Source organism: Peromyscus eremicus, chromosome 7 (genome assembly GCF_949786415.1).
Source record: "Peromyscus eremicus chromosome 7, PerEre_H2_v1, whole genome shotgun sequence".
In the NCBI taxonomy this organism is placed as follows: Eukaryota; Metazoa; Chordata; class Mammalia; order Rodentia; family Cricetidae; genus Peromyscus; species Peromyscus eremicus.
The window spans coordinates 44,726,789-44,975,928 of NC_081422.1; the positions used below are offsets into that span (position 1 = coordinate 44,726,789).

Here is a 249,140-nt window from a genome sequence, read left to right on the forward strand (position 1 = left end):
ATGAGAAGTATGCAGATAGAAATATAGAGGAGAGAGACAGATAGAAACATAGAATAGCCTCGGGAGGACCTGGGTCAAAACCCACCAACCCCTCTGTCTCTACTAAAGGGCTTTTAAAGGAATGCCAAGGGGTGGAGCAAAAGACCTCCCCGCAGCACAGCCAAGTGACCATGCACGTGGTGAAGCCATCCCCTAATGCAGCCCTGCTGTGTAAAGCAAGCTCAGATCTTACTAGGAAGCTTTTGTGGGCCCACACACAAAAGGACTGCTTAATTTCTTGAGGCCTCTTTTGTGAATACACTGATTTTGTTTAAGAGGGCTCTTCGCTCGTGGCTTAGTCCCTTTCCAAAAGTCCCCCACCTTCAAGTTCAACATGGGAACTTGAGGAGACATAGTCAGCTCATAACATTCCCTTTCTCCTGGACAATACCTACTCCATGCTTTAGCTTAGATATCGCTTTTCCATTCCCCAATCAGGGTTTCGTGGCTTCCATCTGTCTCCCATAGTCTCTGGTAACACCTCATTGGGTTTTTTCAAACCACATTGTAAGTATAAAGTCATTGTCTTCTCCACTCAGCTACATTCACTAGGGGCTAGGGACTATCTAAGCCACTGTTCATTCCTGTTCTTAACACATGCTGCTATATCCTAAATGCTTAGAAAAAGTCGACTGGATGACTCTAAAGTTAAAGCTTCCCCAAGACACAGTGCTGACTCCGGACAACCTGTCATTTCTCCCGTCTCCATCACTAACTTACACCATCCTAGCACTGCCCACCAGTCGGTTCCTATGCCTCCTTTCCTGATGGCTTTCAGTGTCTAGAGAGTTGACTCAACTCCCTCTGTGGGCTCCAACTAGAAAACACCAACTAGATACAATGTATCCTAGAGTGACTGACATGGGGCTATGTGGTACCAGCATCATCCAACAGGTCCCGCATCTACCTGCTAGGTGTTCATCTCTCTGGGCTGCCTATCCCAACTGCATGCAGGCTCAGACCTCGAGAGATCACCAAAATCTTTGCTGTCCCAAGGATAAGACTCACTCATTCAACATAACACATGCTATTTGTAGGACCTACAGTTAGTTTTTGTTCTTGGAAATTCTGGAATGGGAGATGTCTAAAAGCAAACCATAAAACCCTGTGGCAGGCGATGTTAGGAGAAAGGTGCCTCATGGAGCCCAAGGACACCATCCAGCCTCCTAAGAAGTGCCTCAGTGGCCATTGCTCCTATCATTCCCAATTAAACTCCTTGCTGTATTTCGTCACTACCAGACTGATAGTGAATTCCATCACCTGTCTTGTCCTTGGAGATACATGGGAAAGACTCCAGATCTTATCACGGCAACCTCCTTGGTGTTTCCTTTGTACTAAAGGCTTGGTCACCATGCTGATACTATTAGAAGGTGATGGTAGGACCAAATGAGAGGTCTCAGATCATCAGGAATCTTTGTCTTCAGGGTAGGGGTGGGTATCAAGGCTCTAGCTGGTCCTCTCCTTCTTTTTTATTATCATGGCCAGTGGCTGAGCAGTTTTTCTCTGCTGCCCACTCCTACCCTGAGGTGCTGCCTCACCACAGGCCCTAACAGCAGAGGGCTAACCAGTCATGGACCAGCACCTCCAAAAAAACCTATGAGCCGAAATGAATCTTCCATTTCTGTAAGGTGATTCTCAATTACGTGTTCTAGTGATGGAAAGCTGAATCACACCCCCACCCCCACAATCCTTCACTCTATTTATCTCCTTTCTGATTCTCTCTTCTCTTCCAGCCCCAGACAGCTAGATTCTGCCCGTTGTTTGAACATTTTCCTGCAGAGGGTGAAAAATGTTGCCTTAGGTCTCAGCTCCTTGGCACTCAGACATCTTTTAAAAGCTCAGAAGTTAGGAGCTCCAGACTGAATCATGCAAGGATGGTGAGCTGTGTGACCTAGGGACGAGTAGCCACTGTGTCCGTCCAGGGTTTGTCTGTGTGTGAGACCTAACGGGTATCGTCTACATGGCAGAGAGTGTTCTAACTTTGATTTAGACTGAACCCTAGAGAGCAAAGGTGAATTCAAACCTCATGTGTGAGGATTCAAATGTTTTTCTGGTATCAGATCCTGGAGAGGTTGCTTAGCAACATGGCCTTGAGGTCAGGCTTCTGGTTCAAATGCTAGCTTGGCTATCTATGGACTAAGCATCACTGGAAGTATGTATGTAACCTCTTTAACTCAAGTTTTCTCGGCTGTAACATAGAGGTAATAACAGCTCCTATTTCCTGGTGTTTTCACAAGGATTACTTGGATAATTTATGCAAAGCCCCTGTACAAAGCCTGACAGGCCACATGGTATTCAATAAATGTCAGCTTTATTTTTGGAAACCTACACTAGGTATCCAGCAGGCCAGACTCCAAGCAAAGCTCTGTATGAACCACGTCTTGCTGGGAACACTGGGCAGAAAGCGGTTTTAAGAGAGATGACATTAGCAGATTAAGATCTACGTGGGACTCCTTCCGTTGCGTCCCTTCTCAGACTCCTTCTAGTGAAAGGTGTGTGTGGTCAGGATTTTCCTTCAGACACCTTTAGAGGGTAGTTTGTTAGTGGAGCCTTGAAATCCAGAGCTGAAGGGGCCAGGGCATCAACTGTTCCTGGAGATACAGATAGGAAAGACATGAGACACTGTCACAGCAACCTCCTGGCAGACTCACTGACCCCCCACTGCTGTACTAGGAACTGGCATTCCCTACTAAGACCCGGCTCTGAAGGCTTCACCTCCTGCACAAAGTCCCTCTGAGGACCGTTCCAGCATCACCCCCTCTTAAGAAGATTTCATTCCCAAAAGAAATGATAACCCCTTCCTCATGAAATGCTGGTGTGGCCGACAGTTGTCGGTTTGTCCATCAACACCTTCCTGCTATAGCAGGAGCGCCCCCCGCCCCCGTGCGCACGTGAGCGCCATGGTTCTGCCTTCTCGTAGCGGAAACAACAGCAGCCGCTTTTCTGGTCTCCTTTGTAGCTAAGATGAAAGCAGGTGTCACAAGGGCTGCGGGATGAGAGGGTGGCATTGCCGGGCCAGATGTGGCATTCATCCTGAAGGCAGCAGCGGTGGAGATGATCGGGTTCCTGGCAGGGACACAAACGTGACATCCAGCTGGCCGTGGCCGCGGCCACAGCAGCGTCCTCATTAGGCGAGTTCCGCAGCCTGTAATGGAGCATTACTACGAATGTGCAGCCTCCAGCCTGTTTCTCCAGGCTCCGCTGGAACTGTGAGACACCCAACATTCTTTTATTAACCATCCACGCCGGATCATCGAGAATCAGCCCCTGTTGCCCACTGCTGCGAATCTTGACGGTCACGGGCAAGAATGAGAGGAACAAGTCACAGCGTCACAGCGACAGTTTCAAAGTCAAGTCTTACTGACAGCTCTCTTGCTCAACAGATCTTTGCGGAGCCTTTTAATTCCCGTGTCCTGGCCCTGACCTGCAGGTGGGAAAAAAAAAAAAAAAAAAAAAAAACCCAGGGTTTTTTTGTTTCTTGTTGTTTTTGGTTTTTGTTTTTGTTTTTTTTGTTTGTTTGTTTGTTTTTTGTTTTTCAGACAAGCTGAAAAGGTAATTGTCTGGCAAGACCTGGTCAGAATGGCAGAGCACCTGCTCCGTGTCTGTGAAATGGGTTTTGCTGGGAGAGGTCTCAGCTGCTGTGGCTGGGAAGATTCCCAAGGGAGGCTGAGACTGAAGGCCTTCCTCAGGCAGTCGACACACATCGAGCAAAGGGACTTGGGCCTACGGCAGCGGTTCTCAACGTTCCCACCATGCTCTGCTCTTCCTTCGTCTCTGATTCTCAGCGTAAGTGTCGGACAGCATCCCTCTGAGGCGGGGGTTCTCAACCTTCCTAAGGCTGCGACTCTTTAACACAGTTCTTCATGCTGTGGGGACCCCCAGTCACGACATTACCTTTGCTGCTTCGTCATAACTGTAACTCTGTACCTGTAAATATTTCCAGTGGTCTTAGGCAACCCCTGTGAAAGGGCCATCCGACAACCCCCAAGGGGGTCTCGACCCACAGGTTAAGAACCACTTGTCTAGAGCTAGCGCGGTCTCACAGCTCCGATCAAAGCAAGGCAAGAAGCACTGTGGATGGACTGGGAGCAGACCGGATGCTCCACGACCGAATTCCTGCCCAGGGATTGAGAGAAACCACTGCTTAAAGGGCCCTGGCACCTCCACCAGAAACACTGGCATGACGCCTGGCTAGACACACACAAATTAACCTTCCCAGACTCCTGGGTAGCTGAAGAAGGAAGGCCTGGCAGGCCCTGAGAACCATGCTGGGCCTGGCTTACATGCTCCCTGCTAAGGACTTCCCTATTTCCAAAGACCCTCTGAATGGGGGCAATTGTCTCGGGGGCAGCTGGTGTCTGGCTGCAGAACAGAGCAGATATGGAAACCCAGGGGCTGGGATGTGAGCTGCGAGTTAGAGTTAGACTTGCGTGAAGCATCTCTTCAGATGCTGCTTGGCTGAGGTACGAGAGCCGGCCAAGGCCAGTAGAAATCAAAGCCAAGGAAAGAGGAAGGGAGAGGAGTGAGAGAGGTGGGGGGGAGGCTGCAATGACATAAACCACCCGCTTCTTTTTCATTTTTTTATGTGTGCATGTTCGCAGATGTGTGTTGGTGGGTTTGCATGCATACGTGTATGCCTATGTGCAGGGGCCAGAGGTCAACGTCATTCCTCAGGCTCTTTTGTTTGGGGTTTTGGGGTTTTTTTAAGGCAGGATTTCTTACTGGCCTGGAACTCACCAAATATGCTAGGCTGGCTGGCCAGTGGGCTCCAGGGTCTGCTTGCCTCTATCTATCTATCTATCTATCTATCTATCTATCTATCTATCTATCTATCATCTATCTATCTATCTATCTCAGTGCTGAGATTACGCTCACATGCTACCACACCTGGGTTTTGGTTTTTGTTTGTTTGCTTGCTTGAGACAAACACTTTACCCAATGAGCTACCTCTCCAGCCCCAAGCCATGCATTTCTGTTGATATGAGATGTTCACCACAGCACCACCCATTGCCAAGACAGAGCCTCAGCGTGTGTTGCGTTCTCTGTATGTTCTCGTTGGTCTCAGTAGAATAAAGTGATCGTTCTGCAGAAGCCAAGCCATTCATTGCCTTTCCTGTTGACCTGAGAGGTGTGCCTTCCGCATGTATCACTTATAAGGGCTTCATAGCAGAGTCTGTGGAATCCAGCAGCCTCAGAAACCCCAGCCTACTGTCATGCTTTGCCCCATAGCCTCTCAAAGAAATGTCGGCAAAAGTCCATAAAACACTTTAGGGCTTCGTTCCACATACTTCAAAAAAAAAAGATACTGACCTCTTCCTGACCTCTGGCCCCTGCCTTTGACCCTGGGGACCTCAGATTGCCAGAACTGTCTCAGAAGATGGGAACTGGCTGACCGCCCACTCCAGGTCTGCACTACAGTCAAATAAAATGAGGCCCTGCCATTCCATTTTCCTGTCCCTTCCCAAATAGGGTTGCCCATATTTGGGGCTCAGCTAAAGCCCACTCCCTGCATCCCATCATTGGCATGCTGGCACAGATCACCAGTCCTTACCCCAGGAACAACCACTTCTTTGTTTCCCAGGAGTATGGAAAGTTCTCGCTCCCTGACAGCCTCATTCATTTGGCTCTTAATTAGACACAGATCCCCACAGCGCTTCATCTTCCACTGTGATCTCTGACAAGCTCCTCAGGGCCTCCCCTGACTCCCTACTGAGTCATGTGATCAGAAGGAAGTCATCTGGCCCAGTCAGCTGCCAGGACCCACTCTCCAGCCCCATAGCTCCCAGCCCAGAAAGGAAGTCCTGTCTGGAGGTGGCTGTCCAGACTGTTTGCTCATAGTAAGCTAAATTGGCTTCCTTTTCAGCCTATTCCCATTCTGTCTTCTCATGGAGGTGGTTCAGTCTCATGGCCCCAAGTCGCCCTGATTTTATTTGGAAACATGTCCTTTTATCCTTCGAAAAATACATAAATTAGGAAACATCAGAAGAACTCACTTCCTTTCCTAGTCTATGTGGATTTCAGACCCAAGCCACTCTACGCACTCTTTCCTGGGTCATTTCCAGTTTATAAACAAACACGAGGTTCACTTTGCCTTACCAAAGCCAAAATCTACTCCAGGTAAGATTTTCTTATATATAGAAAACAAAATACATACACTTGTGAATTATGATCCAATCCCTCTCCCTCAGCCTTGCCGACTAAACTGTAAGCAGTTTGAGCAGTTGGCAGGACAGAAAAGGCTAGCTGCATGTAAATGTTTATTTCCTCTTCTTTTTATTAACTGAACCTGAAGTTTTAGCTGGCTACATGGTCACACAGGTAAAACAGTGCATTGGTAACTATCCTTCGAAACAACGGCACCATGGAATTAATTTCCAACCTCAGAGACCCACACAGAAATGTATGAGACATTCCCAGGAAGCTTTGTATACTAGCCATTCTTAACTGTACATCGTGACCCCTTTGGGGGGCTCAAATGACCCTTTCACAGGGGTCGCCTAAGACCATCAGAAAACACAAATATTTACATTATGATTTATAATAGTAGAAAAATTGCAGTTATGAAGTAGCAACAAAAATAATTTTATGGTTGAGGGGGTCACTACAACATGAGGAACTATATTAAGAGGTCGCAGCATTAGGACAGTTGAGAACCATTGTACTAAAGGAACATACCAATAAAATGATGCCTAACGGCATTCTGCTGTACCCATAGGTCCATGTCTCTCTCAGTCATCATCAGAGAAGCTTCCTCTGCAGTAGATGAGAAATAACAGAGACCCACAACTGGACAATGTGCATAGTGAGAGACCTTGGAACACTCAGTCCTAAATGGGATGTCTTCATCAAGCCCCTCCCTTCAAGGCTCAGGGAACTATGTGGAAGAGGGGGCAGAAAGATTGTAAGAGCCAGAGGGGTGGATGACATAAGGAAATGGCGGCTGCCAGACAGCAGGACTAACTCACATGTGAGCTCACGGAGACTGTGACAGCATGCACAGGACCTGTACAAGCCAGATGGGGTCCCAGCACTGAGAGGAGATGTGGGCATGAATTCCCATCCCTAACCAAGGGCTATCTCCAAGTGACATCTGCTCTCTAAGGAAAAGAGTTTTTTCCAGTGGATCTTACGGGATCCCTAAACCATACTCAATGGTGGGCCCGTGCCCAGCAGCTGATGGTAACACAAAACGGACTCAATGCTGTTTTTGTACATTTTGCCCCTTATTGCTTTGTTTGGACATTTTTTTTTCTTACTGATCTTTTGCTTGTATATCATGGTTTCCAATTTTGTATTTTTATAGGTTTTGTTTGTGTATGTCTTTCTTTTTTTTTAATTCTAGTTTCTTTGTTCTCTAAAGAGAGGAAGAAAGGAGTGGAGTTGGATGAGTGGGGAGGTGGGGAGGATCTGGGAAGGGATGAGGAACCATAGTCAGAATACAGTGTATGAAAAAAAAATAATTTCAAAAAAAGTAAAATTAACAAAAGAATGAGTGGGGGGGGGGTTCTTCTTTCCGCCTTCTTCATCCTGCTTCTAGAACTCAGCTGTGAAGCCTGGGGGCTCTGGCAGCCATCTTGGACCATAAGGGTGAGGTCTGTCCACTAGAGCCATTCAACAGAAGGTGCTTGGTCTCTCACAGCTCTGCAAGGTCACCATACCAGTTCGAGACTACACACACACACACACACACACACACACACACACACACACACTACATGCAAGTATGTATAGTTTAAGCCAAACTGGAGGAGACTTCAATATGCATTCAGACTTAACCCAAACTCACCCCTCAAGTCACTCTATTTATACAATGAGTAGTTACATAATTATATATTTACCCAATGAAATCTCCAGCAGTCATCACTAACCCTTTCATTTAGCTTTTCTGCTTTGTATGACACAAAGAAATTATAACAAGGAAGACTTAAATTTGTTGCATTAATTCTTTGTTGCTCTTCCAGCAAATTGCCACAAACTTTATGGCTTCAAAAAGAGGGAGATTTATTCTCTTAGAGGGCTGGGGGGGCTGGAAGACCAAATGGATATCACTGGTCTTAACTAAGTGTTGACAGAGCCCTGTTCCCTCCAGAGACTTTAGGGGATAACGTCTCCTTGCTTGACCCAGCTTCTGGAAGCTCCTTGGACACCTGGTGGTCATGCTCCTCTTCTGTTACTCTATCTTCTGTCTCCATTTTGTGAAGACACATGTGACTGCACTTTGAGTCTCACTCAAATACTCTGGGATAATCTCTACATCTCCAGATCCTTAATCACGTATGAAAAGTCCTTATTTTCCATATAAAGTTGAGGCAGGAGATAAATGCAGGAGAATTGAGAGGGCATTGGGAGAGAAAGGAACCCCTTACTCCAGAATCTGGCTAGGGGACAGAAACTTTGAAAAAACTGTTAAAGTCAAGATCGTTCACTTTCCTAAAGACGTCTCAGTTAGGATGTTGAAAACAAGCTGGGGTGAAACTCCACAGCTTCAGAATAGCTATGCTAACTGTACAGAAGTTCCCTGGGATGTATGTGTATTGACTCTGAGTCTGGTTAATTTTGATGTGTGATTTTTTTTTTAATTTGGGAAATGCTTTTTTCCCCAATAAAGTTTTAGTTAAGAAAAAAAAAACATTTTGAGTCAAGTTCTTTATACGCTGATCATGCTAGCCTTGAACTTGTTCAGTAGCTTCTGCAGACGTGAACTTCCAATCCATTTGTTCTAGTTCTCCCAAGGAGCTGGGACTTCAAGGAGCCTGTGTCATCAGACCAGCCTGCCCATGTTCTCCTCTACCTGTGCCTTCATAGAGCACAGCCAAGTCCACTTCATTTCCTGAACCAGCACTGGCCTCTTGATACGCTGGTTGACAGCAGGATTCCCAAAGGAACACAGCCACATTCTAATGCTTTACAAGTCAGTCAGTCCTTGGAAGGAATCCAGGGACTGTCACCCCAAAAAGTGGTGACCTGGTGTGTTAATCATTTAGGTTAAAGGCAGGTAGAGACCAGCAGCTACTGGAAACTGTACCCTCTCCTTATCTACCTGAAATCTGCTTCTGCCAGAAGAGAGAGCCATTACCTTCCACTCTCTGCCTGACTTTTCATCAACAGGAAGAAAGTCTAAAATGCCAACATACTTGGACAGACTTTGTCCCTCTCCAGGGTCTTCTATTCTGGTCCCTTTCAGTATTCCTAAGAGAATCATTTCAACTTATTGTCTGTTCTGTGGCACAACAGACTTTCTCCCAGGCCACTGTGTCTTCTCCATTCAGTGCCCCTAAAGTCATTTATTATCATGTTACATCCCAAGCCCCCATCCCTTGAGGTAAGTTTCAGAACCTTGCTGGGCCGATGGGTCATCACATTTGTGGTTGCCCTTTGCACATTAATTAGAGTATCATTTATACCATTAATCAATCTTTTGTCAGTTCTTTCCAGCAAACCTTCTCAAGATAAAGGGAAATCTTTCCCTTCCTCCTACATACTTGAGAACCACGTGGGATGATGACACTTCAGAACATAGCACTATGACTCACCCACCCTTTCAGATGAAAGACGAGGTCCTGTGTACAATGGCAAGCCTAATGTAGAATTGAAGTCAGGTAGATGTGAGCTATAACCCCCATTATTTGGCAGTTACTTAACCTCAATGAGCCTTGCTTTCCTTGTCTGGGAATTGAAGATAGAAAAGAAAACAATACCTCACTGTCAAGTTATTGTGAAAGCCAGAAACTAGATGTGTATGGCATGGAGCACCAAGCCTGACTCACAGGAGATGCTAGATAAATAGGAGATAAAGGTCTCCTACTCAGGTTTCCCTCTAGTAGTTGGCTGAACATCCTTTGGACAGACAGTGATGATACAATCCTGACTCATGTGGTCTTCCCTCATAGACACTCAGCCCAGAGCAGGTACCATGTACATCATCCACCATGGACTATTGGCTCCAGTGCAGGCCTGAACATTGCTGGGCTCTAGCTGTGTTTTGACTTATGATTTTTGCAACATCAGGAGGTTCAGGAAAACCCAGAGAAGACAGCATTTGTGGTAGGCCCTGTCATGCAGCAGGATGGCCGAGAGCTGCTGGGTGGCTGCTTCCTGATGGTGGAGGCTGACTTCATGAGACACTCACCCTGTGCAGGACAGACCTAGGCCAGGCACTCTGCACTGAGTCCCTCTGATCACTGATTACTTATATGAAGAAAGCATCCCTGATTCGGGATCTTACTTAAATGCTAAAAATTGGAGGTAAATTAATTAAGATATAACTTCAATGACACCAGCCTTCCCTCATCAACAGTTCCTAAGACAGGACAGGCAGCATTAATTGTTGCAATTAATTAGGCATTAAACTGATAATGGGTACAGCTGCTAACAATTAACAGCTAATTATGTCAAGCACTTTAACCATTTCACAAAAGAAATGGAAATTGGAGAGAAGGGCGAGGGAGATGAAAAGAGAGAAAGCAGTTACCTTGTAAACAAATCAGAGGTAGTTAGCTCCAAATGCAGCTGGATCTGGCTGTAGAAATGACAGGAAAAGTAGAGCTGAGCCCTCTTCCCAGCAAGGCTGAGCTGCATGGGAGCCACGTGAGTCTCAATCTGAGCAGAAAAGACTGGAATAGTGATCAGAACTAACACATGCCAAGCTGCATGCTCAGCACTTGGCACACACTAGCACACAGACGTGTTACAGCAGAAGTACATGGTAATGGCCACAACATCCCCAATTCATGGACTTAGAGAAAGAGAGAGAGAGAGAGAGAGAGAGAGAGAGAGAGAGAGAGAGAGATCTCAAGTGACTTGTCCAGAGTGACCAGGTACTAATATGAAAGCCTAGATTCAAACCCAGGTGCACTGATATCCCCAAACAAAATGTACACCACTAATTTGATAAATCCTTAACAGTCCTTAAAACCCAGAGACGTGGTGTTTTATTGAACCATAAGCCCAACCAATTAATTTTTGAGAAAAGAAACAATTCAAATTAAAAATGAGCATTTTCCAATATAATAAGAAGAAAAAATGCCACAAATCCACACCAGCCCCAATCCAAAGCCACAATCCCTTTGTGCTTCTGACTGTGAGGACCTAGCTTCAGTTCCTCTGGGGAAATCTGTCATCATGCTGTGGTCTACCATGCAGCTCCTCAGGGAGACTCAAGATCCATTCCCCAGTGGACTTCCCAACAAACATCATTAGCTGGTTTTTATTCGGGGCTTTTGTTTCCAACGAGTTTATCTTTATCATTCATGTCAGAAGAAGCAGAAGGGAAATGAAAAATCAGGCCACGCTAGACACATACACACACACCTTTCTTAGATTATTTGGTTATTCCAGTGAGGAAACAGTTGCATCAAAGAGCATTAGACCTACTTGTCTTGAGCCACACTTGAGAGAGAAAAGACTTGCCCAGTGTCATGGCGGATGATAAAGCTGCAGTCCAGCTGCAGTCCCCACATTCAACATCAGCATGTCAACTTGTTGGAATACCCATACCTGGTCTCCCCTATTCCTGGCCTAGCCTCTGGAGATCCCAATTCAGTAGGCTTGAAGGGCCCAAGATGCTCCCAAGTTGATTCAGCTGCTGGTCCATGGACAAGAGTTTGAGGACCACTGCCCTACACTGGTTGCTCATCCTTATCCCAAACCATGAGAGCTTACCAAGGTCTACCCATTTTTCCCCACAGCAAGCTCTTTCTTTTCCCAATCTGGCCCAGTGTTTGCCAGTGGTTGCTGGTTCCATGGATTCAGAAGTTTAATTTGAACTTGATCATCCTGGTCCAAGACTAATTTTCTAAGCAGAAGCCTGGAAAGGAGGACTGTTCTGGTTTGCTCTCTACCGCTGTGATAAAACATCATGGCCAAAAGCAGCTTGGAGAAGAAGAAAAAGTTGTGGAGTCCATCATCCAAAAAAGCCAAGGCAGGAAGCCAGAGGCAAGATCTGGAGCAAAGGCCATGGAGGAATCCTGCTTATCCTGTTTTGCTCTTTGTGGCTTGCTCATCTTGCTTCCTTATACCGCTCAGAACCACCTGCCCAGGGTGGCACTGCCCACAGTGGACCTGGACCGGCCCACCCACATCAATGATCATGAAAAATCCCTCGAATACATGCCCACAGCCAATCTGATGGAATCAGTTCTTCAAATTAGGTTCTCGCTTCCCATGTAAATCTACAAATGTGTATTCAGTTGACAAAAGCTAACCATCACAAGAGTCAGGTGTCTCCTATTCCTTTCTAGCTTGATTGAATGCAGGAAAAGAACCCTCTGTCACCCAGGAATAAAAAGGTAACTGTCCCAAACTGGAACATTACTGGGAGGACTTCTCCAGGTAGCAGTTGCCTTCTGGCTTAGCCAGACCTACAAAACAGGTATGTGTGACTCCCTAGTTACGTGTGTCCAGAGAGATTCTGTCCAGAACACACGATGAGGCAGGAAGCTGAAGGCCCGTGGACCATTTCATCACTGCACAGAGCCTCTGTGTGATTGGTTAAGGCTACACTTCTGAGTTATGAAGGACAAATTGCCTGAAAGCACTTGGCCTAACCACCACAAATCCTGTCTTCTGCAGCCTCGAGTCTCTCTTGCTTAGAATTTGTATCTTCACTTTCAGTGTTTTTAGGGTTCTAGTCTATGTATCATAAAAAGAATTTTGATCAAACATTGGGAATATCATTTTTCCTGGGTCATTTTAAAGGATTATAAGGTGCCTCCACACTTTTATTTCAGCTGTAGCAGAAATAAAAATCTTTTTTTTTTCTTTCTGAAAGGAAATAGGAGGGTGTGAAAGACCTTTAAATGTGTACTTTCATTTCTAGGAATTAGTTCTAAGGAAATAATTGGACCAGGTCTCAAAGACATTCACTACAGTCTTATTAATAATAAAAAAGAATGTAAACAACTTAAATGCATGAATAAAAGCTACTTTGATTAAATGAACCATGGGAAACATAGTCACTGAAATTACACATCTAATAAAAATGATACTATAGACATGAGAAAATGTGCATGGTAACAGTGGCAAATTGTAAAGTGTAACCTATGAAGCACTGTATAGAAAATGGTATTATCTTTCTAAGACTGTGGCTGTGTGCATATCATCTCTAGAGGGGAAGAGAACACATACCCAAAATTTAACAATGTTTGTCTATATGTAATGAGTACTTGGGAACTTTGGGGGTTCCTTTTTTCTTTCCAGCATCTGAGTTTCCCACATTAAGCATACAAAAGAGCCTCAAGAAAATTATAGAATGAATAAAATAATCACTAGTGAGTTGATTTTAGGTGTCTTGAGTGGTCATGACAAATATTTGGGAGTAGAAAGTTCCCATTGTTCCTGAAATCTGTTCTTATATAATAAGCATAGAAAGATAGTTGTACATACAACAATGATTTTTTAATTTGCATGAGCATGTGCAGCCAGGCCACTACACATGACTCCGGAACATGATACACACAATCAGGCATCCCATATTTCCTTCCATCCCCCACTCCAACAGCAAAGGTTGTTTTTCCTTTTTTTCTCTATCACATCTCCCAGCAGCTGAACACAGGCACTGTTAATGAATATTAATTGACCTAACATCTTGTGGTGATGCAACTGTGCACATTTCCCTGTCTCATTTGGTTGCTAGGAAACCATGAGAGACAGCCATGGGGCCCTGGGACCCAGACCTTTTAAGTGCAGGGCAAGGTTAAACCACGAATCAGAAATAGTCTGCCTGATTAATTGTGTATGTGAGCAACTGTGTATGTATGCAGTCCTGTCAAATAAGCAAAGAATAAATAAATACCAATAGACAGTTTGGCAGTAGACAAGCAAGTGAGTGGAAATATGCGTAGACTCTCAGTTACTTGAACCACTCCCCAGGGAGCTCCTGAAACAGCCCCCTCCTGAGCATCTGCTAGTATCAGAATCCCACCCTTTAAGATCCAAAGTGAAACCTCAAGATTGGTCCTGGAGGCAGCACCTGGGAAGGAGGATGAGGGGGAGTGATAGCTGGATATAATTACCCTGAAATCCCAGGCATCATTTCCCATGCTGCTAGTGCTGAGATAAGATGCAAAAGCTGGTGGGCAAGCCTGGCCGACATGCCATTTGCCTTCTGCATCTGACTTTGGCTTCATCTTGCTTTTTCCCTTATTCTTGGCTGTTCAGGGAGCAGAGTTACCATCGGTATCCATGCCCATCGCTGGACTGGCCACTTTGTCCCTTTCCACGGCAGCAAAGAGTGAGCTACATTGCTGTGGCTTCTGGAAGTCGACTCTCACAGAGACCCCCCTCACTCCCAGAACCCTCACCCTCTGCTTTCTTGCTTTTGTCGTTGTCTCCCTTGAAGCTCCGACGTAGCACCATGTTTCCTAACTAAAGGACTAAGTGCGTGTCTTTGAGTCTCAGGGCGCATCTGGTTGGCAAGGTCCCTACAGGGAAGGGTTGGGTTCCAGCAGCATCTTCAGCCTTAGCTGAGAAATGGAAGATGGAGTTCTCTAGAAAGTAGAAGAATGTGAGGCTGAGGTAGGTGAAGTTCTCTCTATCTCTCTCTCTCTCTATCTCTATCTATCTATCTATCTATCTATCTATCTATCTATCTATCTATCTCTCTGGCTTCACTTGTTTTCCCCTTGAGTGCCTGAAATCAAACCCAACCTCAAGGACTTCTTTCATTCATTTGTATGTATTCCCATTTATTTATTCACTCAACAAATGTTAATGGAGCATTTACTTACTCCATGCCTAGAATTTTTGTTGGGCCGTGTGTGTGTGTGTGTGTGTGTGTGTGTGTGTGTGTGTGTGTGTATGTGTATGTGTGTCTGTGTGTCTATGTATGTGTGTATGTGTCTATGTCTGTGTGTGATTTATCCTTTGAAAATTTCATACATGTGCACAATGTATTTTGATGCTACCCATCCCCCCAGCACTTTCAACTCCCCCAGGACCTAGCAACATATCCCGCTCCCAACTTCTTTACCTCTTCCTTTTTCTTTTTCAAGAATTTATTCTTGGATATTTTTATACACATATACAGTGAAATGTGATCATACCCACTCCAATTTTCCCTCTTCAACTCCCCTTGGGTCCCCTAACACATCCACCTCTCAGCTTCATGTACTCCTTCCCCAACCCCCATCATCAAATGGGGCATGTTTCATCTTCTTGGATAGAGAAGAGTGGGGACTGGAAGAGAAAGAAATTCCAGACTCTTCTGGAGAGGAAAAGGAAACATATTCAGGTGTTTTCTGTCATCTCCATCCTTAAAATTTTAATGTCACCCAAGATTCAAAGGGAAACTCCATACCAATGGGTACATAGGCCATTTTCCTCAGAGACAGCTTCTGGTGGTTTCTTCAGAGGTGGATGCTGTGGGCTGGAGCAGAGATGATGAGAGCACCAGAGAAATCAACTGTCTGTTTGCAGGAACAAAAGAGGCCAGAGTGAGAACAGAAATGAGAAAGAACAGACTAGAGGTCAGAGTTCAAAGTCAGATACCAATAAAAGAAAACTAGAGAGACATAAAATGGACAACTGAGGACAGAGTGGTTTTTCCCTCCCTCTGTTTTTACTATGCCATTTCATTAGCAAATACCTAATGCAGTTGGTGTAAGGTAAAAAGGCCAGCTAAAGAAATCCACCCTGACCCTGAAACCAGAGGCAGTGAAAGAAACACACCCTGACCCTGAAACCAGAGCCAGAGAAAGAAACACACCCTGACCCTGAAACCAGAGCCAGAGAAAGAAACTCACCCCTGTCCCTGAAACCAGAGCCAATGAAAGAAACACACCCTGACCCTGAAACCAGACACAAAAGATTAAAAAGAACCAGTGAAAGAAATACACTTTGCCCTGAAACCAGGGCCAAAGAAGCATATTCTGCCCCTGACCAACTGAGCACAAAATCAACCAATGCCTGAGCAGAAAAACCAACCAATCCCTGAGGATGAAATCTAGCCAACCTCTGAGCTTGTGAAGCTCAGGGGATCAAAATCTGACCAATTCTCACCCTGAAAATCTTTTCCCTGGAAAAACTCCGCCCCTATGAAGCCCTAGATAAGCCCTGAGCCTGTTCAGCTGGCAGCTGACCTTTTCACCCTGGCAGAGGCAGCTACTCTCCTGGATTCCTCACTTTAAGATAAATCTCTTGAAAGAGTTTTGGGTGAAGACCTTTTTCCAGAGCAGAGCAGAATCTCTGCTGGGAAACTCCCTTAGGGGAGCAGAGCAGAGCTCAGCTGTAAGGGCTCTCTCGGAGAGGAGCAGGATTGCCACATCCTTCAGGGACACCATCCCCCACCGGAACCCAGATTCAGGTATAGCCTAACTTCCCAATAAGTCAGGATATCTTTCTCCTCAGAGTTGTAGGTATCCAGGATACCTCCCCTTCACAGTCGTAGGTATAGCCTGACTTCCCAATAGATCAAGATATCTTTCCCTCAGAGTTGTAGGTATCCAGGATACCTCCCCTTCACAGCTGTAGGTATTGCCTGACTTCCAACAGTCAAGGCACCTTTTCCTCCAGAGCTGTAACACTTGCAGACGGGTTGTGAGAAGAAGGTAAGTCTAGTTCAAGCTTGAGGAAACAGAAGCTGCCCCACACATAGCTTGATGAATTGGAAGGGAATTGAAAAGAGGCCTTGCAGCTTTTCACAGCAATCCCTATCCTCCGTCTCCAGAGGGCTGTGTGGCTTGAACAGAAGCAAAAGTGAACATGTTCAGTCTCTCCCTCTCTGCGGCAGCAGTTGGAATGAGGAGAATCAGATACTGTAAGCACATCTGCCTATAGCATAGCCTTTCTTGGCTGAGGGCTTTACTTCAGGGTCACATGATCCCTTGTTAAAGATATCACATTAGAGGCATGAAGGCAGTTCCTCTTCCTTTCATTTATTCACACCCTCTGCACATGCGTGGAGAGCCTGCTTCATGGTGCACAGCCATGGGCACCAACAAGACAGCTGTCAGGAGAGCCAGATCTGCCTGCTACAGCCCAGGTTTTCTTGAGCAAGACAGAAGGGCATGGACAGTTTCAATACAGAGTGGTAAGAGCCCAGAGTGGGGCCTGTATTCTTAGAGTGATTTAGGAATACACTAAAATGAAGCTATATACATATCTATAAGAGATGCTTTTAATGTATGAAGTTCTAGAAGAAGCCTTTCAATCCAAGAAGATTCAGCACATGTGAGCAAGGGGCTTGGGATAAGAAATGCCAAGGGATTGAACAGATTCTGCCCTCTAGATCAGTTGTTGTACACATGGCTAACAAGAGGCAATCCTGATAACTAAAAGAAACCTGAGCCCTCATCTCCAAAGACTATCCAAACAGTGGTCAGGGGAGACATAAGGAGAAATGGTTCTCTTGACACTGCCCAAGTCAACTAGGCAAAGGTAACCAGTCTGTACCAGGGAGTTCCCTGGCACTTCAGAACCTCTGATTCTGACAACAAGCACAACTCAGGGTCCTATGCAGCAGGACAGAGGAGCTGGGGTTCCTTGTGCTGAAAACTCTGCATTTTGAATTAGTTTCCTCTGGTCTTTATGTCTCAGGAATCTGGGCCATATGAGTGTTGGCTAGATAAGACAGAAGTCAGTAAAAGAAATGCCTAGAAAGAGAACTCAATTAGACCAGGAGATTCACTGAAGTGCCACAGAGCACTTCAGTCTCCCTCAGTAGGACCCATGGCTGTGTTTCGAAGCTCTCACGTTCTACACTCGCAGTTCTCAACATGTGGGTTGCGACCCTTTGGGAGTCAAAGGACCCTTTCCCAAGGATTTCCTAAGACTATTGGAAAACACAGATATTTATGTTAAAATTCATAACAGTAGCAAAATTACAGTTACGAAGTAGCAACAAAAATAATTTTACAGTTAGGGTCACCACAATATGAGCAACTGTATTAAGGGGTCACAGCATTAGAAAGGTTGAGAGCCACTGCTCTGCACTGCTTTGGTGGCATTTGAATCAAACAGGCGACAGAGCTGCCAGGCACAATCTATCAAGCCATGATGCCATGACGTGCCACCCAGGGAACCCAGAGCCCGCTAGCCAATGTCACAGCTGCTTTGGAGTCTCAAGGGATTGCATCTAGGACACTACAGATATTCAGACTTTTGTGCTCATTCCAGTATTTATTTCAGGCTCAGAAATCAACCATTGAGTGATAGTGTTCAGTGTTCTTCAGCCAAAAATGGTTTTCTGATAGTATCGTCTCCCCTATCTCCTTACCAAGCCATCTTAAACAGGGACTTATCTTGCTATCCTCTGCTAGTATAAAAACAAACAAGAACTGTGAAGGAGTATAAACATTTTGAATAACAGTTTGGCATTGTCCCTTGGTATTAAACACCATTTCAACCCATCCTATCTATTCCTAGATATCTAGTCAAGAGAAATGAAATTGTATGGCCATGTAAAAATGTGCATACCGATGTTCATAGCAACATTAGTCATAGAGGATATAAGTAGAAGCAACCCGAATATCCATCATCTGATGAATGGATAAACAGAACGTGCTATCTCCGTCCATGCAAAGGATTATGATTCATCAATAAAACAGATGAAGCAGCAATGCATGCTACAATGTGGATAAGCCTTGGAAACATGATGCTGAAGGAATGAGTCACAGGAGATAATACAGGGAACGAATTCATTTGAGGGAAATGTCCACAATAAGGAAATACATAAAGTAGATTAGTAGTCACCTCTGGCTGGCAGTAAAGCTGGGGCATGGGGTAGGGTAAAAGAACTAATGGATGTGTTTCCTTTTGAATAATAATAAAAATATTCTAAAGTGGGTTTATGGTAGTAGTTGCATAATTTTATAAACTGAGAACCATTGAATAATGTACTAAACAGAGGGAGCTTATGGTATGTAAGTTATGTATCAATGAAACTACAGGAAGGGGTAAAGTAGATAGAAGATGGGTGGGAAAGAAAGGAAAGAAGCAGTCAATTTTAGTGCCTCAGAGGCTGGCATCCTGGTGGCAGGAGAAACATGCTCTGATCCATGATGGTGCTCATACCTATGAGAGAGAGAGAATGTGTGTGTGTGTGTATGAGTGTGTGTGTGTATGTGTGTGTGTGTGTGTGTGTTTCTTAGGTCCAGTGGGGAACACTCCTAGATGATCACAAAGAACTCAAACTGCTCTATAGCCATACCCCCTCATGTTGGTCCCTCCAACACCAGCACAGAGCCTCTATGAGATTTCTAGCAATCCACTCAATGCCACAGGAAAAGGGAGAAAAAAAGAGAGCCCTATCTACACCCCCCTACACACACACACACACACACACACACACACACACACACACACACACACACACACACACAACCACTCCATTCAACCCAGATAAGACAGAAACCATGTGGTGCAAAAACTACTTTGGATATTCCAGGTCTGGCAGCCACACATGAGATGGAAGGAGGACCTAGCCAAGCCTAATGCTAAGTGTAGAATCATTACAGATAAAACGTCACTATTGTTCAGGCTGTAAACCCTGCTGTGGATGGTCTTATGACACAGACGGAAATGCCTTCAACCACATGACAACCTCCACCTCCGTCTCTCAACTAATTTAATGATGGACTTTAATTTGATGCCCTTGAATTCTGAGGTGGATTTAAAGAGAAACACTGTTTTAATGTGTGGATAACATGCCATTTGTCACTGCTGTTTAGTGCCATTTAACACAATATTTATCTGATTGGCGTATCAGTTACTTCACATCATTGAGAATTGGCTGTAACAGGGATTCTGTGTGCTTGGCAACCAGGAGATTGATTATGGTTATTATACTAATGGCTGGAAAAATGAATTTCATCAGGAAAGTTGTTTTGCAGTGGCACTGACAGGCCTGGTATGTTTACTCACGAAGCACCAGACTGCCTGCACACAGAATGCTGATCCTGAGGCAAGTCTTGGGCAAGGATGCTGGAGCTCAGAGACAGGCGCACCACTTAAAGGTTTTTCCTCTTAGTCTCATGTCTTGTCTGGGCTTGACTCTCTTAGCATGTAAAGTGTTCTGGGAGAGATCTCACAACTCCCCATCAAGGGGCTGACATGCCCTCAATAGATTGCTCTGGTGACAGCCTAGTAGGAGGGAATCCTGTATTTTGTACTGGGCTCTGAGCCACCTGCTGCCCAAGCTCTGGTGGCCATGATAGTATTAGTATTAGCTGTACACGTGTTTTCTTATGTAATGAAACATTTCGACAGCTGAGACTATATCAAATAAAAGGTTTGGGTAGAAGGGCTGAAATTTAGATATGGATTTCTAAAGATAAGTCTGAAAAAAATGGTGGTTGGAAATATTTTCTCTCTCCATAGCCCATTCTTGTTGCCCAGTTCAATGAATAGCTTTCTTTTCCTTCTTTATCCCATCACAGGTCCAGATTTGCACCTGAGGTACAGAGTTGGGGGGGGGGGAGGTCATCTTTCCGTTAATTGGAGACTTGTTTCAAATTCCTGTCAGGAACCAGAAGAGGAGATATGTGCAAGTCCTGGTTTATCCCTCGGGACCCAGCTTCTCCACAGCTTTATCAGGCTCACTGAGACCTCCGCGGACCTTTTACCACCCAAGAAGGAAAATGAGATTTGCTGGACATTTTTTTCTTTTTTCTTTTCATTACAAGGGGCCGAGCTCTCATGATAACACGACATTAATGAAATTCACCTTCTGAGCCCTTTAATTGCTTGGAGTAGCACTTCACTCACAATCAGTGTTCTCTGTCCCCACTGCAATTTTCTTGTTTTGAAAAATAATAGTGTGACTCACACTTCAATTAGAAGATAGAGGTTGTCCACACTCCTCAGCACCCAGTGAATGGTCCACCCTGGAAATATTCCCCAGCCAGTGGTAAACAAATGGAAAGGACAGAAGAGCTGAGAGGGTGTCCCTGTAATTGAACACTGAGCTGAGAGGAAACAGAAGAAGAGCTTCTATTAATAATGACACAGTAATTGGAGGTCACTCAAAGAGAGGCCCGGTACATTCCATGTTCACATTAGCTTTGCACAAAAAAACCATTATAGATCTTTGTAAAGGGCCAACATGAGTGATGGCGAGGTTGTTTATCAGATTTACCCAGTACCAGCCACCTCCTTCTTCCACCCCCGGGGGACTGGACCAGCATAAAGCACCTCACAGCATGAGAAAACCGTTTTGATTTGGACCAGGGGGTAATTAATGCAAAGTTCAATTGTTCACATAATAGACACTGGGTACTCTGCAGACACTTTGCAGGCTTTTTCTCCTGTAGGAGAGGTGCAAGTCCGGCCCTCCCAGAATATGGAGTGATGAGTGCTTGCCCAGAGCAGGACCAGCAGTGCCTGGGAAAAACAGGAGGCAAGGGACAGAGAACCAGGAGTGTGTTCAATCAGACAGCTGAGCCTCATCAATCTCACTTGGAAAAATAGTAATCCCCAGCTCTCTGCCTGGTTTTTTTTTTCTTTTTGTTGTTCTAACTGGATTGAAGGAAATTCATTATTATTTAGTGAATCGATACTAAATTCTGATTTTTTTAAAAAAGACAATTCTTTTGGTTTGGGGTGCCTGTTTTGTGATTGCCTCGCTATGACATCCAGATAACCCATGGGTATATTGAAATTATTCATTGCCATAAATTATATTTGTATAAAGTAGGTTTCCTTGACAAAAAGAGTTCTGTTAATGTGAATAACTAACTTCCCAAATGGCAGCTACCCAGGGATGATGCACAGACAATGCTACCATCACCCCCGCCGCTGGGTCAGGCTTTAATGCTCCTTTGGCCTGAGGAGTAAGAAGACAGTCTTCAAAATGAGGTTTGGCTACGCAAGATTTTCTACACTATAGGCTTGTCCCTTTGCCTCCCAGGCTACCCTTATGGCTACTTCGGATCTCTGCCCTCATGTGCTGTGTTATGATAACTGAGACCATCCATTTCAAAAGAGGAAGGTTTATTTGGGGCTCAGAGGTTTTTGGGGGGTTGGGGGTGTTCAGGACATGGTGGTTTGCATTGTTTCTTCTGCACCTGTGTTAATGCAGCAAATCATGGTAGGAACTTGTGATGGCGGAAGCCCGATCATCTTACAGTCGGAACCAGGAAGAGGAAAAGGGAGGGGAGGGAAGGAGAACAAGAAACTAGAATCAGTCAACAATCCCCCTCAAAGACATGTCCCTAATGATGTAAGACCTTCACAGGCTGTACTTCTTAACGTTCTCACTGGAGCCCTTAACAGGAGAGCCTTTGGCAGACTAATTACTACACATGCTTCTGGAACTTCATAAGAAAAACAACATGGTTCTGTCTCACTGTCAGCTTCTCAAAGAGAACTGAAATTCAGACTTCATAACAAGTAAGATTGCAAAGTCCTCAGAGTCATGAGCTATGTCTACCTTTTCTTTCTTCAGGGGCTGACCACAGCTTCCTCTGTAGATACTAAATTTTCTACAATAAATTCTTGAAGAATAGAAAAAGAAGAGTTCTACTTCTGCTTCCATTAAACCATTAGATAGGATGTGAAATCTGAGGCTACTGGGTTGAGTAGTGATCCCCCCACACACACAAAATCCTCACATCCAATTAGAACCTATACATGTATCTTTGTCTGAAATGGGGTCTTTGTAGATATAATCAAGCTAACATAAGGCCATACTGGATTAGAATGGGCCCTAAATCCAATATGACAGTAATCTTATAATCTTCCAGTGTCCTTCTAAGAGGAGGAAAATTTGGAAACAGAGAGACAGAGAGAAGAAAGGTCATGTGAATTCAGAAGCAGAGGTTGGAGGAATGCATCTAAGGACTGTCAAGAATTTCCAAGCCATCAGTAGAAGCTGAAATAGGCGAGAGAGATTTCTTCCTTCCATAGTCTTTAGAAGGTGCATGGCCTTGCCAATACTTTGACTAGAAACTTCTGGCATTCATCATTATGGAGAACATGTTTCTGTTGCTTTCAGCTAACCCTCTGACAGAGGAGCCATGGGAACTCATACAGGCACTATACAGGTGACAGGTCTGGTATGACTCTCAAAGTCTCCAGGAAGTATCACTAAGATATTAGGAAGCAGAGTGAAGTACAGGTCACCTTTTAAGCCATTTGAGTATGAAGGAAGGACATTCTGTCACCATCTGCTGGAGCTGCCCTCAATGTTTTTCTTATAAACATCATCTAAAAGGAAGAGATGTGGGTCACCCTGGAGGTTGCATAGACTCTCTGGATTCACAGTGCTTTCATCTCCTCCATCCCATGTTTGATACCTCCACCCAACACCAGCTCTCCACACCTGGTGCTGCAGGCTTTCTACCCTCATTTTTATGTTATGTCTGTATGTAAGTATACCAAACGCATTCATTGCCCACAGAGGCCAAAGAGGGTATTGGATCCCCTGTAGTTGGAAGTAAGGATGGCTGTGACCAAACTGGGTCCTCTGCAAGAGTAGAAAAAATACCAAAAAAAAATGTTTAGCCAGGTGGTGGTGGCGCATGACTTTAATCCCAGCACTTGGGAGGCAGAGCCAGGAGGATCTCTGTGAGTTCAAGGCCAGCCTGGTCTACAGAGCGAGATCTAGGACAGGCACTACACATAGAAACCCTGTCTTGAAAAAAAAAAAGAGTAGAAAGAACTCTTAAATACTAAGTCATCTCTCCAGCCCTTGCACCTTAAAGCCTAGTGTCTCTCCCATTCCTCAGATCCCTGTCCTTACAGCCACATTACTCCACTGATCACATGTATTCATTTTTCAATCAATCAATGCATCACCAAGTTCTTGCTCTGGCCTCCCCTGGGCTCCCTAGTCCTTGTGTTCTTTGTTGAATGAATTCAGGTAAGACACACAGAGCATAATGGAGAAGACAGAGTTCATTATAGAATAGAGTACCCTTAAGAGACGGGACGAGTAATGAAAAAGAAGGGAACACTGTGGAAGAGAACTCTACCATGGAGTGAGAACGGATAGTGGCCAGAGAGACCACTGTGTCGACCCACATCTCTAGGTGACCTTTGATCATTTTTTAATGTCTCTGGAGCAGACAGCTTTCTTAGGTGGGAATTTTTCTATTCATATTGACAGGCTGGTTTGGATTAATTCTTAAGGAGAGGACAATAATATGCCTTTGTTTTTTGGGTTTTGTTTGGTTTTGGTTGTGTGTGTGTGTGTAAATGGCATCCTGCTAGATTGTAATCTTATGATCCAGGGCCAGAGACACTACTCAGACCCCATTCTTCACATCAAAAATCATGTAATAAAGCAGATTTAACAGTACTAAAGAAAGGGGAAAAGAATAAAAGTAACCATGTTTTCCAAGTGGCTATAGGCCTCCCTTAATGGACCCCCACCTTCCTCCCTCTCAGGTGATATTGAGTCTAACGTAGGGCAACTAAGATACTTTCCCTCCTCTAAAATAGTGTTACCAGACACAGTGGATGGTGCCGAAAGCCAATTATGAGTGAGGGGTCCATCCTCAAAGATCTTCAAGCCTGCTAGTATCTAACTAGTTGCCTAACAAATGTACAGTCATGCCCAGAACAAGCCAGTGTGGTGTGACACTTCAAATGTGGTTCCCTCTGGAGGCTCCTGCAGGTGTGAGCTGGTGTCTCCTCTTCTGATGGTGCTAACATGGTGTCCTACATAATATTCTAGAATGACAGAAGTCCTGCTGATTGGTGTTGTTCGATACAGTAGCCACTAGTGTGACTGAGAAGCTGAATTCTTAATTGTACATTTAAGTGAACTTTAATCTTAATGGCTATACATGGCATGTGGCTATTGTAGTAAATACTAGAGATCTAGAAGAAATTTTTAATAAGATACAACTCTCTCTCTCTCTCTCTCTCTGTCTCTCTCTCTCTCTCTCTCTCTCTCTCTCTCTCTCTCTCTCTCTCTCTCTCTCTCATATTCTCTCACTCTCTCTCACACACACACCTACCAAGGATGAACATTATTAATTCTTGGAGCATAAGGAGGAAAGGAAACATCACTTATACGTTCCTTAATTTGCAAGGCCATCTCGCCCACAATGGGGCTAATATTCTACACATTATGCCAGTTTAATCCCTCCCCTCCCAGTCCCCAAACTCCATTCAAATTGCACCCTCTGGGGCCACTGAGAATAAAAAATGGACCCATCACCGAGACTCCCACCCCTTAATAGCTGTTCCTTTAGCTCCATAAGGACCCAGCTGATGTTTTGAGATAACCATTTATAAGGACTTGATTAAGTAATTCTTAAATAAGGTGCCATTCTTTTTCCCAGGCTGGGAGGAGGGGAGAACTGTTCTCTTTCCAACCACTGCTATCCATCACCTGTCCCTCTACCCTATGTCCTCTCCCCTCCCTCTGTTAGTGATTTCCAAGGACATCATAAAGTACTGAATAAATAATCTGAATCTCACCTCTTTTTGAACCTGATCTGACTTCTATTGGTTTAAAACTTGGAACCTTGTGTCTGTTCTATGAGTAAGAACATAATCTAAAACATCTATCTATATGGATTCAATTGAGTATTACAATTTCCTTTCTTTTTTTAAAAATGTATATATCTGTGTGTGTGTGTGTGTGTGTGTGTGTGTATGAATGAGTGTGTGCATGGCCATGTGTGTGCAAGTACACACATGTGGGTCAGTACATGTGAGTGTATGTGTGCATGTGTGTTCACGTGTGTGCATGTGGAGACCAGAGAACAATTTCAAATGTCAGTCCTCAGATACTATCCACCTCTTTTTTTTTTCTTTTTGAGACAGGATCTCTCATTGGTCTGGAGCTTGTCAAGTAGGGTAGGATGACTACCCAGCAGCCTCCAGAGTTCTCCCCATTTCCCCTTCCCCAGCACTGAGAATACCAGCCCTCACCACCACATCTTAATCTGCTTTTCATAGGTTCCAGAAGACTGAGCTCAGGGTCTCATGCTTGCACAGCGAACACCCCACCCTGTTTTCTTCATCTTCTCTTTTCCAAGGCAGTCTTCTGAAAAAGAAGCCCACAACCTTCTGTGAACAGACATAGACAAGTTGCGAACTGCTAGCCGTGCATACAAGAAGCAAATAGCCCCATGCTGTTCCAGTGAGTGAAGGGCTGAAGGAACCAAGACACAACCAGCGGGGATCTTTCCCTAGAGAAAGCATGATCAGGCAAGAGGTGTACAGTGGCTTGTTCTGATCCCGGTTATGAAAGGACTATGGATCAGGGTGTAGCCACATGAAATTTCCAATACAACACCATCAGCTACAGTCTGTCAGCTTGTTTTTACCTAGTTAGGCCCCCGGTCCTGAAATGAGCTCAGGGTTTGTTGGTCTGACTTGAATTAGCCAAGGGAGCCTTTTCTCATCTCAGGCTGGGTCTCTGTAGAGTCTTGTTTGATCAATAATACAATAGCTATCCGGCCTCTAGATGAGCACAAAGTGGTTTTCAGAAAGATGCCAACATGGAGGATGTTTGCTGTGGGCATTCTGCTTTGTGCAGTTTCAGAGCTGAGCTCTGGGCCTGGGGACACCTCCACTAATTCTTCTGAAGAGGCAGCAGTACCTGAGACAATGGGAACACTGTGATTGCCTGGTGCTGAGTCTACCTTTCATGGTTTGATTGCTTGTGGTGCCAGTGGCGTTCCGTCTTCAGCCAGTGCATGGGGTGAGAGCTGATTCAAGTACCACAGACCAAGACTGCATGAGTACCTCTTTACCATCTCCCAGTGACACTTGCCCCTTCACTTGTTATTTATTTTCAGTTTCGGTGCATTATGACTAAATAATGAAAATGCCAGTATACCCATTATCCAAAACAAAACAACAACAAACTCCTCTGAATTTATTCCACAAACATACCAAAATCTATATTAGACCTGGGGGTACTATAGAGTCCATGGTCTAACAGAGGGAGACAACAAACCCGAAAACAAATCTTTGCAGTAAGGTCTAGAAATAGATGTGGACAGTGGGGTTGGAGCTTTGGAGACACTTGGTGCAAATTCCAGCATCCAGGGCACCAGTCACCCCTGACTTCCTCCTTCCTTGATGGCCAACCTCTTCTTGGATCCATTGCTGGTCCTGTTCCTCTCCCCACTGTTAAGTAGAGACACCCAAGCTGCAGCCTCATCTTTCCATCTGTATTCTCTCCTGGGATTGGGAGGTTCGCGGGGCCTTCCAGGGCATTTCCAGACTATGGCTCTTGAGGCTTAAGAATTTCTCAAGCTTCACACTCCCCAGTTCCCAGATTCACCTACCCAACTGCCTGCCTGCTATCTCCTCTTGGATGTTGCTATGGTACAGGTGTGGTTTGTCCCCTCAGAAAGTCATTGAAATTTGGTTTCTAATGGCGTTGGAAGTTAGGGACTATAACAATTGCTTAGATCATTAAGGGACAGTGATAACTTTCTCTCAGGAGTGAGTCCGTGCAGCAGTCAGTTGTTATGTGAACTCAAATTCTCGTGCTGTGTCCTCCTAGCATGTGTACCTGCTGGCACCAGCTCTCCCGCCATGAGATGGAGCACCATGAAGACCTTATCAGATGTAGGCATCATCCTCTTGAACTTCAGAACCATGTGCCAACATAAATCTCCATTCTTGATACACTTCCCGGGTATTTTGTTACAGCAATGCAAAGCAAGCTAGATCCTTGAGATCTCACATTTCATGGCTTCTAAACTGGACCCTGATTGTTCCCAACTAAGCCTGAGCTTCCCAGTCTACCCTTCTCTGCTGATGACAACCACATCCTTGGAATTGCTCAGGTTAAGATCATTAGCATCATCCTGGATGCCTAAATTCTCCCCCATTCTATGTCCACTTCATCAGCAAATCCTTTTTGCTTATTAAAGGGAAACATTTAGACAAAATAAACTCAGCAGAGTTGACTAAGTGAAGAACAATCTGTGGCATGGGAGAATCTGACCAATCCAAAGAGCTCTGCTCGACAATGTGAGCATGTGGCTCCATAGGCAGAATAAGAAAAGATATGGCTTCCTTGCTTACAGCTAAGTTTTTTCCTCATTTGGATATGGCCCAATCAGTCAGCTGCTGTGATTGGCTGAGACAAGTATGGGGGTTGTTGTTGTTGTTGTTGTTGTTTCTTTGTTTGTTTGTTTTTAAGCTTCTAAGTTAGGTTTTACACTGTTTAGCTACTAAGCTAGGTTGCAGTTTGTTATGCAGAAACTTAAGGTACAGGGCACCTTCAGGCCAGATTTAACTTATCAAGCTCTGTCATTCTAATCTAAGACCCCACTGTCTCTTCTCTGGTTCACTGAGATAACTTTTCTAACTGGTCCTCAGCTTTCAGACTTACACATTTTACTCTCCTCAAGTGGCCAGACTGCATCTAAGACCTAGACAGAATGCATCACTCTTCACTTCAATGCTTTGATGCTGAGCAAACGGCTGACAGTCTTTGGTGGCTGGAGTCCAACACCTGCAAGCTTTGAGTACATATCTGTCTGCACAGTGTCCTCTTGACTCTTCCTTAGCAGTCACTGTATATTCCTACTTAGGGTCTTCACTACAACCCACAGACAACTTCACAGCTCATCACCTCACATCAAGTCTCCTCTCAAATGTCTATGACACCTGGCCTAAACACACAGTGAAATAGCACCCACTGACTCCCTGTGGACTCTATTTAACTTGGCCTTCTCTTCACAGCATTATCCTCTTATGGCATAGGGACATGGCGTTTCTTATTTGTTTATTGTCTTTATTCCTATATAAGTCAGGATTCTCTAATGGAACAAAATCAATAACTTGACTCTGGAAGTTCAAGTTCTCTTTGTACCTAAAACTTCTTTCCTGGGGTCTAGAAGAGTGTTAACACAAACAGAAGTTCACTCAACTTGTACTGAATAGATGAACATATTAAAAAATTAATTTTAATGGAAAGTGGCCTAAGATGCCTGGGTGCTCATCCAGCTCAGGGCCCATATTTACGGGAAGGAGCCATTGTAGCTCTTTATACACAGACCACTATATTTTGGATCGTGTGACCTTGTGATACTGTTCATAACTGATTAAACCAGCAATTTGAGTGCCATCCAATAGAAATCTACTGGGAACCATATATGTAACTTTATCTAATAATCACATATTGTAAGTAAAAAAACAAAAAGTGACATCAATTTAAATAACTTTATTTTACCCAATGTATCTAAAATACTATCATTTAAGCAGATAAGCAAGATACGGAATATTAATGAGGCATGTTATAGTCTTCTCTTTTGTAGCACACCTTCAAATTCAGTTTACATTATATACTTATGAGATGTCGGTGAGACAAGCCTCAACTTCAGGTGCTCAGTGGCTCCCTGGCTGTCATATCAGACTGTGGAAGTCCAGGGTCACAATTCCTAATGAGAAGATAACTGTTCCTTCACAGTCAGGACCAATAGCTACCCTCTTCTACTTTCTTTCTACAGGCTAGCTGGTTCAATAAATAGATGTAGCTTCTCAAGAAATATGTGGCTTTCCCATTTGGTATGACCTCACAGCCTTCTTCAAATCCAGTCTCCCCCACCCTGCTATAACATGTTTCCCCTGAGATAAAGTGGACAGATTTATGGGCAAAGGAGTTGGAAGATTCACTCAAGACTGGCTTGAACCCCATTTTCCAGGGCAATTTTTACTATCATCTAGTGGATAAGGTAATTTTTAGTTCATTTTCTGTTGCTACAACATAGTACCTGAGAATAAGTACTATATGAAGAAAAGAAGAGGAAGAGGAGGAGGAGGAAGAGGAGGAGGAGAAGGAAGAGGAGGAGGAGGAGGAGGAGAAGGAGGAGAAGGAGGAGGAGGAGGAGGAGGAGGAGGAGAAGAAGAAGAAGTAATTCAGGCTTAAAGTCCAAAGTCAGGTGGTTGTGGGAGCCCACAGAGGTTTCCTAGTGAGATCTGAGCTTTCTTTACCAGCAGGGCTGCATAAGAGGATGATTGGATCACAGGCCTGGGTACCAGGTGTTTGGAAGGGTCTACACTTGGCTGTATCTAGCAAGGGGGAGTTCTTTTGCCTCACCCAGTGGCATTGTTATAAAAAGCCCTTTTGAATAAAGTTCTGGGCTGATGGATTTTGATCAGGTCCTCCTGAAGCTATCCTGTGTTTCTGTCTGTCTCATCTCTGCTATCTTTCTATCTACAAATTCCTTATTCCTCTCTCCTCCTTATAGGAACCTTGTAAAGGGTAGGAGCCGGCCTCCCATAGATGGCACCAGAACTAGAGCGCTGGGTGCAGAGGAAGTTAAGTAACAGTAGGAAAGTACCCCATGGGAAACAGTTGGATATGTCCGGTTTTGTAATAAAAGTGAAGGTGGGGGTATTCTATTTTCAGGAGTAAAACTGTATATAGATAAAACAAAGTGGCTGAAAGAAAAGATGAAGCAAGTAATCTTTCTTTGTTTTTGTCCATGTCTGTGTTTCTCTGTTTTTCTCTCTCTTTAAAGTTGTAAAAAAAAAAGTTATGATGAAGGTTGAGAGATATAGGCTTTAGGGATATGATAAAGGTATAATATAAAGTACTTTAGAGTAAAGTAGGTTTTCCCCCAAGTACCAGTGGAACCTGGGAAACAGAAAGCAGCAGCAGCAGAGTGTGAGCAGCTGCCCCAGCCAGGTATTGGCTGCTAAGTGTGGAGCATCATAGCTTCCCAAGCAGTGGATGCCAGAGCCAGTTCAAGTGGCAGCATCCAGGCATCGGCAGCTGAGACCCACGGGGCATCACTGCAGCACAGGTGGCAGACGCCCAAGACAGCATGAGCAGTGAGGGTCTGCAAGCTTTCTGCCATGAAAAGGCTGCAGTGAGGAGCAGAGATGCCATGTCATGAGAGAAGCAAACAGCAGGCAGCTTGGAGAGTGCAGCAGACACTTTGGACCCCAGCCAGAGTCCCCTGCAGCCAGAGCCTAGCGAGAGACACCCAGAAGAGTGCAGGTTCCAGGTGGAGAGCAGAGGTGGAAAGCTGAGTGTGGCAGCATCCCCCCAGAGTGGAATGGCAGCAAAGGTAGTGCTGCAGACCCAGGGAAAATTGCTAGCTGACAGAATGCCCAGGTAAGACATGCTGGAACTCAGAGCAGCTAGAGCTCCCAACCACAGGGTGTGGCTGGAACCAGGGAGTTGCCTTGGGGCAGCATTTGGTCATGCAAGCAGGGCAGTACACAGAGGTTTCCAGGACCCAGGGTGCTGAGCGTGGGGCTGCCAGTGAAGCAGGTAATGGGACCTGAGGAAGCTGGGTTTCCTCCCAGAGCCAGGGTTGCTGTATGAAAGCCACAACTTGTAGCGGTGGGAGGAACCTTGAGCCCCTGGGGTGAGAGGTAGTTGAAAGCCCTTAGCCTCAGGACTAAGACTATAAAAAAGAAAAAAGAAAAGAAAAAAAAAGGCAAGACTGGGACAAAGGCTTTGCTGCTATTTGGTATTCAATGACTGGGACTGTAAAAGCCAGCAGCCAAAGCCATGCAGTTTGTTTGCTGGCTGTAAAAAGGTCTCTTTTGAGAGGACTCTGCACCAGCCAGCTAACAGCTTTCACCATGGAGCAGATTACCTAGGAAGTCTATGGACTGCAAAGCCCAGCTGTAGCTGAGAGTAAAAGTGCAGAGACTCTGGTTTGAACTGAGTTGTTGCACTCAGGGAAACTGCAAAAAGTGTTTGGTTGTGGGTTTCTTCATATTTTGAACTTTAAGATTGATATCATAAAGCTTTCTAGAATGTTAGGACTGGTACCAGAACTTTTTTTGAACTTTTTGGACTTAAGAAATGAGATGAACAGGAGTGATTTCATTGCAATGGGACAATTTTGACTTTACCTACACATATAGACTCTACTAATTGTAGTGATTCACGAACTGTTTTATGTTAAAAATGGAACTGTTTTATGGAACTGTTTATGTAAAAGTTGAATTGCTTATGGAACCGGTTTTGTGTTAAAAATGGAACTGTTTAAATGGGGTTTTCTACTCAGGTTCAAGATGCAGTTTAAAAAATTATAAAGAAAAGGGGGAGTTAATATTCCTCAGTCTATTTAATTTAATTATAAAAAAAATTCTTGTCCCTTGAGTGGACTGATCTTAAATTGTGTTAATGTAACCTATGTTTTGTATACTTCTATTAAGAAATTGCTTTTTTATGTTTACTAAAGTTTATGAAATGTAAACAGTTATATTGAGGGATTGCTTTTGGCTGTTTGCTAAAGTTTATGAAGTGTAAAGCGTTTGCTTTTGGATGTAAGTTTGTAAGAATTGTAATTTTGTATGGTAATATTCATGCTAAAATTATGTTAACCTGTTGATATTGATGAGCCATGGTTTGGTGAAGCTAAGGGAGTTTTTAGATTGGATACAGTTGCATCAGGATTTCACTGATTTAATTGATGTGGTTGCATCAGGAACACAAACTTCAGAGAATCTGAGCTTTGCTAGATTCTCTGAGCATGATTGAATCACAGAGCTGGATGTGTAATTTCAGACTGGAAACTCCCAGGAGATGTTGGAAAGGGTAGGGTTGAGAATCAGCAGTGGAAAGCCAAGCCCTAGCTCTGCCTGATAAGATGGCTGCACATTGCTTCCCTCTCCTTGAATTAGGCCCTTCAGATTCCTCAAAGGCCAAGATTTCCCTTCACAGCTGATTAATCAGCAGCCCTAGGTCATCAGGAAACAGTTTCTTGGGTTTAGTCCTTGAAGTGCTGAGCTTGATAGATGTGACTTTTCCTCTGGAAGTTATTTTGAAATATTCCCTGAGTAGGAAAAAAAATTTAAGGTGTTACCTGGGAAAATTGATGTAATATCATAGCTGAAGATAGCTATGAAGGCTGCCCAACTGTGGTGGTTTGAAAGAAAATGGCCCCTAAGGAAGTGGCACTATTAGGAGATGTGGCATTGTGGGAAGAAGCATATCACTGTGGGGATGGGCTTTGAGGTCTCTTTTCTCAAGCTTCACTCAGTGTGACAGTCAGTCAATTTCCTATTGCCTCTGAGTAAAGATGTAGGACTCCCAGTTCCACCACCACATCTGCCTGCACACCGCCATGCTCCCTGTCATGATGATAATGGACTGAACCTCTGAAACTGTAAGTGAGCCATCCCCAATTAAATGTTTTCTTTATAAGAGCTGCAGTGGTCATGGTGTCTCTTTATACCAATAAAAACCCTAACTAAGACAACATACAATTATAAACTTACTTAAAACATTATGAGTTAATTTTTTTTGCAGTAACTTGATTATGCAGAACTTTCTAAATAGCAATGCCATGTTGCAATATCAAAAGGCTGGGCATGCCTGTTAGATTTTTAAAATGAGAGAACCTTTGTGGTCTATATTAATTTTCTTGTTAATTCTGTAATTGCTGCCAATGAAGTATACCTTATTCTGCCAACATTTTCCACGTGGATGACCTGTGCTAAGCCACCCTTTTATAGTTCTCTCTGCTATAATTGCCTCCTCGGCTTAATTAATTCCTTTGTTTAATGTCTATGCAATATTATCAACATAGTTAGCTTTATTCCTAAACATAGTCTGAAATCCAGTGCAGGCTAAGAAGAAAAGAAAATACAACGGATTATACAGTAAGCACCATGGAATCTGAATTCAGGAAATACCTAATTATCTTTAAACAGTTACTCAATAATTCCTTCAACATTTGCAGTCTCTTTCCACCTCCATTCTTATTTCCTGTAGCTCAGCACTCACTTATCTTAGACAAGGTGAGAGGAATAGCCAGAAAGAAAAATCTCAGCAAGCAAGAAAGGCAGTTCCCTCACCCCTAATACTGGTCCCCTTAGAACAGTGGTTCTCAGCCTGTGGGTCATGACCCCTTAAGGATTTGAAATGGTCCTTTCACAGGGGTTGCATATCAGATATCCTACATGTCAGATATTTACATTATGATTCATAACCAGCAAAATTACAGTTATGAATTGGGAACGAAATAATTTTATGGTTGGGGATCACCACAGCATGAGGTGTTAAAGGGTTGCAGCATTAGGGAGGTTGACAACCCCTGCCTTAGAGGGATGCTGTCCCTTAACCTGAGAGTCAAAGAGGCAGGAAGAGCAGAGGATAGTGGTCGAGGACCCCAGGAGAAGGAAAGTCCATGCTCAGCTATGCCACATTGAGCACCTTAGCTCTTCTTCTCACTCAAATTTTTTTTCAAATATTAAGACAAAATTTTAAAAACTGAAACATCAGAAAGGATTTATGATCATCTCTATTTTGGGTTTTCCAGCTTGTGTTTCCCCCACTCATACATACACCATATCACTATCATTAATTCATAGATATGATAATATGCTTCAAAACACCAGGGAGAAAGCAACCTATTCAAGAAATCTCTTAAGTTTTACAAAGTATGTTATGAAAATACTTTCTCAAAATCTATACCTAAATCCTTAGGGGAATTTTTTTAAAATCCTTTTTATCTTTCCCCTCAGCCATCTTTGCTATATGCTTTCCATTTTCAGTACCATGAGATATTTACTGGCCGTGATGTCCATATTGCAGACAAGAAGCAGAATGATGGGAAAAGGGCAAAGTGCACATGGCTGCTGTACATCATACCCTTAAGTAGTTGGTTCAAGTTCATTGCTTTATTTTTCTACCACCAAATCACCTTACACAGGAGCTGGAATTAACCAGAAAGGACTCTGTAAAACCTAGCATTGTCATTGCTGTCCTTGGCTGTCCCACATTCATCCCTTCAGAATACAGAGGACATCCTTTAACACAAAACGTTTTGGCTGTTCGACATAATTGCCCACCCACAGAAAGAATGGTAGAGAAATTCAAGAGACAGAAAGATCATGTTGAGCAAGATGGTCAGGGGACACCACAGAGAAGGAGGAATTTGTTTATCTTAAAGAGAAGTAGAAGGCAGCATACCCGATGCATAGTGAGAGGGAAAAATAAATGTGAAGGAGTAGACAGAGAAAAACAAAATGAGACCCAGAAAGTCCTTTGCTTTAGAGACCATAAAGCAAACTTGTGGCTACATCAAGTCAACCAGACAGAAAGGGAAGGGTATGCACATTTGAGCATGGGAATCAAGATGAGAGATTTCTGATTCAGACATGGTTGATGGTACCTAAAGCTGAGCAATAAATAAGAACATATTCTTATGTTTAATACATTGTTAACATCTAAGAGATAACATAGTGGGATAAAATGACTGCTCCAGGATTGGGAGATGATGGACACCAGGGAGGCTGTTTTTCTCTTGGAAATGTTTATAATCCCAAAATGGGTGACTTTTAGGCTGACAAATACTCTTGGAAGTTTCATGAGACAAGTTTTCAATGAGAAAAGAAGTAAGAGTCCAGAGACCAAAACAGGACATGAAGGCTCATATATCATCTCGGAATGTAACTTAGAAGGGTGCCAGTTGCTGCAAATACTATGACTCCACTTCAAATCATTTCAGAATCTAAAACTAAATCCAGGTCTTCTTAAGTTATTCAGACTTCCCAAACACCTACCAAAAGCAAAGATAAATTCCCTCTGGAAGTCAATAATATCTGGAACTTCAAAGTATTCCTACAAGCAATTTGCAATGTAATATCCAGCACACAATCAAAAATGACCAGACACATGAGGAATAAGACTACATGTACAGAACCTGTGAAAACACAAAACAATAAAAACAGACCCACAGGGTCTCTGGATATTAGTTTCATCATACTTGGACTCTGAAACTACTATGCTCCCTATGTTCAATAATATAAAAGATGAGATTGAAAAATTTGGCAAAGAATTACAAACTTTAAGATAGAAATTTTAAGACTAAATACTGTAATCATTGAAAGTTACAATCCAACATGTACTTTAAGCTGCATATTAAAAAGGAAGGAAAGGTAACTTGTGAAGAGATTTTTCAGAAAAGAATGAGAAGACACAGGAGAGAGACATAGGGATAGACGGGATACAGTGTGGGAAAGCCTAATGCAGATTTAATGAAATTCCAACAGAAGAGAAGATAGAACATGGATAGAAGCCATAGCTGACAGGAAGAAGGTGGGAAATTTCCCCAAACTGATTAAAGACATCAAGTCACAGATTCAAGAGCCCAAACTAAAGAGAAACAGAGTATACTCAGACCTTGGCATACCATACTAACCTGCTGAAACACACACACACACACACACACACACACACACACACACACACACACACACACATCTTAAAGCCAGATGAAGAAGCTGGAAAGATGTCTCAGTGATTAAGAAAACATGTGGCTCTTTCAGAGCACTGGGGTTTGGTGCCCATCATCCACACTGGATGGCTCTTAACCACCTGTCACTCCAGCCCCAAGGCACCCAACACCCTCTTCTGGGCTCTGCAGGCACCTGTACACCATACACATAAACAAAAGAAATTAAACTATTTTTTAACTTTCATTTATTTCTATTTTTATGTGTATGGGTGTTTGGCTTGCACATATGTTTGTGCACCATGTGTGTGTGTGTGTGCCTGGTGCCTGCAGAGGCCAGAAAGGGAAGTCAGATCCCCTGAGATTGGAGTTACAGATAGCTGTGAATCACCGTGTAGGTGCTAGGAATCAAACTAACATCCTCTGGAAGAACAGCCAGTGCTTTTAACCACTGTGCCATCTCTCCAGCCCCTGAAAATTAATATTAAAAGAAAAAGCTCATCTTTGACAAGCCTCTCACTCTCAAGAAAAGGCATTTCCAATAAATCAATTAAAATTAAAAGGGAAAATAACTCAATAGAATAAAAGACAAAACTAATATGATGCTTTACAATAATTTGGCATAAATGGCTATAAACTTGGAAAAAGGTGTTCAACTCCATTTATAATAATTGAAAGGTATACATGAAAATCACCCTGCCATCTCACAACCTACTCACCAAAAATGGCTCTATGTGACCGTATAAAACATGAGATGGAGATGAGGCAGCAAGACATCTGCCACACCCTTCTTACATATCAACTTTCAAAACTAGTTGTTAGTCATCTACCCAAGTTGAACAACTACATATTCTTTGCTCTCTTGGTGACTCTCACATGAGCACTGGGGAACATGTAGGTGTGATTAAGGCAGCACTATTTGTAATAGCCAAAAAGTAGACCCGACCTAAAAGCCTGCAAGAGGCAGAGTGGGCAAGACAGTGACCTATTCACAGGAAAGCAATATATAGCACTGAAAATGAATACAGTAAGATGGATGTCTCACATGATGCTGAGCAGAGGTCAAGAGACATCGAGGAACATCTAATTTGTTACATAAAGTTCAAAAGGCAAAGCAAGTGTCAGGAACAAAGCATCCAAAGATCGGTTTCTACAAAAATCAACATATGTATACCTCTGGGAATAGAGCAGAGACGAGGGAGGGACTGGAAATACTCTTTGGGGGGGTGACTGGAAATATTCTGGGTTTTTTTTTCTTCAGTTTGAGTGGTGTTTTATAGGTGTTTACTCCGTTACATCACAAGATGTGTGTTTTTGTCTTGTGTACTTTTCCAAACATAAATGAATGAATGAATGAATGAATGAATAAAAGCTTTGTGAGCTGGTAAGATAACTCCATGGGTCACCATCAAAGCTAAGGATCTGAGTTCAGTCCCCCAAGACTCACAGGGTAGAAAAAGAGAGCCAACTGCCACAAGCTGTGCTCTGATTTCCACACGAGAACTGCCATGCCCAATAAACTTAAATGTTTTAAATGGTCTTTAAAAATAGTAATAAAGGCTTTAAATTAAAAAGTAGAACCAAGCATCAAGCATTCATGCATAATTACCTATTACATATCTACTGGATGGCAGGCACTATGCAAGTCCTTGGAATATGTTATATCATATTGTATTACATTATATTCATATCATCATAATGATCCTGAGAACATTTACCTCTGCCCCTCCATTTATTCTATCTTAATTTCCTTACAGCAAAATAAGGCTATATGATACTACCTTGGGAAGTTGTTATCTAAACTGAATGACTTGTGGGCAAAAGTTCAATACAGTCTCGGAAATGTAGGAAGTGTTATTTAAGGGTTATCTGTTATTTCACTGGGGTACAGCATTGAAACTCAATAAAATCGAGGAGCTTGCACAAGCCCATAAAGCTACTGAGGGAGAAGCTAGAACTGGAATCTGCCAGCCTCAGAGATAACACCTTTGTCTTCACCAGGATGGTGTTTGTCCCAGGAATAACTTGTGATTCCTCCCCCTGGGTAGAGACCTGTTCTGAGCCTTCCAGAAGAACTGTGTCGCTGTCGCTGTCATCTGGCATGACTTACTCACAATGGTACCTTCACCTTTTAAAAGATATGAATTTTATTTTGAAGTGTGTGTGTGTGTGTGTGTGTGTGTGTGTGTGTGTGTGTGTGTGTATGTATTCCTGTGGGAATGTAAATGTCTATAGAGGCCAGAAGTGGGTATCAGATCCCCTGAAGCTAGAGTTACAGACCATTGTGAGCCACCTAAGCTAAGCTGAGTTCTGTGAGGGTGCAGCTCCCACTCTTTGAAGGGTTCTTAGACGAAGAGGAGAGAAATAAGGAAATATTGGATAGAGAGACCTAGATGACGATAAGAAAGACAGAAACACAGGATAGCTTCGGGAGGGCCTGGATCAATACCCACCAGCCTCAAGGCTTTATTCAAAAGCGCTTTTTATAACAATGCCAATGGGAGAGGCAAAAGACCCTCCCCCTTGCAAGATCAAAGCACACCTTACAGCTAAGTGTAGACCCTTCCAAACACCTGGTAACCACGCCCGCCCATGGTCAAATCATCCCTTGCAGCCCTGCTGGGTAAAGCAAGCCCAGATTCTCTGACCTTGAGTTAAGTCCTCACTAGGAAACCTTTGTGGGTCTCCACACAGAACTTGGATCCTCTAGAAGAGCAGCAAGTATTTTTAATCACTGAGACATCTCTTTAGCCCCAACTACCTTCATTTTAATAACCAAGATTTCTCATCACAAAATAACAGCAAAAGAGATGCCTTTTGTGTGAATGCAGCCAGAGACAGCCCTCTGGTCCAGCTCCTTGCTCTGAGATTGTTCCTTCCATACATAGGGCTTTAGGGCCACAACCAGCCTGGAAGTCCCTTCACCATCCCCTATTGGTTCAGAACATCCATGGCCAACCACTTGAAGAGGGGAAGCCTGACCGACGACCACTGAAGATGGGACAAGAAAGCAGGGCAGGTGAATGGGGGATGGACCACTCCCTTTACCTCAGTCTTAATCCCTTTTATCATCTTTCATGTCTGTTTTTGTCTTCTTCCATTCAAAAACTACATTCTTGAAACCAAAGATGGCCAGGCATGCTCTATAAAATATCTTTCTCTCTCTGAAGGCTTGATGTTGCTGTGTGGTTTCTCTCTAGCTTCCCTCCTGCAACTGAGGGGATGGGCACTCCTCACTCCTACTGACAAGCCCTCTGTACTAGTGAAAGGTAAGCTCTCACATCACTCCTCTAGCAGCCTAGAGCACCACTCCTTTGCACTTCCGGGTCACTGGCCTTCTTCCACAGATGCACGTGTACAGTTTAACACACGTGTCTCCCACAGCCGCCTATAAAATCACAAAGTGGTTTTCTCTGGCTGGCTTCCAGATGAGATCAGAACTTGTAATTTACTCCCCAACAGCTGTGTGTTAAGGGTAGAGGTGGGGAACTCCCAGGTCTGACTTCTGAAGACTTCCATGTTCCTCCTGCTGGTTCCAGTTCATTATGGGAATTGCTTCTCTTGCCACTGATCCCACCTCCACTCTCTGTGTGCCGCCACCAGAGCTTTCTGTCCTTCCACACTTCTTCCCCGGCCCAGCAGGCTGCACCCCCATCGGAGGTCACCCAGAGGCAGGGGAGGGGAGGGCTGTGCCTCTTCCAAGTGGCTGTCATAGTGGAGGGACAGATGGACTGTAAAGTATGGCAGCTGCAGAGACCAGAGTAAGGAGGCTCACCCTAGAGTAACAGGGACAAGTACATTCATTTAAAAAGCCTGGGACAGAACAGCCACAGCTACCCGTGACTGAAGACTGCCGGGGACACCGCCATTTCCTGGCTCCGGCAGCCATCCTGAGCTAGGCAAATACAGATTCCACCCATCTGTGCTGCCCACAGAGTCGGGGCTGCCGTTCTTCCAGGAAGCACCATGGTAGGAATTAGGAAAAGATGTCCCTTCCTCTGCTAAGAAAACTGTGGCAAGTGCAACCCACGTGTCTGCACTAAAAGTTCCTCCACACGCGTGTGTGTTTGAACACTTGGTCCCTTGGGGAAGTTGTAGAACCTTTTGAACATGGTGTAGCCATAGGAACGGGGCCAGAGTGCTATAGCTATAAGGGAGGTCATCTCCCTCAGAGTCAGTACATGACACACGCAGACACCAAATTCTCTGCACAAAGGAGATTTATTACCCGGAAGGGCAAGTGTGTGTGATGGTGGGGGGAGGGGTGCTGCAAAGGCAGACAGTAGGCAGCAGTGGTGGCAGCCCCAGCAGGGGCAGCAGTGAGTAGCAAGCAAGTGGTTTTTGTAAGAGAAAAATGGAGAGTCTGTGCTAGGGTGAGTTGGTAAATCCTAATTAGACTTGTTAGATAAATAATGGATTTTGCCGGGCAGTGGTGGCATATGCCTTTAATCCCAGCACTTGGGAGGCAGAGCCAGGTGGATCTCTGTGAGTTCAAGGTCAGCCTGGGCTACCAAGTGAGTTCCAGGAAAGGCGCAAATCTACACAGAGAAACCCTGTCTCGAAAAACCAATAATAATAATAATAATAATAATAATAATGGATTTCGATTGTTGGACCTTGCTGTTTTGTCTCAGGAATGAGTCAGTAGTCAAATAATGCAATAGACCTTGGGGGCAGTTAGCTTTAGGAATGAAATCTAATATTTTTCAGCAAGGGAGAGGACAAGGGGGAGGGGCAAAACCTGTTGGCACCATGTTTGCCGTACTCAGGCCTGTTAGAGAGCCCTTCAGTAGCCGATCTAGGTTCGGGTCCAACACCTCTGCCTCCTGACTCACCAAGATGTGAACAAGCTGCCTCAGGTTCCTGCTGCTACAGACCGGATATTTCAAACACCACGCCTTCTCTGCCACCATGGGGCTGCAGCTTTTCAAACTGTGAACCGAAATAAGCCCTTCCTCCCTTAGGCCGCCTGTCAGGTATTCTCTCACAGCGATGGGTGAGTAATGAATACAGTGTCCTTGTGCAGAGAACAACCTTCCCAAGCCTGCCAGGCGAACTAGCCTAACAGGAGTTACAGAGGGAAGGAAGTTAGCCTTAGCTGTCTGAGCAATAAGAGCGAGGGGCTCTTCTAGTTCTAGGGTCCCTTCACCAGAAATGTCAGAAGAATCCCATGTGGCTAAGTCAGAGGGTAATCAAGTCAAAACCAAGTGACACTGCCGGTAGATGGGCAGCCACCAAGTCACATTTCTGCCACCAACTACACAAAGAGTTCAGGTCAGCAATCCTGTCGTTTCTTATCTGTTAACTGGAGGCCATAATGTATTCTTCTGGGGGCTGGGGGGGGATTTAAGGAGGCAACACTGACCTGTCTAAATACAGAAATGTCTATGGCTGGTCCACAGAAAGAACCAGTAAGTGCTCAGTAGCTATGATTACAGAAGGATGAGTGCATCTCTCACTTCCTCAGGACCACATTCTCATACCTCAACTCTTGCCTTCGTTTGGGTCTCCCAGACAATGATATCTTGGATCCTAGATGGCTTATAGAAGCTGTCCCCCCAAATTTCCAAGACAAACTGAGACACCCACGAAACAAACTCTAGCTGTTTATATGATCATCTCTCTCTTGTCTTAGGCTGTGTGACTGTCAGCAGACAGGGAAAGTTATGTCTATTTTTAATGGCATCATCACATGTGACCATCATTCATAGCTGCTTAGCTAGAATGCCCATCATACTCTGATGTCATCATACCCTCTGACACCCAACTGACTTCTCTGGACGGTTGGTCCTACTGTGCATCCTCATTAGTTCAGGCTCTGTAACCAGTCAAAAACCAAATCTTCACAGAAAGGAGGACATTACTTTAGGACCTGAGAATCATGCTCATTCCAACATAAATAAATTAGTCAGACAGCAGATTCTTTATAGAGGATCAGTTTTAATTAAGAAAGGAAAAGGTTGGGGATTTAAAGATTAGTTGTTAAAAGTTTAAAGTTGTAGTAAACATATTCTACATTTTTATAATTAAGCTCTGCCCGAAGTATCTGTCACTATTGGTTCTGGTGACGATATTAACCAGCATTGTTAATGCCTTCCACACCTCACATGGTTCCATAGCACTTAGTACTCTAATGCCAGCTAATTCCTTTAATCCTCCTAGCCACCCTGTGAGGTAGAGCCTATTATTTTATAGACAGTAAACTGAGGCATAGAAAGGTTAAGTAACTTGCCTAAGGTTGCCCAGCACAAACAGTGAAATAGAGTCTGAAACCTGCAATTTGGAGTCAGAAGCCCTGTTTAGACCTCCTTTCCTTTATCTCTTCTTACTAGGGTTGGAAGCCAGGGAGAAAAACTAAACAAAACCACACTTCCCTTGACTTTGGCTACTTTGCTTTAGATGACTTTATTTTTATATTTATTTATTTATTTATTTTTACGTATTCAAGTGTTTTGCATATATATATATATATATATATATATATATATATATATATATATGCACCACATACATGTAATAGCCACAGAGGCCAGAAGAGGGCAACTGGTCCCCTGGAATTGGAGTTACTGATGGTTGTGAGCTGCCATTTGAGTGCTGGGAGTTGAACCCAGGTCCTCTGCGAGAGTAGCCAGTACTCACAGCCACTCAGCTATCTCTCTAGCCCCTGCTTTATTTGGCTTTAAAACCCACTAATTTTAGAGGCCATGCTCTGAGTAAATACTGTTAGTACTCGACCAGATAATAAAATACATTGTAGAGTCACAGTTAAAATAGTCTTGTACTGTCATTAGTAATAGCTAAATAATGGAACAGAGAAGAAAAACTAGAAGTTGACTCAATCTACGCACAAATCTCATATAAAGATTGCTTTTCAACACAGTGGGAAGAAAGTATACTATTCAATAAATGGTTTCAAAAAGCAGGCTTGTCCATTCACACACACACACACACACACACACACACACACACACACACACACTAAAACAGAAACAAAAACAAAAACCACTTACTCCCCGTTACTTTATACCAAAATAAATTCCAAGTAGATAAAAATATTTAGCTGTGAAAATTGAAGTCATGAAAGTACTAGAAGCAAATGTAATTTTAATGTAATTAATAGAAAGATTTCAGGTATAACACCAAGCCAGAACACAAAAAGTAGATAAATCTAACAATAATTTTAAGCCCTTATGACAAAAATAACATAAACAAAGCCAAAAGCAAGCAGTAAAGAGGGAAAAATGCTTGCAGAACTATGACAAAGAACTAATTTCCATCATAAGCACAAAACTGTAAACAAATCAATTGGAAGAAGCTAAAACTCCCATAGGGAGGGCAAAAGTGAAGAATGCTATTACAGAGGGAAAATGTGAAGATTCTTGGTTTCTGTCATATTAAAAGAAATGCAAATTCAAGTCACAAGGAGAGTCTCTCTCTCTCTCTCTCTCTCTCTCTCTCTCTCTCTCTCTCTCTCTCTCTCTCTCTCTGTCTTTTAGATTAGCATAGAGTAGTAAGTCTGACACATCTCTGATTGAAGAAACAGGTGTTCTACGGCACAATCCCTGGAACTTTCAAACAGAACAATGTCTTTACACAATGACCACTCATCAGAAACTACCAAGTTTAAATCTCACTCAAAAATACAACTACCATTATGTATAAGGGTACTCGACCTTGTGTATAATAATCAGGTAAATAGCTGAAGCATGTAGACAGAAAACTGACTGATACCTATGTGCATTCAAATACATAAAGGAGAGTATACATTAGATATTAAGAGAACTGGGGAAATTAGATCAATGGGTCAAAACATTTGCTGTAAAAGCAATTGGACCTGAGTTCAAATCCCCAGCATCCGTATCAAAGCCAGCCATTGGCCCCACATGCCTGTCACCACAGAGTTGAGAGGTGAAGACAGAAGGATCCTTGGGTTTGCTGGCCAGCCAGTCCAACCAATCAGTGAGCACCAGGTTCAGTGACAAATCCTGTCTCATAAAACAAAAGGGAGAGTGATAAAGACACACATGTATATTTACTACTATAAAACAATCTGCAACGTGTTAAATGCAAAAGGAAATGTGAAGACTAGTATATATAGTGGTTTGTAATTTGCATTTTAAGTAGACTCTATGGGGCTGGGGAGATAACTCGGTTGATAAAGCAATTATCACAGAAGCAGAGGACCTGGGCTTGGATCCCACTATCCATGTAAAAATCCAGGGATGTGTGGAATGTTTGCAATCACAGGTCTGGGAAGGTGGTGACAGGAGGACCCCTGAGGCTTACTAGCCACCCTATTTCCAAAAATAAAGTGGAAAATGATTGAGGAAGACACCCAACATTTGGCCTACACACACACACACACACACACACACACACACACACACACACACACACACACTTGTACCTGTGTAGAAAATACAAATACGTCTATGTATACACCGTACATGAAAGATTATCAGTTTCAAAGTTAGAGGACAACTTGTTATTAGGATGAAAATCAGCTCGGTAGATTGCTTCCCTGATGTTTGTATCTTGGGTATTTTTGCATTGTATTTAAATATTAAGAAATTGTGCATTAACTTTTTTGCATTTTTCTTTATCATGTAGAGTAAGTATAATCATTATTTGTGTAATTTTGTTATACTTGTGAGACTACAAAGTGGGTTGTGATGGGAAGAATACTTTTTCTGCTGGATGGTAGAATTTAAAAGTTTGAAAAATGCAGATATTAGCTATCTTTGTAAAGACTACAATTGGTCAATGGCTTTAATTAGGGAGGGGAGAGATAAATACAGAAGAAGGAGGGAAGGGAAAAATAATAGTAAGGATATCTAAAAATATCATAACAAATCATATTACTAACTATCTATCTAAAAAATACCTATAATACATGTAAGTCTGTATATATGTACATATATAGTTTAAATGAAATTTCCCCATCTGGGCTGACATTGCTCCTCCTAAGAACCATAGACCATCTAACACAAATCCCAACATCACACTTAAGAAGCCCTCTTTTGAGTTGTTGGTTAGGGATGTCTGAGAGTCTCCCAACACATTACAGACTATTGCTATTGCCCTTGCTTGTCCCCACAGAGGTGGAAAGTAAGTTCCTATTGCCGAAGATACCATTCACTTCAGACACAGAGCCCAGAAGCCCCTGAGAGGGACCTGACCTGAAAGCCACCTCCTAGGAGACTAGCTTTTATGGTACCAGAAGGCACCATGCCAACTTCCAAAAGAGAGAAAGAAGCAACCCATTGAGTCCCATAAACCACACCATTGACCAGCTTGGCATAACATTAAGAGTGCAGTAGTGGCATGTATACTTTGGAGGTAGCCAATAGCTCTCTAGTTAAACTTAAGACACACTCAACAAAAGGGAAATCACTCCTGGCACTAGAAACCTAGCCAACTATGCTGGCCTAATAAAGTCATGAATCTTGGAAAAGAACCCACTGTACCACTAAACCAGCATAATCCCTAACCATATTGTAAATATTTGTCCTTAGAGCCACAGTTAACTGTAGCCTGTACTTCTCAAGGAAACTTAAACTTGTCTTTGAAACAGAAAGAGACCATTATAGAAAAAAACAAAACTAATCAAAATGAAAAGTTGTGAAGCCCAGTTCCAACCAATACATCTACAATAGAATTCTTGCACCTAAGGCTTGGGGAACATTGTGGAAGAGAGGATGGAAAGATTGTAAGACTCAGGGGATTAGGGGGTTTTCTGTAATACCGTCTCCTAGTAATGTCAGAAGCTAAACCCATAAAGTCTCACCAACATGGCTGCATAAACATGACCTGAATAAAGACAATACTAATAGACACACTAACATGAACAGGAGAAAACCTATGAGTCCTCAATCCTACAGAAAGATCTAGTAACAACTAAGAAATGATGAGTACAGAGAAATAGTCTTCCCCAGGAAAAAACACACCAGTTATTTATCCAGTGCCAAATGGTCAGCCCTGAAAACATATACATACAAGTAACATTATATATATATATTGACAAGGCTGATTTCATATACTCAGGAATGTGTATGTATGCATATATTGAGCACACACACATACATATACACATTTATGAAACTGGACATTTCCTGTTCTGACCACCTAGTCCCAAATAACTGACTCAGAGGCTAAATATGAATTATAAATGATCAGCAGATTAGCTCAGGCTTGTTACTAGCTAACTCTTACACTTAAATTAACCAATGTGTTAATTCTTAACTATGTTTAGCCATGTGGCTTGATACCTTTTCTCAGTACAACATTCTCATCTTGCTTCTCTGCATTTGCTGTGACTCTCTGACTCTGCCCTTCCTCTTCCCAGAATTCTCCTAGTCTGGCTCTCCAACTCAGTCTCTTCCTGCCCAGCTATCAGTCAATCAGCTTTTTATTAACAATGAGCACAATCTGCAGCATTTATGTATATAACCATGATTTTTTAAAAGGCTGTGAATTTGAAAGAGAGCAAGGTGGTGTATATAGCAGGTTTTAGATGGAGCAAGGGGAAGGGAAAATTAATGTAACTATATTAAAATCTCAAAAACAAAAAACCTAAAAAGTTTTTAAAGTTTTGCATATTAACTATCTTTGTAAAGAACCTTTAAGGACTTAAGTAGACTCAGAAGTTGAAAGTAAGTTGACTTTATACTACTTTATTACCCATTAAAATAATTGTATTAAAAAGTAGTTGAGTTAAAAGCTAGAGGGGGTTAAAATTATGATATTCATAGCACTTCTATTAAAAACATGCAACAAAAATGCAGATTTGGGGACCTCACTGTTTCTCCCCACTGATGGATCTTGTTTTTATCAAACTCAGAGACATTTGTCTCCATGCTTATCACTTCCACTAGTAATTACAGCAACATCATTTCAAGTCTTCTCCATGACAACTCCGCTGAGCTCAACCACACATGTCACATCTACCTTACCCCCACCTCAGAGGCTCAGAGATCATCTCGGAAGATGAAGTAGAAAGACTGCTGAAAGCCAGAGGTCAGGGAAGGCCAGAGTAAAACAGTGTCTTCTAGACGTGACAAGACTACTTCACTCATAAGTTAATGGCTTGTGGTTTCCACAGAAGACCTGCACAGGATGAAGTCAGTCAGTCTGTCAGTATGCAAGCATGGAGCGGGGTTCACAAGCTCCCACCCCTGACTGAGGAGCTGTGGACAGTTGGTTTTCTTTAAGGGTGTGGCCCCTGGTAAGTCAACCACACCCCCGTAGACGGCCCCACATCCTAGAGTTTATGAGCAGCACCCATTGGATTCAATGGATTATTTTAAAGAAGGAGGAGGCGAAGATGATGAAGAAGAAGTTAGAGAGGTAAAATTATCAAAGAATATAAATATCTTTTTAAACTTCAATCTATTTCACATAGTGCCACTATTAAACTGTTTTTCAGTCTGTGCCTATTTCCTCTTAAAAACTAATTTTCATTGCAATTATGTTCCATGTAACTTTTTAAGCAAATACCTCACTGGCAAAATAAGGTTTATTCAACTCAATAAGGACTATGTACTGTTTCTCCCAATAGAAAACTTCCTTTCCCACCATTTTCAACACTTGATTTTCCTGAATCTAATTTTGCATAACAAAATTGTACCAGCAGATCCCTCCCAATCAAACTTGTGTGGTTTTCATTGCTGTCAGTTTTATTTTGTGTTATTGCACTCCCAGATAGTCATTATGATAAAGTGTTTTGTATTTAATCCATGAGAAAACTGTAAACGTGCTTCCCACGATATTCAAGGCTCACTGTGTGGTCCAGGAGAGTCTGTTAGGATTTGAAGCCAAACCTTTGGTGGCTTTCCCAACACTGAAGGTTGGAAGTCGCTTCCCAAAGCCACTAAAAATCTGGTCACACTCGCTGGGCGGTGGTGGCGCACGCCTTTAATCCCAGCACTCGGGAGGCAGAGCCAGGCGGATCTCTGTGAGTTTGAGGCCAGCCTGGGCTACCAAGTGAGTTCCAGGAGAGGCGCAAAGCTACACAGAGAAACCCTGTCTCGAAAAAACCAAAAAAAAATAAAAAATCTGGTCACACAGCAGCATAAACTGCTCTCAGGTTTAGTGAGGGTGAAAAAAACGCCACATTTGACACCTACAAAGTGCAGTTCCCAGATGGTGGCATCAAACCAACAGGATGGAAATATTGAAGTGGGCACTGTGCCGAGGCTGGGATTTGCATCCATGGAAAGGCCAACTCCTTTCCTTCAAAACATTCAGATACTCCCAAAAGATACTATCATGAACAAGTTCTAATGATGTTGTGTGATAAATATCACAAAAGAACTTTCTTTGCTCAGGGCCCTGAGAATAATAGTCAACCTTTCATACTAAGCCATCGGTGTCTGAAGCATTAAGATCCATCCTGATTGGAACTCACCTTCCACTGACATGACCAATTCACCCGCATGGGCACAGGGGCGATGAAATATGTTCTGGGTAGGCAACTGTATTGCTTGTTTTTCTCTTCATGGTGACAAAATGCCTCAACATCAAGGAGAAAGGGGTCTTTGGGGCTCACAGTTTGAGAAGCAGGGGAAACATAATCTTGAGTCACAAGGACTGAGATTGCTGCTTGTTACATGGCACTGATCATAAGAAAGCAGAGAAACTGGGCAGGAAGCAGGACAGGCTATGAACCACAAGTCCCGCCTCCCACCCAGTGACTCCCTTCCTTCAACTAGGCTCCACCCCCTAAAGTTTCCACATGCTCCCAAAACAGGCTCATCAGTTGGGGACCATACCCTCAAACACACGAGTCTGTGAGGTAAATTTCACATCCAAATCACAATGACTAGTCATGTTTTCTTCCATTGATTTCCTCACTGACCCATCTGTCTCTCCTCTGGTGTTGGACTCTACCTGGAAGATGAGCCCCATTGTCTCTAGACCTGATTGTCTTTATCGGTCCATCCGTGGCCTGAATCTACCTTCCTCCCTGGCTCCCTCGGGTCTGAGAACAGCACTTCAGAACACCAAGTAACAGTGACTCCAGGAGCTGAGTCCCCAGAGGACAGGGCACCATGAGAGGAAACAGATTTAAGGAATTCGGTGTACCCGTGGTGAAAGCCTGATTGAAATTCCATGTTGTTCTCCCTTCCTCCAGGGGAGCTTTGGTTGGCTTGACTCTTAAACCATTTTTATAATAAATTTATGTCCTTGGCAAGTTCTAATGCTAATCACAGCATTAATTCCAGGATTTATTTAAAAGCATAGTGTTGGGCTGTGGTCAAAATGTGCTTTTGTCTGCAAAGTTATCATATTAATTTTCTTCATTGGACAGAATGTTTGACAAGATAGTGATTGTTTTAGCAGAGAGTTCGCTGCCCAGAAACAGTCTAACTGAAATGCCCACTGCTGATGCATGCAGGCTCACCAGCCCTCTGGCCTGCCTCCCTGGAACTACCTTTGATGTCTCTAGCCCACAGCCCAAACAGAGTAGGAAGGACAAGTGATTCAGACAAGGGAGAAAAGGCTCACAGGATGCCTCCTTGTTTACATTTGTTTTATTCGAACCAAAGTCATACTCCTCTACTGCAAGGGAACTATAGAGCCAGGGGGAGCCTGCATCTCAGGTCCCCACTGGACAAAAACCTAGCATACACACTCAGGCACACATGCATGTGCAGGAGTATACACACACACACACACACATACACACCACAAACCACACCTGAAGAAGGATGCCTGAGGAAAAAAAAACACATTCTCTGCAAGGAACTGATTACAGGCAGGAATTAATGCTTCGGAACATAGTACTATTGGATTGATTTTAAATAGATGCTCTGCTCCTTTGTACTAATAAACTGTGGGTTCTCGAGGGGAGAAAAGAAAAGAGGAGAAGTAAGAAACAAGGAAAACAACCCCAAAAAGTCTTCTTATGCTATTGTTCTAGAAGGATCTTTAAGTTTCTGCTTTAAATTGCCAGGTGTCTGACAGCACCATTGTGATAAACTGATGAATGTCTATTGCTACCAAAACAAAACATATGGATGGTTATTTAGGAGACAAATGCATTTTGACAGATATCTAATTTCATCCTTCTGATAGGATGTGTTTTGTCAGGGTCTTCATTTCATTTGGGATGCAATCATTTTTTGTTTTCAGTGCCTTACCATGGTAGAAATGCATTTGTCAGGCCCTCCAGACCTAAGACAGCTTAAAAATACTACTATCCATGCTTAAGACCATGCAAAATCATAAATATCTTCTATTACCACTCTCACAAGAAACATAGCCAAGTGAATACTTCCATGCACACAATTGTATAACAGGGAGAATTACTAAAAAGTCTCTGGCATGGTTGTCAGCAAATTTCAGCCGCTATGATATATACAACCACATATGAGCATTAAGGCAAAAGACCTTCATTTCTTCAGTGCTTAGTGGGTTGCACTGGAAAAAAGCAGGAGGCCTCAGGATGCACTGGAAAACCTTTGTTCCTCTATCACAGTCTTAGTGGGTTATCATCTGTAGGAAGCATTTCCTAACTCACCTCCGCAGTCATGAGCTTGTATCCTTATCTCTCACTGTACCTATCTATACCCCCATGGGTCCTTTTGTCACTCTGAATCTCAGTTTTTCTGGTAAAAATATTGACTTTATACTTTGGTACCCTTGGTGTCTACAAGAACATCTATGACATAGTAGGTACTCAATGAGACTTTGTTCAATGAAAAAATGAATAGCAACTTCTAGTGCAGCAATTATTATCTGAAGTTATTAATATACCTCACAATTGTCCTCTACCAGATCATAGATTCCTTGAATATAAGGGCTAATAAATTCAAACCCACTTCCTCAGTATGAGCATGGTGTTAAACACATAGCAGATACTCAATGTATGTGTTGACAGTATGGATGGATGGATGGATGGATGGATGGATGGATGGATGGATGGATGGATGGGTGGGTGGATGTTTGTTTTCAGCTTCAGCTACTGGGTACCTCAATATTTTCCAAATTCATCAGGGGTGTGTGTGTGGTGTGTGTGTGTGTGTGTGTGTGTGTGTGTGTGTGTGTGTGTGTACCAAAGGACATTCCTCACCTCTTCAAAAGAAACCTAGAGATAACACCTTGCATCATTGATGTTAGAATCTACTAGATATCCCCCAATATGTATTCTGCTATTCTTCCTTAGTAATAGAACCCCTAAATGCTAGCTTAGCTGAAGCTGCCTGGAATGATATTTTCCATTCTCCTTTGCAGACAGATAGGAGAACATGACTGAACTCTGTGTTACACGAACCTCATGCAACTTTTTGAAAGAGCCCTTACAGGAAGGAAACATGGCAGCTATCTACCCTTTTTCCCCTCTGTCAGAAATCAAATTATGACAATTGGACCTCAGGCAGCTGTGTTTATTCATGAACAGAAAGCTCCATATTGAAAATATCAGAATAGCAAGCTACAGTGCGATCTTCTGACTACTTTGGGATCTACTCTGTAAGTTTCTAATTTCCCACCTCTGTAATCTAACCAATCATAGTGAATATGGGCATCTTGCTGGGCCATAATATGGGAAATATAAAAAATCTGCTGTAAAATTGAGTCATATTACATTGAACTAAATTGAGTTGAATTGAACTTACACTGGGAAGAATTAAGCCATGTCCTTTTAGATGATAGACTCTTCCTGAAACTCAAGGCAAGGGTGTTTGAAGCAGATAGCATGAAGCTGATTAGAGTCAGCCACACATCTCTTCACTCCTCAATGCAGGCAAGCCTACCTGATCTTTGTTGTGTCCTTAACCTTTGGGAAGAAAACCATCACTATGACTACTGTTGAAAGAAGCCCTTCACTTCCGCTAGATACAGTCCCATTGTGGAAGCTCAGATCACTTGGCAACCTCCCTTGCAGAGAGTCCTCACTTAGGCTGAGAGATCTCACTCTCAGTCTCTATCTATGAAGCATCTTGATTCAAACCATCCAGGCTCCATTTCCATCTCCATTTAGAACACGTTGACTGTGGTCATTTTTCTGATAATGTCTAGAAATTTCATGGCTTCTTAAGCAAGACAAGGTAGAATGGTTGGATTTACTGCGGGTGAAATGCTGGCAGAAGCAACTTCAATTTAGCAACTGTTATCATGGGCGACTAATCGAGGACTCTTCGGAAGAGTGATGCCACTGAAAACAGTTAGTACTCAATGTTAATAAAAAAATTATGGATCTAATAAAAGTTAATGGGGACGTATCATGTGCCATAAAAGCTGCTGTCAAAGCAAAGAATGCTGGGGTGGTGGGGAGAAGATTCCACTATGATTCTGTATGTATTGTCTAGGAGCCAAAATTGCCCATGCCACAATGCTCCTGAAGTTCAAATGGTTATGCAAACCAAATGAAACCGTAGAATACTTAGGAATAGGATCAGCTCCTTTTGTTAAAAAAAAAATAGGGAGGACCAAGTGAGGTATTCCCAAGAAAATCCAATTATTTAGCAACTAGTAAGACACCCCCCCCCATGGTTGGCTATTCTTTGTGGATATAAGTAAGCTTCTCTCAGAAGGACTCCATACACATTTACCAGGTGGGTCAAGAGCTAACATCTGGAGTAGAAAAATGGCTTAGCAGATAAAAGTATTCCCATTATTGCAGAGGATCTAGGTTCAATTACCAGCATTTACAATAGGTGACTTACAACTCTCTGTCCAATTCCAGGGGATCTGAAGCCCTCTTGTGGCCTTCAAGGGCACCAGGCATGCACTGGGGCACATACATACATCCAGGCACTCACATATACACAATAAATAAGTAAGTAAATAAGTAAATATGTTTTAGCTAAAGAGAAAGAGCTGACATCCTCCAGTGGGGCACAGTCACATGTCCAGACTGGGTATCTCTCCAGGGTCTCAGAATTCCAGCCCTATGGGCTATCCATGATACCTGTATAATTACTTTCCTTGTAGCTGTGACAAAACACTTTAAAAGCATCTTAAGGGAGGAAGGTTTTATTATGGCTTACAGTTCACAGAGATACAGTCCATGATGCATGAGAAGACAAGTGTCTTCATGGTGGTGAGAACATGTGGCTGGACTCCTCATATGTCCATGAATCAGGAAATAGACTGAACAGGAAGTGGGAACTAGTACTGTAAATTACTATAAGTAATACAGGGCTTGTCCCCTCCCCCAGTGACCCATTTCCTCCAGTTAAACCCTACCACCTGAGATTTCCACAGTCTCTCAATTTTCAGTGCCACTAGCTGGTGGCCAAATGTTCAGACACATGATCGTGTTTACATTTCACATGTAAACCATAACAATGCCAGGTGAAAGATGGTAAGTCAGAAAGTTCCAATCATTTCCCATCCCTTCTAGTCAGGCCACAGTCATCTTCCACCTAGACCTCACTATGACCCCCCAGTTGATCAGCCAACACCCCACCTTTCTTTCCCCACTATCTAGATCCTTTCCCCACAGAACAGCTAGAGTGAGCTTTTCCATTTACATATGCAATTTTTTGCCATGCTTGTGTTTTAAAATTCCTTCAGAGACTTCCCTTGACCTCTTAGAATAAAAAAAAAAAATTATAAAGGCTCAAAGGCTTTCTCATAGCTTAGAAAGCCCCATCTCTCATGAGCCCCTCCTGCCTTGCCCAGACACCCCCCCATATGGATGTACCATGCTCTGGAGAGGGTACACTGGCTCCTCCCACAATCCCATCCTCATCCTTAATTTCAGTTTTTTCTGAAGGACTTCCAAGAGTTGCTCCTGTCGATGCATTCTCAGAAGGCAATTTCTGCTTGTTGCCTTCTCAAAATTTAATCTGTTATTGTGTGTCCAATATCTGTCATCCCCACTAGACTTCAGATTAATCATTGATAGGCTCTGTGTCCATCCTATTTCACCACTGTCCCCAGCATTTATGACAGTGTGTGGTAAATATAAGCACTCAGATCCTTGTTAATTGCTTAAAGAAATAAGCAAATAAATAGACTAGTCCCTAAAACCCAGAAGCACTAATTAATTATATGGCTGTATTGTTGTTTATAACACTGTGTAAAATTGAGACTCAGAAACGAGTCTTATATGATGCAAAACCCAATTCAGGAAGGCACAGCATCCAAAGAACTCTTCAGAAGTTCCTGCCTAGTCGTGGATAAACAGGATCCCTGTTTAGCAGCCTTGAACTATTTTCCAAGGTCAAAGGTGAATCTTGACAGGAAGCCGACTTTGTAACCTATAATAGAGCCCTCAAGAAACAAGAGTTGGGGAAGCTTCATTGTGAAATCCTTGAAGATTTTTTCAGGTAACAATCACCAATAGGATTGATATTGACCATGTGGGGAAATGTTGGCTTGTGTGGATTTACACTGCCAATTAGAGACGTAGAATAAAATAATAACTATATAGAAGAGAGACTGAACAACACTCTTCACAGTTAATCAAAAGTAAAAGATAGCAAATTGACATTATGTGGCTCTAGAAATAATACTCTAGAAAGGATATAATGTCACCGATTTAGTATTCTGGCCTGGAATGCATATGCCAAACCCATGACGAAGAAGCTGAAGGGAAACTCAACAGGCAAAGCTGAAGTGGGGTCCAGATTAAAGGAGAGACAAGAAAACAAAATATACAAATGCATACATAATAAAATACAATATCTCAATATATATTCTAGGCTATGTTATTCTAGATTGGATCTTTCAATAGAAGGAAAAAACTGGAGCCGGGCGGTGGTGGCGCACGCCTTTAATCCCAGCACTCGGGAGGCAGAGCCAGGTGGATCTTTGTGAGTTCGAGGCCAGCCTGGGCTTCCAAGTGAGTTCCAGGAGAGGCACAAAGCTACACAGAGAAACACTGTCTCGAAAAACCAAAAAAAAAAAATCATAATGTTAACTGACAAAATATGAAAACACTAAGTGAATTAAATAATAATACTATTTCAAAATTAAACTGTAAGTTGATCGATGTCCTGTGAGTCTATTTTTAAAAAGATGGAAAGGACACCTTTATTAGGGGGAAATAGACATTGAAATATTGTCGGGTTAAAGCTCATCATGTATCCAACTTATTTCATATGGTTAAGAAAAATATTATGGTGAGGGAAAGAGCAGGAACAAAACAAATTGATTAACTGATAAAAATAGAAAATGTGGGTATATTTTGTGTGGTCCTTGCTATGAGTTTTCTATAAATTTGAAATTACTTTCTAATTTCAAAAGCTCTCCAAGGCTCTTCAAGCTTTAAAGAGCCCTCCTCTTCAAGATAATCACCTGCTGAACAGCGTTCCAGCTCTCTTCATATCCATTATTGGTATTGGAAGTTGGAGGATCACAGCCTATGTCCCAAGCTAGGTTTGGCCACCCATTCTCAACAGGCTAATCAAAAGAGGCAAATTAATAGTGGAAACTAGCAAAAGGAAATGCATTCAGTGTGGCCGAGGTACAGGGAAATCCAACGACTCTCTCAAGTGTCTTCTTTAGGGTCCTGAACTGAGATTAAGGTTTAAACAAATAACCAAGATTATGCACATGTAAGCAGCCCTGGTGAAGGTGTGGTCCTCCCCACCACTGATCCATCATTGTCTGGACTTCATTATGATCCTGTTAGCTCCTCTAACAAGGTGTTACCTATGTGAAATCTCTTTAATGGAGACAAATTCCCCCTCTATCCTGGAGCCCTTTCCTTCTCCCAACATGCGATTCCTGGGGAATTTCCCATTTCTTCAGGGTCTATTGTTTTAATAGTCTGATAGTGAGAGTTGGAGACACATGTGTCTCTTTAGAATACCTTCATTCCTGCCAGGCCAGTTATGTTATGAGGCACCAGAACCTTTCCTCTAACTTATGATAGCCATGCAGGCATGACAAAAACGGGGTGAACCTGTATTCAGACATACACAGCTGCCATGTCTGCCCCTCAGAACTCTTAAGGGTCTCCAGAATCCACCTAAGGAATCTTAAAATGCAAAGCACCACCCCAGAGCAGCAAGGCTGCCTTGGACTGTCTGGTTGCCTAGCAACCCAGGCTCCTACTTGACAACATGAAAAGAAGCCTTCCTCTGGATCCTTGCCTTGCTCCACTCTGGAGGGAAAGACTATTGGTCAAGTTCCAGGTGAAGCTCTGGCTGAAGTTGAGTTAGGTCCTGAGCAACAGAAACCATCCATGACTCTGGGGTCATATGCCAAGTACAAAGCCCAGGGATCTGGGGATTCAGCCTGGTAAAATCTCAAGTGAACAGAGTCTAAATCAAGCCTCTTTAAATGCTGTGAGTCTGCTTCCTCACTGTAGATAGGTGGGTGCATCTCAAACTCATCTGGATTTCAGAACAGCCAGGTAACCTTGGAACCAGCTCCATGTCACTCACTACCGATGAGATTAGAATCCCTGTGGAAATGTTCAGACACCTGCACTTTTAGAATCTTCTTCAGATGATTCAAATATGCAGAGCTGGAAATCAAAGAATAAAATGGTCTGTGCTATAGTGTGAATGTGTCGCATCCAAAATTTAGGTGTTGCCAATGTGAAAATACTGAAATAGGATCGTTAAGAAGTGCCAAGAGCAAGGCTGGGGAAATATCTCAGTGGGCAAAGTGTTCACCACCCAAGTGTAATGTCTGTAGTTCAGATCCTCAAGCACAAACATCAAGGCTTGTCTGTAATCCTGGCACACAGCAGGTAAAGCAAGAGATCCCCAAAGCAAGCTGGCTATCTAGAGTAACTGACTCAGCAAGCTCTGGGTTCAAGTGTAAAATGCTGCCTCAATATATAAGGTAGAAGAGAATTGAGGAAGACACCCATGTCAAACTCTGGCTTGCACACACATCATGAAAACACTTGTATATGCACGCACACACTAGCACACCAAAACAAATTTAAGAAAGAGGTGATTTGGCCTGAGGGTTTCTTCTTCATGGATGGGACTAGGTGGACTTTTAAAAGTGACTTGACCTGGGGAGTGTTCTAGTTTGCTTTCTGTTGGGATAAAACACCATGACTAAAATCAACTTGGGGAGTGAAGGGTTCATTTCGCTTACGTGTCCCAATTGCAATCCATTATTGAGGAAAGCCAAGGCAGGAACCTGGAAGTTGGAACTGAAACAGAAGCCATGAAGGAACACTGCCTACTGACTTGCTCCTCATGGCTTACTCAGCCTGCTTCTTTATTCAACGCAGGCCATTTGCCTCCGAGTGGCACCACCCATAGTGGGTTAGGTACTTCCACATCAATCGTCAATCAAGACAATGCTCCCAAAGACTTGCCTTTGATGGAAGCGTTTTCTCAATTTAGCTTCCCTCTCCCCAAATGAGTCGAACTTGTATCAAGTTCACAAAAAATGAAACTGCACAGGGGACTCCACTCTCCTTGTTTTTCTGCCTTCCGCTATGTTTAAACACAGAGTTTTCCACAGCTGAACCTTATAGTGCCTTAATCTTGGACTTTCTAGCCCAGTGGTTCCTAACCTGTGTGTCATGACTCCTTTGGATGTTGAAGGACCCTTTTACAGGGATCACCTAAGACCATCAGATAACACAGATATATACATTATGATTCATAACAGTAACAAAATTATAGTTATGAAACAGCAATGAAAACAATTTTTTGGTTGGGGGGGGTCACCACAACATGAGAAACTGCATTAAAGGGTCGCAGTATTAGGAAGGTTGAGAACCACTCTTCTAACCTCTAGAATTATAAGAAAATAAATTTCTGTGTTCTACAAATAATCAAATCTTTGATTTTCTGTAATGGCACCACAAATGAACTAAGACAACCTATGAAGGTCCCATGTGCTTCTTTTTAGAGTTAATCATTTAGTTGAACTTGGTGCCTATAAAGGCAGCTTGGATCCTCATTTCTTCTTCCCACTTTTTCCTCCACACGGAACCCTTGACCCTACACTTAAGAGTCAGCTCTCCCCCATTCCTTGGAGAAGTCCAACAGAGCTCAGGTCCCTTGCTTCAGACTCAGTTATCTTTCCTGTTAGTCCAGACCCATATTTCTTGAGGTTGAAGCCTACCATGAGCCTGTCAAGAACTGTGAAGGTCACAAGTCAACCTGCCACAGATGTTCAAAGGCTGATGAAAGGGGTGAGATCCCAGGTCGAAGACCAGAGAGGGTTTATTTCTTCAAGCAACTGCAGTAGCCAGTTCTACTTACTTTTACTATTCTCCCAAGTCTCAACATCTCCTGAACAAGGTGAAGGTTGCAAGAAGTCATAAGAATACAGGGTGGGTTATGGTCTAGGATGGGAGCCCAGACAAAGATTTCATATAGGTTACTAAGTATGACTGTCATTTGCTGCAGAAAGAGATGCAATCCATATCTTTTGAGGATATTCACTACACAAACATCTTGATAAGACAGTCAAGAATGAAGAGAAGTCAGCCTTCTGCCTGTCAGAAATATGAAAGACCCACAGAGAAGTATCTCCCGTTAGCATCTAGCCCTAACATTCTTTGCTGAAGCCTATGACTTGTTTATAGTATTGGAACCTTTGCAGGTACCCTTCTGAATTCCCTCAAAACTAATGTTCTATCTGAATCCCAGTTCTGTATCTGGGATCTACTTCCTTAATGGCCAACCACTTATGAACACTTCTTGAATCCCAACAATTGCTGTTGGTGCCCATATTATCTTAAAAAAAAAAAAATGTGACCCATGGTCATACTTCTTTGGTGTAGGACATGAAAATGGGGCAAAGCTGGCCTGAGGCTACAAGCAAGGAGCTGGAGAAACACCCAGAAGAAAGAGGTGGCACCATCCCTGAGCAGGTGGCCCTGGGCTGTAAAAGAAAGCCAACTGAGTATGAACTTGACAGTGAGCCAGCAAGTGGCATTCCTCTATGGTTTCTATTTCAGTTCCTGCCCTGACTTCCCTCAGTGATGGACTGAGACAATACATTGGGTTTTACTTACATCACCTGCCTGTTATCCCTGAGGCCATGTCTCCTGGTTAAAGTGTCTGCCACTGGCTCTACTCCAAGGCCTTTATCCTGCCTCACAGGTAGATCTAGATGGAGATTTTGGTCTCCCTAGCCTGTCTGGTTTGACAACTCAGCCATGCTAGTCTCTGCCTACCTCACCATATTCATACATAACTTCTAAGTTAGTTCCTCTTTGCCTTGTTTACTAATGAGGCCAGTGCCCTTGAAGGCTGCATGTCTGAGTTACTTTACGGATGTTTCTAATTCCATTTGGCCAGTGAGAAACACTAGGGTGAGTTCTAGGTATTTCCTGCTGTGTTAGTTTCTTTTCTTCCTGCTGTGACTAGCCACCTGATAAGAAGTAACTAAGAGAAAAGGGGTTCATTCTACTTCCTGGTTGGAGGCAATAAGCACATCCTGGTGGAAAACTTGTTGGCAGGAAGTTAAGGCAACCAGGCACACTATGTCAGCCAGCAGTCAGGAAGCTGAGAGATGTGGATGCTGACGTTCTTCTTGCTTTCTCCTCTTCAGTCTGGACCACAGGGTATGTCTGACCACTCAATTCATCTAATCTAGAAACTTTCACAGGCATAATGAGAAGTTTGTCTCCTAGGTGATCCTAGGTGCTGCCGTGCTGTTGACAAGCCATATTAACCATCACACATGCCTCTCTCCCCCAGAGTTGTATCTCTTGCAATACAACCACGTGTCACCTAAACACAAGGATATGTCTGAGATATGTGTAGAATGGACTCATGCAAATTGGATGGTATAGCCTAAGATGCACTTAGACTCCATGGCATAGTTGTTATCATAGATGTGGCTGGCTGCTGACTCAACCACTGTTGCACAGTATGCTGCCCTGTCCAAGGGACCCCTGCTCTGTGATTCCAGGTTTATAACTGGAAAATCATTTCCGTAAAACTAACTCTCTCTCTCTCTCTCTCTCTCTCTCTCTCTCTCTCTCTCTCTCTCTCTCTCGGTGGTAGTGGCTTCCTGTTGCTCTTATTTCCAGAGGCATCACTGTCCTTAATTCATTCCATTGGTCCAGTTGAGAAAAAGCTCACTGCACCTTCTGGCACATCCACCCTGAGCTCCACCCACTCCGCAGAGTGAAATGGGGACGGCAGTAAAGATAAGCCACAGATCTCAGCAGTTGCGCACTGAATGCTGTTTTCCCTAGGAAGCTTCCCTGAGGAGGACACAGGCCTTTCCGATGGAGCTAAACAGTAAGAGAGAACGGCTGCCCCTGAGAGCAAATGTGATCCTGAGGCCCAAGTCTAGTCAGGAGATTGGTACCAGCAGCCCTCCAGAGTCTGGTGATGTTGCCATGGTAGCAGAAGGGTCACTGCTTAGCAACAGGCCAGAGCTGCAGGAAGTTGCTAAGGTATTTTCACATGTGTTAAAGCAAATGGATGTTTATCACAGTCTTGAGTGTAAATACACTGTGGGGGGAGAATAGAAAACATACACACACAGGCCACCCAGAGATGTGCAGGGCTGCATCTCCTGACATTTGAGGACCGGAGAAGATGCCTTTTCTCTGGAGGAGGCTGTAGAAGACCCAATGAAGCACATCCTTTCATCCTCCCTAAAACAGTTGACTTCCCATTGACCCTGCCATAAAAGCTTCACCATCACTTAATTATCAATAGGGTCTCCAAACCTTTCTCCTAAATGTTTTTTTTTTTTTGACAGGCTTGCTGGCACGGTAATTAAATGCATATACCTTAAAGCTAGTACTTTGGGGAATTCAATGTACAGCTTTGCCCCTTCCTTACCATGTTATTTTGTACATATCACTTTACTTCTCTGTGTCTCAATTTCCTACCACACCTTGCAATATTTTATGAGAATTAAATAAGTTATTACATGGCAAGCACGTAGGTGCAGTGCATATAATGAATGATCTATTCATGATAATGTTCCTAGCAGTCAACAAAATTATGGAAATTTCCCAATGTGCTTGGCCCTATAAAAGAAATGAAGGAAATAAAAGTTAGCAAAAGCTAGACCATATCTATTTAATTTCCAGAGCAGCAAAGAAAAAGCCCTAAGTCCTTGGTTGGTCAGTCAAGGTACCCCAAATCTGTCTCCAGAATGACTTGCCTACTTAGGGGTAATTTTGAGGATTAAATAAAGCATATAGAAATGTAGCATGGTGTCTGGACCACACTAAGTATTCCCTAAAGGCTCCCTCCCACTAAAAAAAATGCTATTCTTATTATTTCTTCCAGAAATCAACTCTACATGGGTCTGTGTTCCAGCCCTGAACACACCCATGCACCGTTCTCAATTCACATGCATCTAAGTCTTCTTCACCCTGCAATACTTCCTCATATCTGTATAATCTTCAAAACCATGACCAGCCCACCAGTTCCTGAATGCCCCCTAACTCGTCCAGGCCATGGTCATCCTTCCACCTTGAATCCCTCCAGGGTTTCCATAGTGTCTACTGCCTTGCTTGCCCCGTGCTTATAGGGTATCTGTATTTTGATTTCTGAATCACACTGCAAGTCCTCCTTTGTAGATGCTTCTTAAGCATCTTTCTGTATCTTCTGGGTCTCACTGTCCTGCCTCTGCTGTCACTCACCGTGACCAGTTCTCACGGACTCTCCCTACCAGCCACCCATTCACAATGTACTCTCCTAGAAGCCTCTTACCTCAGAAAAGAAAAACACAATGGATGAAAGCCCATGGGATTCACTGGTCCTGTAATGATCCCCCATGGAATCAGAGTCAGCAATCTGAAAGAATGACAAGACACACAAACACACCAGTTTAGTGAGTATCCAGAAGGCTTGTCCTCTGAGCCAACATTGCTTATGGTGATGGTGGATAGGAGAGGAGTTGCCATGTTGTTAGACGGTGAGAAAAAGGATCGCTTCTAGAACTCAGTAGGGTCTCTCTAAGTGCTTGAAGCCCAGCAAAAAATTATAAAGGACAATTGCAGAAACCACAAGGATATGGCAATTGAGGATGAATTGATATATTTCTTGGCTACCCATGGTGATTAGTGCTAATTGTCAAAACTGTAGTCTGAAATCATCTAGTAAACAAGCCTGTGGGCACACCTGTGAGTGATTATTTAACCTCTGGGCATGTTTATGAGGGACTGTGTTGAAGGGGTTCATTGAGGTGGGAAGACTCATTCTAAAAGTGGGCAGCACCATTCCCTGGGCTGGGATGCTGAGCACCAATATTCTTTGCTCTGCTTCCTGACAATGGATACCATGTGACCAACTGCTTCAAGCCTTGACTTCTCTACTATAATGGACTGTACCTTTGAACTGTGAACTGAAGTAAGCCCTTACTCCCTTAAGGTGTGTTCTCAGTGTATTTTATCACAGCAATGGGAAAAGAACCTAATACACCATCCAATGTCCCTATGGACTTCCTGGAAAGCTTGCCAGAAATGCAGGATCTCGGTCCTTTCCGCAGATCACTGAATCACACTGGGCACTAAGTCAGCCACCTGGTTTGACTTAAAGTGAGAGAAATCCATAATGAGTAATGGGGTTGGGGAAGGAGGTGAACGTTAGTTATGGCCACACTCCAGTGCAGGATGGGAAATGTAGCTTCCTTCACTTACTCTGATTCCAGAAAGAACAGCTGCTTGTCTTGGTGGAGAATTGTTGGTTGAATGGTGGTAGAAATCAGAAATGATGCAGGTGCTCTGGAAAACAGACTAACAGTTTCACCAAATGGTAAACATAGAATCGCCACTTCTAGATGTCTATGCAGGAGAAATGAAAACAAACTTCTACATGACTGGTTTTTTCCATAATAACTCAATGATAGAAACATCCATCAAGTGATGGATAAAAACCTGCCCCAGGCCACACAGCATCTTCTCCAGAGCAAATGGAAATTACAAAGGATCCTTCACTTTCCTTCAAGGGGAAGAGGGTGATAGAGAAATGGACAGAAGTCAGAGGTGGGCAAAGAAGCTCCGGATATTGAGTCCTGGGGAACAGGTTCTGCTGGAAGATAAGAACATTCTTCCTCTGTTTCCGCAGAATCCAGATGGGAAGTCATCCAAGATCCCAGATGAGCATCCTGATGGAAACATGGACTAGAAGACCCCTTCACTGAGCAAGAAAGGCACAAGTTGTGTGAGAAAAGAAGGAACATTCAACCCAAAAGTATGCATCATTACTGACATCAGAGATGGTGTAAACAACAGTCACGTGTTCTGTGCCAGGAACGTCTGATATTCCAGTAGCTGAGGACCTGACCCACTACAGACACTCAACAAGTCTTTGATGAATCTCATTGCAGAGTTAAACTGTGGAGCTACATAATCTAAGAAAACCTGAGCTCAGCACAGCCATCCAAAACAATAATTTTCATATAATGAGTGTTCAGTGTTTGGCAAAGGATGGATGGTTAAATGAATAGGCTGGAGTCAGGCCACTGCATACAGGTGAAACATATCAGAGTGAGGAAAATGAATTCCAAGTACAGTTCCTGAGTTGGGAAAAAGAAGGCAATTGACCATGTTTGGGTTCCTAAAATGTCTTCCTCAGCCACTGTCACAGCCACCAATGAAATTTGGCATCCAAAATTTGATCCTGGGCCTTAAAGTATCCACAAATTGTTGATTGGTAGCTTGCTAAATGACAATGTAGAATTTTCTAGTTAAAAGAATCCTCAGAGATGCCTGAACTATTGAGGAAAAAGAAGCCCTGAAGAAGAACTGTCATTTTGTGGGAGTGTGACAAGTGGCTGGGTAATTTCCCAAGGATGAGCTGATCCAGGCGGTGAGCTTACGCCTCGATAGCGGTACCTCTAATATCAAAAGTTTAGCAAATTGGCACCATGTCTGTCACACATTATTTGAATTGACTGCTGGTTATAGATAATGCACTCCTCTCTAAAAGGAGAGAGAGAGAGAGAGAGAGAGAGAGAGAGAGAGAGAGAGAGAGAGAGAGAGAGAGAGAGAGAGAGAGAATATGGATATATGGCCATGGTTTTGTTCAAATATCAAGAAGAATAGGAATCTTCCCCAAATGCCCTGAGCAAAAATGTGCATATTACACCGGTGACCCATGATGAAGGGCCGGGACCACCCCAAGAGGAACATTCCCAGGTCTGAACTTCAGAAAGCCATTCACCCACAGCAAGCACCAGGATGATAAGAGCGTAACTGTCCCCCACGGAAAACTGTGCCCTTGGGCACAAGCAATGGAGCGAACTAATTTCTAATAATGAGGCTGTGAGCTACAGGGCTTGTCTACAAAACAGGCTTATTCATGAAGAGTAAATATGTCAACTAACTCAAGAGGCACGCTAAATCTCCATTGTTTTCTGAAGTTCAGGTTTCCTGGCTCTATAAAATGTGATGCACGCTTCCAATGTGTGTCGCAGAATCTGGGAGATTGCAGAATGCCACATTAAACTCAGAGCTTCTGGGCTAATGAGGGTAAGTCCATTTTGCAGTAATGAATTGTTGGTAATAGCCCATCATGGAACAGATGTCTCATCCATCATTGCACTGGGAGTCCAACACTCCCACAGCACAGGGAAGCCACACAACCCAAGGAGGCCATCCTCATCTCTGGGCTCCTGAAGGGAGGGGAGCCAACCTCAGGAAATGGTATGAGTGGGTGTGATTTGAGGCTCCCAAATCCACCATAACTCAAAATATGTCCCCACCCATCTGCCACAGCAGTTAAAATACCCTCCTTTGAATTGTCTCCTATTAAAATGTAAATATGTCACCTGGAAGAAGTAACACATCACATTAGCATCGATTATCACCCAGTTTCACATTACAAGGTGCTGGGCCCTGAGGGGATGGGAAATAGCAGGTAGTCATTACTCAAGGGTGGCTTTCAGAAGGGTTTAGCAAGTCTAAGTTTGATGGGGTAAAGCTAAGGCAGGGCACATAGTATGCCTGTATATAAGGCAATGCTCACCTATCCTACTAATAATATTCTGCTGAGGTGGTGGTGGTGGTGGTGGTGGTGGTGGTGGTGGTGGTGGTGGTGTGTGTGTGTGTGTTTGTGTAAAATGCCCATGCACATAAAGATATGTGAACACTTGTATGCGTGTAGAGTACATAGGTTGATGTTCAGTGTCTTCCTTGATCATCTCCACCTCACTTTTGAGACGGGATCTCTCACTGAATATAAAGCTCACCCATTCAACCAGACTGAAGAGTCAAAATTTCCATATATCTCCCTGTCTCCATCCCCCCACCACAGTGCTGGGGTTACAGATGTGCTACCATATCCAGCTTTTAACCTGAGTGCTGGGAATCCAAACCCAGGTCTATGCTTGCATACCAAACACTTTCCTGACTGAACCATCTCCATAGTCCCAGATTCTAAGGATTCTGTGTGAACTTCACCCAACTACCTAAGCAACCCCAGGGAGAAATTATACTTTATCTTTGCAAGTTCCCAGAACCTGCCACATAATACTGAGAAAGCCCTAGTACTCTCCTACTAAATGGTGAACAAGTATGTTTTAGTCTCACAACTCCTGAAGAAATCACAGGAGGATTTACATTTTCCAGATGCAGAAACAGATTCTAGGAGAGCACATGGGACTGGGAGGTACAAACTGTGAATAAGCTCTCTCTAAGAAGAACAGGACACATGGGAATACTAAAGGGAGGTAAGGGTACACTAGAATAGGACCACATTTTGGAAGTGCTTTGGAATGTCAACCTGAGAGTGCTGGGTGTTATTCTGGATCTTCTCAACAGTGAGTAGGAGGACAGGAGGCAGAAGAACACAGAGCTATCGAGCAACATCGTGGTTTGGAAAGATGGTTAGCATCAAGGAAAGTTGGATGGAGAACCAGAACATTAGAAGAGGTAAGGGTTTCCTTGTGTGATGCAGAGCCAGAGCAATGGTGGTGAAAACAGAGGTGAGGGCATGCATGTAAGAGAATTACTTAATGGGCAGCCAGTAAATCTGTTTCAGTAGCTGACTGAATAGAGAGAAGCTGGGGAAGAAGAAGAAGGAGTGAGGGACATTGATTACATTTCAAACCCACTTAACTGAAGAACAGAAAATTGGCTGCCATGGGATAGATAGATGAAAGGCAGTCTGTTGTGTGACTTTTCCTAGAGAGAAGTAATCAGATGTCAACTCACCCCAGATAGGGCGCCAACAACAGACCTAAGACAGGATTCCACCCAAGTCCTGCTTGATGAGTCCATGAGTGTACTGCAGTCATCAAAAGGAGAATGGATTCAGTACTACTTTCAAGTACATGAGTGACTCAAAGGCATCTTCACCACCAAACATCCCCATCCCAACATGAGTGACTCAAAGGCATCTTCACCACCAAACATCCCCATCCCAACATGAGTGATGAGTACTTACCTCCCGGTACAATTTGCAGGCAACTCAATTGGTGGAAAGTCTCCTCTCACATCTGTTATGCTTAACCTTGGTGAGGAGAGCTTTGAGACTCTTGTAACTTTCCAAGCCTTGTGAACTGCACGAGATTCTCTCTTCCCCAGAGAGAACACTCAAGCTTGGAGGAAATGGCTGTACAACACAGACTTTGACTAAGGATGGTAAAGTCCAACATAAATGTGTTGCCGTAGGGTGACAAGGGCATACTCAAGGGAGGACATCCATGGGACAGCAAGAAATATGGCATCAAACCTAGAAGAAATTCAATAAAAAGCCTTGGGAATAGGCAAGCTTTCTGAGAAAATGTACCAACGACTCCAAGTTGGAATCAAGCCTGTCTACACTCAAAGTACAAGTCCAGAACAGCAGGGACATTGCCAGGTCCTGCAGAAAAACCAAGAAAATGAGGAGAAAGGGATATTAAATTTCAAGAATATGCCATCTCTGACTCTCTTCTGGAGCACAGTCTCAGAAAGGTGGCAAGGACAAGAAAGTTTCAGTGGGGTAGGGGACAGTGAGGAAAAGAAGGGATAGGAGGAGAAGGCAAGGGCAGTCAGGGACAGTGGAGCCACATCTGGCTGAGCTTTTTCATGTTTCCTTTCCAGTATTGGGAGGGCTGAGTCTATGTTTTATGTTCAGAGACTATGTGGTGGTTTAAATGAGACTGGGCCCCCATAGGTTCAAAGGTTTGGATGCTTAACCCCCACCTGGTGGAACTGTTTGGAAAGGATTAGGAGGTGTAGCCTTGTTGGAGAAGGTGTGTCACTTGGGGTGGGCTTTGAAGTTACAAAAGGCCACACCAGGCCCATTTTCTCCTCTCTCTCTCTCTCTCTCTCTCTCTCTCTCTCTCTCTCTCTCTCTCTCTCTCTCTGTCCCTCCTTCCCTCCCTCCCTCCTCCCCCTGCCTATGGATTAGGATATAGCTCTTAACCACTTCTCCAGCACCATGACTGCCTGCATGCCCCCATGCTCCCCACCACAATGATAGCGGACTAACCCTATGAAACTGTGAGCAATCTTCCAGCTAAATGTTTCCTTTAAGAGAGTTGACTTGTTCGTGGTGTCTCTTTACAGCAATTGAACAGTAACTAAAACAGAGACTGAAATACAAAGACAGCAAGAAAAAGAGGGATGACTCCCACAGAAGCACCAGAAAGCAAGCCAGCAGCTGGGAAGTTCAGGATGAGGCTGAGGGGAGAGTGAATGGGGTGGAAATCTAGCTTGAAGAAAGGACGAGCTGAAAACAGGCATCATTTTACTAGAAAAACCAGCTCTTGGGAGGAGAACAGGAAAACACATGAGCTTTCCCTGTAGTGCAGGAGAGGGCCCCAGATGACAAAGGACCAGACTCAGTTGCTGTTCCGGTTCATCCAAAGCAGGAGAGGAGTGAAAATCATTCCCAAAGTTAGAAGCTCTTCTTTCTGTACAATGAGTAGAACCTGGACCTAGAATTGTCGAGAAGAGCTGGACATGAGCACTACAGGAGCCCTGAAACACCCAACTCAACACTTAACATTTCATCAAGAAAATAGGGCCCAGAAACATAAAATAAATTAGCTAAAAATCACAGTGCGGGGTGAGGTCTAAGCCCAGGCCCTTAAGTCAGTCCCCACCAAATAGCAGCTCTGTGTGCTGGATTGCCTAGGACAATTCGAAACATCAAGAATTTCTTCTTTCGGATAATGACGATTATATTCAGATGCATAACAAGAACATGATTTCATGTTGGTATCTTTGTACAGATTTTCATATTTAAAAACTGAAAAACGGTAAATCAGAAGAAGAGAAAATCATTCATCCAAACACGCCCCCCTTGGTTTGGGTCCTCGCGAACAGTCGCAGCGGTTACAAGAGGTAGTTACTAAGCCTGTGACTAAGCGGCAAATACAAGGGAGAGCCACCACTTACTGCTTGTGTGACACTGAACGAGGTGTTTGGCCTCTGCTGGGATAGAGGCCCTGACTCTCAGAAGACCACAGAGGTGGGTGGGAGGCAGCAGTGCTCTACGATGCCAGCATTATCGCCTTCACGTGGGAAGAAGTGGCAGGTGAGAGAAAAGGGAAGAGAAGCAGCTGAAGCTACCACCAGCATCATTTTCCCTGGGGAATAATCCCAGCGTTTCAGCCAGGGATGATTTGAAGACTTTTTGAGAGGCAGACTTGAAGAGAAATGTAATTACCTTTTCCTGCACTTGAATATCAAGGCGGTGTCCTTTCAAAACAAAGAAGGCACTTGAGATGTGGGAGGGAGACAGCTAGAAGAGAAATGAAGGATGGAGAAGGGCTATTCACGCTGAAGCCTGTGACATTTCACCAGAGTGACTCCCTTTGGGAGCAGCTGGCACAAATGTCACTCAGCTGAGTTGGTAGGCAGCAAGAGAGAAAGGCAGCCCTATGGGAAATAACACGATCCGCATCTGCACTCTATCTTAAACCCTGACCCTTGAGGGGAGAAGCAAAGTCCAGGCACTTAGCTGAGGTCACTGGCCTTGGACATGGCTGGAGACCTCTCACAGTGCAGTGTCATCAGGAGGAAGTGCATTCTAGTTTCAGCTCTGTTTGAGATGGCAAATCAGTGGACACCCCATACTTCCCATGTAGACTACTTAACCATGAGAAATAGTACCACAGAGCTGCCTCCCCCAGAGGACCTCAAAGGAAGTGCAGCCATTAATGATGGAAGAGCAGACTTCTAGAACAGGCAACCCGGAGCTCCTCAAGTTGGCCCAGTTTGGGCCAAGAGAACCACAGACTAGGGGAAAGAACTGGATGACATCTGAGTTCTTTTTGCTTTCCTGTATCAGCAAGGTTATGAGGAAAACGATGGTGACGGTTGTAGCACCGTAGACTATGTCTACGAAGACAGACAGAAAGCTGGTGTTTACCACTGTAGCAAGTAGCAGGGCTTAGGAAATCTGCTGAACAGGCAGGTGAAAAACTGTTATCACGATGGTAGTTCTGTGTGAAAAGCAGGTACAGGGAAATGCAGACTGTTCGTACGTATTTCCTTCACAGACAAAAGTGATGCTGAGTCTAAAATCTGCCTGCTCTGGAGTCACTAGAGCACATGGGTAGGTAGCAGAGGAGCAAGAGCCTGTTGTCTCCCAGGAGCAGGGTCTGCTGCAGAAGCAGGACATTCATGTAGATACTTACAGCAAGTATGCGTAAACTCTCACAACAGAACTCCTTTGAGGGGCTAAGGGCTATATGATCCCTGTGCCCCAAAACACTAAGATCCACACAAAGAAATGCAGGATTTGGAGTAAAAGAACGTCTTTTCTGACCTTGTTGCAAAGGACAGAAATAAGGGAGGTTATAGATAACATGTTAATCACTAAATACCTCTCTCTCTCTCTCTCTCTCTCTCTCTCTCTCTCTCTCTCTCTCTCTCTCTCTTTTCTTTCCCTTTCTTTCTGGCAGTTTCTCAGTCTGGGCACTGGACCTGACTTGGGTAGGGAAATGCTGTGCAGTGAAACACAGGACTTGCTATGTCATCCCTGTCCTTAGCCTGCTGGGTGACTAGAGCTCCCTCCTCCTACCCTCAAGCTCAGTAAAGGAGCACAAAATGTTTTCAGACACTGGGGGTAAACTAGCCCAGTGAGAACCACCTGTATTTCCTCTCTGTTTTTCTGGTCCTTATATAACTTATCTGTAGACATGAAGGGTGATATGACCATTGGTATCTTCAGCAGTGACCTCTTCTCATCTCTGGCTTCAGCTTAGGAGGGCCACAGCAAGCTCAGCCTTTTATATATGCTTCTTCCTCATGGTGGCCAATTGCTTTTCTGTGTATTCAAGTTCACTGACTCACAAGACTGAATAGTGCCAGTACATGATTACTTGTATAGCTCATGCTTAAATCTCCATCAAAGTCAAGTATGAAGCCTAGAATAGCTTCCAAGAAAGAAGTTAAATTTGGTGTGGAGAATGGCTTCAATGCTCTAGAGCTCTATGCTATGGTCCTGCTGTAGCTTACAGGGGCTCAAGAAGACGTACTGATTGGCAAAAAAAAAAAAAAAGGCTAGATTGGTTGGTTCAATATTGGCTCTGGGCCGGGCGGTGGTGGCGTATGCCTTTAATCCCAGCACTCGGGAGGCAGAGCCAGGCGGATCTCTGTGAGTTCAAGGCCAGCCTGGGCTACCAAGTGAGTCCCAGGAAAGGCGCAAAGCTACACAGAGAAACCCTGTCTCAAAAAACAAAAAAAAAAAAAAGAAAACAATATTGGCTCTGGCCTCATCACAGCTTGCAGCCTTCAATTTTTTGGTCCATAGGTCAGAGCAGTATACCTGTTGCTACACATGCTACCTCCAAACTACCAAGGAGTTCAAGACTGGCAGTATGTGTAATGAGAGCAATCATGAAACATATCTACAGTGGCTTTCTTCCTTGTGGGCCAAAGATATGTGCCTGCTTGGAGTTGGTACTATTTCTGAAGAAGTTTGGGGAGCTGTAGCAAACGACTGCCTAAAAGGGAAAACTCGCAGACACTGAGTGTTTTGCCAATGCCTCCCTCGTAGGCATCAATCAGTTGTGAGCATTTGCTTGCCCTAGCTTGTTAATTAAACACAGATACGGTGCCTGTCTGAGTCGTCCCATCACCCAATTTGTAAGAAAATAGACAGGCTGCACTTCTTGGCTTCTCTTGGCTCTATCCCTCCTAGTACTGAGAGCAACCGAAGCAGGAGGTAAGGATCCTGCAGACACGGTCCTTGGACCTACCATGCACTTCGGCAGTGTCTCGGGGTGCCCCTTGGCATCCAGAGGAGGCTCAGGAAATCCATTCTGCAGAAACAGAACACACCCTGTGGTCAGGGAATTTCACTTGCCTAAAAGTCCCTTATCAGGGCTTCCTGTAGCCAGGCTTATCACTCAGTTCTCAAGTGCCACCTTCCTCTCTGAGGTATTTTAGCTTCAATTAGGACTCTGTGTTTATTGTTTTATAATCCCAGGAGGTTAGCTTTCCAGAGACACATTTAGCTGAAGCACAGGATTTTTTTTAAATCAAGTTCATTGTTGAAAAGCAAATAAAAATAATCAGACAAAGCTGGGCATGGTGTCGCACACCTGTGATCCCAGCACTCAGGAGGCTGAAGATGAAGGATTGCTTTACGTTTGACCCTACTCTGGGTTATATAGTGAGTTCCATGTCAGCCTAGGCTGCAGAATGCTTCTGATCACTTATAATTTCATCTGAGAATGGACATCTTCTGGGCCAAGAAGCCTAAACAGGTTAGTCAAATGAATGCACTAAGTGTTAAAGCTGGGATTTGAACCCTCCTTTTTGGGAAACAGAACCTCTGGTTTGTTTTTGTGTTTTATTCTACCTGAAACATGGAGGCTCTCATAGCATTGATATCACATATCAATATGTGACAACTTTTTGAAAGCCAAAGACCACACCTTCATCTGTTGAATAGTTTCAATTTTTGCATTCCCTAAAACAGAACAAAATAAATTAACCACCTTCACCAGAAATAGTATTTCTTTTTGTTGTTGTTATTGTTTGTTTGTTTGTGTGTGTGTGTGTATTTGTTGTTTTTTAAGACAAGGTTTCTTTGTGTAGCCCTGACTGTCCTGGAACTAGCTCTACAGACCTCGAACTCACAGAGATCCGCCTACCTCTGCCTCCCAAATGCTAGGATCAAAGGCATGCACCACCGACCCCCAGCCAGAAATCGTATTTCCAAGTGGTATGGCAAGTGTTCTTTCTGCTTGCCTTTCTTCCTCTTGCCTCTTTATGCTGAGTTTTGATGAACTGAACTTGGTCTTTTCTAAGGTTTATTTTCGAATTTGTCTTCCAGAATACCCATAAGAAGTAGCCATAAAGGTTAGTTACTGAGTCCCAGATTCTAATAGACACCACTACTAAGTAAAAGGGCCAGGACCTTCCCAGAGCAGCGTGTTCAGACAGGAACTAAGAGCCTACCTGGTAGTGAGCAATCACCATGAACCAAGCATGGTGCCACCAGGTTGAATTCACATCCATATAGAGTTGTGGTGGGTTGTTTTTGAAAGCATGTTCAGGTATCCATTATATACTGTGAATAAATAAAACTGACTAGTTTCCTGAGCAGTTTTCCTTATGGATCAAATATCTCGGGCTGTAGAAGGGTCCATTAGTCCTGAAGGACTCGTCAATCTATAGAAACACTGGAGTGGCCACCTGGAAACCTCAATAGCTTAAGATTCCAGTGCCATCTTGCCTTGTTGAGTTTTAGAAATGTCTTATCCTTCGTGGTGGCATGGAGACCATAAACAGGGACCTGTGCATAACATTGCTACTTCCTTGAAAATCCAAATGTATGTATGATACTGTTCACTGAGTACCCGCTTTCTGCTCATCTTCTCAGCACCCTTGTGAGTTCTATTATCCTTCTTTGTCAGGTGAGGACACTGGGACACAAGGATGCAGTAATGCATCTAAGTCTCTTAGGAAATGGAAGTAGTTGGGGTCTGTTTTCCTGACTATGGATTGAACCCAAGGACTCATGATCACACAGCAAACATGGACTGACTGAGCTATCTGCCTAGGCCCTTATGTTGCTTTTGTTGGGCATTTGGTAGCAGCATTGAGAATGGTAACTAATACACTCAGCTTTGGCACAGGAGATGAAATCAACATGGTGATCAGGCATCAGCATTCGGGTGAACCGTCAGTAGCATGTAGATGATCGATAGGCTGTCTGCCAAAGCATCCGAGGCTCACAAGTCTGGCTCTGGTACCCTGGCTCTTAGATCTGCATCCAGCTCATCTGTAGACATACTGATAGTGCCCAGGGCTGCCCTCTGTAGCGAAGGTCCTACCTGCCCTGCCTTCCCAGCTGGCCCTCTTGGCTCCCTGCCCTATCCCCAATCAAAACCAATTTCCACATCTTCTGAGCACTCATAAGGGAGCAGTGCTAACCTGATAAATTAATTCAAGCTAATGCAAATTATATCTTAATATGTTACCCTTCCAGGCAACATTTACATTTTTAAAAGTAGCTTTAGTTCCTTAAATCTAAATGAGTGAGTACTGTGGGGATGTCAAGGCTCATGGCAGACAGCTTGGGAAGACTTCAAGAATAGCAGCACCTGTCTGGGGCCCTCAGAGGTCAGTCACAGAAGGTCCCATCTGCTCCTCCTGATCTTCAAATATCTCTTGAGCCCAGAGGTACCAATGTCAAATCTTTGTCTAAAACCAGGAGATTTCTATCTTGAGAAAACATGCTTAATACGTTTGACTATTGCCTCTATTCTAATATATGCAGATGAGATTCTTCTGTGCAATCAAAATAAATCTATGATATTGCTTGGCTTAATTTCCTCTCCTGTACTAGAGAATGTGAGTTCCTTGAGGATGGCAGAGGAGAGAAGAGGAGGCACCAGCCTGTCACCAGCCCAGGAGAGTTCTACTCAAGACTAGTAGGCCTTCCCAGGTTGCTGCAGGCCTTCCTGTGCAGATCTTAAGTATCAGTCAAAGCTTCAGCTGCCCCTGTGCTCCTGTGGAAATGGGAAGAGAGACCAGGGCTGTAGAGAGCCCAGCTCCAGGGACCACAGGATGGCTCTGTGGGTAAGGGCGCATGCTGCTGAGCCTAACAATTGAGTTAAATCCCCAGGCCCCACATGGTGGAAAGAGAGAACTAACCCCAGTAAGTTGTCCTCTGGCCTCCACATGTGCATTGTGGCATATGGGTGCCCACAGACACACAAGTTAGTTAGTTAGTTAGTTAGTTAGTTAGTTAGTTAGTTAGTTAATGTAAAAACAGAGGACCTAGCTACAGAAAGCAATTCTCCCATCTTATCAGAAGATCTAGGGGAGAAGACCATGTGAGTCTGGGCATTCAGGAACCAATCCTGCTGACAGATGTCTGTCACAAGGAGCCTGGATGTAAAGATGGTAGTTATACACACATATACACATATACACACACACACACACACACACACACACACACACACACACACACACACTCCACACACACTTACTTCCCTAAGTTCTCTAAGCTTGCCTTGGTCTGTGAATAAAACAAAACCCTCCCTTCTGTTTTCTCAGGTATTCCGTACTGCCCTCTGATGCCCCTTTCTTCCAGAATGGAGAAAAACTGACTCCATGAGTTCCTCAGCTGAAGGAACCAGCAGGAGGAGTCCCTATTCCAGAACTCAGCTGATGACTTCCAAAAAAAACGATGGGATCCATCCACCCTGCAAGTGGATTCATTCCTTACTCACGGGAGTCAGGACATAGGCTTGACTAAATACAAAACCAACAGTCCTAAGAATGTGTCTGTCTTTGGGGATTGTCCAGAGCCCAGTCTTCCCCTAGGGAAACAAGGCAGAACTACTTCTGGCTCTCCACTCAGTGTCTATTGCCTGTTTCCCATCCTGGGCCAGTTGTCTGCTCCTTCCACAAACACAGCATTTCCTAGAGTTAATCTTCCACTAAATGTCTTCATGCTTCTGAAGCTTTGTTATAGCCATCTCCACCTTCTGGCAGGTGCTACCATCATGCACATGCAGCTTAAATCACACACACACACACACACACACACACACACACACACACACACACCACTCTTACTGTGCTCGTGTCCCCCTACTTCTGCTTTTGTCAAGGGGCCCTCTCAGCAAGCCTTGTTTTCCTTCTATTCCAAATTAGTTGAGCACACCGCAGGTTCCCTCCAGTGCTTGGGTGTTGTGAAGACTCCTGAACACTCCTTGGGGAGTTCCTAATTTCTGGGTTCCACTCTGCAGTGCTCAGATGCCGACCCTTTCTTAGAGTCCTTTCCTGCTTTCAGAAACTCCCAGGATGCAATGCAGCAAGCACACTGCTCCCTGGAATATAGACACACATTCTTTCCCCAGCCTGCACAAAATCCAAACATTCGCTCCTCTCTGGATTCCTAGGGCCACAGGTGAGGCCACACGCTTGACCAGGGGAGGAGGTCATACACACCTTGCAATTTCTCCTTTTCTGGGAAACAGAAACTGAATCACGAACATTTATTCTTCAAGCAGATCGGTCTCCTCACGGTGGCACACAGGATGTTCTGAGAGCATCTCAATTGCGGCTGACTGTCCAAGGACACTTCAGATGGGTACCCAGGAATATCTCTTGATTTTCACAGCGCTCACATGGGAGTGAAAAAGTACTAAAAGTCCTGCAACTTTGCTTTAGAAACTCCTGATAGTGGAGCTGGGCAAGAGTGGAGAAAAGTGCCACAGTGCCCAGAGAGACCAGGAGCCATAGAGGCTGATGACCCAGAGAAGGTCAGTGGTGATTCACCAGACGGAGCCCATGGGCAGCCCGAGGGTAGGCAGTTGGAGGCTGTCTCCTCACAAGAAGCCACAGCCACAGCTCATGGAACAAAGCAATATCCAGAACCACAGGGACTGGCTTGAATCAAACATGAAATCAACACTGGGGAGTCCCGTAGCTTCTGACTTCAGATCCTGAAACTAAGGTGGCCTGAAGGATGTGGAGTCTGAATGTTGTCATGGGGGTGGGGCACTCTAGTGACAGTCTGAGACTCCTCTCGGGAAATATTTTGGGATATGGCACATGGAAAGTATAAGACATTTTTGTGAAAGTGTTACGTCTAAACTCACCGCCGAGTCAAGCATATTGATTACCCAAGCATGGATTATTTAACTACAGTGATTTCTCTAGTCAACACAGAAGCTACCAATAAAGCTATAGACATGATCTGGCATCACATTTCATTCCATCTGTAACTTACAAAGGAAGAGAATCTTTAAAAAATTCTACATAATTCTATGCCCAGTCAAAGTCTCTTTAACATGTAAAAGAAACCAGAACATGGTATGGGTATATGGGAATTCAGAAAATATACTTCCTCATGTCCTATTCCTTTAAAAAGAAACTTCAATTATATAAAGATATATAAAGGAATTAGAATTTATTGGGATGCTGCCTATTGACTACTGAGTTCTGTTAAATATAGATCTAAATAACTTCTGTAAATACCATTGCAAACAAATGCAAATGTCAGGGGGAAAGGCTTGAAAGAGAATCTACATAATGTAAGTATAATGTTTTTAAACCAACATCCCAGTTCGTATTAAATCAGATGGGAATGTGGGGAGGTATGGAGAAAATAAAATGTTGGTTGTAGAATAAAGTGGACTGTATATCAGATTTACTATCCCTATATATCATATGCCCTGGTTAGCCTTAATTGTCAACTTGACCCAGCTTAGAGTCATCCAAGAAAGAAGCCTCAACTGAGGAATTTCCTGGACCACGTTGGTATGTGGCAATGTCTAGAGAGGGTTGTCTCAATTATTAATTGATGTAGGAGGGTAAAGCACTGTGGGCAGTACCATTCCTCAGGCAGGCGGTCAAGATTCAAAGGCTGGGGTGAAAACCTGCTAGCTCAGAGTGTCTAGGTCTCAACTAGCTAACCCTCTCTCCTTCCTGCTGTCTTCTGCTTTGCCAAATCAGAAAAAAATGCACCACTCCAAATCTCACCCTGCTAATTCCTGTGTCTCTCTATCTCTCCTGGATGCCCTCTGATGCTCTATGATTACTTTCTGTCAACTAGTTGCTAACGCAGCCTCCTGACCCAGGGTTAATTTTATTTAATTAACACAAATGCAAACTTGGGGATCACAGTGTGATCGAATATCCCCCAATAGGTTTCTGCTTCAGATTCCTGTCTCAACTTCCTGCCCTGACTTCCCTCAGTGATGGATTGTGACCTGGAAGTGTAAGCTAAAAATTAACCCTTTCCTCCCTGAGTTGCTTTTGATCAGAGTGTTTTTATTCCAGCAACAGAATGAGACAAGGACACCATAGTCAAAAGTATAATTTTCCTTGATATTTTAGCATCAATAGAGATAGACATTTCCACTTGTGGGATAAAGGTATCTAATTCAAGTCAACGCTCCTGCTGAAAATCACCAAAAATTCTGGAAAGGTAGCTGTTAAATCTAAGAAGATCAGACAACATCCTGGAGAGTTACCACACTAAAGTGTGACTGAGAATGATAAACCTGGCCAGGGAAATTGAGCAAAAAGCAGTATTTGTCCTGAGGGTATGTCTGTACTAACCCAGAGCTCCAGTTTAGGTACCAGTTCAGTGAGTGGACTGGGTGGAAGGAGTGGGGAGTATTTCAATTCACCCACCGAGGCTGTATGAAATTGTCTCTTCCAGATTAGAGAGCGCGAGTAACAAACCTTTCTCCCTGCCTCATCTCTTACAAGCACCCTGAGACACCAATAGGAGAGCTGTTACTCAGAACCATGGGGAGAAGATGAAACTAAAAATGTGTCTGAGAAATTACAAACAACAGCCCTCAAGCAGATTTGTAGCGGAAGTGCATATCACCTTGTGGGAGACCAAAAAAAAAAAAGGCACTCAGGACGTGGATTTTAACTTACTGTGTTTCTGGACCAAGGCATGCAGTTAGAACTAAACACATGCCCTCTGAAGAACACACCTGCACAATATCTCGAAGAATCTCTAAGAATAGCATTTCTGAAGGCAATGCCATCCATACCATCAACAGCAGTAAAGTAGAAAGGATGAGAACAACCGGCAGAAACAGACCCACAGACTTCAGATACACTCAGTTATCAGAGAGCATTAAAAAAAAAAAAACAAAAAAACAGTGACATAGGAGCTGGAGAGATGGTTTCGGTGGTTAAGAGCACTTGCTACTCTTCCAGACGACCCTAGATTCAATTCTCAGCATCCACATGATGACTCACAACCACCTGTAACTCCAGTTCCAGGAAATCCAGTGCCCTCTTCTTGTCTCCATGGGCACCAGTCAGACATACATACATGCAAGCAAATACTCATACACATAAAAAATAAACAGATATTTCCTTAGGAACACCAATGATATAGCTCAGTGGAAAACACTGCCTAGCATGTCTGGTTTTCATTACCCCCCCCACCACATATTAAAAAAAAAAATTCAACTGTCCTTATTGTATTTTCTAAAAGTGACCATTTTTTTAAATATCCGCAGTAAATCTCTACAACAAAGTTATAAAATATTTCAGTTATAAAATATTTCACCTCCTTTTTTTCATAACAGAATTCCTTGGAATAAACAATACCAGATGGTTGTAACCACTGATGAGCATAGCTAAGGGGACATGTGAGAGAAGAGATGGATCAGAATATAGCATCGAGTTCCACACAGAGAAGGGGGAGAAAATCAGGGAAAAGTGATATGTGAAAGGCTAATGGTGGCATACTGATGAAAGTTACCAATATACACATTCAAGAAGCCAAATAAACCGCAGTAGTAATGAAAGGCATGCATGTCCAGCCCCAGGATACATAAATTGAAAATCAGGGGAAGACGTTACATAGACCGTCAACTTCTTAGCTGCAGCAATGATACTTAAAGCAGCTGTCTTCAGTGTCCTGAAAACGAACAGGACACTGCCAGTCAATAACTCAACTTCCGGCAAAAAGGAAAGAGAAAAAGGAAAGGCACAAAGCTCTTTCTTAAAAATAAATAAGGCTGAAATGGCAACATTTTCAGACCAAGGACATCTAAGAAATCACTCTCAGCACACCCAAGTAAGAGCAACCCCAGAGGATGTCTTTCACAAAAGAAAACTAAGAACATAGTAAGTGTTGGGGTAGATCTAAATACACAACAGTATATAAATGCCTCGAGGAATGAAAATAAAAACGAATTAAAACATGCAGCAACAGGAGGCTAGGCGGAGCTCAATTGGTAGAGCTCGGCATGTACAAAGCCTTGGGCTTGACCCAGCACCACATAAATTAGGCATGGTGGCTGGCATGTCCCGGAACTCAAAAGTGGAAGCAGGAGGATCAGGAAGTCAAGGTCATCCATGAGAGCCTGTCTAAAACTAAAAAGGAAAATAATACACAATAATAGTCATAGGTTACGTTACATTTCCATCGCTGGTGTTCCAAGTATACGTGAGCGGTTCCCATAAAACTCTATCCTCACCTAGTCACCTAGCTGCCATCTTTGCTTTCATAAGTATACTTCTTGATGTTCCCACAACAGAATGACTTGACCACCTGCCAATACATTTACCAGACTGTGGAAAGGGACACAAACTTACATAAGCAAGGAAGGAAGAGAAATAAACCAATCCCAGGTTCTTGAATTACCAGAAGATCAAAGATATCAACCAACTCTGGACTTTGGTAAAATAACTGCACATACAAAAATTTCACAGGTAACCGTGAGATGAACAGAGTAAACATCTCCCAAGAAGCCAAGAGTGAAAGACATTATTTTAAATACCCAATACTTTCAACCAAATGCAAGCAGGCAACATAAGAGATGTTTAGAACCGGTAGAACAAATGGAGACCCCAAAATGAGGAGGAAGATTTAAATGCAAACATACTGGTCATTACATTAAATCTAAGTGTACTGACTGCTCAAGCAGGAAAAAATGAAGATAGTTGAGCTTGATAGAAAATTTAAAACCTGCTACATCATTCTGGGAATAAGCTCATCAACAACACTTACAAAAGGTTGAAAGTGAAAAATGTCATTTATACTGATAGTTACTTAGTAATTATTCAATAAGCTGGACACATGCTGTATGCACCTTTAAATTGTCTATTTTAATTATTTTAGAAACATTATTTTATATCTGGCAATAGAGTTTATATACTAACTAACACTATAATAGAATGACTTGATGTAGTTTTGAACAGAAGGAAAAAAACAAAATGTTTGAGTTTACAAACCCCTCCACCCCCAACTATTTTTTGATTGCTTTATCTGAGTGGGTCAATTTAAAAACAGTTTTTATAGACTACTTATGTCTAATTCCTAGTGCATTAATGGTCAATAGAGTTAAAAAAGAAAGCCCAGTTTTCACAGTCACTGTGTCAAAGGAAGAAAAGATGAATTCTTTGGGAATGCAGAAAATGATTCTTGATGCATCACTACCCAGAAAACTGAGCTCACATGCCCACCACAAAAAAAAGAATGACTATAATGGAGTTGAAACTACAAAACAAATTAGCTTTTTATCTCCTCAGAAGTTGTATGCTCTTTTGCCTACATTCCTTCTTTCTTCCTTGCCTAATACTACCCTCTTTTAGTCTCCTTTTTAAACTAAAAAAAAATAGTAATATTTTGTATACTGATGGTGTACAAGATGCCATGTTGATATGTATACATATTTTGAAATTGTTAATACATTAATTAATGGATGTATGACCTCATATACTTACCTTCTATGGTAAAAACACTTAAAATCTTTCAGAAATTTTTAGGTATAAAATATATTTGTATTCTATGCTCTCCATAACAATAAAAGCTTCTAAAAGTACATTATTGAAATATTCCTGATATTCAAAGGTAACCAGTAACATCATTTAAAGTAGACACATCTGCTAAGTCACTGGAGAATATAAAAGTATATAAAACATCCTGCATAGCTTAAGATAGAAAACAAAGAAAAGGCAAGGAAGGATGAAATGGAAAGTGTAAAACAGTGGCAAACAAAAAACATATAAATCAATCTCAAAATAAATGTAAGGTTTTTAACTGTCCCATTAAAATAAAAATATCCTCCAATTGTGCTACAAATTCAAATTCTCTGATGTGTTGCCACAATAAATAGACATAAAACAAAATAGTAGGGGGAAAAGACATGAATAAACGAATAAAGGATTTTTTTTTCAGCCAAGTATCAAACACCACCGAAGTGGCTGCATTATGTTCTGCAAAGAATTTATTCCAAGCATAAAACACTCAATAAAATCTAAAATGTCACTTTCTATTTATGAAAGTTACAATCCACAATGAAAATATAATACTCATAAATTTTTATGTCTCAAATAATTCAGCAAATGAAGGGAAAAAATTGGTTGGAACCATACAGATATAATGATTTCAGAACATTAAAACACCCACTCTTTCTAGATCAAAAAAAGAGCAACAAATACAGGCGCAGATTATTTGAGAAATAAAGTGACTCGGATTGAATTAACATAAACGCTTCAGATGATGGGCCTTACCATCTCTCAATACGTCCATGAAATGGTCACAGAGGTGGAGTCTAAGCTACAAAGAGGACTTCAGTAAGGTCTTAAAAACATGCCACATGTAAACAACATTTTCTGACCACATAAGACTAGAAATTCACAACAAATATATTTATGTTCAAAAAATTGAAAATACTTTCATAAATTAAATAGCTCAAAGACAAAAAACATTTAGTCATCAGACAGAAATACATGGATATATACATGGAGCATTATTTACATATAATGGAAACTCTGAACTAACAAAAATCAACAGCATGCTGGGCATGGTGGCACATGCCGTTAATCTCAGGAGGCAGAGGCAGGAGGATCTCTCTGAGTTCAAGGCCAGCCTGGTCTATAGAGCTAGTTCCAAGACAGCCAGGGCTGTTACACAGAGAAACCTTGTCTCAAAAAACTCAATAGCAGAGGTATGATTAAAATATGTTATAGTGGGATCCCCAGAGGCCACACCAGCACTTAGATCCCAGCCCAAGCCACCCTACCCTGGCCCATATCTCCTGCAGAAGCTCCCTATCCTACCACAGGCCACACCAGAACTCAGATCCCCAGGTAAGCCCACTGCTCATGGATCACCAACCCTCCCCCAAAACCCGCCCAGCCTAACCCCAACAGCCCTTCCTCTCCGCATCACCCTATCACAGCCCACACCTTCAGGGGAAGCCCCCTGCTCCACCAGAGGCCACACCGGCACCCAGAACCCCACCCCTCTCTCTACCAGAAGCCACACAGGCATCCAGATCCCCCCAGAGGACTCCCAACTAGACCAGAGACCATGCAGGCTGCCAGAACTTCAGTCCCCAACTCAGGCGGAGACCTTCTACTCAACCCCAGGCCACTCTGGCCAGAAGACTGGAGGAGAAACAGAATCCAAGAAATGAAACACCCATCCAACCAAGACCAACCAGAAATTGGCAACCTAGACCTATACTAAGCCAGATGCCCAGACACCAGTGTAAGAACACAATAAACAACAGCCAGGACATTATGTCTCCATTGCTAGAACTCAACCATCTTACACCAAACCCTGACTACTCCAACACAGTTGAAGCACAAAAAAATGATCTTAAAACCTCCTTTCTGAAAATGATAGAGGTCCTTAAAGAGAAAATGAATAAATGCCTTAAAGAAATCCAGGGAAAAAAACAATTGGAGTAAATGAATAAATTCCTTAAAGAAAACCAAAAAGAAAACAACAAACTAAACGGTTGAAGAAAATGAATAAAACTGTTCAAGGCAAGAAATAGAAGCAATAAAGGAAACACAAAATGGAGGGGATCCTGGAAATGGAAAATCTAGGTAAGTGAACAGAAACTACAGACATGAGTATCACCAACAGAATACAAGAGCTGGAAGAGAGAAGCTCAGGTGTTGAAGATATGATGGAAGAAATAGATACATCAGTTGAAGAAAATATTAAATCTAAAAAAAAATCTCTGACACAAAAGATCCAGGAGATCTGGGACACTATGAAAAGACCAAACATAAGAATAATAGGAAAAGAAGGAGAAAAATCCCAAATCAAAGACCCTGAAAAATATTTTTAACAGAATCATAAAAGAAATTTTTCCTAACATAAAAAAGGACATGCCTGTAAAGGTACAAGAAGTTTACAGAACACCAAATATATTGGACAAGAAAGAAAAGTTCCCTCACAACATAATAATCAAAACACTAAACATACAGAACAAGGAAAGAATATTGAAAGTTGCAAGTGAAAAGGGTCAAGGAACATATAAAGAAAGACCTGTTAGAATTACACCTGACTTCTCAATGGAGACTCCAAAAGCCAGAAGGGCCTTGACAGATGTCCTGCAGACTCTAAGAGACCGCAGATGCCAGCCCAGATTACTATGCTCAGCAAAAATTTCAATTACCATAGATGAAGAAACAAGATATTCCATGATAAAGTCAAATTTAAACAATATCTATCCACAAATACAGCCCTACAGAAGATACTAGAAGGAAAACTGCAACACAAGGAGGTTAACTACATCCATGAAAACACAGGCATTAAATAATCTCACAACAGCAAAATCAAAAGAAGAAAAACACACACACACTACCAACAATAACAACAACATAACAATAACAGGAATTAACAATCACTTGTCATTGATATCTCTCAATATCAATGGACTCAATTCCCCAATGAAAAAGACTTGGGCTGCCGGGCGGTGGTGGCGCACGCCTTTAATCCCAGCACTCGGGAGGCAGAGCCAGGCGGATCTCTGTGAGTTCAAGGCCAGCCTGGTCTCCAAAGTGAGTTCCAGGAAAGGCGCAAAGCTACACAGAGAAACCCTGTCTCGAAAAACCACAAAAAAAATAAAAATAAAAAAAAAAAAAGACTTGGGCTAACAGATTGGATATTAAAACAGGACCCATCATTCTGCTGTATACAAGAAACACATCTCAACATCAAAGATAGACATTAACTTAAATAAAAGATTGGAAAATGATTTTCTAAGCAAATGGACCTAAAAACCAAGCTGGTATAGCCATTATAATATCTAACAAAATGACTTCAAACCAAAGTTAAAAGAAACAGAGAAGGACATTTCATACTCATCAAAGGAAAAATCAACCAAGATAATTTTTCAATCCTTAACATCTATGTCCCAAACACAAGTGCACCGCTGTTTGTAAAGGAAACACTTCTATAGCTTAAATCACAGATCTTCACACATTGATAGTGGGAGATCTCAATACCCCTGCTCCCATCGATGGACAGGTAGGTAATCTAGACAAAAACTAAACAGAGAAATACTGGAGCTAACAGACATTAGAAACTAAATGGATCTAACAGATATCTACAGAACATTTCACCCAAACCCCAAAGAATATATCATCTCAGCACCTCACAGAACATTCTCCAAAATTAAGAGTGCATACTCTTGGCCAGACAGTGGTGGCACACACCTTTAATCCCAGCACTTGGGAGGCAGAGCCTGACAGATTTCTGTGATTTTGAGGCCAGCCAGGTCTATAGAGCAAGATCCAGGACAGGCACCAAAACTACACTGTCTTGAAACCCTGTCTTGAAGAAAAAAAAAAGAATGCAAATAGATCCATATCTATCACCCTGCACAAAACTCAAGTCCAAGTGGATCAAAGACTACAACATAAATCAGATACACTGAACCCTAATAAAAGAGAAAGTAGGAAATAACCTTGAACTTATTGGCACAGGAGACAACTTCCTGAACAAAAGACCAATAGCACAGGCACCAAGATCGACAATTAATAAACGGAACCTCATGAAACTAAAAAGTTTGTGTAAGGCAAAGGGCACTGTCAACAGGACAAAATGGCAGCCTTCAGAATGGGAAAAGATTTTCACCAACTCCACATTTGGCCCTGGGCTAAGATTCAAAATATATAAAGAACTCAAGAAACTAGACAGCAACAAGCCAAATAATCCAATTTTAAAAATGGGATATAAATCTAAGCAGGGAATTCTGCACAGAGGAATCTCAAATGGCCAAGGAAATGTTCAATATCCTTAGCCATCAGGGAAATGCAAATCAAAATGACTCTGAGATTCCATCTTACATCTGTCAGAATAGCTAAGAACTAAAACACAAGTAATAGGTTATGCTGGAGAGGATGTGGAGCAAAGGGAACACTCCTCCATTGCTAGTGGGAGTGCAAACTTGTACAGCCACTTTGGAAATCAATATGGTGGTTCCTCAGAAAAATGGGAATTGATCTACCTCAAGACCCAGCTATACCACTCCTGGACATACACTCAAAGGATGCTCAATCATACCACAAGAACACTTGCTCAACTATGTTTATAGCAGCTTTATTCATAGTAGCAGAAACTGGAAACAACGTAAATGTCCCTCAAACCAAGAGTGGATAAAGAAAATGTGGTACAATCACACAATAGAGTATTATTCAGCTGTTAAAATGTACATATATAACATCATGAAATTTGCAGGCAAGTGGACGGCACTAGAAAAACCTCATCCTGCGTGAGGTAACCCAGACCCAGAAAAACAAACATATTATGCACTTACTTATAAGTGGATATTAGCTGTTAAGTAAGATAATCATGCTACAATCCACAGACACAGAGAGGCTAAGTAACAAGGGGGGAACACATGGATCTCCCTGGGAAGGGGAAATATAATGCTTGGGCATGAAAACAGGAGGGACCAGGTAGGGGGTGTGGAGGGAGAGAATACTAAGAGAGATGACTGGAATTGGAGGGCATTTCGGAGTTGAGGCAGAAACCTAGTGCAATGGAAATTCCCAGGAATCTACAAGGATGAGCCTAGTGAAGACTCCTAATAATGGGGGACACAGAGCCTGAACTGGCCATCTTCTGTAACCAGGCAAAGCTTCCAGTGGAGGGATTGGGACACCAACTCAGCCACTAAACATTTGACCTAAAATGCGTCCTGCCTGCAAGATGTCCTGGAGTAAGGTGGTGCATAACTTTTGGGAGTGGCCAACCAATGACTGGTCCAACTTGAGACTCAAACCACAAGAGGAAGCCCGCATCTGACACTGCCTAGAGAGCCAAGAATCAGAGTTTGGATAGCCTAGAGATCTGACCAAAAAAAAAAAAAAAGTCAATGAGGTGATTTCTAATGATACTCTGCTATGCTCATAGCTTAGCATAATCATCATCAGAGAGGCTCCTGCCAGCAGCTGACGGGAGCAGATGCAGAGACTCACAGTCAAACATCAGGCAGAACTCAGATGATCCTACAAAAGAGGGTGAGGAAGGATTATAGGAGCCAGAGGGATCAAGGTACTACAAAAAAAAATGGCCCACAAAATCAACTAACTAGGGCTCACAGGGGTGCACAGTGACTGAACTGGCAATCAGGGAGCCTGTATGGGTCTTACCTAGGTCCTCTGCACATATGTTACAGTTTTATATCTTAGTCTTCTTGTAGAAAGCATTACAGTAGGAGCAGGGACTGTCTCTGATTCTTCTGCCTGATTTTGGGACGCTTTTTCTCCCTACTGGGTAGCCTCATTTAGTTTTGATATGAGCGGATGTGCTTAGTCTTATTATAACTTGATATGCCATGTTTGGTCGACATTCCTGCCCTTTCCTGAAGGGAAAGGAGGAAGCGTGGATTTGGGGGAGGTGGGGGAAGGGACTTAGAAGAAAGGAGGAAGGGGAAACTGCGTTTTGGATTACTATATGAGAAAATAATTTTAAAATATTTTTAAAAAGAAGAAAATACGTTATAATGCTTTCATCATACAGGTGATGGGAAGTGGGTTTTTGAGATTTATTTTATTTTCGATTATATGTCTGTGTGTGTGTGTGTGTGTGTGTGTGTGTGTGTGTGTGTGTGTGTGCCACATGTGCAGGTGCCTACTGACGCCAGAAGAGGGCACCAGATCCCCCTCAGCTGCAGTTACAGATGACTGTGGGCAGCCCATTGTGTTGGGAAACAAACTTGGGTCCTCTGAAAGAGCAGCAAGCCCTCAACAAAGCCACCTCTTCAGCCCCATATATAAATTCTTGCTAAGAAATTTTATACTAAAAAAAAAAGAAATTTCATACCGTAAAGAACTATTTACTTATCTATTTGGGTTTTTTTTTTAACATGTTCTCATTAGCTAGCCCAGGTTGGCATCAAACTCACAATCCTGTCTCTGTTTCCCTAGTGCTATGAAGACACACATATGCTTCCATGCCTGTCATAATATAATACTAAATGATTAAGGAATGAAACTACACTGTACGACATCCCATAATAATTAATATGGCTAATACCTTGGGCGAGTGTCCTAAAGCAGTATCTAAACAAAAACAAAAAGATGTGCTCCTATGTGCACATATGTGTTCACTTGTACTTGAACTGGTGTCTAAGCTCAGACGTGCCTCGTGCATTCATATTTGCATGTGCATGTGTGTCAATGTGTGCACAGGAATGCATGCATTTTTATGTGCAGGTGTATGTGTTTGCATTCATATTTTTATTTAAGTTTTAAGTATTTTATTAGGATCTAATAATTTTTTTAAATGTGCATTTGATGTTTTGCCTGCGTATATGAAAGTGTCAGATCCATTGGAACTTGAGTTATAGAGAGTTGTGAGCTGCCACGTGGGAGCTTGGAATTGAACCTGGGTCCTCTGGAAGAAGAGTCAGTGCTTTTAACCTCTGAGCCATCTCTCCAGCGCCTGCACTTATATTTTTATGTGTATTTGTTTTCATACATGCATGTGTATGCTCATAGGTGTACTAGACAGAGAATTCCAGTTATTTCTGCTTGCATATTTTCCTTCATTTTCTACCGTGCCTATGTGGACATCTTTCACAATCAGAATAAGAGCTATGTGTGGGTCTTGAAAAGAAAAAGAAAACATTGTACTATCTACCAAGGAAAAGGTGAATCTGCCTTCTCAGTGAATCTTTCAGTATAATTTTTCAACTCAGTAATTCTCTCTTCTGTTTGCTCAGGCTAAAGTTTGTCGTGTCACAGGTTTTTATCTCAGTTAACATGTTTCTCTATGCACGGTATTTCTTCTCCATCTTTTTTTTATCGCTGTTTTTATTTTATTCCCCTCTTTGTTTTGTTTTGTTTTGTTTTTATGTATACAGAAGAGGGTGCCAGATGGTTGTGAGCCACCATGTGGGTGCTGGGAATTGAACTCAGGACCTCTGGAAGAGCAGTCGGTGCTCTTAACCTCTGAGCCATCTCTCCAGCCCTTATTCTCCTCTTTGTTTAGCGTATGCTTGTACTTTTTAATAGTGAGTGTATATCTTTGCTTCTTAAAGTAGACTTATATTAAAACCATCTCCAAAGGCAGATGTGTTGCTACAACGTAGCCTGTAATCCCAGCAGCTAGGTAAAGGGGAGAGGGGGGGACCCTGAATTTCCAGCCAGCCTGAGAAACACAGTGAGACTCTGTCTCAAAAACCAACCAAACAAACAACAAGACATTTTCACTTTAGTTGCTTTACTATTCTCATTTAATTGAAAATGAACTTATGGACCATGTGTTATTGTTGTTGGCCGCTTTGCTATGTGGGCCTTATTGTGTTCTAAGTTTTTGTTTGCCGGCTCATTTCCAGAGGAAATTTCTCTTTCTCTCTCCTGCTCACCTAAAAGCTCACCCTTATTCTTGCTTCCTCAGTCTCTCTCTTCCACTCTCAAACTGGTTTGGTTGCTCACCAGCTAGCACCCAAGGTTCCCAGGGCAGAATCTGTCACCCAGCAATGACTCCTGACATGAAGCAGTAAATATGGGCTTTCTTTACCTTACACCAAGACGGAGACAAAAAGTAAGTGTACCTCATGGGGCTATAATAATTAAATACATTAATTACTTAGAACACAATAAGGCCCACATAGCAAAGCGGCCAACAGGCAAGAAACTTAAAATGGTGTCTGACACATGGCAAGTGCCCAGTTTTTGTTTGCTCTAATTCCAGGAAGCCATCACCTTTCCCAGACAGGGAACACTTACTCCAGCCTTCATTTCAAACAGCAGACCAAACACTAGTCCCCTCTGTGGGTGGAAACACTTTATCTCCCTTTAACCCCACAAGAGAGAAACTCCTGGCTCCCTGGATCCCAGTGGTCCCCTACTTGTCACCCTGTGACCATTTTGTGTGAGTTCTGGTACTATTTCTATCCACAGAGGGGGCATCTTACACTTGCTCTTGGTCATATCTTTTCTGTCTTCTCTTTTCTATTAGCATCTAACTAGGGAAGGTGGTGAACCACGTGACTATAGTTCCCCTTGAGTCATGGGTTGGGAATTTGTGTGCACTTGAACACACACACACACACACACACACACACACACACACGAACATACTGTTCTGATATTGATCCCCCAAGGTACGCTGGCCTGCCCAGCACCACATTAGTTCAGTTCTTCCAACAAAAACAGGGTAAATGACCCACAAGACATAAATCAAGGCCTTCTCTCTACATTAGAGGGCTTTTTAAACTGACAGCTTTGGCTGTGGTAGACAGTAGAGATCCAACACAAGCCCAGCTAAGTAGACACATTTCATCCTGAAGAAAACATTGCTTCTGGCTACATCCCTACCTCCTCTGCCTTCCTGTACCACTTCTGTTAAGGTCTCATCCAAGCTCCCCCTAAGAAACTACCCTCATTATCCCTCGCTCAGACATGGCGGCCTCTATTAACAGACGCACAACACCCAAGCCCCCTCAAAAGTGGAATCCAATATGTTTTCTTCTTATGCTCCGAGTCTAAATGGCCCTCATCACCTGTTAGAACGGCTGAAGTACAGAAGACCACATCAGGTGGTTGTGAAACAAGTACAGCCCCCACACACTGCTGTCGGAAGTGGGAATGTTAAACACACAACAACAATATGACCCCTCCATCCCACCCCTACGTCGTCTCCACAAGACACGAAAATGAAAGCAAGAAAGATTTATAAGAATGTTCTTAGTAGCTGGATTCAAATGGTCCAAACTGCAAACAACTTAAATGTCTTTCAACAGCTGAAGACTAAACCAATCGTGACACAGACATACAATGATCTACTACTCGGTGATAAACGATAAGAACCGTTAATACATGTAACAACATGGGCAAAACAAAGTAACCATACTGACAGAAATAAAAGTTGAGAGGGACAACCACATTTTAATGACAAAAAGCAGAACATGTGTTGATTGGAAATACATTAGACTATTAAGAGACAGGAAGGGATTACAAAGAAAACGCAAGGAAATCCAGGCGTGACCATGGATATGTTTATTATCTTGAACGTGATAATGGTTGTGTGGGTACATACCTTTATCAAAACTTAGCAAATCTACACTATAAATATGATAAATATGTGTGGTTCCTTGTGCCTTAATTTTAAAAAAATAAATCTAAATGCCCTGTCTGAGTGAGCTTGGCCCTATCTAAGGAGAAAACAAGGGAACTAAATGATTTTGCCATCATACCATCTCATTGTACCATCTCATCCAGCCACCAGGTGGCGCCAGTCCCAAGCTCCACCTTGACTGTCCTCAGCTCTACATGGAACGTCTGTATCAGGCCTCTCCCTCCCCTTGAAGCTCAAGAATCTTGATAGACAAGTGGGTGGAGAGACTGTAAGAGCCAGGGGAAGTAGATGTCCAATCGTGAAACAATGTTTGCCAGACATGATAACGCAGTTGCATGCGTGAACTCACTGGACCTGGGACCACGCGTACAGGACTGCACATGATCAAGCTAGCCAAAATAGCAGCACCCTGAGAAGAAGAGGGACCATCTTAAAGTCCCATCCCATCCGAGGGGCTGTTTGGCAGCTGATGGCTTCTGGGGGAGGCATAGTCAGTTTTGGTTTTTTGGGGGGGTGGTGTTTTGTTTTGTTTTTGTTTTTGTTTTTTCAGGAATACAAGGCCCTGAGAGGATACTCATGCTCCAGTAGGGTCCCCACCCCCATGTACACAGAAGCAGTGTTAAATAGACTCCGTGGATATTTGAAAAGCGAGAGCACATGAAGTTGGTAGGAAAATGCAGTAAGGGAGATACGGGTGGAATTGCAGTGGAGGGGCTGGGAGGCAGATTTGACCAGAACACATTATATGCATGTGTGAAACTCTCCAACAATAAATTGTTAAAGTTTTTTAAGATGTAAAATAAACACAGACTCTTAAAAATAAATTTACACTAATAATTTTGGTTCAGGCTTCTCTGTTAACTTCTCAGCAGATACTGGTAATGAAAGCCCTTGGAGGAAAAATCTATTGTTCTGCCTATGTGTATTAAGCACCTACAGGAAAGGCATGTGATGATTCTCTGGGGTAGAGGGCACAGGGGACAGAGACAAAAAAAAAACGAATACACGCAATCTATGTGCCCTCGTGGCTGGCAGTCTGGGCTTAGCATTCTGACAGCTAAATCAATAGCATGGTGGACGTAAGAAAGGCAGTGCATTAGCTGAATATTTCACTTTTCAAATGGCATCCAATGGACAAGCAGAGGTTGGCTCCAAACCTGAAATTAGTGTAGTGTTCTCCGGGAGAATACACAGAATAGAAAGAAAAGACAGTAGAATGGAGGTCATTGCTGGAGAGCCAGGTGTGGGTGGGGAACTCCCACAGGACACCTCAGAGGGATGTTCTCGGGAGATGCTAGAGAGACAAAGATTAACCGGAAATGGACCTTCAGAGGGGACGTGGGGTTGTAAGAGAAGAACAGTGTGATCAGATGTAATACAGAAAGTAAATGTAGGAGATGGATGGGATCTGGATGAGACCAAACTCCAGCCAAGGATTAAGAGAGCTCACAGTCATTCGGGAAACAGCCTATGAAACACTGACCTTAGGGGGTTTGGGGGAGAGAAAATAACCATGTAGAAATAACGAGCAACAGTGTGGCTAGCATGTCTAGATTCCTCTCAGGACAAATTAAAGCTGAGTTCACCAGATGCTTCTGGCATTTTACTTAAGAATAAGTGACAATTTTATTCAATAAACAGAGAATTCATATACATGAAACGTCATCACTTAAGGTTGGGCATGGAGGCACAGGCCTGTAATCCCAGCAATTGATATCTAGATGCAGGATCATGCTTCAAGGTCAGCCTGGGCCACATAGAATCTCTCTCTTTCACACACACACACACACACACACACACACACACACACACACCACCACCACCACCACCATCATCACCACACTATCATCATCACTTCCACCACCACACCATCACCACCATCATCACCACACTATCATCATCACTTCCACCACCACACCATCACCACCATCATCACCATCATCACCATCACCACCACACCATCATCACCATCATCATCATCACCACACTATCATCATCACTTCCACCACCATCACCATCATCACCATCACCATCATAGTACCACCATCACTTCTGCCACCACACCATCACCACCACCATCACCATCACTACTGTCACCACACCATCACTATCCCCACCAGCAGCAGCAGTGTGTGTGTGAAAGCAGAGAAGCTAGTAATTATTTCTAAGAAAGTACAAGAAAAGAAAGGATTGAAGGAACCCTACAAACTCTAACCTTTGGAGGAGGTAGGGTGTGTGTGTGTGTGTGTGTGTGTGTGTGTGTGTGTGTGTGTGTGAAAAAAGATGAAAATTCTCTGTGAAAGTGGGCTAAAATCTAGAGTTGACTTTACTCACAAGGTCCGTGGTACAACAGGGTCAGATACAGGAAGCAGATGCTAAGGTGTTGATCCTACGGAAGAGGAAGGGGTACAAACTAACTCTAGCAGTTTAGAGGAGTAAGAGCAGATTATATGCATGCCACAAGAGCAGACAAAAATAGGTTGCTATAAAAAGGAATGCTCGGGGAATAATAAAAAGGTCATAAAACAAAAATATACATACAGAATAACTGAAATAAAAGAAATCGATAGGCTACTTGAGAGATAAAGTTGAAGAAATGTCACAGAAAGCAGAACCAAAGTGCGAAGAAGTGAAAGCAGGGCAGAAAAGGATGGGGTCAGAAAGTTCAATCTCGAAACACCCAAGGGAGAACAGTAGAGAGAAAATAGTTGTTTAAATAGTATTTACATTCCCCAAAACGGGGAATTGGAGTTTCCAGAGTAAGACACTACAACCTACACCTAGTGAAGCTTTAAAAAAAAAAATACTATACCAATTGAAGTTTTAGAACACCGTTGTTTAAAAAAAAAAAAATCTATCTTATGTGTACATAGAGGGGCGCAGGGAACAGGCCACATGTCCCCTCCTGGATCAGTGGCCACTGGATTGCAACAGAAAAATGTCTTCACAGATGTGAGGGATAATTATTTCAGCCTAGAATTTAGGCAAATCATCAGTCAGACTTGAAATAAAATATAAGATCAAGAAATTTCCAGAAAGCAGATGTAAATGATTCACTTTCCACAAAACACTTCCTAAGAGGTAACTCGAGAATGAACCCAAACAGGAATCTGTAAGACTCCAGAGAGGGAGCCAAGGGAAGGATTAGCTATGGGGAATGCTAAAGAGTGCGCAAAGGGAGCTAGACTGAGAGAGAGCCCACCGCTTGTGTGATTTGCAATTTTGGCATGTCTGGATAGAATTAGTGATAAGTGACCAACAACTAAGAAAACAAAATTACAATCAGGGGCCTGCAAGATGGCTTAAGTGGTATAGACATATGTCCACAAGCCTGAAAACATGGAAGAAGAGAACCTATTCCTGAAAGCTGTCCCCTGACATCCACATGGGCACCAGGATACCTGCACCAACATACAGGCAATAATAATACAAAATAAATTACAAAATTACAATATATGTTGACCTGAGCTGTATTTTAAAATATATATATATATATATATATAGCTTAGAAGTCATCTCTGATGATTTGTAGGCAGATAAAATAACTTTCTTGTGATTATAAACACAAAAATACTACCTGATGTTTATTAATATGTGTAAGTGAATAAAGGGGTTAAAAATGGACTAAATGGTATAAACACACAACTAGCACTTTATTTGCCTACAAGTAAGAAATAGGAATGGTGAACTGAAGTTTGTTTTTTTAGGTAGTGTCATTGTGCTATGTGGTCAGGCTGACCTTGAACTTTTGATCCATCTGACTCAACTTTCCAAGTTCTTGAATTATAGGAGTAGAAGACGGAAGATGGTCTGGCATTTCCTTGCAAAACTGAATATACTCTTACAAGTAAGGGCAACCCTTGTTTTCCTGTCCATATAGGTTTCTGTCTCTTGCTTGCTTTTCATTTATAGAAGACTAAGATTCTGGATACTCCATCAGAGAAGAACTTATGTAAAATAAGAAATATCTACAATGTACATAGTGTTCTTGTCTCTCAAACTGAACTCATCATCAGTGAGGACACACAGCTCTGTGCTGGAGTGGGGAGAAAGCCAGGACTACGCACAGATACCCCTGAACAATACCTCTACCTGCAGCTTCTCAGCATCCTAAAGGCCATCTCTCTCAGAGAACTCCTAGCTTTTCAATACCCTTTTGCCAAGATAATTCCTGTGGTGTGAGCTGAGAGCCACTGTGACCAATCCATAAGACCACAGTTCACCCTCTGACCACTATAGGCTAAACACATCATCTCTGCAATGTGACATCAATCCATTGGTAGATAGAAGCACAATTTATGTTATTTGTCTTGTTTGGACATCACCGTGGACTTTTGGTCTTTCCTAGAAACTTGAATAATTTATCATTAAAAATAATCCCATATTAGTATAGTTCAGCTTGTCTCAAGTTTTCATTACCCAAATAGAGAATCAGCTACGCCTCAAGGAGTATTTTGTGTGAAATGGTTTCAGAGACCTAAATAAGCTAGCTAACTAGATAAGTATATTTTATCATTTCATATAATTGCCTGAGGTAGTGTGGTGACAGTATAAATTATCTTTAAAAAATAACAATAAAATGAGGGCTGGTAAGGCAGCTGAGTCAGCTAAAGCACATTAAAAAAGCCGAGATCTGCTTTCATCTCTGGGACCTGCGTGGTGATGAAGAAAACTGACTCCCATAAGTTGTCCTCTGACCTCCTGCACTATAGCAGGTGTATACACATACACACAAAATAAATACATATGTGAGTAAGTGTAATTTTTTAAGACACACACACACACACACACACACACACACACACACACACACACACACACGACTGGAGAGATGACTCAGCAGCTAAGAGCACTCTTGCAGAGCATCAGCGTTAAGTTCCAGCTCCCATTTCTAGCAGCTCACAACCCCTTATAACTCCAGATCCAGGGGATATTATGCCCTCTTCTGGCCTCCATGCTCACCCACACACATGTACACAGACACATACACACACTTACACACACACACACACACACACATGCAAATAAATAAAAGTAAAAGTCTCTTTTTTTAAGTGAAAGGGGAGCTCTTATTGACAACTTCAGTTTGCCTCTGTCTTCACTAATTTTCCTCTTTCTCTCTATTTGAGCTACTATAGTGTCATGCCAAATCATGGTGCAAATTATACTCTTGCCCTCAAATTTAAATTTCCCATTTTCCTACTCTTTTTTTTTGTATGTGCATGACTGTTTTGCCTGTATCAATAAATGTGTGCCACATGTGTGCCTGATGCTCACAGAAGTTAGAAGTGAGCATCAGAATACCTGGAGCTGGAATTTGGGGTGGTTGTGAGCCATTGTATGGATGCTGGGAACTGAACCTGTGTTCTCTGCAAAAGCAGCTGGTGCTCTTAACTGCTGAGCCATCTGTCTAGCCCTACTGTTACTCTCTGTCTCTGTCCCCATTTTGTAATTGGCTGCAAAATGTACATGCTTATTTACTGCCTTCTGTCAATACTTAAGTACTATCTAAAAGGAAAAGGCAATCCCTGTCTCCCTGCAGAGACCTCCAAAAAAATAGCATAGGTTTCATATACTGTGATTCAGGAAAAAAAAAATCTCAAGCAACAAATTAAAATGACCACAAAGGTAGGATGCAGATAAATGCCGGTTTCACTTCACAAGCATTATACCAAACTCCTGGTTTGCAGTGCTGGGACTATAATCCAAGGTCTCCCCCTCCACAGCTCAGGAGTCATCATGGAGGAAGGGGTGGAAAGAATGGAAGACCCAGAGGATGGGGAGGCATGTGACAAAGAGACATCTTCTGGACATAATGTGACCATTGCATTCAAGAACTCACTACAGATGTGGTACCCAGTGAGAGCTACACAAGACTGGGCCCCTCAGCATTTCATCTTGAAAGATGAATGATATAAAAACATAGGATATAGATATGATAGGATGAAAGGGTAGATTATTGAATCTACTTATAAAGAGCAACACCTTCTTTAAAAATGTTTTACATTGCTGTGGATTTTAGTTTATTGATACAAATTTAAAGTTAATTTTGTTGTACTATATGTATATTTCTATTCTCATTTAAGGTATTATGTTTATGCAACTCATTTAAATTGTAATAGATAATTAAGAAATACAGATTAGGGGCTGGAGAGATGGCTCAGAGGTTAAGAGCACTGACTGCTCTTCCAGAGGTCCTGAGTTCAATTTCCAGCAACCACATGGTAGCTCACAACCATCTGTAACAAGATCTGGTGACCTCTTCTGGCCTGCAGTCATACATGCTGTATATATAATAAATAAATAATTCTAAAAAGAAAAAGAAAAAAAAGAAATACAGATTAATAATTAATCTTCTATGATAGTCAAACTTATAGTCATGTTAGTTAAGTTTTCTAGGTATACATAGATATAATTCAATTATGTAGGTAATCTTCAACTACATCAAAGACCTCAGAAGGATATAATATTACCTAAGTAAACAGGAAGTGCATTGTAAGCAACTTCCAAAAATCTAGAATGATAGAGACAGCTGGCTGCCTGGACAGTCATCCAAAGTTCCTCTGTAATGTTGGGGCATCCATCTTCAGCCTATAGGTCTAGAGTCTCTCAGTTGCTTCTCCCTGTGTCCTGCAGAATGTCTGGCAATCTCCTCTGCAAAGCAGGAATCTGAAGAACCATTTCACCTTGCAAAGTTCAGTGGTCACCTTCCTACGGGTCCTGCTTGTCCAGTTTATATAACATATTATCAGCAGTCCAGGCAAGAGCAGTTTCTTGCCCAAATGGCCATTTTTGCCAAGAAGAAGATAAACTCCATATAGAGTGTCTTCAATTCCCGTCTTTCTCTTTGAAGTAAATCAGTCCTGCCAGGAGCAGACGTGTCTCACTGAGAATTCTGGGAAGAGGAAGGACAGAGTCAGGAGTCACCAGCCAGACAGAGGAAGCAAGATGGCAAGGCAGAACTGAGAAAAGGTACCAAGCCACATGGCTAAACATAGATAAGAATTATGGGTTAATTTAAGTGTAAGAGCTAGTCAGTAAAAAGCCTGAGCTAATGGCCAAGCAGTTATAATTAATATTAAGCCTCTATGTGATTATTTTATAAAAGACTATGGGACTGTGGGTGAGAGATTTGTCCCAACCACAGGCCAGGCAGGACACAGGAAATCTTCCAATGACAGATGAAAGGGTACATGAGACACCATCCCTCCCTGAGGGACTACTGACAGTTAATGGCAGAGGAAAGGGTGTCACTTCCTTCAGTGATGTAGCCACTGATAAGTTACCCAGGATCCAGTAAATAACACCCCACCCATGTCCGTGCAAGCAATCCCAATTAAACTCAGGTCACACAAACAAAAAAGATGCAAAAGTAGAAGAGGGAACAGTTGAGAAGAGTTTCCATAAGATGAGGAAATGGGGGTGAAAATGACAAAATTAATTGTAAGCGTGCGTGAAACTGTCAAGGAGTAAAATATATAATTAAAATATGTATAATAAAAACCAATAGAAGAGAATAAAGGATCAAGGTTCTCATACGTGCTAACAAATACTCTATACATGAGTCTACATCCCCAGCCCTAACTCTTCATTTTCATCATAACCAGAGTCAGTGTTGAATTTTTATCACAGGGTAGTTTAGGTTTTGAATTATAATTTCCTTTGCATAAATAGGTGTTCCTTTTTTTTCTCCTCTGTGCCAGTCCAATGATTCAAGAATAACAGAAAATAAATGAAAAACTTCACAATAATATTATAAAATGAAAACTACAAAATAGCAAAGAATCACAACTAACTTTTAGACATTTCCCAAAGGGTTGAGTGGAGCGATGTGCTGAGCGTTCACAGGTGTGCAGTGTCCACTGAACCCCTCAAGGGCAGACCCAACAAGATATTTAGAGCTGATCTCCATTCCTGTGTTATAGTCACATTCCATTCTCATAACACCTACTGTCAGTTCCAGTAACAATCAAAATACGTCTGGTCCATTTTGTCTTTACAGCCAGCATGCCAGTTCCTTACAGGCAGTTTGCATTTCATCAGAACCAATCACCCACCAAAGAGAAGGAATTTGAGCACTTTCTTCAGCAAGGACTAAATAGATCCACAAAGTCTGGGGTACTGTTTGGCCAAATCCAAACAAGCCCATCAGGTATTCTGTTGTCTTCTTGGATGTGATTCAAACCACTCGGCATTGTTTTTAAGAGCATCTGCATCTGTGTGATGCCTGGATACTTAATTATTTCAGATAAAACATCTCCTAGAATAGCAGTGCTCAACCCATGGGTCACAACTCCTTTGAGAGTTGAATGACCCTTGCACAAGCATTATCAAAGACCATCTGCATATCAAATATTTATATTACGATTCATAACAGTAGCAAAATTAGAGTTATGAAATAGCAACAAAAATAACTTTATGGTTGGGGGGTCACCACAGCATGAAGAACTGTATAAGGGGTCACGGCATTAGGAAGATTGAGAACCACTGTCCCAAGAGGCTAATAGTGGTATAACATCCAATTTTTCATAATCAAGAAGCTGTAAGTAAAGATAAGCACTTGCTTATCATGTATCACCTCCACAAGTATCCACCAGTGCCTCAAAGAAGAAGTGACTCACTGATCTGTAGAGGCTTCTGGCCACCCCTGGGGCATATTCAGCCTCCCCTTGTCAGGCCTCAACTTTCTGAGCAGCCCCTCACCAAAGCCACCGCTGTGTCCCATCCCTTTACCTCTTTCACCTCCTCTAGACCAGGCTGTGGAGTGACAGCTGTGTGCTGCAAGACTGACAGAATGTGCCCAGGAGAGCTGCGATCTCCAGTAAGTACAGAAGTTACAGATGGCATGGCCTCGAGCTGAGATTTTAAAGTGGCCTAAATAAAGAGGGGTGCACACGACCTTCCCCACACCTCTCAGCCAAGCAATGAACTGGTCCAGGCCGTGGTCATCCCCTACTGCTCTTCTGGGTAGAATGCTCATCCTTTCCTAACCAAGTAATGGCCAAAGGAAATTACTCAAGACTTTATCTGAATGATTGTAAGACTGTTTTGATTTGGAATTTTTAATATTTGACTTAAAAGTCACCTTTCTGAAATATGAAATTATCCCTTGGATTTTTTTCTCTAGAAGCAATTTTAAAAAAAAGCTCATTTGGCTTGTGTGAACAGTAAAAGCCAAGGTCACGGCTCTCAAAAGGTTTCTATAAAAACAAAGATTAACTCACACATGTTAAAGTGATAACACAACACTAAACATTCATGTTTCTCTTTGAAGTCAACCTTCCCATCTTAAACTGTTCCTACAGCTCAGTGCAATGGTTTTGATTAAATATCCTCAGAGCTGAGCTTTCTACTTCCAAAATCTAAGCCTTGTGATGGTTATTTGGTTTTATTTCTGGCACCTTCTGTACCTTTTGTATACGTGTTTGTGTGTATGCTGTGTGTGTATGTACATTTACATGTATATGGAGGTGTATGCGTATGTATAGGTGTATGTGCACATACATGTGTGTGCACGCATACAGAGGCTTAAGGTTGGCATCAGGTGTCTTCCTTGTTCACTCTCCATCTTAGATATTGAGAAAGAGTCTCTCACTGAACCTGGTGCTCAGTGGCTAGGTTAGTCTGGTTAGCCAACCTGCTCAGGAGAATCCCTTTCTCTTCCCATATGTCATAATTATATACAGGCTTCCAGGCCCACTATGCTAGTTTAAAGAGAATGGCTCCCATAGGCTCATATATTTGAACTCTTTGTCCACACTTGGTGGAACTTGGGCAGGATTAAGAAATGTGGCCTTGTTGGAGAAGGTATGACTTTATTAGAAGAGGTGTGTAGGCATTGAGGTTTCAAAAGCCCATATCATTCCAATTTGCCTTCTTGTTGCAGGCTATTTGATTCTCTCTCTCTCTCTCTCTCTCTCTCTCTCTCTCTCTCTCTCTCTCTCTCACACACACACACACACACACACACACACACACACACACACACACACACACATACACACATTTCCTCCAACCTGCAGATCAGGATGAAAGCTCTTAACTACTTACTGCTCCAGCAACGTGCCTGTCTGCCTACTGCCATGCTCCCAACCGTAATGATCATGGATTCACCCTCCGAAACTAGAAGCAAGCCCCCAATTAAATGCTTTCATTTATAAGTTGCCTTGGTCATGGTATCTCTTCACAGTAGTAGAAAAATAACTAAGACACTCACCCAGAATTTAAACGGGTTCTGGGCATGCCAACTGAAGTCCTCACTGCGCCAGCCCTATACTGTTTGTGTTAGGGGCTAGAGATGGGCTCAAAACTAGACATCACATCCACAGTACAGTTAGATTCAAGTATCTCAACATATCTAACCGAGGGTACCGAATCACATCAGAAGTGGCCACACAGAGACGAAACAAGTACAGCAAATGTCAGCCTGGTTTTCTTTGCCTTCCTATGTCTTTAATGAGCAATGACATGAAAACACTCCAGCTAGGAGTCTTGTTAGATGTGAAAGGCTTTTCTCTCGCTTCCTTTCAGATACTGTGATGTATTTTTCTGACAGTCCATGCCTATTAGTAAGTTGTTGTCTCTCAGTTGCACATCTACCCTTCTAAATTCTACTTTGTATTGGGACTGAGGCCCTGCAAAGCACATCTCTGCTCTGCCAGATATGGAACACTGTCCTCTGGGAGTGGCATGGTTGTTGCCATCTTGAAATCAGAACGGCTGTGAATACCCTAATGAGATGCTCACACAACCAAGCCTATTACACCCCCTCATAGACTGGGGGGCGGGAGTCGGGGGGGGGGCATTAGACCTCCACGTGGGATTTCAGCCACTCTGTTTCCCCTGCATGGCCCAGCTGCACGTAAATCCTGCCCCAGATACACGTAGTGTCAGGAGGTGATAGACTTTATGGGCATCGGAGGTTTAAATGAAGAGAGACTACAGTGTGTAGGATTCAGCAAGTCATCATCAATACTGAGACAGATTGTAGGAGATGCAGCTGTTTGGGGTCATCCAGACATCCATAAGCAAGCCAAACAAACTCCAGGTTTACCAAGCTAGACTTGAGTGGGATTTTCTCTTTGGCCTGTCCTTGGTGCCTTATCTTGGGTGAACATGTTTGTCCTCATCTCCCCATGGAAAATTGAGCGATACCATCCAGCACCTGTTCGGTTTTGCCAACAGGGGGAGCTAGAGAGACTCTGAAAGGTGGGAGGAGGAAGGCACGAATCCTTCCTGTCCATTTCCAATTCTTTTCCAGGTTACCCCAGGGGCGAAACCTCCCCAGGTGAACAAGCAGCTGGCTGCAGTAGGAGCGGCCAGTTCCACTTTTCAACTTCCCCAAGTCTGCCTCACCACACCGCACCGCTCAAAGGTACCATCATCACTAGGGCACAACTGCTTTTCTAGAAATCTGAGCTCAATTTGCAAGGCAGACAGAGGCTATTCTTATGACCTCCTAAAGCTATGGTTCTCAACCTGTGGGTCCCGATTGCTTTGCATATTAGATATTTACATTACTATTCATAACCGTAGCAAAATTGCAGTTATGAAGTAGCAACAAAAATAATTTTGTGGTTGGGGGGCATCACCACAACATAAGGAACTGTATTCAAGGGTTGCAGCATTAGGAAGGTTGAGAACCACTGACCTAAATTATTGGCACCAGGAAGCCAGAGTCCCCTCCTCCAGAAACCTGAGTCTCAAAATGCATATTCGCAGGGCTTCTGGGTTCAAAGAGCCCCAACCACTTCATCTGCTTCCCCAGCCCTGGGGTGCTGTGTACATCACATTATCTCTGCCTCTGTGTTGCCCCAGCAGTCCCTTATTGTTTTCAGCCCTCTAACACATGTTTAATCAATTCCTACATCCACCTCTCCCTGTGGAAATAACTAGTATAGCTTCTGCTGTCCCAGCTCAACACTGCCTTAAAAGCTGTTGGTTTCCAAGATTCTCCCTCATCAAGCATTATGCCACTCACCATTTCATAGAGTTGAGCTGAGAATCAATGAAGGAGAAAAAGAAAAACTATTTCTGTCATCCCAAACCAGAGATAATAGATACTGATCAACTGGTAGGGAAGTAACTGACCACCTGTCAAAGGCAATGCCTAGCTGAGGAGCCGGCTGAAGCAGAGGCCATGGAGGAATGTTGCCTAGTGACTTGCTCAGCCTGCTTTCTTACACAATCCAGGACCACCTGCCTAGGGGTGGCACTGCCCACAGTGGGCTGGGCCTTCCCATATTAACCATTAAACAAAACAAAAAAAAAAAAAAAATGCCCTCACAGACTTGCTCTGTCAGATAGACAAATCAGATGGAGGTATTTCTGATCATGGTTCCTCTTCCCAGATGACTCTTGCTTATGTCACGTTGCCAAAAAAGCTAACCAGGATACCCTGTAAAAAGCTGAGCATGGGGGTACATGCTTATAATCCCAGCACTTGTGGGGGATGGATATAGGCAGGTCCTCAGGCTTGCTGGTCATCAAGCCCAGCCTACTAGGTGAGTTCCAGGCCAGTGAGATACTCTGTCTCAACACACACACACACGGATAGATGGATGGACGGACCAATGGGGATGGGGCAGTTTGTCAGCTGACAAAGAACTACTGACTTATTGGGAATCGTCCATGAGCACAAAAATGTCCAAGTTTCCACCTTCCTTCCTGGGACAACTTTGCCATCTTGCCCCCACACATGTGCCTCTATCTCCCCCAGCAGCCCCAACTTGTTGACCTCAGAATGAGGTAAATTTGTGAAGGCTGAAGTTACAACTGCCCAGCAGGCATGCCTTCTGACTAAAATGAAATGAAATGCAGCATTTCTGGAAAAGCCAATTATTTCCAACCTGTTCCATTAGAGCCAAACATGCTAAATGAGCATGTAACATATTGACTTCTGTGCCCCGTGGCATCTGGGGACCATAAATGCCCTGCTTATCATAATACTCATCTCCATAGCTCTTGCAAATCAGGACCCTCCCTGGGAGAGCAGCCATGGCCCATTCATAACTCAAGATGAGAAGGAGACAGGCTGCGTACTGGAGGCGGGGGGCCTGGTCCCTCATGCCCTCACACTCCTGCACACATGGCTGGACCTGCTGCATGCACCCACGTGACCTGGAGTCAGGATGGTCTCCACCTGCATCTGAACAGATGGCAACCATCCCGCGTGGCAAGCCATTCTCTGTGAGAAGGAAATCAGGCTGCCACCGGGATTGCTTCAGGCAGGGAGATGGCCAGAGGGATCCCAACGAAGCCGTGGAAAGACTAGTTAGTGCACTTGAGTCTGACTGACCTGAGTTTGAAGCTACGCTCTCTGTCTTGCTAAGATGCTGGATGAATTATTTAACTTCCCTGAGCTTCACTTTCTCTCTCTTAAAAAAAAAAAACAATGGAATGAATCGTGCCAATAGGTTTGTTGTGATAACTAAATGATGGGGGCGGGGGGGGGGGGGGGTTAGGGAGGTACGGGGGGGGGGGGGGGAGGAGCTGCTTATACAGTAACCTGTATGTTGTAAGAACTTGAGAAATTACCAATACTAATATGATTTTCATTTTACAAATATCAACGACTTTTCTGTTTTCCTGCTGTTGAGGACTGGCCTTTACCTGTCATCTCAAACCCCCGCTGCTCTGAGCAGGTTTAGAAAAAGGCAGATAGATACATTTTACAAACGAGAGCTTACTATGGTCCTGCTAACAGATGCATGCCCCCATACCCTCCTCTCCACTCCCTAAACTCCACACCATTCTTCCCCTCCCCTTCCTCTCCTCCCCGCTCAGCTCCTAAGAGCTTGCTGGCATAAGGATGTGAGCCTCCTGAATTCCTGCTATCACAGAGCCCTCTGTCCCTGCTAAGGTTCTTCCACTCTGCGTTGCTGGTTGGCTGAATCCTAGCAGACCTGGTCCTAATGAGCGCCTGAGGCAGAGGCATCACTTTGTGTATATCCATCCCAGAAAGCCCTGAGCATCCAACAGGGGTGTGTCCACAGCCCTCCTCTTCTACCCTGAACTTTCACACAGGTGTGGCACTTGGGATTCACCAGGAAAGCTGCATGATTACTGAGAAAGTGCCCCATCTGATTGTCCCTTTCTCTGCAAGTGCAATCTCTCCTAATAGCATCATCCAACTGAATGCCTCCTAATTCTGTCGGAATGCATTTTAATTATCGCCGCTTCTTATGTTGGTGAGCTGTTGCCGGAGTTTTTGATTTGTGATGGAAAATAGGGAAGCCATAAAGTATTTTGGTGACAGCTCCCTGATTAGGCAGCATAGCAGCAAAACAAGTTGTCACAATAAAACTGATTAATCAAGTTGTCAGAGTAAAACAAATTAATGCCACAAAAACCTTTGCTAGAAATTACCTCTGTATCTGGGAGTCTTTGACGGATGGGTTCCTTCTATTGGCGGAGACTTTCATCTCATGAGCTACTCTGGCAAGTCTGCACTTGGGATCTGAGGTGGTCCAGATGCCCTACAGCAAGGGAGCAACTGAGAACCCAGAGGCCTATTTACAGAGCAGCTACTGACGTGATGTCTGCAGATGCTTTCTTTCTGCCTAGCTGCTTTGGAGACTATTAGTACCTGCAGTATAATCCAATGGCCATTAAATATTAATGTAAAATAAATATAAAAGCCTGCTACCTGCATTCATTCTGACCAAGGAGTCTGGATTTAGTTGTCAATTTATTAAGATGTTTAATCCTAGGGTTCTGGTTGGAAGGGCGCTCTACAATTCTTCTTATGCATTTTTCTGTCTCAAGGAAAGATCTCATCCATGCTGGAGATGACAGTGATAGTCTTGCCTGCTACTACAGTTTACTGTAACGTAGATGATGGTGTTTGACTATCAGAACTCCACCCCATGAAACCAGAGCTCTGTCAACTCGCTCCAGCACGGCTCTTTCACAAGAAACCCATACCCAAATGCTCAGGCTAGCTTACACTTACGATGTAGTCAGTGATAACCCTGAATGTCTGCCTGTCTCCATTTCCTGAGTGCTGCAATCACAGGTGTGTGCTAGCATGTGGGGTTTATGTGGTGTCGGGGATCCAACCCACGGTCTCATGGATACTAAGCTACTACCTGAACTACATCCCCTGCCCCTGATGCAGTCCAAGGGAGCCCCACAGCAATGTCAGCCTTCTCAAACTATATCTACTTTAGGGGGGTAAAAAAAAAAGAGGTTAAACCATAAAACCTAGGAACTATCATTGTCACAATGGAGTGAAAAGATATTTGTTGCAGAAAAAAAACAGAGTCCAGTAGTGGGTTCTGGCTCTAGTAAAACTCGCTGAGCGTACAACTCTTTTGATACCATTCTTGGGAATTGGGTGACGGCCACACTGCTCTTGAGAGCAGAAATCTACATGTTGGAGGGGAGGAGCGGAGTGGTACAGAGTGGGTGGAGATGATGCCGTTATGGCCTAGCCCAAAACAAAACCCTAGGGTCCTTTGCTCTTTCAGCTTTCTGAAGATCAAACAGCTGGTAACTATACAGATGTGGAGTGAAACACAGTAAGTGAACAGATGAGTCCAAAAAGGATAATTATCAAATCTCAAATGTTTGGGTCATTCTAAGCAATGTCCTGTTTCAAAAAAAAAGTGAAGGCATGAGGTTTTTAAGTCCTCAGGAAAATGAATGCTTCATCTGCCTGTGCACAGCTGTGCGATACAACACAGAGCACACAGAGCCCTGAAAGTCTGTTTGGAAACTGGAAGGCCCAAGTTTAACCAAACTTAATTTCAGCATTAAATCAAGTGCACCACCTCCTTAAAGACATGGTGGGAGCACGGATGGAAAAGTACCAGAGTACAGGGAAATTGAAAATAACTCTGGTCTGCACAGCTCATTCTACCATCTGCCCCACACTGCCACACACTTCATTTTGGTCCTCCTCAGCACAACCCAAAGAACCAGACACCGGGGTGGTCATCATCTGCACTTTGTGGACAAGAAATAGGTTCCAAGTGATCAACAACTTTGAACCAGAGAGAGACACCTTTTGTGGCAACCAGAGCCTCCCCAAGCCACCTGGGCAGGAAAGCCCTCTCCAAAAAAAGAAAAACAAAATCCTTCCGGTACTGAAGCCTGTCTCACACATGCCATGTGGGACCCTAAGCAAAAGCCAAAAGCAGCAGCAAAACCACAGACTGGCAGCTCCAGCATCCACTCTGGGGGATGCCCTAGGCCAGCCTGGAAAGCTGACACAGCTGAATCCCACTTTGCTGTGGGATGTTCTATATGGCAAATGTGTTGCTGATTAGTCAATAAATAAAACACTGATTGGCCATTGGCTAGGCAGGAAGTGTAGGCGGGACAAGGAGGAGAATAAAGCTGGGAAGTGGAAGGCTGAGTCAGAGAGACACTGCCAGCCACCACGATGACAAACAGCATGTGAAGATGCCGGTAAGCCACGAGCCACGTGGCAAGGTATAGATTAATAGAAATGGATTAATTTAAGCTGTAAGAACAGTTAGCAAGAATCCTGCCATGGCTATACAGTTTGTAAGCAATATAAGTCTCTGCTTACTTGGTTGGGTCTGAGGCTGTGGGACTGGCAGGTGAGAGAGATTTGTCCTGACTGTGGGCCAGGCAGGAAAACTCTAGCTACACCACTTACCCAGTTCTACCTCTCCATGTTTCAGCTCTGACTAAAATGCAGCTCTCAGTCGCCTCATGTCCCGTGCGTCTTCAGCCTTTCCCCTTCCTTCTGCAGCTGGCCTCCTACAAGTCTGGTCCTCTGAGCCTTTGTTCCATGGTGAAAATCCAAACCCTTTGATGTCTCCTCATCTTCACAGCACCTAAATGTGTTCTTCTTTGGAAGATGATTCCCCATCATAGAGAGGCACAGGCCCAATCTCTTGCTTTCTAAACATAGCCTGCTGTTCCAGGGCACCTACATCTGTCTACAGTACTCATCCCGGCTCTAATCCTACCTTCCTGTAAGCACCAATTCCTCTGTCAAGTGAATTGTGTCTCTTCTCTGGGTACCTCCTTTGTAGCTAGGCCTGTGGGCTAAAGACAGATGCCCCAACTTTACAGAGGAACTTTGGATGACTGTCCAGGCAGCCAGCTGTCTCTGTCTACTCTCACAAGACTCCCAAAAGTTGCTTGCGTCCTTCTCCCATTTCTCAGGTAATATTATATCCTTCTGAGGTCTTTGATGTAGTTGAAGACTAGATAGTTATAATTTCCTTAGTTATGATAAAAGATAAGTTAGATATGAAACCTTAGACTCACAAATATAAGATAGATAGGATATCTTCTTTAATTTTGCCAAATACAAATAGACTAGATATTATAAATAGACTAGATATTATAACTGTAATTCTTGCTTGATAATAGTTTTGTTATACATAATTTTACTATGTTAAAGTTAAAACCTTCCTTTTTGAAAAAAAGAAAAGGGGAATTGCTGTGGATATATGTATGCTATGAATATGTTGCTCTGATTGCTCTAATAAATAAAGTGCTGACTGGCCAGTAGCTAGGCAGGCAGTATAGGCAGGACAAAGATAGTGGAGATTTCTGGGAACAGAAAGGCTGCCACCATGAGAAGCAATATGTAAAGAGACTGGTAAGCCACGAGCCACGTGGCAAGGTATAGATTTACAGAAATGGGTTAATTTAAGATGTAAGATCTAGCTAACAAGAAGCCTGCCACAGCCATACAGTTTATAAGTAATGTAAGTCTCCATGTGTTTACTTGGATCTGAGTGGCTACAGGACTGGTGGGTGAGAGAGATTTGTCCTGACTACCAGCAGGCTGGAACACAGAAAAACTCCAGCTACACTCCTTCCTCTTTTTTATCTTTTTAAACATTTGTATTGCCATACATGTTTATGTATGTCCCCATGTTAATTATGGGGAATAAACGGTTTCATTGTGACTCCAATACATGTGTATAACATACTTGGATCATATTTACCCTACATTACTTTCTTGTCTCCTTTCCCTCTCCCCATGGCCTCTTCTCTCTTTCCTAACAATCTCTCTTCTGCTTTCATGCCTTTCCCCCTCTACATTTCACAGATAAGAGAAAATGTGACTGGGTGGCAGTGACACATGCCTTTAGTCCCAGCACTTGGAAGGCAGAGGCAGGTGAATCTCTGCATTCAAGGTCAGCCTGGTCTACAGAGAGAGTTCCAGACATCCAGGGCTACACAGAGAAACCCTGTCTTAAAAAAAAAAAGAAAGAAAGAAAGAAAGAAAGAAAGAAAGAAAGAAAGAAAGAAAGAAAGAAAGAAATGTGATATCTATTTCTGAATCTGGTTTATTTTGTTTAACATAATGGTTTCTGGTTCATCCATTTTCCTGCAAATGTCATGACCTGTGCAGATTGATTGGATAAACAAACTAAACATTCCATCACAGTCATTTGCTAATAAGCCTCTTCTCTCCTACCATATTAGACACTTTTAGAAGGCAAAGATTGTAGCCTATCCATCACTGTGTTCCCTAGCAATGCCCAACACATAATACACTTATGATCAATACTCGGTTAATAAATAAAAGCAGCAATGATGAAGGCAAGAATGTGATAAAGGAGTCTCATGAGAATCTTTTCATGAGGATTCCATGGTCTTTCCCTCAGTGCCCTTGAGCTGGGATGCCAGAGACTGCAGAGAACAGCCAAGCAAGAAGACACCACTGCTGTTTCCCCCCAAATGCTCACCAGCCTCTGCTGAGAGTATCAAAGTCCTAAAAACCCAATGGCACCAAAGGTGCAGCTAACTCTAACTTCTCACATCACTGTCAAATTTCCCATGCATTGCAGATGTAATACAGGGTAGCCCAATGTTCGAGGGGGAAAAAGAAATGATGAGACCATTTTGGATGGTCTCAGAGAAATGATGTAACTTATGCCAGGGCCACAAGCATCTAAGGAGCAGATGCTGCAACCTAGTCACCTGCCAAATGGACCATTGGTCCATCTTCTGTATGAATGGTCTTTTGTGATGGTAGAGGTGACGCCATTATCCTGGACTTCATTAAATCCACATACTTGTGCGATGCACAAATGTCACAGAAAGGAACTTTTTCTTTTTCCCAGCCATGGCTTTGGAGTCAGACAGCCCCAGGCTCACAGTCACTTAGTGCCATCTACGTGTCTAGTGACACGATACTAGTGAGGTAAGCTCTCTGTGCCTCAAATGACATACCTACATGTATCAGGGGGTTGATCTTAGTTGAGTTATTAGTTGCTTCCTCTTGCTGTGATGAAATACTCTGACAAGAGCAACTTCAGGGAAGGAGGGTTTGTCTTTGCTCACACTTCAAGAGGACACAAGAGCAAGGAAAGCATGGTAGTAGGAACTTGAGGGGGCTGCTCACAATACGTCCACAGTCAGTGAGCAGAAAGCAATAGATGCTCATGATTAGCTTGCTTTATCCTTTTGATATAGTGCAGGACCAAGTCTGGGGCCCACTCTAAGGGTTCATCTTCTCCTCTCAATTGACCAAATCAAGTTAATCCCTCATGGGTATGCCTAGCAGCTCAGCTCTTCCGTGATTCTGGACTCTGTCAAGTTGAGAGTCAATATTAACCATCAATAGTTAATGCCAAAGCTTTGGCAGCACTTGACATGCATTGGGTGCTGAATACATAAACATCTTAAATTGGTTTTGAGACAGGAGAGCAATCACTTTGAAGCATCCTTTCAAAGGAAGTTTAAAGTCTCCCTTGACAACATTCTGCCAAGAGAGAAATATTCCAGAACTTTCCACCTTTTGTTCTAGACTAGAAAGATCTCCCATATTTCTTCCCCAAATCAAAGAGTTACTTCTTTTAACATAACAGCACTGAACCTGTATGAGCTCCTTCATAAACTTTTGGTTATCCAATGTAATTTCCTCAATTCAAGCAGGAAAAAATCTGTTTCATGAAGAGTGGAAGAGAGGTTTGTCTCATAGTTTTAAAACCTCTTTTCATGCTAAATCAATGCCCCACTATTTATAAACTGGTCTTATTTATTTATTTTTTTTTTGCCACCACCTGGTTTATTTTCCTGCTTTTTTTTAATTTAGTCTGTTTTTTTAATCGAAGATGTAGACATGCACGGTGTAAGGAGGAAGTAGTTCTATAAAGCTGAACGTGAAAATCAGCGTGGCCCCGCCTCCACTGTAATCCCCACGCCATCTCCCCCCCTGGAGGTTAGCACTGTCCAACCCCTAAGCTGATTTTCTCTTTCTATGTCAGGAAATAACATGCTTGTGCTTCTATTTAAAAAAAAAAAATGTATTTTCTTGGCATGCCTGGAAGGCGAAGAAGTAACCCTCCTTTTCCTCCCCTACCATATGCATACCACTTTCCCATCTCCCTGTCCCCGTAATGCCGGAGAGCAAACCCGGTTAGCTCAGCACACAGTTTCTACAAGACTGTTATTATGTAAATGCCCATCACGGCAAACCACTGCTATGACTTTATTGCTTTTCTATTCTTGCACATTTTGATTCCCCTGTGTTTAATAATGGTCTTCTTGGCTTTTATATACTTATCACAAATACTTAGACTTTTTTAGCCCCAAACACACCTTGGTTATATAAATCTCTTCTCCATACAGCCAGACACACTAGGTGTTCATTGATTTTGATTTGAGAAAGTCTCTCTGGAGTCTCCTGGCCTACTCTGGTTTAGACTAGATACTCTCAGAGCTACACAATGGTCATTTGTGGGAACTTCTTCTCCTCAAAATTCTACGTGTTTCCTCTGCCTCAGGCTTCTGTTCGATCTGATTCCTCAGATACTAAGTCTTTCCTTCCCTTGACTTATGTCCTCTCGTGTTGGTATAAAACATCAAGAAGGATATGCCTAGCAAACAAATCGCTTGAGATCTCATCTTAAAATATCTCTCTTCTGCCTTCACAATTGGTTGTTTGGAGGCAGAATTCTTAGTTGAGAATCACTTTCCCCGCGGATTTTGAAAGTATTGCTCCATCACTATCTGGCTTCCAGTTTCTTTAATGTTTGCAATCTTATCATTGATGTGCCTTAGGTAGCTGCATCTTTCCTCCAGTATGCTGGTCCTAGAAACTCAAGTCGTTCATCCTGGGGAGGTTTTACAACATGGTTTTCATCATTATTTTTCCCACTTGATTTCTCTATCCCTCTCTTCTGGAGTCCCCCGTTTTTGAATGTTAGATTTCCCGGAGGCCTTTTGCTTAGCTCTGCTTTTTTCCCCCTTTTCTATTTTTCATCTCTTTCTTTTTGCTCTATTCCAGGAACATGAAAGATAGTGACTCATTATAATACACTCACTCATTTATTTAGTAAGTTTTTGAGCACTAGTTATGTGCCAGACAATGTCCAAGGTCCTAAAAAACGCCACTTCAGAAGAAAGACAAAATCAAAACTACCATCACTGATCTTCCAGGCTTTGGATTCAACTACTGAGAAACTAATTTCTGCTGCTAAATTTTGAATTTCCAGGAGTTATTTGGGGCCTCTATGTATCCTTTCTTCATAGCATCCTGTTCTTAGTTTCCCTGTCTTCTCATAGCTCTCTCCTCTGGATGTTTGGATGGATTTCCTTGGAGTTACCGTCATCCTACACGAGTTCCAATTCCTGTAAGTTAGCTTTGCTTATTTTGGTTCACATATTCATTTCACTTTCCTCAAATATATGGGTATCTCTTTGGACTTGACTTGAATGCATCACCCCAAAAGGTCTTGTGCTAGATAGAAACTTGGTCTCAAGTGTAGTGACATGAAGAGGTGATGGAACCTTTAAGGGGTAGAGCCTCATTGTAAGTAATTATGTCATCAGTCTCAGGAGGGATTAATGCAAGGGAAGTTAGTTCCTGCAAGCATAAGTTGTTATATGAAAGGAAGGAAGGAAGGGGTGAGGAAGGAAGGAAGGAAGGAAGGAAGGAAGAAAGAAAGGAAGGAAGAGCTAGCCTGCTCCCTGGATCCTCTTGACTTCCTGCTTCACCTTCCACTGTAATGTTGTCTGCCATGAGATCCCCATCTGAAGCCAAGGAGGTGGAGTACCTTACCTTGGCCTTTATTCGGCTCAATACTGGGAGCTAATTAAACCTCTTTTCCTTATGAACTATCCAGCCTCAGTATTTTATTATAGCGACAGAAAATGGGCTAATACACTGCTCATATTCTAAAGTTGAATGCTACATCATTAGTTCAAGGATCTGGGTTTACGGCTGGGAACCAATGGCCCTGGTTTGTGCAATAAGTGTATAATCAATACTGCCCGGTATTGTCCTTGCAGAGCAGATAAGACTGGACTTGTTAGGTCTTTCCCCTTGGACTGGCCAAGTTTCTCGGGGGTACCGCACTCAGCCTATTAACTTTTATTTGGTCCTGGAATTCAAGTCCATAGTGCTACCTTCAACTCCTCAGGTCCTTGATGTAGCAATTGTGTCATCTTACTGTGGTGGGCACTTTTCTGTCTGCAGAGATGATGTAATAACAATGACAATTTAAAAAATAGTGCTTATGCCGATGCCTATAACAATTACGTTAGTTATCTACTACCAAATAATAAATTACCCCAAAATTTTACAACTTAAAACAGTGAACATCATCTCAGAGCAGAATGGGCTATCTAGACACAGCTTAGCTGCCTGCCTCTGCCTCAAGTTTCTCACAAACACGACGGGTTGTCCCTGTGAATGGAGTCTTAACTGAAGGCTCAGCTGGGAGAAGACCCTAGCAATGCCCCAGATTTGATTTTGTTCAGAAGTTATTTCTGAAATGATAGAATCGTTTGCCATCTGGAGATAGAGCCAGTTTCCAAGTTCACGAAGTCCTGGCTCCTCTCTGTTCATCAGTACTTCTGTGTCTCTCTCTCCTCTTTCTAATTTGGCTATAAGCAAGATAAACCCGGGCAGCACCTCCAGCTGCCTGGGAATCTCCTTTTCCTGATTACCCAGTTCATTAGGCACATCTTCTACTTTCCACTTTACTTTGGGCAAAATGCAAAGCTTCTGCCATGACATAACAGATCTTATCCTTCCTGCAGCTTCCATAACGTATTTCTAACTCCCTACCAGAGGCCCCGAGCAGCAGAGCCTTATATTTCTACTAGCAGTCTGTTCAACTTCAGTTTTCTCTTCTCTGTCTTCATCTCCTAACCACGTAAAGTACTCCATCTTTAGATATTTTTACAGTATCACCCACTGGTGGAAACAAAACTTATATTTGGTATTTATTGCTATATAAAACACTCCTAAATTTAGCTTCTTAAGACATCAAACACTTACTATGAAGCCATGCCTTTGAGTCCAGAATCTAGATTCTAATTTTCTGGCTATCTCTGCCTCAGGTCTCTCACAAGGCTAAAATCAGCTAAAGCAATGTTCCCATTGTAAAGCTAGATTGGGGAGATCCCATTGAAGCTTCCTCATACAGTTGTTGGTAGAATTGACATTTCATGAACTATCGAAGCAAGAAAGTTCTCTGTTATTTGCCTGTGGCTGGTGGGGTGAGTCTCTGGCTCCCTGCAAATTGAGTTTCTCCAGTGGGTAGCTCAAAGCATGGTAGTGAATTAGAGAATAAAAGGGGGGCTTCAGACAGAGCCATCGTCTTGTTTATATGACCTAAGCTGGTGTTATCATTTTGCCATATCCTATTAGTTAACAGTGAGACACAAAGTCCAGGCCCTTCTCAAAATGGTTATTAGAAAATAGCATGATATCAAGACGCAATGATCACTGGAGATTGCCTGGAGGCTGTCTACCAATACATAATATAATTACTATAAAAGAATAGTGAGACAACATGACCCAAAACATTGGCAAGTCAAAAGAACAGAGGCACAGAACACAGGACAAAAGCCTTCTCTGAGGATGTTATTTCCAATCTTTCATTCTTCTGTTGAGGTATTCATCACACTGGACTGCTTTGTAGGCTGATAATGCAAACTTTCCTGGAACTTTAAAGATCTAATTATAATACTTATGCAACCATTTTTTCTGATAGTAAATTTGTGTAAGTCAAGTATTATGCAACCAGGGGAATTACTATAATTTGGAGGAGAGAAATGTATACTGGGAAATGTAGCCACAGCATCCATGAAATAGGCAGCATTCAAAGAACCTCAATTTCCTGCAACAACCATGACAGGTCCTGCTGTGGCTCCTCTGGCTTCCCTGCTTGTTTCTCTGCTTCACGGTGATGTTGGATTCATCACTGATTAGCATATAAGTCATTCATCCATTCACTCCTGAACCACAAAGTACCAGCTGAGTACCTGCTGTGTGCTAGGTTCTGCACATAGCCCCCAAGGGAATCAGTTCTGGTCCCTTACCCTTCTGGAGCACACAGTCTGTTAGGGGGAGGTAATCAAGTAAAATCCTACCTACAAAAAAACCCTGAGCTGGGTCTCAAAAGATAACTACTGAGTCAACAGGGCTGTGTGTGTGTGTATGTGTGTGTGTGTGTGTGTGTGTGTGTGTGTGTGTGTGTGTGTACCCTCGCATGCATAAATCTCATAAGACTTTTGATTGTATGAGAATACAGGCCATAGTTGGATAGGTTAAAAGTCATCTATATAATGTTAAAAGAAGAGTCATCAGGGACAAATTTCTGATTTGAAGCTATCAAAAATCAAACTGGGCAGCCACAGAAACCACCATTCTTTTCACTCTGTTGTTTAGTTGTTTGTTTGAAACACATTAGTCTGCTCTCATTTCCTGCAGTACGTCCTTGTCCTTCTCTTCCATACTTAGATCCTCTACCTGCCCCACCCTCCCCATTCAATCTCCCTTCATCTCACTAGTTCACACACATCCTCCAGCTCAGCGTGGATGTCCCTGCTTTTGAAACATGTCCCATGAGCACTGACATCTGTAAACAGGAGACCCTCCATTAGCCCCAGAGCTCTTCCTGATTTAACACTGCATGGGCATGTGTGACATTTGCCCTTCTGGGTTTCTGTTTTACAGGCTCCCTAAAGGCGAACACCTTGTTTATCTGTTTACCACCAAGACTCTAGAGTGGAGTTTCTAGTGTAGACATTTGAGGGGTATAGGTGAATGGCTGTATGAATGAACAAAACATCCTATGCCCAGGGAACAGGCTACATGGTCTTGGGATAGGAGTGTTATACAGAAGATTCTGGATAAGGCAACAAAGGTAACAGCTATAAATGGAACCCAAGAATTAGTAAATGCATTCCACCTTGGCAGTGCTGGGAATACAGCAAGGAATAGATCAATGACAGCAACGTTTACCTAGTAGAAGTCAAACATTCTCCAACGTCAGGTACATGATAACATCTAATAATGTAACATAGTATGTGCAAAGCAACTCCCTGAACACCACCAAGTATTCCTGAGAGTATGGGCCATAAAAGGCAGTGTCTCCCTTTTTTCCTAGACCTTTGGAGTTGCCAGCCACGAGCATAAATTGAACAACACGGAAAGACCCAATTGTAAACTCCTGGAGCTTGAGGTGTGTGTTGGTTCTATTTGCTGTAGGGACCCAAATGAAAATCAGAATGAAGAACCAGTACTTGAGGAAATTTTGACTTTAAGAGGGGGAAGGATAGATGAATACAAAGACATAGGCTTACAAAGAAAGCCAGAGTTGGGGGAGGAGGAGGAGATGACTATCCATGGGGAGCTAGGACCAAGACCAGTTTAGTTCACCTCAGGCATGGCCTCCCCGTGATTAGCTGCAGCCGTGAGAAACTAAGCTGGCTCACTGTGAAGCTGTTTAACTTGTTAGTACTTTAATCAATAAGCACCAGTGTAACATTTGTGCTCCGTGTTCCTCTTATTTACACAGAAGACAAACTGAAGAGAAACCCTATTTCTCCAGCCAAAAAACATGTCCTCCAGGGAGCGCCGCTCCTTCAAAGTCAACAACAAAATGGTGGGGGAGGCGGGGAATTGAGCACATGAGCAAGGCTTCTCCTCAGCTCCAGCCCAAGATGGTCTCTTAGCTCGTGCCTTTCCAGCTGGTTCCAATCTCCGCATACTCCTCAATTAAATTTCCACCAATTTGCACTCTCCTGATGAGGCATCTGGCTGCTGAGAGGAGGCCAGGAGCTCTGGGAACTAAGGCCAAATCCAATTCCACACAGCCTGGGCAGACACCCCTCAGGTATTACCACCTGCTGACAGAGTATTCTTCAGGACCCGGGGGCCTCTTTCTAGACCTTGCTGGCCAGGTAGAAGGAAAGGGCAGCATTCTCAAATGCTGAGAGGCCCTGCTGGTTGGAGGTTGCTGTCCATCACAGCCTACTCGGCGGCTCTCTCTGAGCTCCCGCACCGTGGATGACTGCCCCCCCAAACACACACACACACACACACACACACACACACACACACACACACACACACACACACCAACCCCCTGGAAGGCACCCTGTTCTCTACCTGACCTTATTTGGAGACTGTCTCTGGGCCCGGATGCCTGACATATCTCTAGTGTGACCCTGGACACAGTTTTCTTCAGAAGCTTTCCCCCTGCTGCCCATGTGGTAATTAGACATTGTGCTAAGAATATTACGATAGGACCATGCTTCCACAGATGATAACTAAGACTTGTACTAGGAGCTTTATAATAGGAGCGTGATGTTTAATGCAAATTAGGTGATTCCCCAGCTACTGTCCCCCCAATCCTATCTACCCCCTGTTCTCTGAAATTCACCAAAGCTGTCTCCCAAAGAGCTGTCTCCAACGTGCTCACGGGCCATACAAAACTCTCTGTCGTTGCTTCTGTCCCTTGTCCTTGTGGACTGGTGGCCAACAGGCCAGGAGGATAAAGGGGTCCCCCACACTCAAAGAACTGACTTTGGATCCCCGCTCTGCTTCTATTTCTTGTGGTAGTTCCTGTCCCCATTACTGTGACCGCCTACTTAAGTGATAAGAAGCAACTTAAGAGAGGAATGGTTTCTTTCTGCTCACAATCTAAGGGGATATACTTCATCACAGAGAGAAAGTCAAGGCAGCAGGAGGCTGAAAGGCTGCACATTGCGACACAGTCAGGAAGCAGAGAGCAACGGATGTTAGTCCTCCTCTTCACTCAGTCCAGGACCCCAGCCCATGGAAAATACAGATCTTCTCACCCCAATGAACCTATCTAAACGGTCCCTCACTAATGTTTTTCGAGAGTGACTGTACCATTGTGTGAATGAGCATCTATGACATGAACACAGCCATGTCAAGGACACCAGGGCCTCAGACTCATGGGAATGGCAAGACCGTCCCCTGGTCCTAGTTCAGGTGTTGATAGTGTGTGCAGAAAATACCCACCACAACTTCCTTTGCCCAGATAACTTCAGTCTGAGATGCTCCCCTGCAGAGACCCCCTACCCCTACCAAGATCAGCCAACTGGGCCTCCTCATTCAATTGTCTGTAGTAAAGTGCTGAGTTTCTCAGCTGCTGGCGTACTTCCATGAGAGAACATGGCCCACCCAAGCCAACTTTTCTGTGGTGCGTTTCTCCTTTCTTCATTCCCGGTCACCCCTGTCAGGTCAGTCCTAAAGGGGAGCAGGTTGCAGCAGACATGCCTATGGTCTGTCTCCTGGGTGATTCCAGACTGGGTCAAGTTGACAATCAAATTAACCATCACACTGCCCATGTCCCCTCAACCATTAGTTAGCCTCTCTAAATCCCAGCTTTGTTATTTGTAAAAGGGAGCATCCAATGTGAGAGGCAAGAATTCGGTGACTATCAGCAGCTATGTTTGAACTGCCTCCCTCCCACCCCAACTCCCACAAAACACTGAGCTATGCACATGGCTCAAACACTTACCACACTCTTCAGATAATCTGACAGATGTCCATTTTGGCTCCAACTCTGAACTCGTTACACTGGGTACTCAATAAGTATTTGGCAAATAATCACAGTGGAGAGCATGCTAAAGGGTCAGATCATGCCATCAGTATGGGCTCATAAGAGGTCCATGGAACCCACCCAGACTTGGAAATTTCTCTCTGCATAATGTTCTTGGTGCTCTGTCCTCTCCTTGATTTGTCTGTTAGCCCCTTGGCTCTTTAAAATCAAATCAATCACTTAGGGGGAGGAGCCTGTAGCCCACTTAGGACTTGTAGACTAGGCAAAAGCTTCAGCAGTCCAGTGGATGAGAAATTAACATTCACAAGGATAACGACTCTCAAGCCAGTGGTCCCAATGCCGTCCTCATCTGCATGGGCGATAACACACCTCGTGTTGTCTTCCAGGCAGGAGCAGCCCAAAGAACCACTCAACCGGCCCCAGGAAACGGCTAAATGGCAGGTCAAATTACCCATAACTTTGACGAGGAGGATGGCTGGATGATTCCAGCACCTCTTTAGGGAGGAATGAAATTCAGAATTCAAGCATCAAGAAAAGGAATCATAAAAGAAAATAATAACAACCCACCCCCATGAGGAATTTATATCCTGCCATAAAATGGGAAGGACTTGGGATTCAAAGGCATCTTGTATTAGCAGAGGACATTTGTCAGGGAACAAACCTCCCCCAAGCTGGACCAAACTGTTTGCCTTCAGATAGTTTCTGTCCAGGCCAAACAGTCCAGACTTTTACAATTATAGCATATCAGTTTGTTTTTAAATTATTAGGCTGTCAGAAAGCATTCCCTTCTTGCCAGAACTATGCTGCATAGTACTCTGGGGTGGCCACTATGAGATGTGGTAAGATCCCCATGTTGGCCAGGCTCAGGACACAGTGCAAAGGAGGCGTATGCCTGCGTGCACAGCCCAAGCTAAGCAGAGCAGGAGAATTGGCCCCTCACCCATCCCAAAAAGACCCTGAATCTCCCAGTGCCCGGCAACGCCTCTTCCCGGCGTGTGTGCAAGTTGCTAGTGTTTTCTCAAACACTTAGCTAAGTGTTCCTGCCAGGCTGTTGGGGAGGGCTTCATGTTTGCTGGGGCCACAGGAGAAGATTGGTGCTTAGATTTGAGCACATTGTGTTAGTTACGTGCCTGTGACTGTGATAAAAATATCACAATCAAAGCAACTCAGAAAACAGAGGGGTTTACTTTGGCTTATGGTTACAGAGGGCTATCCCCTTCAGGGCAGGGAAGCATGACAACGGAGGAGCGTCCGGTCAGCCCGGCAGGACGCAGAGGAACCACATTTCATTCACACCTGGGAAGCAGAAAGAGAAATCGGAAAATAAGGCCAAGACATAAAACCTCAAAGCTCACCCAAATAACACACTTCCTCCAGCCAGGCTCCACCTCCTAAAGGTTCCATAGCCTCCCCCAAACAGCGCCACCAACCGGGGACCAAGTGTAAATACATTAACCTAAAGGAGACATACCTCACATGAACCACCGCACACATGAAGGGCTGTGTGAGGAGAGAGATCCAGAAAGCTGGCCTCCCAGTCTCTCAGATTAGGAGCATTTCATCTCATTGGGAATCTACCTTCTCATCTGCCCTGCCTCCTCATCCATGCTGCAAGGGCACTGACTTTGTCAGATGGAAGACACGAGCATCACAGAGCAATATTAATATTCTGATCCTTTTCTCAGAGGGTCCTTTTCTCAGAGCTGGGCTGCACCCTGACTCATAAGCCCCTTTTCTCCTGTTCTCATTCAGTCTTGGGATCTTTGCCCTGTCACTCTTCTTTGCCTTCTCAGGAGACAGCTTAAGAAATAGTTATTTCTATATAAGTCATTCAGGATTATAATCTGGCAGTACTCAAAGATCAGCCCCCCTGTCCTTGCTGATTTCATTAAGCTGTAACTAACTGAGAAGCCCGTATATTCATATTTAAGTCATATATATGCTCTCAAAGTTATAAATATATCTAACAGATTTTATTTCCCCAGTCCTCAAACACCTGTAGAGATCTGAGAATATGGCATTTAATATAAAATTCTTTTTATGATAAAGAGACATGTCAGTTCCTGGTAGTATTCTGTATCTCCTCCAAGAAGATGGATGGCTGCAGAAGAACTTCCACCCAGAAGCTTATGGCAAGGCTGGCCACACAGCAAAAAGCTGAGATCCTGTCCAGACTGTTAATAAGTGGAACAACGGAGGACCGATTGCCCCGTACTGCAAAGTCAAGGTGGGTCAGTCTCCCCAAATTTCTACTCCACAGAAAAAAATCTGTCAGATCTTGTGGGCCTATCAGCTGAACAAGTGTTGCCTTTGGGACTTCTGACCCCCTCAACAACCACAGAGCGACTTGGGATTGCTGCCTAGGTAGCTAGAAAGCTGTATCACTTCTTCTTAAATTTATCCTTCTTAGATCTGATGATGTTTGATAACTAGGATATCAGTTTAACATCCATATATATACCTATATATATGTATATATATGTATATGTATATATATATGTGTGTGTGTATATATACATATATATGTTCTCCAATTACAGACAGGTATGCCTCATTCACAGACTTCATGGTACAGGATAGACTGGTTTCAGATATAACTCCAGAGGTTCAAAGTTTTAATACTGATAAATGCAGCTTTGATAAACTGATAGAACATTGACTACAAAGAGTTCTTAAGAGTCCTTAAATGGATTTTTAACCCTTTTGCCATGATGTAAATCCATTCCAGCCCTCTTACAGATGCCTACAGGATCCTGGGAAAAGTTTTGCTACTGCATCAAGAAATCTGGTCTGATGAAAACTAACAATCTCCAGAGCCCATTTCTGACCTCACCCATTTTTCAAGCATATTTTGCAGATTCATTGTTCCTGCCTGACTTCCAGAGAAACAGCAGATGCCATGGCTCCTGTACTCCTGATTTGGTGTGTCATTTCCCCCCAAGCTCCTGGAACACCGCTGCTGCAACCTGCCTCCTCAGCTCCCTCAAGGAACGTTCCTGAGATCTTCTGCCGTGCGTGACTCCCGGTTCCCCCCTCCCCACTTTGCCCCTTGTCAGCTTGAAGTAGCCTCAAGAATTCAGTGCCTTGTTCCCCCACTTGCTCCCATAACTCACCTCTTTTTATAATAATCAAAACAGAGGAATGTTAATATTCTGATCTGTACCTTGAAATCATACCCCTTGGCTCTGCCCTGCCTCCTGATGTAAAAACCTCATTCTAAGGAAAAAGTCCTCCCCTTTCTCTCTCTCCTTTTCTTCTGCTTTTCCTCCCACAAGATATGCTCTCTCTCTCTCTCTCTCTCTCTCTCTCTCTCTCTCTCTCTTTCTCTTTCCTATCTTTCTCATCATCTCTATATTATAATAAACTCTCCACGTGGATGCAGCATCTGGGTTGTGAATTACTGACTGCCACTGCTGCAGCCATGCCCATATGGCATGCATCCACTGCTGCATCTGTCCAGCATGTTTCCCTGAATGTGTGGGATACCCTCGCCCCCACCCGCCCCCCCACTCACACAATAATTCATAACAACTCCATCATGCCATGTAATCTCACTGGGGTGTACGTAGACTGACCAGCATTTTGATTGGAATCTCATGAGAGTGCTGAGCCTAAAGCATCCCTCAATTCCTCATTCCTAGGCACTGTGAAATAAAAGTATTAATTGTTGCTCTAAGTCACCAGTTTTAAGAGAAATGCACTATAACTAATATATAACAAAATCAATACCCATTTTTCATGAGCTTTATATCCAGCTATCTATCTGAATGTCTCATTTCTGCCCTTGAATATCTCAAAGACTGATCAAATCCAGCACTTCTGAACTAAATGCACTCTGCCCTCCGTGGCCTCTTCCCACACGTGTTCTTGCACTCGCTCCCTATCTCACTGAATAGCAGCAGCAGCAGCTTCCCTTTTACCAAAGCCAGAAACTCAAACCCCACCCTTGCCTCCTTCCTTTACCCCCAAATCCTGACCACCCGCGGAGTCTCCCTGCTAAGCCAATGTCTCAAATCCACCCACATTTCTCCTCATGCTTGAGTCAGGCCATTGACATCTCTCTCACATTACTACAAAGCCTCTGCTGTTACCTCCCTCTTATCAGGATGGTTTGAATAAGAAAATAAATCAAGCGTGTCACCTCCTTCCCTGTGTGAAGCCCTTCCAAGATATCACAATGTCTTTAAAGTAAAGCTCAAGCCCACAGTAGTTGATTAAAAGAAAACAAACAAACCAGCCTCTTGCTCTGTTCCCTCATGCCCTGTCTGTACATGCTGGCTCACTTCTCTACCTGCTGAACTATGTGAGTTTTCTTTCTCTTGGAACAAACACCCTCCCCTCCCCCCCCCCCAGACACCTGCCTATCACCAGACTGGTTCTCACTGGTCCTGTGGATTTCAGCCTGAGGGGCACTTCCTCAAGCAAGTCATCCCTGAACTACATCAAGCCCTGCTGCAAGTTGGGTTCCTCAGGAAGCCGAGCCTGATATGGGCGTGTACAAGAGTCAGTAGGGAGTGCTCTTGCAGTCAACACCTGTGGGAGGAAGGAAGCAGGATTAACTGCAAAAAAATGAAGGGGGGGGGGGGTAAGCTGTGGTGTAGCCTGCCCCCTCGTGAGGGTTCTAAGTCTTCAGTTAACTCTCAGACCCCAAATTGAAAAAGGAAGGGTGGCCTTCGACACTGTCCCCAGTCACAGGCAGCCCAGGAAGAAGGAGGAAGTCTTCACCGGATCCCGGGGGTCGGAAGACCCGCCATCTGTCCTGCTAGAAGCACCCCTAGCCGCTTTGCACTAAATTCCTCCTTCTAAAGAGGGCTCTGTGGTGTAGACGCTCCTGGAGATGCTGCTGTTTGGTCCTGCCTGCCTGGTACTCGCACCTCTAATGGCAGAAGTCTAAGCTTCGAGTTCTCCGAGTTCAATTTGCATTTTTTTTTTCTCTCTAGCCTTAGCACCTAACACTGCCTGGCACACAGTAAGTGTTCAGTAAGTCGGGTGTATAAATTTGATGGACCACAGGTGACCCTCAGAGGCGTTGGCTCCCACCCGAACCGTGACCATGTGGCCCTCCGGAGGAGGAGGTGTTACAAGAGTGAAGAATAAAGGGTGGGCACGGGCCACACCCACTAGGTAAGCGCTCTGCTGCTGGAAATACAGAGCTGGAGCAACCAGATGCCCCAAAGGGATATTTTCTTCTTCCTTATTTTATTCACACTTATTAAATTTTAAACAGGCCTCAAAGATTCCAGCCTAACACGGAAATCAAACACAACCAAACAAAGAGCTTGTTTTCTATTAATATGGTAGAGCAGACGGCCCCGCTGCTGCAAAACTGTGAATTATGGCGGAAATTAACTGTCTGGCTGCTCTGTAGAGATCCTGAACTCCACCGGCAGCGGCCCCAGCTGGGCCCAGCACTCCTCACAGAGGTCAGGACTCCAAACCCCAGGAGTCTGAGTCGCCTGCAAATGTACTCCCACACAGGAAGCCCTCAGATAGATACTGGCTGCTCAGAGAAGCCAACTGGGTCAAGAGACTGTGCCCAGAACAGCTCATTGCCAGTATAAGTTTCCTGATGCCAGCTACACGCCCTGGGACTTGAGAGCCAGATAGAGTTCTTAAAGATTTTTCTATGAGAGGCTCTCTGAGGCTCTCTGGCCAGCCAGTCTAGCTGGAGCAGTGAGCTCCAGGTTCAGCAAAAAAAAATAATGTGGAGAGTGGTAGGAGAAGATATCCAACATCGGCCTCTGACCTCCATATGTGCATGCATGGACACGCACACACTCACTCATCTATACATACACCACACACACGAACTACCACCACCGCTAACAACAGCAAAGAATACTAATGAAAACGTAAATACCCTCCATATAGAGAGCCCCTAAAAGAGAGCCAGGGATGGTCTGCCAAGATGCCCCAGGTTCACTAGCACCCACTCTCTACCTTTCCTACCTACCTCAGCTGCACCCCAGCCCTAGACAGGCGATTTTCAAAGCAGCCTTTTAGACAGGCTTTCCTGAGGAAGTATAAAAGCAAGTTGGGCAGACAGACCATGCTTTTTATATTTTTTTTGTGTTTGATATTTTTAGACAGGGTTTCATAGAGCCCAGGCTAGCCTCCAACTCACTATGTATGTAGCCATGGCTAACCTTGCACTCAGTTACGGGTCTAATAGTGTGCATGCTTGTATGTTTGTATGTGTGCTTGTGTGTGTGTGTTCACTTGTGTGTGTAATAGTATGCCAGTGTGTTTGCATGTGTGCCTATGTGTACACTTATTTGCTGTTGTAAGTGTGCTTGTGTTTATGTGCTTACGTATGGGCTACTGTGTGTCTATACATGTCAGTGTGGCATTATGCTTGTGATTGAGGATCAAAGTGTGAATGGTTTTTATCCTTGCTACAAACGCCTGGGGAAAACAGCTCTAAAGGACAAAGGGGTGATTTTAGATCATGATCTCAGAGGTTTGGGTCCACGGTTAGCTGGTGCCATTGCTGTGGGCCTGAGGTAAGTCTGAACATCAAGGAAGGGTGGATCTAGCGGAGGACAACTGAAGAAGCACAGATGGGAAGTGGTCAGGGACAAAATAATATTTCCAAGCAACAGCCTGGGGACCTACTTCCTCCAACTGGTCCCACTTCTGATTTTTCCACCATTTTTTAAAGGAGTGCCACCAGTTGGGGACCAAACTCTCAACATGTGAGCCTGTAGGGAACACTTCAAATCAAAAACGTAACAGTGGGTGTTCATGTTTGCTTATGTGTGTGTGTGCTAGTTTGTAGGCTACGTTTATGCACTAGTGTGTACTTGTGTCTATGCTCCATGTATGTGTTTGTGTGTATGGACTTGTTCATGCTTCTGCAGAAAAGGTAGTGTGTTTTCACACAGACTTCCTTCCCCTATCTCAGCTCAAGCTGAAAAACTTGGCCTCCTGTTATTCCTGACTACCAAGTTTTGCCATCCCCCATGAGGTGGCATGTGACAAGTCTTCATACTTCAAATACAGGCGCCTCAAAGTCCCCATACGCAGGAAATTAGCTAGTTCTACAACTGGACTGATTGAATTTTACCCTACTTCCGGATGCATTTCCAAACATAAAATGCGGCACCTACCCACCTTAGTAAACACAATAGTTCTTCACTACCGTGTACACACGACATCACAGTCACTCGAAGCTCCTTGCTTTTTCTTCTGCCGTCTTCTCCACGTTGGCTCAATATTTACTAAACATCAGTGTGAGAAGCGTTGTGCTGGGTCCAAAGAGCATGCAAAGATGGGAACCCACCCGCCTGCTCTTGCGGTGCTTCTAGGGCAAGAATGGGGAATGTGGATGACAAGGAAGCAAGACAGACAAAATTAATAATAAAAATAAAAGGCTGTAAGGGATAAGGAGGAGACAGATGAGACATGCTGGCATATCTGGACTTCCTCATGAGGGTGGGGACATTTGGGGGTCAGCCCAAAAAGACAGACCAAAGTTAAGGGCTCCTATTAGTGGAAGCAGAGACTTACTTGTAATAGACTTGAAAGAACTGGTTATCTTGCACTTCCTTTTTTTATCGTTTAGGTTAGCGTATGAAGAAATGGCTTCACGATGGCATTTTCATACATACATGTCTTTGTTCTTTGTTCTCCCTCCCAGAACCTGCTCTTTCGAATCAGAAACACCTGAGGTCAAAGCCTGGCCATCCTGCTCACCAGTTGAGTAATTATAGCCAAGTCCTTTAACCTGTGTGCCTTTAATTCAGCACTAAACTAATCATCACGGCCCCAGGGTCACAAGGTGGCCACAGGGACCAAATCAGCTAACACTGGTGAAGAACCACATCCGGCACACAGTGGCAGCAATGAATATTAATTCATTAATTCCAGACATTTCACTAACTTGTCTTGGCATGAACTCCACACCTCCCTTCTGATTTGCTGAAGGGCTAGAAGCTGAAGAAGGCAAGAGGAAAGAGGAGGCTACAGCCGGGCAGTGAAAAGCAGACATTGTCACAGAGCCAAACAATGATCAACTTCCGCTTCCTTTGCTCAACATCCTTCTCCCTGGAGTTGATGATACGGAATTTAAAAGAAAACTGAAGTCAACATCTGGATCAGAAAAGGCATACTCGTGCGTACACACACACACACAGAGCTCTTTGTAAAGAAGGTTGCCATGGAGACGAAAGAGAGAAACAGCAAAGACAAAGCCACTGAAATGGCTATAATTAATTTAGGTATTAAAAACAATTAAAATTGTATTAAAGAAAGTTCATTTGAACAAGGCATAAATTGGGTGAGCGGATCACATGAAGCATGAACAACACAGAAGCATTGCTTTGGGGTGTTGGAACAGACACTCTGGCTGTCTTCAAAGAAGAGAGATAAATTATTGCACAGTATTCAGGCACGCTAAAATATGTAACCTAATTTATCTAATGTTTCTAAAAGCAAGGCAGTTCTCCAACACTTCTGTTTCCTGTGGTGCCTTGTGCCAGGTTGAAAAACAAAAAGGAAACATACTTCTTACTCAGGTGAGTGCATCTGGGTTTCCTTGTCGGTTACTGTGGCCACAAACTACTCATCCATGAAGATGAAGGGATGAGTATCAGGGACAGCACATTGTAGAGCATTCACAGTACTCAGTGCTTGTCACCCTTCACAGCATTTAATACTATCACCAACACCGTAAGAGAAGCATGGGGGCAAGGAGACTCTCTGTTCCCGACACTGAACTCAGAAACATTCATAACTCATGAAAAATCCCACAGCTATTTGGTAGCAGAAAAAGCACATGAACTCAGACCTGCTCCTCACTGGGCTCCAGGTCCATGCCCTTACCTCCATACTAATGCTCATGGAAGAGACGAAAATGGTGCGACCAGACAATGTGTTTGACCACCCACAATTTAGCAGGCCCTAGGCTACACACTGTGGGGTTGGCATTTGGATTGATCCTCACCGGTAACATTCATTTCATACTAAAGGAAACATCAGCTCTTGCATGGTGCAGCTGACACAGCCAGCTCCAAGATCTACCTAATCCGTTTTTCTTTTATTATTGTGTGTTTATGTGTCCGTGTGCATGCATATGTGTGTTTACAGGTGTATATGCACATATGTATGTGGATGTGGAAGTTGATGTCAGGTGCCTTTGACTGATCATCATAGGTGTGTGTGTGTGTATGTGTGTGTGTGTGTGTGTGTAAGATATGTGTATGCACATATATATGAGTATGAACACACACACATGACATCAGAAAACACCCTCAGATGTAAGTCCTCATCTTCTACCTTGTTTGAAACAAGGTCTCTTATTACTCACCACTGCATATACTAGGCTGTCTGGCTGTGGTGGTTGAATAGGTATGACTCCAATAGACTCATGTGTTTGAATGCTTGGACCCATAGGGAGTGGCACTATTAGGTGTGGCCTTGTTGGAGTAGGTATGACATTATTGAAGGAAATGTGTCACTGTGGGGGCAGGCTTTGAGGTCTCCTATGCTCAAGCTACACCCAGTACTCAGTCTCTCCTTCTGTTGCCTGTGGATCAAGATGTAGAACTCGGCTACCTCACCAGCACCGTGTCTGCCTGCACACCACCATGTCCCACCATGACGATAATAGACTAAACCTCTGAAACTGTAAGCCAGCCCCAATTAAATGTTTTCCTTTAAAAGAGTTGCTGTGGTCATGGTGTCTCTTCACAGCAACAGAAACCCTAACTGAGTCACCTTTGAACTTTGGAGTGATCTCTTGTCTCTACCTGCCATCTCACTGTAGGAACACTGGAATTATACATGTGCACTGTGGTTTTACATAGGTCCTGAGGATCCATACAGATCCTCACATGCATGTAGCAAGCGTTTCATGCACTGAGCCCTCTCCGCAGTCCTCCATATTTTTTGGACACAGCATTTCTTACTGAAGCTGAGGCTTGTAGACTGAGCTAGATGAGCCCCAGAGACCCTCTAGTCACCACTTCCAGAGCACTGAAATTACCAACAGTACACCCCTTTTTTTTTATATATATTCAAGGGAATCAAACTCAGTTTCTCATGTTTGCAGAGCAAGCACTTTACTGACTGAGCCATCTCCCCAGCTCCAGCTAACTCTTTATCACGTGACCCTACATGGGCTACCTTCCCCTGAACTCCTGGCGCACTGAGGCCAACTGTTGGCATAACTTGCCCTAGACAGAGTAGCGTTTTGGCAAGGGGGAGCGGGCAAAGGGAGGCTGGATATTTTGTTAAGAAGACTGAGAATAAAGCTTTGTGAAGGGGGCTTGAACAAAGAGAGCCTATTCTTGTCCATGAGCCCACATGAGCCTGGACATTTGCATCCCAGGTTAACAGCACTCAGTGCCAGGACAAGGAACACAGGGACTTGCTGCAGGAGGAGCCCAAAGCCCCAGAGTCAGCATGGAGTAGCAAACCTACCTGTCCAAACAAAGTGGTGTTGGTGTCAGGAGGAGGGCTCGGTGGGCAGAGTGGGTCAGACGGTCACAGGAGGTCGGACAGGTGAACAAGGAGCCAAAGCTGACATGTACTGGAGCCTTTATCATTTGGTGTCTTTCAGCTCATCCAGGGAGCTAGGCAGGAGAGGCACATTCCAGCAACTTCTCCAGCACCCCACAAGCACCGTTCCTAACTTTAGCCCATAGGCAAAGAGGTGTCTGTCCCTCTCACCTTGTGAAACACATATGATAAGGACTTAGCAAAATCCTTGACATACCTTGAATCTTGATCAAAACCATGAGATAGACCCATGAGATGATCTTGGTTTTAACAGCAAAGGTTTTCATGGACTTAAACAACAGCCTGAAGGAATCAATCATGGGAAAGGGGGCTAGGAAGTTGGCTTGAGTGCAGGAAAGAACCAAGAATATGAATGGTGGCATCTGCTCTCTCGATACTCAAGGAACTAAGCTTGGATATATTTCCTATGGGTAGAATTTCTGTGGGTCACAAAGGAAAATGCCAGCCCATAAGCTGCCGAGGAAGAGGCCACCTAACTCAAGGTTTAATTAGCTCACTCCCTGGATACATTCAATACAGATGGCCAGGTTCCAAGGATGGATTTATTGATCATATGAGAACTCAGGGGTTTGAGGGAGGCCTCAGTGGCAACAGCTGCCCTCTGCCGGCAGTATCGTATGCGAATGAGAGGGTAATGAATACCCTCCCGCTCCTGACAAGAAAAATAAAAGATCTGTCTGGGCAACTTGTATCTCTAGAAATATTTACTCCTCCACGTAATTCATTAGTGTACACAAATATGGTGCAATAGCAATATGCACTCTGTGTTCTAATTTCCAGAAAGATAATTCCCTAGGTCTTGAGTGAAAGCAGGCCACCTACCACAGAGCAGCCTGAGCTAGGAGACACTCAAACCCAAAAAGGAACAGGTTAGATCTCAAGAGGTAGAAGATGAGCTGTTTGGGCACGTAAGGGTCTCTCATTCATTCAGCAAATAGTTTATAGTCATGTCAACATGCCAGGCTCTATTCCAGGTACTACAGAGGCAGAACTGTAACTACCGCCCACATTGACAGCCCACATGTTTATCTCCTACACTCCTCACTCGAAGATGGACAAAGGCCCCTGAGTGACCCCTGAGGCTGTGGGGAAAACACCACACTTAGTGCCAGAAGATGCGTCAAGCCTAAATTCTGCCACCCCCCGACCCCAGCTCAATGACACGGTGGAAGTCACTGCCCCACTGAGCTTCAGTATCCCCCGTTGGTGAAACAGAAACTTTGGGTCCTTGAATTAGTGACTTTCTTCGTCACCATGACAACAAGAACACGTGACAAAAGGAGACTTAAGGAAGGAAGGATTTGGTGGTGGTGGTGGTGGTGGTTGTGGTGGTATTGTTTGTTCAGTTTTTGGTTTGGTTTGGTTTGGTTTGGTTTGGGTGTTTGTTTTGTTTTGGTTTTTTGTCTTTTGTTTTGTGTTGCTTGCTTCACAGTTGGAGGATACAGTCTATCATAATGGAGGAGGCATAGCAACAGGAAGATGAGGTCACATTGCATCTGTTGTCAAGCTTTTTTCTTTTCCCTAACCCCTGGGATAGTGCCACCCACACTCAGAATGGGTGATCCTACCTCCTTTACACCTCACTGGAAATGTCCTCACAGACACACCCAGAGGTCCCCTGGGTGATTTCAAACTCCATCAGGTTGACAGTCATGGTCTTCATACCGTTACCCTCTGAATAACTAAAGTAATACGTTACAACACATAGCAGGATCTTCATGCTAGCTCCCGTGAGGTTAATAGCATCCTGGTTCCTACACTGCAATTATGAGTATTTGAGAGGGTTTATTTTTCCTTCCAAGATCAAATGTAGATTCCTTAGGAAGGACGGGAGGTTCTAAATGTCACAACCCATATCATTCAGACCTGAAAGTCAGACGGTAAGGGAAAGGACTCTGGAACAAACGAGAAGTTGGGGGTCTGGAGTGGTGAATGATGTGAGTCTTTCCCAGGTCTATAAAGGAGAAGATGCTCTCCGTTCTCAGGGTGCAGGCAAACCACAATAAATGGTCCTGTTCACAACACAACTTATGCCTCACAAAGTGCTTCCAACACATTGCTTCACTTGAGCCCTAAAAGAACCCTTCAGTTAGCCGTTACTACTGCCCCCAAGGCTTAACTAAACCATCTGCACAGATGTTACACTAATAAGCAATAGATCTGAGTTTAGACTCAGCCTAAGTCTCAACCATCACTACCCAAAAGAAATGCAGTATGAACCACAACTGTGACTTTCAATTGCCTGACCACCACGTCTTTAAACAGTAAGAAACAAGTACAACTGATTTAATCTTCTTGTTAAAATTTTCAAAATTTCATATATGAGTGTGGGTGCACATGTGCCATGGTGCACATAAGGAGGTCAAAAAAGGAATTTTCAAGTGTTGCTTCTTACGTCCCCATTTGTTTGAGGCAGGGTCTCTCTTGCTGCTTCTGCCACTGTGCAGCATATCCCAGCCTGGCAGCCTGCCCGCCTCTAGCCAGTTCTCCAGTCTCTGCCTCACATCTCATACAGGAGTGCTAGGGTTACAGACGTGCGCCACTGTAGTCGCCATTTTACATGAGTTCCAAAGATCAAAGCCAGGCCATCGGACTTGTGCATCGAGCATTTTCATCCACTAAGCAATCTCCCTCTGTCCTCCTAATTCCCTCTAATTTAACCCCATGTATACAAAAACGTTGTCATTTTAACATATCATGTAAAGGAGGATATTTTTCATTGTCTTTGCATATAGTACTTGAAATCCAACTTGTAACTGATTCTCATCCTCCTAATGTGATTTTTAAATCTGACAGGTCTCAATACGAGCCACATTTCAAGTGTTCAACAGCCATGGAGGCCACCACATTGGACACATCTAGACCAGGTGTCACATCATTTCGTAAGACTCAGATACCTTGGGTTTTCAGGCCACATACATCCTGTATTGCATTTTTTTTCCTTTTTCTTTCTTCTTTTTTCTAACCCATTATAAACGCAAAATCTTTCATTAGCTAAGGAGCTGTACAAAAAGAGGTCATGAACTAGCATTGTTCCATCTGCTAATTCCTGCTGTAGAGCCTAAGCTCGCAGAGGGCGGGGCCAGGTCTACTTCATACACCAATGCTACATCCCCCTAAAACATAGCAGACACTGGCTACGTATTTGTGGGATTTAGTTTAACTGAAGGAGGTCAAGTGAGATTTATTATTTCTACTTGAGAAGTGACAGAAATAATATCAGAGAATTGAAGTGATTTATCCAAAGCACATAGCTAAGTACAAGCCTCAAGCTGGGTTACTACCGGCCTCTGCTCCATCCCACGTCACCTGCTGCTTTTAATACCTGCCGACACCCCGCTTCACAGTGGCATTGGCTATCTCGATGACCCCCAGTGTCTCTGTCTCTTTGCCTCGGCGTTTGATCTCAGGCTCTCCAGCAGCATAGACAAGGAGTCAAAGATCCTACACGTTTTAGAAGCGGGTCCCAGCTGCATTCCCAGCAAGTAATGCTGTGCATGATGGAGAGCCCATGTCATGCCCTCTCTCTCCAGGGCAGGGTCTCTCCAGAAATGAGTGCTCTTGAAAGTTTAGAGAAAACGCATTTCCATTCTCCTTTTCAAGCTAAAAGCATCCTCCTCCTTCACAGGGAAGCTAGTGAACCAGTTATAATTACACCCCGTACACTGGGGAGCGTGAAAGTGACATTTAGCAACACTTAAGCCTTGGAAGTGTGGTGGCTGCAGTCAACATTATATAATTGCTACAGCATCGATCCCAACAATTAGCACAGGGAAGCAGAGATAGAATGGAAGATCTCCAAGAAAATGCCACAAACTCAGAGTAAAATGGAGCCTAAAATCTCTCTTGGAGACAGCTTCCCCTCCTCCAAATGTTGAGACCTTTGCCTTTCTACTAGAATCGCTGGGATACAGAGGGCCTAGAAGCAGAGCCACAGGTGGAGAGGAAAATGCTAGAAGTTCTCTGATGGGCCGTCTACTCCCCAAGTTCTAGCCCAGGTGGTAAATAAATGTAGGCTATGGCAAGGTTAGCGCAGCTGCATTAAAGGAGGCGAGACAGAGAGAGCAAGGCTGGGAGGATTCGGACCATTCTTACTGCAGCCAATGCAGCCTCTGGAAGGTTTTGTGAAGACAGAGAGCCCGGCCACGTTGTGTTTGGGGAAGAAATAGGGACAGAGAGAGACTGCAATGGCTGAACTAGAGTGAGCAGGCGTGGACATGTGTGGGGGATCTTTGAGAAGCAAAACTTCTCCCCAAGCTCCTGGCTTTGTGTCTGGAAGGTTGAGGTACGGTTGGTAATAACTGTCAACTAGGTATGACTTAGACTCAGTGTAGGAGACATGGTTCTGGGTGCGTCTGTGAGGATGGTCATGGTCCCAGAGACAATTAACAGAGGTGAAAAGACTCCTCCCAAAGCCATATTCTGACAACTGTTTTTGAACCTATGACAGAGCTGAGCTCTTTGGTGAAACAACTTGAGCCTTAAGAGAGGCTTACATGAAGCCCCACCTGAACTCTTCATTCTCGACTCCCCAAAGGAACAGACGTCTCCAGCCGGTAGGCAAAGCCTTTCCTGTTACTCTGGGGCCCTGGGCAGACCTCCAATACAGCTAGGGAAAGATGTACTAGCCCACTAAGGTTGCTATAGCAACACTCCACAGGCTAGATGGTTTAAACAACATTTACTTTCCCACAGTTGTGGTGTCTAGAAGTTTGGTCTGAGATCTCTCCTCAACTTGAAGGTCATGAGTTTTTACTGTGGCATCACATAGTGGGTGTGTGTGTGGGTGTGGGTGTGTGTTTGCACACATGAATCCCTGGTGTCTCTTTGGATCCAAATCTCTTATATAAGCCGAATTTCATTAGGGCACCTCAAGTTTCTCATCTTAATGGTCTTTTTAAAAGACCTTTATCCAACTATATTCACATTCTGTTGTGCTGAGAGGTTCAAACTTAGGATAGAGGTGGCATGATTCAGCTTGTAATGAAAGAGAGACAAACCTTTAGCCTTGAAGGAGGAGCAGGGAAACGTCCTCAGCCTTGGCCATTAGAGATCCCCTGCCCCTGAGGAATGGACCACTGAGGCTGTCTTACTATCTAGATCTGTGGACACAATACCGATTTAGTTCAGGTTCTGTCCATTCCTTTAGAGTGACGTAAATAGGATGGAATTTATTAGATTGGCATACACAGTAAGGACTGAGTAGTCTAACAACAGCCATCTGCACAGTGGGGAGAGAGAGCCCGGGAGCTTCTCAGTCCAGGGAGCTGCATCCCTCAGCAGTCCCAATGTGATACTGAAAGTCTGGAGGATTCCTCAGGAACTGCTGGTCCTTTGGCTCATGCTGGAAAGCTGGAGAAGCTGTGTTCTGACATCCGTGAACAATGGCCGTGGCAGCAACAACATGATAGACCCAGGCGCACTCACCAGCAGGAAGCAAAGGCAGGCACACAGCACTGCTGTTTCTTTGGAACTTTTTTTTTTTTTTTAATTTTGCAATACAATTCAGTTCTACATATCAGCCACGGATTCCCTTGTTCTCCCCCCTCCCGCCCCCCTCACCTTTCCCCCAGCCCACCCCCCATTCCCACCTCCTCCAGGGCAAAGCCTTCCCCGAGGACTGAGATCAACCTGGTAGACTCAGTCCAGGCAGGTCCAGTCCCCTCCTCCCAGGCCAAGCTAAGCGATCCTGCATAGGCCCCAGGTTTTTACCTCTTGGCTGCCAGTGGCAGCCACTCTAAGAGAGGGTCTTCTCCCCTCAGTAAACCCTTCCTGAAAATTCTCTCATTTTTGCACCAGTCAGCACATCTTGCTTAGCAGACCTGGATTGTAATAGTGGAAGGATCCAGTGCTGGGTAAGACCACTGATCTCTCTTCTCCTCCAACAACCTGCATAGTACCTTTCAGTGCTAGGAAAGCTAGCCATCAGGGGAGTTTCCTAGTCAGATCAAGATTCATTTCTCTGCGTCCTGTTTTTAAAATAAAAGAATGGAGTAGACAATTTGCGTGATAAGAAACACCAACAAAAAAGATAGCCAACAACATCATTAGCCACCAAGGAGACACAAATTCAAGCTGCGATAAGACACTATTTCACAGCTAGCACAGTGGCTAAAATGATAGTTAGTTGACTTCTACAAGTGCTAGTGAGACCGAAGAGCAAATGGAAGGTATACAGACGTGTGTCTGGCTCAAATGCAAAGTGACATGACCACACTGGAAAACAGTTTGGTGGCTTCTCATAAGGAGAAACGTGACTCTATCAAACAACTCAGCCTTCCCACCCCCAGGCACTTATCCAAATGAAATGAAACTTACACTTAAGGAAAACCTGTGTGTGGACCTGTGACTCAGTCTTGTACAGGCACTCGGTAAGAAATCGTAGCTGTGAGTGTCAAGACTATGTTATGCCCATAAGCTAGCGCCACATCACTCTGTTCCCCATTATTCAACTCTTGCATCCCTTTGGTCCCCCCTTACACAATGTTCCCTGAGCCTCAGAACAGGGTAGATGGTGACCACGCACAGTCACTTGCACTCAGCACCTTGACCAGCCGTGAGTCTCTGCGTCAACCATCAATCTCTGAAAATAGCAACTTCTTTGATCAGGGTTTAGGGAAGCAGTCGTCTGTGGGGATAAACATGTACGAGGCAGTTTGGCACCATGGCATTTAGCAAAGCAGAGGTGGTGGCTTCACCCCTAGTGCCTGTGACCTCCCCAGACACGGAACTTTAGCCAGGTTCCCACCTCCTCCCAGCCTCAGAGCTCTTTTCTGAAACTACCCATGGATGAGATACGGGAGTGTTTAACAGAGGACTCTCTGCCTTTGACGTCACCTTCTGTAATAGGACTCAATACCAGAACTCAGTATCAGCATCAAGTTGAGCACACATTCCAGTCCCACTGTGTGACATCACAGCTTTCAGTCTAGAAAGGTACTTCCTCCTCCTCTTTGATTTGTTGGGAGGATTTTTTTTTCCTTTTTCCTTCTTTCCTTCCTACCTTCCTTTCTTTCTTCCTTACTTTACTTCTTTTGAGACAGGGTCTTACTACGTAGCCCAGGCTAGCCTGGAACACATGACCCCCTGCCTCAGCTTCTCAGGTGCTAGGATTATAGGTCTATACTGACATACCCAGTTCTTCCCTCTTGAGAGCTCTCCTTTAGTTTCCCGCACATTCCTGCCTCTCTGGTATGTTTCTCGATCTCTTTTGTGCCCTAGTGGATATGTGCCTGCTCTCACTTTAGCCTTAAAACAGGACCAGGATCTCATCACTTTCTGACAGCAGCCTTTGACACAGTTGTCTTCTGACCTTCAGGTTTCTCCTCTGTAAAATCTATGGATTGAGATTAGGGTTACATCTCAGTGGTATCTAGTGTTTGCAAGGCCCTGGGCCACACACACACACACACACACACACACACACACACACACACACACACAAGATAAGAGGGGAGGACAGCGGAGGGGAAGAGAGAAGAGAGGAGAGGAGAGGAGAGGAGAGGAGAGGAGAGGAGAGGAGAGGAGAGGAGAGGAGAGGAGAGGAGAGGAGAGGAGAGGAAAGGAGAGCCAGGCATGATGGTACACACTTGTAATCCCAATGCTGGGGAGGCAGAGACAGGTGTATCCTTGGGGATCATTGACCAGCTAGCCTAGTCTACTCCATAAACTCCAAGCCAGGGAGAGAGATCTTGTCACTATAAAACAAGCTGAACAATACTTGAAGTACAACACCCAAGGGTGGCCTCTGGCCTCCACCTAAGTGCACACATATGTGCTTGTGCATCTGCATACATATGCACAATCACAAGTGCACACACACACAAAGAAAAAAGAAAGGAAAAACTAAATCTATATAATGATTTCTACCTCACTGGATTGAAAGAGACTATGCACACAGAGGGAAAATTCCACATAATCTTTGGAATAGATCAGAGAGGCAAATGTAGCTCCTGGCAGTACAAAAATGTTTCCAGTAGTAATTCTCAACAATAAGGACGTGGCTAATAAGTTAAGCTATATATGCCATGATTTATTTATAGAATGCTGTATAATACAGCCATTAAAATAATGCTCTGAAGAATATTTAATGGCACAGAAAAATGATCACAATATAATTTTAAGAGAAAAAAAATGAGGCTATAAAACTCAGGTCTTAATTCTGTTCTTAAAAGAAAAGAATTGTGTGTGTGTGTGTGTGTGTGTGTGTGTGTGTGTGTGTGTTGTGCATACATCTAGAAAAAGGAACTAAGGGAAAATACAGTGAAATGTTGATTGGTAATCCTTCCTTTTATACTTATCTTTCTTATTCTTCTGCATTTACAAGTTTTCTCTAATACATCTCTATTATTCTCATAACAATACATGTGTTTTTAAAAATTCAGGTACCGATTTGCTTATTCAACAAAGTTTTTTTTTAGCACACAGTGTAAGTCAAGCAATATTTCAGACTCTGGATATACTGTGTTGAGAAACTTAACAGGCACGATCTTCTCAAGATGCCCTCTAGCCTGGCACTGAACTTCTCTTAATCATTTTTTGCACAACTTTCTTCTGTACCTTTAATTCATTCACTCCCCACGGGAAGGAACCGTGTGGTCCCCTTCACACACACACACACACACACACACACACACACACACACAATTCTTTTCTTTTAAGAACAGAATTAAGATCTGAGTTTTATAGCCTCATTTTTTTCTCTTAAAATTATATTGTGATCATTTTTCTGTGCCCTATAACATTATACCCCTTACATTTGACAAAAATTCAGCAACAGATTTTATCTTAATAACAATCGGATGCCGTTTGACCATGTCCGGTTTCCTACCAGTTAACACAGGAAGAGCAGATGAGAGATGCATCCCCATGCTGGTTTACTCCTGTGTTGCCCCCTCCCTCCATTGACATGGAAGTGACGGAGTTAAATATTCATTCAACGCCACAACCTGCGGTGGAGTTATGGTTTGGATATCAAATCCTTTCACACATACACCCTACTCCAAAGCTCGGGTGTTGAAGAGTTAGGTCTCCAGCAGGTGGCACTAGTGAGAAGTGACTGGACCGATGAACTACTGGGAGGTGCTGGAGACATGGGAGGGAGACGGGCCTGCTGGAGGAGGCAGGTCCCCTGAAAGGTGTCTTTAAGAGGTATCCTGTCCCTGCCCCTCTCCCGGTCTGCTCCTCTCTCCGTCTGCCCTTTCCCTCCCCTGCAGCATTCCCTCTCCCACTCGGCTTCCCTGTCTGCTGAGAGGTAAGCAGCTCTTTCCTTCCATCATGATCCCCAGCCACAAGCCTGATAACGATGGAACCCGCCCAACTGTGAACCAAAACAAACCCTCCTCTTCGAAAGTTATGTCTCTGTCTCTAGAAGCTAGCTAGAGCAGCCGTGGGTTCCTGGAGAATTCCTTCCCCCAAACTCCACAAAGGAGACAACTAATCTGGGTTTTCCCACCTCACCCCAGGCAGCTTGAGGACTTGGCAGGTGGTCTCCACTATTTTTCTGCCCCACATACCTCAGGCAAAAGGCAAAGCCTGTGGACCTGTCTTAGAATAATATTTTTCAATGCATAAAACAAATACATAGGATCCCAAGGAAAACTACTTACATTGAAGTACAATCTTGAGATATTATGTTTCAAACATATGTATTATACAGGAATAGATTTGCTTCTTTGAAACACATTTAAAAAAAAAAAAACCACTGCCCTTGAAAAACAAGCAATTAAGTTTTATTTTTAAAAGACATAAGGGCTGTTTTGCCCAGCTTGAATATGAACAAGAAACAGTGGGAGGTAATACATTTGCCATTTTGTACAATCCAATTGATTTTGACTTTGTGAGTGCCCTAACTGTGCTAAAAATTCAATCCTTAAAGATACATTATTGCAAACGGAATTAAGGCTTTCGTGATTTTTACAAATTAAGTAGAGATGGAGCACAAAAATTCTCCCAAACTTTTTAGTTAAACTCTAGTCGAATCTGTTTATTTATTATTACTGTATGTGTGTGCGCCTGATGGGGGGGGCATGTTCATGTAAGGGTCAGAGGACAACTTGGTAGAGCTGGTTCTTTTCCACTCACATTGCTTCCAGGGAATGAACTTGGGTCCTCAGACTTGAGAGTCAGGTACCTACTGAGCCGTCTCACCAGCCACCAAGTCGGTTTTTGTCAGCCGATCAGTGAGCTTATGTGTGGCGAGTTCATTGATACAAACCTTTAAGAGTTTGTATCAGTAAGAGAATGTGACGCTGTGGTTCAGGTTCAATGCTATGAGGAGACAAATGCTTCTTGAAAGAGTTCTGGTTTTCAGGGTGGTTGCAGGTCTTTGCTTTTGAACAACCTGACAGAATCTTGTAACTCAGCTCTGATGAGCAGAGTGTATCTTCCAGCCTTCCCAAGTTTTCAAGGATGTCTGTCTCAACCCTCTTTCTTTCTTTCTTTCTTTCTTTCTTTCTTTCTTTCTTTCTTTTCTTTTCTTTTTTTTTTTTTTTAAGTTTTTTGAGACATGGTTTCTCTGTGTAGCTTTGCGCCTTTCCTAGAACTCACTCTGTAGCACAGGCTGGCCTCGAACTCACAGAGATCTGCCTGCCTCTGCCTCCTGAGTGCTGGGTCAATCCTCTTTCATGCCAGCAGCTTGGCCAGGAAATCTAGAAATGCTTTTAGGAGCCTCCATAATGGCTATACCAGAGTCTCAGATCAAGATTCATCTCCCACAAATAATCAAAAATATCTGCATGTCAGTCAACCAGGAGACATACTTCTGCCATTCAAAGTGTCCTAGTCCTTGGTTTTCTTCTTTCATTAAAAAAAAAAAAAAAGTAAAAGGTCCTCTTTACAGACAACGAACTGCTTCTCTGTTGGGAATTCTTAGCAATTATAAAGGGATCCTATCCCCAGGTTCTGGTCCCGGGTCCCACAATCTTCTGTAAACCCAGTTCCAGAGGATCCAAGGCCTTATTCTGACTCTGTGGACAGCAGGCACACCTGGTACAGAAATATACATGCAGGAAAAACATACCCATGCACAGAATAGGAAGAAAGAAAGAAACGTGTAAAGGGTGTTCCCTGTGATTTAACTGTTGCTACTCGAAGTCCTTCATTTCCTGCTATTGTGTCCTGACAAAATCTTTAAACAGTATTATTCAAGACCAACTTTTGAGAAAATTAATGACTTTTTGAACAAAACTTTCTCTTGGGATTTTTGGGAGAGGCAATAACAAATGTTCATTCGAAACTATCCCCAATAATCCATTCTAGGGCATCCCAGGAGACTCCAACTTGGCCCCATCTCCTAAAGGTCCCACCGTCTCCCAACAGGATGGGGACCAACTCTGTAAGCACACGAGCCTTTTGTGGACATTTAACCAAACCACAACGCACTCCAGGTACACCAGCCATTCTTCATACACCATGACCTTTGACTGGGAAACCACTTCGGGTTTTTCCCCTTGTTTAGGCTGACAAATCCATGCACAACTTCCTGTGCATGTTGCTTGTGGTCAAATTTCTTTAGTGGTATGGGAACCTTTTTGTTTAGCATCTGGTAGCAAGTTTCAAGAGTCTGCCCAAAAGGTTTTCATGAAGTCGCAACTACATGTTGGAATCATGTGGCTTTTCCATCATACACACATGCTTCTAACCTATACTTTTACTTGGGTGTACTTTTCTAAACAAGCAAGAGACATCTGGTCTCTGTGTCTTCTTGCTTTCAAAATTCCATTCTCAAGACTTTTCCACGAAAGAAGAAAAAAAGTCATTTTGGCTACTTTTTTCCTTTTTGGCCCTATCACTTCATTAATGTAAATGAAACCAGACACATTTTCCACAAGACCTTCCTTTTCTTTGCCCACGCAAGATAAATTGGGTCTGTAAAAAATAAATAATAAATACGGCTGAGACAAAATATTTTATTCCACTGACGTTCTATGGAAACTAATACTTTGTTTGTGGTTCATAAAGTAATTTGTTTGATAAATTTACATAGGAGGGAATAATTTATATGTTCAGTAAAGTGTAAAATATTCATTAAATTCTGTAACAAGTGAGTAAAGTAAGGCAGGTTTTACAAGTCAGGAGTTCAGCACTGTTGTTATTGTTTAGCCTTGGTAAGATGGAAGATCAGAGCAATTGTAAAAGGCCCCTGTCTCCTCTGGAATTCAGCTTTTGTGGCAAGGGGCCACCTGACTTTCTAGAAATCATGATTGTCATTTCTGATATTGTCAGCGTCTCTCACAAAGGTGTCTCGTAAATATGTAGTATTTTCACCAAATAATAGCATAAGAACATCAATAGCATACTGTGTCTGTAAGACTATACAACATAACACAGATGCTGTATAAATAAAGAGCAAAAGTGGGGGGGGGGAGCAGAGAAAGGACTTCTACTTCACTTAGGGCTTATTACACTGTGTGTGTCCCGGATCACTGTGCCATCTGTCAGCAATCGCAAAGCGTGGCTTTAAATGTCACGCTGACAGCCCAGCGGTCAGAAACATTACCGTCAGTCTGATTAACTCAAGGCTACACTGCCCACTGAGAGTTAAAAATTCACGTCACAATGAATATGATTTGCAGAACTTTAGGGAACTTGAAAAATGACTCTACCCACCCCACGTGTTGAACTACAAACAACTTCAGAGAAGGAATGTTGCAAGATCTGAGTTCACCGCTGTCTTAGTCAGGGTTTCTATTGCTCCAGCGAAACACCATGACCAAAAGGCAAGCTGGGAAGGAAAGGGTTTATTCGGCTTACACTTCAGCATTGCTGTTCATCACTGAAGGACGTCAGGACAGGAACCCAAACAGGGCAGGATCCCGGAGGCAGGAGCTGATGCAGAGGCCATGGAGGAGAGCTGCTTTCTGGCTTGGTTTTTTTTTTTTTTTTTGTGACTTGTCAGCCCACCTTATACAACCCAGGACTACCAGCCCAGCGATGGCACCACCCACCATGGGCTGAGCCCTCCCCCATTGATCACTAATTGAAAAAATGCCTTACATCTGGATCTCAAGGAGGCATTTCCTCAGCTGAGGCTCCTTCCTCTGATGGCTCTAGCTTGTGTCAAATTGACACACGAAACTACGCAATACATCTGCTCTCTGGCTGCCCCACTGGTGCACAAAGCTGCCAGGTAAGGGCCGGCCAGCCATGCCTAGGAAAGTCTAAGAGGCCGAGTGATCTCCAGCTGCCTCCCAGCCAGTCTCTTAGCTGTTACAATTTCAAAATACTGGTAGGTGTAAATAACATTCCAGATATCCACACCAACTGTAATGTGATATGAAAATATTTGTGCTGTCTATTGATGATAGGATCACAGGCCATGCTAATCCTACTGGTTTGTTTCTACACTTGCAAATTGAAGGAAACACCACTTTTCACAGAGAGGTTGGTAAAAAAGAAAGCTGGAGGGGCTAGAGAGATGGCTCAGTGGTTAAGAGCACAAACTGCCCTTACAGAGGACCTGGGTTTGGTTCCCAGGACTCACATGAAGCTGCTCATAAGCACCTATAACTCCAGTTCCAGGGGATCCGATGTTCCTGGCCTCAGAAGCACCTGCATTCACACACACATACACAGAGAGAGAGAGATGCACAGAAACACACAAGAAAAAATAACTCAATGGACGGTAGTGGTGCCTGCCTTTAATCCTAGCACTCAGGAGGCAGAGGCAGGTGGCTCTCTGTGAATTCAAGACCAGCCTAGTCTTTAAAATGAGTACCAGGACAGCCTGGACTACACAGAGAAACCATGTCTCAAAAAAACAAAATTAAAATAAAATAACATAACTCTTTCTTTACAAAAGCTCTCTCTACCTCCTACTTGTGGATCAAGATATAAGCTCTCAGTTACTGCTCCAGCACTATGCCTCTCTGCATGCTGCCCTTCTCCCCGCCTCGGCAGTCACGGACTGTCTTAGTCACTGTTCTGTTGCTGTGAAGAGACATCATGATCATGGCAATTCTTACAAAAGAAATCATCTAATTCCAGGCTTGCTTACAGTTTCCAAAGTTAGTCCATTATCATCATGATGGGGAGGATGGTGGCATGGCAGCACAAATGGTGCTGGAGAAGGAGCTGAGAGTTTTACATTCTGATCTTCAGGCAGAAGGAGAGAGAGGGACTAGACGCAGCATGGGCTTTTGAAACCTCAAAGCCTACCCCCAATGACACACTTCCTCCAGTAAGGCCAAGCCTCCTAATCCTTCTAATCCTTTCAAAGAGTTTCCACTCCCCCCCACCCCCGTGACTAAGCATTCAAACATATGGGTCTATAGGGGATATACTCATTCAAATGTCCACATGGACTCATCCTCTGAAACTGTAAGACCCAAGTTAAGTGCTTCCTTTTATTAAGAAAGAAGGGGACAGGAAACAAATAGGCAAGCTTGAAACAGGAAACAAACAGGCAAGCTAGAAATTTTCCTCTGAAATTTCATGGGCTCTCTGACTCCCGGTCCACTAGCCCATTGAAGAGGAGGTCCAGGAACCCCAATTAAGAATCACTGTTATGTGCTTCTTCATGGTTTGTGGAATCAGTTCCGTATTTCAAATAAGAGAAAAAGTAAGCTTTTATAATGTTAAATTTGGATATTTTTTTCTTTGCTTTTAAAATGTTATTTTGAAGGAATGAGAGCAGTAGATAAATTTTTAAATAACTTTGCTAGATAAACATGAGAAGTCAATGGCCCCATCAGTTACACACACACACACACACACACACACACACACACACACATACATACACTTTTCCCCTTTTGGTGCTGTGGGTGGAACTCAGGCCTTGCACATACTAAGAAAACATTCTGCCGCTGAGCCATGCCCAGCACTGGTCTAAAAAACCAGGACTGCCCCTGAACTCCATAATGAACCCACCAAACTCCATTGTCTACTCCCCACAATAAGACATAATGAGTGCACTTCCCCACTCTTCTGAGAAAGCGGCCCCTCCCTAGAACAGAGTGAAGGCCTGGGAGATCTAAGCCATTTGGAGCAACCGTTCATTCTCTTGCCAAAGATGGATGTGTAAGATGAGAATTCAATCTACCCAGCTGAACCTGTAAAGGATGAGATTGTGTCTGGTGTCTGGAAATGCTGAGATCATCTGCTACCACAGGGGAAGCTGACTCCCAGATAAGGATAGCACAGTGAAGGGACCCTGGGTTCTTGGGGATACTATGGGCTGATCCGACCAGGAGCCATGCCACCACTGGATTTCTTGCCGTGTAAGATGATGGCCAATTGTTTATGACCATTGAGTTTTTTGATTGACACATGATAATTATATGTATTTAAGGTGTACCATGTCATGTGTCAATTCATATACACTCTGTGAAATTGCCAAATTAGGGTAATTAGCATATTCTTACTCCAAACATTTGTTATTTCTTTCTGATGAAATATCAGAATCTTCCAGCTAATTTGAAGTACTCATTGTGTTATTGTTAACTGCCTTCACCCTACTGTGCCAGAGAATAAGAAAAAACTTGCTCTTCCTCCTATCTAATTATAGTTAGGCCCAAGTTTGTGACAATTACCATTTTACTCTCAATATCTATGAGACAAATCTTTATAGCTTCCTCACATGCTATAAAATGATATGATATTTGTCTTTTGGTACCTGCCTTGTTTTTATTTACTTTAATGTTCTTGAGGTCTATCCATGTCACAAATGATAGGATTTCAAACTTCATTATGGCTGAATAGTATTCGTGCTGCATACCATGTTTTCTTCATCTGCTTGTCAGATAATGCACTTAGGTCAGTTCCCCATCTGGGCTATCTGCGTATTGCGGCAGTGAACACAGGAGCGAAGGCATCTACAACATACTGATTTCATTTCCTCTGGCTATACACCCAACAGCAGGATTCCTGAATCAGATGGTACGGTGGTTTGAAAAGAATGACCTCCATAGGATCGGATGTTTTGAATACTTGGTCCCCATTTGGTGAAACTGTTAGAAAGGATTAGAAAGTGTGGCCTTGTTAGGGGAAGTGTGTCACTGGGTGTGAACTTTGAGGTTACAAATGACCCCATTTCCAGTGTCCTCTCAGTGCCTCATACCTGTGAATCAAGATGTGAGCTCTCAGCTGTTCCTGCCATCATGCCTTTACTCTGCCATCATAGACTCTGACCCTCTGAAACCATAAGACCAAGTAAATGTTTTTTGTAAGTTGCCTTGGCCACAGTGTCTGTCAAAGCAATACGAAAGTAACTAAGATAGATGGTAATTCTGGTTTCAATTGTTGGTAGAACCTCTGTACTTTGAGGGAATTCTTTATAGTACAGGTGAATGTCATCATACCTTACACAGCTGGGCCCCTTGGGAAACATTAAGAAGCAGCCCTTGCCTTTTCAAATGCCTTCCTGCACCAAGTACTAAATGTGTTAGACCATCTCAGTACATACAGATCACCTCTCCTATAACCCCAACTCAACCCACACACTTCACCATGTCCTGCTTTATTTACCCTCTAACCATGCCACAGAGTCTTCCCAATGATTCAGGACAGCCTTTTCGCTCACTATTGGATGAGCAGACATTCAAAACATACTTGTGGAAGGAACAGATAAATGCTCACAGATAAGGAATTAGATGCACCCCTTAGAAGAGCTTGTCCCAAAGATCTAGCTTCCAGAATTCCTATTCATCAGCTCCATGTGTCCTCCTCACAAACACAGCAGCTTGAACCTGACACTCCCTCTAGCAGAGTGCTGAAGGAAAAGGAGCTACTTACCTCCCAGTGTGGTTCCAAAGGTGGCCTAAAGCAAGCCCCACTTTCTCTCCAAATCATTGAAGGAGGAAATATTGCACAGTGCACATTATATACTGAATGGTGTATCCCTCAAAGTTTTTACATTGAAGTCCTTATCCCCTGCCCCCTGTAGAGGTACTAGGAGGTAGAGTCTTTAAAAGTAATTAGGTATAGATGTAATGAGGATATTTAGGGGTAAGTAGATGAAGTCCCCATAATAAAATTACTGTCCTTCTAAAGAGAAAAAAATCTAGGCCCTCTCTCTCTCTCTCTCTCTCTCTCTCTCTCTCTCTCTCTCTCTCTCTCTATCTTGATCTTGGACCTTTCAGTCTCCACAACTGTGAGAAAGTGAATGTTTGTTGATGAAACTACTAGACTAGGTATTTCGATACAGCAGCCCATATTAGTCACTTCTCTGTCGCTATGATAAAATACACTGGCTAATGGCAACTTAAGGAAGAGTTTATTTTCATTTATAATTCAGAGGAGGAGATGTCTACAATGTCAGGAAGGCATGGAGGCAGAAGCAGGAAGCCAAAAGATCATGTCTCAACTGCACACAGCAAACAGAGAGACCAACTAGAAGTGGGAACAAGGCTATAAACTCTTATAGCCCACCCCCAGTGACATACTTCCTCCAGCAAGACTCCTATCCTAACTAAAAGTTCCCTAACATCTTCCAAATAGCGCCACCAACTGGGAACCAAGCATTTCAATACATGAGCCTATGGGGGACACTTCTCATTCAAGAAACCATACATCTTACTTAAACTAAGCCAGTGCACAAAGAGTGTGGGCTGTGGAATCAGAAACTCATTTACTGTTGCTCTTGCCGGCTCTGTATCATTCTAGTGCTGCCACTTGCCAGCTAGGCATATTACAGCTTTCAGCCCCAGTGCCTCATCCATTAAATGGGATAATGAGAGCATGAACCACACAGAGTTGCTGTGAAGATTAAATGAGACACTGGTTCTAAAATCCTGAGCAGCCAGCCTGACATACAGTGTAAGCCTCCAGCCATGAAGGTCTTTATTCCCACCTGGATTCCTGCGGCACAGCTGAAACCAACCTTCCAGATCAGGGAGTGAGCAATCTGATTTCAGAGATGATGAAACTAGTCTAAGGAGTCTCTGGAGGCAGAGTGAGCAGGAAGAGGCCAGGCAGCACCCATGGGTGCTGGTTTCCATCACATCCTATGCCCACTCTGATTCTCTGGGCCCCTCTAGTCTCAGAAGATGTAGCACCAGACATTTCCCCCCCTTGGGGCTAATGGTGAGTTGAGCTACTTGTAACTGCAGAAAGAACCTGTTTCTGAGCTCCACAAGGGCATCCATTGCTCCAGGAACAGAGGCATAGCCCAGAGGGAAGTCCCAACCATTCCAGTAGCACCCATCTCTTTCAACAGTCATTCCTGCAAAGGACACCCAGAATGTACAGTGTGTTGTTAGGTGTGTACGTGTTTGCACTGCTGTAGACCAATGGCTTTGGACATGCCAGGCAAGCCCTCTGCCACTGAGTCGCATCCCAGCCTCCATGGGATTTCTTTCAACACCGTGGCAGCTTTCTCCCTGTCCTGGGACTCCAGACTGATGAATTTCACGGCATCCTCACGAGGCTGGTGATCAAAGATTGGCTTGCAAGGATACAATTCAGAAACAGCTTCACAAGGTGCATGTATTTGAACAACAGGAACAGCAATGTCTTCTTGATGCCTGCCTGGTATTTTGCTGAGAGCTGCTACTTAACCACAACCAGGAGGAAGAGAAAGAAAAAGTGTAAGTTGTGAGCATACTAACCGGCCAACTCAATCAATCACTTCCAAAGGGCACACTTCCCCCGGAGAACAGGTTTAAGGAAATAAGCACACAGACTTAATGGAAATTTTTCAGAGTATATTGATTGAAATTTGTTGCATTTTCCTCCTATTTGAGAACACATCATTTTTGCATTAGGCAATTGGTTTATGACTTAGGTAAATAGAAAACCCAAAAACTTTTCGGAGATGGGGGACTTTAGCAAAGATACCTCATTCCATCACTCTGCGGCGCTCGTATCTCCCTCCCTGTGGTCTTTCTGATGAGTTTCCTCCAAACGCCTTCAGAAGAATGCCCCACTGCTGATAATAGTAATCATGATGACAACAAGCAGCTGCTCCCACAATGCATCACTCTCCTTTGTCTCATTCCTCTGCAGAAGCTACCCCCTCCATCTGCCCGGAGCCCTCCTCCCCCTTTCCTAGCCTCCCTATCAAACACTGTCCACCACCATCAGCCTCAGAGGCAGTCTCCAATACCATCTCCTACAGGAAGTCATGTCTGTGCCCCCCAGAAGTAGTAAGAGCTTTCCACAGTGGGTTCCAATGGTGCCTTGTCCCCTCTCCTATTGTGACAATGATCACACTGTTCTAACTACCCCTTCCAAACATTTTTTTCATGAATTTTTCAGAATTTTTGTGTTCTGATAAGGCTAGATCCCCACCCTATTGTGATAATGATCACTCTGTCCGTATTGCTCCATTTTAAAACAGTTTTTTCATATGCGAACATTTCTAAAATCAGGTTGTTTTGAAAATAATGTATATATTGACTGTGGTAGTGTTTGTGATTTTTTTCCCCTTCTAAAAAGCTGTTATTATGTTAAGAGCACACCTTCAAATCGAACCAGTGTGTTTCACGTGTCTTTTGACTGCAAGCTCCCAGGGAGCAGGAACTGTATTTTAGTCCTCTGTGCATCTCTGCCCCTCAGAAGAGCACCTGCCATGCAGCTGGTACCCCGTCACTGATGGGAGGAGGTGGAGAAGGGACGATCTTAGGCCTCTCTCTGCTGCTGTAGTGGGTAATTACACAGAGAAATGCATTCCCTCAGAGCTCTAGAGCTGGAAAAATCTAAGGTCAAGGCACTTCCAGATGCAGTGTCTGATCAAGCCATTGTCCTCTTCCATGACGGTGTCATGTAGGCTGTGTCCATGGCAGAAGGCAGAAGGGCATGAGAGAACACTCTCTCCAAAGTCCTTTTATGGGGGCGTTAATCCATTCTTGAGGGCAAAGCCTTCATGGCCTAGACATCTCCAGTTAGGTCCTGTTCCCAACAAGTTGGCTTGAAGAGTTTTCCAGTGCACGAATCTAGGGTGCCCATGGAGACTGCAGCAAGAGAGGAAGACGGGAAGGAAGGAAGGAAGGAAGGAAGGGAATCCTAAACTTCCCATTCCCCTGGAAAGTACAGGGACTTGTCCAAGAGGATCTGCCTCCTTGCCACCCCCTGCACTTCCTGGAGGGAGGTGTGTCAAGACAACACAAAGGTAGCATACAACATAGGACACACCGGGTTCTTCCTCTTCTCATCTTTAGGAGACTCCCACAGACAAGTACGATCTCAGCTACCTCTACCCTCTCTGGGCAGCTTCAAGAAAAGAATCAAAACTGTCTCCATTAGGGCTTTCTTTTTTTTTCCTGAGACTGAACCAAGGACTTTAAGATTGCTGCAATCCTCTACCACTTAGCTATATTCCCCTGGGCCTTTAACTCTTTTCTCTAAGATCTTTGAGGTCTGGCAGCTGACTGCCTTTGAGGCTCATTTTTAGAAGTAGCAGCCATGCCTAGTAAATATTTATTATCTTGTCCCTTGCACAATCCTTCCTGTTTCAGGAAACGCGCCTTCATCCCAAAAGAGACCGAGCCAGAGAGGCATTCCTGATTCCGCGTCCCTCTTAACCCTGCAGCTGGGCTTCAGTTGCCGTGCCTTGCCCATTGACGCTGCATCCTAAGTTAATTTTGTCTCTGGCCATTGCCCCTTTCCAAACAGCCTCACCTTTGCACACAGTTCCCTGGCCTCTGCATCCTTCCCTCCTTCACCTACTGCTCTCCCAGCCTTGAGACCTCTACTTAAACTGTATATCCTTCAGGAAGGCTTCCCTGCTCTGTAGCTTTAGGTCAGGGCCTCCTCCACCAGCTCTGTCATGTCCCCAAACTCCTCATGCTGTCTGCTTGGCCACTTTTGCTTCCCAGCTACATCTAAATGATGTGGGGATAGGGAAAGAGTCTGCCTCGCTCATAATAGCTCCAACATATAAGAGCTACTCAATATGTATTTCTCGAATTATTGAGTTCAATAAAGGAACTGTGGACTTGATTGGGCAAGGTTTAATTCACTGGCAAATTGTTTGGCTCCCTGCCATGAGACATCAGCTGGAGGGGAGAAACCAGCTCTGACAATGCAGCAATGGGACTTCGGTCATTCCATGAGGCTCAGGTTCTTCTGCTGAAAAAGGAGGACAAAGATATATCATATGGGTCTGTCACAAGCTCAAGGGGGAGTGTACGTAGTAACGTGTTTCCCAACTACTGTGATTTCTGTCTGGGTGTATCCATGGTCTCCTAGTCTCTCAGTGACCCCGCCATTGGTGCAGCAGCTATAACAAAGGCCACACAGGCTCAGCCTGTGGGTCTCAACACCAAGTTCAGCATGTCTATTCTGTCTCCACCTCTTCTGCTGTCTCACACCACAAGGCCACTTCCAGAAGCCCTCATCACTGCCCCTTCCAGTACACTGTCTTGGTGGAGGGTTTAATGGGCCTGAAAGCCCGGGAAATACACTGAATTAAAAGACAAAAACGGATAGCACTGTGCATTTTAGTGCGACAGCAATTAGGAGCAGCAGCCACCACATACTCGGGAGGGCAGGAGAGATGAGGAGAAAAGGGATAAAGTGACCTCATAAAGACACTTAATTTCATTACCACCAGACACAGTTTCCCATTATTGCTCTTGGTGTTTAATGGTTTTATGATTCCATCTATTGATGCTTAGCTAGTTCATTAACTGTGCTGCTAAAAATACAATTATCTCCAACAAACCTTTCATCACTAATAAAAAGAGGTGGGGGAAACTCCATCATTATCAGAAAGCAATGGGGTGGACACATTGGTATAGTAACACCTTGGCCGCAAACTAAGAAACTAAGACTATGCTATCAGTTCAAAATTTCAACCATGCAACTTTTTTGTTTTGTTTTGTTTTTTTAACTGACTCCAATTAAATTGCTGAACTGATTTTGCATACCCAACTGGCAATGACTTTGACTGAGCCAGCTGAGTAAATCTATCATTGACTTAGTGATGAGGCTGAGACGTGAGAGTCTACTTAATGACCTATTCATTTACCAAGTGTTCACAAAACTTTTCCTGGATACCTTGCTTTGGTCAAACAGATACCATATACATAAAAGAGGCTTGGGATGTGGGGGTCCCTTCTTCAAAGAGCCTAAAGATTAGCAGAGAATACATATACTAAGACTGGGGAAGGGAGACCCAGTTATTGAGATGAGGGTCAAGATTCCTTGAGGGTCAAGACCTCCATTCTTTATTTGGAACACAGAAGGAGAAAGTGGACACTGAGCAGAGCAGGAGGTGAGTGTGACTCTCCATCTCACTTATCATAAAAGCTGAAATCAACACAATGAATTTCCATAGTATGGTAGTTTGAATGAAAATGGCCCCCATAGGATCATAGGAAGTGGCATTATTAGGAGGTGTGGCCTTTTTGGAGGAAGTGTGGCCTTTTGGGAGGAAATGTGTCACTGAGGGTATGCTTTGAAGTTTCAAATGCTCAAGCCAGGCCCAGAGTCTTTCTCTCTTTTCCTGCTGCTTGCTGATCTGGATGTAGAACTCTTAGATACTTCTCCAGCACCATGTCTGCGTGCATGTCATCATGCTTCCCACCATGATAAAAATGAACAAAACTCTGAACTGTAAGCCCATCTCAATTAAATGTTTTCCTTTATGAAAGCTTCCATGATCATGGTGTCTCTTCACAGCAACAAAACTGTGAACATAGCCTACAGGGTCTGGTCTGGTCTCGGCCTCTTCCTCCTCTTGCTACTCATTCATAGCTATTGTCATCACTTTCTGTGGGAAATAAACTCTGGGTCACTTTAAAACTTCATGTTGCCATCCCAGGCATCTACTCCCATCCATCCCATTATGAGGGTTAAATCCCCTCTCTGTTTGAGGTACCCAGTGTGGTTTCTCTTCCTGACTGCTTCCTGGCAGACACAATGACTATAAGACAGAGGTAGGAGTCAAGACATAAGCATGGCCCCAGGGGACCAAGACAGTCTGGGGAAAAGACAGCATCCCAGTAGAGACGATCCCACCTCTCAACTCTGAGAGGAATATGGAAGCCCTGAGAAGTACAAATTGGTCCACCAGCAGCCAAATGCAGACTGACATCCCTTGATGGTGGAGTGACACTGATTTTCTCTCTCTCTCTCCTTCCCCCCTCCTTCCCTCCCTCACGTCCTTCCTTCCTGTGTGTGGATGAAATGTGATTGGCCAGTTTCCTGTTCCTGCCACCATGCCATGCCTTTCAGGCCATGGATGTTCTCCCTCAGGAATCATAAGCTAAAACAAACCCTTTCTTCCTCAGGTTGCTTTTGGTCCAAGTACTTTATCCATCTACTAATATGAGCAGTGACTCAGACTCACTTGAGGAGGCTCTGAGGGCCTCTGACCTAGGGATGTGTCTTAGTTAGGGTTTCCATTGCTGTGAAGAGACACCATGACCAAGGCAACTTTTTAAAGGAAAACATTTAATTGGGGCTGGCTTAAAGTTTCAGAGGTTTGCAGGCAGACATGGTGGTGCTGGAAAAAGAGCTGAGAGTTCTGCATCTTGATCCAACAAAATCAGCTGTGTGCCACACTGAGCATAGCATCAGCACAGAATACCTCAAAGCCCACCCCCACAGTGACACACTTCCTCCAACAAAGCCACGCCCACACCAACAAAGCCATGCCTCCTAATAGTGCCACTCCCTATGGGGGCCATTTTCTTTCAAACCACCACAGGATGCTTCCCAAGCTTGAGGTTAATACCTGGCTTTCTGCTGGGCCTCTGCTTGCTGCCAGGAAGGAGCACTAGCTAGGTTGAAAAGCCGTGCTCCCAGGATTCCAGAATCCCTAGTCCCGAGGCTGTGCTTCCCATGTCAATGAACACCCCCCTCCCTGTAAATGACTTTTGGATTCTGTAATTACTCAAGAAATGTCATGTTTGCCACTGTGCTGTTAGTATAGCAAACAACTCCACACCAATGTAAATATTTTTCATGGCATCATTCCAGCTCTCTGACGCATGAGCTTCCAGATGATCACACAGGAGACCAGAGATGTACTGTTAAGAGATGTACTTACAGTGAGCCTATCCAGAAGCCAGTGCCACTCATCAGGGAAATCTGGACTGGCCCCTGCATTAGAAACCATGTCTATGCTCTCTCCCCAGAGACTGCTCAGTATCTGTGTGGATTGGGAAATGAAGAAATGAAGTTTTTACAGCAGCCATTATTAGTGCAGGTGTCATGGGAACAGAAACAGTAGGGAAGCCAATTGCCTTCTAGCAAGTCACTGGACTGCACTGGCCTCTGTTGCCTGATCTGTAAAATAAGAATATGGATTTCATCAGCTAATCAAAATGAGGTTACTGTCATGACTGACTGTCTTCTGAGCCAAGCACTGTCATCTAGGGGAGTTCATCTGGGCCCTCTTGAGAAGATCATCCCCGCTGGGCTAATTGACAGTCTTCCAACAAACAAATGGATAAAGAAAATGTGTTGTGCATATATGCTGGAGTTTCACACAGCCATAAAAAAGAACAGAATTGTGTCATTTGAAGGAAAATACATGGAACTGGGCATCACCATGTGAAAGAAAATAAGCCAAAGTCAAAGGTATTACATAGCTTTCTCTCATATATGGAATCTAGATTTAAACATATACGTATACATGCTTGATAAGCATACTGTATATATATTGTATATTGTATATATCATATATAAATGATACAGCATATGTATCATATCATATGTCATATGAAAGTAGAGAGAGGACTATAGTGAAGAAGAACAGAGGAAAGTAATGGGACCACCAAACATGAGCAAAGTACAATGATGCATATGTATGAAATGTCATAAAGAAATTTGATGTTTTTACATGATAACTAAAAAATGATTTAAAAAGAAATAGGTCCAAAGCTTTCTGGGACATTTTACTAATGAGAATGTAAGAAACAGCCACATCATCCAAATTCTAGTGGGAAGGAACGTAATCTATACTCTCAGAAGCAGTTTGGAAACTTCCAGAAAGTTTCCAAATTTAGGGCTGGGAATGGAGCATGTGGGCATGTCTTCAAGGCATTTTCTTAATTGATAATTGATGCAGGAGGGCCCGGGCCATATGAGTGGTGCCAGGCATGAAGGCCTAGGCTATATAGGAAAGGTTGCTGAGTAGGTGGGGGAAGGAAAGCTGGTAAAAACCATTCCTCCATGGTCTCTGCTTCAGTTCCTGCTTCCAGGTTCCTGCCTTGGGTTCCTGAATTGGCTTTCCTCAATGATGGTCTGCAATCTGTCAGCCAAAAATCCTTTTCCTTCCCCAGATTGCTTTTGTTCAGTGTTTTATCATAGCAACAGAAAAGCACATTAAAACAGACTTGAACCTGGCAATTCCACATCTAATTATAGAACTTTTAGAAAGCTTCATCAAGAAAGAATAATATTATAGAGGTTTGGGGGGGTTTGTTTTGGTTTTGCTCTGTTTTTGAGAGAGAGAGAGAGAGAGAGAGAGAGAGAGAGAGAGAGAGAGAGAGAGAGAGAGTACTAGCTAGTTTTTTATCAACTTGACACAGGCTAGAGTTATCTGAAAGGAAGAAACCCCAATTGAGAAAATGTCTCCATAAGATCAGACAGTAGGCAAGGCTGTAGAGCATTTTCTTAATTAGATAATTAGTTTCTTAATGACGTGGGAGGGTGCAGCCTATTGTGGGTGGTGCTATTCCTAGGCTGGCTGTCCTGGGTTCTATAAGAAAGCAGGCTGAGCAAGCCAGTAAGCAGCAGTTCTCCATGGCCTCTGCATCAGTTCCTGCCTCCAGGATCCTGCCCTGCTTGAGTTCCTGTCCCGACTTCTTTCAGCGAGGGACTATGATGTGGAAGTGTAAGCAAAGTAAACCCTTCCCTCCCCAACTTGCTTTTGCTTATGATGTTTCCTTGCAGCAATAGTAACCGTAACTAGGACATGGGGGTTGTTTGTTTGTTTGTTTGTTTGTCTTGTATCAGCACAACTCTAAAGGCAAGCCAAAAGTCTACAATGCAGAACTATTTAACTCAGCAGCTCCTACACCCACCCCTGTGCAATAGAACAGCAGAATAGATCTTCATGTGAGCCCATACATAACACAACTGTCAATATGCATTGCTAAATGATGCACACTTTGAAAATGCACACGACAGTGGTAGTATGCTGCGAATTGTGTGGAAAGAAAACACATATGCACACGGATTCAATGTGCAAAGACTCTGGAAAAACATACAAGAGACCACTGTGAGTCTGTGTGCCGGCGGCCTGCCTGTCTGACTTAGCTGTGGACAGGAGACTGCATTTTTATTCTCTCACTTTTTGTGCCTTTGAACCTTGCACTAAATATGTATTTTACTTACTATAAAGCACCCAAGTAATAAATAATGGAAAGCTTAGCCCAGCCCTGCATCTGGACCTTTCTAAATGGTACATATCCTTTCTACCTATGGCATCATAATTTATGAACAATTTACAGTATTTTCTACATTTCACAGTTTGTGAGTGCAGGATTCATATAACACATAACTAACATGCTTGAATACTTATCTTGGGCCAATCCCCATCCTTAATACTTTACGTGCATTATTTCACTTGTTTCTCTGTGACCTCTTATGGTAGAGACACTTATAGCCCGATTTCATAGGTGGAGAGGGAACACTAAGAGTACCCATCAGGACCCTCCTTAGTGTCACTCCTAAGGCCACTAGCTGCAGACTGGAGATGTTGTCTGATCCCAAGACTATTTGACTCCAGTTCCAGCTGCTTCAAGTTGCCCTTAACTGCCTTGCACCATTGCTCACTCTCCCAACCCCCTCAGCACCCCACACACGGTACCTGGAAATTTAAGAAGAACTCAATGATGCTTTTTGAATGGATGAAGAAGTGAGTGAATGCAGCCGATCCCACACCAGCTGGCTCACTATACTTCTAGGTCCTTGTGCATGCTGTTCCCAGACATAGAGAGGAAGAGGGAAGAACAGGCCTGCTTATAAATAGCCATAGGTTTCCATTACTGCCTGGAGAAAAAAATATGAAGAAGGAATTTGCCAGCCTAACGAAGATGAAGGGGCTGGCGGTTTCACACAAGAAAGGATATTTTTAAGCAAAGGTGCTAGAGCTTAAACAAAACCCCAAGGGCCTAATCTGTCACTTCCACATGAAACATAGCTTGCTTCTTTGTGCTCAGAAATGTCAAAGAACCAAATGCATGGTCCCTGCCATGCAGAACCCACGGACTCCCCCCAAAAGCAGCAGCCTCGGCAAGGTCGCCCTACAGCCCAGACAGCTGGACAGTGGTGGATCCCACGTGGGACCCCTCCCCTTTTCAGCCAAGAAACAGAAGTTTCTGATATCCATGACACATCACCACCCCCAAATAGCCAATGTGTTCACATATATGTCTCTTTTACGGACTTATAGCAAATGCCCCTCGGGCTTCCGTTGGCAACTTAAACCAAGGCCACGATTCTCATCTTACATGATTTATGTGGGGTTTCAATAATAAATTGCACGGATGTTGTAGAATTTATAGTGCTCCAAGTAGGTCATTAAATAAATCAGTGTATAATTTATATAAATGAACCTAAATAGTGTAGTAGAAGGATTTCATTAGAAAATATATCCTGTGGGCAGCTAAACAAGAGGACAGTGGGAACGGCTGTTTTGGAAAGGTCCCTTCAGCCATGATCAAAGTGAAGGTGCTCTTTGCTGCAGGGCACTGAGGCCAGCTTCCTACTAACCTTGCAGTCTTCAGGAAGACCCACTTCCACCTCTGAGTTCTCGGATCTTGTAGCACAAGTCAATACAGCCACAGAGACTGAATCAGCTCCAAGCCAAGCCAGCTTCCTACCATGTACATGGCAGATCCCTGGATCACAGAGGATGCCTTGTGCATTCTAAATGAGGGGACCCCTTGGGTGCTTCTGCAGACTACAAGTGAGGTCTCCTACTTGAATGCAGGCCAAAAAAAGAAGACCCAATCCATGATTCTTTGACTGCCAGGTAGATTCATTCACCTTGCCATGGGCAGATGTCTGCCTGATGCTGCCGACTGCCCTGTTCCAGCCTCCTCCTCCTCAGAGGTACAAAGGACAGACTGATCCAACAGGCAAATCCATTTAAGGCAGATTATGTCCCCTCAAGGTCCTCTGCAGCACCAGTTAGTGACAAGAATTCCCAGTTTCTTTACCCCACTGGGAAAGGGACATTGTTAACCTAAGCCTCCATATTAACCAGGGCTTGGATCCTGAAGGCTGGCCCCCAGCACAGATATCATAGGAACAAGAATTTCAAATGAGAGGAGAGGGCCCTGTACCCTTTTCTTTTTTTAAGAAACTTTTGTTTTTTGAGACAGGGTCTCACTATGTAGCCCTGGCTGATCTGGAACCCACTTTGTAGACCAGGCTGGTTTCAAACTCCCAGAGATCCACTGGACTCTGCCTCCTGTGTGCTGGGATGACAGGTGTGTACCACCAGACCCATTTAGTCCTCTATTCTTTTAACTGTTGTTTCAGAAAGATTAGTAAGATGGACCTAAACAATACAAAAGATGAACACAATATTCCAACAAAAGGAGAGAGACAGAGACAGAGAAAGAGAGAGATAGAGAGACAGAGAATCTTGTGAATCAACCAATCCTATTAACCTCTGTCTTAGTTAGGGTTTCTATTGCTGCAATAAAATATCACAACCAAAAAGCAAGCTGGGGAGGAAAGGGTTCATTTGACTAACACTTCCACATCACAGTTCATCATCAAAGGAAGTCAGGACAGGAACTCAAACAAGGCAGGAACCTAGAGGCAGGAGCTGATGCAGAGGCCATACAGGGATGGCTACTTACTAGCTTGCTTCCTATGGCTTGCTCAACCTGTTTTCTTATAAAACCCAGGTGTAGCCATATTTTTCTTTGGGCAGCCAACTCACAAAAAATGGAGACTTATTATTAATTATGAAAGCTCAGCCTATAGCTTAGGCTCTTATAACTTAAATTAACTCATTTCTATTCATCTACATGTTGTCATGTGGCTCATGGCTTTTACCTCTCCTCCTGCATGTCTTGCTCCCTCTGTGTTCAGCTGGTGACCCCACCTTTCTTCTTCCCCAGACCTCTCTGTCCCCAGAAGTCCCACCTAACCTCTTCCTGCCTAGCTATTGGCCATTCAGCTCTTTATTAAACCAATCACAGTGACTGATACATCTTCACACAGGGTAAAGGAATATTCCACAACACCCAGGACCACCAGCCCAGAGATAGCCCCACCCACAGTGTGCTGGGCCCTCCCATATCAATCACTAATCAAGAAGATGTTCTACAGGCTTGCCTGCAACGCGATCTTATGTAGGCATTTTCTTAATTGAGGCTCCCTCTTCTCAGATGACTTTAGCTTGTGTCAAGTTGACATAAAATTAGCCAGAACAGCTCCCAAGCTACTTTCTTGTTTGTTTATTGTTTTCTTGCCTCACTGCCTGGTTATTTTGTTTGATTGGGGTTACTTTGGGTATGATTTGGTTTGAGATTTTTGTTGTTGCTGTTGTGGTTTTTTAGTGTTTTGGTTTTGATTTGGGGAGATTCATCTTGGGTTTGTTGGTTGGTTGGTTGTTTGGTTTTGTGGGATGTTTTATATTTCACTCTGTTCTTTGTTTATGACAGGGTCTCAAGTAGTCCAGGCTGGCCTCCAACTCCTTATGTAGCAGAAGATGGCCTTGAACTCCTGATCCTCCTGCAAGAGCTGGAATTGCAGATGTGCACCACCACACCCGGTTTATGGTTTGGGTGTTTTTCTATTGTTGTTTTGTGGCTCTAGAGTTCAAACCCATGAACTCAAGCATGTTCCTAGCATCGAGCACCAGCCTCAGCCACCCACCACAGACCCACCTGCTGCCTCTCTGATCCACTGCTATTCTCCCCTACACCATTTCCTCCCTGACCCCTACTCTGGGAAGTCACATGCCTTTTCCAATTGTTCTTGGGCTTGCTCTTTTTAGCATCTAAACTACACTGGCCCTCCTGAAGCCCTGCCTAGATTACCAGTTCTCTCTTTTCCAGGAAACATACAGGAATGCTTTGTCAAGTGGCCTTGAAATAGCCTCATTGCTCCCCATACTTGTTGCCACTCTTCCTTAAAACGATGGTCTCACAGACATCATTGGTGGTATTGCCACAGTCAGCTGCTAGCCATAACAGTGACAACCATCTGCCATGCACATCTTGCTTCTATATCTTTGCTACAATACCCACCCCCTCCTCTCCAATATTCTAGGGCCCTGCTTACCCCTACACCCTGCCCAAATCCATTTTCCCTGGAACACTTTCCTGATAAGCCTCATCCAAATCTAAGCAACATGTCCACTTCAACTCCAGCTCAGTGCCCTGTTCCTACAGCAAAATACTTCAAGAGGACTTACTCGGTCCATCAGTCCTGGTACAGCCTTCAGACATGTGCCCCTGACTGTCCAATGGTCTTCAGCAACAGAGATGCGGTAATTCCCTCTCTACAGCGTCCATGACAATAACTTTGCACACGGTACATACTCAATAAATGTAACTGTCTAACTGACTAATACATAAGAAGCCCTAAGACAGCATCCGAACCCCCTCCCCACAGGCGAACCACCCCCTGAATGGCAGGCATCAGGAGATGCGGGCCTTCCACCTACTCCCAACGCCAAATTACAGTACACTATTACATGATCTGAGTGGGAATCAGGTGAAAGGTAGAGCTAAGGGCTGCAGGGAAGGATCTCAAAAGGTCAGGCCCATCACAGAATACATTGTGTGCAAGCTCTCAACTGAATCCCCAAAGAAGGACAGGAACAGCCTCGGATCAGCCTTGGCAACAGCATGCCATGAGGCCCAGTACCTCCTACTACAAACCCCGCTCCCTGCTGTCAGCATCAGGGACTTTTCCTGTTTCTTGCCTTAATCGCCCTCCCCACTGCTTTCATTTCATCTTAAGTGTCCTCCAAAGGCCCGTGTGTTAAGGCTTAGTCCTACATGCTGCGACTAGGAGGGCTAGGACGTTTAAGAGAAAGTCAGATTGCTAGAGGTATGAGATACATGTATACTTTCTTTTTAACTAAAAGTAAAAACTAACTTTGACAAAGGCTCGTATTTTATGCCAAGAACTATATAACTCTTACCTCATTGAACACACACAACAATTTCATTAGGTAAATTACCACTATTACTCCAATTTTAAAAAAGGGGAAACCGGGGGCTGGAGAGATGGCTCAGCAGTTAAGAGCACTGGCTGCTCTTCCAGAGGACTGAGATTCAATTCTCAGCACCTCCATGGCTGCTCACAGCTGTCTGTAAGTCCAGTTCCAGGGGATCTGATGCCAATGCACATAAAATAAAGTTAAATAATTTTTTTTAAAAGATAGGGAAACTGAGGCTCAGAGAGATTAAATACCTTGAATTAGTATTCCTAAAGCCACATAAATGGAAGGAGTATAGTTGAGATTGGAATCTACATACTGTTCACACTAAAGATGAGTGGTTTTTTTATACACTTTGCTGTGTCTTGAGACAAGGAGTGCTTCCCCAAACAGTAGAATGAGAATGATTCCCTCCTGGATGGTAGGATGTCAAGGAGATCAGCAGAGGTAAGCTTGGCACACTGCAGAAGAAACTGAACACTGAGGGAGACTACTAATTGATTACTAAGACTACTGATGATTACTAATCACCACAGGGCTGGAGAGAAGACACGGCAGGTAGGGGCACACACTGCTCTTGCAGAGGATCCAAGCTCGGCTCCCAACACCCGCATCAGATGGCCTACATCCACCTGTAACTCCAGCTCCAGGGGCACTCCAAGCCTCGTCTGGCTTTCTTGGGCCCCTGTACTCAGGTTCACAGATACACGCAGGGAAACACATAATATAAAAAATAATAAAATGTTTTTTAAAAGACATTAGCAACGTTTACCAGACTCTGACCCATCCCAAGTGCTGCGTCCACGGGTAAGATGGAGGAGCGGGTTAGTGGAGAACAGCGGGTTACCTGACAAAGCTGTAGCCACTAGCTTGGAAATGTGGTGAGAAAGGAGAGAGGATCCAACAGACAGACTTTACCTCCACCACCACCATCATCATCGTTAGCAAATAACATTCACTCTGTACCTGTTGGATGTGACATATGTGATGTGGATTATCTTGTGTGTGTGTGTGTGTGTGTGTGTGTGTGTGTGTGTGTGTGTGTGTGTGTGTGCATTTGCACATGGGGGTGGTACATGCATGCACAAGTCATAGGAGGGCACGGATCATTGGTACAGTGGTGAGCACAACTGCATTCCAGAGGAGGGCTTGGGTGTCTTCTATCACTCTCTACCTCATTCTTTTGAGGTGGAATCTCCTACAAAACCTGAAGCTCACCTCTTTGTCTAGGCTGACTGGCCAGTGCGCTCCCAGAATCTACCTGTCTCCTCCCCCACGGCATGTGTTCTAGGCACACCTGGCCATGCCTAGATTTTACATAGGTGCTAGAGATTCAAACTCAGATCCTCATGTTTGCACAGCCAACTCTCCAGCCCTGGTTTATCTAATTTAATCCTCACAACAACCCACCTTTGACTGGAGACTAAGACACAGAAGGCTGCAACAACTTTCGCCAAGCTTCACAGCGAACCAGCAGAAGGACAAAAGTGAAACCCACGGCTGCTACCTCTGGAACCTGGGTCTGCGGACACAACCCCAGAGAGGATTCCCTTAGTCAGCACCCTGAGTGGCTCTGAGGTCCCAACATGGACTCAAGACATTGGGGTGTGTGGGTGACCGTGGAAGAACACCTCCCACAGAAGACAGAAAAGACTGAATAAAGAAGGGTGGTCAAGTGTCAGCCCCAGACAGTTTAGAGGAAGCAGAACAGAAGAAAGAAAGCATCCTGGCATCAGCTTGTAACCCAGAGGCCTCTGAAGGGCCAGCAGCATCTGGAGACTGAGCCCTGAGTCCTTTTGACTCATATCTCAGCATCGTGGGTTCATCTATTGCTCTTCTCAAATAGTCGCTATCGTGTGTGAGCAGAACTCTGTCAGAGCTGTGGGGTTCTCAAGATCAAAACTAGCCTCAGAGCCAGGGAGAAAGCTTGAGCAATGTAGCGCAGTGCAGCAAACACAAGCATGGAGACCTGAATATGATCCCCAATGCTCACAAAGAAGCAAAGGCCTGGATCGGAGGACTACATGCACTTACAGTTTCAGCATGGTTAGGGCGGGAGGGAAACTGAGACAAGAAGACCCCTGGAGCTCCCTGGCCAACCAGCTTAGCCTAATTAGCAAGCCCCAGTGACAGAACTTGTCTAAAAGACAAGGTAGACGGCTCCTGAGAAATGAGACCGGAGGTTAACTTTGGCTTCCACATGTGTAGACACACACACATATCTCGGTTTTTAATTCCATCTTCATGCTACACAAAACTCTTCTTGTTTTTGTCTGAGGAGGTTATTTGGCAAAGTGTCTGAAAGCCTATCAAGAAAAAGGTTTAGAATTTACACCCCTTTCCACGCCTCAGAAAGAACTGCCATTGCAGTAGAAAAGGCTGGAGAGAGAGCTGATTGGGATGCTGGGTGCGTGCAGGGCTTGCTGGCTGCACCAACAGTCTGTTTGCATTAGGACACGGGCCTGTTCACCAGAGTAAGTGCTGATGACTGCATAGAAATTATAGTGAAATTTCAGCCTGGAAGATTGAAGTTGTAATTGATCTCCATTTTCATATTCTGTTGGAGATTGCTGTAATATAATTATCATGAAAAATTCCACAAATACATATGAAGCATTTGCAACATCAAATAATTGTGCTAGTGTCTTAAAAGTACGCCAGGTTTGTGATACAATAATCACCCGCTGTCCACAGGGGACATATTCCAAGACTCCCAGGGGATGTCTAAAATAGCACACAGTGTCAAACTCTGTGTGTTATGCTTGTGTACATAGATAACTATTATCCACTTATAATTAAACAAACAACAAGTAATAAACTAAAACAATATTAATATAATATTGAAATGGCCATCATTAGGTAAAATAACTTGAACCCAGGCTTGTGATACCATGACACACTGCTAAGTGACTAACCGGTAGGCAGCACGTATACCGTGGATACATTGGACAAAAGGTAAGTCTCATATCAGGTAAGATGGAGTGAGACAACGTGAGATTTTATCAGATGTCACATGATTTAAAATGTACTGTTTCTTTCTAGTGTCCCCTTTTAATCGTTCAGACTGCTGTTAACCAGGGAAAACTGACACCGTAGTTTGTGTTGTGGTAAATAGCATATTGCAAAGAGCCGCCCTTCCCTATATGGCATCCATGAGAGCTCTGAGGCCTCCCTTTTTGTCTATGGCAAGATCAGATGAAGACCCTCCAAGGTCCCATTCTTTGCTTCATACATGAGCCACTGAACTGTTTCATCCCCGACTGTTCAATTACAATAGCAACAAAATGCTTGTTAGAGAAACCTGAGTTATATCTAGGGATGTGACTTAGTTGGTAGCATGCTTGCCCAGCATGTACAAAGCCCTGGGCTCAACCCCCAGCACCTCATAAACCAGCCATGGTGGTATGCACCTGTAATCTCATGTTCAGGAGGCAGAGGCAAGAGGATCAGAAATGCAAGGTCGTTCCTGGCTATCTAATGAATTCAGGGCCAGCTTGAGCTACACAAGACCATCTCAGAAAAAGAAAAACTTGAATTAAGAAGTTTTTTTTTTCCCTTTTCCCAGGCCCTTGAACTTAGGCAATCCTCAGCCTGAGCCAGCCAACAGCCCTTCAAAGACAGCGTGTTCTCTAGGCAGATCATGTCTAAGCCACTGTCCTGATCCTCTGAGCACACAGCCAGCTCCGTCTAGCTTTGTTCACGCCTCTGTAAAAGAAATGTCATTTTTGCCTAACTTCTGAGACACTTGTGTGTCAGAGTGTCCTCCCTGTAGCGGTAGGCCCTCTCCATCCTCGTGCCAAATCCTTACAATAATTCTTCAAATAATGCCCAAGGCTGCATTTTATTTAACAACCACAGTTACCAATGACCTGTGCTGGCCATGGGATGACCCTGAGGGATCTCAAACTCACGACTGTCTTCTGAAACTCCCTGGATCTTAGAAAGCACCCAAAGGCACACATGTGAAAGTGGGTAACACACCTGTGCTCCCGAATAGTCATCAGTCAGGATGCCCCCCAGGACCAAACCTTGGCAGATCGCTCCATGTCCCCACGGACAAGGCTAACCAAGCTTTCCCTTACCTGTGCCTTCATCTTCAAGCATGCCTGTGGATTCAGATCCCTAAGTGTCTGACTGGCCATCCCAGGGCACGTTCTTGGGTCCAGAACATGAAGATATCCCTATGTTGGCATCCTAGGAATGAAGCAGTCCTCCACATCCCACCAATATTACTCACAGGGTGAAGAGAGCTTATGTCAGAGAGAGGGTGGGGGAAGAGGTCTGCCACAGCTTCCTATCTAGAGCCTAGATTTTTGCTTGTTCTTCAGTATTGTGCTTAAATAATTTGCACTTAATTCATGACACTGATATAAAATTCACAAATGACAATGTGTATCTAAGGGTTTCCCAAAGCAATATACCAACATATCGATTCACAGATGGTGCTGCTCTGAGCTGCCCCACCTCCCTCTGTCCCTTGCTTACACCTTTGCCCTTGATGAATCAGCCAAGGTGCTGAGGCACAAAGGATTATTTTGCTAACCAATGAGGTCTTCAGCTCCTGAAACTCTTCCCATAAGCCTCAGCCGCTTGTCACAGAGGATCCAGGACCCATGAGACAGGAGGAAGAGAAGGTGTCAGCATTCACTCGCTACCTGCTTCTGCTGGGACGTCTGCCAAAGGCCAGTGGGGATGGGCAATAAATTGTTGTGCAACATGCCAACATAGCAGCTGGTGACCAGCCATTAGAGTAAGCCACCAAGCACGGGAATTTCAAGGACCCCTTAGCACACACCAAAATGAGAGTTATTGCAAAGCCAGGTGTTCTGGTCTAATTGCACGAAACAGTTTGAAATGTTAATCTGCTCTTGAAAACTCCTCTTCTCTCATGGGGAGTGTAGAAGAGAGACTCCAGGCCAAGGCTTAACAGGGAAGAAGAAATACTTTGCTCCCTCGTTTACTTACTCCTTTGAGGTTGTTTGACAGCTTTTGAACCACAGATTCACAGATTGAGGTGGCTAGCATTGACCTTGAGGGCATCAGCTCTGTGTCCTGCTGGAGCCCGGCAGCAGTCAAACTGGGCCAACCTGGCCCCCAGCAGGGTGAGTGCCTGCTTCCAGAAACCTGTCCAGTGACGCCTCTTGCATGAAACAGCAGCAAGGCATGCCTCCAGTTCTCCCAGGGACTCCCCTTACTGCAGGATGAGTCAAATGCACCTGTTCTAAGAAGTGGTAAGCATTAAGTGAAACTCAGAGTCAGATACAACTGACTTCCATTCTCTTTCTGCCCCTGGTCTAGATGTTAAATGTCCCCCCTCAAAGTCCCTGGTTAAAGGGAGGTGTTATCAAGGGGTACTGTAGGTATCCAGAAGGAGAAACCATGTAGCAAGTCCTTGAGTCATTGAAAATAAACCCTTGAAGGGAGTTGTGGGGCTCCAGCCTCTTCCTGTATTCCACTTCCCTGCTGTAGAATGAGCTGTTTGCTCTTCCATGTGCTCCAGCCATGATGCTGTGCCTCCCCACAGGTACAATCCCTGACGTGAATCCACCTTAGATTAGTACCTCCAAAACTGTGAGCCTTTTATCTTCATGAATTCATTATCGTGGGTATTTGCTTACAGCAATGGGAAGCTGAGTAGCATGGCAAAGGTCTTAACCTGTCTGAGTTTCTTAGGGCTTCCGTTTCCTCCTATATGAGAATGGGGATAATGACGTGAACCTCATAATCTAAGGTAAGTATCAACTCAGTCACATAGGCAAAGCACAAGATCTGTGGTTCATGAGCCCACAGCATAAAATAAACAAGGCATCTTTACAATAGGGTTCTTTTTCCACTTCTCGGCCATTGTTTCTAACTGTATTTAAAATTGCTTGGTGAACATGTATCTTGTTATTACAATATGAGGCTATCATAACTCTGGCTTCTCCTGGGGTAAAGAATATAAGGGAGAGTGAAATAAATCATGGGTGTCCCTTCAAACAATTTCAGCTCTATATAATATTGTTGGCCAACTCCTAGGACAAAGAGAACAGGGCAGAACCCAACAAATCTCCCAGGGCCACAGGTGGACTATGGTGGTGGCTGCTCCCTGTTTACTTTGTCACATGGGCACAGTGAAGCGTAACAGGACTCCCGCTCCTGCTCGCCACTGCCTCTTTACACAGTGTTCTCTGTGGCTTAGAAGGTGCTTTCCAGGAAGGATGATGAAGTAGGAGATGTACTGCTTTGCCTCTGCTCATAGAAGCTTCGTTATATTTCTATTCTGAGACAATGAACAAAGAACAAAAAAAGCTGGGTCTGTTCAAAGGTGGCTAGCACAGCAAACCACCCCAGCGGTCACCAAAACAAAACTTCTTTATAAAGTAAAAGAGAGCTGAGAAAATGGTCCCATGAGTAAAGTGCTTGCTGCACAAACCTGGGGGTCTTGGTTGGGTCCCCAGCACCCACATAAGAAAGCCTGTACATTTGTAAACCTCCCCCACATCGGGGAGATGGAGACAAGAGACCCCCTGAGGCTCCCTCACCAGCCAGCCTCACCTACTCACCAAGCCTCACATCCCAGAGAAAGATCCTGTATCAAATAAACAAGCAAGCAGACAGAGCTGGAGAGAAAACTCAGGTGTGAGGGATGCTCAGGCTTGATGCACAAACCTGGCGACTTGACTCTGATCCCAGAGACCCATGGAGAAAGAGAGAACCTACCCCACAGAGTTGTCCTCTAACATGTGTGCTGTGGCAGGCGTACCCACACATACACATCGTGCATACACACAACAAATTATTTTAAAAACCAAGGTAGGCAATGACTGAGTAGTCATACCCAAGGCTCATTGCTGCATTCACATGCACATGTACATGTATGCATGCACAGACACACACACACACACACACACACACACACACACACACACTACAAGGGGAGTCATTCATACAAACACTGAGAATAGAAAAAAAAAGTCACAATGAATTGAGTCATACTGACAGCAGACAGCGTCCCTCCAGGGCCACAGTGAGACCAGAGTCGTTGTTCTAAGCAAAGAGTCCCCTTCCCCTAATTAGTGTCTGGAGACCTAGAGCAGGTGAGGGAGCTGCCATAGAGGCCACTGAAAAGAGAGGCTTCAAGGCTCCATCTCACCTGCATCTGAGAAAAATCACAATTCTTCCCAGATGTGGGCAGGATTTCCCGGTGTCTGGAATCCCAGTGGAGGGTCGTTCTGATTGTCTACGAGCTCACCCCGAGTGTCACTTACTTGTCTTGTTGCTATGACGCGACAAGAAACAACTCACAAAAAAAGAAGGGTTAATTTGAGTTTACAGTTTGAAGGGATGCATCCTGTCATAGAGGGGGAAACACGGTGGCGGCCCATTCCATAGTGGCAGCAGTGTGGGCAGGGACTCTGCACTTGCTTACATCTCGTTCCATAGCTGAGCAAGTAACAGGAACACAGTCTAGGACAGTCCTGCCGGTCATAGTGCGTGTTAATGCAACAAAGGCCCTGAGAAGTCCTGCAGCAAACAGACCTGCTTCAACCCGTGAGCCCCCGTGTACACTGCCCACTCCCACCCACAGCCCCTCTAAGACATTCCCCGTCTCCCACCCCCGACGCCACTGAACTCTAGGAAAGGCTGGAGAACAAGAGCTGTGGATTCAGTTTGTCTCAAGCCACGGTTAAGAGTCTTCGTTGGTTCCTTCGCTGAAATACAGTTCTCCAGATATGAGCAAGGCCCAAGTGTCCAGCCATGGACCTTACTGTGAGCAGCCAGTTCTCTGCCAAATGTCCTTAACGTTTCATGGGTAGCACACATATGGCAGAATCTTCCAGAGCCTAGGATGCAATGGACCTACCTTTGCAGCCTGTGAGCCCTGCTGAAACCCTTCAGACTCCTGACAGTGTGTCAGAGTCAGCGTTGAATGGGGCATCCCATCCTCGAATCTGACCTGTGCTGGGGAATCCAAGAACACCGGCCCTCAAATAGCCAACTAACCCTGCAGAGACATCTGAAACACAGCCTGCCACACGGGGATGGCTTTAGCAATGACTTCTAACACCACTACTGGCTAATTAGCCCAACTTTGACCTGCACCCACACCTACCCACACCCCACTCATACATAGTAGAACTTCCTCGTGGTTTCAGGAACTAAACTTTTTTTTTCAAGCTGCTCTTGGCCTGCACAGGATTTGACAGAAAAGAGTTTGGGGCACAAAACTAGCAAATCAAAGGGCGTGCTTGGTGTTGCCTTCTGTTTCTGTGACATCTTCATTCAACAGCTGCAGGCCCTCCAGCAGGAGGCCCGGATCCCACAGTCCCTCCAAATGGCAACTTCTGCCGCCCCCACCACCGCCTGCAGCGGCCTGCAGGCTGTCACCTGAAGCCTTGCTGGCCTTTGTTCCCTTCCAGGGCTTCACAGGCATGTGTTCCACTGACACAGGTGCCACACGAAAGGAGCTGAGAAGATGAAAAGTGGAAAGTGGAGTAGTACGTGAGAGCCTGCTGGGGTGATGGGAACAGGAGCCCTCGGTCCCTCTAAAACATCCTGTCCCCGGGGAAAGAGTTCAGCTGCTCTACCTGAAGGCACAAAGTGCACACCACTGCCGCCTCCTCCTCCTCCTCTTCCTCCTCCTCACCACTGCAGCTGTGTGACCCAGTAACTCCCCCTGCCTCTCCCTCCCTCCCTCTGCAGCCCTTCCCAGTCAGCCATTGTTCTCTGCACTTCCTGTGAGGTTTAGGCCCATGAATCCCTTGAATGTGAGGAATCCTTTAAAACAACCCTGAAAGGGGGCCTGGGGATGTGGTACAGTTGATGGAGTCCTTGCCTGGCATGTATAACACCCCAGGGTCTATCCCAGCTTCACACCAGCCAGAAACACATGCCTGCCACCCCACCACTCCAGAAGTGGAGACAGGAGGAGCAGAAGCTCAAGGTCGTCTTTGGTTACATGGAGAGGTCAAGGTCAGTCTCCTTTACAGAAGACCCTGTCTTAAAAGAATTAAATAAAACAAAACAACCCAGAAAATTCAAGTGATGGAAGCGATACGGCCAGTTGTTAATAAATATTCAAATTGATGGGTTGTACAGACTTGTTACATTGTTATCTCTCTGCTTCTGAGGAAACAAATGTATTTATATATAATTTCATACTGAAAATTTAATTTAAATTTTAAATCAGAATACATACACATGTGGGTGTGAATATACCTATACCTACAAAGTATGTATATGCTGGCTTTCTACCTGACATCATTCTAAAGCAGCTCTATTAGCAGCTGAACATGGTGATACATACATGAGGATTATGAAGGCTCTGTGTGTGTGTGTGTGTGTGTGTGTGTGTGTGTGTGTGTGTGTGCAATTCAGCTATATTATAAACAAGTTTAGGCATTGCTTTGAAGAGAAAATTTTTATAATAAAGGAAAAAAATGAGGCTGGGCTGCCGCTCAATGGTAGAATGCTTGCCTGACCTTTTCCAAGGCCCTGTGTTTCATTCCCAGTGAGAAAGGAGGGAGGGAGGGAGGGAGGGAGGGAGGGAGGGAGGGAGGGAGGGAGGGAGGGGGAAAAGAAGAATTAGCTAAATCCTCAGTGAGCAAGAGAAGGTCCCCAGGTAAAGAAGCAAAGGGGTGAGAAGGACCTGCTGCGGGAGTTCATGGGCGCGTGCTTGCATTACAAAGTGTTGAAGCTGATTCTGTTTAAGGAAAACCAGTCAGGCATGGTGGTGTAAGTTTGAGGTCAACCCAGGCTATGTGGAGACACCTTGCTGGAAGGAGGGAGGGGTCAACAAAGAAAGGAAGCAACCACATTGGGATGGGGAGTTTGACAGAGAAGCTGAGCGTCCACTGGCTCTCATCAGAGCTGCCTTCTGAAGCATTAAGGTTTTTTGCCGTTCATCAGCTTCTGCAAAACTGCATCAAGCAACCTGAGCATTAGAAAGCAGGGGTCTGATCTGAGGTAGGAAGTTTTAAAGTTGGTGCACCAGCCCACCTGTTGTTTCTATGGACCCAGCTTTGGACTTAATCACTAATCCTTTCCCTGATCATAAGGACGCCTTGGGACCTGGTCCCAGCTTCAGCAGACTTAAAGAACCCCTTTCTCACCCACTATGTGTGGAACCATTCTCCATCAAGTCTCACAAGTAAGGCCACCCTTTTTTTTTTTTTTTGGTTTTTCGAGACAGGGTTTCTCTGTGTAGCTTTGCGCCTTTTCCTGGAACTCACTTGGCAGCCCAGGCTGGCCTCGAACTCACAGAGATCCGCCTGGCTCTGTCTCCCGAGTGCTGGGATTAAAGGCGTGTGCCACCACCGCCTGGCAAGGCCACCCTTTGAAGTACTGTGAAGTGGGATAAATTGTCCAACCCAGCCCAGGGACCCAGTATCTTCTCTTTCCAGTATGTTCTCTGTAAAATCATTTGAAAAAAGAGTCAGTAAAAACAAACAATGAACATACATCCTCTTTCATGGCTCAGGCGTCCTTGTTTTTCTAGTTTTAACTCTGGCAGGTTTTTTTTTTCTTTTTTGAGATGGATAAGCGCATAAACATATAATTAATAGAGTGTACACCCCCAAGTGAAACACCGTGGCTTCAGAATGACCGTTCTAACTGTATAGGAGTCCGTTGAGATGTATAGAGTTGGGGACTGGGCAAGTGTTTGTTTGAGTGGCTAAGTTAATCTAGCTGTATGATGTTTCGATTGGTGAGTTCATTGCAATACAGTTGTCTTTATATTTAACAACCAGAAAAAAAAAATGTAATTGTACCATAGAAATATCAATTCCTAAAACGTTTAGGAATCAAAGTTCCCTAAAAGAATTAGTGTAATGCATATAACAGAATAGATGTGGAGTGTCAAAAGGATGAATCAGATCGGTGGAGCTGAGACAAAAATAATCTCCAGGATATACTATTTAGCTTGTGGCAAAAGTCCAGTTGCCCTATGGGGACAAGGTCACCCCCTGCCTAGCAAGGAAGAGCTACCGATTAATCACCAGAACTAACGCTGGCAGAGCCTGCCCCTCGGCTGACAGCCAGATCCAAATGGTTAAGCACAGTGGGACAGACTTTGGGAACAGTTTTGTTCCAGGAAAAATCAAAGCTATTTGCTTCTGAACAGAAACCTGACCACAGTTGAAAAGAATAAAGGCAGGCACAATTTTTGTATGTATTTATGCTTCTTGGGGGATAGGAGGCTATTGACTTGAGATCAAAGCTAGAAGTTTCTAAGCAAATGACATCTTTGGGAGGTGGGGACTACTACATATGTTCATGTGTGTGCCTGTGTGTGAAGGCACATGACAACCTTGTGTCATATCCTTGAGCGCCATCACCTTGGTTTTTATAAGATTTGTTTCTATATACTTGTTTACTTATTTATGTAGATGTGTGTATCTCTCTCTCTCTCTCTCTCTCTCTCTCGTGTGTGTGTGTGTGTGTGTGTGTGTGTGTGTGTGAGAGAGAGAGAGAGAGAGAGAGAGAGAGAGAGAGAGAGAGAGAGAGAGAAGGAAAGAATGTGTGTGTTTACCCACATGTGTGCAATGTGTGTACAGACACACTCAGAGTCCAGAAGAGGCATCAGATCACCTATAGTTACAGGCAGTTGTGAGTGCTGGGAACCAATCGGGGCCTCTGGAAGACCTACCAGAGCTTTCCACTCCAGCCCACCTCCTGGTGTTTGAGACAGGGTCTCTCACTAACCTCTGAGACTTATGACTAGGCTAGGCTAGCTGGCCAGGAAGCCCCAGGGGTCCACCTGTCTCCATCTTCTCAGTGCTGGGATTTCAGGTGGGTACCACCAATTCCATCTTTTTATTCAGGTGCTGAGAATTGAACTCAGGTCATCATTTATATGCAGAAAACACTTGGCCATTTGAGGTCTCTTCCCAACCTCCAGTAGTCTTTATTTTCTTTTTTCTACATCTCTTTAATTAAAAAAAAAAAAATTCAAAGTCCCATTCCTAGAAAGGACAGAGACAGGAAGCTGCTATGTTACCTGGATCTAAATTTCAAATGGAAGCTTTGTACCCCCAGGAGAGATTGAGGATGAGACCCTGGGCAGAAAGGTGTTCCTAGGGCCAAACTTTTCCCTTTCACTTGAATCCAGATATTCTTCTTGCAATTCTTCTGTGCTAGAAGTCCCATGGCCATCTCAGCAGGGTGTGACATAGACTTCCACACCCTCGCTTTGGACTATGTATATTCCCTAATTTTGCCCAGGGAAACGGGTGTGTGGAATAGAGACCATATTTCTCAGTATGCTAATAGGTATGGAAAAGAGGCAAAATCAAAAGAAAAATAAGGGCTGGCGAGGTGACTCAGTGGGTTAAGACACTTGCTAATTTCATGAGTTCAGTCTTGGGATGGAAACAATGGCTGGAGGTTGAGTCGCCCCTTGGAACCACATATCACAGGGCAAGCACTATGGAATCCCTGCTTCAATTAATCGAAAGATGAGCTGTACGTGTAAACACAAAACTACAGCTATTTTAAGAGTTGGCTTTCGTCCCCATCTTTTCATTCTTGAAAAGACAAAACCGTGGTTTTGGAAAACACATTATTTGTTCCTAGGGGTCTCAGGTGAAGGAGGGTATGGCTCCAAAGCGACACCATGAGAGAGTTTGTGGGGTTGAAAAAGACAGTTCAGAGCCGGGCAGTGGTGGCGCACGCCTTTAATCCCAGCACTCGGGAGGCAGAGCCAGGCGGATCTCTGTGAGTTCGAGGCCAGCCTGGTCTACAGAGCGAGATCCAGGAAAGGCACAAAGCTACACAGAGAAACTCTGTCTTGAAAAACCAAAAAAAAAAAAAAAAAAGAAAGAAAGAAAAGAAAAAGACAGTTCGGTAACCTCCTTGTGTTGGTGTGATTCCATGGATGTGTGATAAAACCCATACATCAGAAGCCTGAGTCTACAAAATGGTAACGAGTTAAATTTCAAAAAGCATCTTCTAAGTAATCAAAAAACAAGCAGGCCCATAGGGTAGTTCATTGCAAAACGAACAAGAAATCTGCGCTGCTCCTTCTAGGTTCTGTATGCTGATACCTGTACCCACAGAGACCGCTGTGTCATTCAGAGATGGCTATGGAAATGAGCGCTTAGGTTAAGGGGGCGGGAGCAGGGGGAGCAAGCCACTGGTAGCAGTCGGACAAGAGCAAATCACAAGAGCGCTTACATCCTGTACTGGGGCATTCATTCGCTGTACATGGCGATTCGTGGGAGACTTTCAAAGTGAACAAAATTAACCAGCAAAAGAGAAAAGGAAAAAGAAAAATGCTGCTTTTCATTCTAACTAGTTGATCATAATAATTCTCCCATCAACCTCCCCACCCCCAAAAAAAGATAATGTAAGCATTATGGTCTGTTTTGTATACATACTTGCCCAAAGGCTTCCAGTGATTTCCCGAGACCTAGAAGCAAGTATGGAGTTAGGGAAGAAGCGAGGGCAAAGCAAGAGGCGTGCCTGAGGTTAACTCCTCACGGGCATTGGACAATGAGAACAGAGTCAATGCTGGGGATTGATGAGCAAGCCAAACTTGGGGTTTTCTTACTCGCTTATGTTTGGGGATGGAGACTGGTGCTGGCTGTCTCAAAACTCACCCTGAGTCACTCCTGATGACTGCATAGATCCCTCCTCCTACTCCCTTGCTCCGGGAGTAGAGCAGTTTATGACTTAGACCACTTCTCAGCCCACCAAAAGCTTCAGCCCCGGCTCTGAGAGAGGGTTCCCACACAAAGTCCAGCTAGCCACTTGAAGTACCCTTGAAAGACCCCCCGAAGGCAGTCTTCCCTCAGGAGAGACCCTTGCCCAAGGAACACACCGAAACCACGAATCAGATGCAAACAGCAAGAGGCTTTATTCCGGAACACGGGTACCCGGGGCGACACAGTCTCTCAAGAAGCTCAAGGGACTGGAGCGCCCACGGGCTGGAGCAGAGGGTTTTTATAGGGTCGGGCACGGGTACAGAAGCAAGAAGCCTGGTTACAGGGTTTTGATTGGATGATGCAAATGAGGCCAGTTCTGATTGGATGATGCAAATGAGGCCAGGTTCAAACCCAGGTCAGCTCGTGGTTTCTCCCCGAGCTCGCCCACGCCTAGCTTCTGTCTAGGGTACAGGGTGTTTTCCTGACCTTTTTCTGACCTTTTTGTTCCTCGCTCTGGGGCCAGGTGGCTAACTGAGCTCCTCAGTACCTCTCAGGCTTTATTCAAAAACAGCCGAGCTAAGCTAGGTTAGGCGGGGAGGCTGGGGGTCTTTCACCCTCCTTGTCTTGCTTGTCTACCTCTGGGCCTTTTCCCCTCAGTTCTAGGAGCTAAGAACTCAAGTACTCTAAAAGTAGAGAGCAGCCCTCAACCATCAGAATCAAGAAATAGAAGAGGTTGCTGTCTGGAGAGATGGCTCATCAGCTAAGAGCACTGGCTGCTCTTTCAGGGGACCTGAGTTCAATCTCCAGCTCCCACATAGTGGCTCACAACTGTCTGTGACCAGTTCTGGGGGATCGGATACCCTCCTCTGCCTGCTATGGCTACTGTATGCACATGGGGCACATGTGTACCGAGAAGGGAGATACCCACAGGTGTAAAATAGAAATAAAAACAAACAGGGAGAGAAAGAGAGGAGCAAACACACTAGCTCCCCAGGGGTTGCTGGGAACTCGCAACAGGTCCCCAGCAGGCCTGAGCCCTGTACCACTTGAGCGACCAGCCACATGCTGCCTGGCTTCCCCCAGCTCTTCCCACAGATTAAATCCGCTGATCCCACGCCCTTATTTTAAGCTCAGCCTCCAAGAAAACATCAGCTAAGACACACAGCTGGATTACTCCTTACTACTCCATCTCCTCAGCCCTTGCATCCTGAGAACCAGCTCTCGGAACATAATTGGACCTTTCCATCAAATGCCACTGGCTGGAAAAACTGAAACTTCTTAATGTCAGTAACGAGGCTAAGGCACTTGGGCTGTTTCTAATTAGGAAGCTGCAGCTAGTTCTCCTTGCCACTTCAGGAAGCTGCAGGTTTCCACTTCGTCCATGCAAGTCCTCCAGCTGGGATTGCCCAGGGCCCTCAGCTGTAAGCAGCCGGTCCTGACCACCCCTCTCCCCTACTCTGTTTTGTGTAACAGGCTCCAGGAGGCTAGCGCTCTAAGCCTTGCAGTGGCCCTCAGAGGGCTGGTAACTCTCTCACTAATGAAGGAGGTGAAAGGGCTACACCGAGCAGCCTTCACCCACATCCAGCTCCAGCCTGGCACCAGGTGGTCCCTCCTCCTCCCCTCCCATACCAGGTCTGTGCCAGCCCGCCACCTCCCAGCCACAACTGCTCAGGTAAAGATGCATCAAGATGGAAACTTGCCACTTGATTAAGATAAAAATAAAATAATCAAAATATGTACCATGTTCCTCCTCTGAACAGATGGCCGGGGAGCTTGCCTCATAACACTGAGCATCAAAAATGAATCAGAGGCTCATCTTCCCGCATAATCAAGAACTTGCTCACTGTTTGTGCAAAAGCCAGGCAGGAGTTGGGGATGCTATCAGCAAAGGTTGAGAAATGACAGGGAAACTACTAGTATCATCAGCCGCTCAGTCTGTGGGGTGACACTGGTCTATGTCAGACCCCCTCCCCGCCTCCCGTCAGTATGTGCAGGAGGCAACGTGAGCATATAAAATGAATGAGAGATGTTTCAAGGGGGCCCCAAGCAACCCTTCATCACAACGCACCCATTAATGTTCTTTCCAAAGAAAAAGTATTCCCACTACTCTGTGCTTTTTATCTCATGGAGACATCCCAGTCTAGACACTTGTCACCTCGCCCGGCGACAACACCCAAACCCATTGTACCACGATTTATGTGTTTGCATGTTTTCACTCCCTCGAGCTCTTTGAAAGCAGAGACCATTTCTTATGTAACTTGATAAGCCAGGGCCCAGCAACGAACTAAATCAATGTTTGGTGAATAAATGAATAAAAATAATCGGAATTATTCAGAGTCTCTTAGTTCGTCTGGCTTCCTCTGCTGCTTCCGCTGTGTTCCACTGGGCCACCAACTTAAATCTTTTCAAAACCTTCAGTAAGACAGATCTATCTATGCTACAAAATTAATCCCTAAAATATATGGAAAGGTTAAAAAAAGATACAGAGTAGTGTGTGCTAAAGACATAGATAATTGATTTAGAATGAGGGGAGAGATATAGCATACACACACACACACACACACACACTCAATATTCCTGAGCTGTCCAAGGAGTACATGAGAAAGTCACTCATGTGCCACCCTCTCCTTCTTGCGTATGTGTGTGTGTGTCTGTCTGTCTGTCTGTTTGTCTGTCTGTCTATCTGTCTGTGCTCCTCAATATTTCCAAGATATTTAAGAGACTGAAAAAATAATTATGAGAGAGGTCCTAGGGAAAGTGAAAAACCTTGTTTTTTATTTACATATCCCTCTGGACCCTTAATTTTAACCTTGCATATGAATTTCTCCTTTTCAATTTAAAAGCCAGTTAATAATAATCATTTTAAGAATCACTGGTTAAATTACTTCCCTGCTCAAAAATATTCAGTGATTGCCCATTTCCTTCAAGTCGGTTAAGCTCTTAAACCCCAACTTGATTTATTAACCTTGGCTTGATTAAAACTCTCCAGAGACCCTCTCATTAGGTAAGTAAGTCACTATGCCATGGGAACACGTGTATCATCAGAGCTGTTCACAAATAACCCAGTTCACCTTCCAGGCATGGGGCACGATTGTACTTCTCTGCTTCTCTAGAGCTAACAGTGTCACACCCCTGCTGGGCACGGAGAGATGGTGGGAGCTTACAGAACCTACAGTAGATACCTAGGATGTGTCCTTGACCCTTGCCTCCTGGCGTCTGCCCACTTGTGTGGTTTCCTCTCCTTGAGTGTGGGCTAGACCTGGTGGCTAGTGCATAAGGTACAGACTATAGCAAAAGCAACACTCGCTCTTCCTTCCTCTCTCCTTTCCCCTCCCCTTTTTCGTTTCCCCTCCCTTCATTATCCTAATGAAGGTCACCTAGGGTGATCTCCAGCCCTCCATGCATCATTTCTTCCAATGACCACATGGATAAACTAGTGGATCCTGGACCCAGTTGGAACTTGAGATGACCATGGCCCCAAGAGACACTTTGACTGTGGTCTTGTTAAAGAGCCTGAGCCAGAAATCCAGTTAAACCACATCTGGATCCCTGACCTCAAAACGGTAACATAATAGTACATGTGATTTAAAGTCTATTTTTAGGCTACTATAGTGTACAACAATAGAGTCACTGAACCTTGCTTTCCCCATGATGAACACGTGTGGGATAATCAAAACAGACATCCTTGACTGGACATAATGACTCATGCCTATGATTCCAGGACCTGAGAGACAGAATTAAGAGTTCAAGGCCAGCCTACACTACACAGAGAGACCTTGCAGAAGACAGAAGAGAAAGAGCGAGAAAGCTCATATGCTTAGATGGACATTTTTAAGAGAACAGAGAAACGAGCTTACAGTTAACTGGTTCCAGCGTCGGGCGCCAGGCCAGATGCTATGCACACGTTCTTTACTTTCAAACCACTCTCCCAGGTTCTGTCTTCTCACTTTGCAAGTGAGCACACTGGAACATGGGGAGAGTTTAAGTGACTTGTCCGAGACACAGCAGGCATAACAACAAGCACAGATCTGCCCCTGTCTGAAGCCCATCTCTGCATGCGGCACACACGTGTGTGTGTGTGTGTGTGTGTGTGTGTGTGTGTGTGTGTGTGTGTGTGTGTAAGGCTAGCCCCCCTGGTATCCTTGGGTAACAGACTTAGCTTCTCTTGCCTCCATTTCCAAGTTGGGCTTAATCACAGTGTGTAGTTCATAGGGTTGTTGCAGCGTAGGGTTGAGAACACATATGCAACATAGCTCCGGCTACATCTGGGCACACCTCCTGTCACTCAATGATGAAGGAATAGACGGCACAAAGAGATCAATGGCATAGGCAGGATGTTTAGACAACCCTCAGTAATTCTCCTTTGCTACTGTGTGTTCCCCGGTGCCCTTTATTAAACTCAAATCCACACTGTTATGGATAAGGAAACTGAATCTGAGAGTGGTGTTTGGAGGCGTGGCCTTTAGGGGATGATTACATAAGATGATATTGTCCTGGGTTGACACCTCATTAGTTAGATCACAGTGGTTTAGAAGAAGAGAGAGAGTGTATTAGTTACTCTTCTGCTGCTGTGATGAGATACCTTGAACAAAAGCAACGGAAGGAAGGAGGAGTTTAGGCTGATAGTGCCAGAGTCCATAATGGTGTGCAGGCGTGGCAGCAGGTGGACTGCAGCAGGAGGCAGGTTGGTCATATCTTCAACCACAGACACAAATCAGAGACAGCACTGGAAAAGGGACAAGGCTATAGACCCTCAAAGCCCGCCCCTGTGATGCGCTTCCTCCAATCAGGACATACCTGCCAATGCTCTATACATAACCTTTCCAAACAGCACCACCAACCGGGCACCAACTGTTCAAGCCTATGAGCCTCTAGGGAATATTTCTCCTTCAAACTATGAGAGAGAGAGAGAGAGAGAGAGAGAGAGAGAGAGAGAGAGAGAGAGAGAGGGAGAGAAGAAATAACAAAACACACACAGACACACACACACACACACACACACACACACAATCACGGTTCCTGCCCCTTGCCTTGTGACGCACTGTCAGACCTTGGGACTCAGCCAGCAAGAAGGATCTCTCCAAATGCTGCCCCACGGTATTAGACTTCCAGATACGTGAACCAAAATAAACCTCCCTCTTTTATAAGTTAAAAATAATAGTAAAATAAAGGCCAGACAGCATTAGAACTTTTCAAAAGAGGCTACTAAAAAGATTTGGGAAACTGATGTTGTTGTTAAGTTAAGGCTTTTTATTTTTATTTATGTGCGTGCACACATATATGAATGTGTGTGTGTGTTTGTGTATGTGTGTATGTGTGTGTGTGCAAGAGTATGCAGAGATCAGATGAGGGTACCAGATTCCCTGGAGCTGAAGTTACAAGCAGTTGTAAACCACGGTTGTGAGTACTGGGGACTGAAGTCTAGTCCCCTGCAAGATTAGCAGGTGATCTTAACCTCTGAGATGTCTCTCCAGCCCCCACAAAAAGCCTTTTCTCTTCCCCAGAGAGAATTTCCATGAAGGCCCCTTTCACTGCTGTCTTCTTTTCTGTGGTGTCCCTACAGTCCGGGCTTTGTGACTGCAAGAACAAGGGGTCTTCAGGGACAAAGGTCACATGGGAAACTGAGGGTCGGGTCCCACCTGTGTGTCTCCCCAGCTTCCTCCTAGCTCCACACACACAGCCTTCCTCCACCCACAGCTCCAAGGAGGACATAGGGAAGCCACTCATGCCACTCATGCACCATCTTCTCCCTCAGCCAAGGTCCGTCCTGACCCATCCTCACACAGGAAAGGCTCTACTTTTCAGGAACAGTACCAAATGAGGTGGGGTCCTGGTTCAACAGATGCTCAGACTTTCAAGACAGCAATGGGGAGCATTAAACCAAACTTGGGTCCTTCTGAACTCAGTGTCTATACAGCCTCAGCATTTACCCATGAAATGTTCCTTGTCTTCAGACACCTCTAGTAGAGGCCAAAAAAGCTGTAAGAACTGATGGGCCATGAGCCAAGACATCTCCCCCGTACTTCTCCATTCAAGCAATGCCTAATACCCCAAACTCATGCTCCTGGGAATCACCTCCGTGTCTTGATTAAAACCCTTGATAAACGTGTGGGTTCAACAAAAGAAGAAATTGATGTTTTAATACAACTCATTATGGCACCTTTATTAACTGCAGAAATAGAAAGAGGATATAAAACAGAAAGATTAGTTTAAAATCAACACTGAGCTAGTAAGGGCAGCGTGATTCCGTGAACATTAATTGCTAGGTAGTCTCATTACTGATTAAATAAGAAATCTCAAATACCATTAAACAATTGTGATTAAATGTACGTCATCCTAATTGAATGTGTGGTTTATTGCCTTCCTCTGAATCGGCAGGTCACCTTCCTGTTTTGTGCCTTTGGAAAGGGCACATCTATGCAGTGACAGCGTAGTGCCATTATTTCTGAGAGCCTGAAACCCTCCGAGCTGTATCCTAAAATATGGCTGTATGCGCAGGTAGTGAATGAGGGTGCCACACAATAGGGAACCTGAGATGATGAAAATAAATCCCATTTGGTGTCACAGCCGGGTACATTTCCCTCTCAACTCATTACTCAGCTCTGGATTTCTGAAGTCAGAGTGGCTCCCAGTCTCTCTGCCTTTGGGGTCATTTGAGAACCAGGGGGGTCACTGTCTTTATGGTTCACAGAAGGAGCTCTGCACCCTTGAAGCTGGTTCTAATCAGGCAGAGACTGGGGGTGGAGGGAAGACCGGCAATAGAAACTGAGGTCTACTCTCTCTTCTGCTAAGAATTCTGGGCAAATGTCTTCTAAAGCTCATTCTTTGGGGTTTTCCAAGCAGGAGGATACAACATTAATACTTCACCCTTTGGGACTGAGCTTCATGATTCACACATCCTAAGGTATGGCCTCTCCCACTCTGCTCTTCACTTGGCTGGGACCAAGTACCAAGGTGAAATGGGAGAGATATCTTGTCCTATGTGCTTCTGGGCTATATTGTCCCACGTGACACATCATCCCGTAAGGCACTCTCTAGAGCACCCAGCCCAGCCCCAACCTGAAGTAAATTACACAGTAAGTTGTTCTTGCCAGAAGAGAAAAAGAAAGAGAAATAATTCTAAACTTCAAATCGGACGACATCATTACTATGCTTCAGGTAGCAGCTCGATTTTCCCACTTCCGGACCCTTTCCTGCCTCTCCCGCTCCCACATCCTCTCCCTCCAGGAGGCAAGCCACATTGCACCTCCCCGATGCTCAGAAGACACGCCTGTGTTTGCCTTATGCAGTCCGTTTCCCCTGGAAGTTCTTGTCACGGTTGGGAAATGACTGTGCTTGGCACTTCTTCAGAGTGGCCAATAAGGACTTGTTTCCTATGGGTAGGGCTGCCTGTCCACCATGGGTCAGTCAACACAATCCTGTATGCTGGATACCTGAGTGGTGCCCTCTAGCAGTTCACTGGTGAGCACTGATTTGTGTAGGCAGATGTCATGTGGTTCCAGGAAAGATAAATGCAGGCATCACGCCCCTACATTACAGAGTAACATGAGACTGGAGACATCCCCTAAAGCTGTCCCCCTGTCTGAGAGATCAGACTGGCCTAGGCAAGGAGCTGTGGAGGTGTCCCAGTGATAGATGCTGAACACAACACCTAACCTGGCTTAGAAGAGGCATTAAGTGACGGACGGACGGACGGACGGACGGACGGATGGACGGACGGGTGGGTGGGTGGGTGGATGGATGGATAAGAATGGTACTAACTTTAGCTCTGCATGCAATGTTATACAAGCCTGCGGAAGAGAGAGATGGTCCAAGGGCTGTGGGTGATGTTGACTTTAATTAAGACTGATAAGGAGCAAACAAGCTTGTGATGGACTGGGAGAAGTGAGCAGAATCTGCAGGAGAGCTGGGGCCTCCTTAGAGTAACTGGGGTTCCCAAAATAACAGGATCGAGGAGGCACTGGAAGGGGACAGAGATGGAAGCAGCTGCCACCAGTTTTCCTCCCGACCTGGACTGCAGCTTCAGCTCTCTCCTCCCCGGTTACCTCTGCCTCCCCTTCCATTCTCAGAAAGAACAAGGCACAGCAAGGCTGGAGAAAGAAAGTGCCCTGGGTCACTCTTTCTGTGTGGGTAGACACAGACAGAAAAGACTTCCACTAAAAGAGCTGCTGCTGCTGCTTCGCCGGCCGGCATTCTGGGGCAGAGAAAGCTTCGACACTTCTGCGAGCTAGAAATAGATGATGGAGGAAGAACAGCAGCTCGATTGACAGGCTGCTGCTAGATGCTCAGACAGGAAGGCTTTCTTCCCGAGCTCATCCATTCTTCCTCAGTACGAGACAAAAATCAATAACAACTCACTTCAAATTTATAACCTTCCCAATTTGGAAGTTCAGCTTTTAAGCCTGCCTTATATATTCTGTCCCAGGGCCCCAAATCTGAGCACAGAATGTTCTAGTCTGTAAATGCAGCGAAGAGAGGGCCTCGCTGAATCCAGATGCTTCTCCAGGGTAGAATCTAAAACCAGAAAGAGGCTAAGACAAGAGGAATGCTCCTGTGCAAGGCTAGCCTGGGCTGCATGGGAAGTTCCAGGCCAGCCTGGGCTACATGGTGAGATCTTGTCTCAAGAAAAAAAAGAAAGAGAGAGAGAAAGAGAGAGAGAGAGAGAGAGAGAGAGAGAGAGGGAGGGAGGGAGGGAGGGAGGGAGGAAGGAAGGAAGGAAGGAAGGAAGGAAGGAAGGAAGGAAGGAAGGAAGAGAAAGAGGGAGGGAGGAAGGAAGCAGAGAGAGAGAGAGAGAGAGAGAGAAAGAGAGAGAGAGAGAGAGAGAGAGAAAAGATGTTGAGGTCAGAGGCCATAGTGCACCCTGATTCCAAAGCCTCATTTCATTTCTGCCCTGCACCATGGGCTAGGAGGTGTGACAAATTGTCTTATCTTTGTCTAACCTTTGCTGGACCCATGCTTGCTTCAGGGTTTAACTTTAATATACGGCTTCAGTTTAATAGCCAAGCGGTTCTCTTAAAATGTCAGGCCATAAAATGCTGAGTCACTCGCAAAGAAAGGCTCCGTCCTGAGTGGAAATTAGAACCACTGGGGTGCGAAGAGTAACACCACATATCCTCGCTCTAAATAGAAGGAGACAGAGCTTAAGTTCAGATCAAATTTAGAAGGTGGTGTTCAGCCACGAGGGGACCGTTTGCTCTGAGAGATGAGAATGAATCAGATAGAATGATCCTAGAATGATCCGGCATCCGCTGAGAGACTGTCACCCTAACTGTAAACACAGCCGTGTACATGTGACAGTCAACACTGTGTTCTTAACAACTGACTAAGCCGCACTAAACAGAACCAAAGCTATGAAGAGAATCAAGCAAACAGTGTTTGGGATGCGCAAGATGCTGCTCTCCTGCCAATAAATAAGCCCTAGAAAGTTCGTTTGTTTTTTGTTGATAATTGTGTTGTCTTTATAAGTGAATCCAACTGCACAGTAGTCATTGATCCAAGCAGAATCATTAATGAGTCCTAAACTCATCATGCAAAACACGAGGAGAAAGGGGATGTTTACGTAGTATTCCCTCATGAAATACACAAGAAAAGTTAACACAAAATTTTACCTAACTAGAAGGACCTCGATTTAGCAATGACATAGGGAGGGGATCCTTGCTCCGAAAACCTCCTTCCCAGTCTGGGCAGAGTAGTTATCCATTATACACAAAGCCCTGGGTTCAGTTCCCAGAATTACATAAACAGGGTGTGGTAGCAGCATATATCTAGACTCTCAGCACTTAGGATGTAAAGTCAGGAGGATCAAAAGTTCAAAGCCAGCTAGGACTATCTAAGACCCTGCCTTAAAAAAGAAAGAAAGAAAAGTGGATCCAGCTATATAATAAAGCATATATCACAGGGTCTGTTTCCCCCTACTTGCGTAAAATATTCAGATTTTTCCAGGTAAACAGCTCAGCTTCGGAGCCTCCAGAGCTGGTGGAAGACAAGACCAAGTGTTTTCCCACTGAGCAAAATCAAGCCAACACCTGCATGGTGAAGCTCCCTCCCATCGTCTATGAAACACATTCATCTTGTGCCTGAGCCAAGACGTAAGCTGGGGCAGTGGAAGCTAAGTGTCAGTCACTGTCCTGACTCACGTAGGGCCTGACTGTGGTGCACTGGAGGGGCATCATGGCCACCACACTGTGCTTATCTGGTCAGAGAGCTGAGCAACCAGTCACACTCTGTGACAGTGTGTGTGAAGTCTCAGTTCAAACTCTATCTCCCTGTAGGATTTTTTCAGCCCACTGGGCAAAGTCTGGGATAACTGAGAGTCCTCTATAAAGGCCCAGCCTACCCCCCACAGCTGACACAGTCATACCGCTCTGGGCTGTGAGGTACCAGCTCCCCGGGGCCTCCTGATCCACTTCCCCTTACTCATCAGCATGCCCCCCGCTGTCAGGCTGCTGCAGGAGACATGATTTCCAATTCTCATCAACAGCCCGATTCCACCATGCATGCCAGGCAGAGGCTTGGGGTGCACACGCCTGGGAGCCCGAGAGAAGAGGCAGCTGGGAAGTGGGCCACCCACCCCCAGGGCTCCTTTACATAGAAACCGGCTGAGAGCCCTCCAGGTACCATTCCCACCCAGGCCCCCTGCCAGAGGGAGATGTCATTCATTCCCTACCCACTGCATTTACACCTGCTGCCATCTGCTCACCCTCATACACACACACACACACACACACACACACACACACACACACACACACACACACAATTGCTTTATGTTCCTAAGCAGGGGCAGAAGGCCACTGTTCCTGCGGACCCCTTGGATCATAGGCAAGTAAGCTGTGTATTACTGTGTGGCCACTGAAGTCACTTTCCGACCTGGCTGTGGACTTCTTCACCTGCTGCCTCTCCTACCCACCAGCTTGTCCTCTGAAGGCGAAGAGATAACAGGAAGCCTGCTGCCTGGCCCTCTGGGAGCTGCTTTCTCTCCTCACAGACCGTCAGGTTGATCTGCTGCTTCCTGTGCTCCACGGTCTACCAGACCCTCACAGCTCTGTCCGACAGAGCTCCAAAAGGCTTCAATGTCAGACAAGTCAGAAGCAAGTTCTGGTCCCAAAGCCTACTAGATGTGCATCCGTAGATGAGTTATTGCACTCTCTAATTCCCGTTGCCTCGTTTGTACAATAGAGAAAACCATAGGAACCTTGCAAAGTTGTCCCGAGGCTCAGTTCTAAGTCATCTAGTACAGGTGGTATGCGGGATATTCAGTGAGCGTTTATTTCCACACTGTGTGGTGGTGTGCACCTCTAATCCCAGAACAGAGAAGGCGAAAGAAGCCTGATATCTGTGAGTTAGAGGCCAGCATGGTTACTCAATGTGTGTGAGGGAGATCTGGATCTGAGGGCCTGAGAGCAGAACTGGCCCCTGCTCCTTGCTGTAGGCCGCTTTGGGTGAACTAGCCGAGAGAGTGCTGGAGAGCTCATCCCGGTAATGAGGATGAGGGAAAGGCTAGCCAGCTGATCAATCCAGCTACTACCCAGGCTCAGAACCAGAGCTATGAGTCGGCCATCCCAGCATCCACCGAACCTATGAACTGTTGGAGCCGGTGAAGGGGATGAACCTACAGATCCAAAACAGCAGGATCTCCATGACACAGGACAACAACAGGATATCCAAGAGGAACCCCAGTGAGAGCCCATTATTGGTGGTGTAGCAGGAACCAGAGGCCTACAGCCAGACCAATGACTCATGTAATGAACACTTGCAAGGAAAGATGAACAGACCAAAGGGGTAAACTGTATACCTCAACAGGCCACACTACAGCTTCCACAACAAGATTCTTGTTTGTTATAGTTGTTGTTATTGTTACTTTTGTTTGTTTGGTTGGTTGTTTGGTTGGTCTTTTCTTTTCTTTTTGGTTTTGATTTGGGGGGAGAGTGCAAGGGTAGAGGGTAAATTCGAGGAGACAGGGATAGAAGTGGGATCAGAATGCATGATGTGAAATCCACAAAGAAACAATGAAAGTTAAAAAAAAAAAAGCCAGCCTGGTGTACACAGCTAGCCAAGGCTAGCCAGGGCTACATGGTGAGGCCCAGTCTCAAAAAGAGAGAGAACTCTTTTCCAATTTCCTTGGTAATCCAGTTCTTGGTTGTTGAGCAGAGCAGTCTCTGGTGTGGGCATTTAGTCTATATCATCTCGCTGTGTCACACCATCGACCTGTAAGGTAGCAATCTTTGTGTCCTTATACGGAAGGAGAGGAAGGCTCAGAGAGTTCAGAAAACTTGCTCAAGGTCAAAGGTCCAGGAGGTAACAAGGTCAGAGTTCAAACATCTTGATTGCAAACAGCAAGCTTTCTAATCTTCACGCCCTGCTCCCTCATGCCTTCTAGTACCCCAGGATAGGGCTGACATTAGCCAATGAAGCAATTGGAGCCCCTAGATCCTGGAAGCAGAAGCAGCCAGGTCCAGGATCCATGGGAGCAGACTCAGTGGCAGGAGAAAGAATCCATCTGATTGGTGGGGGACTGGAGCCTCGTGAAACTTGGAAGGGGAGAGGCGGTTTTTACTAAAATACCTTCTAGTAAAATGCATACCATTCTGGAAGCTAAGTCAGGTGACACTAAGTGACTGCAGGGGGTCAGTGTCGGGGGGGGGGGGGTGCTGGACAGATTATCTCCCTTTTCTCGTGATCCCCCAGCCACCGCATCACCTGAGAGCTGGTTCCAAACGCAGCATCTCAGCCCTCCAAGCAGAACCTGCTATCTACCGTGATCCACGGGGGTTCTTGTCACAGTAGAGAAGCAGTGGATCAGCAGGAGCTGATCCCCAGCCTCTGGTGTGGGGAAAGCAGGCAGCAGTAGTGCCCAGATTGGTTGGAATCGCCTGGGAAGCTTTGAAAACCCTGGCAGCCAAGCTGCAACCTGGCTTTCCTTGCTCAGTGTCAGTGGGAATGCCACCTAGGGTCAGTATTTCAAACTTCAGCGTCACAGGCACAGCTGTGTGACTGTAAAGAGAAAGAAATCTGGCGACAAGTGGACTCGGGTTCAAATTCTGACCCTGTTTACTGACCATTTCACCAAGGGCAGGTCACCTCATGTCTCGGGGCTCCAGGGTCCTTGTATGAATAAAAGTGGCAATAACCATTTCTATCCCACATAAACCACAAGCACCCTCATAAACTGTGAAGTGCTGTAACGGTGGTACCTACTCTGCTGGCTTTCTGTGTCACGTTTCCTCGGTGGCTGCAAAACCAAAGGAAGACAGGCCTCGTATCTTTCTGCTCTGTCATTTAACTTCATCCTATTTCAGCCCACGACGTCCCTTGAAGGCACAGAAGGAAAGCATCGTCTCCTGGACGTGCCTCACTTCGTGCTTAGTGAGTCTCCCGCCTGCGGCAGCTCAGCTCATTCGCTCCTAACACCCCGTAGTGTGCGATACAGTGAAGGCGAGAAGAGAAAGCAATCAGGTCAGACCTCACAGGCTTTGCAGTCTGATGGGCCAGGAGCTTTCAACTACCGATTCGTGTCCAGGATCCCCGTCGGCATACTCACCATGTGGACCAGGGCCAAGAGCTCCTCTTCAGTTTCAACAGAGTCTCTTCCTTTGATTCAAACCAGAAAGATAACTGAGAACTGAGCGGGGGAGCATATGCACGCTGGAAAGATCCACGGAGACAATCTGCATGCAACTCTTAACTGCAGCTCTGCAGCTTATTTACCTATGCTAGTACCAAGCTGTTTGCCTGTTCTTCCTACCTCACCTTCTAATATCACATGCTGCAGATACCTAGTGGCCATTGAAATCTTGTTAGAAAGTTACAAATATTCCACCCAAAGCCAAGTAATATGGAATGTCTTTAACTCACGTATTAAATTACATGATAGATGGTGAACAAAGAAAACATTATCACCTGTCTATAGGTTCAAAACTGAGGTTTGTGTCCATTTTGAAAACTACCCTTGGGGCTGGAGATGTGTCTTGACTGTTAAGAGCACTGGATCCTCATCCAGTGGACCCAGGTTCAAGTCCCAGCACCTACATGTTAGCTCACAAGTGTCTGTAACTCCACTTTCAGAGGATCTAACACCCTCTTCTGGACTCCACAGTCACTGAACACACAAGGGGCAAGCAAGACACCCATACATATATTTTTTAATTAAAAATCTTAAAAGAAAGTTATCCAAAGTCTTGGAGCTTTACCTGAAAGGCAATGTCAAGAAGAATAAAATCCAAGACAAATAAAAATTTAATATATTATGTTATATAATATTATGATATATAATAATATAATATAAGTTAAATATAGTTAATAAAATAAGATGATTAGCAACATGCATGCATTTAGGAATTGCTAAATCATTCTGATTAGCATATGAATTATCTCGCATCATTTAGATCTCTTGAACTTATTCTTCCTGAGAACTGCATTCTTTGACAAACTTCTTCCCTTTCCCCAAAACCCTTTCAACACTATCCTATGGGTCTATCTTTATGGGTTCAACCATTCTAGATCCTACACAGAAGCAAGATCTCAGAGCATCATTCTGTGCCTGAATCCTTTCACTTAACATATCTTCTTCCATTTCATCCATGTTAGTGCAAGCCACAGAATCTCCTTTTAGGAGGCTGAATAGTATTTCCTGCCACGTCATTTTCCATCCACTGATAGAAATTTCATTATTTTGACCATTATAAAAAGCTGCACAATGAACGTGGGAGTATAGATGTCTCTTGAACATGCTGGTTTACATCTTTTGGATATGAATGAAAGTGCTAAATAATATGATAGTTCTGTGTTTAATTTTTGAAGAACATCCACATGGTTTTCCAGAATGGCTGTAGTAATTTACATTCCCACCAGCATTATACATGAATTCTAATTTATTCCCATCTTTGTCAACACTTTTCTTTTGTCTTTTTGATAATAACCATTCTAACAATGTGAGTGGTGTCTTTTGTGATGACTAATCTTCAGCTTTACAGGTTTAGAGAGAAGGAACCTCAGTTGAAAAAAAATGCCTTCATCAGACTGGCCTGAGGACCTGCCTTTTGATTGTTAACTGATGGAGGAGGGCACAGTCCACTGCTATCCTTAGGTAGGTGGGCCTGGGCTGTATAGAAAAGGTAGCTGATATGAGCCAGGGAGCACACCTAGTTCCTCCATGGTCTCTGCTCCAGGTTTCCACTGTATCCTTGCCCTGACATCCTTGATAATGGATGCACCCTTTCCTCCCCAGTTGGCTTTTGATCATGATGTTTACTAAAGCAGCAGAAAAAGGTAAATTAGAATACTTATCAAAGTTTTAATTTGCATTTCTATTGATTATGTTTCTCATATACCTATTGGGTGTTTATAAATAAAAGTAGAATTGATTCAACAATCCAAAACTGTATGTAAGGAGCAATAAATGAGTAGAGTGGACATGATATATTACGGGTGACAAACATTGTCAGAACAGTCTTATGTCATGACCTCTACAGCGTCTGTTTTCTACAAGTGGGTGGAGGCATGCTGTAGGGAGCATCTTACAACCACAATGCTCCAGGGAGCTGTCATGGTAAGGTTGTCACAGCCCAGGCTCCAGTAGACTTGGTCTCAGCTGTGTCTGTTGTGAGCTCTTTAATTGAGTTATGTACTTTGTTGTGATTACATGTGAATTTAATTGCCACTTAAAATGTCTTTTAAAAGATCCCACTATGGTTTGGCATTGAAACAAGAAGTCACTGTGCACACAGAAAGGTGTAGCATTAGAACAGCGGGATGTAATTCGATATTCCTGAAGCAAAAGCTGTTAGTGGAGTCAAGGCTGAAATCCACTCTTTGGGGTTTTTTGTTTTTTTTTTTTTTTGTCTTAAGAAAATAACATGTTTTACAAGACTTAGAAAGGAAGCTATTATGTTTTATAACTGAGCTATATGCATGTATGTATGCATATCTCACATATGCTTCTATATCATATATATACATACACACACACACACACACACACACACATATATATATATATATATATATATATATATATATATATCCATTACATGTCAAACAAAGCAAATAAAGACAAGAGACACTGCCAAGTCCTCAAGAACAGACAAAACAGATCAAAATGAGAGGCTGGTGTGATCAATTTAGCAATTTCCCAGGGCTATAATTACAGCATTATGTCAGAGATTGCACTATGATTTTTATGCACAAGTTACAAAGGTAAGTGCTGTCAAAGCATACATAATGCAGGTATGGTGGCTCACCCCTACAGTTCCAGCTACTCAGGAGGGCAAGAACAAGAGGATCACGTGATCACAGGAGTTTGAGGACTGGGCTAAAACCAATTCAACACAGACATCATCCTAAAATAATTCAAATGAGATTACAAACAGTGGTTTCAAAAGCATAACCAGTGCTAGAAGCACTACTTACATGAGAAACAGTAGTTATCAGAAGACAACAGCAACAGAAAATCAAGAAAAAACTCAGCCTGAGAATTATGTTTCTAAAGAAGAATCCAGAATGGGAAAGAGAAGCAACAACTGAAGATATAATAAAAGAAAACATTCCAAAAATAAACATTAAGGGAGGCTGTGAAGAAAGAAATGTCCACCAGATCCCAAGAACAAAAGCAAGAGGTACATGCCACCTTTAGTCCTAGACACTTAGGAGGCTAAAGAAAATTGATTGCTTGAGCCAAGGCATTTGGGGCTAGCCTGGGCAACACAGGTAGACCCCACTTCAAAAAAAAAAAAAAATAACAAAAAGGGTGAGATGTGGAGGAGGAGGAGACAGCGAGGAGTCAGGAGAAAGTCAGGTCCAGAAATATCCCAGCAAGTTTCTTAATTCTAAACAGCAACAGTAATAAACAGCTCTATTTATACCCTGAGAGGGGGGAGAGAGAGAGAGAGAGAGAGAGAGAGAGAGAGAGAGAGAGAGAGAGAGAGAGAGAGAGAGAGAGAGATACGCAATGAGAAAAAGACATAAAGGAATAAAATCATACTAGACCTGGTCTTCATTTCTGCAACAATAAAGCTACTGAGTTCTGACATGGAAAAGATACAGACTCAAGAATTTACTCTCCAGTAGGCTTTAGCGTTTCAAAGGGGACCACATTCCGAATGCCTACCACTCAAATTTTCTGTAAAGCACTTCATTAATCTACACTTCAACTTCCCAAGTGATGAGCTGACATTAGGAAATTTTTTTTAAAAGGAGCAGATTGTAGAAGGATAAGCAATGAGCATGGGATCCAATTCAACATAGAGATCAGTCATGCATGTGTTTGTTAAAGGACGGTTACAAGGCCTCTGTAATCTCAAAAACACGCTAGAATGGAAAGCCATGCAACACCAAAAAATAGTAACTCAGACCCCAAACTCAAAACCTTCATGCAGGGAAGAGAGACCGAGTAAAGTAAAAACACATGAGTTTCTTCGTTCTACACAGCTCAGAGCCTAAAAGGAAAGACTATCAAACCCCTTTGTTTTTTTAATAAGAATTATTGTTTGGTAACTGATACATTTAATTTTTATTTATTCTTTGGTAATTTCAGACATGAATACAGTGTGTTTAGATTATATCCACCCCCACTCCTCCCAGACACATCTACCCCAATACACACACACACACACACACACACACACACACACACACACACACCTCCCAACTTCACATCCTTTTCTTTTCTTCTAAATGACCCACCGAGTCCCATCAGTGCTCAGTGCTCGCTGGAGCGTGGAGTATACCATGCCCACACCCCTTGCATGCATTACACAGGAGAGTAGGGGCCAGCCATCAAAGGAGAAATAACACTTGGCCCCTGCCTCACGGTATTTCACCCAACAGACAACATCCCTTTTACTTGTTACAGAAAAGAAATGACTCCTTGAAGAAATCTGAAAAGCACCAATGTTCAAATGGTGTTTAGGCCTTGCTGCCCATCAATTCTGTCCATTCCTTCTTGGTAAAGATTCCTGAAGCTTGACATCAAGAGACAGCAGTGTGGTCCCCTCCACCCCTGTGGGCAGATCCACCTGATGCCAGATTCATGGTGATCTGTATTAATCTTGTCCAGTGTCATCCCTACGGTTGCCGACTCAGAGCATAGGGATAGCTCTCCGTATGGTCACACACGGGGAGATCACTTAGGCCTGAAATTGGGACAGGTAGCAGACAGCGCAAGGACCATCCTAATAGGTAAAATTTGCTTCTAGTTTTACAAATGAGTCTGAGAAAAAAATTATTTTTCATAATTATGATAATGAACTGCAGAGAAGAATCAGTTTCTGCTTAAAGTTCATTGGGCCTTAACCACACCATTTCCCTAATTCAAGAAAAGAGTGTAGAGAAAAATTCTATAATTCATTGAAGTATGAGAACAGAGGCTCCCTTTTTCACAAAATAACGAGAATAAAGCAAGGCAGCAAACTAATCACATTGTCCTCAGAGCTCATCAATTCTCCCTAAAGCCTTCACGGGTTGGATAGGGGCTTCTCCAGGGGCAAGCAGCTTTTTAATAAAAAGGATCCCGACCTGCCCAGGCAATGTGCTGGTCTCAGGTTTGCCTGGCAGGGACCAATTAAAGGACCTTCCATCCTCTTAGCGTCTCCATTACCTAAGCTGACCATTCTCTTGCTAAAAAGGGTGGTCCGATTAAGTCACTGACTCTCCCTGAGAAATCTAAGTTCTAAAGGACTGCTCTTTGCTGAGGTCTTAGAGAAAGGGCAATACTCTGATTTAAAAAAAAAAAAAAAAAATCTCCAGGGGTTTCCGGTATCCACAAAGGGAATTTTTTTTAATCCCCCTCCTCCCGACACACACACCCCAAACAATTCTTCACATCACCTCATACTGTGGCAGCAATGTACCAGGGACCCTGGCTCACCTAGGAGTTACCTAGCTCCATGGCTTGTTCCCCACAAATCCTAAGGACTAAACCAGGGTGTGTCGCGCCCCGCCGATTGATCTAACTCCAGCTCCCACGCCAGCCCTCCCAGAGGCATCGAGCTGCCTTTCGCTGCACCAGAGACCATCCTCATCCCCAGGACTCCCTCTCCGGGTTGCTAAGCCAGCCCAGTGCCCACAAGAGGAGCCGCGCCCACCCCAACCCTGGTGTTGTCCTCGCCCTGGGGCTGCGCCCTGGCTGCTTGTGGGTCCCTGCTGCCACCTGTCGGCCGTCTGCCTAGAACCGCCGGCTGCAGAATTCTCAAGGAAGTCCTGGCCCTGCCAGGTGGGGGCTTTCCTGGTAGAAGTGTCCCACAAAAGGAGCCGTCTTCCTGTCCTATCTCCGTCACTCTTGCTGCCCCCGCAAATTAGACTTGGAGATGCGTGTGCCTATGCCTACCTTCCCCTGGGCTCCTGTCAAGACAAGCCTCCCTGGCCCTTCCTAAACCAAAAATTGATCCGGAAAGACCAAACACCTGGCTCTCAGGTACCCCATAACCACCAGGACCCACAAATCTGGGTGAGCCATCCTGGAGGCACGAAGGTAAAGATCTTTTAAAACCCAGATGTAAATTTCAGAATCCCCAGAGCAGAAACCAAGACGCTATTAATTAATTAATTAATTAATAATGTCACAAGTTCCCCCTGGGTGTCCCCAATAGTAAGGTAGCTTGGAGACCCACGGGATCAATAGATCCAGATGACCTTTTTAACTTAACTGTATACACACACACACACACACACACACACACACACACACACACACACACACACAAACAACTGAGTCTATGAAAAACAATCTCTAGGCTTGGAGTAGGAAAGATGTTCACCGACTTGCCCAGCAGTCTCCAAGCTCTTTTCAGCCTCATATCTAGTTACGTCAGTTCTCAGAAGTCTGTGTCCTAACCACTGAGTAGCCACAAGCAAAAAACAAAAACAAAAAACAAACAAACAAACAAAAAACACTGGAAAGCATGGTTTATTTCATTCCATTCTTAAATAGTCACAACTACTTTAAAATGTGTGGCCAGAGTCCTACACCAGTTCTCAGACCTTGGCATTAAGTCCAACTCTGACTGCTGCCCTCTGTTCCTATACTGACTTTCCCAGGATTCTTTGTGATCCTTCATATTGTCAACTTGACAGAGTCTAGCAACACCCAGGAGACACACCTCTGGGTGTCTCCTGGGAAATTTCTAGATTCCCTGATGGTAGTTGGCACCATTGCATGGTCTGGGTTCTGGGGCTGGATTAAAGGAGAAATTGAGCTGAGCCCAAGCACCCTGCTCTTTGCTTCCTGACTGCAGATGCAACATGGCCATATGCATCATGCTCTCACTGCCATGTTTTACCCATAAGTCCTTTCTTCCTTAAGTTGCTTCTGTCTGGTGTGATCAAAGTGACCAACACAATAGCTTCCGGCAACCCCTGGAAATCCAGCCTCATGAAGATGTTATCAAAAGGCACACAGAATCTGAGGCTGATACTGCAAAACATTCTAAGCTGGCTAGTCATTTGCATGGAGTCAGACAGACATCAGGTGTCATCTTAGACCTGTGACGTTTCTGTGGGGCCTGTGGGTTCACCCCAGGACCCCAACACCTCAGCTCCAAGTTTGGGAACAATTTGGGGGTATCATCACTCATGATTGCACCTCTCTCCACGCTCCCCAGCTCTTCTGCAAAGACCTTCCATCTCCCCTTGAACTGGCCAGGCGTCTTCCCACCACAATATACTTTGTTCTATAGTCTTCTCCACCTAGATGGCACTTCTCCAGGTTTCAGCAGGCCTAAGCTCTTCGCCTTGGGTTCTCAGTTCAAATACTACTACCCTATCCACCCTGAAGCCTCTAGGGCCCAGGACCCAAACACTCTCTACAGATCAGCCCGTCCTTGTAGCTCCCTCACTGTCTGCAATGATCCTGTTTCTTTATCAGCTTTCTTGTTCTCTCTCTCTCCCTCTCTCTCTCTCTCTCTCTCTCTCTCTCTCTCTCTCTCTCTCTCTGACAGAATGTGGGTTTTATGAGAGCCAAGACTACTCCATGGAGCCCAAGCCAGTTCTCCGAAATAAGAAGGTAGTTCTCCATGAGTGAATGCAACCACTCCACCCAGCTCAGACAGATCAAAGATTTGAAGACTGTACATCATGTGTCTTATCCTCTGCGGTCTTCACAACAGCATTTTAAAAATAAATATTGACCCTGCTTAATAGACAAGGCGCTCAACACTCAGAAACACGAAGTTTGCAGGGCTGTGCAGCTGAATTGGGAGGACTAAGAACAAATCAGGTCTACTGAATTCCAAAGGGTGTTTTGTAAAACCGTACTAACCAGCTGTTGTTTACATATACATAATGTAATTTTTTTAGAAAATATTTTGGATTGGAGCTAGAGAGATAACACGATCTGAAAGCTCTTCCCTTGCCAGCATGAGAACCTGAGGGCTATCCCAAAACTCACATTAAAAAGCCAGGCTCGGTGGTGCGTGCTTGTAATCCCAGTGCTGGAGAAGTAGAGACCAGTGGATCCCTGGGGCTCACTGGCTGGCTGTCTCAGCCTACTCTGAGAGTCCCAGGCCAGTGAGAAAACCCTGTCTAAAAAACACCAGGATGGATACTACATAAGGAATGACACCTGAGGTTGTCCTTTGGCCTGCACGTGAGCGTGTACCCCCACACACAGACACGCACACACAAAAGGAAAGTATCTTCAACTGTGGGTGGTGTTTCCCATGTACTTTCTGTAACAGGCCAGAGGTAAAATTAGGAAATGGGCTAATACCCAGTGTCCTTAGATTGGCATTTGACTTCTAACACCCCAGCCTCTCCCTCCAGTGGAGAGCAGCATGGATGTACCCCAGGGAAGGCCTAGCACTGCTTATTCCCCTGGAAGGGGCTGGTACCAAGGAGGCCTCTGGCAGCCATGTCTTCTGGCCTGGACCATGTTGCCCTTTAAACTTAATAACACATGTGACTGGCATGGCTGCTCTAACTGATGGGTTCCTGTTGATTGACAGGCAGGAGGCTGGCAGGCACAGCTGTAGTCAGGGACTTGGCAGGCACCAACTATGTGCCCTCTGCTGGACTAGACACTAGGAAGTCACATGTTTAAACAGTCCCTCTGTGGGATAGGGATGATTAGGGACCCTCATGTGCAGGCCATTGGGGGATCTGGGGTTGCCTCAGCCCTCTGAGAGGAACTGAAAATGAGATACCAGGGTTTCGGTGGCTGAACACAGTTTGTGACACGCAAAATAAAGGTTAAAAACTGGGGGGCTGGGAATGGGACTCAGTTGATAGCATGGCCCAACTTGTCTGGCATGCATGAGGCTCTGGGTTTGATTCTCAGCACCATAGAAACCAAGGGTAGTAGTGCATGCATGCCTGTAATTTTAGCACTTAGGAGGTAGAGGCATGAGAATCAGGTTCAAGGCCAGCCTGGGCTACATAGTGAATTCAAGGCCAGCCTGGGTTTCATGAGGCCATTTGAAAGAAAGACAGACAGAAGGGAGGGAGGGAGGCAAAGAGGGAGGCAAGCAAGGAGGGAGGGAGGGAGGGAGGGAGGGAGGGAGGGAGGGAGGGAGGGAGGGAAGAAGGAAGGCTTTGTCATTTCTTCTCTTCACGTGGCTTGGTTTTGACCGCATTCCGTTAGACTGGGTAGGTCATGAAGAAGGTCATTCACCTCCCTCCCTGACCACCATGCTTGCCTTTGCCTGGCTCATCTAGCTTCTGCTTATTCTATGATGGATGAGCATCTGTGTCGGTCTCTCAGTCCGTGCTGACACAAAAATCAGGATAGGTCCCATTCCTCTGTGTTTCAAATACCCTCCATATAACTGGACCCCAGAACCTGCCTACCTGCATTATAATGACCTGTGTGGGGTGTGACCCTATACCATGGCTATGAACTGTTCACATGACCTAACAGGTGGATGAGAGACATGTTCAACATTGTTCCAGCCTCTGTGCAGGAGACATTCCTATAAGATCCCAGACCTTAGGGGTCATCTCATACAAGACATGAGGAACCAGCATCCAGAGATCCCTGATGTGGGAAGAGTAGCTTGAAAGAAGACAGAAACCAAAACAGCAAAGACCTAGGAAAAGCTAGCGGCTCCCACCGCCCCCCAGGCCACCATCATTCTGAAGCTCTCAGTATCAACGACTGTTAACAAACTGTTCGTGACTCAGCTTCACTATCTCCTACCCCAGGTTGGAGGACAAGCCTCATCTCGGCTCTGCATCAGGTCATGGTGACCACCTCCTCCACATGCTGCAGCACCCCTGGCCTTCTGTAGGGCACAAATAGCTTGTCAGCTCTTAACACGGGCCTGAGAAGCAAGAAAAAGGAAGCACTCAGGGACAGAGGAGATGGCCCCTGTCTGCCCAATGCAGAAGCCTGGCACTAGGAGGCCTTAATCACCAGCCTCTGCCCTGGTGTCTCATTTCGTCATAAGCAGAAAGCATGCCAGCCAGGGTAGGGCCTGAAGAGACTGAGCCAGTCACGAGAGAGAAAGCTGGGGCTGAGGGGCTTGGCAGACGGAGTCCACCACTGTCTGCAGAGGACACGCTAATTCCTTACAGATGAACTCAAGAGGGGTTAGAGTGGGAACAGGAGCTCTGGATGACCAAGTGTCTGTAAGCACAGAGGACATTAAAAGGTCATGGAGAGAAAAGAGAGAGATCGGGACAGAGGAAGAGGGAGCCAAGTGCTTTAGCTTGGAAGAGAGTTAAGAACTTGATGAAGGGGCGGTGGTGGCGCACGCCTTTAATCCCAGCACTCAGGAGGCAGAGCCAGGAGGATCTCTGTGAGTTCGAGGCCAGCCTGGTCTACAGAGAGAGATCCAGGACAGGCTCCAAAGCTACAGAGAAACCCTGTCTTGAAAAACAACAACAAAGAACTTGTGAGTCTGGCGGGAGGAAATCGATGAGTTTTTATCATCAATTAGAGTTGCGAGGGTGTGAGAAGCTGTGAGAGAAAGAGGATGATGAGAGGTAACCAGAATGTTCTAGACCTCGGCACTGGAGACTTCGAACCCAGGCTTTTTGCTTCCATCCCCCAAACTGTGGTCACCTAAGACTGAAGTCCACAGCCCTAACCACTCGGTTGCCAGCAGTCTGAGTTCTTTGTAACCTGATTGAAATAAATGTTAAAATCTGAAGGCCCAGGCCCACTGAGGTTCCCCTTCCCATGTAGATACCAGTGAAATCTTTCCACAAAACTGCCAGCCCTTAGCTTCATCATCCACACTTGATGATCCAACGCTGTCTCTCGAGCCCATCTGCAGTGACTTCGCTACAGTCAAATCTTTCTGCATCCCACTCACCTCCAAGCCTCTGCCCAAGCTGTTCATTCTCTCCAGACTCTAGACTCATCCTTCTTTTTAAGCCTGCTCACCCCCAAAGCCCCCAAAGACACTGCTGCATCTGGTAAATGAAATGAACTTACTTTGAGTCCTCCGGTCAAGACATACCTGCCTCACACATGGGAGCTGCTCAGTATGCCTCTTTACCAGGAGAAGATGAAAAGGGATTGGGTAGACGGCTCAGTGGGTGAGTAAATCAGTCAGTGGTGAAAGCTGAGACTGAAATGTCCTGAGGGAGAGAGAGAGAGAAAAAGGTGGAGAGATGGCGGTGAGCTGGGGTCAACCAGAGCTCAGAAGAAGCAGAAGCTACCAGAAGAACCAGCAAGAGCAGGAGACAGGGCAAGAGGAGGCTCCATGACCCACATAGAGAAGACAGATCCCTTGCCTGGGGCAGGACCAGAGCAAAGGCCTGGGACTCCTGCCATAAAGACCTCAGGTCTGAGACACAGGCTCCATGGGCATTCCTGTCCATTTACCCTTTCTACTCCCTCCCTGACTTCACTTAAGCTGCTGTGAAAGGGACTATGGCAAAGAATGTGGTTTTGCCCTTGCCCTAAAAATCTACCTGAAGTTAAATTGAAGACTTTTGGATTAATGGCGTTGGCAGAGATTTCAAGACAGCCTAGTATTTGTCCTGTGGTTCTGAGCAATCACTCTTATAGAGATCTATAAAGAAAAGGAGCAGGTTGGCTAAAGAGACATACAAAATGTACGGTTTGAAGAGAAAGGGGGCATCTGGAAATGGAGCGGAGTAAAGTCCAGTGCTCCAGGAAATGCAAAGTTTAAAGAGAAGCCAGGGACTGTTTATTGAAAACAGTAAGAACTCAAGAGGTGCAAAATAGAGATGGGCAGAGAAAATCGGGAAGGAGATACTAGAAGTGGAAGGTACCCAAAGGAAAACCTTGCCAGTTTCTGGGAGATGTGCTAAGTGACACACTTGTAACGTGTGTGCGTGCGTGCGTGCGTGCGTGCGTGCGTGCGTGCGTGCGTGTGTGTGTGTGTGTGTGTGTGTGTGTGTGTGTGTGTGGCTTCCACTGCTGGACACTCTAACCAGTCACCATGGGAATCATTCATTTTAGTCAAAAAGCCAGATGGTGGTCTCTGCACTTACAGTTCTCCCGACCACAGCTCAGCACATTCGCTTGAGCTGTATAGAAAGCCTGCAGTCACCCGCACAAGAATGGGCCGTGGATAGAGGACATGTCCATGAGGACATCCTGATAAGTCAATGATTGTCAATAGTTGCTGGGATTGGGAGTGTATCAGCTTCTCTGATAGTGTAGCCACTGGGGGACTCGGTGGGAAGGAGTTCAGAGGGAAAGGAAAGGGTCGGCAGGGGGTAATGAGGGTGAATATAATTACAATGCATTGTCAAACAATAGAGAGAAAAAGGAAGTCCTGGTGGAGTGAACGGCTTGGAGACAGGAGGAAAGCATCTTGTTATATGCTCACAGCCACTAGAGGGCGGTGCTTCCTCATGAAACATTTCACCAGCTCAAGGGCATACAAGGATAAGAAAACCACATTCCATACACACAAAGTATGTTTGCTTGGGCGTGGGTGGACCCGAAGCATATAGACCTATAAAATTTTCTCCTTATCTTGTACTTCTGCAATACTAAATATTCCTGATAAACCGTAATACCTCAGCGAGACAGCATTTTAGAACTAGTTTTACCGTTATTCTAATCTGAGCTACCAGACAAAGAATTCATGGGCCATGGGCTATGAAGAAATGTAGCACAGAGTAAATTCTGCCCACATTAGACTTCACCAAGTTTGGAATCTTCAAAGCACTCAGGCATAATCTCAAAAGTCTTTTGGTTTTTATTGGGGGAGGTTGTTTTTGTTTGGTTGGTTTTGGTTTTTCAAGACAGGGTTTCTCTGTATAACAGCCCTAGCTGTCCTGGAACTCACTCTGTAGACCAGGCTGGCCTTGAACTCACAGAGATCTGCCTGCCTCTGCCTCCCTGAGAGCTGGGATTAAAGGTGTGCACCACCACGCAGAGCCTCAAAAGTCTTAAAAATTGAGTATAACAGCTCTGTCTCTATCTCTCTCCATCTGTGTGTGTGAGAGAGAGAAGGTTGTGTGAGTGTGTATGTGTATGTGTTAGAGCGTGTGTATGTGTGTGTGAGGTAGTGTGTAAGCATGTGTGTGAGTGTGTGTGAGACAGTGTGTACGTGTGTGACTGTGTGTGTGTGACAGTGTGTATGTGTGTGAGTGTGTGTGTATGTGTGACAGTGTGTGCACGCGTGCACCATAGCATACATATGGAGGTCAGAAGACAACGTTGGGAAGTCAGTTGCTGCCGTCCACTTGTGGTCTCAATGTGTCTCTTTTCCGATGCTGCACAGCCCCTGGCTCCCCGCTGACTCTCCTGTCTCCACTCCATCTCACAGAAGGTGTGAATGCCGGAATTACAGGTCTGTGCCATGACATCCAGCTTTCCATGAGGATTCCTGGGATCAAACTGGGGTTGTCAGGTTTCCAGGCTAGCTCTTTGACCCACTGAGCCAGCTCCCAGGCCTCGTTAAGAATCTTTTTATTCTGTTTTCCTGTCAGTGACAATCTAATACCTTTTATTTAACATTCAGGGTCAAGCAGATGTCTATATTACAACTAAATATTGGGCTGAGTCTGAGCCGTGCACCCACTGAGCAATGGTTCACACAGAGGACCCTAACCCAGCACACCTGTCTAGGCACCAGCATGGCAAACTAGTCCATCCTATAAAACACACACACACACACACACACACACACACACACACACACACACACAGTCATATATATAAAGGAGTGATGTGATAGCTTTTTGTTAAATTGATTAAAAGATAAGAAAGTAACAAATTCAAATAGAATCTATGAGTTCACTATTGAATATCCATTTATAATTACTTTTATTAACCATGCAGGAACCAGACAATCTCTGAAAAATACTACATTCATTACAATCTCTTATATTTAACATGATCCAAAGAAAATATGTCAAAATACTATTAGTTCTCCTCTGTGTGTCAATAATAAGGTGTGCATGGTGGATTGTTTTTAATGATAGTTTTTTAAAGTCTGAAACTTCGGTTTTAAAATGTAAGAGTGGGGGGGGTGGTAAGGACGCCTGAGAAACTGTCTTCTTGACACGGCAGAACCATTTCATCCATGAACTCACAACAGCTGTGGTTGCCTGTACAAGATCAAGACAGCGAATATTCCAGCATGAACAGGGGAGGGTCTCACAGAACCCCACCCTCAGCTGAATCACTGGTGGCTGCTGGAGGTGGGAAAGTCAGTTTTCTTCAGAGGGGTGGCACTCCAGATGGTCCTACACCTATAAGCATATGTACGCTATCAACTGGACTCCGTTAATTAAGAAAAAGAAAGGACATAAAGGCGGGAGGGAGATATGGAGGAAAGAGAGGATAATAGATTGAGTGGTGGAAATGACCAAAATATACTATGTGTGCATGAAATTCTCAAAGAAGAAATCATTTTCAGTGTGCTTTCTTGATCTAAACTACTTTAGGTTCAAGAGTGTGATGGTTTGAATAATGGCCCCCATGGACTCATAGATTTGAATGCTTGGTCACTAAGGAGTGGCACTACTTGAGAGGGATTAAGAGGTGTGGCCTTTTGGAGTAGGCATGGCCTTGTTGAAGGAAGCTTTGGAGTTTCAAAAGCTCAAGCCAGGCCCAGTGTCTCTCTCTTCCTGCTGCCTTTGGATCCAGATGTTGAACTCTCAGCTACCACGTCTGCCTGTGTGCTGCCATGCCCCTGCCATAAGGACAACGGACTAAACCTTTGAAACTGTAAGTAAGCCTCGTTTAAGTGTTCTCTTTTATAAGAGCCACCACGGTCATGGTACCTCTTCACAGCAACGGAACACTGACTAAGACAGAAAAAAATTCAAAGCTGTGCATTCAAAGAGCAAAGGAGGGTGTGGAGTGGAGGGATCATGGGCTGAAGAGCAACAAAAGATTGAAAAACTGCAAATCTAGCCACAGTTACCAGTCTCATTTATGAACAGGCTTGATGTCTGTTATTTAGATGAGATATTATTTAGAAATCAAGGGATGAGAAGATAAGGAGGGGGGAAAGATCATTGCTGGGTGGGGTAATGTGTATATGAGGACAAATTAAAGCCCACTTGCATTCAAAATGTGTTATAATTAATGAAGACCATAGAACAAAGTGCTTGAAAATCCAATTCCCCCTATTTCTTCTCAACTCATGTACCAATTTATAAACTCATTCTCCTCTCTAATTCCATCCTAAACCTGCCACCACAAACTGTATACAATACAGTGACTTTTAATTCTGCACTTATTTATTTCAGTATTGTGGGTATGTACATGATGTGTGTGGTGGCACACATGTCCCAGTTCGTGTGCAGAGGTCAAAGGACAATTTAGTGGGCTTGGCTCTGTTTTTCTACCCTTCTATGTGTTCAGGGGATGGAACTCAGGTCACCTGGCTTGTACAACAAACACCTTTTCCCACTGGGCCATCTCTCCAGCCCCAACAGAGTAGCTTTATGGAACTGAAATATAAGTGCATTAAATGTAGTGATTTTAAAGTAAAAATAAGAATTTTGGGTGAAAAGATGGACTTCATTGATTTTTTTTCTACTTAAGTGACTAACAGTATTGACTTTCCAAATTTTGAAAGAAATAAGTCTTTTTTTCTTTTCTTTTTTTCTATCTTTAGGTTCTCTGGTGATTTTACAGGTACTTCTGAGCTCTATAATTATTATGAAACAATACAATGCAAATATTTCACCAGGCAGACTCAGCTTTAATGCAAATCAATTGTTATCTATTTACTCAGTACCTCTCATGAGGAAAGAACAGAAAGCCGGATTGTGTGAGCGTAGATTCTCCCAAAGAGACCGAGTGAGTAACTTAGGTTTCTCATGATCACAAAAATTTCATTACAGGAAGTTGAGAGAATGAGGATAGACATCCCTGGGTGGAACAGGCAGGATGTCCCATATAGGTGCTAAACGTGGGTGTGAACACATAGATGCACACACACACACACACACACACACACACACACACACACACACAATGTGCTTAGGAAACTAAAGCTCACCAAGTACAAAAATCCATATCTGGAGCAGGAAAAGAAAAATGTAGTTTAGAGTTATAGTCTGCGAACAGTTTTGTTCATGAATTTCCACCATGAAATTGGTGGGGAGGGGCATTCTTGCTGTTACCATCTGAAATCTTTCCAAATCTGACTAGTTGCAAGATTTTCTGCCGTGATGAAATCCATTACTATATACAATCCTCTCCAAACCAAAAAAAAATGTAGAAGTGAGTGTGATTTCTGTAAAACTTGAGTTCTGAAACAAATACTGTTCTCCTATAAATGCCCAGTGAGTTCTAAACATCAAAGGCAGTGACATCCACCAAGTAAAGTCTGAAGAAATTCCCCCAGGCTTACATGTGATGCACAGACATACATGCATAGAGGGCTTAGATAGGGCTTAGTCAATAAAGTGCTTGCCTTACAAACACAAGGACCTGAGTTCAAGCCTCCAGACCCTACATGAAAACATAGATGCAGTGATAAACAAGTGAGAACCCAGTGCTGGGGAGGCAGAGACAGGCAGACCCCTGGGACTCATGGGCCAGCCAGCTCAGCCGCTCTGCAAGCTGAGGCCTTTGTCTCAAAATGAGGTAGACAGTGTTTCAAGGAACAATGCCCAAGTTTGTCTTCTGGCTCTACGTACACACACACAAATGCATATGCACACACACACACACACACACACACAAATGCATATGCAAACACACACACACAAACGCATATGCACATGCACACACACAAATGCATATGCACATGCACACACACACAAATGCATATGCACACACACACAAATGCATATGCACACACACACACAAATGCATATGCACACACACACACAAATGCATATGCACACACACACACACGCACACAAATGCATATACACACACACACACAAATGCATATGCACACACACACACAAATGCATATGCACATACACACACACATGCACACAAATGCATATGCACACACACACACACACTCACACACGCATGCACGCACACAGAAAGACTAAACAGGAACATTTTAGAATGTTTGTCTCAAAATAACATTAAATGTAATACTAAATCTCTACTGGCCGATAGCATGCTCGGACATCTCCAAGGTGAATTTTTTCCTAATTCTTCATACCATTCAACTCACAGTCACTGAGAAGCATAACAAGCTACTATGACTCATAAACAATTATGTTTTTTCTCTTTGAAAAAAAAGTGACTGGATATACCATTTGTCCACATATGTCAATATAAGAAGATATGCTAGTATAATTTTCCCTAGTATATCCTGGTGTACGACTTCAGAAAAATCTAAACTTGTCAAATATCCATGCCCTTCACAATTGGAGTACATATAGTCTATAATGGATTAAAATATTCTGTGTTTTGATTTCTTGTGTTGTGTTAACCAACAGGAAGTTATGAAAGTGGAAAGTCGTGGTAACATTACGCAGAGTTCTTAACAGCATCTACTTTACAACACTTCTTAGACAAACCAGGGGGACCGGTCTCCCCTCCCTGGGACACTGGGCAGGTCCACCAATGTCAGGATCATTAAAATTCACTCAGTGCTGACTTCTCTACGCTCTTATAGCGAGCCCTCCTCCTGGTCTTCACTTTCCTGTAAATGATGCTGGGAAATGAGGTGGCATGGCTCCCTAATCAGCAGCTACTGGACTCTCCCTAGCTGCTCTGCTGCTGCCTTGAGCAAAACAACTGTCAATCAAACAGCCAGCAAGACTACCGGGCCGGCCGTTTTGAACCCTCCGCGGACCCCTTAAGGAAAGGGCGTGCCCATCGCAGCCGCTTGCTTCGCCTCCTGAAGGGGGCGCTCCACTCGGGACTGACTTAAGCCATTCCTACTGGTCTTTTTAACTCTCTCACGACTTAGTGAACTCCAAATGATGCTACCATTTCCACTTGGCCAGAGAGCACACTGCCCGGTAGCCTAACACAGAAGCACTGCGGGGTGATGCTAAACGACATTGATACAGTTGGTGCAAACACAAGGTCATTTTTATGCCAAATGTGCTGTGGTTGGTGCAAACGCCCCCCCTCTCTACATCAGCAGGCTCTTCGGCTCTCCTGTGTAGTCGTCACCTGGTAGACACCCTCCTGGGCTGTCTCTCCTGCTGTTGCAAATATTAGGCCCAATTAAAGGCTTCTCTTGAGTGATCATTTCTTGGTCACTTTTAGTAGAGTGGACTGGGTGGCTCAAGCCATACCCAGCGTCTACTCTACACCAGCTTTCTCAAGATTTTTGGGTTGTTTTTTTGTTTGTTTTGTTTGTTTGTTTGTTTGTTTGTTTGTTTTGTTATTGTTGTTGTTTCTTAAAGCCACATTTTTACAAGTTATAAAATTAGCTTTCGGTCGGGCGGTGGTGGCGCACGCCTTTAATCCCAGCACTCGGGAGGCAGAGCCAGGTGGATCACTGTGAGTTCGAGGCCAGCCTGGTCTACCAAATGAGTCCCAGGAAAGGCGCAAAGCTACACAGAGAAACCCTGTCTCGGAGGAAAAAAAAAAAAATTAGCTTTCAAGTCACGTGTAATATAAAATCAGTCTTTACTTCCAATTTTTGTAAAATCTTATGATCTGCAGATAGCCAATTCCCTTATCTATAGCAGCAGGAGCAGGGTAATGCTAAGTAACTCTATCTAGCTGACCTCAATAGTCTTTACATTTTTTAGTTGGAACAAAGTTTTAATAACTATCTCCATTCAACATGAAAGATCAAAGCCTCCCCAGGAGTAAGCCAAGGAAGAAATTATACCTTCACGCATCTCTACCCGCTGTATCCCCAGGTTCACGTAGCAAAGGGTATGAGAGGGCCAGCAAAATGGCTCAGTGGAAAAAAGTACTTGCCACACAAGTCTGATGACCTGAGCTTGATCCCCAGAATCTACATGAAGGTAGACGAAGGTTGTCTTCTGACCTTCACACAGGTGTGATGGCATACTTACACACATATGCACACCACACCCAAATAATAATATAAAACATTAAATCTACCTCAAGGTTTATCTATTAAAATCACTAGGAGCCGGGCGGTGGTGGTGCACACCTTTAATCCCAGCACTCAGGAAGCAGAGCCAGGTAGATCTCTGTGAGTTTGAGGCCAGTCTGGTCTACAGAGTGAGATCCAGGACAGGCATCAAAACTACACAGAGAAACACTGTCTCAAAAAACAAACAAACAACAACAACAACAAAAAGATAATATACTTCTTAGCCAGGCGGTGGTGGCGCATGCCTTTAATCCCAGCACTCAGGAGGCAGAACCAGGCAGATCTCTGTGAGTTCGAGGCCAGCCTGGTCTCCAAAGTCAGTTCCAGGAAAGACGCTACACAGAGAAACCCTGTCTCGGGGGAAGAAAAAAAAAAAAAAAAGACCACTAGGGAAAGTGGAGCTCAGCCTCAGGCTCCTCCTAAATCTTAGACCTATCTACTCAACCTGATCGGAGCAGCCTAAACATCATAGTTTCTACAGTTAAAGACTTTCAAACAGGATAACACAGCTCATTTTTTTATAACTGTTTCTTTTTAGACTAACATTTCATAGCAAGAATAAATAGAAAAACAATGGTAGACTGGAATCGGTACTGACGTCTTCACAGACTCCAACTTCAATTCACTGGAAAACATTTCCTCAATAAGCCCATTATGTTTCTAATCCGTATTAACTCACACCAGACACACCCACACATCTAGTTTTCATATCAAAACACAATTTAAAACCCATTTTCCCTACCCATTTGTATCTCTGAAACACACATACTTTACTCTCCAATTTTTAGTAACCGAAAGACAAAATCACATTGGCTGGAACAATTTTAAGCAGAAAGGCATTGTGTTACAAGTTAGTGTATTTAATACACTGTTTTCCCATCAGTTCTGCATGCTACTGAAGACAGTGACTCTGTACCCTCATAATTTAGGCACACATTCCATACTATATCCACATCCTACTGCTTTGGGGACTCACTGTGTCCATGAAAAATGTTAAAAGGCTCTGATGGGACTGGGTATGGTGGGGCACACCTGTAACCCCAGCCTTAAGGGGGCTGAAGAGAGACTGCAAGTTCTAGGGTCCCTGAGACCCAAATGGTAGAAGGAAAGAATCAACTCCTACAAGTTATCCTCTGACCACTACACATACATCATGACACATGTACCCCTACACTGCCACAAAAAATGTAATTTAAAACAATCACATGGGCATTGGTTTTTTTTTTTTTTTAAGTAGAATTTAGGAAAAAATAGGTTAGTAGCACCTGGGAGAAGATTGTCATTTTTTCAGGGCCAATGATTTTGTGGGAACCCTAAGACCAAAGAAGCAACTGAGATGTAAGTGAATTTCTAAGCATCTCTACAAAGAACAGTACCGACGTTCCAGGAAATGCTCAACAAACACACAAATCCCCTTGAAATGAGCATCTTTCAGCTTTGTCTTAGACAGGTGGCAAATATAAAAACCACTGGCAGGCTTGCAAGGGTGGAAACAGAAACAGCTTTCTCCACCAGGTCTCCTGGGAATTGTATCAAATGAAATAAGCCAAGCACAAAGTCAGAGCAGGACCATTCTACACTGCCACGATAGACTATCCACCTCCTTCAGAATGCAATAGCTTATAAAAGCATACTGACTCATTCACAGCAACAAGTTACTGAGTGCCTTCCATGGGCAAGGCACTGCAGTGGAGCTGAAGAGTGTGAGAGCAGGAAAAGAACAAGATAGGTGTGTGGCTCCTATCTGGCCAGAAACTCCAATGCGAAACAACTATTTACTTAACTATCTGTTTCCTCATAGGTATAAAATGTTACAAAATTATGTAATAGAGGCTCTGATCCAAAATAAATGTACTTACTGGAATGAGAAAAGCCAAAGTCTTGGTAGTTTTGGTAGCTCCAAACACATCTTTACCTTGCAAAGCCAACCCTACGGTCTGCTTCTGTGTCTGTTACTAAGCGGTACTGGGCTTCTGGCAAACCTGGCAGCAGGCAGAGGAGAATCGAATTTGATAAATTTTCTATAGGAAGCCTCTACGGGCTAGAGTGTGTGCCTCTCTGTCTCAATGTCCCTACATTGTCTGGGTGTGGTGGTAAAAATGTGCCTGAAATCCCAGAATTTGAGAGGCTGAGGCAGGGGGATCACAAGCTGCAACCTCAACAAAATAGTGAGACCTTGTCTCAAAAGAGGAAAAGAAAAAGGAAGAAGAAAGGAAAGGAAAAGAAAAGGCCAGGCATGGTGGCTCACGCCTTTAATCTCAGCACGCGGGAGGCAAAAGCAAGAGGGTCTATGTGAGTTCGAAGCCAGCCTGATCTACATAGTGAGTACAAGAATACATAGAGAGATCCTGTCTCAAAAAGAAAAAGAAAAAAGAGGGAGCTACATTAGAGCTCTGAATCTTGATAACTGAAGATGTCTCTGTTTGGACATGGGCTCTGCAAGGTGTAGTTCAGTTAAGGTGAGTTCTTAAGGGCAGATTCTAAGCCCACAATATTGATGCCTTTGTAAGAAGCCATTTGAATAAAGAAACACCAAGAGTACATACACACACAGTAGCAATCATGTGAGGAAGCAGCATGTCACCCTGTGTGGTGCAGTGACATCCTAACTACTCGGGATCAGTGCTTTTAGACAGACATCCACTCTCCCGTGTTCACTATAACACTACTCACAATATCCAAGATGAAGAATCAACCTGTGCCCATCAGAGAATGAACAGGTGAGGAAATGTAGATGCAGACATACATGAGCATACATACATACATACATATGTCCTCACATAAGACAATGTAATCTTCTCTGTCCTTAAAGGACATCTTGTCATTGGTGACAGTACAGATGAACCCAGGGAGCATTATATTAAGTGAAATAATCCAGGTATAGAAAGACAAAAACCTCATGATCTCACTGGCGTGTGGATTCTAAAAGAGCCAAACTCACAGGAGCAGAGAGTAGAAGTGTAGTTATGAGAAGGTAGGGGTGAAGGTGGGGTGGGGAGGGGAATCAAGACATGGAGTGGCCAGTTAGACAGAGTAAGATCTATTGTATGTCATGATGATGACCACAGCTAATTATAATATATTGGACACTTGAAAATGGCTGAAAGATTTTTAAATGTCTTTATCATTAAAAGCAATTGTGAAGCTGGAGAAATGACCCAATGGTTATCAGTGAATACTGCCCTGGCAGAGAAAAAGATAATTGGTACAACTGTCTACAACTCCAGTTCCAGGGGATCAAACACCTTCTTCTAGCCTCTGCCAGCACCAAGCATACAATCGATATACACACATAAAGGCAAGCAAAATACTCACACACCTAAAATTAAAATACACAAGTCTATTTTTAAAATTCAAAGCCTACACTGCCTTGAACATCTTCTACCTCCAGAATGTTAAAATAGTAAGTCATCATATTGATTATGGGAGGGAAATTCACTTGGATCATCCTTCAAGAGCAGACATCTATAAAAACAGCTGCCACACCTAAGGCCCAGGGGACATTGAGGAAGAGAGGCGGAAAGAGTGTAAGAGCCAGAGAATCAGGGAGTTTGCTGTGAGATTGTCTCTGAGTGATGTCAGAAGCAACACCCATGAAGTCTCATCAACATGACTGCTGACACTTGAGTTGAACAAGGACAGCAGTAGACATGCCAAAGAGAAGGGGAAAGCCCATGAGGCCTCCGCCCTACACAAAGAACTACAGCCCACTAAGGAATGCTGAGAGTGGGAGAAATAGTCTTCCCCAGGGAAGGGCACACCAACTGGTTGTGCAATAACAAATGGTCAACGCTGAAAACATGCAGACAAGTGACATACAGACTGAGCAGGTTATATTTAGGAATATGTATGTATATACATACATGCATGTAACAACAATTAATGAAACAAGAGGCCGTGAAATTGAAAGAGAGCAAAGTGGGGTATAGGGGAGGGTTTGCAGGGAAGAAATAGAAGGGAGGAATAATATAATTATATTATAATCTCAAAATTAAAGAAAAAAAGAAGAGACAAAGTGACTTCACACCACAGCCCATGATGAGAATAGCTCTGTTTAAACACATTAGAGAAAAGACCGGAATTAGATGAAGAAATAAATTCTGACAGCATACACCTCTCAAAGCTCCAGCCATGCATTCAGTACTTGCACAAACACCCAACTTGTTAATTCTTAATTGAAGCATACTAAAAGAGGGACATTGTTCTAGTTTACTTTTTGCTGTCAAAAAAAAAAAAATGTAACCAAAAGTAACTCGAAGAGGAGAGGGTTTGTTTGACTTACATGTCCTGGTTACCATCCATCAGGAGTGGAAGCCAAGGCAGGAGCTGAAGCAGAGGCCATGGAGGGGTGCTGCTGACTGGCTTGCTCTCCATGGCTTGCTCAGTTTGCTTTCTTACATGACTTAGAACCACCCACACCACCCAAAGTGAGGTAGGCTCCCTCCCACATCAATCAGTAATGAAGAAAATACTCCCGAAGACTTGTAGACCTACAGGCCAATCTGATTTAGGCATTTTCTCAATTGAAGTTCCCTCTTCCCAGACGACCCTGGCTTGTGTCAGGTTGACTAAAACGCTATGCAGTACAAGCATTACTTCATAATGACACAAATGTTCCTATTGTGCTTAAAGACACCATAGGGAACATTTTTTCTCCTTTACCTTTACACCATACAAATATTCTTTAGCAAAAACTGAATGTCCTGAACTTCATTTTAGATATTTATTTATCACAGAGGCTAAAGGCAAAACTATCAAATCACTCGTGACTTGATAGGAGAGAGCCACATGTGTAAGATCTGTTAAGTTACACTGTAGGTGATACGGGGGTGGCAGCTGGATCTCATTGTCCAACCTAAATATTACCTTCTCCACAACTTTCCTTGAGATGTGGGAAGAGTCTCACTGTGTTGTCCAGGCTATCCTTGAACTTGAGATTCCCTTGCTTCAGACTCAAAATGAAGAGTACAGGTATGCACCGCAACATGTGACTTTCCCCACAATCTGTAGTTTGGTTCAGGCAGTACTACTCACTGACCTCAAGTCAAGACAAACACAAATACTACTACATCGGTTTCATCCCTACCAGTACCATTGGGACAGAGTAGAGTCACACGAAGGAATGGTTTGTTCAAATGACACAGCATCCTATCAGGGAACCTCGACGGCAGATCCCCTTCCAAGCAAACATCAACATGTATTCCTCCTTCCATGTGCTTGTGGTACCGTCAGCTAAGGAACTATTTTCTCAAGTAATGGGATACCCAAGGGAGAAAGGATAGACAGCCAGCTCCATAATCTCCAGCAGATATCACACAGGTGGGGGGTGGGGGGAGCTGCTATCAAAATGCCAAGTTCAGCACACCTCCCTAAGGCCTGTTAGCCTCTTAGAGGGGCTGTCAGAACAATCAGGATCATTCCGGCACAGCCAGCCATTGTGGTATGCAATGCTATTAAAATAGAATACCAGGGCAAGAACAGGAAGTTTTGCCGCCCTGATGCCCCAGAATGGGCTTCAGCAAAGCGTGGCTGAACAGGTCAAAATGAATGTGCTACCTGATTTCCAAAGCACTCACCAAAGCACAGCTACAACTGGGCACGTACACATCGTCATAGGTGTGACAGGCTCTGTATCCCACAAAGCCTGGTGCTGACTATCTGACCCTTTGCAGGTCCCCACACTAGAAAATTCTGTTCAGAGAATACTTGAAAACCACAGCAGACAGTGGTCCTGTTCCTGCAAACAAAGTCATGCTTGTTCCTTCCTTTATCCCTTTCTTAGAGACAATGAGTCCGGCCCTGGGACTATATATCTTCCTCAATAAGCTTAATATCCAGGTCTGCATTATTACCTCTCTAACACACACACACACACACACACACACACACACACACACACACACACACACACACACACCATAGGATGGCCTCAGAATATACCCCTCAGATCACCTGCTTCAGGGACAAGAGTTGACCAGCAATACTGGCTGTCCACCCACCACTCAGAAAGTCCTCCTTTCCCTCAGCTGCTCCCAGTCAGTGCCTGAGCTCAGCTGCTGCAGTACCCTAGCCCAGCCACGGTTTCCCTTATCCATGGCCCAGAAATATTGCAGAAAACTCAAAGAACAACTCACTAAGCGGGTGGCTACATTTACCACAGCACACAGTTACGATGGTTGTCCTTTATTATTGCTGATCTCGTACTGCACCTACTCTAGAAGTGAACTTAATCATAGGTGTTTATGTACTGGGAGAAAAATGTGGAATTTAGGGCTTGGTTTTCACATCTCATGTATCCGCTACAGTCTTAAAATTCATCCTTCACAGTAAGGAAAGGTAACCGCCCTATGGCTGCTCTGTTGTGGCAGGATAGGGAGTTAGGAGGGAAATTCCTTAGACCAATTAAATTTGATGTCATTTATTTGAGCAAAACAATATATAATTCACGCATCTCTAAAACCAGGGCAGATCTGGGAACTTCAACCAGATTAGACAGCCCACGGAGGAAAATAAAACCGAGCCATTGAAATGGCCCAGCTGGGTACAGCCTGGTCAACCAATCAGTTAGTACAGCCTAATTAGTTAGCTGTTGACAGTCCAATCAGTTCTGTGGCTACAAAGATCTCTGTAAGCATCCCATCCTGTTATTAAGACTAAACTATATTGGTTTGATTTGCTGGCTTAGAGCGGGAAGTCAGTCCAAAACGATGGCCTCCTACAAAGTTTAATGTCGTCAACCTTGAAGCCAGAGTCGCCATCAGCCTGCTAGAAATGGTCTTAAAATTGCTCTTCAGGGTTAGGAATGAAACTCGGTTGGCTGAGTGCCTGACTAGTGCACATGAAGTCCTGGGTTCTGTCTGCAGCATCTCATAGACCAGACATGGTATGGCACACCTATAATCCCAGTACTCAGGAAGGGGAGGCAGGGGAATCAGAAGTTCAATGTTCTCATCAGCTACATCATGCTACATGAGACCCTGTTGCAAAAATAAATAAATGAATATTAAATTAAGTATTGAGTGGATGCTTGATACTTCAGGATATAGAGTATTGTCAACATTTTCCAAAGTTGACATTTTGACCTGCCAGTGACATTGACTTGTCAATGCTGAAATTCTGCTTTATATAAAAATAATAATAATTATCATTATATTAAAAATAATGACAGAAGTGTTTAGAGCCATTTCAGAAACGTTTGGAAGTCCTGTCTTAACCACAAGCCAAATTCATTAGAAGATTTTTAATGAGATTCAAGTCACCAAATCCAGCAGCAACTTTTCCAATCAAGCATTCTAACACGATGCAATCCCAAGATGTTCACTGATACCCGAATGCTGAGGGATGATGGCGGGGAGATAGCAAAAACCTTTGTTTCCAAAGCTAACCCATTGCATTTCTGAAAGAACAGAAACTGGACATACAGTAAAAACACTGCAGTTGGTAGCATACAGAGAGCATACTGAGCAGAGGTGCCACAGGCAGTATTAGCTGGCACTTCATGGTACAACAATGCCATCCATGTGCAATGCAAAGTGCATGTGTTGTCTGTCCAGAACCAAGGCTGCAGGGCAGTCCCTTGATGATCATGGCCAGAAACACTGAGATTCACTGCGTGCTTCTTAAGTTAACTTTTGATTGTTGTGCACACAGACACCTTTTACTGTTCCCAAGTATTCCTCCACCCCCTCCTCCAGCTGGGCAGTTCCTCCACCTCCACATCCAGCTGTGCAGTTTAAGAAAGCTATAGACTAGACCACGAATGTCCTGGCTGGCCTCTCAGCCTCCAGGGCCCTCAGATCTTAGATGAATCCCCTGAGCACTTCCTGCCTCTGTAGACATTTTCTATCCCTACTGTAATGAGTGCTCACTGCAAAGAAAACAGAACTACAGTTCTGCGGTCCCGAGTCCAAAAGACATTTCACTTAGCTGAATTCAAAGCGTCAGTAGGCCTGTGTTCTTTCTGGGAACTCTGGGGAAATTCCATTTCCTTCCCCTTTCCATTTCCCTTGGCCGTGGCATTTTTTTCTCCCTCCTCCTGTTCTTCCCTACCACCCCACCCTTTTTGAGCAGAGATCTCACTACCTTACTATGTTTCCCAGACTGGCCTCAAACTCCTGGACTCAAGGTTTCTGTATCTCAAGGTATTAATCATACGTTGGTCTTAATAATAAAAATCTGCAGTCAGATATCAGGGTAAATGCTGAAATATCAGAGAAGTAAAGGAGCGGCCAAAGTCACCTCTTACCTCCACGACTCCTCAGACTGAAAAGGGGGCTGAGCTCCTGTCTCTGTCTGCCTTATATTCCTCTCTCCACCCAGCAGTATCGCTTCCTGTCTCCTGTCTATACAGACCTCTAGACCTCTATGGTTAACTAATGGCCAGCTCCACCCTCTCATCTTCAGGCAAGCTTTATTTGTTAGAGCACAAACAAAACATCACCACAGGTATCCACCTGCTTTAGCCTCCCAAGTAGCTGGGACTACAGGAAAACACCACGGAGGCCCAGCGTCCCCTTCCATCCTTAAAGACAGTGATGGCTGCAGAAGTCAGGGTCTCTCACATGACATGACTGTGACCTCCTTCCCTCTTTCTCATCCACATTTTAGGGTGCCAGTGATTACACTAGGTTCACCCAGATGGTCACTCTACTCTAAGATACTCTGATTAGCAATGGTAAATCCACTAGCCTCCAACATCTTCACATGTTCCAGAGATTAAAATGATGCCATTGCATGAGGCCGTTACAGTGTCTATCGCATTCCCCAGTCTCCAGTACTATTCAGAGTCTACCTCCAAGCCACACACAGGACTGCATGCGACATTCCAAGGAATATCTCCTCTCTCAAAAAGGAAATCTCTTGCAAACCATCTCCACCCAGTGAAATCCTCACTGAAGAATAAGCTTTTCTCATGGTCACCATAAGCGCTGGGCAGTCGGTGCACTACACCGAGGCACTTGAAAAGGCTTAGGTGTGAGAGCTAACTAAAGTTGAGCCCACACTCAGCTCTCCACATTGCTCTCTGTGTCACAGCCACCAGAGGGAAAGGTATTCCGCCCGAAGAGAATAGGCTTTTTCTAACACATCCGTCCAGAAGTGACACACAGTGAATAACATTTGTCAAAATGCATCAGCCTTGATGTCCTCTCGGTTGCCTAGGGACCTGGCTGTGTAATTTTTTCCCATGTGTATTTAAATAAGCTTCAATTAGCACTTGTCAAATTGTTCCCATTTCTCTGTGTCAAATTGTTCACTATTTCTCCAACAAGGCTACGAAGCACCATCTGTGTCTATGGCTCCATAATAGGTGTTGGGCACAAATGGTCCCATCTGGGAAACAAACAGGGAGGGCTTGCATCAGTGACCTACAGGGTAACAAATCTGCTCTTCAAACGAGCGTGGTCTAGTACTGCTTGCTTGGCAACTGAGCTCACTCTGTGTGTAAGTCTTGCACAAATCAAGAAAATATTGAGAGAAAAATAGAGAACTATTGAGGAAAGATGCTCCCTCAAACTTAATAATTTTTTAAGATTTATTTTTACCTTTTAATTATGTGTCTGTGGTGGGTGAGTGCAGGGTCAGAAGCATCCAGAAGAGGGCATCAGTTCCCCCCCCAACAGAAGTTAGAAGTGGTAGAAACTGAACTCAAGTCTTCTGCAAGTTCAGTGTGTGCTCTTGACCATTTCTCCAGCCCCAACTTGGTGAATTTTTAATGAATTCAAGACAGTCTATACATGCAGTGGTTTGGAGCTCTGGTGTCCATCTGTGTGTAACTCCTGATTAACCTTGCCAAACTTTGAAGAGTCCCTTCTCTGTGCTATGGGAGCAGTTTCTTAGAGTGAATGTCATAAGAACCTAGCAAGTCAATGCGTGTGACAACTAGGCTTGGGGTGGGGGCCTTGAGGTGGAGGCCTTGAGGTGGGGGGCTTGGGGTGGGGGGCTGGGGTGGGGGCTTGGGATGGAGGCTTAGGGTGGGGGGCTTGAGGTGGGGGGGTCTTGAGGTGGGGAGCTTGGGGTGGGGGCCTTGAGGTGGGGGGCTTGGGGGGCTTGAGGTGGGGGGTTTTGGGGTGGGGGGCTTGAAGTGGGGGGCTTGGGGTGGGGGGCTGGAGGGGCTTGGGGTGGGGGGCTTGAGGTGGGGGGCTTGGGGTGGGGGGCTGGGGTGGGGGCTTGGGATGGAGGCTTAGGGTGGGGGGCTTGAGGTGGGGGGGTCTTGAGGTGGGGAGCTTGAGGTGGGGGGCTTGGGGTGGGGGCCTTGGGGTGGGGGGCTGGGGTGGGGGCTTAGGGTGGGGGGCTTGAGGTGAGGGGTCTTGAGGTGGAGAGCTTGGGGTGGGGGGCTTGGGGTGGGGGGCTTGAGGTGGGGCTTATGGGGGACTTGAGGTGAGGGGCTTGAGGTAGGGGTTGGGGGGGGCTTGAGGTGGGGGCTTGGGGTGGGAGACTTGGTGGGGTTTGGGGGGGCTGCTTCTCTTCTGTCTCTTTTAGAAGGATAAGCCAACATTCTCTCTGGAACAAAACAGGCTCCTTTGAGGCAAGGCCATGTTCCACAAGATTCCCGTGATTACCCTAGGTTCAGAGAGCGGGGCCACAGGAATGGACACTGTGTGGAGGGTAGGGGGAACTAAAAGAGGAATCCAGAGCTGGCTCGGTGGGTAAAAGACCTGGCATCCAGCCGGGCGGTGGTGGCGCACGCCTTTAATCCCAGCACTCGGGAGGCAGAGGCAGGTGGATCTTTGTGAGTTCGAGGCCAGCCTGGTCTCCAAAGCGAGCTCCAGGAAAGGCGCAAAGCTACACAGAGAAACCCTGTCTCGAAAAACCAAAAAAAAAAAAAAAAAAAAGACCTGGCATCCAGAGTCTGAACCCTAATCCCACACAGCCTGACAGGGTGGCTCACATCTGTAATCCTGTCACTCTTTAGGCAAGATTGAAGGTGGAAATAGGAGAATCTCTTGGTACCTCATGGGCCAGCTAACAAGAGACACTCTGCCACAACAAGGTAGGAGAGAACTGACGCCTGAAAGTTGTCCTTTGACCACCAAGGCCTGCCATGTATGAGACTAAACACACTAAACACACACACACACACACACACACACACACACACACACCTTATACACACACACACACATCATACATACCTTATTTACACATGTACATACCATACATGCACATACATACCTTACATCCGAACATCATAAATATCATACATACCACATACACACATACATACCATACACACATACAGCATACACATGCATACATACCATATACACACATCACATACATAACGTATACATACCACATACACATACACACACACACACACACACACACACACCATATACACACACATCATACACAATGCCCATACACTTTAAAATAAAAGTATATTTTAAAGAAAAAGAGAAATCCGAGAGAAGAGAAGTCTGCCTTCAAACCACTGAGAGGACCTAGGGAAGGGTCCCTTGTCACCTACAGCTGCTGCCAAGAGATACAGGGAGGATCTCGGCTGCTCAACACAGGCGTTGTTGGACCGAGAGCTAAGCAGCCTGGCGCAGGCCGTTTGGGCGTGGAATAGAGGGGGCATGTGATGGTAATCATCATGATCGGCTTGGCTGGATTTGAATCAGGATGTGATGGCCGCACACCTCCGGGTGTGCCTGCGAAGGCGGTTCCAGGGAGCAGTTAACTGAGGGGGAAATTTCGCCTTAAATGTGGGTGGCATATCGCATGAGCTGAAGGCCTGGAAAGAATGAAGGGAGGACAAGAGCCAAGCAGGCTGCAAAGACATCCCCCTGCCTCTGCTTCCTGTTGCCTATGACACAATCAGCTCGGCTCGGCCACCTGCTGCACCCCTCTCCCTGAACCCTCTGAAGCCCCGAGACAAAATAAACCCTCCCTCTTTGTAAGCTGTTCCCTCAGGTATTCATCACACTTAAGCAAAAGTAACCAGTACAGGGCATGAGGGCGCTGTGACTGGATTGTGGAGGCTTTTCTCAGGACCTCTGAGAAGCCACAGCAGAGTGTGACCTTGGGCCCTCTCTTGCGTGGGTCTTCACAGGCCATACTACCATCTGCCACCAGGGGGCACAGCTGCTCCAAAAGAAGCCGTAGCTATGGGGGCTTTACAAACCCATCTGAAAGGCAGGTGGCCGTCCTCAGCCAGAAGACTACCCACTGTGAAGAGAAGGCTTAGCTGACTGTTACCGCTTTCTAAACACATGGCAAATGTGGATGAATGCTACATAATAAATAGATAAGAAGGAAAGAAAGGAAGGGGGGGGAGAGAGAGAGAGAGAGAGAGAGAGAGAGAGAGAGAGAGAGAGAGAGAAGGAGCCAGGCAGTGGTGGCGCACACCTTTAATTCCAGCACCGGGAGGCAGAGCCAAGCGGATCTCTGTGAGTTCGAGGCCAGCCTGGTCAACAGAGCAAAATCCAGGACAGGCACCAAAACTACACAGAGAAACCAAGTCTCGAAAAACAAAACAAAAAAAAAAAGAAAAAAAAATAAGAAAAAAGAAAAAAACAAAAAAGAAAGAAAGAAGGAAGGAAGGGAGGAAAGAAAGAAAGAAAGAGAAAAAAGTAAAGAAGTAGCTAGTTAAAGGGTTGGGAAGAAAGCCTGGCCAGCAAAATGTTGACATGCAAGAAAGCGTTCCAGCCCCCAATGTCAGCACTGGGTGGGTGGGATGGCAGAGGTGGGTCCCCGGGGCTCGCTAGTCAACCAGCCTAACCTGATCAGCGAGCTCCAAGCCAATAAAGAAAGAGATCTTATCTTAAAAAAAAAAAAAAAACCAAGGTGGATGGCACCTGAGGAGAAACCAGGTTGACCTCTGACCTCCACACGGACATGCACACACATGAACAAAATGTATCTGTGGTTCTGCAATGAGAAGCAAAGCAGTGACCAGGACTGGCTGATGCTGTAGGATGGCAGTGACCAGGACTGGCTGATGCTGTAGGATGGCTGGGCTGCAGGTCTCCACAGCACAGCAATGTCCGCGGGCTCAGTTTTGACAAAATGACGGGGTAAAGAAAGGATCTGCACTCCAGTGGGGCCCAGTGGGTGGGCACACCTGTAACCCCAGCACTCAGTACACAGAGGCAGGAGGATTACTCTTAAGATCCAGGCCAGTCAGCGCTATAGAGTGAGACCTTGTCTCAAGCAAACAAAGGCAGATCACTGCATTCCTTAACGTCAGCTCTGGGTGGGGTTACCTCCAATGCACCCGACAAAGTGAACCAGAGGGCTGCCAGTGACACCTGGGGTTCACTGCCCTGAGAAGCCTGGGGAGGAAGAGGGCAGAGCGTCCTTCCCAGGAACCGAGCCAAGCTGTCCACAGTGCACTCCCACTGTCACAACCACTAATCACCAGGAAGGCCTGTGCCTAGGAGGACTGAAGTTCCAAGAAACCTCAAAACCTCCAGACAGGTAAAGCTGAACATATAAGAAAAGAAAGGGAAAAAAAAATCTACAATTCTTCCATTTCAAATGAGCCCATAGGGAGTTAGAGAAACAGCTCAGCAGTTAGGAGCACTGGCTGCTCTTGAAGTGGACCCAAGTTCAGTTTCCAGCACATACACGGCGGCCTAAAACCACGGGAGTGCGACTCCAGGTCTAGGGATCAGACACCTTCTTCTGACCTCTGTGTGCACCAGGCGTGCGTGTGGTGCACACACATACATGCAGGCAAAACACTGATACCCATAAAGTAAATAAGTCTAAAGATAAATAGCTAAATATGAGCCTACAAATTTAGTCCTACATAACACATGGATCCTGCTGAGTGTGACAGCCAACAGCCATCAGCAGTTGGAACATGAACCAACCCAGATGAAACAAATTCTGTCTAGGAAGCAGCCTGCAAACATACCCAAATGTGTTGAGGATGTTTGGGTCATAAATGAAGACTTAATTCTGTCATGCAAATGTACTTGCAAACAGCACACACAGCTAACTGCTGGAGCAGCATCCATTGGCTGAGGCCACCCACTCAGAGGACCAGGAACAGGTGGGCCTGGTCCCCATGGTCCATTTCTATTGGGGGCACAGGGAGGTGGAGCATGGCCCTAACTCGGATTGAGGGCTTTTGAAGCTGTTGACTGGGCAAACGTCAGCCTCTTCCTGGAATAATTGAAGGTGGGGTGCAACATCTGTAGGTGATGGTAGAACTGGGCCCAGTGTTTGGGGGGGGGGGGGAGATAAGTGCAAACATTTCCTCCAAAGTGTAGATACTGAAGAACGACCTTGTTGTTGCAGCTGTGTGGTGTAGCAAGATTGTGGCAGGGATGCATGGCAGGGGGAAGCGTTGGTTCCCCTAGAGATATGATGGGCAACTGAGGAGGGCACAGAGCAGGATACAGTCCTTATTGTCATCCAGGATTGTCTGCCACAGTACAGTGCCAGTTCCTATGGCTCCCTGTCAGAAGTGAATTCCTTTTCTGGGAGGTCCATCTATAAAGGATCAAACTTAAGCAAGTTTAGCCTTCTGGCTTAGTAACCATTAATAAAACAGGAAAAAAAATTTTTTTGTTTTGTTTTTTGTTTTGTTTTGTTTTTCGAGACAGGGTTTCTCTGTGTAGCTTTGTGCCTTTCCTGGAACTCGCTTTGTAGACCAGGCTGGCCTCGAACTCACAGAGATCCGCCTGGCTCTGCCTCCTGAGTGCTGGGATTAAAGGTGTGTGCCACCACCGCCTGGCTGGGAACATTTTTTAAAATGTAATTTTGGAAAAGAAAAAATGTATTATTAAATTTAAAAACAAAATAGTTTGTTAAGATTTCTACAATGACCAGGTGATGTTGGTGCATGCCTTCAATCCCAGCCCTTGGGAGGCAGAGGCATGCAGATCTCTGTGAGTTCGAGGCCAGCCTGGTCTACATAGTGAGTTCCAGGATAACCAGAGACTCTATGTACAGAAATCCTGTCTCAAAAAAAAAAAAAAAAAGACAAAAACTCTGAATTGGTCACAATCAAAGAAATAACTGATATTTTAAAAGTAGGGCTTAAGAGATAGCTCAGTGGTTACGAGTGAACACTGCTCTCCCAGAGGACCTGGGTTCAGATCCCAGCACCCACATCCCACTGCTCACAATCACCTATAACTCCAGCCCCGGGGCATCTGATGCCCTCTTCTGGCTTCTTTAATCCACTGATAAATTTAAAATGTGAATGGATGTAGGAGCCAATGAAACTGGAAGGTGGGGGGGGGGGCTTTGTTGTAAGAAGTCAGTCACCAAGGACATGTCTTTGGGGACTCCATCTTCCTTTGGCCCCTTCCTGCTACCACTCTGCTCTGAACCCTGTCTGCTGGGGTAAAAGCTACTCTGTCAGATCCCTCCCCCTTCCCCCCACCGCCTCCCCCCCACCCTGCCCCCAACCCCCCCACCCCCGCCATGGTAAACTGAAACCGTGAGTCAAAGAAATCATTTTCATCATTTTGCCGAGGTATTTGGTCATGATCTGGCTTAGGGCGAGCATTCCCACACCTCACTAGCCCACAGGAGCTCAGCTCCGCTGCACAAAGTTCTGGGCTGAGTTTCCACCCCGCATTGACTCCATCTCAGAGTATTTGCCCTTGGTTTTCCTCTGCCCAGAGGAAATAGCCTCCGAACCACTGCATGAACTCCCACACCTCATCAAGGGCTTCACATCCCTTCACCAGAAATGGCCTTCCTGTCCTGTGTATACGGCCCACCCCAGACCCTGCCACTGGCGTGAGGAATCAAAAAGACAGAACGTCCCGTAAGTAATGCTGTTGATCTGATTGGTTACCCAGAGAAGACAATATTAGCGTCTTCTCCCCCACAGTTACCAAGCACAAAAGTTAATCTCTAGTAAGTTCAAGGTCTAACTGGAAAGTGAAATTTCTAAATGTTTTAAAGAAAATGGAGGGAGGAGGCTTGGGTACAGCTCAGTTATAAAGTACTTGACTAACGCACAAGGCTCCATTCCCAGCACCACAGAAGCCAGGCTCCACAGTGTGCGCCTACAAACTAGCAGTGGGTAGGGAAACATCAGAGTCATCCTGGGCTACACAAGACCCTATGCACAAAAAATGTAAAGAAGGAAATACCTTTTAAAATCACATTGAAGGGAAAAAAATGTACAACCCGAAACAACATTGACCATAAAATTAAAGGTTAAAAATTGTGATTATGTGGGAATTAAAATGCTTATTCAAAAATATATGCCACAAAGAAAAGTAAAAATAAGCCACATAAATTCAGTTTTTTACAGTTTCATGTATGAACAGTTTTTACAATATTTTCCTTGTTCTTCTCCATTCATGACTTCTCCCTTATTAGTATTAACTGTTAATTAATTAGTAATTAATTAATAATTATTAGTATTGTTACACACACACACACTGAGTCCATTTAGTGTTGTTTGGATGCACGTGTGTTTAAGGCTGACCACTTGGGATTGGACAATCATCAGAGGGCTCATATCCCTCTCTAAGTAACCATTTACTGCCCACAGCTCTCCATCTGCGGGTAGAGCCTAATGAAATTTCCCCCATCCACATCGGCATGTTGACTGGCAGCAGGGCTTCCTGGTCCTCTGGCTCCTATGAATTAGCCACATTTTAAAGAAGGCGATAACGCACAAAAGTTTAGTGTTTAGTATCCGAGTAGAATAATAAACAAAGGCACGTGCCTTGTGAAACAGGAAGCCGAACTGCAACATCCTACGGTGGAGAACATTCAGAGTATTCACTCGTGTAAAGGACATTCACTTTAAACAATGAGATCCTACTGTGCGCAGGGTTTCCAAAAATTAAAGTCTTTGTTAATTCCAAGAATTAAGAAAGCTTTGGAGTACTTCAGTCACTCCTGGGAGGGAAGTGGCATTGAACCAGAGACCTGAAAACTGAGAAGTCTTCGATTTGAGAAGCTCAGGGAAGAACTTCCAAGAACTCTGTGTGAGGAGGCCTTGAGCTTCAGAGGAACCAAGAGAAGAGCCATGTGGCTAACCAGCCACAAGAAACAAAGTGTCTCACACTGCCAAGCAGAATGCTGTGGGGAGACAAAGAGAAAGCATATGTGTTGATGAGTCTGTCAAAGCGTGTCCCTCCCTGCCACCTCACTCTCCAGCTCACAGAGCCAATAGCATCCAGGTGACATGAGACCTGAAGCATACCCAATCGACATAAAGGACCTTCCTCACTTCAGAAAAAGATTCCATAGCATTCAGCCATAAAGAATGGAATCCTGTTTTGTTTTGTTTTGTAGCAAAATGAATGGGATCAAAAGACATTGTGCTAAGTGAAATAAACTTAAGATGGGGACTGGAGAGATGGCTCAGAGGTTAAGAGCACTGGCTGTTCTTCCAGAGGTCCTGAGTTCAATTCCCAGCAACCACATGGTGGCTTGCAACCATCTGAAATGAGATCCGGTGCCCTCTTCTGACCTGTAGGCAAACATGCAGGCAGAACACTATACATAATAAACAAATTAATCTTTAAAAAAAATAAACTAAGCATGTAAGATGAATATCACATGATCTCTCGTATGTGGCAGTTACAAATCCAGCTAGGTGCCACGGCGCACACCTGTAAACCTACCTACCATTCAGCATGCTGAGGCAGGTGGATGAAGATTTTGAGGCCACCTTGAGCTACAAACATGCACTAAAAAAGAAAAAAAGTAGCCACATGGTGTGGAGTTATGATTTGGGGAATGGGGGTCTTACAAGACAAAGGGAGGCTGGATTTCAGGTTTGGTCAATCTATGCATGTGCTGGACTATCACATTGGACCTCACTAATATGTACAGTTAATATGTGTTAGTCAAAAATAAAATAAATTCTTAAATTCCAAAATCACAAATTCAAAACAACTAAGCCTGGTGCAAGTGAAGGACCCTACCACAAGTCAGACTTAGGTGGTAACGGAGGAGAGTGGCAGTGGAGGACCCTGGTATTTGGAGGTGTATTTCACATGAAGACAATTAGGAAGTTCTGCTTAGAAACCTTGAGTCTCTATAGTGTCTTCTGCGTCCACAACCACCCTGAAACACCATGTCCCACGGGGCTTTCTCTAGCACGTCTATGGGTTTGACGAGTTTTGATGTTTGTTTTGTGGTTGTTGAGGCCATTAGTGTTGCTTTCAACTCCTGGCCTTGTGTCCAAAGCAGGAAGCAAGAAACTCAAGCCCTGTCCCCTTCCGAATTTGACAATGAGGTGGGATGCTGAGCATTGTGCTTCTGTGTTCATGTTATTCTGAAATTAAGGTATACACAATAAAGGAGATGAACAGAAACAGTGATATAGTCATCACTTCCTGGCCTCTGGACTAATATCAAGTGCTGAGATATGGTTCTCTAAATACAGATGTCCCTCTCCCAAGGACAAGCTCCTTGAGGAAGGCACTGATGCTTCTCTGTTTTCTCCCACCTTAACCACTAGCCATGTGGAGAGTCTTGCGTTCATTAATACTGGGAAGGGCTGAATGAGAGAATGAGCAAATAAATGCCTACTGATCTACTCCAGGGCCTGGCCATTTATTTGTTTCACAATATCTATTGAGGATCTACTGCATTTAAAGTTGAGTGCCAGAAAACAATAACAAGCTAGGCATGTTTGTCCAGGAAACTGGGGAAAGTACTGAGAAAGAGCTCTGGTATAGACCCAGGACCTGGGGAAAGCTTCAGGGACATATCACCGAGCTGAGCTGGTGGCCCAAAGGGAAGCTGGCAGTATCTCAGGCAGTAAAGCCTGAGGTCCACGCACCACCGACTTTTGGAACTTGAAACCAGACTGGAGGAGAACCATGAAAACATGACTACTTCCTTAGCACCCATCCGTTCCCTGGCATTTCACCTCCTGTGTAACACACACGATGTCTACCCATCAAGACTCTAGCCAACAAGGAACCAGGAACCTAGAGTCTCTGGGTAAATGTTGAGTTCAGAGTCTGGCACCTCCTTCCGATTGATCAGAATCTCCAAGAGTGAGCGCTGATCCAGCCTTCCGTGTGCCTTTCTAGCTTTATGCCCATCTACAGCTTCTTTTGCATCAGCCTGACACACGAGGGGGCCAAGAAGTCAAGCCACGGGAGTTCTCTTGGGTTGACCATTGAAACGAAGGGGTCAGTCATTTCATCTACGCTTTTAAGAACCCTGGCATTCTTCTGTTGTTTTTCTGCTACGTTATTTGGCTGCTACTTCCTGTTAGTGCAAAGGCAGACTTCAGCTTCTAAGCTTATCCCTCTGGAGGAAGCAGGGCTGAGTTGTACATGTCTCAAATTTGATAACATCAGCAGAGCCCCTCTTTACCCCCTATCTTAACCAGGAAATGACCATACATGTCCTCCACTCAGAACACTGGTGATGACCTACCTTGAGGCAAACATCGGCTAAGACAGAAATACACATGAGAATGACATCATACTTGGAGCCACTCACCAATGCAAGCAAACTCTGACTCTCACAATGAGGGTGAGAAAGCCAGTTGCTCCCCAAGATGACTCAGTGATTATATAAAAATATAATTTCCATACCTCACTTTCTGCTCTTAAACATGGCTCTGCTTTTTCTGTTCTTAGAGAGGCAGAGATCCTTGCAGATAAGGAGCTGAGGCAGCTGGCCTGAAGACTAAAGTCTATGTCACAAGCAGACACCCTGCTCCCTAATGCTTGGCTAAACACCCTGTGAATTATCATCCAGCTGCCCTATTTCAAAAGAACTCTAGGGAGGAGGAGATGTCTGAGCTGGGAGCTGAAGGGCAGGCATGAGGAAGAGATCTCTGGGAGATGGGAGATGCTAGCAAGAGATAGCTGGTGAAGGGATCTGTTGACTCTATCCAGTATCTGGAAGATTCTGTAGACCTTGTGGGGCTCCAGGATTCACAGGGCCTGTGCCGACAGCGTTGCCTTGGAAGACGCTCTCTTCTGAGTCTGGGTGGGAGGCAAGAAGGGAGTAGATGCAGAGAAACCAGTTAGGAGACACTCTTATGTAGACTGAGCAAGAAGTACCAAATACTTTAAAAACACCAAACACCACATAAAGTGCTGTGGGGGAACCCAAAGTGGTTCCGGAAGCCAACACCTGCAAGACTTACTCACTGCTCTGTGAGATCTTAGAAGGTGGAGGGTGGAGACGGCCTCCTGAATCCTGGAGCTGGCATTTTCCCAGGCAGAATACAGGAGGAGAAACGGGTTTGGAAAGGAAGTCAGTAGCTGCCTTTTAGACGCACGGAGTTGGTCACACTCGTAGGACACCCACATCACATGAACAGGTGGGGCTGGCACCAGGAAAAAGGGCTGGCCTGGAAACAACACAAACAGTTCTCAGTGACACTGCTGTCCCCACTTAATGAATTTTTTTAAAATAGACATTGCCGAGGTAACTTGTTCAAACCTGTAGAGACTGCAGCTGTGGGCTTTATCCAGCACTGACCTGCCTGAGGAGGGAAGGAGGCAGAAGTCACTTCCTGGGAGAGGCAGGAAGAGATGTGCCTCCAGGGATTTGGGACTATCAGGGACCCTCTTCTGCAGCCCCAGGTCCTCAAATATAAACTAGAAATAGGAGAAATGAAACGCCAGCTCAAGGAACATGCTCGAAACCTGCTCATTATTCCCTGAGACGAGGCACTTGCCCTCCCCTAGTGGGTAGAACTATACAACAAAATTCCACAGACGGTCCCCGTAATTCTAACACTCACATATAAGACACTTCTCTCTTTGATTCTTTGATTTTTTTTGGAATGTTTTTTTCCCCTTGCAGGATTGGGGATCAAACCCAGGGCTTTGCCCTTAGGCAAGCACTTAATACAATCCTCAGCCTTAATTCTTTTGCTTTCTTAAACCTAAGGACTACTTCTTTTCTAAATACTGTGTTCTTCTGATGTATTACAGGTATGAATGGTAAAGCATTGGTAACAAGGGAGAGCTCAAGGAAGGGGCTGAAAACCATCCCAGTAACAACCAGTAAGAGACGGCACCCTGACAGCTTGCTGTTTGCCTCTGGCCTTGGACTGTGCAAGTATTCTCGTGTCCTGTTCCCCGCGCTCTACAGAGAAATGGGGACTAACTCCCAGAGCCCAGCATATCTGTGACCACTGAGATGGAACACAGCGCTGCACGACCATACCACCAACCCTCACAGCGACACTGCAAGGGACAGAGAGATGCACATCTCCATTTGACAAGAAAGAACATTGGAACACCACAGCCCAAGGAACCTGCAGCCACAGGACCAGTAAGGGGCAGACCAGAACCCCAGCCAGGCTTCTGTGCAGTCTTCTTTTGTAACGTTTGCTGACGTCATCTTGAACAACAAAGTCTCACTTTTCAAATACTTGCATGCCACATTATTACAAATGGCTTCCAGCTATTGCCCACATAGTCCCTGACTGGTACGCATTTGAGATGTTTTCCACCTTCACTATGGTGGAAAGGACTGTGATTATCTTCCTCCCCTGTAATCCTCTCTACTCAGCAGTGGTTACTTCTGTAGAGCAAATTCACAGAGGCTGAACATGTCGGTCAAAGGGTTTGTGTATTCTCAACACAGCTGACAAACAGTATCAACACAATTAGATGGATGTTCTTCCTTTTACAATTTATAAGTGTTCTGTTTGTCTGCAATCCTATGAATGTTGAGAATTGTCTTATTCGTATTGAAATTCATTCACAACCGAAGTTATGAATGAAATTCTTGATTCCTGATGAAGCAGAGTTTTTTTCTAAAGTCATTGACCATTTCATAATTCATTTTAATAAGCATTCACACACAATCCTTGAGGGATGGGAAAATTAAGGGAATGTGATCTGAGAGAAAGACAATTAATTTTATTCATCTAACAACAACAACAAAAAAAAAAGCAACCACCTAACACACAGGGAATGTTCTAAACCTTCCAGGTATTAAAATGAGTATAAGCATGCAAATACTGGGTACCTAGCATACACGGAACACTTACCCTAAATACCATAGGAATTACAAAGGAGACTCAGCATCTACGCTCCAAGAATTTAAAAAATAGTAGGAAAACAAAACAAAACAGCGGTAGGAGAAGGTGTTTTAAGCTTAATTATCCTCTCATCGTGGACAGAGTTTCCAGCTCCTTTATGGCCGGGTTGGATCAACCTTAAACCACTGTTGTTGTCCATATGTGTCTGTTCACCTCACCTGGGAGCTCGGGGGCAGGGATGGCATCTTACTCATAGATAGGTCACAGCACGTCTGTGAGTGGTTTCCTAATGCCTTCCTAATTACTCAGTGATGTACACGAGGGACGGGTCGTCATGTCCTCAACCCACTCCCTGCTGCCCACTCCCGTATTATTAGCTCACTGCGCGTCCGAGAGCACCAGGAGCACAGACCAGATACTCAGACATTATGGGATAGCAACAGACGTCAAGTGACCATCACCAGCATTAACCTTCAGTTCGCCTAAACCCTTTCACCCTGCAGAGTTCAGGCATTCCCATCTGACAGCTGCTGATGCTGCAGATTCTGGGGGATTAAGAGTTCTGGTTTTGACTGTTTCTTATCATTTGTTGATGTCCACAGCTCCCTGAGACTCCTAGAACACGTGATTCTCAGCAGAGTGCTTAGAAAAAGAACCCTCGGACCAAGTCCATTTCACTGCTCTGTGTCGTATCAGTGTCCCGTGTCTTCCCTCCCATCCCCCTTCACTCAGCTTGTCCAGGCATCTCCCAGCTCTGTCCCTCTGTCCTCTCTGAGACACTGTGGCCCAGCCCCTTCAGGGTCTCCTTTCCTTTTCTCTCAACCATGTCTCACATCACCACAGATGTTCCCCCAAGTTTCCCCTTAGGTACTTACTAATGTACTGCCTGTAGGACCAGCCTGCTAAATAAACATTTAATTCAGGCTCAGTGAGTGCTCCACTGCTTAGAATGACAGGAACATCAGATAAGGAGGGGAGAGGGAAATGGAGATCAGGGTGGGGTGGAAAGGACTGGCCACTAAGGCCCGATTGGAACCCGACTTAAAAGTATAAATAAGCGGGTGGGATGATGGCTCAGCAATTAAGGGAGCCAGGGTCCTAGGACCCACCTAGTGGCTCATAACCCTCTGTAACTCCAGTTCTAGAGGATTCTACATCCTCTTCTGGCCTCCAAGGGCACTGCATGCATGTATGTGTACACAGACATACATACAGGCAAAACACCCACACACATAAAATTTAAAAACAAAGGACTTTCTAAAGGTAAATACGATTGAGAGCTAACTAATAATGTGAGCAGAAGAAGCTTTGTTCCATCGCCCCTTTCTTCCTCTTCCACCTGAGAGGCCTTCACCATCAGAGGAAAGGCATCAACCCCTACTGGCAAAATAGTCCACTGAAGGTCACAAGGTGAGACAGGCAGACCTGTGTGTCCTATTCCTGGTCTCCTCTGAAGACGACAAAGGGCCTGAGGTTCCAGGCATACACATGCCTCACATGCGATATCATCCCTCTTGGGTGTGGTAAACACCCCCCTTCTGGAAGCTTGCAACAGAGGCAACACTAAGAAGACTGTGGAAGAGCGAAGAGTGAAGACCACCAGAGCAGAAGCCAGTTCCCAGGGGTGTGACCCTGAGTAAAGTGAAAAGTGTGGAAATATCATGCTCCATCCCATAACGTGTCTCAGCAGAAAATGAAGCTCTCTTACTGATAACACACTCACACACCTCCCCAGGTGCCAGTGCATATCATCGCCACCCTCAACCACACCAGCCCTGCACTAGGCACCATATCCTTGTGACCTCATAGGACATCACTAGGCATCCATCCAACCCAGGTCAGGCCTGTGTTCTCCCTGCTTTGAATCACTCTTCATCACTTTTCATTTCATATCTTTCAATCTCTCCTTCTCTCGTGCTTCCTGCCTCGTATCCTAGAGATACGCTCCAGCTTACAACACTTAAAATCAAGTACAGGAGCTGGAGAGCTGGCTTAGCAGTTAAGAACACTTATTGCTCTTGCAGAGAACCCAGGTTTTGTTCGCAGTACCCATATGGTAACTTACACCCATATACAACTCCAGTTCCAGAGGATCCAATGCCCTCTTTTGTCATCTGAAGGCATGCACACACTGCACAGACATACGTTCAGGCAAAATATTCATACATATAAAATAAATAAACCTTTTTTAAAAATTCATTTTAAAAAAAAGCAAGTATAACTGGACATGGTGAAGTACACTTGCAATCTCAGTGTTCATAATGCCGAGGCAGGAGGATTGGGAGGGTAAAGGCAGCCTGGGCTAGAGAGCAAGACCCTATCTCAAAAATAAATGGATGGATGGATGGATGGATGAATGGATGAATGGATGGATGGATGGGCCAATGGACAGACAAACAGACGGATGGACCAACAGGCAGATCAAGTACGTCAGAACTTCCCTTCCTGTAGGTCCCAAAGAAGGAAATGGAATGAAGGAAGAGAGTTCAGGCACTTAGGGACTGGCCCCAGTGTGACTCTGACCCCAATCATCTGGAAAACTCCCCTGACGCCAATTTTAAATGTTCCATGGATCAAAGCCCCCTGTTTAAGGTGCTCCATGGATCAAGGCGCCTCTGCTCAATAGACTTCCAATAATTATATGAGCTCCAGTGCAGGTAAGTACACTTCATCTTGTGCACCAGGAGACAAATCAGCATGTCACTGGGCACCCACGATTGTTTTCTTTGTTCCGTAACCATTTAAAGACACACAGCCCTTTCCGCTTGGGTGGCGTTCTCTCTTGGAACCCCTCCTGCTTTGGGAGTTTCTCTTTCCCTTTCATTTCTAATTAACTTCAACAACTTCAACAGAGTTGGTTGAAGCACTCAGCTCTGGAGTCTGCAGACTCGTTCTCCATCATCCACAGGACGAGGTCATGGGGTCACAGTAGCTATAACCTCTGCAGTTTTCTGTCGGCTGTTACATCCTCAACCCCACTCCACTGGCTGCCTCATTCCTCTTCTATAACCCACACTGGCTCTCCCTGCTTCCCCATCTCAGCTTACCAGCTCAATCCACAGCTGTCTGAATTCATAACCACTCATGGCAAGGCCAACACCCAGCACTGTCAGATCCACTGGGGAAGTCCCCTTCAGTCAACCGTATTCCTCACTCTCTCTGTCTTGGAACTGTCCACCCTCTGGTAACTATAATGCTACTCTGTCGTTGTGGGTCCCTTCTGAACACTTCATCCACTTGCTACACAGTCACAGGGTTTCCTGTCAATCAGTCCTTACACCACTGATTTTTGTTTCTGGACCATTGCACTTCTTGTTGAAGTTTTCCTTGTTACCTCTAACTCCCAGATTTACACATCTCGTTTGCAAATCCTTCTTGAATGACAGATTTGCATACACACCTCCAAGCTGCACCTCCCTGTTGAACTTTCCAAGGTCACCTCAAACTGAACCACCTCAAAATGAACTCACCGTCTCCACCCTGGCCCTAACCCTGCTCCTCCTGGGATCCCTGTAGTGGCTCTGCTCACTACTCACCCATCCAGGCAAACCAGACACCCTGAGTCCTCCTTAGCTGCACCCTCTGGCCTGCAGTCTCCCGCTAAGATCGGCTCTTTGAATAGCCCTATTCTTTTCCCTCAGTTCCCAGTGTTCTGTTCTTCCCTGACTATTTTGTAATCACTCATCTGGAGTATTGCCACAATCTCGTCGTTAGAACCCCTGGTTCCAGAGTTAGCACTCTGACACCTATTTCCCTATACACAGTCACTAGGGTGTATAGTCATCTGACCCTGGATCTGGAGATGCCATGTTCTTGCTTTAAAACTCCTTACTGTCTATGGATAGGATTCAAAGTCTCTGGCATTGACCATTTCATTCACCAGCACCAGCACCAGCACCGGCATGTCTCTCTTTGTTCTGAATATTCGTTAGTCATTCCCCGCTCACACCATGCTATTCCACGCTGCCGCGCTTCTCTCTTCAGGGACACTCACCCTTTCTCTTCCATCCTACAAACCAACTCATCTACTGTTTGTTCTAAAAGGCATCACAGCCCTTCCCTTGTACTCCCGAGGCATTCTCTGCTTACCTCTACCTCAGCGTTGCTCTGCTATTTTGAAATTACCTCTTGTTGGACATGTGTTCCAACATCACACTAAAAGCTATTGAAAAGGAGGACTTATAGGAGTTGCTGTAGTACCTGACTTATCTTACGCCCTCAAGAACACGAAATCAAGTAATTCTTACGGCAAGGATACGAGGTAGTGTTACACATGAGGAGACTGGGTCTCTGAAGGTCGGGGTGCTTTCTAACCTGGGAAACATGAGCCAGGCACAAGCTAGAAATGAAACTGAGATGCCAGGGCCTCAACTCAGGAAGATGGCCCTGACAAGGAATCTAACGAAATGAAGGAAGATTCTAGCAAATGAGAGAATACAGACTTGTGGGCTTGGCACTGTGGGTTTCTTTTTTCTTTCCTTTTTTAAAGATAGATTTTTACCATGTAGCCCAAGCAGGCCTGGCATTTGTGATCCTCCTGCCTCAGCCACATGATACAAGCACGTGCCACCATATCCAGCTAACCTTACTGTTTCTAGGTAGAGTCCCAAGACACTAAACTACCAGACCAGGTCTACTCACTACCCAACTACAGATGCTGCAGGCTCTGGCACAGCCAGTGTGCCCGTAGATATCCCCCACTCTGAATCACAACCAGCTTCTCCCTTGCACTTACTCAACCTCTGTTTGCTGAGCAAGAAGGCCTCACCTCTCTGACACAAGCTTCCAGGAGATTCCTAGTACAGCTCATGGCAGGGAGTGTTCCCAGATTATTCAGGTGACAGAAGAGACACACTTGGACATGTGCAGACAAGAGCTGCATTCCCTCAGCCTCTACTGAGAAGACTCCGTACCTCTCCTACCTACTTCCCAGCAGCCTTCCCCAACAACAGGAAGACAAGCCGAAGAAAACTGAAGCCCCAAGACCAAGAAAACAGACAACATTGTGAGACAGCAGCGAAAGAGAGAGGTGGTTAGAGCCCATGACCCCACACCTGCACACATCAAAACACGGCCCCTCCCCGCACTCCTTCCTCCAGAGATCCTAGGTGGAAGATGACTGCATCTGGGTGAAGGAGACAAGGATATTAGGTTGGAATTATTCCAAAGAAAATTAAGCTAGCATTTATGTCTATGAAACACAAAAGAAGGTGGGGGGCTGCAGATAACAAGGGAGAAGGATAAGGTCCCCTTCTCTGGTAAACCTCAAGCCAAACATAGGTGAAGAGCCAGAGGTCTGTGGTGAGAAACATCCTACCCTCTGTCCTTACTCAATTCAGTGACATCCAAGCCAACTTCTCACCCCCTCAAGCTGTGTCATAGTCTCACTTTAAAACCCATGGTCCCAGGGGCAGGGAAGATGCTTCCTGCCTGAGGAAGGGGAATGACCAGGAGACTCCTGGAGCCTGTAAACAACCTCAGCCCTGGTCACATTCTTCATTCACCAGTGGAGACCTTCAGACACCTGCCCACCCCCCATTTCCCTCTGAAACTGAGATAATGGCCTTTTGTTGACAGAGTTTCACAAGGAAATGGAATTTGTTGTCCTCCTTCTCCACCTGCCCTTAGCCAGCTCCACCCCGTGTCAGCTGCAGTAGAGGACACCAACAGGGTAAGCCACATCCGGGTGTCTGTGAGGAGCACATGCAGTCCTGACTCACCTTCATTGCTCAAGAAGGGAAAAAAGCCTGGGAAACCTGGGGTCCCCCTCCGGGGAAGGAATGATAGCTCACAGGTAACACCTCGGTTGACTCTCTCCAGCCGTAAGAAGAAAAACAAACATTCATTGAGTGTCTCCTCTTTGCATATATTATCTCATTAAAAGCTCCCAACACACATCCCATTGTCTCACTTGATAGAGGAAACAGAACCGTGAGCTGCTTGGAGGCCACACAGGTAACAGTCACAGAGACACAAACACACTCCACTTCAGAGATCTGGCTGTCGCCAACCACTCAGGAGCCAACCTCCTTCTTCTTTGCATGGACAATGATGGCGCCCCCGTTACCTGAACTCGTTGCTCCCGTCAGAGCATGAGTCTCCCAGGTTGGAAACCACTTTCTGATGGTGTCTTGGGGGTGACAGTAAAAACACAATGCAGACAAACTGAGGCATATTTAATAAGTGTGATTGATTGGCTGCTATTGACATTATAGTTCATCAGGTGATTAAAAAAAAAAGACTATTTTTCCTCTACAGCAAGGTTTCTCAGTCTCAGCATTACTGACATTTTAGGGCAGATCTGTCTTTGTCATAAGGATTGTTCTGTGTACTGAAACACCCCGACCTCTATGTCTTAAATGTCGGTTGTACCCTCAGACACCGCAGAGATGACAGCCGCAGATATCCCCCAGACATTACCAGATGCCCCATCAGTGGAAAAAAATCACCCTCACAATTGAGCACTATTGCTTGAGAGTAAATAAATAAATCGAATAAAACAGCAAGAAAACGACTTCTATCTCTGCTCAAATAGCCCTCATCATAGTTGATAAGTGAGAACCATCATCTAAGTTCCAGAGTCTGAATTTCAGAAAACCAAGACAAACCTTCCTGTTGTCCGGAACCAAATAGGGAATTTCACAACGAGATGTCACCAGCTAGAGGGACTGCGTAGGCAATCAGGCTTGGGTTCAAATTCCAGTGCATAGTCCCAAGTCGCTCTCTGTAAAGAAGTGGCGCAGAAATAAGCCTCTAACTGTCATCCTTGTACCCACTGGCTTTGCTCAGTTCACCTAACCTCCATTCCTGCAGTGGCTCATAGCTGTGAGGAGTAAATACGGTGGGTAAATACAATGTTTAGTGCAGTTTGGCTCAGGAAGTCTTGGAAACAATTGCTTCTTCCCCTCCTCCCATTTGTCACCAGACTCTTGAGGCCATCAGGAACTTCGGGCTTGTTTTGAGTCTTTTCCTACCACCCTCAAGGTGAACATGAACTAAGTCAGAATCTCTGGCTTGAGGGTACATAGCATAACAACTGATCTATTCATTCATAATAAGCTAACATGTTATCTCCCATGGAATTTTATTGATGCTAAAAGCTGATAGTATAATATTTGTGTTAATTCTAAAAATGTGATATAACATTAATCGTTTCCTATTAGCAAATTATAAATGGACTATGTAAATCAGTACACCACATTCTTAAAAGTATTTCATTAAAATATCTGTATACTTGTGTGGCGATAGATGGATGGATGGATGAATGAATGGATGGATGGATATGGATGGATAGAAAGATAGATAGATAGATAGATAGATAGATAGATAGATAGATAGATAGATAGATAGATAGAGGGTCTTATGCATTCCCTGTGTACATGAGGATGACCTTGAACTTTTGATCCTCTTGCCTTACCTCCCAAGTGGTACTGGGATTATAGGCATGCACCACCATGATCAGTTTCTTTATTTGCTTAGGATCAAACCTAGGGCTTCTTAAGAATGCCCTCTACCAACTGAGCTATATCCTCAGCCAGAATGTTTAATGATTAGTCAAAAATCTTATGGCATTAATGAGTAAAGATAGACATAGGTTATATGGCAATGTCTTTAAAAAGTAATGCTTTAAGTGCATCAAAAAATTACAAGGAATAATTTGAACAAATAGTTATTTTGAAGAAATTATTAAATATTTTATGTTGTTAAAAAACTTACTGTTTAAGTGGTAATCTTCAACCAAAGGACACGTTCATAATATGACTTTTAATGTAAGTATGTCTTTCTCAATATTTGGAGAAACAGTCCTATAAGTAATTCTGAAGTTGGTGTATCCATAACAAATTACACACATAGCAGAATTGCAGCTGTGCATGTGTCTAATGGCTCTGTTTGTTATCAGGAGAGTAGATGCTGTCCTTTGTTCTGGCTCCCAGGGAAGATAAGCTACCACACATGGTGATGACATTTGAATGCTCCTCCCCAGTTTCACATCAGCACCTAGAGGGAATAAAATGAATCCAGGGTCCTCCTGTTGATTCAGTTCATCAAATGATACTTAGCAGAGACGGTTTGGGCTGGGCTCAGGGCCGATTTTCATAGCCAAGTTGTGAATAACTGGGCCACCACCTGGAAGTGTGTGTACATGACATCACTCACCTCGTGGGACCAGGGCTTCTCTCTCTTCTTCTCCCAGGGCCAACAATAGCACCAAACACAGAGATGCTTGGCAAACATTTGACAAGATGAGTCCCATCCTTCCCTCGTGTCCCTATTCTTTCTACCTTTCTTCTCCCTACACCCTTAATTTGGTAGTTTTTTAATCTGGTGTTTCTCTAAGACAGCCAAACACCACCTGTCCTAGTTAGGGCTTCTGTGATAAACCGCCATGACTAAAAGCAACTTGGGGAGGAAAGAGTTTTATTTCTGCTCACAGCTCCCTGAGGGAAGTCAGGGCAGAAACCTGGAAGCAGGAACTGAAGCAGAAGCTGTGGAGGAATGCTGCTTACTGGCTTGCTCTCATGGCTTGCTCAGCCAGCTCTCTTACACAACTCAGGCCCACCTGCCCAGGGGTGGCACCACCCACAATGGGCAGGACCCTTCCACATCAGTCATTCATTAATCAAGAAAATGCCAGATAGACTTGCCTATAGGCCCACCTTATGGGGGCATTTTCTCAAATGGGAGTCCCTCGTCCCACACGGCTCTAGCTTGTGTCAAGCTGACATAGAACTAAGCAGGACACTACCTGAATAGAGTAGGGTATTAGAGAATCGGTATCCTTTTCAAGAATTGGAATGAGGGAAACCCCAGGAGAAGCCTACGCTTTTGATTTTGCGCCTGGAGAGGAGTCTCTGTCGAGACCTTGTCAGACCACCCCGCTAACCCACAGCTCATCCCGGGAGTTCCAATGCACACGGGCTGATCCATCTGCCAGGTATTTTCTCACTATGGAGCCTTCAGCTTAAACAGTAGGGACAATACTCCAGAGTGTTTTGATAAAGCACTATACCTTTCAGCACAGCTGAATGGGAACAAAGAGGAGCCTTGCTTTTCCCTTCCCATCCCCCCTCCCTCCTCCCCCTTTTCTGTCCTCCCCCGTGCCCCCTCCCCTGTCCCCGACCCCCCCCCCCAATTTTGCTTAGCTCTCAGTAATTCGGAAATGCACTGCAATGGGCTCCTCTTGCATTCTCGCCTCTCAGGGAAGAGATCTCAGGGAACTGGCCTTGGAGTGTCCAAGCACCCATCCCCATCCTAGCTCTTACTCCCCTGTGGGAGACACCTCTCCTCCTTCCTCTTCTGTTTGGAGATGGGAAACAGGAGCCGTGACTTGTCTTTGTGTCTTATTTCACTTCCTCACCCGCCAACCCACTCTCACTGGACCGCCAGTGTCTTCGACACTTCAATGTCTGCCCAAAATGAATGAAATCAACTTCTGCTTTAGAGGAGGCCAGGGAGTCTAACCTCGGGAAAATGCTCAGACAGTGAATACTCCTCATGCGACACAGCGGTCAAGATCTTCCTTAAATGCCACCCATGCCTGTTTTCACCACAGCAACACAGGGCATTTCCAAACACCACAATGCAAGGCAAACCTTTTAGATCCCTGGTTTCTAGACTGTGGATATCAAAGATCTAGATATGGCACCATTTTTTTTTATTTTTCCAAGTAAGGACATTAAAAAATAAACAGTTGAAATGAGGGAAAATCTTTCATCTACAATAGATATGATTTCATTTAAAAAGGACATTCAGTCAAAAAATAATAAAAAACTGAGGTTAAGTGTCAAACAGTTAACCCTGAAAACAAACACACAAGTAACATATAAACTCAACAGGTTATATTTAGGAATGTATATACATATACAAATACATATTTCCATGCAATAACAGTTGATGAAAAAGAGGCCATGAATTTGAAGGAGAGGTGATGGGTTTACAGGATGGTTTTGAGGCAGGAAAGGGAAGGGAGAAATGTTTTAAATCACAATCTCAAAAGTAAACAAACAGACTGTAAAGTTTAACAGCAGGTAAAGTTGACTGCCACCAAAACTGATGCCCGGAGTTTGATTCCTAGAACCCATACGGTACAAGGAGATAATGGAGTCCCCAGGTTGTCCTCTGGCTTCCACATTTGTGCCATGTTCTATGTGCCCCTCCAGATTCATATATACATACAGGATAAGCAAATAAGTGCAATAAAAATTTTTAAATATCAAAAAGCTTCAACTTTCAGAGTTGCTTCAGCCTTCTGGTGTTGCTACACTGCAGAGGCTGTGTGCTGTGTGGTTACTCAACCGAGAGCCTGAGGAAACCCAGACCCAAGACCAACTAATAAGGAGGAAGAAGGTTAGACTTCTGCCTTTCAGGCAAAAATTGGTCAGTTAATGTTATGGATCATCAATACTTTCTACTCAAACAGATCTTTCTGTGGGAACTCATTTCAAATTCATCAGACACTCTGGAAAGATCAGATATGGAAGCTTGACAGACCCCAGCACCTAGACTTCTGGGAAGGAGTCACACATTCGTCTCGTTCCCAACAAACGTGTTCAAACCCTCACTACAGTGGATTCTAGAATTGGAGTGACCAAGGCTAATTTGGTTAATAACCTTGGCACTACTACCAAACCTGGCACCAAAGCCTTCATGGAGGGTTTGCAAGCTGGTGCAGACATCGCTGATTGGTCTGTTAGGTGATGGTTTTCATTCTCTGTATTTGTTTGCTGAGAAAATAACTGTGATCACTGAACAGAGGATGAGCAGTATGCCTGGGACTCCTCAGCAGGGGACCATTCACAGTGAGGACCAGCACACGAGATTCTAGTGGTCTTGGAACTAAAGCTATCCTGCATCTGAAAGAAGACCAGACTGAGTACTGGCAGGAAAGAAGAAAGTGGGTTGTGAAGAAATATTACAGGTGCTGTGGGATGTTCTGTATGTCAAATGTGTTGCTCTGATTGGTTAATAAATAAAACACTGATTGGCCAGTAGCCAGGCAGGAAGTATAGGTGGGACTAACAGAAAGGAGAATTGAGAGAACAGGAAGGCAGAGAGACACTGCGAGCCGCCGCCATAACAAGAAAGGTACAGTAAGTCACGAGCCACATGGCAAAGTATAGATTAATAAAAATGGGTTAATTTAAGATATAAGAACAGTTAACAAGAAGCCTGAGCCATTAGGCCAAACAGTTTAAATATAAGCGTCTGTGTGTTTATTTTATAAGTGGGCTGTCGGACTGCCGGGGCTTGGCGGGACCCGGAGAGAAAACTCACTAGCTACACACAGGTTCGTAGCTGTCCCATTCTCTTTTCAAGGAGAATAAACAGGATAAGAAGTCAGTGGTGATGAGGTTAAAAAAGGGGTGAGGGAGTGGGGAGAAGAGGACAGAGGAAGAGAAGGAGGAGGAGGTCGTCTGAATTAAACCTGAAATAGTCCTGGTTCTGAAGGAAGAGGAGGAGGAATGAAGGAAGAGAGGAAGGAGGAAGGATGGAGAGAGGAAGGAGGAAGGATGGAGAGAGGAAGGAGGAAGGATGGAGAGAGGAAAGTGACAAGAAAAGTAAGTACACTGATCCAGAGGAACTCAAGAAGCAAACCCCATTGAGACCAGAAATGCTGCTCACACTAAGTGTGGTGCGAGCTGCAAGAGCCTGACTCACGGTTGGGAAGAACCTCTGGAGGCCGGGCTTCCTGTTGTGGTGGTGGTGGTTGTGGTGGTGGTTGTTGTTGTTGGACAGTTGGAATCCTGAGCCCTTCTTTTGGCCCTAAGATGTGCTCTTTTTGATCCATTTGAAAACAGAAGAAGAAAGAAAAACATTAAGTTGTGTGTCCACAGAACTCCACTGTGCATAGCCATGAGGAGCCAATCCCCCAGAGCCTGCATTTTACTGGAGGAGTGGTAGGTTCCAAGGAGCTCCTTCTAAGGAACTCCCATGAACTGTTGCAGAAAACGAAAATTTTGAAAGTTGTCAGAAAGAATTTGATTTAAAAAAAATAAATAAAACGCTTAGAACTAGAACTGCCTATTGAAGTTGGAGAAGATTAAACAGGACTGAAAGTTTTATGAGCACTTCTCTAAAATGTGGGATTCATGGAGACTCCTAAAGTTGGAAGATTTGGGAGTCGCATCCCTGCCTCGGGCTGCACACCTGAGTCTGATGGTGAGATGGTTTCTCTGGAGAACCATTGCACCAGAATGAAGAAAAATCAGAAGCATGTGTATTTTATCACAAGGCTAACTTGGTCTCTGCAGAATGACCCTGAAACCATGGCTTAGAAGTGATCTGTGGCTCACTGGTGAGTAGTGTGTTCAACGGCTGGAGAAATCTAAAGGGAACACCTTAGAGTCAGTCACCAAAGAGGGCTTGGGACTTCCCAAAGAGGAAGAATGTATGGGGGAGAGTAGAGACAGACTGACCCAGGCAGCCACGGTGTTGGAGCAGCTCACAGGCCAGACGCCTATATTACCGAAGCTAGATACACCGTCAGGTCCTTTGGCATCAGGAGAAATGAACAGATTGCTGTTTACTGAAGTCAGTGGAGCCAAGGCAGAAGACATTCTGGAGAAAGACCTGAAGGTACAGGTGTATGAGTTATAGTAAAATAACTTCTCAGATACTAGAAACTTTGCTTTTAGGATTCAAGAACACATTGATCTGGGCATCAAATATGACCTGAGCATTGGGATCTATAGCCTAGACTTCTATGCAGTGCTGGGTAGACCAGGTTTCAGCACTGAAGACGAGAAGCGCAGGACAGGCTATACTAGGGCCAAACACAGAATCAGCAAAGAGGAGCCCATGTGCTTGTTCTGGAGGAATTATGATGGATCATCCTTCCTGACAAATAAATTTTATCCAAAAGGTCAATAAAATTTTCTCAGAAATGCAATAAAAAAAAGATAGAAAAGAGAAGAGACGAAAACCTCTGCACCGTTGTCAAGGACTTCATGGGTGGGGGAGATTGAAACAGAGATCATGTCAAACTGATTGGTGACATTCTCATGTTGTACTGTCACAGGCATGCATGGGTGGACAGCAACAATGGGTAAGCAGGCAGCAGAAAAGCCTTGGAAATGCACCCTGACTGCTCTATTATCAAGACCTTAAGGCAAGGGCAGGGGCTGACAAGGACAATTTGTGAAGGACCGCATCATCTTGCTGTCTGGAACTTCATTCTCATCTGCTGGCTTCAGTGTGGAAGGTCTCCAGACCTCTACTGACAGGCTCCACATGATGGTCAGGCCAGTCCTCAGACTGAGAAGGATGACCTCACCATGGATAACTGAAGAAGTGGCATCCCTTGGGCTGGAGAGATGGCTCAGCCGTTAAAGGCTAGGCTCACAACCAAAAATATAAGAAGTGGCAGCTCTTGAAGGAAATGACAACACATTGTATATGAAGGAGACTAGGTCTCACCGGGAGAAACACTAATACCCGTGTTCAGTACTTACCTTCACTCCTCCTGATGACACATTTCCCAGGATGCTCTGTGCTGGTTTGTGCTAGCATGCTAAGGTTCTCTAAGGCCTGATCATTGAGAGGTAGAGAGGATTTCTTTCTACTGTCCAGCGACACTCCATGCCTTAGGCAATAGAGCAAAGCTAGAAATGCTTTTCCCAGTTTTGCCTTGGCTTACTTAATTGATTTTTAAAATATCTTTAGCTTGTTTTTTTAGAATTTTATACAATATATTTGACCATATTCATTCCCGTCTCTTTCAACCCCTCCTTGGTTGTGAAACCTTTTTTTATAGATTTATTTCATTTTATGAGCATGTTTGCTTGCATGCATGTCTGTGCACCATGAGCATGCCTGGTGCCTGCGGAGGTCGGAAGTGTCAGATCCCCGGAGCTGGATTTGGAGGTAGTTTTGAGCCGCCATGTGGTTTCCAGCCCCTTTAGTGTAAGGTCTTGTTTACCTTGTAGTCCAAAGTGTTTTGGTAGAGATGGATTTCTTGGTGGATAAACTGTTTTGTTACCAAAGTTTTCTGAGATACTACTTAATTTTTAGAAGAAAAATTAACTTAAAATGGCTTGAGTTTCATCCTGTAGGATCCACTTGTTAAATCTTCCATCTCCTGTGGTTAATTTAGCATGAATTAGTACTCTAGGAATAAGTTGAGCTGACACAAGTTGGTGGGAGGAACTCCGCCCCCAGCTTCTTTTCCACAGTAAAGTATTAGGGAACAAAACCTTAATTTCCCCATGCTGTAAAGTGGATGAGAAGTAACTGAACCTGGTTTATGAATGGAAATGTCTTGTCCACGTCACATTCTCCTTGAAAAGGTAAATTCAGATGAGTTAAAAAGGGGAGGATAGAAACCAGAATTAAAGGCAGTCAAAAGTTGTCAGTTCCAAATAAACAGAATACATTTTGTTTTCTTAAAATCTCACCATTTTGCTCTTGTTTCTATCATTCTACAAAGACAAGTGAAGAATTTTCCAGACTGTCTCTGGGGGCAGTGGCCAGCCTGGAGTTTGATAATTGCCTGTAGTGTTTCCTTAGACATCACGAACTTGAGCAGCTCACCAAACACCCAACATCACAGCATATAAAATGAAGACACAGATGTGACCAGCGAAATCCTAGAGCAAAGCTGTAACAACTGATTATTGTAACGGTCAACTTTAAGGCCCACACACAGCAAGTAGGCTAGGCAAGAGTCTCAGACGTACTGCAAAGCACACATGTGGCAAATTAAAATATGCTGTATTTTGTAAACTTTGGAAGCTATAGAATATGGGAACCATACCATAGGGGAGCTACATAATGGGAGCTATACAATATGGGAGCAATATAATATGGAAGCTATACCACAGAGAAGCTATACAATATGGGATCTATACAGTAATAGAGGTATATCACAAAGAAGCTATACACTAAAGGAGCTCTCTAGCATGGGTGCTACACAGTAGAGAAACTCTGGCCACTAGAAAGAGGCCAGCATCCATGTACATCTAGGCTTGGGGTGAGTTCTTTCATCTTTCTGTCCTGTTTCCTCAACCATACATGAAGGAGCAACATGAAAATTATTTCTCTGGGAAAGATGGAGTTAAACTTCCTAATGTGACATCTAAGAGTGAACTCTGTTGGGCAATGAGAAGGATAGTCTGCATCTTCTAAAATACTGGCCACTGTTCCCCTGAAGCGCAGAGGCTATCCTCAGGACCAGAAAATGCATCACTCTAAGGCAACAGTCAAAGGCACAGTTAAACCAGCGTCTACAGACTGAGAGGTAGAGGCTCTGGTTCCTTCCCCTTTGGTCCTTCTCCATGGAGTGAGCACAGTGACCTGCCAAGGTGCTAAACAAACAAACAAACAAAACCCTAGCACAGAGGGCCTCACTTTGTAGCAAGTGTGTTGCATTATTGCCTGTGAACCTAGATATCATGCTCCTGCAAATGTGGTACTCTAACAGGAATCAGACACAAAGGCTCAGGCAGATTGACTCAAGCCTCTTGGCTTCTCAGGCCCATGCTCTTAGGCACATCACGATCACACTTTGACATACTTAGGAGATAAGATCAAAACCCAGGGCTCCTCAGACCAGCAATCCCTGCCTCTGACCACTTCTGGTGAGTTGAAGAGACTTTAGACTCTAGCCTTGGGAGGACAAATGCTGTCTGTTCCCTGATAGTGGTCTTTCCCAGAGGGACCAATGTGAGCCTGCAGCAATTAGTAAACTTTCTACAGAATGGAGAGAGGGAAGAAATGAAGAAGGGAGGAGAGGTGGGAAGGAGAGAAAAGGCAAATTAACTTGTTTTAAATCCTTTCTAACAGCCTACCCCACTCCTCAAAACAACTCACACATAGCTTTCACTTAGTATTCATAAAAATATCCAGAACTGGCTTTATCACCCCAATCCCCAGAAAAAGAGACCTGAGCTGGAGGGGTAGCTCAGGGTAGTAGGGCCCCAAGCTCAGCAAGCTCAAGGCCCTGAGTTTAATTCCTAGTCCCTACCTCACCCCCCAAAACACCATAGAGACTAAAGTTTAAATAGGTTGGGAAAAGCCAGTGTTGTGAACAGCACTGGATACTAAGCCCTGTCCTGCGGCTCCAGCTCACCTACAGAGCAACACAGTATAAATAAAAATGCGTATTGAGATGAAATTCACAGGCCATAAAATAGTTCATTGTCAGGATTTCACCATCATCGGCAGCCACTGTTTCCAGAACACTCCCATCACTTCCAAGGAAGCAACAAAGCAATTTAGCACCCACTTCTCTATCACACCTTCCCCCGGGCCCTGGCAACCACTTCCTGTATCTGCAGACTTGCCTGACCTGGACATTTCACATCAGTGAGATCATTCAGTACGTGGTCTTCCACATCGGGCTTCTTTCACAAAGTATAATCTATCCAAGGTTTCTCCACTGGCAGTGGCTGAGTCAATACTTCATTCCTGCTTTTAAGTAGTAGTCTATTGTAAAAATATTCCATATTTTGTTTATTTATTCACTGTTTATTCAAAGTTGATTTGGAGCTACCGGGAGTGACGCTTCTATGAACACACACGCAGAGATATTTTCAGGGAACTGTGGTTTGTATTCCTTTAGATAAATACCCATGATTGGAGTTCCTGGGCCATACAGTAGTAATTCTGTGTTTAACTGATTAAATGCCAAACGTTTTTGAATGGCAGCCACATCATTTGATATTTCTGCTGGAAATGAATGAGTAGTCCAGGGAGGGTCTCCATACCATGCCAACAAGCGAGTCATTGTTACCCACTTTGGGGTTACAACCTGTGTACAAACCTAGGTCCAGCCACCCATCCTCAATAAGACAATTAAAAGAGCTAAATTAAAAAGCACAAAGCAGAAACGGATATTTACTCACTGTGACCACATTGGGAACACAGACTTGAGGGGTCAGTGGACCTCCTGTCCCTCTTCCCAATGTGGCCACATTGAATCCATCTCCTCTTCTTGTTCTCCACTTTAACTAAGCTCTTTTAATTGGCTTATTGAGGGCAAGTGGCCAGATCTGACTTGGGGCACAGGTTGTGACCCCCTCAAGTTCGGCAACACTATTGTAGCAATGTACAACTGTATTGTGGGATGACAGTGTGGTTTTCATTTGCATTTATCTAATGACTAATGCTGCTGAGTGTCCTTCATGTGCCTACCGGGCACAGCTACCTCTTTGGAGAAAGTATTCAAACTCTGCCCATCTACACACACACACTTTTTCTATCAGGCATAAGATTCATAAATATTTCCCCAATTATGCAGGATATCTTTTTACTTTCCTTTAGAGTGCTCTTTGATAAAATATTTCAGTTCTGATAAAGTCCAATCTATCTATTTTTTTCCCTACTTTTGTCTTGAGCAGTACATCTAAGGAACCATTGTCCCAACCAAGGCCAGACGGCTATACATTTTCTACAAGTTTTGTAGTTACATTTAAATTCTTGGTCCACCAAGAGTTAAGGTTTATATATGGTCCAACCTCATTTGTTTGCATATGGATATCCAGTTATTAACAACACTTGTTGAAAACATTGTTCTTCCCTCATTGAACTACATTGCTCCCTTTGTTAAAACGTCAGTTGGTCAGGGCTGGGTAGGGTAACTCAGTGGTATGGCACTGGCCCAGCATGTGCAAAACCTGGGGATAAGTCTAAGAACCAGAAAACACTAAATAGCTCATCTGCTCATGAACACAGGGGGTTACCTCTACTCCACTGATCTATATGACTGCACATAGGCCATTAGCATCCTGTCTCATCAGAGCTTTGTAGTAAGTTTTAAAATCAGAAAGTATTGACTGCGCATACTATTTTGTTTCTCCAAGACCATTTTGAATATTCTGGGTCCTTGTAGTTTGAAAGTATATAAATCTTGCACTCCTCTTGTTAACTTTACTCAGTTGAGCAATTTTTTGGTTTGTTTGTTTGCTTTTTGTTTTTTCGAGACAGGGTTTCTCTGTGTAGTTTTGGTGCCTGTCCTGGATCTCGCTCTGTAGATCAGGCTGGCCTCGAACTCACAGAGATCCACCTGGCTCTGCCTCCTGAGTGCTGGGATTAAAGGTGTGTGCCACCACCACCCAGCCAATTGAGCAATCTTAAAATTTACTGATACTTTGTACAGCCAGTTGAAATTTGTTGTCCAATTTTAGTAGTAGTTTTTAAGCAATTTATTCTTAGGAGCTGTCTTAGTCGATGTGCTATTGCTGTGAAGAGACACCATGACCACAGCAACTCTTATAAAGGAAAACATTTAATTGGGGTTGGCTTAGAGTTTCAGAGGTCTAGTCCATTATCGTTATGGCAGGCAGGAGCTGGATTGTATCTGAGAGTTCTACATCCAGACTGGCAAGCAGGAAGAGAGAGACACTGGGCTTGGGTTGAGTATTTGAAACCTCAAGGCCTACCCTCAGTGACACACCTCCTCCAACAAGGCCACCCCTCCTAATCCCTGTCAAGTGGTGCCACTCCCTAATGTCCAAGCATTCAATTATATGAGCCAGTGGGGGCCATTCCTATTCAAACCACCACAGGGGCTACCTGTGGTGGTGCATGTCTTTAATCTCCGCACTCAGGAGGCAGAAACAGGTGGATCTCTGTAAGTTTGAGGCCAGCCTAGTCTACATAGCAAGTTGAGGGCAGCCCAGGGCTATAAAGTGAGAGCTGATCTGAAAAATTAACTAATTTAATTTATTATCACAATTTTAACTGCAGAACTTCTTTTTGGTTGAAAAACCATATCTGTCTCTTTATTGTTACTCTTTATTTGATGAGACACAATTTTATGTACCTTCCTTTAATTTGTTAGACACATTTCCCAATTCTTTCAATATATTATATATTATCTGCTAAATATAACAATTGGATCCCCTCAATTACAGTTTCAGTGTACTGAGAGGTTTCTTTCCTTCTTTATGGGTCACATTTTGGGTTGTTGTTGTTGTTGTTGTAGTTCTGTTTGTTTTTCAGTGCAGTATATATTATGTATGCACTCTATCAATGAGCTACACTCCCACCCCCCATCTTGTAACTCTTTGTTGAAGACTGAACTTTCAGAAACTATGACTTGCAACTCTGAGTCCTAAATCCCCTCCCCCTCCCTTCAGCTGTCCTCTATTGCTGCTGCTGCTGCTGCTGCTGCTGCTGCTATTGGTTCCTGAGTTTCTTGAATTGATTCTACAGTCTGAATTCCTTAGCATGCATGACCCCCGAGTCTCCATTTAATTAACTTACTGGCCGACTCGTGAACAGACAGAAATTTCCTTCAGGATTTTAACCAAGAATCCTCCCGGGCTTTGCTGAGTGCCCTCCCTCCCTCCCTCCCTCTGCAGGTGGGGCATGGCTTCTGTGGTCCCTGGGCAGTTTTATGACTCTAACCTTAGCCTTCTCTTCCTGTTTGTGAGAGTCTCAGCACGTGTCAAAGGGGAGAAGGGTTTTCTGGCCCTTTCCTAGTCCCACGCAGAACCACGCACAAACAGCCAGCCTAGCTTCCCAAGAATTCATTGGAGCATTTGAAACTCTCTATGAATATCTTTCATGGTTTCTTTTTCTTCATTCAATCTCTTGATCCCAAATGGAATCACCGCCTCAAGACAACGCTTAAAAATCCCCACTTACTATCTTTGACCAACATCCTATTAATAAGGAGAAAGTTCTGAATCCAGTCAACATAATTATAAGTCCTAAGAACACAATTCCACAAGCAGATTCCAGAGAGATCACATAGACAGTACTCACACCAGAGATGCGCCTATTTTGGAAGACCCACAAACCCACGATGCCTCCTTCTATCAGCTACTAGTTTTCTGGTGTCCACAATTATCATAGTAAATTTGTGAATTTCTGTGCCACCACGGAGATGAGATTAGTGGGTCCAGACAAGCTAAAATGCCACTGCACTCACTGTTTTCAATGACATCCAACTACTCTGATTTAAATGCATGTTTCCAGATTATTTGAAAACCTTTGGTTAATTTCTAGAGGTTTGTAAACAGCAGATTTTGATCATTATTGCCAGCATTCTCACTGCTGATGTTGAATAGACTTTTTTTTAGAAGTCCTCACCCCAAGATGCCATGTTGCTCTTGAAAGAACACTTAAAAATATTATTGTAGCCGGGCGGTGGTGGCGCACGCCTTTAATCCCAGCACTCGGGAGGCAGAGCCAAGCGGATCTCTGTGAGTTCGAGGCCAGCTTGGGCTACCAAGTGAGTTCCAGGAAAGGCGCAAAGCTACACAGAGAAACCCTGTCTCGAAAAATCAAAAATAAATAAATAAAAATAAAAATAAAAATATTATTGTAATTCAGAGCCTATAGGATGCTTCAGCAGGTAAAGGGTGCTTGCCACCAAGCTTGATGACTTAGTTGAAGACCCAGAAGCAGCATAGTGGAAGGAAAGAACAGATTCCCACAAGTTCTGTTCTGAAGCAGGGAGGGGTACAGACACAAATTAAATAACAAACATTTTAAAACTGTTGCCTTGGTTCAATAGTATTTTGTTTGTTTGTTTTTTATTTTGTTTTGTTTTTCGAGACAGGGTTTCTCTGTGTAGTTTTGGTGTCTGTCCTGGATCTTACTCTGTAGACCAGGCTGGCCTCGAACTCATAGAGATCCTCCTGGCTCTGCCTCCTGAGTGCTGGGATTAAAGGTGTGCGCTACCGCTGCCCAGCGACTGGGGATATGAAAAAAAAATATTATCTGACTTTTAAAAATAATTTCCTGTCTTGAAAAACCAAAAAAAAAAAAAAAAAAATTTCCTTGTGCTCAGGCTCTATGGAGGGAAGTTTCAGGAACAATGTAGATCTAATCTGTTTCTTTCCAAATAAATAAATAAAAATACAGGGTGCTGAGGATGTGTTTAGTTGGTAGAGTGCCTGCCTAGCTTACAGGAAGCTCTGGATTCAATGTCCAGTGCCATATAAACTGGATGTGATGGTTCACCCCCATAACCCCCAAACTTGGGATGTTGAAGCATGAGGAACAGAAATTCAAGGTCCTGGGCTGCAGAGAAGACTTGGTAGTTAAAAGCTCATACTGCTCTGGCAAAGGAAGGGAGGTTCGCTCCCAGAACCCATCTTATAACTGCCTGTAACTCCAGTTCCACGAGATCTGAGACCCCTGGCCTCCCAGGGCAAATGCACTCACACACACATACCCACACGCATTCACACACACGTGTAATTAAAAATAAAGTAAATCTTGAGTGTGGCCATACACACCTTTAATCCCAGCACTCAGACAGCAGAGGCAGGCGGATCTCTGGGAGTTATGAGGGCAGCCTGGTCTGTGTTGCAAGTTCCAGGCCAGCCAAAGCTACACAGTGAGGCCCTGCCTCAAAAATTAAATAAAAATAAAGATTATATTTTTCAAAGAAACTCAAGGTCATCCTCATGCACAGAGAACTGAAGGCAAGCCTAAAATGCACGAGACAGTGTCTTAAATAAGTAGGGCAGGTTTGAAGGCTCTGGGACTAAAGAAAGGCATCTGCCACCAAACCTGAGTTCATTCCTAATGACCCATGTAATGGAAGGAAAGAAATTACTCCAGACAGTTGTTCTCTGACCTCCCCACACCCGCTGTGGTCCATGCATCCTCCTATCTCCCGGCCCCAACAAGTGTAATTGAAAAATAAGTAAGTAAATCCAGCTCTAGGCTAGTCATGAGATGAACTGGAAATTGAAGGAGCATCAGAAAAGGCTATACAATGTTTTGAGATAAAAAAAAAAAAAAAAAAAAAAAAACCAAAAGGGCACCCATGCCTGAGTTTCTGC

At 44.3% G+C, this 249,140-nt stretch overlaps 1 pseudogene; it reads left to right on the top strand.

The window, feature by feature from the left end:
- The first annotated feature begins 65,777 nt into the window (after nt 1-65,777).
- LOC131915612 (heat shock protein HSP 90-alpha-like) lies at nt 65,778-239,997 on the top strand (annotated as a pseudogene).
- Nucleotides 239,998-249,140: the final 9,143 nt, after the last annotated feature.